The following is a 261,323-nucleotide window of genomic DNA, read 5'->3' as shown; positions in this document are numbered from 1 at the left end:
TTTTTGCTATCAAGGTAAGTGACCCCACATTCTTCCAGATTATATTTGACCTGCCATGTCCTCGCCCATTCTTTTAACTTTGCTTCTCGCTAAAACCCCCTTGTATCCTCACAGCCAACACAACCATCCAGCTTTTCATCATCAGCAAACTTGGACATATTGCACATGATCCCCTCAATGCAGTGCAGGATGTCAACGCCAATGCTGAATGCTCCATTAAAAAATATTTATAATATCTTGTATGAAACCTAATTGAAGACCTTCTGAAATTCTAAATATACTACTTCATCAGGTTTACCCTTATTCATTCTGCTAGTTACAACATCAAAAAAGGTTTGTCAAAAATGTTTCCCTTTCATAAATCTAGATTGACTCGCTTATTATTAGTTTCTAAGCAAATTTCTTAATTATAGAAAGCAATAAGGGGGGGACACACACACACACACGTTACATGAAGGTGACTTGGTAGGTGCAGGGGGAGGGGCAGATGCAGGCTGATAATTGCCACATGGAAGGTTTGGTGCACAAGGAACTACATATGTTGGAATCTTGAGCAAAACACAGTGCTGGAGGAATTCAGCTTGTCAGGCAGCATCCATGGAGGAAATGGACAGACAATTTTCGAAGAAGGGCCCAACTTAAAATGTTGTCTGTCTATTCCCTCCACAAATGTTGTCTGACTAGCTGAATTCCTTCCTTGTGTTTTGCTTATAAAAGGAATCCTCCTTCAAACAGTCAACCACTAAGAACTTCTTGTCCACTCAGCCATTAAGGTTCTCACCCAAAGCAGCTGAATTGGCATGGAGTTTTACTAAGCAATACATTTGTTGACTGTGGTGTGATTAAAATTCTGTTTAATGGCTCAATATTAGGAAATAGGTTGCAGTTTTTGCAACCTGAGAGGAGAAAGAGGAAGAGGTCATTTGAAATGCTTTGCAAATTTTATTTAAACATGCAATGCCTGTTACCCAATGTGCAGTTAGGAAACAAGCTGAAGATTTCAGAACCTTATTTCAGAACTACTATTAAATTATTTGTTATACAATATTTGCTCCTCTGAAAAAATCCCTAATTTCAATTGCCATTCAAATTAATTTATAATTCAAATTAATTTTCTCCATAACTGTTGCAAGACCTTAGCATCATTTTGAAAGTTTACAACATTTGTTGAATTGGACCCATTGGAATGGTCCAACTGATCACTTCCATAATTATAATGGTGCTTTTGTGGTTGTGTTAAATTGTCCTGGAACATAGAAACATAGAAACATAGAAAATAGGTGCAGGAGTAGGCCATTCGGCCCTTCGAGCCTGCACCGCCATTCAATATGATCATGGCTGATCATCCAACTCAGTAACCTGTACCTGCCTTCTCTCCATACCCCCTGATCCCTTTAGCCATAAGGGCCACATCTAACTCCCTCTTAAATATAGCCAATGAACTGGCCTCAACTACCTTCTGTGGCAGAGAATTCCACAGACTCACCACTCTCTGTGTAAAGAAATGTTTTCTCATCTCGGTCCTAAAAGACTTCCCCCTTAACCTTAAGCTGTTAACCAAGCAAATAAATTAAAAATAGCAATAACAAAAAAGATGGGGAAAGACAACTACTCTATCTACACACCAGGTAGACACAAAATGCTAGAGTAACTCAGCGGGTCAGGCAGCATCTCAGGATATACATCCAGTGACTAGATCTACATTTTCATTCATGCCAGAACAATAGACAAGTCTTCTAGTTAGTACCTCTTATTTACTGTTGCCAAATATGAAGTTCACTTATAATATATACTTCTGTCACTCTTTACTTGCTTTCACATTTTATACTTCTGTCACTCTTTACTTGCTTTCACATTTTATAGAGTACTTGTTCAAGGATAATTCACATTGTCCTTAATGAAACAGCTTCACCTCTTCAGACAAATTTGTGTCTGAATCTATCTGGCCATGAAGTATGCTTTAAATTGGGATTCTTTATGTAACTCTGCCATATCCACTGCTGTGACAGGAAATTCATTATTTACTGCCTTCAGAGCATGTGATTACCACTTTATAGATTGATTAATTTTGACAATATGCTGACACAATCTTTCAGCACTTCCCTGAAGTTCTCGTCCTCCATGACTGTTATCCTGATTCCACAAACAATGGTGGATCCCATGCTGCATCTTACCATGGAGAAAAGGAATAGTTGATAGAAACATAGAAACATAGAAAGTAGGTGCAGGAGTAGGCCATTCGGCCCTTCGAGCCTGCACCGCCATTCAATATGATCTAGGCTGATCATCCAACTCAGTATCCTGTACCTGCCTTCTCTCCATACCTCCTGATCCCTTTAGCCACAAGGGCCACATCTAACTCCCTCTTAAATATAGCCAATGAACTGGCCTCAACTACCTTCTGTGGCAGAGAATTCCACAGATTCACCACTCTGTGTGAAAAAAAACTTTCTCATCTCGGTCCTAAAAGACTTCCCCCTTATCCTTAAACTGTGACCCCTTGTTCTGGACTTCCTCAACATCGGGAACAATCTTCCTGCATCTAGCCTGTCCAACCCCTTAAGAATTTTGTAAGTTTCTATAAGATCCCCCCTCAATCTTCTAAATTCCAGCGAGTACAAGCCGAGCCTCAATGTTTCGACTCAAGATCTGAAGAAGGGTCTCAACCCAAAACTTCACTTATTCTTTTTCTCCATAGATGCTGCTTGACCCGCTGAGTTATTCCAGCATTTTGTGTTTTGTCTTCGGTGTAAACCAGCGTCTGCAGTTCCTTCCTGCAGCACCTTACCATGGTTGCCTGGAATATTGCTGGTGCCTCATTCGGTTGTTTTGCACATAACTGGTACGTCTACACATTAATTATCAAGAATTGCTAGCTTTCTTTACCTACATTCATCCAGGCGTGAACCTGAAAGAGGTATACCTTTGCAAACACGGTGTCTTCAACAACTTTATACAAATTTGGCAATTTGGGTAGAAGCTATTGTTCATCTTCATTGTCCAGCTGGATAGTTTTGTTCACTTTGACCATTATAATGGCTGTTTCCTAATCACTTTGTGCTACCTTTACTAAGAACCTACACCAATATCCTCCACCAATATCCTACATCACTTTTACTTAGCTCTTCTATCTGCTGATTTATGAACTTCATGCCACAGTGTCCAAGCAAACCCCCATAATGGTGCAGAAGCTCGTCCAAACATGTCCATGACCTGATAGTCTGAATGCATATTTCCAACCAATCCTCAGCTCTTTCAATGAATCTCTTTCACAATCAAGTTCATCTCATAACACAATCAGCCTCTATAAATTCTATAAATGGTAAAAGATCACACCTCCCATGTGTCCTAATACTCTTGGACTTCTTTTTTCACTTGTTTGCTTGCAAATAATCTGCTTTGCTGTCTTCTGTCCAGTTTTATATGCAGATGGTATCTGTTCTTGCTTGCACCAATTAAGCATTTTTGTTATCACTAAGTGAATCAACATGAACTATGTGGTTCCTATGGCAGTGTTTCCCAACATAATTGTTTTGTGTTTCGGATTTCTTGTGTGTAAGATGTTGGCACCACCAAATGATGTGCCACCATGTTATGTGCTCATTTCAGAAAATCATTCAGCAACAATTACAATGCTTAAAAAACATTTGGTCAGGTACAAGGATAGAAAAGACAGAGGGATATGAGCCATGCACAGGCAAATGGGACTAGCTCAGGTATGGATGTACGAGTTAGGCTGGCAGGCCTTTTGCCAAGCTGACTAACTGTTTGACTCTATGGCAGATGTGAATGGTGAACGGTGAGAGTCTTTCATTCTGCTGCAGGCCTTCATCAGAGGACTGAGACCTGCTTGCAGCAGCATGCAAGGCTCTCACCATTCATCAATCACATCTGCCATAGAGTAATGTTTTGCATAAGTTCTCCTTTCAAATTTTTTTTGTGACTACACCCAATCCCCAACTTCTGTCAATAACCACCAAGCCATTTCTCCCCACCAATCATTTCTCTACCAAACCCTGATCTTCTGATCAATCCTGCAATTATCTGTATCATTGCTAGTTAATCTTCCCTATATGTTCCCAGCCCTCTCTCCATCCCTTCTCTCCACATCATTCAAAGGCCTGGGCTTTGCTGCATGGATCTCAGCACCAACATTTGCCACAGAGGTCTAGGATTCTATCAGACCTGGCAGTTGTTTTTGCTGAGCCCGTGGTTTGGAACTTTTCACTGCACCTCGGTACATGTGACAATAAACTAAACAAGGAACCTCCAGCAAATGGTGCAGCAATAAGAATCACACAATGATGGGGGAAATTGAGGAGTAAAAAGGGACCTGAACAATGGAAAATCCAAATGGCATGCTGTACAGAAGGGGCTTCTGGATACGGTGTCAGGAATTGCTTGGTTTCTAGCACACTCAAATATTTCTTCCAATGATGCACTCATTTCCCTCAAACACCAAAATGTTTTTTTTGGCAGCAAAACAGACGGCTGTTCAGGACGGTATCAGCTCGAGGGTCCTCAAGTCCTGTGCAGACCAACTATGTGGGATAGTGGAGCACGTCTTCAATCTGAGCCTGAAACTGGGGAGAGTTCTACAGCTGTGGAAAACATCCTGCATGGTACCGGTGCCAAAGACGCCGCACCCGTAGGAACTCAACAGCTACAGGCCGGTGGCACGGACATCACATCTGATGAAGGCACTGGAGCGTCTGGTCCTCGCCCATCTCTGCCCCCTGGTGAGACCATCAATGGATCCGCTGCAGTTCGCCTACCAGACTCGCATCGGGGTGGAGGACGCCATCATCTACCTACGGAACAGAGCTCCCTCACACCTGGAGAAGTCGGATAGCACTGTGAGAATCATGTTTTTTGATTTCTCCAGTGCATTCAATACCATCCAGCCGGGGCTTCTGGGGGGCAAGCTGGAGCGCACAGGAGTGGATCACCACCTCACATCCTGGATTCTGGACTACCTCACCAACCGACCTCAGTATGTGAGGACAAAGGACTATGTCTCGTAACCCCTGCGTAACCCCTGTGGTGGTCTGCAGCACAGGGGTTACGCAGGGAACAGTGCTAGCTCCATTCTTGTTCACCCTGTACACTGTGGACTTCAGGCATAGCTCTGCAAACTCCTATCTACAGAAGTTCTCAGACGACTCTGCCATCGTCGGCCTCATCACAGGCGACAATGACAGGGTGTACAGAGAACTGATCAAGGAGTTTGTGAACTGGTGCCAGCGGAACTGCCTCCAGATCAACGCGGGAAAACCAGGGAGATGGTGGTAGATTTCCGCAGGCGCAGCCAGGTCCCCTCGACACCGGTGAACATCCAGGGAATGGACATCAGGAAGGTGGACCTGGGTGTCTATCTCAATAATTAATTGGACTGGACCGAAAACACCAATGCGCTATACAAAAAGGGCCAGAGCAGACTTTATCTGCTGAGGAGACTCAGGTCCTTTGGAGTGCAGGGGGCACTCCTAAGGACCTTCTACAACACGGTGGTTGCATCAGCCATTTTCTATGGAGTGGTCTGCCGGAGCAGCAGCATCTCAGCAGTGGAGGAGAAGAGACTTGACAAGCTGGGGGCCAGCTCTGTCCTGGGTTGCCCCCTCAAATCAGTGCAGGCAGTGGGAGAGAGGAGGATGATGGCAAAGTTAACATCGCTGCTGGACAACGACTCCCACCCCCATGCAGGACACTGTCATTGCACTGAGTAGCTCCTTCAGTGACAGACTCCTTCACCCGAAGTGCGTGAAGGAGAGATATAGGAGGTCCTTCCTTCTCGCTGTGGAATACACTGTAAACTGATGACAATTTATCCTTGTCTTTACTTATATTTATAATGAATGATCTCTTGCTATCCACTTTGCTGCTGTAACACTGTAAATTTCCCCGGTGTGGGACGAATAAAGGAATATATATTAAAACCCAAAGTGCTGAAGGAATTTAGAGGGTCAGGCAGCATCCATGGAGGGAATGGATAGGTGATGTTTCAGGTTGACACCCTTCTTCAGACTCATTCTTGTGCCCGCAATGTTATTTTTCAGTACCATATAAGAGGCCAAATTTCAAAGAATCTACAGTGTTACGTATTACTCTCTCATTGACTACATAACCAGAAGCTATTGAAAGACATTCTTACCACTACTAAAAGTGCTCATTTCCTGAACACATGATTTACTTTGCCCTCTGTAAAGACTCAGTTAGTGGTTTTGAATAATTGTGCTAGCTTTGAGTGAAACACACACAGGTTTATTTAACTCTACATTATGTAAAAATGCACAGTGATTCCTCTGAAAATGTTAGGCTAAATTTACTCAGCCTGGGCACAATGTTTTTTCTAAATTAGATCAATTCTGCCATGGCTAAAAGCTCCTTCCATTGAGAATCTCTGCGTATTTCATTCATCTGGCTCAATGGCCATATAGCCAGGGTTATTTTCATGAGTAAAATGTGCAGACATTGGATAAATTATAATGTTACTGTATTAGATTAAATGTCCTGCTGAAGCATAATGGAAAAATACTGATGCTATCAGAATCACATCAATTATCCTCAACAACTTGATGTGATTCATTAATTTCAGGTTACTGGACTCAGTGCAATATCAGGCTTCCTTTTCAGGATTGCAGTTTGCCAGCTTTTTATCCTAGCATCAGCGGCAGAGATTTGTGTTCCAAGTTAGGCAAAAGAAATAAAAGCACTACAATGAACTAATCTATATTCTTAAAGGGGGTTACTTGATAGATGGTATGAATGCACTGGCATCTGAATGCCTGACTATTCTCTATGAAGGCTCCAGTGATGGACTTGTGTTGCAAATGAAGCTGGTGTTGTTTCTCGTGGACCATTGATTCTGAGCTTTCAATCATCATAAATATTTTGTAAAAGACTCTGAAAATGGTGATATATGGATACTTATATGAAGGGAAAGGCAAGGTCATGCATCCGATATTGTTTTCGTGAGGGTTGAAGCTGCTTTAAAATATATAAACTTATTAATGTTCAATCTACGCCTAACAATTGTTAATAGAAGCCCCATTTTTCATTGGAGACAATAGCTGAAGGTCAGAGTATAAAATCTTGCATTTCTTGTTCATCTTTTTGCATTCTTGTGCAATGGTAGACGATGATGGATAATGGCATCCCTCATCAATGAAAATTATGTGCCTATAGAGGGAGATATTAATGCCCAACAGGTCACAGAACTAGCTTTGATCCTGAGAGGTGTTCTTACCTGAAGAAGGGTCTCGACCCGAAATGTCACCCATTCCTTCTCTCCAGAGATGCTGCCTATCCTGCTGAGTTACTCCAGCATTTTGTGTCTACTTTCGATTTAAACCAGCATTTGCAGTTCTTTCCTACACAGATGTTCTTACCTTTTCACTTGGTTGTTTCAAATATTTGATGATCTCTTTCTATGTTGCAAATGCTGAATTTGTTGGCTTGGATGACAACAAAGATGTGTACATCGTATAGTACTCACGGCTCTGCACAATTTCTTCGCTCAACAGATAGTTCCAAGCTAAAACAAACAAAAAAGTTTTATTCCGCATAGAGTGAAATAAAATATAAATTCCTGAACATACAAAAGCTTTAACAAAATGATGCAAAAAATGTATTACACAATGCAAAAACTGAATTTTTAGAACTTTAGTACTTCTCTATTCCCAGTCTGAAGAAGGGACCCGGCCTGAAGCATTGCATGTCCATTCCCTCCACAGATGCTATCTGACCCACTGAGTTCCTCTAGTAGTTGTGTTTGCCTCAAGATTCCAGCATCTGCAGTTCCTTGTGTCTCCTACTTCCCTAGTATGTTTGTTGCTTATGTTTGCAGTCCTACCAGTTTGCAGCGGTGAGCCCTCCTTGAGTGCCACCTGAAGCTGTTCATTCAGTTGTAAGGGAAGCAGGTTACTGTGCTGAATATCCACAATAAAAACGGTAACTGCAGTATGGAAAAACTGACTAATGCACAGTTGCACTGTCTAATAATGTGAGCTTGCAGAAGTCTGAATGTCTTGAGGAAGGATAGGATTTCAAACTTTGTATTGCTAATGGGACTCTCCTGCAACCCCAGAGCTTCACATATCCCTCATTTTACCATTACTAAATAGAAAAATACAATGATCAGATATTTAAGTGACCTCATGACAAATGGACCTTTGCAGTCTTACTATATCTGGTCATGAACACAGAACATACAGGATAGCACACAAACAGGAACTTGTGTACCAACCACAATGCCAATTTAAACTAATTTCATGCACATAGCCTAGATCCCTCCATTCTGAGCCTATTCATATGCCTAAATGACTCTTAGATGTTGGTTTTGCATCAGCTTCTATCACCTCTCTTGGTAGTGTGTCCCAGGCATTTACCACTCTGTGTAAGAAAACTTGCTTGTAAATCATCTTTAAACGTCCCCCCTCATCTTAAACCTTGATTTGAGTATTTTGAGGAGGTGATGGAGATTGACGAAGGGGGATAGGGTGGTGGATGTTGTATACATGGATTTTAGTAACGCTTTTGATAAGGTCTTTCATGGTAAAATAATCCAAAAGATAAAGATGTACGGGATTCACAATGACTTGGTTTTAGGGAATAAGAACTATATAAGTCAGGAAATCATGAAGCAGCTGTATAGGGCTTTGGACATGCAGCATTTGGAGTATTGTGTGCAGTTCTGGTCACCCTATTATGGGAAAGATGTGGAGGCTTTGAACAGGGTGCAGAGGAGATTTACAGAATGCTCCTTGATGAGAGGGTTCCAGATCCAAGGTATGATTGGATAGACTTGGATAGTTTTCTTTGGTACGTCAGAGCTGAGGGGAGACTCGATAGAAGTTAAAAAAATTATGAGAGGCATAGATTAGATAGACATTCAGAATCTTTTTTCCCCAGGGTTAAAATATCTAACACTAGAGGGCCTAACTATAAGGTGAGAGAGGGAATTTAATAGAGATATGCAGGGCAAGAATTTTATACAGAGAGCCGTGGGGGCCTGGAACACATTGCCAGAGGTGGTGTTGGAGGCAGATACAATAGTGTAGTTTAAGAGGCCTCTAGATAGGCACCTGGAAGTGCAGGGAATAGAGGGATATGAATCATGTAGAGGTAGATTAAATCAGTTTAATTTGATATCATGTTTGGCACAACAATTGTGGGCTGGATGATCTTCCAGTGCAATAGCCATGCATAACTGGTATTCTTTTGAAGGACCCGTTCCTGTGCTGCATTGTTTTATGTTCTCTATGCCCAATGAGAGGGTGGTTGGGATGCATGTGCCACAACAGGTCCTCAGCAGGTTGGCTCCCTTCTGTGTTGCACCACTCGAACAGGAACACATATGACAGGCTGGTGTTCATCGAGCACAGCTCAGCATTCAACATCATCTCTTCTAATCTTATCGTCAAACTCATGGAACTGGTTGTCCCTGTGCAACTGGCTCCTCGACTTAGTCCCGTTTTATTTTCTCTATGTCCATGACTGTGTAGCCCCACACAGATACACCTTTAAATTTGCCAACTGGAGATTTCAGCTCCATGTATCTGCTAATGTGCAGAATAATTCTCTGCACTATTCCCTTTCTCTTCTATTTCTCTTCTATTTCTGCTCCAACCAATTACCAGGTGTGCATGGCTATTGTACTGGAAGACCTTCCAGCCCATCTCACAACCCATGTCACCGTGGCGGCACGGTGGCACAGCGGTAGAGTTGCTACCTTACTGCGAATGCAGCGCCGGAGACTCAGGTTTGATCCTGACTAAGGGCGCCATCTGTACAGCGTTTGTACGTTCTCCCCGTGACCTGCGTGGGGTTTCTCCGAGATCTTCGGTTTCCTCCCACACTCCAAAGACGTACAGGTTTGTAGGTTAATTGGCTGGGCAAATGTAAAAATTGTCCTTAGTGGGTGTAGGATAGTGTTAGTGTGCAGGGATCACTGGGCGGCACGGACCCGGTGGGCCGAAGGGCCTGTTTCTGCGCTGTATCTCTAAATCTAAAAAATCTAAATAATGGTTTGCCTCCTGTGGTGATCTTCCCAAGATGATTGAGGGCTCTGCCTTTGAATCAGGTTACTTGCTCCTGACCCTCCCTGTGTGCCTTATCTAAGCCCAGGTAGAGCGGCGCAGTGTGTAGACTGCGGATGTTCTCTGAAGAATCAAAACCTTATTATAACAGTTGTGTAGGCAAGAACCAGCAGCTGTGTGAAATCCCTTTGCATTTTCTGTAGAGTGACTACTGTTGTAGCCTCCACAACATTCTGAAGTAGAGAATTCAAGACATTCACCACCCTTTGTGAGAAATTCCTACTCATCTTTAAATGACCGTCCCTTTATCTTGTAATTATGTTTGCTCATACAAAACTTACCCACCAGTGAAAATACCTTGACATATATCATGCCATTGTGCCCTTATATTTCAATAAGATCACCCCTCATTCTTCTAAACTCTAAAGAATGCAATCAAACTTTTTTTTAACCCTTCCAACTGGGAAATTAGTCCAATGAATTGTTTCTGGAATGCCTCCAACGTGGATTATATATTATCTCTTAAACAAGGAAAACTGTACAGTGGGTGACCCCAGCAGCCATTCATGGGTGTGGCAATAGTCTACTTCTGTGATGTATAACTCTATGACCTTAATGGTGGCAAGACAGTCAATAAGTGGTTAAGAAAGAATACCGATGGCTTTTGTCAACTGGGGCATGCAATGCAAGAGCAAGTTGGTTATGCCAGAGTAGTTTGGTTCTCAGTAAAATTCTGGTCACAATACAGGAAATAAGTGAGTGCACTGGAGCAGGTGCAAACATTTATGTAAATGTGTCCAGGACTGAAAAAAAAGATTGCATAGATAGGGATTGTTTTCTTTGCAACATTGGCGGTGAAGGGTAAAGTTAATTGACGTGTATAAAATCATGATTGGCAAAGTAAATGGAAAGACCTATTTTCATTGCCAGAGAAGTAAAAAAGCAGAAGCATAATGTAGGATTAGATGAGACGAAGAAGTATCTCACCAGTGACAAAACTTTGAAACTCACTTAAATGATTGCAGAAGCAGAAACCCATACACATCATCGAAGGTAGACACAAAATGCTAGTAGTTCTTCTAGTAGTTTGGTTTTTGGCTAAATTTTTCATATTTGAACACTTCCATGAAATCTACATTCAATCTTCTCTTCTCCGAGAATAATCTCAGCTTTCCATTTAATGATCCTTTGTGCCCATCAGACTTTAGTAAACTTTTTCTGTGCTCCTAGAATTGTACAATGTCCCACTGACAGGAAAATCACTGTTTATAGAAGTTCAACACCATTGTACTCTATGCCTGTGTTAAAGATCAAGATTGATATAAAGCTCAAGATCCAATGTGCCTTCCCTTTAATCTTTCCAGGTATTTTCAAAGATCTGCTTATACATATCTACAGACCATTGTGATCCAACCCCTTTAGAAGTGTACCCTTTGTATTATTTCCTCTACTATCATTTGTAGTAACACTTTATCATGTTGCATATCCCTATATTATATTTCATTTGCCTGTGACGGCCATTCTAAATTCCTGTGGTGTCTGTCACATTCCTAAAATAAAACACTGTACAAACTTCAAGTTATTAATGTATATGTCAAAAAACATTTGTCTCTAGCACCATCCTCTGGGGAGTGCAATTTATCTAGAGAAAAACAATTTCATAACCATGTTGCAAAGCCAATGCTGTAATTGTCTCTTTTATTCCATGTTCCCCAATGCTGCTGATAAATATATCATGTGCATATTATCGAATGTATTCAGATCAATCTCATGAGTAACACAGTGGTGCTCACAACACCAGAGACCCCCGGGTTCAATCCTGACTTCGGGTGCTGTCTGTGTGGAGTTTCCTCTGGGTATTCTGGTTTCCTCTTGCATCCCAAAGATGTGGAGTTTTATAAGTTAGTTGACCTCTGTAAATTGCTCCCAGAGTGTAGGGAGTGGATGAGAAAGTGGGATAACATAGAACTAATATGGACGGGTGATCGATGGTCGGTGTGGACTTAGTGAATCTAAGGACATGTTTCCATGCTCTATCTTTAAACTAAACCACCTCATCAATCCTCTCCAAAGTCACCAAAGAACTCTGTCAAATTCGTTAAAATAATGGTAGTAGCTTTCCTTTATTAATTGTCAATCATTAATTATGAAGATAGATGCTGGAGTAACTCAGTGGGACAGGCAGCATCTCTGGAGAGAAGGAATGTTTTGAGTCGAGACCCTTCTTCAGACTGAGGGTCAAGAGAAATAAGAGATATAGGTGATGATGTGAGATATAGAACAAATGAATGAAAAATGTGCAAAAAGTAACAATGATAAAGGAAACAGCCATTTGCTAGGTGAGAATGAGAAACTGGTGCGACAGGTGAGGGAGGGAGGGAGAGGGAATGCAGAGGTTACTCGAAGTTAGAGAAATCAAGGTTCATACCACTGGGTTGTAAGCTGCCCAAGCGAAATATGAGATGCTGTTCCTCCAATTTGCGTTTAGCCTCACTCTTGACAATGGAGAAGACCTAGGACAGATAGGTCCGTGTGCGAATGGGAATTAAAGTGTTTGGTAACTGGGAGATTAGGTAGGTCCAGGCGGACTGAGCGAAGGTTATGGTATATTATGGTTATGGTTAATTATGGTTTGGTATATACACCGATCAGCCAAAACATTGTGACCTGATGAGCCAAAACATTATGACCACCTGCCTGATATGCTGCTGGTCCTCTGTGTGCAGCCCCATACGCAGAAGGGTGCGATGGACTGTGTATTGTGACACATTCCTCCTGTGACCACCATTAAAATTTTCTGTGACTTGTGCCACAGCAGACTTTCTGTCGTTTCCTCGTGCATCATTGCCCTCGTGCATCGATGAGCCTTGGGCGCCCAACACCCTGTCGCAGGTTTGTGGTTTGACCCTCCTCGGACCACTGTCGCTAGGTACTCACCATTGCTGACCGGGAGCACCCCACAAGACTTGCCGTTTCATAGGTGCTCTGACCTAGTCGTCTGGCCATAACAGTTTGGCCCTTGTCAAAGTCGCTCAGGTCTTTACTCCTGCCCATTTCTCCTGCATCCAACACATCAACCTCAAGAACTGACTGTTCACTTGCTGCATAATATATCCCACCCCTTGACAGGTGCCACTGTAACAAGATAACCAATGTTATTCACTTCACCTGTCAGTTGTTATAATGTTTTGGCTGATCACTGTAATTTCCAGGTTTCCCACCATCAACATTTAGTTGATCAGTGCAGAGTTGACACATTTATTCTTATCATCTTTTCAGGATAAGGTGTAACATTTGTAATTCTCTAGACACACGCACTATCCCTTTTTTACAAGTCGAGATTATATAACCAGCAGCTCTGCAAATTCCACTATTACTTACCTCAGTAATCTTTGATGCATTCCACCCATCCTGGCAAATCAGTAGTCGTAACAGCAACAAGAGCCCTTCTAATATCTTCTGAACAATTTGTAGGCTCTTAAGTAATCTCAACTAGCTTTTCTACGACTGTGACATTGACAGCATCATCTTCCTTTATACAGAGAGATGCAAAGTCCTTAATGTGCTCCTCTGCCATGCCCTCTGTTGCAGTGTCATCTTTTTTGAAATTCCTAATCAGTTCAAAACTCTCCTTTAACTACTACTTACGTCTGTGGGACACTTTTGGTTTTCCTGTTCTGTTAGCTGCAGGTCTACTTTCATTCTCCAAAATGCCCAGATAAGGCCATTTCTCACCTAACTTTACAATGAAAGTTCTGTTATACATTGTTTAATCGTGATGGCATGATTACTTACACGTTTAAAAGTCAAACTCTGGAACTTTTTAAGCATTGCTGTTTAATTTACCTCCATCTTAATTATTTTTAATGTCAGTGATGTTTTTACATCATTTTTCTACAATCAAAATATATAGTCATAACAATGAGTGTCAATGCCCATTTTGTAGAGCGGTTTTAATCACTTGTACAGGTGTCCAGATGATCTTGTCAGTTACCACCATACTGTTGCCATTTGTGGAAAATGCATGATTAAACAAGCATATTATTTTCTCAGAGCTTATTTATTTACAGGTGTAAAGTGAACAAGCATTAGCGAACACCTCAACCCAAATGTTAAAAAATTCTGAAAGTAACACAAAACAAACCACGGTTATTAATTTATCATTTTAACTTGCACACATTGTCATTTTTATTTTTCTTTCTGCAGGTGTTTCTCCTGTGCATTCAATGTTCCAGTAGTTTAATTCTAAGTGTGCAAAATGATGATCCTATCCTTGTAATACATTAGTTTCCTCTCCTTTAGTTCCTCTGAACTGGGCTCCTGCTCAATCTCCCTTTGTGGGGCTGTTTGCCTCTCTTTCCCTCTTGGTGCGGTGCCTTTACTCCATAATTTCAGTTTCCTCTGTAGTTTGCTCTCTGTGGCTGCCGAGACATCTCCTCTCTGTCTCTCTGCCATGCCACCTGCTCAAACATGCTGTCCACTGCAATGACTTTCTTCTTACTCACTTTACACCGTGCTGTCTGCTTGCATTCCCTGTGCGTCCAGCAGTCATTTTCTTAGTATTAATCTTTTCTTTGCTGAATTGCCTGCTTGTATTCTTTCTAGCTGTTACTGTGTTTTCCTGGACCCCTCGACTTCTCTCTGCCGGACAGGCTGCTTCTACTTCTTTTGCGTGCTGCAGTGTTTCTTCTGTCATATGATTCTCTGCTGGACTGTCTGGTTGCTCTACCTCTTTTACCTGAACCTTTTTTTCTGTTGTTCATGCTCTCTCGGCTGGGTCGTTTGCTTATTTTTCTTTTGTTATCTTGAGAGTATCTTTTGTGCACAACGTACTCTCTGCTGCGGGATCGGTTTCCTCGGCCCCCATGTGCTCGATTACTATTTCTAATATTTATACTCTCCCTGCTTTGCTGTCTACTTGCTCTGCCTCCATGTGCCACAATGCCTTTAACATTCATATTTTCTTTGCTGTGCTCTCTGTTTGATCTCCTTCTGTCTGTTGGAGAAGACTTCCCTTGGTGGTGTCTTGCATCTTTTGCTTTATCTGTTCTTTTCCTCAAGTACTCGGCGATCTGCTCTGAGGACCTTTTTCTGAAGTGAATTTCTTTGTTACTATTATTCTGCCTGTTTTTCCTCCGTTTTTTTCCTTCTGCATCACCTTCCATGCAATTTCCGCAGCAAAAATTTTTAAAGGCTTTGCAAAAATTTGAAAGCATCAACATATCTTACAGGTTGGAAAGATATTGGAATCTTTACTTGTGGATGTAACAGAAAGACATCTGGAAACCAAGAATATTATTAAGATTAAACAGTATTACTTTCAAAAGATAACGTGAAGCCTGGTTAACTATACTAAGAAATCAAAGTAGACAAAGAGTACACTGAATAATTGAAGGCACAACAGACTGCAGATGCTGAAATCTAGAGCAAAAAAAGGAGAGCTGCTGGAGGAACTCAGGCAGCTTCAGTACGTCACCAGTCCAGATGAAAAGCCTGGACATGAAACATCGACTGCTCTCTCTTTAATATATATCTATAGAGTTTAATTGAATGGATTTGATATATAAAGAATTGCAAAAGACAGGGAACTACATAAACATGTAGTTTAGTTTAATTTAGAGATACAGTGCGAAGACAAGTCCTTCGGCCCACCAAGTCCGCACCGACCAGCGATCCCACACACTAACACTATCCTACACACACTAGAAATAATTTTACATTTATACCAAGCCAATTAACAATAGACAATAGGTGCAGGAGTAGGCCATTCAGCCCTTCGAGCCAGCACCGCCATTCAATGCGATCATGGCTGATCACTCTCAATCAGTACCCCGTTCCTGCCTTCTCCCCATACCCCCTCACTCCGCTATCCTCAAGAGCTCTATCCAGCTCTCTCTTGAAAGCATCCAACGAACTGGCCTCCACTGCCTTCTGAGGCAGAGAATTCCACACCTTCACCACTCTCTGACTGAAAAAGTTCTTCCTCATCTCCGTTCTAAATGGCCTACCCCTTATTCTTAAACTGTGGCCCCTTGTTCTGGACTCCCCCAACATTGGGAACATGTTTCCTGCCTCTAATGTGTCCAATCCCCTAATTATCTTATATGTTTCAATAAGATCCCCCCTCATCCTTCTAAATTCCAGTACATCTTTGGGGTGTGGGAGGAAACTGGAGCACCCAGAGAAATCTCACACAGGTCACAGGGAGAACATACAAGTTCCATACAGCCAGCACCCATAGTCCGAATCGAACCCGGGTCTTTGGCGCTGTAAGGCAGCATCCCTACTGCTGCGCAACCGTGCCACCCTTGTCAAGTGTTAAGTAGACAATTGCACACAATGAATTTTAATGTTAAGTGCATTGTGTTTTGACAGGAGTATAAGAAGGTCAATTACATCTTGAAAATAAGTTAAATGCTTAAAGTTAGATGTACATGGATGGAATAAATAGTACAAAAACTTTATAATGTATAAATTAATTATTGCATCTCCTGTAGATTAAAATATAGATGCTGAAAAGTTATACCAAGTTGATCTAAAATTTTAGTTTGACCATGATTGAGGATCTGGTCTCCCTACACAGAATAATAGAAAATGCTGTAGAGACTCGGATTGCCATTTTCCATTTATAAACATAACATGCACACACTGAACAAAATGGAGAGAAAAAGACGAAATTCCAGAACTCAAGAGCCTGGATCTAGAAAAAATAAATAAAGATTGCCCTAGCATTCTTCACAAGGAAGACATACAGAACTTCAGACGTGGGAATCTTGAGCAAAACATAAAAGTGCTGAAGTACGAACTCAGCAGGTCAGACAGCATCCGTGAATAGAATGGACAAAAGTAATTTTGGATATCCATTCCCTTCACAGATGCTGTCCGACCAATTTAGTAACTGCTGCACTTTGTATTGTCAGCATGGCCCTTCTTCCACGCTGTAAAATCGTGTGGCCAACCCTGCAACCTTGAGCCACTCGCATGGTACCCAGGGAGAGCTAGTTGACTGGATAGAAAATTGGCTTCATGGATGAAAGCAGAGAGTATTGCTCAAAAATTGTTTTTGGCCTTTGACTAGAGGTATGCCTCCGGGCTGGGCCCACTGCTGTTGTGCTTTAAATCAATGATTTGGATGTGAATATAGAAGGCATGGTTAGTAAGTTTGCAGAAATGCGCTAAAGTGGGTGGTATCATAAAAAGGAAAGATGTTCATCAAAAAGTTACAGCAGGATTTAGTTGAGAGAGGCCAAGGAATAGTTAACAAAGTTCAATACAGATACATACAAGGGGGTGTACTTTGGGAAGTCAAACCATGGCAAGAATTTCACAGTGAATGACAGGGCCCTCTGTTGTTCTGCAGATCCCTCTGTTGTTCTGCAGAGGGATCTGTGAGTGCAGGTACATAGTTCCTTGAGAGTGGTATCATGTGGTCAAGAAGGCTTTTGACACAGTGGCCTTCATCAGTCAGGATATTGAGTATAAGTTAGGATGTTTTGTTACAGTTGTACTAGACATTAGTGAGGCCACATTTGGCATTGTTTTCATTTATAGCCCTGCAAAAGGACTGATTTTGTTAAGCTGGAAAGAGTGGAGAGAAGATTTACAAAGATGGTGCCAGGACTTGGTCTGAGCTAAAGGGTATGGTGGAGGAGGCAAGGCCCGGCCCAGCGGCAGGGACCGACTGCGGCCGCCTCAGGGCAGCTAACAACGGAGAAGCGCAGCCTTACTTGCCTCTGGTGCCTGAGTCGCGTCAGCGGCGGCAGACCACTCCACTCAACCACCAGGCTATCTACAGGCAAACAAGGGGCTCAGTGCCCACTCCGCAGCCGGAGCCCAGGCCTCGGGCCGCGGGCTATCAAGCCCCTCCTCTCCGGCATGCTCAGCGGCGGCGGCCGCCGGGCTGTGTCACGTGGCAGCAGGCCCATTGTCAAGGCAACGACGCGCGCGGCCCGGTAAAGGGGGCGGGGCCCGTCCCCTAGTAACGCCAACCACCCCGCGGTACTGCCGGCCGAGCGGAGCCGAACCGAACCCGGCCCCTAGCAACGCCAACCACCCCGCGGTACTGCCGGCCGAGTGGAGAACCCGGCCCCTAGCAACGCCACCACCCCGCGGTACTGTTGGCCGAGCGGAGCCGGACCGAACCCGGCCCCTAGCAACGCCAACCACCCCGCGGTACTGCCGGCCGAGTGGAGAACCCGGCCCCTAGCAACGCCACCACCCCGCGGTACTGTTGGCCGAGCGGAGCCGGACCCGGACTCGGACTCAAGCAACGCCAACCGCTTGCACCCAGCGGTATGAATATTGCCTTTTCTAACTTCAAGTGACTGTGACTCTCTCTCTCTGTGACTCTCTCTCTCTGTGACTCTCTCTCTCTGTGACTCTCTCTCTCTGTGACTCTCTCTCTCTGTGACTCTCTCTCTCTGTGACTCTCTCTCTCTGTGACTCTCTCTCTCTGTGACTCTCTCTCTCTGTGACTCTCTCTCTCTGTGACTCTCTCTCTCTGTGACTCTCTCTCTCTGTGACTCTCTCTCTCTGTGACTCTCTCTCTCTCTGTGACTCTCTCTCTCTCTGTGACTCTCTCTCTCTCTGTGACTCTCTCTCTCTCTGTGACTCTCTCTCTCTCTGTGACTCTCTCTCTCTCTGTGACTCTCTCTCTCTCTGTGACTCTCTCTCTCTGTGACTCACTCTCTCTCTCTCTGTGACTCACTCTCTCTCTCTCTGTGACTCACTCTCTCTCTCTCTGTGACTCACTCTCTCTCTCTCTGTGACTCACTCTCTCTCTCTGTGACTCTCTCTCTCTGTGACTCTCTCTCTCTGTGACTCTCTCTCTCTGTGACTCTCTCTCTCTGTGACTCTCTCTCTCTCTGTGACTCTCTCTCTCTCTGTGACTCTCTCTCTCTCTGTGACTCTCTCTCTCTCTGTGACTCTCTCTCTCTCTGTGACTCTCTCTCTCTCTGTGACTCTCTCTCTCTCTGTGACTCTCTCTCTCTCTGTGACTCTCTCTCTCTCTTTCTCTATCCCTCCCTCCTTCCCAGTTCTCCGACCAGTCTGACTCTCCTCATTTACATTTTATATCTGTTTGCTTTGTTGTCTCCTTCTTCCAGCTAACAATGATCTATTTTCATTTTCCTTGAGCCGCATCCCATGGCTTTTTGCCTCGTTTCGCACCTTCTCCTTCCTTATCTCTCTGCCTCTCCCTCTCCCCTGACCCCGTCTGAAGAAGGGCCTCGACCCGAAACGTCACCCATTCCTTCTCTCCAGTGTGATGCTGCCTGTCCCGCTGAGTTACTCCAGCATTTTGTGTCTGCCCCCGCGTTACTGTCGGCCGAGCCGAGCCCAGGGGCCTACCATAGCAACGCCAACCGCCCCCCCCCCCCCCGTGTGGAGCCGAGCCTGGCGATGCAGGGGCTGGGCCCGGACCTTAGCAACGCCAACCACCTCGCGTTGCTGCCGGCCGAGCCCAGTGGATCGGGCCGGTGCCGGGACCACCAGGGGTGCGGCGGGCAGGGGCACTGTACGTTGGATTGTATACACTGGAATTTAGAAGGATGAGAGGGGATCTTATCGAAACATATAAGATTATTAAGGGGTTGGACACGTTAGAGGCAGGAAACATGTTTCCAATGTTGGGGGGAGTCCAGAACCAGGGGCCACAGTTTAAGAATAAGGGGTAGGCCATTTAGAACTGAGATGAGGAAAAACTTTTTCAGTCAGAGAGTTGTGAATCTGTGGAATTCTCTGCCTCAGAAGGCAGTGGAGGCCAATTCTCTGAATGCTTTCAAGAGAGAGCTAGATAGAGTTCTTAAGGATAGCGGAGTCAGGGGGTATGGGGAGAAGGCAGGAATGGGGTACTGATTGAGAATGATCAGCCATGATCACATTGAATGGTGATGCTGGCTCAAAGGGCTGAATGGCCTACTCCAGCACCTATTGTCTATTGTCTGTTGGATGGGTTTGGGGGGCTTTGGCAGATCGGGCCGATGAGAGCGGAGGGCACGGGTCACGGGGGATGGGGCCGAGAGGAAGCGTCCTAGTACCCAGGGGACTGCCTCGGGCTAGAGCGTACAGTTGTACTCGTAGAAACAGACACTTCAGTCCATCGAGTCCATGCCTTGTTGCCCATCTACAGTTATCCCGTTGCCCCGCATTAACTCCGTATGCTTCTGACTGTGCCTTGACTATGCAAGTGCCTATCCAACTGTCCAACCATCTGCTATGGGGGCGTTTCCATCCAACCAACCTCCCATCTGTAACCTCCCCCTTCCATCTTCACCACCCCCATCTACTACCCTCCATCTGTAACCCCCCATCTGTACTCTCCCATCTGTACCCTCATCTGTAACCCCCCCATCTGTAACCCCCTCCCATCCGAAACGCCCCCATCTGTAATCACCCCCCCCCCCCATCTGTACCACCTCCCAACTCTCTCTCCCCCCCCCCCCCCCCACTATCTGTACGTTAACAATCAAATCTCTTTCTGTTTTCAAGTCGGTACAAATGGAAGAAAGTGAGACCCTCGATTTTCAGGCTCTGGAACGGGAGTTACAAATAGCCTTGACACTTGATGAGAAACATAAACGAGAAAATGATGCCAAGTTTAGGGCTATTCATCAGAAAGTTGGATCATATGAAGAATTTAGGTAATGATAAATCTACCAAAGAAATTTGCATTCAGATGTTGTAGGTACTCATATATTGGGAAGTTTACATCTTTTGTGAAGGACATTCATTTCACAACTAACAGTGATTTAGGATTGGTTCAGGGCAGCACTGTAAGTGTTTGAGACTAAGAACTGCAGGATTGAGAAGCAAAATTAATCTCATGCAGAAAATGGAAATAAAAGATTGAATTGAGAGCAAGGAAAAAATAGAGAAGCGAAATCAAATGCAAAAGTTTAAAGTTTGAAATTTCAGAAGTCTTTAAGAAAAATGTACTTCCAGTTGTAATATGATCCCAATTTAAATTGTTCTCACGGGGCAGAGATTAATTGGGATTACATTTACATTACCTTATTTAGAGTCCTTGCACTGTTATGCATGAGATCTGCTTTCCCGTAATTAGTTTAAATTAACAAGCAAATCTAACATGTTTGTAAAACTAACAGTGGGCAAAATGCACAATGCTTTCTTTGTGAAGTAAATAGCAGAATGGCATAAATCAGACAGCATGTTCTGGGATTTAAAGCTGGTGGTGTGACCCCTCTTACCTTAGACTTTCTGCCTATTTGCCGATTAATTAATTTGTGTCATTAACATGCAATTACTTTTCAAGAAAGAGTCAGCCCAGTAATTAGAAAAATCTTGTTCTGAAGCTCCTTTGTGCAGCTCCATTGAGTAGCAATGGATGCAGATAGAATTGGCATCAGACAGTCAAAGTCTGTCACCGAGGCTTTTGTAGGTTGATATTTTCAATATTTTAACAAATCCAAGCAGTATTTGATGTTGTCTATCACTTCACACATTTGATATTTTGCTTTCTACCCTCACTTTAAAATTATTTGTGTCTGTTCTGTGCCAGAAACATCACCAAATGACGCCATTACTGACAACCTGAGGCAGATTCTATTTTTTTAATTTGGAAAAAAAATTGTTAATAGAACTCTTAGCTTGATTAAAAGCTCCCTAATGCTTTTTTACATTTGGTGTGGAATTCAGTGGGTGTGATACATAGAAAATTATAAGATTGATTGAAATTCTATATTCTGGCATGCTTTGGACTTGCCTGATGCTGGACTGTAGAAATTGCCCCAGAGCATCTTCCTCATCTTGCTCATCTTCCTCTGAGCAAGGACAACTGTTCTTTTTAAATATAGACACTCTCCAGGTCATGTAAAGGTTCCAAAAACTGTCTGTAACCTAAGTTTCTGTCATTTGAAAATGCTGTTAATTGAGTTTACCGTTGGCTGAGATTTCAAAAGCTGCACTGGTAGGTTAATTAGCACAGGTTAATACAGATCTTAGTTAATTTTAGATCCTAGTTAGATCTTAGTTAGAATGAGTTACTTAATATACGATATAAATATTGGAACTAATTAATACAGAACTTTATTCACTCCCGGAGGGAAATTGGTCTGCCAACTGTCACAACACACAACAAGGTACACGAAAACTTGAAATTAAAAGTGAAAAAAAAGAAAAAGACAAGCGACTGTTGGCTGGCTGTCGTGTGTACACAGCGCCTTAACCTGAACGAACGAACGAACAAACAAACAAATGAACGGAGGCTTATCCCTTGGGCAGAGAATTCTAAAACTAGAGTGCCCCCACACCAGGTCCCCCTTTGATCTCTCACCGTCCCTCACGGTGGTCTCCCCACGCCGGGTCCTCCATTGTTCTTCACAGCGGTCCCCCCATGCCAGGTCCTCCATTGTTCTTCACGGCGGGTCCCCATTGTTTTCCCCTCCCCCCTCACGCTCATCAACTGCTGATCGCAGGATGATCGCGAGGACCACCACTGCCGAGTCTCCTGCCGCCGAGGCTCCCACCACATCTGAGGCTCTCATCCCTGCTGCCACTGCTGCTGAGGCTTCTTCGGCCCTGACAAGCCTCGCCACCCGGCTTCTCCTCAGTCCCCTGGGAGGCCTGTGGGGCGAGTTGGGCCTACCGGGGCGCATTCCAGTCAGCGGCGCAGTTGTTCGGCGGGTGGATTGGGCCCACTCAGCTCGCCGGGACACACCCGCCGCGCGCGTGGCTTGCCGCGAGACTATACATTCAAAACATGCCGGTCCACAGAACTCCGTATTAGAGAATTTCAACGTGTAATTCCTATTTAATTTCATGTCTTTCCTTTTAACTTTGCTTGCCATGGGAAAATTTTAGAAGTTCATAGAGATGGAAATGTGATGAAATGCAGTGAGTAAATCCTATTTTACCACTTTAAATTCTGTAGGGATATTGTGCTAGCTTCACATCTCAAGCCCCTGGAATTGCGAGACAAGTTGGGAGCAAGGAATCAACCCTGGAATTCACGTGCCGGGGTAAAAAGTGCAAAGGCCAGTGTTCCAGTGGGATTATCCAAGGTCAGTATTCAATACCAGAATAAGGAGATTCTGGTGCATTGAGACAATGACATTATCATCCTTAGAATCCTGCAATAATTAATCCAGTTAAAATATTTATCAGGATTAAGAGATTTGGAAGGGCAGTTAGCAATAACATTTATCTGGTGGGAAAGTCTAAAACAAGAAAGCAAAATTTAAAATTAGTGCTGGATTATTCTAGACTAACAGTAAAAACAAATTCTTCTTGTAGAGGGTAATGAAAGGTTCAAGTACTCTTCCACAAAAAGCTGGTGAGGCTGTGGGATCACCTGGAAATATTGGGACTAAGGTCAATATTAATGTTGAAGGGTATGTGCCTGGATGTTCATTTGTAGTTGGTAGGGCCAAATACAGTATGTAGTCATGTTAGCACATGCGAGGAGAGACTGATGTGGAATGTTAATAATGGCATGTACATGTAGGGCCAAATGACTATTTCGACAAATACCATATATGACAATATAAAAATGTTATATGGGAAATGGTTTTAACTGCCCTGCCACTTATATGGTCATTTTAGATAAATAACTTTTAAGGAGTATTACTGCCGTTTCTAAGCCTCTTTTTTGATAATCTTTCCCTTTGTTTTCTCTGTAGTACATCACATTACAGCCATATTCTTTATGTTTTTCCTGATCATTGTGATCTTCCTCACAAGATGGTGCAAGAGAATTATGAGGAAGGTCGTTCAGCCAATCAACATTCAAAATTCCTGAGATACAGTGATAAATTCAAAGCTGATAAATGCTCCTTAACTGATTTCTAGACCTCTCTCAGTAGCCATGAATGGATCACTCTCTCTGTTAAGTATTTCCTAATACATCTTGTGTAGGAAGGAACTGCAGATGCTAGACACAAAATACTGGAGAAACTCAGCCAGTCAGGCAGTATTTCTGGAGAAAAGGAATATGTGACATTTCGGGACAGGACTCTTCTTTGGGACAGGACTCTTCAGGACTGCCTCCAGCCTCCCATAATTTCTATGTTCTATATAGAATCTATGTTCCCATAGTTTCCAATTCCATCTTCCCCCAAACCTGCTATGGGAGGGATGCTAGGGTTGTCTCCTGTAATGGAGATCCCCAACAGTGTACAGTAATCCTCTAATCCCTGTTAAATGCTAGTTACTGGGCCGCATAAGGGACATGCCAGTTCAGGTAGGTAGTAAATCCAAGTGCAATAGAGCTCAATTCTTATTAACATCAGTTTGTTGTTTGCATGTTCATCCATTCCCTACATCACTAGGCTCAGAGTATTTCCCCCTTCATTTCCTGCCACTGAGGCAATCACTGTTTATATATCCATTAACATCATTGCAAGATTTTTAGATACCTAATGTTAAGGTTAAAGACTCCTGTTACTCAAAAGACAACTGCAGTAGAGCTCCATTGACACTACCTTAGTGCACTGCTTCATTCTCAAAAGTATAGCTGTGTTGATTTAACAAATGCTGTGCATGTCACCTCCATGAGTGTTCTGCTTTTTGTTTTCTGTTACGAACCCATGTCCCCACAGAATGGGGTTGAGACTGGTTGGGCTTGACTGGCCTTGTCATTAAAACAACATTGTTTGAAAACATTGTATTTTAATTCATTTTGCTTCACAATGAAGACCGTTACAATGCTAATTCTTTCCAAATCACAGCACACAGATTCGCAGCCTCAGACCTCAGCGGAGTTTAACCGTGACTGGAGAAGATACTATTGTACAGGACCAGAGAAATATGCCTTCCTTCTCACCTTAGGCGCCCAGCTCTTAGAAAGTATCTTCTGTGCCGAAATAGGATTTGGACTCCTTGGTGAATTCCTAGTCATACTTTGTAATCATTTCCAACCAGAAGATGCTCAAGCAATTTATTGGATTCTGCTGCACCTTTCTCAGACTCAACGGTTTGGCCTGAGTGTGGATTTCCTGAGCAGCAGCGAGAGGGAGAATGGCCAAAGGCTGTTTCAGATGCTGGAACAGAAGCTGGGTGTACCGTTGCAGCAAGGAAGTGAGGCAGAACTGGATCCCGAGGGGACTGCACAAGAGGCATGTGTTCCTGAGGAGACAGTCAATGTGACAGCAATGCAGCAATTGATGAAATCATACAGGTTTACCTAGTCCATTCTTTATATCTGCACTACTCTACCCCCTTTCATGCTATTGTTAATTTCCCTGCACGTCTCACAGTACAAAATATGATTTTCTTTTCTAAATGGGAATGTAAATATAAGGACCATATATGAAAACAGCAGCAAGTGCAGGCAACGTGACTCTTCAGGCTCGTTATCCCTTTCAATAAGATGATGACTGAATTTAAAATACGACCCTATTTTCTTATTGTACCCCTGTACCCCTAAAACAAAGCATCTCACTGTGTCTCATTGTGACTTGTCACATGTGACAATAAAAGTATTTAATCTGATCTCTCTTCGTATTTTTCGTGTCCATAATCTGTGACCTTGATTTTAAATAGAATAAATTGAGCATTAATCATCCAAGCTAAAAAATTCCCCCAAAAATGTTATTTTTGATTTATTAATTCCCCTGTGGTCCATTCAGAGCAGTTGAGCTCCATTGCACCTGGATTTATCAGCTATCTGAACGAGCATGTCCCTCTGGAATGTACAGATTTGAAACAAATTTGATTTGAGACAAATGCAATAACCACAATCCATTTGTGTTAATATCAGTTTCCAAGTTGCCATTTACAGTGTGCTAAATGCTCTTTATTTCAGGTTGTCTGTTTTCAGTTAATTTGTGCATCTGGTTTATTGGCTCAAATTAAATCAATTGAATCACTTTTTAAAATCATTGCCCATGGCATCATACAGCACACAAATAGGCATTCAGTCCAACTCGCCTAGACCAATCAACTTGCCTACACGAGTTAGTCACACTTGCCTGCACATGCGTCATATTCCTCCAAACCTTTCCTGTCCATGTACCCGTCCAACACTTCAAAATGTATTCATTATACTTGCTTCTACCACTTCCTTTGGCAGGTCGCCCCGTATACATTTGTAAAAGATGTTGCTCCTTAAATCCCCTTTAAGTTTTTTCCATCTCACCTTAAACCTACGCCCTCTAGTTTTAGACTCCCCTACACTGGGGAAAAGAATTTATAAACACCTATAAGGTCTCCCAACAGCAGCCAATACTCCAGGGAAAAAGGACCCAGCATATCCAGCCTCCCCTTATAAATCAAACGTTCCAGACCTAGTAACCCCATTGACGTTTTAAAAAACTTTGGAATATGCTGATGTATTAAAAAAATTAGCCCAACTTCAGGTGCCGCTAGGCCAATTGTATATTTGAAACAATTTGTTTTTTTTGCTGCTGTTTCAGTGTTCCTTATGACAAGCTACAATGTATATGTAGCGGACCTTTCTATGACAGGTGTTATTGAACTGATTTTAATTTTTAATACTACCTTTATAGACCAGCCATTGAACTTTACAGGAAATTGTGTTTGAACCAACATTCCTGCTCCATGAGATATAGACTGTAACGTTAAATGGTGGGCACATTACATCAGGCCGATGCTTGTTTTCTGAGGTTGGGTAATGTCTTCATTATTTTGTAGGTATATGGACTCTTTCCTGGCAGCGATACTAGCATTCCATGGTCATTCCATGCTGTCTGCTGGGACTAGGAAAAAATAATTCAAATAAGGAATGTAAAATGTTTATCGGGATTTCTATTTCCCTTCCACTATGTTTCTAGAACATTTTGCATATCAATTGGTGAACCTGCTGATGACATTGGTTACAGAGGATCCCTCATAATGTGCACAGTTTGGACAGTCTGTGGCAAATACACCTGCCTGTATGTTAAATTCCAGTTTTTGCCTCCCTGTTCAGGGTTTAGTATCCACCTCCATATCCCTTTCAGGCTCCAATTCCTAGTCACCCTCAAAGCCCTAGCATCCACTGTTCCAGACCTAATTTAGCGGAAACTCTTTGGGTGGGGATATAAACATATAATCCCAACTAAGGGAGGATCAAATGCATCAACCTTCATCCAGGCAATCTATGCTAAAGATCCAAATGCAGTTTGGGGGATGATTCTGCTATCTTTGCGAAAGTGGCCTTTAGAAGGATGAATGTCAGATATTGAATGTCTTGCTAGTCTGTGTCTGAATTAAGGATATATATATATGTATTGCTAATGTGTTCTCGTCAACAGAATACGCGACCCCTTCGATAGGCTCTTTATGACTATCAGATGTTATGCTGTTATCTTTACGTTGTCAAACTTTTCTGCTTTAGAATATATATATAAAAACAAATAAAAAGATTACTTTCATGATATTCTTGTTGTGAAATTTTTCCACCGGTTGTTTGCCTTGAAAATGAGATTTATTTCCCCTCTTCAGGAACTCATTGGGTTACTTAAACTTCAGGCAATGAAAAGAGAACATGGTTCACAATACCCTTGAAGTTGAAAGTTAGTTCAAAAACTTTAGCATCAAAAGACAATATTTAAATTGCTTTTTCCTGATTGCAGGTTCTGTGGTTTCTGTGTGGTCAGTGGATGCTGAATAAAGGATTGTTTGAGCAATTTCTACGTCCAGACCAGTAGGAAATTCTTCAAGCTTAGCCTGCTCACAGCACAGAGGAGCCTTTTGCACATTTTAAGCTAGATTTGAAGGCAGGCCCCAGGGATAAAGAGTTAGTACCTAATTCACATTAGTGTATATCATGCATTGGTGCCACATTCTATACCAATACAGAACTTGAAAATGCCATTAGTTTTGTTGCCATTTTCCACATTTCTCTCACATTAACATAGTCCATCTCTTACGCCGTCCTTTTCATTCTGGTTCCATCTCAAGGGATGGACTGGCTACTACCATCTTTTATAAGCCACAGATTCCAAAGCTACTTTGATTATCCTCTTGTTCTGCCACCTGTAAAAATGCCATCCCTTTTTCTCAGATACTTAATTTCCATTGTATTTACTCTAATGATGAGGCACCCACTCTGTTGCCTCTGAAATGTCCCTCTTCCTGAAACATGGGTCGTCCTCGGTCATCGTGATGGGGGCTCTCAACTGCATTTCATTGACTTCGTACATGTCTGCTCTCACTCCTCTCTCCCAGGACAGGACAATAATAGATGTCCTCCGATGCCCACCTTCCATTCCACCAGCCTCCACATTCAACATATTATCCTTCGTAATTTCCTCCAATTCATAAAATGATTCCACTGCAGGTCACATCTTCCTTGCTCTTCCTGTTTTTGCATTTCACAGGGGCTAACCACTTTTTGATTCCTTAGTCCATCCCAACCATCCACCCCCAATCCTATGGCACATTTTCTGGGAGAGATGCAATCCATTTCCATTCTTTCCTTCCCACCACCATATTCAATCCAAGTGAAGCAGATGGCATTCACAATGTGGTCCCTTCTACATTGGATGAACCAAATGTAAATTGGGTGGTCCTTTTGCAGAACACTTGGCTATCTGACTATCCTGTTGCATGACACTTTAATTTTCAATCCTATTCTTATTCTGACTGTCTATCCGTGTCTTTCCCCACTGCCATACTGAGATCCAACATAAAGTAGGGGAACAATATATACTTTGGAGTCTTCTGGAGTGAACACTGAATTTTCCATCAGGTAAATTGCTCTCTCCTTGTTTTTCCATGATCATGCTTATGTCATTTTCTTATTATATTTCTTGAAAATACCTCACCAATGGTCAGTTCTAATGCTCTATATTGCCTGACCTGTTTTAACTTACTATTGTATTTTTGTCTTGCAGCCCACTCTCCCCCGCCCACCCGACCCCCATCCCAAATGTTTTGAAAACTACTGCACCTCCACTCTGGGTGTTTTCCTGCTTTTGTTCCAAATTTTAACATCTGCAGTTGTTTTTTTCCATTTCAGAAACTCAAAACGTATTCCTTGAATAACATTGCAAGATATTTTATCTACTTATGAGAGGATGGATCTCCATTTCTCATCTTACAAATGATGGTGCATATTGTAGTTCACACAGGCAATACCTGTGCAACAGCAGTTCAGGTAACAGAAATTCACCCTTCAGGAATTCACAAATCATTACCGAAAAATCTGAGATCTTGCAAAAAAATGAACTCTCACGGAATTTGTGTGTGTTTTTATTTTACTTTCAGCTATCATCTTGCTGAGTGGATGACTTTTCACATTATGGAGAATTGTGACAGGAACTGTTTTTTTGAGGAACACAACTCCTCTCCCATTTTACATGGATAGGAAACATTTAGAAGTGTCTGGGCCAAACATAGGTAGATGGGACTAGTGTAAATAGAGAGTCTTGGTTGGCATGGGAAGGTGGGGCCGAAGGGCCTGTTTCCATGCTGTATTACTTTATGATTCTATGTAATACAGAGGTTGACTGCACTCTGTCAGTACTGGAATTTCAGCATGTGCTCAGGTTTCTGCAAGGAGGCTTGAAACTACAGCTTTTTGATTTAGAATGCCACCTATTGGCCTGACCTATGTTTGAGGAAGATTGCATCTGTAAACACAGTGAATTATTCTGCTATAAATCTTCCCTTTGAGAAAATTAAGTCCAATGCTGCTGGGCAAATGCTGAATTATCCATTAATACCTGTTCAGATTGGAATGCATAACTTTAATTTTGTAGGTAATGACATGTATTGCCTCCAGCATTTTTGTGTTCCTGAAATGTTTTCCATTTGTTGAAGATTATTTTATCTGTATTTTTAAATATGACACTGAACTTTACTTTGGAAACGTTTCAAAACATAAATTAGTGTTTCTTTCAGAATTTTGATTCTTTGTTCAACTGAATGGGACAGTAGAGACTAGTACTAGGGTTTCACAGATATTAGCAGTGAATTGATTGCACCTAAGATTGGTGAATGCAGTGCATATAAAAGATGGATGGGTACATTCTGCTCCAGTGTGAAGTTGAAAAAATATTTCCCATAAATTTTGTCAGGTTAGAGAACATAGGTCAACCTCCAACGGGATCCCACTACTGGCCACACCTTCCCATCTCCACCCCTTTGTGCTTTCCGCAGAGACCGTTCCCTCCGAAACTCCCTGGTCCACTTGTCCCTTCCCACCCAAACCACCCCCTCCCCAGGACTGCCTCTTTGTAGGGTACATCAAACAATCCCTGTTCCAGGATTACACTGGCCCTTTCCCCGAACGCTACCGCCGCTACACTGACGACTGCATTGGTGCTACCTCTTGTACCCATGCAGAACTCACTGACTTCATCAATTTCACCACCAATTTGCATCCTGCTCTTAAATTTACTTGGACCATCTCCGACATCTCCCTACCGTTTCTGGATCTCACCATCTCCATCACAGGAGACAGACTTGTGATCGACATCTACTACAAACCTACTGACTCCCATAGCTATCTTGACTACACTTCTTCCCACCCTGTTTCCTGTAAAAACTCTACCCCTCCTCCCAATTCCTCCGTCTACGCTGCATCTGCACCCAGGATGTGGTTTTTCCAAACAAGGGCATCAGAGATGTCCTCATTCTTTAGGAAACGGGGGTTCCCCTCTTCCATCATAGATGAGGCTCTCACTAGGGTCTCCTCTTTATCCCGCAGCTCTGCTCTTGCTCCCCCTCCCCCTATTCGTAACAAGGACAGAGTCCCCCTTGTCCTCACCTTCCACCCCATCAGCTGTCGCATACAACATATTATCCTCCAACATTTCCGCCACCTCCAATGGGATCCCACTACTGGCCACATCTTCCCATTTCCACCCCTTTCTGCTTTCCGCAGAGACCGTTCCCTCCAAAACTCCCTGGTCCATTCGTCCCTTCCCACCCAAACCACCCCCTCCCCAGGTACCTTCCCCTGCAACCGCAGGAGATGCAACACCTGTCCCTTTATCTTCTCCCCCTCGACTCCAACCAAGGACCCAAACAGTCTTTTCAGGTTCACCCGCACCTCCTCCCACCTCATCTACTGTATCCGCTGTCAGGGTGTCAACTTCTCTACATTGGCGAGACCATGCGCAGGCTCGGCGATCGTTTCGCTGAACACCTCCGCTCAGTCCGTCTTAACCAACCTGATTTCCCGGTGGCTCAGCACTTCAACTCCCCCTCCCATTTTCAATCTGACCTTTCTGTTCTGGGCCTCCTCCATTGCCAGAGTGAGGCCCAGCGCAAATTGGAGGAACAACACCTCATATTTCGCTTGGGTAGTTTACACCCCAGCGGCATGAACATTGACTTCTCTAATTTCAGATAGTCCCTGCTTTTTCTCTCTATCCCCTCCCCTTCCCAGTTCTCCCACCAGTCTTCCCGTCTCCGACTACATCCTATCTTTGTTCCACCCCCTCCCGACATCAGTCTGAAAAAGGATCTCGTCCCGAAACGTCACCCATTCCTTCTCTCCAGAGATGCTGCCTGTCCCGCTGAGTTACTCCAGTATTTTGTGTCTACCATAGATCAAAGCTAGGATGATTGGAGAGGAGTAACAGAATTATAGTGCAAGGAAACCTCCAAGAAAATGATGTCCACAAACTCAATTGCCTTTACTGTAGTATTGTTATATTCCATGAGTAGGACTTGAACTTTTCAGCTTCACCAGATTAAAGACTGGAGAAATGGCTTCAAAGGCTTGCATGAAGAAAACACTGTTTTTCATCGGTCCATCCTGGCACCCAGGAATCGTTAGAAAAACCCCAAACATTAATTTTTTCCACCACTATTGCAGATTGGTCAAAGTGTGTATTATCTACAAAATACACTGCTGTTACTTGCTCGAGCTACTCCCATTACACCCTTTACGACCTCACCACTAAGGACGGGCAGCAAGTACAGGGAAACACTACCCCCTGCAGGTTCCTCTGAGGTTGCACACCATACTGGTGTACAGAAATTATACCCTATCTTTCCTCATTGCGGTTCTCAATCCTTGAACACCTTTCCCGACAGCAATAATGGAAGCACCTTCATTAGCGTCTCAAAAGGCCAGATGATAACCCCCTACTCAAGGGCAATTAGGGATAGCCAATAAATATTAGCCTACATGGACTCCGAACTGTACCTAACAATCCCTTTATTTTATCTGTAAATATACCTCTTCAGTGAGTTTAGCCTACCACAAGTGCGTTGATGTAGTTATTGTCAACCCCGGGTCTTCGCCGACACCACACCTACGGCGGCACGGTGGCGCAGCGGTAGAGTTGCTGCCTTACAGCGAATGCAGCGCCGGAGACTCAGGTTCGATCCTGACTACGGGTGCTGTAACTGTACGGAGTTTGTACGTTCTCCCCGAGACCGCGTGGGTTTTCTCCGAGATCTTCGATTTCCTCCCACACTCCAAAGACGTACAGGTTTGTAGGTTAATTGGCTGGGCAAATGTAAAAATTGTTCCTAGTGGGTGTAGGATAGTGCTAGTGTGCGGGGATCGCTGGGCGGCGCGGACCCGGTGGGCCGAAGGGCCTGTTTCTGCGCTGTATCTCTAAATCTAAAAAAAAAATCTACCTTTCCCCATATATTATCCACCCATTTCTTTCATTCCCATTTATAATCTGGCATTCCATTCCTTCCCATGTATTCCTGGCACAGTGTCTACACCAACCTATGCCGTGTGTGGAAGTGTCCATTTGAATTACATAGTGAAGAGCAACGTCTTTATCTGAGAACTGGCTCACATTGATTAGAAATGGGCAGAAAACGGTTTTAAGCTGGAGTGTGATATTTAAGCTGAGACTGATAACCACTGAGTGATGCCTGTCCATTCCACCACCGTGGTTCACTGAACCCCTGTTCATACAAGATCGGTGTCAATAAGCCTTGGCATCTGAACACCGAGCTACCTCTGGAATTCCTGCTGGCAAAGCATGTTCTTTAATTCACAATGGCAGAGTTCTAGAACCCAAAGATGTTCCTTCTAGAACTCAACAGCTTTTTGTGGACTTCACGAGCTTGGCATTCAGTACGTGGCCAGGTTTGATCAGACCCAGGCAAAATGTTGCCCGAACACTTTGTCCTTTTATTTACTCCCATTCTGTCTGCTTATGCTGGCGAGTTTGTAATTGAAGAGAAAGAGGATATATTTAAGACACAGTCCTGCCCTGCCTTCTTAATGTTCCAGAATGCTGCCTATCTGGCTGATATGACCTTTGAACTACCATGCCTCTGTAAGCCCGAGGACGTGAAATCAGTTGTCTGGTACTATCAGCAGAAACTGGGCAAAGGACGCACAAGAGTACTGACTGACTTCAATGGAACAAAGATCCTGGATACTACCCAATTACCTTCTGGATCGGAAATCAGTTCACGGTTCAGTATCTTAATGTTCAGCTTGGTCGTCTTCAATTCCCGCCCGCAGGATTCGGGGCATTATATTTGTGGCTCTGTGAAAGGTGATTATTTCTATGGTTATGACATTGACGTGCAAAGTTATAAAAAAGCGCACATAACCTTTCAAGAGCAGAAGCAGGATCCTCAACTGGACGTGGAGACTAAGACCTACAGGATCTTTACGTTGTTCTGGGATTGGACCATGTGTGATCGATGTGGGGTGAGAGGGGAGCAACGCCGCATTGGCTTGTGTTACTTCTACAGCCCTTACCTCTATTTCAGGTACAAGAAGACCATGCCTGACGTGGTTTCGTGTGGCTCTGCTGCAGTGCCCCGCAGGTACCGGTACATCCTGAAGAAGAGAAAAGCGGAGATCTTGGTACGAAGCTGTTTCGTACATTGCCCAACACAATACCCCTCCGTTGAAGGGCAGAAGTTCATCTTTGACCTGTTTGGCCATACGAATGACAAGAATAAAAATACTCCCAAAGTCCCAGTGCAGATCCACTTCCAAGTCATAGCAGAATCTTTGATTCTTGCCTGTCCAGGAGCTAGGGCAGAGCAAGCAGTAGCCTGGGACAAGGGGCACCGACAGCTCTACCGGCAGGAGTACATGATGGGTGTGAACCACAGCATGAGGTTGTATATTGATCATGGTAATCATCTGGTTATCCGTGCCTTTCAGTTGAATGACATTGGGACTTATTTCTGTTGGCGGCAAGGCCAAATGGTGGCCGGGATTAAGCTGTTGGTTGGCCTCCAAAAGAGGAAACACAGAAGTTTCACCGATCCCGAGTCCATCTTTGCGTTGCAAATAATCCTTAGTACCTATGTCATACTGACGATAATATTTGTCTTCCTCAAATGTATGAAATGTATAAATTATTACCTTGTTTGTTTTTAAGACAGGAACAGGAGGCAGACATTTCTCCCCTTACCAGTTCAAAGAAAATGGTCAAAGTCAGTGTCTGTGTCAAATTATGTTTGTTGGTAATGTTTATCAGTCTTGCTGTTCATCTGGAAACCTAACCCTGATATCAGTTGGTTTCTGGTTTCAATTCTTAAATGGAAGGGTTAGATTAGATGCCTGTGTGGTTTGGCGTTTTGTCCAATGAATACAGGCACAGGAAAAATGGTTACAGTAATCTTCTATTAATATAAAGTAGATGGCCCCATATTTAAGACTGGCACCACAGTGGTTGTAATGACTATGGAATATAATGCTATCATATAGGGGACTTCATCAGCCAAAATATCACAAGAATGCAGTGAGACATTAATGGAGGGGAGATGGTCATATTAATTGACTTGTGTTACAAACATATTGTGAATGTTTAGGAATCCAATAATATAGAAGCTAATGAAATTTCATATGTGAAAATTGCTCAGTGCCGTAAACAAAGGAAGATATTCAAGGACTGGATAACCAATGGTAGTGGTTGAGTACATCACCAGATAATTGCACAGCCTGATGGCGTTCTCTAAAGCAGGGCACTGTGTGGGATTCACATCTGTCTATTGTAATTAAACATGTTGGTGATACAATAAATGGAGTTTGTGGGGTTAATCCTGCACAAATCCCTGATTTTATGAGTGTATTTGGCATCTCTGCCGCAGTTACAGTACATGAAGGTTTTATGTTTTATTTTCTTATTGACTTGATTTAATAAAGAGTGTTAACCAAATATTTTGAATGATACATGGTTCTCAAACTTTTACTGGAGATAAAGGTTGGATAACCATATCCATATAAGAACCATATTGATATTTGATGACACCTTATAACACCTCAAAAGAGGGAGTTTGGGAGGGAAAGAAATAGGACATGAGATAGTGCTGACAGCTTAGTAAAAGGAGAATCCTAAAAGATTCTACATATATTATTAGCGTCCGATGTCAAACCAATGGGGCTATGGTGACCAAAGTATCTTTCTTCACCTTGTATTTTCAGTTGGAATCTGCATTAACTTCTAACCACATTCCGCTAGCAAATGTTCCTAGAGCACTTACTCATGTAGTCCACCAGAGGGCAGGCATGTACTGTTTCCTTGTTGCAAGTTGCACAACTGAAAATAATCCGGTATCTGAATCAATGTTATTCACTAAATCACAAGGCAGAAGGCACACCTGAACTTACACTTTTCATTATCTGACCACTGACCTAAATTGCTTTTACCAAAAAAAAATTGTTAAAGTCGAACAGGTCAGAGCAATTTATAAGACAATAACTGCATATGCTGGTACAAATCGAAGGTATTTATTCACAAAATGCTGGAGTAACTCAGCAGGTCAGGCAGCATCTCAGGGGAGAAGGAATGGGTGACGTTTCGGGTCGAGACCCTTCTTCAGCAATTTATGACTGATTGGAGGGCATTTATCACAACATGAGTGTAAAATGATGAGCATTCGTTGCCTTCATGTGTCAGATACTATCCATTATTTTAGTACTTGAGACCCATGTAAAACCCATGGTCTGTTGGACAGCAGTGATCCCTGGGCTCCCATATGTTTCTGAGAGCTGGACCACCAAAAGCAGTCAGGTCAAGGCACTGTGAAAATATCTTCAATGCTGGCTCTACAAAACCCTCAAGACCCAGTGGAAAGACAGGTAGGAGTCACACACAGAAGCCTGAAGTCCCACACCACCGATCTGGAACAGCTACTTTCCAACAACCATTAGGTTCATGTACTGACCTGCACAGCTCTAATCCTACGTCAGCAATGAAACACTATGGACCATTTCTTGAATCAAGATGCATGTCTCAGCTAATTCCAATTGGTTATATTGGAATTGGAATTGAAATTGGCCCATATCCTTCTAAATCCTTCCTATCCACATAGTTAACCATACATGATTGGGCCTCATTGAGCCTTTCGATTTGCAAGTTTTACCATGATATTTTTAGGTGCAAGAGTTAAATTATATAAGGTAAATTACAATTTTGCCATACTACTGATCTGTCAATTGATCCAAAGGAATATTAAGATGTGAATCAGGTAAGCTTCATTGGGAGTGTTCAGCTATCAGGGGGAATGCATAATATCTATAAAATCATGTCTATAATGTAAACTGGTGAGTTGGAAAACAAGTTTAAGGAGAAAGTGTTGTAAGATATGTTTTGTTGGAAGTGCTGAGGTACTGGAAGGATGTTTTTAGAGAGAGTTGGATTAGTTGGATTACTGGAATGTGTGATAGTGCCCTGGTGGGAGAGAGACAGGCCGAGCGACAGACAGACAGATAGAGAGAGGGAGATGGAGAGCAAGAGGGAGAGGGAGAGAGAGAGAGAAACAGAAAGAGAGTGAGGGAGCGCCACCATTTGGACTGGGTCGAGGGGGGGGGGGGGCCTTGGTTGTCTATATGGGCTAATCCTCAAGTTCTGATCATGTGAGGTGGTCATGTCTGCTGGCTGAGCCAGTCAGGGTCTCACAATCCTCTCACAAGCCATGAGTGTGGCTTTTGCCCATGTGGGAACCCTGGGCCATGGCTCTTATGGTTCGGGCTCTTTCGACATAGTCAATAACCTCCTCATAGGTTTTGGGGGGGGGTCGCTGTGCCACTGCATGCTGGTCCTCAGCTGGCTGGCTCCTTAGGTAATGTTCCATTGCCACAGGATCCACAACTTCCACACCGAGGTATGAGGGTGCGGATGGAGCCAACGGTGCGGATGTGGCAAGCCTCCTCAGTCAGGCCAGTTCAGCTCGGGGAGGTTTGCGGGGAAAGGCAAAGGTGGTGCAGTCCCTCCGTCTAGACGGTATCGCAGTCTGCAGCCACTACACGGCATAGCGAAAAATAAGCCTCCTGGGCCTCACCACTCATGCATGGAGCCAAGATGTGCTTCCAACTCTGACATGGCTGTAGCGACCATAGAGAATGGTCCAGGTCGTCGAACCCTCGGATTGGCCAGCGAGGTCACGTGGGAACGCGACCATAGGGATTGGTCCAGAGAGCGACATCGCTGATTGGCCAGCGATGTCATGTGCGCGTTTGGCGCCCGATTGAGTCAGTTCGGCGAAGTCTTCAAGGAAGACAGTAAGTTTGTATTGGTTGTCCTTTACCTTGTTGTTTAACTCTGTATCCGAATACGGCTGCGGCTGCAATAAACTCCTCTTACAACCAACAAGTTTCGGACTCGCCATATTGGTGACCCCGACGTGATCTGGACGATCACCGACTGAGCAGGAACCCGACGCCTCGTTGACGATGACCGAGCAGGGCACACCGGAGTCAAGCGCGGCAGGCGTTCATCTACCGTTGTTTTGGACGCACGCACCGCAAGCTGGGTTTATCAACGCCGAGGCTCAATTTCATATAAAGAAGGTGTCGGACGAATCCACGAAGTACTTCTACCTCGTCAGCGCTCTACCGCCGGACTCAACCAAGCGCGTGATGCGGTTCATCGTGAATCCACCTGCGGAAAACAAGTACGAGGCCATGAAGAAAGTATTACTGCGAACCTTCGGGTTTAATAAGCATGGTGGTGCGGCAAAACTTCTGCACCTACCGGATCTTGGAGACCAACTGCCTTCCGTCCTCATGGCCGAAATGATGATGCTAGCCGGTGAGCATACGGATTGCCCTATGTTCGAGCAGGCATTCCGCGAGAAACTTCCCGAGGATGTCCGACTGCTGCTCACGGATTGTTCTTTTAAGGATCCCGAAGCATATGCAGCGAAAGCGGACGCGCTCATAGCGGCAAAAAACAAGGCGAGTGGTTCGATCAACAAAGTCTCGACATCAGTGACCACGCCACAGCGACGGCAAGATGGCGCCATGTCTCCCGCCAATTCTCAGAAAGCCCGCCAAAAAGATCCGCACAAGCGCGGCTGGTGCTATTATCACCTACGATGGGGTAACGAATCCCGCAACTGTCGTTTGCCTTGTACCTTCGCGGGAAATGCCTCGGCCGATCGTACATAGGGGCAGTTACGATTGGCCAGAACCGGCGCCTCTATGTCCATGATCGATTCACGGACACAGAATTTTTGGTAGACACGGGAGCCATCGTCAGCATAGTGCCGCCGACCGACCTCGAAACCAGATCGGGTAAGACAGGTCCCACCCTCATCGCGGTTAATGGCAGCCCAATTCGCACTTTCGGTACACGGAAGATGTCCCTTGTGTTAGGCCTCCGCACGTACGAATGGCCATTCATCATAGCCGACGTCAAACAAGCGATCCTGGGCGCAGATTTTCTCTGGGCTTTTTCACTGGTTCCTGATGTCCGTGGTAACGACCTCCGACCCTCCGCCGAAGATGAGCACGTCGCTCCGACAATCGCTTCCTCGCCCAGCCCTACTGTCCAGGCCGTCGTCGCGGCCCCCGACTCGTATGCTGCGATTCTGGCAGAGTTTCCGGAGCTGCTCGTCCAACGTTTTGACACGCCTTCGGCTAAGCACGGTGTGGTCCATCACATCCGCACCGAAGGCCCTCCCGTTTTCGCTCGGGCCAGGAGACTACCGCCAGACAAACTGGTGGTGGCAAGGGCGGAGTTCAGGAAAATGGAGGAAATGGGAATTGTCCGTCAGTCTGACAGCCCGTGGGCCTCGCCGTTACACATGGTCTCCAAAGCATCTGGGGGGTGGAGACCATGTGGCGATTATCGGCGTCTCAATGCTGTCACCACGGCTGATCGCTACCCCATACCGCACCTACAGGATTTTTCATCTGGGCTGGAAGGAGCGGTGGTGTTTTCCAAAATCGATTTGGTGCGAGGATACCATCAGATTCCGGTGCGACCGGAGGACATACAGAAAACTGCAACAATTACTCCGTTTGGGTTGTTTGAATGGTTGCGTATGCCTTTCGGTTTAAAGAATGCGGCACAGGCTTTCCAGCGACTGATGGACCGCGTGGGCCGGGGTTTACCGTTTTTGTTTATTTATTTAGACGACATCCTGGTAGCCAGCCCCTCCGTGCAGGAACACCAGGCCCATTTGCGGACCGTGTTCCAGCGGCTCCAAGACCACGGGCTCATAATCCAACCCTCCAAATGTCAATTCGGCCTTCCTGCTCTTGATTTTCTAGGGCACAGAATTACCCCTGCCGGCGCCTCCCCTTTGCCCGAAAAGGTGGAGGCTATCCGGGCATTTCCCAGGCCCACCACAGTAAAAGGGCTACAGGAGTTTGTAGGCATGGTTAATTTCTACCATAGGTTCGTTCCGGCAGCTGCGCGAGTCATGCGCCCACTCTTCCAATGCCTTGCAGGGCATCCGGTAGAGTTGTTGTGGTCCCCGACCGCTGAGTCGGCTTTTACAGCAGCTAAGGCAGCTTTGGCAGACGCCACCATGTTGGTCCATCCGAGCCCCTCCGCCCCCACGGCCCTGACGGTTGACGCCTCTGACGTGGCGGTGGGCGGGGTTCTGGAGCAGCAGGTCGGTGGCCGTTGGCAGCCTTTAGCGTTTTTCAGCCGGCAACTAAATTCGGCCGAGCTGAAGTATAGCGCATTTGACCGAGAGCTTCTGGCTCTCTATTTAGCTGTTCGTCATTTCAGGTACTTCCTCGAGGGCCGCCCATTTGTGGCATTTACGGACCACAAGCCATTAACATTTGCTTTTTTGAAATTGTCTGACCCATGGTCGGCCCGCCAGCAGCGGCACCTGACCGCTATCTCCGAATTTACCACCGATGTCCGTCATGTCGCGGGTAAGCTTAATGCCGTTGCTGACGCCCTGTCTAGACCTGCTTTTCCCCCTATTTCGGCGGTGGACTGCGAAGTGGATCCCAAGGAGCTTGCGGAGGCACAGCTCCTAGCGGATACCGTTTCGGCTTACCGGTCCACCACTTCGGGATTGAAGTTGGCCCAGGTAGCTTGTGGGTCGGAGGGCACGAAAGTCTGGTGCGATGTTTCTCTTCCCCGTCCCAGGCCGGTAGTACCGCCCTCTCTTCAGCGCCGGGTTTTCGATGCCATTCATGGGCTGGCGCACCCGTCCATCCGCTCCACCTCTGCCTTGGTAGCAGCGAGGTTTGTCTGGCATGGCCTGCGGAAACAGGTAGCGGGGTGGGCACGTTCCTGCGTGCCCTGTCAGACCGCTAAAGTCCAGCGCCACGTCCAGCCCCCCGTACAGGATTTCGAGGTCCCGGCTGTTCGTTTTTTCCACATCCACGTGGATTTGGTCGGGCCTTTGCCTTCCTCCCGGGGCTACACCCACCTCCTCACGGTGGTGGATCGGTTCACCCGGTGGCCAGATGCTTTCCCATTGTTTGATATTTCGTCAGCGTCTTGTGCTAGGACTTTGGCCCTTCATTGGGTAGCTCGTTTCGGGGTCCCGGCAGTTATTACCACTGACAGAGGGCCACAGTTCACTTCGTCCCTCTGGGCCGCGCTGGCAGAACTGTACGGGTCCAAGTTACAACCCACGACTGCATATCACCCCCAAGCAAATGGACTCGTAGAAAGGTTCCACCGCCAACTTAAGGCGTCCCTCAGTGCAAGGCTTGAAGGCCCGGTCTGGGTAGACCAACTCCCTTGGGTTCTTTTGGGCATCCGGACTGCTCCTAAGCCAGATCTCGGTGCGTCGTCCGCAGAGCTAGTATATGGCTCGACACTTCGAGTACCCGGAGATCTGTTTCCGGACCCTTCAGACCTGCTGCCTACAGTCCCATCAGTGTTAGCATCTCTCCGGGAACGGGTGGGCTCCCTGGCTCCAGTTCCGACTTCACGTCATGGGTGTCCCATGGTACATGAACCGTCTTCCCTGAAGGACTGTGAGTTTGTTTTTCTGCGTAAAGATGCCCATCGCGCCCCGTTGCAGAGGGTCTATCAAGGGCCGTTCCGGGTTTTACGTAAGGGAACGGCTACCTTCACCTTAGACATGTGCGGCAAGAGTGAGCTCGTCTCGGTGTCCCGGCTCAAACCTGCCCATTTGGACCCGGATCAACCAGTCCTGGTCGGTCAAACCCCTAGGAGAGGCCGACATCCGTTAGTTCCGCTCAGTACGGGACCCCCCGTTCCGACAGTTCCTCCAGGACCCCCCGTTCCGGCAGTCCCTCCAGGACCCCCCGTTCCGGTAGTTCCTCCAGAACCTCTCGTTCCGGCTGTTCCGCCAAGTCCGGAACCTCCGGCTCCTGTGGTTCAGGCTGTCCCTCTCCGTACTCGTTATGGTCGCGAAATCCGGCTCCCTGCTAGGTTCCGCACCTCGGGTTCTGGGGGGGGTCATGTAGCGACCATAGAGAATGGTCCAGGTCGTCGAACCCTCGGATTGGCCAGCGAGGTCACGTGGGAACGCGACCATAGGGATTGGTCCAGAGAGCGACATCGCTGATTGGCCAGCGATGTCATGTGCGCGTTTGGCGCCCGATTGAGTCAGTTCGGCGAAGTCTTCAAGGAAGACAGTAAGTTTGTATTGGTTGTCCTTTACCTTGTTGTTTAACTCTGTATCCGAATATTGTGGCTGCAATAAACTCCTCTTACAACCAACAAGTTTCGGACTCGCCATATGGCCACCCTTTTTTCTCAGCAAACTAAAACATGCAAACAATGGCATCTTCTACGTGGGACTTTGATTTTATTTACATTTAACAATCAAAACCTGCCACAAAACCACAGACAGTACCTAGAAATGCTGGGAGGGCTGGTAGGTCTGGTAACGCACAGTCGAACCTATTGCAAGACCACCACGTACCACTTATTATTCGTGACAGGTTAGTGTTTCTCTTCCTGCTAATTTACCTAAAATAGAACTAGAATAAAATAAATATTTGTGTATAAATAATCTTGGTGCTATGGTTGGAAAACAACTGGGATCCCGGAACTGTAGGTATAGCAGGCCTTTAATGTGTCCAAGCAGAACACAAGGGAGATCAGGTGGAAGAACCTCTGGGAAAATGAAATATATTGAGGTTTGTATTTTCTAGATATATTTTCTATACATATATATATATATATATATATATATATAATAACTAGAGAACACATGTTTAAGGTAAGGGGGAAGTAGTTTAGAAGGGATTGAAGATTTCTTTGCATACTGAAGGTGGGTGAAGTGTGGAATACAGTGTCCAAGGAGATGCTGGAGACAGACTCACACAGCATTTAAAATGCATTGTCGAGCACTTGAATCAGCAAGGCATGGAGGGCTACTAACCAAGTGTTGATAAATGGGATCATTGTAGATGAGTAATTAACGGTTGGCATGTATATGGTCAGCTGAATGGCTTGTACCATACGATAGAACTTTATTTATCCCAGGAGGGAAATTGATCAGCCGACAGTCATGAAAAACAAAATACATGAACCATGAAATTAAAGTGATGAGCGGAAAGGTTGGGGGCATATCTCTGCTGTAGTGTTATGACTGCCGTGACTGACCGCTGGTGTGTTTGAAGTTAACCAGGGCGGATCAGTAACCGACTGCTGCATGTGTGGGCTGAGCTGGAATAGTCCAGGGCAGTTGGTGTCCATTGGATGAGTTGGGATGGCATGGCTGTTGCTGTGCTTTTGGCAAGTTCGAGGGATGTGTGGCTGGTGTGTGTATGGGGTTAGAGGGGACAGGCCAGGGAGCACATATATGTTTCTATAAGCTGCTTGGTCATTCAAGCCTGCCCCTCCATTTAATATGACCATGACTGATCTGATCTAGGCTTCACCTCCTCATCTGTATGAATTCCAGAGTGCCTTCCATGTGTCGATCTTTCACAAATGTATCTACCCTCTCATTAAATGCTCCCAACAACAGTCAGTGGTCGGGAATTCCCGAGGGCAATCATCCTCTGAGAAGATGTCGCAATGCACCACAGTTTTAAAGGACTTCTCCCTAGTTTCGCAAAGACGTTTCCTTGTTCGCGACTCTGGTGTGTATGAGGAGGTGTTGCCACTTCTGAGGTGTGGGTGGGTTGTCGGTGTGGATGAGGTAAATACTGTGTCTTGCTGCTGTACATGATTCTGATCATTGGGATATACGTAGAGAGGGACGGCACAGCTACCTTGTCTGTGCAGCTGTTCCCTGCCCAGTTTTATTTCAAAATCTGATTGGAGGTGGATACTCTGAGCTGTCTGTAATGTGAAACTTGAAGAATCAAAACTGGTTTACAGCAAATAGTTCACTGAGAGATCACGGAACACTACTATCGGATTTCTAAATTCAAAGTCAATGTAAGTATTTAACTATTTTAGCCAAAGTTACATTTCTGTGCTGCCAGTGTTTATTTGCTTGCTATTGAGGTGATCCGTGGGATTGCAGTACCAAGAGCATTGCCGGCTCTATCGGCAATGCTCCTTATCCTATTCAGGTGCTACCCCTTGCTTTAGAAATGAAATGTCTTTGTTAACATAATAGGATTTGGTATTCATAGAATATTAGAAGATAGTGGGAACTTTTCAGGTTGCAGCTGCATATTTCTTCATTGAAATCCCCAGTTAGTCTTGAATATAGGCACAAAGCACTAGAGTAACTCAGTGGGTCAGGCAGCATCTCTGGAGAAAAATGATAGGTGACGTTTCGGGTAGGGACTCTTCTTCAGACTGATTGGCTGGGTTCGTCAGAGGTAGTCTTCCTTTCCTGCAACTTCCCCATCACCGAAAAAAGAATACCTCTTCACCTATATAACTGATTTTGTGTTGAGAGACACTATTCAATCTTCTTTCACTATTGCTCACGGCAGTAGTCTTGCGTACACTTTTAATTCTTTTTTTAATTTCTCTCAATTCTGAAGTCTTTGCCTAGGTTCAGGATGACTGGACATTCACTCATATTGGGGATCAGACACTGCATTCATTGCCTTTCACTAGGTTCAGTTGAATGCACACCATGTCTCATTAGAGCTTGGGTTCCATGTCTCATGTTGCTGTCTGTGTTCTGGGTGCTACCTCTTGCCTAGTTCTACCCTTACTCTGGGTCGTTGGGGTCCGGTTCCATCGGCGATGCTCCTTATTGTCATCTCTGTTTCTAGGGTAATGTATTTCACTAGACTTCAATCCCATGAAGGTCTGCTCCTCAGCAGGGTCAGAGTTTCATGGATTCTGCTTCTCATTAGTGCACTGATCCACAGATATTATCATCCATTGGAATGAGAGATAAGGAATTATCCAAAGCTGAAGGGTTTGGACTTATTTTTACTTGGGTTTAGAAGAAAGACAGGTCTTATCAAAATAAATAAGAACCTGACTGAGAGACGATGAGAAGTTATTTCCACTTGTTGGAGAGTCAAGAACTACCCTGGATTCCCCCAGCAGGGTAAATAACATCTCTGTAACAGATTGTTTAAGTTTGGCATGTATTCTCGTGAGGCTAGAAGATGGAAAGATGAACCGACTCAATTTGTTAATATAATAATGATTTAATAGGCAGACACAAGGAATGATAGGATGATAGTTTATTTAAAAAAAACACAAAGTGCTGGAGTAATTCAATGGGTCAGGTTCTCTGGTGAACATGATTACTCAGACTGAAGTGATTTAATATGGTTGGTCACTGAGCAGACATTAGTCATAGAACTTTTCAAGAGGAATCAGGAGTTAGGGGAAAGGGAGGTGGGGGTGGGGTGGGAGTACGCTTCTGATAATACCCCTGACCATCATCTAAATCTGATGACTGCTGTTATTGGCTTCTGGAGGATGTACTCTCGTCAGACTCATAGCTGCTTGTCAACATTACAATGGTAATTACACTTCAGAAATTACAGTACTTCGCTATAAAGTATTTTATTATGTCACCAGTTCATGAAAGGCACAGCTTGAATTAAGTTTTATGATGTAACTGAAGCAAACTGGAGCATGGATTTCCATGTAGTTTCAGAGTGGTTTATAGATCATTGTAATCTGCCAGTCCATTCAATCTAGATTTCTAAGGAAGTATTTCTGTGTCTCTTTCTGTAAAATTGCTTTAGATTTTGCTGACGTCAACAGAGGTTCCAGGCTACTCCTGAAATAGGATAATGTATTCAGCCCATTCCCATTGACGTTATTTATTGCAAATTGGAATCAATTAGGCGTGGTAAACTGGAGAATACTTTGATATTTTTGATCAGTAGGTGTGTTTACATTCTAACCATAAATGAAATGAAGTTAAACCTGTTTGCTACAAAAGGCTTTGATCAGAATTCTAGGATACATGGTTCAATTCTGCAATTTTAACCTCTCATTCATATTCTCACTACAGGTTTAATGATCAAGTAAATTAAAATGTTTCCACCATTTTTCCTCTTTACATATGATGAAGCATGAAGAATAACCTGTTATTGGCAATTCTTCAATGTTTTGGTTATTTTTTAGTATTGATTGCCTGGGAATTATTGGTCTCAAACAATTGTATACATCCCAGTCCACCAATGTAAACATTGGTCAGCAGATGTTGGTTAGGTGGCTCTGCCTGGCTGATTCCCCCAGAATGACTCCTCAAGATGAATTTCCCTGATTAACTTTCATTAGATAATTTCCGCTGACCAATTTCTCAAGACTGTGCAGCTTTATACAGTTTGTGCATTTATTCATTGTTCTATGTGGTAATACAGCAGTCATAGGGCTTTTAAATAAATAAATAAATCTATATCTATCTATCTATCTATCTATCTATCTATCTATCTATCTATCTATCTATCTATCTATCTATCTATCTATCTATCTATCTATCTATCTGTCTGTCTGTCTGTCTGTCTGTCTGTCTGTCTGTCTGTCTGTCTGTCTGTCTGTCTGTCTGTCTGTCTGTCCGTCCGTCTGCCCATCTGCCCATCTACCCATCTACCCCTGGCATTCCCCTGCTGCTTTCTCTTATGATTTTATTTTCCTGTGAAATCTTGTAGATGCTCATTAATCTCTTTGCAAAATCAAAAGAGGGAAAACTATCCCTTTGCTTAGTAACAGAGCATTGATGGAGATCAAACTGAGAATAGAAAGTAGATAATAGACAATAGACAATAGATGCAGGAGGAGGAGGCCATTCGGCCCTTCGAGCCAGCACCGCCATTCAATGTGATCATGGCTGATCATTCTCAATTAGTACCCCGTTCCTGCCTTCTCCCCATACCCCCTGACTCCGCTATCCTTAAGAGCTCTATCTAGCTCTCTCTTGAATGCATTCAGAGAATTGGCCTCCACTGCCTTCTGAGGCAGAGAATTCCACAGATTCACAACTCTCTGACTGAAAAAGTTTTTCCTCATCTCAGTTCTAAATGGCCTACCCCTTATTCTTAAACTGTGGCCCCTTGTTCTGAACTCCCCCAACATTGGGAACATGTTTCCTGCCTCTAACGTGTCCAACCCCTTAATAATCTTATACGTTTCGATAAGATCTCCTCTCATCCTTCTAAATTCCAGTGTATACAAGCCTAGTCGCTCCAGTCTTTCAACAGTCTTCATAAATGGACCCTGTTGCCTTCGATGGTAATTTAGTTTAGTTTATACAGCTTGGAAACAGGCCCTTCGGCCTATCGAGTCCATGCTGACCAGTGATCCCCGTACACTAGTTCTATCCTGCACACTACAGAAGCCAATTAACCTACAAACCTGCACGTCTTTGGAATGTCGAAGGAAACCGGAGCACATGGGGCAAACCCACAAGGTCACAGGGAAAATGTGCAAACTCCATACAGATAGCACCCATAGTCAGGATCAAATATTTGGCGCTGTAATCAGCAACTCTACCAGAGCACAACTGTGCAGCCCCTGGTAGGGACTTTGGGTTTGATTGGTTGCTGTGAACAATTCTGTAGGTGGCTCACCAGTATAAAATCTTCACTCAACAATAGCTGTGAGATACGACTCACTGTACAATTCAATTCAACAGACTGTAACTGATTTAGTGATGCAGCCTGTGAACACAAAGATTGCCCATTATCTGTAAATGTTTCAGCCGGAGGGGTGTTTATCTGTGAATGAACAGTTGGGTAAACGCATCAAAGCCTCCGATATCAGCAGGGGAACGTGGGCTGTAGATTGAAGATGAAATGGATGCAGCCTCCAATTTTGTTGTGCACGACTGTGTGCTGAGAGCTGCTGAACTAATTAAGAATGTGAACAGTTTGAGCTCAAGGGCAGGGATTATGATGCCAGTGAAGGCTTTTCAAGAGTACGTCCAAGAGTCACATTATTATTTGTGGTCCTGTGGAATGATGCTGTGAAGATGGTGGGTGGTTAGATGGGGCTTATCTCTAGAGAAGAGACTGTCGATCACAAGTTTCATAAGGACAACAGGAGGAAAGTCTTGGTTTTATACTCAAGAATCCAAGATGTGCCAAATGCGTTATAGTCAATAATAGACACAGAATGCTGGAGTAACTCAATGGGTCAGGCAGCATCTCTGGAGAAAAGGAATAGGTGACATTTCAGGTCAAGACCCTTCAGACGTTTCTCTGGAGAAATGGAATACATGACGTAGTGGCGAGTCTGGAAGCGGATGTGTGTTGCAGACGGAGTTTATTGCATGGGCAAACCTCCGTGACAATCGCAACACTCAAAACTGTAGACAACCAACAAAACGTCTTCATCAGACGGAGTTCAATACTAGACTGCTTGTCCCTCCCGCGCTGGCACACACCGCGTGACATCGCTAGCCAATCCGAGGGTTCGAACTCTCCCAGCCAATCCCTATGTCCCTACAACATTTTGGGTCGTGACCCTTCTTCAGACCTTTCTCTGGAGAAACGGAATAGGTGGTGTTTCGGGTCGATGCCCTTGTTCAGACTTCTGGAGAAAAGAAATCGGTGACGTTTCGGGTTGATACTCTTCTTCAGACCTCTGGAGAAAAGGAATTGGTGATGTTTTGGATCGTAAACCAGCATCTGCAATCCCTTCCTACAAATTTATAGCCGATGTCTATTGTAATGCAGGAAGCATAATAGTTCAAATGTGCACAGTGAGATACCACAACATCAACATGATGATGACCATTGCATCTGTGTTCAGGTTGTCAATAGAAGGATTAATATTGGTTAGAATTACCGAGAAAATACTCTTGCTCTTTTTGTCAAAAATGGTGTTGCGGGCTCTCTTACACTTGTTGAGGAGGGCAGCCATTTCTATTTCTTTTGAATTCACCAAGAAACTTTGTGGATTCTCTTCATTTCAAGCACCTTGCTGAATGTGTAAGTAAAAAGTTGTGGAAGGACTGATGCCTTTTGTGAAGGGGCAGGGTGCTAGCTGTGTGATGGTTACTTTTGTTTGTTTGTTTGGAGAACCAGTTTTTGGCTAGTTGACTAACTGCATTTCTTTCCCTGGGTGTTCTCTCACTGGAGTGTAGTGCAAGATCTCATGCACAATTCAAAGCATCAACACCCTTGTCATTTCCCTATTGCACAGTGCCAACAGTAGGGACTGCTGCATCTGTTCAATCTCGGCAGCCAATCAGAGCTGTGAGGTAGCAATAGACAATAGACAATAGACAATAGGTGCAGGAGTAGGCCATTCTGCCCTTCGAGCCAGCACCGCCATTCAATGTGATCATGGCTGATCATTCTCAATCAGTACCCCGTTCCTGCCTTCTCCCCATACCCCCTGACTCCGTTATCCTTAAGAGCTCTATCTAGCTCTCTCTTGAATGCATTCAGAGAATTGGCCTCCACTGCCTTCTGAGGCAGTGAATTCCACAGATTTACAACTCTCTGACTGAAAAAGTTTTTCCTCATCTCAGTTCTAAATGGCCGACCCCTTATTCTTAAACTGTGGCCCCTTGTTCTGGACTCCCCCAACATTGGGAACATGTTTCCTGCCTCTAACGTGTCCAACCCCTTAATAATCTTATACGTTTCGATAAGATCTCCTCTCATCCTTCTAAATTCCAGTATACAAGCCTAGTCGCTCCAATCTTCCAACATATGACAGTCCCGCCATTCCGGGAATTAACCTAGTAAACCTACGCTGCACGCCCTCAATAGCAAGAATATCCTTCCTCAAATTTGGAGACCAAAACTGCACACAGTACTCCAGGTGCGGTCTCACTAGATTCAAGATTCAAGATTCAAGATTCAAGATAGCTTTATTTGTCATCCAAAAAAACGATTTTTTTGGACGAAATTCAGTCCACTAGGGCCCTGTACAACTGCAGAAGGACCTCTTTGCTCCTATGCTGCGCCACTATGCCTCCCCTTATCTGTGACCTTATCACCCTTGCCAGCTCTATCCAATCCATCTTTCCTCCCATTATGCTCAAGCTTCTGTCCTTGGAATTCTCCAATTGTTTTACCTATTGGCTGCTTCTTGGTGACATTATCCCAAAGCTTCCACATATTTGCTGACGGCGTCTCTCTGTATTTCAGTTTCACCTGCATTGACCCTACCCTTGCCTCTGTCCAACCTCTAGCACTGGTTGAGCAAAAACTTCCACCAACTAAATAACGGAAAGTCCAAAGTCACTGTCTTTTCTTCCTGCCACCGACTATGTTCCTTCGCTAGCATTTCATTCACTCTCTGGCATTTCATTCACTCATTCACTGGCATATCTCTGACACTGACCAATACCATTCACAAACTAAGTGGTATATTTGACCCCAGGATTAGCTAATGACCATTTGCACTTCTGTGGAATTGCCCAGCGATGCCACTTGCCAGCTTCCCTTTCAGTCATTTGCTGGATGATCATTTGGACACCTATGACTATGCCAGTGTTTATTGCCCTGGTGATGTTCTTTAGCTGCTGCCATCCATGGTGTGGTAGAGTCCTACAGCCCACTGAGTCTGTGCTAGCATTCATGTATCTATCCTTACTAAGCCCAATGGCTGCCAACTTGCTGTGCATGGTGGTTCAAATTCCCATCTAAATACTCCTTAAATACGAGAGTACCCATTTCCACCATTTCCTCAGGTAGCGGGTTCCAGATTTCAACCACATTCTGGGTGAATATTGTTTTCCCCTCTAGATTTCCTACCCCTCATCTTGAACCTATGCCCTCCAATTTTAGACACTGCGAAGAAAATGTTTCCTACTCTCTATTTTATCTAAGCCCTTCATAGCTTTGTCCACCTGAACCAGGTCCCCCACTGGTTCCTCCCTTCCACGGTAAACAAATCTAGCCTAGCCATTCTCTGGTCATAGCTGAAGCACACCATTCCAAGCAACATCCTGATAGTTCTCCTCTGTACCATTTCCATTTGCAATCACTTATGTGGAGACTAGAATGACACACAGTACTTTGGCTGTGGCTTAAACACTTTTTTGTAAAGTTGCACCTCCCTGCTCATATATTCTACGGCCTGGCTATTAGAGGCAAGAATCCTTTATGCCTTTTTCACCACCTAATGTAGCCACCACCGGACTGCCACCTTCAGGGATTGCTGATGGCACAGCGGTAGAGTTGCTGCCTTACAGCGAATGCAGCGCCGGAGACTCAGGTTCGATCCTGACTACGGGCGCCGTCTGTACGGAGTTTGTACGTTCTCCCCGTGACCTGCGTGGGTTTTCTCCGAGATCTTCGGTTTCCTCCCACACTCCAAAGACGTACAGGTTTGTAGGTTAATTGACTGGGTAATATGTAAACACTGTCGCTAGCGGGTGTAGGATAGTGTTACTCTGCGGGGATCGCTGGGCGGCGCAGACCTGGTGGGCCGAAGGGCCTGTTTCTGCGCTGTATCTCTAAATCTAAAAAATCTAAAAATGCTCCATACTTTCCAACATCTTTGATTCAGCTATGCGTTTTCATTGATATTAGACCAACTTAAACTCCTGGCTTTTTCTTGCCACCTTTCATTGATAATGATATCTTATTTGACGTGCTCCATTCAATGGATCTCATCCATGGCCTCAGAGCATTGGAAAGTTTTTCTCAGAGCCCCAGCACTCTCCTTGCTTTTCTTCCATAGCAACCCAGGATATATCTCATCACGCCCCGGGGAATTTATTCACCTTTAAGCCGCCTTGATCTCTTGTCATGAGTCATGAATCCTTTTGTATAGTCCCAGAAAAGTGATCATCCTTTTAAAAAGATTTCTATGCTCCAACCCTATAGCCTCACTTTAAGAACCTTCTTTGATACCCCTGCCCCCCCCCCCCCACCCCCCCCCACCCCCCCCCACCCCCCATCCTTTTAGCAGTAGTGGACCTCTTGATTAATATTTCACCTCACTGAGTCACAGCTGAAGGTTTTGTGCCTTGGAACGCTGAGTTGCTCATCCTACCCCATCCTTCAACGATGTATCTATGATGGCAACGGTATTGTATTCCTGTGTAGTATTCCCCACCCTCAGTTCATCTACCTTACTTTACGCACTCCTGCATTAAAACACTCCTCCCTTGTGCCTTGTAATCTCTGCCTCTCAGACTAACTTTGTTTTCCTTTTATATAACATATAACATATAACATATAACAACTACAGCATGGAAACAGGCCTGTCCGGCCCTACCAGTCCACGCCGACCATTCTCCCTGACCTAGTCTCATCTACCTGCACTCAGACCATAACCCTCCAATCCCCTCCTATCCATATACCTATCCAATTTACTCTTAAATAATAAAATCGAGCCAGCCTCCACCACTTCCACCGGAAGCCCATTCCATACAGCCACAACCCTCTGAGTAAAGAAGTTCCCCCTCATGTTACCCCTAAACCTTTGTCCCTCAATTCTGAAGCTATGTCCCCTTGTTGGAATCTTCCCCACTCTCAAAGGGAAAAGCCTACCCACGTCAACTCTGTCCGTCCCTCTCAAAATTTTAAAAACCTCTATCAAGTCCCCCCTCAACCTTCTACGCTCCAAAGAATAAAGACCCAACCTGTTCAACCTCTCTCTGTAGCCTAAGTGCTGAAACCCAGGCAACATTCTAGTAAATCTCCTCTGTACCCTCTCCATTTTGTCGACATCCTTCCTATAATTTGGCGACCAGAACTGCACACCATACTCCAGATTTGGCCTCACCAATGCCCTGTACAATTTCAACATTACATCCCAACTTCTATACTCGATGCTCTGATTTATAAAGGCAAGCATACCAAACGCCTTCTTCACCACCCTATCCACATGAGATTCCACCTTCAGGGAACAATGCACAGTTATTCCCAGATCCCTCTGTTCCACTGCATTCCTCAATTCCCTACCATTTACCCTGTACGTCCTATTTTGATTTGTCCTACCAAAATGCAGCACCTCACACTTATCAGCATTAAACTCCATCTGCCATCTTTCAGCCCACCCTTCCAAAAGGCCCAAGTCTCTCTGTAGACTTTGAAAATCTACCTCACTATCAACTACTCCACCTATCTTAGTATCATCTGCATATTTACTAATCCAATTTGCCACACCATCATCCAGATCATTAATGTAAATGACAAACAACAGTGGACCCAACACAGATCCTTGGGGCACTCCACTAGACACTGGCCTCCAACCTGACATACAATTGTCAACCGTTACCCTCTGGTATCTCCCATTCAGCCATTGTTGAATCCATCTTGCAACCTCACTATTAATACCCAACGATTTAACCTTCTTAATCAACCTTCCATGTGGAACCTTGTCAAATGCCTTACTGAAGTCCATATAGACAACATCCACAGCCTTGCCCTTATCAATTTCCCTGGTAACCTCTTCAAAAAATTCAAGAAGATTAGTCAAACATGACCTTCCAGGCACAAATCCATGTTGACTGTTTCTAATCAGGCCTTGATTATCCAAATAATTATATATATTGTCCCTAAGTATCTTTTCCATTAATTTTCCCACCACAGACGTCAAACTAATAGGTCTATAATTGCTAGGTTTACTTTTAGAACCTTTTTTAAACAAAGGCACAACATGCGCAATGCGCCAATCTTCCGGCACCATCCCTGTTTCTAATGACGTTTGAAATATTTCCGTCATAGCCCCTGCTATTTCTGCACTAACTTCCCTCAATGTCCTAGGGAATATCCTATCAGGACCTGGAGACTTATCCACTTTTATATTCTTCAAAAGTGTCCGTACCTCCTCTTCTTTAATCCTCCTAATTTCCATCACTACTCTACTTGTTTCGCTTACCTCACATAATTCAATATCCTTCTCCTCGGTAAATACCGAAGAAAAGAAATTGTTTAATATCTCCCCCATTTCTTCCGGCTCAGCACATAGCTGTCCACTCTGACTCTCTAATGGACATATGTGGCTTTTCTTTACTTTCTGGGAAAGGAAATTCCATGGTGTTGATGGGAATGCAACGTAGATGGACCAGCAAAGTGAGGAAAGGTGTTATTGACGGTGTTCTCAAGTGGCACTTCCTCACTTATGGCCGTGTTGGATTTTGCCAGGACCGCATGACTCCAGACCTCATCACAGCCCTGGTCCAAACATGAAGTGAAAAGATTTATTCCAGGGGGTGAGGACAGAGAGTCTGCTCTTGATTGACATCAGGACAGCATTTGCCTGAGTGTGGCATGACAGCACCCAGGTAAATCTGAGGCCAATGGACATCAAGGAGGAAACACTCCAGCACTTGGACTTAGAGCTCGCACAAAGGAAGATGGTTGTTGTTGTCAATTATCACAGGACCGGACATCACTGGAGGAGTTGCTCAGCCAGTGACCTATTCTCAGCCACCGGCAGCTGTTTCATCAATTATCCCCCTTCCATCATGAGGTGGATGCGGAGATGTTTGCTGATGATTGTTCAATGTTGAATTCTCTATGTAGCTCCTCAGCACATGACGCCACCCGAACCTGTACTCAGTGAGATTCAGACAACATTCAGACAAGGTAGTGCATCCGTGGCTAACAAGGGAAATCAAGGATAGTATTAAAACAAAAGATGAAGCATATAAATTAGCCAGAAAAAGTAGCATACCAGAGGACTGGGAGAAATTCAGAGTCCAGCAGAGGAGGACAAAGGGCTTAATTAGGAAAGGGAAAATAGATTATGAGAGAAAACTGGCAGGGAACATAAAAACTGACTGCAAAAGCTTTTATAGATATGTGAAGAGAAAAAGACTAGTTAAGACAAATGTAGGTCCCTTGCAGTCAAAAACAGGTGAATTGATCATAGGGAACAAGGAGATGGCAGACCAATTGAACAACTACTTTGGTTCTGTCTTCACTAAGGAAGACATAAACAATCTGCCGGAAATAGCAGGGGACCGAGGGTCTAACGAGATGGAGGAACTGAGGGTAATCCAGGTTAGTCGGGAAGTGGTGTTAGGTAAATTAAATGGATTAAAGGCCGATAAATCCCCAGGGCCAGATAGGCTGCATCCCAGAGTGCTTAAGGAAGTAGCCTCAGAAATAGTGGATGCATTAGTGATAATTTTTCAAAACTTTAAATTCTGGAGTAGTTCTTGAGGATTGGAGGGTAGCTAATGTAACCCCACTTTTTAAAAAGGGAGGGAGAGAGAAAACGGGGAATTATAGACCAGTTAGCCTAACATCGGTAGTGGGGAAAATGCTAGAGTCAGTTATTAAAGATGTGATAGCATCACATTTGGAAAGTGGTGAAATCATCGGACAAAGTCAGCATGGATTTATGAAAGGCAAATCATGCCTGACGAATCTTATAGAATTTTTCGAGGATATAACTAGTAGAGTGGATAAGGGAGAACCAGTCGATGTGTTATATCTGGACTTTCAGAAGGCCTTCGACAAGGTCCCACATAGGAGATTGGGGTACAAACTTAAAGCACACGGTATTGGTGGTTCAGTGTTGAGGTGGATAGAGAATTGGTTGGCGGACAGGAAACAAAGAGTAGGAATAAACGGGTCCTTTTCGGAATGGCAGGCAGTGACTAGTGGGGTACCGCAAGGCTCAGTGCTGGGACCCCAGTTATTTACAATATATATTAATGATTTGGACGAGGGAATTGAATGCAACATCTCTAAGTTTGCGGATGACACGAAGCTGGGTGGCAGTGTTAGCTGCGAGGAGGATGCTAGGAGGCTGCAGAGTGACTTGGATAGATTAGGAGAGTGGGCAAATGCATGGCAGATGCAATATAATGTGGATAAATGTGAGGTTATCCACTTTGGCGGCAAGAACAGGAAAGCAGAGTATTACCTGAATGGTGGCCAATTAGGAAAAGGGGAAATGCAACTTGACCTGGGTGTCATGGTGCACCGGTCATTGAAAGCAAGCGTGCAGGTGCAGCAGGCAGTGAAGAAAGCGAATGGTATGTTAGCATTCATAGCAAGAGGATTTGAGTATAGGAGCAGGGAGGTTCTGCTGCAGTTGTACAGGGCCTTGGTGAGACCGCACCTGGAGTATTGTGTACAGTTTTGGTCTCCTAATCTGAGGAAAGACATTCTAGCCTTAGAGGGAGTATAGAGAAGGTTCACCAAATTGATCCCTGGGATGGCAGGGCTTTCATATGAAGAAAGACAGGATAGACTAGGCTTATACTCGCTGGAATTTAGAAGACTGAGGGGGGATCTTATTGAAACATATAAAATTCTTAAGGGGTTGGAGAGGCTAGATGCGGGAAGATTGTTCCCGATGTTGGGGGAGTCCAGAACCAGGGGTCACAGCTTAAGGATAAGGGGGAAGTCTTTTAGGACCGAGATGAGAAAACATTTCTTCACACAGAGAGTGGTGAGTCTGTGGAATTCTCTGCCACAGAAGGTAGTTGAGGCCAGTTCATTGGCTATATTTAAGAGGGAGTTAGATGTGGCCCTTATGGCTAAAGGGATCAGGGGGTATGGAGAGAAGGCAGGTACAGGTTACTGAACAGGATGATCAGCCATGATCATATTGAATGGCGGTGCAGGCTCGAAGGGCCGAATAGCCTACTCCTGCACCTATTTTCTATGTTTCTATGTTTCTATGAATTGATAAGTGGCAGGTGACATTGGAAATATATCACCATTGCTCCTTTATTGATCTAACTGCTCCTTAGGCAACCTTTTAGGAACACCTTCACCGGAGGGACTTTTGCAGCAGTTCCATTTTAAGGGCATTTTTGAATGGGCAATAAATGGTGCCTGTGCCAGCAAGTCCTGGAACTTAGTTATTGTGATATAGAGATGGCCATTCAGCCCATCCGTTCAATGCTGGGTCCAAGCTGAAGGATGGGAATGGAGGGGTGGGAGGGCATAAAGAGGCAGAACTGAATTGAAACGAAATTCAGCGTTGGCACGTAACAAAGACATGACGGGAACAAATCACCTGCACCTATTTGAGAGGGGTATTGTGTTGATGGTGTGTGCATGCAGTCTATGAGGAGGAGATGGGGCAATGACTTGTGAGGGATGGGAGGGAGAAATGGAAATGATTAGAGAATTGATTTGACCCTACGACTTTATGTCACAACTGTATGTGGTGGAGCAACACCTTTAGGCTCCTGCCCTTCCCCGTGCCTCGGCTCAGAGTGTCACTGCAGAATTACTGGAGGTTCCTCAGTTACAATGAGCTTTGTTGTTGCTCCACAGCTGGGTCCCACCCTGGATGAGGAATTCATCCTTCCACCCTTTGCATTAAGTACATGACTGTGAACTATCGTGGAACTCTCCACGTCAAGGTATTCCTGTAGCAAAACCTGTTTGGTCTGAATGCCTCTCTTCACTGCACCCATCCTTTTAACCCTTTCATTTGTCGTTAAGGGGATAATCACTGTGCAACGGTAGAGGAAGTGTGTGCAAAACCCTCCCCACGTTGTTCACTAAATCACTGTGCTGTGGACTTGAGCACAGGATGCATGAAATGTACTGGACTATGAAGGGCAGTCAGTCTCCTGTGAAGGAATAAAGAAGATCGATGGCCTTGGGAATCTGCAACAACATCTGATGATAATGATGGGCATTTAACAATTGCCTTATCCCAGAATGTGAGGAAAGGCAAGACTATTCCTGCCCTTTCTGAATGTAAGCGCAATCGCTACTTTGGTGTTTTACATCTGCGTCATCATAGCAACCACCACAATATTACCACTGAATCGTTTACACCCTCTAAAGGGTGGTGACTTCCACAGTGTTATTCCAATGTTCCGATGCTAACCTTTCCTCCAAGACAGTGGATCGCTCAGCATTCCGGAAAGGAATAAATACAGGAGGAAAATCACAGGGACTCCAAAGCGAGAATGGTTTCAACTGTTTGTGCATTGCCTATAAGAAAAATAACGATGAATGAAAAGTGAAGCTTGTTGACTGAGTGTCAAGTACCATCCGGGTTGGTAACAGTAAACCTGTCTGCCTTCCGATTGACATAGATGGACAGGGCACCCTGAAGATAGACATGTTGGCAGACCCATTGGCAGGTAGTTGTGCATAGTTTTTGTAGTGTTCTGAATTATTTTGTTACCCGGGCTGACCAAAGATCCATAGGGCTAGGACAGTCCATGGAGGTAGTCACAGTTGCCAAATCAACCCAGACACCAATTGGGACAGTTTTCTCAACTTCACACTGACACCCAGTCTCTGTTGCAGTGTTAAGGGCCTGAACCACTTTAGGCAATTTAAAGGCGACTGCCAGTGACTAGGCTGTCGCCGACAGTTCGCCGGGTGTCGCGGGCATGATCGTGAGGAGTCTTCCAAGAATCGTAGTGGATCTCAGCGCGTCGCTGAGAAATCATCCGGAGTGAAATCTCTCAACGACAGCTGGCTTGTCGCCAGGTTTCGTTGCTTATTGCGGTCGCTGTCGCCTGCTGTCCCCAGGTTTGCTAGGTTCTCTTAGATGCATTTAGAAGCACATAATATTAAAATAAGTAGTCATTTCAAAATACCATAAAATGCTTGTGTTTAACCAATTTATTTACCGTCAGGACATTTGACAGGTAGATTGGAGGCGACAGTTTGACGGTCAGGTAAGCGTGGGAATTTTCGCGATGTTTATGGCCATCAGCCATTACATTTAAAGTGGGCTCCCAACCCAGATATGCAACCCAGAAATCAGATATGCATCTCCCGTACATTTTCAAAGAGTGCCCACACATTTTTCACAAAAATCCGCTTAACCACTTTAAAAAATTTTTTTTTAAATTAGTAAACTGGAAGTAAATCCAGTTTATGCCTTGCTACAGTGAAGCTTGGTTTTTAAGTAACCCATACAAGATGTTATAGTTCAAAATTCTCAAGTACTTACCGACTTGTCAGTGATTTCAGCAAAAATTAGGACGTCGGAGAAGCATTGACAGCGTGGGAATTTCGCGATGTTTCCGAAGACGCTGTAATCCCTTTAATTCGGAGACTGACCTCTAGTCCTAGACTCTCCCACTAGTGGAAACATCCTCTCCACATCCATTGAGCAGCGGTAGAGTTGCTCAAACGCAAGGAGAGGGTCCAGAGGTTTACAAGAATGATCCCAGGAATGAGTGGGTTAACCAATGACGAGTGTTTCACGGCACTGGGCCTGTACTCGCTGGAGTTTAGAAGAATGAGGGGGGACCTCAGTGAAACATACAGAATAGTGAAAGGCTTGGATAGAGTGGATGTGGAGAGGATGTTTCCACTAGTGGGGGAGTCTAGGACTAGAGGTCATAGTCTCAGAATTAAAGGACATTCCTTCAGGAAGGAGATGAGACGGAATTTATTTCGTCAGAGGGTGGTGAATCTATGGAATTATTTGCTACAGCAGGCTGTGGAGGCCAAGTCAATGGATATTTTTAAAGCAGATAGATAGATTCTGAATTCGTATGGGTGTCACGGGTTACAGGGAGAAGGCAGGAGAATGGGGTTAGGAGGGAGAGATAGATCTGCCATGATTGAATGGCGTAGACTTGATGGGCCGAATGGACTAATTCAGCTCCCATTACTTATGACCTTATGATCAACTCCATCTACACTTCACACCATCTCTGGAAAGCAGCCAAGATAATCAAGGGCCACTCCCAGCCCTGTGATTCTCTCTTCTCCCCTCTCCCAATGAGCAGAAGATACCAATAGCTTGAAAGCACACACAATCCGATTTAAAAAAAAGCTTTTTCCCTGATGTTATCAGACTCTCAAATGCATTTCTTATAAACTCGGGATGAATTCCCGATCATCCCAATCTATCTGATTGTGGCCCTTGCACTTTTTTATATTTGGTGCTGCAAATTTATACTCTCCACTCTGTTTCATTTCAATTTTTGAATTACTCTGAATAGCATGATCTGCCTGAGTAGCATGCAAAACAAAACTCGTATCTTAGGATTTCTCCATTTATTGTGAAAATAGCTGCAAAGTATTCATTAAGAACCTCGTCACACCCTGTCTCCATTATCTTTCTTGTCCTTAGAAAGGCGTCATCTTTCTTTAGTTTTCCTCTTTCCCTTTAATTTATCTCACTGAAACTTACAAAACTCTTACAGGTTTTTTAAGGCACATGCTCTGATGTTCCTATTGACAGGATTCTTAAAACAGGGGTCAGAATCTCAAAATAAGGGATAAACTATTCAAGACAGAAGTGAGAACGATTAATTTCATTTGGAGAGAGGTGCGTCTGCCCCCAGCAGGGGTTCAGTTGCTGAGTATATTCAAGACATTCATATTGTATATTCAAGACAGATTGATATGTTTTTATTTCTCATTATTTAAGAAAATCGAGGAATATAAGATTAGCATTGGGAAGGCCGATGGTATAACTGAGTGGTAGAAGCCAGGGCAAATTGATGTGAATGTGTGGAGAATAAAATGGGATAGGGTACAATTCGTATAAAAATGTGTTTGATGGTTGGCATGATCTCAATGGCCTGGGGCCTAATTCTGTATCTCTCTATGGCACCTTGACTATGACTTGGAAAGTATCCTTGGACCAACATCCTCTACTTTTTTCATACTATTACCATGCTCTCCCATTTTTCCCTTTTGCTTTTGTCCCACACTTTCCAAACTTCCTTTCGCTTTCTCCAACGTTGAATTCAGTTTCTGACGTAAGCTGCTTTTTTGTTGTTGTTGCCATTTGTTACTTTTAATACACAATGTCTTCCAGGGTGATCTAGATTTGGTACTTCCCCCTTGGTCTACTTTTGCTAAATCACTTTCTAGTCTAAATGCTTGGTTTTATCTTACGTTAGAATCTTTACTTTTGTTTCATTTTGTTTTTCATAACAATGGGCTTTACGTTAATTCCACATGCAGTACATTAGAGCCACAGAGTTGTACGGCAGAGAAATGGACCCTTCAAGCCCTCACATTCATGCCAACCTTCTTGCCCATCTACCCGGCTAATGGAATTAGACTGGAAGAAGTGCAAGTGAGGAGGTGAAGGACAGGTGTTGCACCCCCTACAGTTTAGTTTAGTTTAGAGATATAGCGTGGAAACAGGCCCTTCGGCCCAATGATTCCGCGCCGACCAGCGATCCCCGCACATTAACACTATCCTACACCTACTAGGGACAATTTTTACACTTACCAAGCCAATTAACTTACAAACCTGTACGTCTTTGGAGTGTGGGAGGAAACCGAAGATCTCGGAGAAAACCCACGCGGGTCACAGGGAGAACGTACAAACTCTGTACAGACAAGCACCAACAGGGATCGAACCCGGGTCTCCAGCGCTGCATTCGCTGTAAGGCAGCAACTCCACCGATGCACCACCCTGGACATTGCACGGGAAAGCAGTGAGAGAAGGGAAGGGGGGGGGGGGGTTGATTAGCTTCCTTTGTAATAGACAATAGGTGCAGGAGGAGGCCATTCGGCCCTTCGAGCCAGCACCACCATTCAATGATCATGGCTGATCATTCTCAATCAGTACCCCGTTCCTGCCTTCTCCCCATACCCCCTGACTCTGCTATCCTTAAGAGCTCTATCAAGCTTTCTCTTGAATGCATTGAGAGAATTGGCCTCCACTGCCTTCTGAGGCAGAGAATTCCACAGACTCTCAGCCTCACCCTTCCATCTCCATTGGCCATTTCAATTCTTGAGACAATTTGCCATGTAATGGTTTTTCTTCTTATATTTCCAGAATCTATAGCTCTTTTTGATTTTAATTTGTGAAAGTTTACATGTCCTTGTACGGTTGTGTATTTTTGATGAAGCCTGTAACTACTTCCCTTTCCTTTCAGGTCCTGCTACCTTGTGCTGATATACCCATGCCTGAGTACGAGACCATGGAATCCCTCTCACAAGGGACTGACAATGTCAAGCCAGGTACCATCTGAATCCATTGCAACCTGTAAATGATTCTTAAGGGATTGGACAGGCGAGATGCAGGAAAAATGTTCCCCATGTTGGGGGAGTCCAGAACCAGGGGTCACAGTAATAGTCCCACTCCCTCAGCTCTTTTCCCACTACTTGCTGACTGCCAAGTCAAGTCAAATTTATTTGTCACATACACATACACGATGTGCAGTGAAATGAAAGTGGCAATGCCTGCGGGTTGTGCACAAAAAGAATTACAGTTACAGCATATAAATAAAGTTAATAAGTTACTATTAGTGTCGACAAAAATTTAGTCTCTGGGGTTATAAAAGTTGACAGTCCTGATGGCCTGTGGGAAGAAACTCCGTCTCATCCTCTCGGTTTTCACAGCGTGACAGCGGAGGCGTTTGCCTGATCGTAGCATCTGGAACAGTCCGTTACTGGGGTGGCAGGGGTCCCTCATGATCTTGCTTGCTCTGGATCTGCACCTCCTGATGTATAGGTCCTGCAGGGGGGCGAGTGTAGTTCCCATGGTGCGTTCTGCCGAACGCACTACTCTCTGCAGGGCCATCCTGTCCTGGGCAGAGCTGTTCCCAAACCAGACTGTAATGTTGCCGGACAGGATGCTCTCTACAGCCCCAGAGTAGAAGCAATGAAGGATCCTCAGAGACACTCTGAATTTCCTCAGTTGTCTAAGGTGGTAAAGGCGCTGCTTAGCCTTACCCACCAGTGCGGCAATGTGCGTTGCCCACGTCAGATCCTCTGCGATGCGGACTCCCAAGTATTTAAAACTGCATTGGTACAGCTTCCTGCATTCACCTTGAACTCAAAACTGTCGGTCAATCGGTGTTTTGCTGCAGTTTCTACCCTACACTTGTGTTCACACGGCCCATCCCTGACTCTTCCCTTCTCTGGATACTTTGACTGTATTTGCTTCAGATTTTCTTTCTCCACGGGTTTGGCCTGACCTCCTGGATGTGTCTGGCAACTCTGCTTTTATAGGTTTGACTGTTTTTTTTGTTGTGTTGACTGACTTCACTCATTAACCTTTCAACAAGATGATTTTAACAGCTTGTCACCACGGCAACCCTGGCCTCACCCTGTCTAAAATATTCCCTGTACCCTGTCCATACTCCTCCCACCTCTCGATACATTGAAGCTATCTTATTTTCTCTCGTTCCCGGCTCTGATGAGAATCCTTGATCCTGCAGAGTGTTTTTCAATTTTTTATTTTATTTGCTGTGAGGTTTTCATTCAGTTGAGAATCTTTTATTCTAGAATGTAAACGTTTGTGTGTGCGCGCATGCATGTGCACTTGTTTGTGTGTGAATCTATGTGTATTTATGTGTGTGTGTTTGTTTGTGCGGGTTCACATGTGTGCACGTGGCTTGTAAAAGTTATTAAGATGATTCACTGGAGTACAATCGAATAAACTTTGTTAAGTACTCAGGAGATTTTTGGGCTTTTAAAGAGTAGGTTTTAAGGTCTGTTTTTGGAGGAGAGTTGGGCCGTGAGCTTTGGGTGTATCCACAACTCCGAGCCAGGTTAGGTGAAGGATCCAATTGCCAATGCTGTCGTGATTGAAATCTGGAGATATACACAGGGCAAGGCCTGGAGGAAGGAATACCAGAATCAGGGAGTTGTGGGGCTGGAGGAGATTGCAAACAAAAAATGAAAGTGGATGAGAATATTGATGGGTTTGTAAGTAACATTGAGAGTTTAAAATTTCGCAAATTTTTGGAAAATTTTAAAAGGGGAAGTTTGGAGATTGACGTTGTGAGTTTAAGCTGCCAACTGCTGGAATCTGAAGAAAGTGCCAATCAACCATTTCATGGAAGATGGACACAAAAAGCAGAAGGAACTCAGCGGTTCAGGCAGCATCTCTCTCAAGAAAAGGAATAGGTGACGTTTCGGGTTGAGATCCTTCTTCAGACTGAGAGTTAGTGAAAAGGGAAACGAGAGATATAGATGGTGAGGTCAAGAGATGTAGAACAAACGAATGAAAGAAATGCAAAATAGTAATGATGATAAAGGAAACAGGCCATTGTTAGCTGTGATCTAGGTGAAAATGAGTTACAATGAGACTCAACAAGATGACTTTGAAGCTGGTTCAACATCTCCAGTGGGGAACGTTGGTCTTGCAACAAGCATTGTGCCCCTTAAATGCATGAACATTGACCTTCTTTTACTACTGCAAAGAGCCTGGAAAGATTTGTCTTGTATGTGAGGAACACTGCAAAACCTTGCACATGAATTCCCTACGCCACGAATCCAAATGCTAGAATGACATGAAAGGGCACAGGAGAAAAGATGGCCCGCTGATCTTGTGCGTTCAACTGCACATTTACTTTACGGAATGGGCCATCATCAGATTTATTTTACTGAAATAGTCATAATTTGGAGACAGCAGTGCTTTGTAATTGGATTACTGTTGATGGATGTAAGTGGTCCTAAACCCGAGGCCAATGCTGAGAACAGTACATTGACGCAGTGCTGAGCACGGGTTACGGCCATATAATTGAGATAAACTATCAAGGTCTGGAAAGGCAAAGTGAGGGAGGAGCAGAGGCGGGAGACAGCCAATTGTCTCTGTGGCTTTGAAATCCTAGTAGCCAAAGCAGGAGACAACATAGGACATTGAATTATCCAATTTTAGGTAACCCCTAACAACCCCCCCTCTCTTTGCTCCAGCACACCACTTTCCCCTTTCCTCCCACCCTCCCCTCCCCAGTGCCCCATCTGGACTCACACCTAGTTATCTCCACCCGGCCCCTCCCACCTGCTACGTTCCTTCCACTGGCTTCACAATTTGCAACTCTTTAATCCTGTCTCATTCCTCCTGCTCTTATCTCTGGCCTTTGTTCCAACCATCTGCCTATTAACCCCCTCCCCCCTCACCTGTGTCCACATACTAACTGCCACACTTTGTCCTACCTCTCCTCTCTTCCACCTTTCTCCTCCCCCACCGCCCACTACCATCAGTGTGAAGAAGAGACCCGATCTGAAACGTTATCTATCCACGCTGTCCAGAGATGCTCCCTGACCACAGTTTGTTGTTTCCACAACATAATGATTTGGCCATGTATTTTGTTTTGTTGGCGTGAGGGGTTGTGGGATTAATACTGACCAGAGCACCTGCCCTGCCCTTCCGATATTGCTGTGATAACCTTCCGATAATCGTTTATCCGCCTCAAAGGGGAGAGGGAGTGTGAGATAAAGACATCACATGAAACAAGGCACCCTGGGCTGTGTGGCCTCCATTGTAGTGCAGCTCATCTGTTGCAAGCAAAGACACCAATGAAGATGAAACAATGATTCCAGCATCAAGGTTTCATATCACATCTATAAAATAATAACTTTCGCATGACGAAGGCAAATATTTTCTTTAGGGACGGAATGAAAGCCAGCAGGAAAAACACTGAAATAATCAGACACGTGGCAAAAAAAATATTAAAAAAACAAGGTGCTGGAGGGACTTGGCAGGTCTGGCCGTTTCTATGGGTCGAGACCTTTCTTCAGAAGGCACATTTTAATTCAATCTGAAGTCCCAGCCTGAAAGGTCCATTCCCTCCACAGATGCTACCTGACCCGCTGAGTTTTTCCAGCCCTTCAATTTATGCTCAAGATTGCAGTTCCTAGTATCGACATAAAATGTTGCTGGAATGTAATTGATGAAGACCAATTATGTACATTGTTATTCTTAACTGGATCTTTGTTAACTCCCTTTCTGAGTCATCTCTAAATGCTAACAAAGGTTGCTCATTTGCTGATCGCGCGGTAGGGTGGGAATACTCATTGATCAAGTTTACCTGGGTTACAGAGGGCAACAGCATCCTCAGAGGTGTTGATGAATCGGCATTAGAATTGCCTCAAGATGAACAACTTTACTCTTGGTGGAGTTCAAGATACTGACCTAAACCTCAACCTCCAGCCTCCAGAACCACACGGGGCTTCAGGAAAGGTGATGTGCCTCAACACTCTTGGAAAGATCCCATCCCACAAAAGGAGTGGATATGGTACTCTCCGCTCCTTATCGTGCCCCTGGCCATTCCCATGGTACCATCCACCCACAACCACATGCTGTCAGATGCTTTACAAGGGATGGTAGAGGTTTTGCTTCTGTTAGGTAACATGCTCAGGGTGGACCTGGCGTTGAAAGACTTTGTTCATGGTTTTGCTGGAGTTATGGCAGAAGACTGCCCCCTGGCTTTGATCTAAAGCAGCTGCAGTTGCTGAGTCAATGGCCTTTCCCCATCCATGCCTCCTGAATGCCGATGTAAGACTCAGAATCAGGCTGAGAATGTCCCGACCCCCTGGAGATTAGAGAATGATGGATGGAGCTCAAAGGCTACAGCTAGGTCAGTTTGGAGTCCCAGAAGTCCGGTCTGTGTTACTTGTTTTGTGCCAATGACTCCAGTGTATTGTACACTCACTTGTCATGCTGTTACACTGAGGTGCCCCCCTCCCTCCCTCCCCCCCAACCCAGCAAAGGGAATTGAATGGTGAGCAGGAACAGGAAATTGAAATGACTTCTCCCTCTCCGAACCCAGGAGCATTGCGATTGATCATGTCTGTTTATCTAACATTTAATTCAGCACAGGCTGGGTAGTGACCCTGTGTCCTCCATGTCTGTGTGGCTATCACTCATTTTAAATTGAATTTCAGTCCCATTTTGTTGAAAATATATCTCTGCTTAGTGTTAAAATGTGTTGTTGAAGTATCTTATGAATAGACTCAGCACTGTTAATTCCTCACTGTTGACTCATAGAGTCATTAAGTCATGAAGCACAGCAACAGGCCCCTTAGCCCAATTTATTCTGACCGACCAGGGTTTATAACTGAGCTGGCCTCATTTGCCTGTGCTTGGTAGTGGGTGCATGAAATGAGTGGTGGGTATATACAGCAAGCTGCCAGGGGAGATAGTTGTGGCAGGTACAATAACAGTATTTAAAATGCATAAGGAAAGGTTTGGAGGGATATGGCCAAACGTGGGCAAAATGGGACTAGCTTCGATGAAGCATCTTGGTCGGCAGGAATAAGCTGGGCTGAAGGGCTGTAACTCAATGGGTCTATCCCTCCAAACTTTTTCCATCCAAGTACTTTTCTAAATATCTATTAAACATTGCCATTTTGCCTGTCTCTCAGCTTCCTTTGGCAGCTTGTTCCAAATACACATCATCCTCTGTGAAAAACAAATGTGCCCCTTAGGTCTCCTTTAAATCTTTCCACTCTCAGTTTAAACCTATGCCCCCTAGCCCTGGACTCCTTACCCTCAGAAAAAAATATTTATCCTATCATCTCGTTCACCTTACCTTTGCATCACATGATTTTGTATATCTCTACAAGGTCGCCTCTCAGCCTCCTAAGCTCCAGTCCCACTCTATTCAGTCTCTCCTCATAACCTAAACCCTTGAGTCCTGGTAACATCCTGGCAAATTGTTTCTGGACCCTTTCCAGCATAATGACACCTTTCGAATAGCAGGGTGACCAAAACTGCACATAATACACCAAATATGGTCTCACCAATGTTTTGTACAGCTGCAACTTGACTTATGAACTCCTGCAGTCGATACCCTTACCGATGAAAGCAAACATGTCAAACGTCTCCTTCACTACCTGTCCACTTGTGTTGCCACTTTCAGAGAACTTTGTACCTGCAACCCCAGGTCTCTCTGTCCCACATGATTCTCCAGCACCCTACCATTTACTGTGGAAGTTCTCTCTTCATTTGTCTTACTGAAATGCACCAGGGCTCTTAGGGCTAGCAGAATCAAGGGGTATGGGGAGAAGGCAGGAACAGCGTACTGATTGTGGATGATAAGCCATGATCACATTGCTGGCTCGAAGGGCCAAATGGCCTACTCCTGCACCTATTGTCTATGGATCTATGTATCTATGTAATGCTCCCCCACCCATCAAACACATTATTGTCTTTTTGTCTCCTGTTCCAGCTTCAAACCCGGACCTCCCCAAAGTGAGTGGTCGAGCCTGGGGAAGACTGCTGGTGAGTGTGGCTGTACGGTGCTGGGAGGAGGGGTGGGGCAGGCGACTCGGTCCCTGATCAATCTGCATCTTGTGCTACGACATGTGGCCTGGGTTTCCGGTCGATGGGAACGGCTGCTGTAGGGCTGGGCTACATACTCCCAGGGCTGCTTCCTAGGGGGATGGCCTCTGTACTGTGGCTGGTGATGAGCTGTTGGTGAGCTGGAATTCTTGGTGTTGGAGTTTAGGTCCTGGTGAGTTGGGATTCTTGCTGTGGCAGTGGCGTAGGCTACTGATGAGCTGGGATTCTTGTTGTCAGAGTGGGAGTGGGCCACCAGTGAGCTGGGATTCTTGTTGTGGAAGTTGAGCTGCTGGTGAGCTGGGATTTGTGCCATCAATGGACCTGTCCATTGTGCCATCAATGGACCAGGGCGGATGAAGACTAGGTATTGGTGAGCTGGGATACTCATTGTGGGAGTTCAGGTCCTGATGAACTGGGATTCTTGCTGTGGGAGTTCAGGTCCTGATGAACCGGGATTCTTGCTGTGGGAGTTAAGGTGCTGGTGAGCTGGGATCCTTGCCATGGCAGTGAGTTCATGGTCGGCAAGGGTTTGTGACACCGATGGACCTGGCTGCAAGGTGGACGAGGACTAGTTGTTGGTGAGCTGGGTCACTCATTCCTCTCGCTACCTGGTTTAACACCTCACTGCAGGTCAGATCAACAGATCGTTTTTGCTTGTTAACTTTCATGATAAAAGCTGTATTCAGATATTGTGGACATGAAACTCCCAGGTTGTCAGTGATACCCTTCTGCATCCCCAGTGGAAGAAATTAGCCTTGTTTATGACCAAGGGAAAAACACGTGATTCCAGTCAACCGCTAAACTGATTGGCAGAGTGATCCTGCTCATCGGAGGGTGGTGGGTATGTGGAACGAGCTGCCAGACGAGGTTGTTGAGGCAGCTACTATAACAACATTTAAAATACTTTTGGATAGGTCCATGGATAGGAAAGGTTTAGAGGGGTATGGGTCAAACCAGGGCCGTCGGGACTAGTGTAGATGGGTCATCTTGGTCGGTATGGTCAAATTGGGTCTGTTTCCACAATGTGTGACACTGACTTGCTGCTGAGGCTGGTTCTGGTGGGTGAGCAGTGATCACCTGATAATAAGCCACCCTATTCAGCTGCTGTGGGGTGGGGGGCTACAATCAGTACCCTGAACTTTGTTGAGTGGACACTCAAAATTCTGCAGAGGCTGGAATCTTGAGCAAGAAAACAAGCCGTGGAAGAACTCAGCAGCCCAGGCAGCATCTGTGGAGGGGAAATGGACAGATGCCAGATTGGATCGGGGGCCTTGGGTCTGACCCAAAACATTGTTTATCCATTTCCCCCCCACAAATGCTGCCTGGCCCACTGAATTCCTCCAGCTGTTTGTTTTATACCCAAACCTTTCTGAGTATTGACTGTTGACATCCATTGATGAATTCTTAATTTTTCAGAAACTCTTTCACCTGAACCCTGCTGTGATCTTCATCTTGATAACTGAGTTCTTTGAAAAGATTGCTTTCTTTGGACAAAGAGGTAAGGGCAAATTTCTATAAATGTCCTGTATTCAAGAGCCATTCCTCTTATATATCTTGAGGATTAAAGGCTGACAAATCTTTAAATATTCTGTTGTTGAAGGGTTATGGTAGTTTAAAAAGTTCTCATCATATGGTGTGGGGCGATTAGACTTTAGACTTTAAAGATACAGAGTGGAAACAAGCCCTTCGACCCATCGAGTCCGTGCTGGCCAGCAATTACCCTGTACAGTAACCCTGTCCTACACATTAGGGACAACCTACATTTACAGAAGCCATTGACCTACAAACCTGTAGGTCTTTGGAGTGTAGGAGGAAACCAAAGCACCCGGAGAAAACCCATGCAATCACAGGGAGAATGCGCAAACTCTGTAGATTCAGCAGCGGTAGTCAGGATCGAACCAGGGTCTCTGGCACTGTAAGGAAGCAACTCTACCTTTACACCACTCTGCTGCCCCAGTCCATGGAGACTAAGGAGTGGACACAGTACCTGGACAGTCCAGAGATGGACAGTAAGGAGTGGACACTCAGTCCTGGGCACTAAGGAGTGGACACCCTCCATGGAAACTCTGGAGTGAACACAGTTGTGGACACTCCAGTACAGGGCTCATAGTACCTGGACACTCCATAGTGGGAGAGTACTTCACTAACTATCTTGTTCTCAGAAGTTCTTTCCATGAAGAGCCCAAAGTTAAAATGGTCTTCTCCAAACATCATGAGTTGAGAGTTCACTTATTGAATATTTTGGGCGTCAGAGTGTTAGTCATTGAACATCCTGAAGGTCAGTCATTAATTATTCTGGACATCAAGCCAATCCCTAAATGTCCCAGAGTCAGAAGTACAGTAATTATTCATCCACTGAGTTTCCAGGGCCTGGCACTGGGAGATGAACACACATCCTTCTGCCTCAGTGGGAGGGTGCTACCACTGACTTACAGGGGAAAGGAAATAGTTGACCAGTTTTAATCACTCACTGATTCGCTCCAGAAGGGTTAGTTCAGCTCTGTTGGTTATCAGTGCTCATGAATGCCCTTCTCATTGTCCCTTCTGTGTCTTATTGAAGCTATCCTGGTGTTGTTCTTCACCGATGCACTCTTCCTGTCTGAGAGCAAGGCAACATCTCTCTACCATGTCTTCACCTTCTTCGCAACAGCCTTCACCATCTTGGGAGCCTTCCTCTCCGACTTCTTCTGTGGTCTATACAGGTACGAGGCAATCCCTCTCGGACGCTTAAGACGGAATCCATTGGAGAGGCAGGGGTTTAAATGATCTGCTGGGGGAGGTATAAACTATTACCTTTGGTGAGACGGTTCAAAACAAGGGTGATACTTTAAAAATGGTTGTCCAGGGTTCTGTCATGAAACGCTACCTCGCCAAAGAGACAGTGGAAATCTGGAACGTGCCAACCTATCCTAAAAGCTCCAGATAGCACTGCAGAGGGTGCAAAGGTGACACACCAGCATGTGCCCTGGGATGGAGTGCCTCAGTTATAAGGAGAGACTGGAGAGCCTCGGTCTGTTTTCTTTGAAAGGGAAAAGTTTAAGAGGGAACATGATTGAGGTCTATAAAATTATGAATATGGATTGGGTAGACTGCTAGGAACTGGGAGAAAGAATGAGAGTGAGGGGGTGGTGTGGGTGGGGGTGGGGGGGGGGGGGGGGGGGGGGTTGGGTTGGGAAAGAAAGGGGAGGGGAAAGGGGAAGGATATCAAACCACAATTTACAACATATAACATGAACCCAATCCTCCATTACCCATTCTGCCAACTGGAACAATATATGTCATAATCTTTCAAACTTCATTAAGTTTGCCCAAAGAGTGGACTCCTACTTCTTCGAGCCTGCCTTGGTAAGTTAGTGTAGGTTTGTGGAGCTCCTGACCACTTTCCACCCTATACTCAAGCTTCAATCTAACCAAGGACAAATGTGGTCATGAGGACCAACTTGTAATACTTGGGACGACCTGAGGAAAATTGTTCTAATTATAGAGCGGAAAAGGTCGCAGAGACGTTCCACATAATGGTTCAAATTTATTAGGGGATTCGATAAGAGAAGCTGTAGAGAGAATCCATTGGAGATGTAGGGGTTAAAACATTAAGAGGAAATACTTCCAGTGGCAGAAGGTGATTAGAAGGTCCACATTTAAATTAACTGAGTACATTAAATAAGATGTGAGAAGAAGAGAAACATTTCGTGCAGCTACTTTTATGAATACGAGGAAGTAGACTCTCTAATACCTCTCACAAAGCAATTAGACATACAAACACAAGTGGGTGGTATGGATACAGAATTAGGGATTAATTGAACAGTTCTATCAAGGAGCTGACATTGTTATAAAGGGCAAAATGCTCATCCCCTGTACAATTAGATATGATTTTTCTATTTCGATCAAAGTGCCTGTGCATTGGATACATGCAGCTTTAGACATTTAGGAAATGGTGGGTAGTCATAGGACAGCAGCAAGGAGTCAATGATGTGACATTGTCTCTAATTCTTGTCTTCGCCATCTTGGATTCCAGGAGTATTCTCATATTCTCCATCTTATTCCTGGTTGGCGCCACCCTTTTGTCGGCTACTGCTTATCCATTACCAATTGAGAGTTCAGGGTGAGTATATGAATCTGATGGAGGTGACTGTGGGTGTGGGTGGTGAGGTCCATCTGTAATGTGTCTAGGACCTCACAGAATGACCCCCAGCATTCATTTCACTGGCTTCTTTACTCCTCGCTCAGCGTGTTGCTTGCAATGTTCACATGGACAGGTCGCCCCAAGGCTCTTACACAATGTATTTTGGGTCCTGTTTATATAGGGGCGAATGTCCAGGGTTCACAAAAATAACACCGCTTGCTTCAGCTTCTCTCCAGGACAACTGTAATCATACCCTCAACAAAGTAAATCAGACTATTCCTCTTCCTCAGCCATGATACCTGTAGCGGCCAGCTTCTCGTCTATATCAATTAGCTCCCAAGCTGCCACTTGCATAGACCTGGTCAGCGATAAGCGTAATGACTCAAACAAATAATAACAGAGATTCTCCTTGACGTTTTATAGTTAATCTTCTTTATTTGAAGGTGCAATATAACATATTGGCATATCTCTTGTCATCGACTGGTTATTAATTGCTAGGTAAAATTCCATATCTTACCACAGTCTATGCGATCATTACGAATTGCCAGATATAACTTCGACACAGTTTGTATTAATCTTCTAGTTAATAAAACTTACAGGCGATTACATCATGGCTGATAAATCTTTTGGCGGAGCTTCTAACTGACCCTCTGTCAGCACCTCCCAGCTCACCCACCATGCCCGCACGTACCCAACTGCCCGTACTCTGGCCCCGCCCAGCCCCTACGTAAGCATTGCATTAACTCTATAGTGTCCAAACTACAGCAGAATACAAGGTAATGATATCAATAAGCGAAAATAACTAATGACTGCAAAATGGCTCCTACAATAACTTTCCCTGCCGGTGAAGGCCCTTGCCCCGTCTCCTATGCCAAGTATGGTGAGTTGTCCACATGACACCCTGTGGCCCGGACCTTAAATGAGACCAGAGTTTCAAAACAGCAGCTGAACCTTCACCATGGAAATGGGCAACCAAGTGAGGCTAAAACTGACCACAAAGTTCTTTTGGTCCTTGGAATTACCAATGGGTCTACAAAGGTCGCTGGACGAGAGTGGCAATAGATCGAGCACCAAACATATATGCCCTCATACATTTGCTCCTGCCCACACTTTGTCCATCAATGGGACAGCTGCACAGGTGGCTTACTAGATGCGATTGAAAGGCATGTGGGAATTAAGCCATTTTGCATAGCTATACTATCCACTTTAACCCTGGCCCGTGGCACATGGAGCAAAGTGAGGACCAGAGGATGGAACAAAGTTGAGAAACCGCTGGATTGGGATAAACCCGCTGAGAATTTGGCCAGGACTCTTCCTTTCTAAAACCCCTGATAACAATCTCCCTGCTCCCTTCATAATAAAGCTCAGTCAATAGACAATAGATAATAGACAATAGGTGCAGGAGGAGGCCATTCAGCCCTTCGAGCCAGCACCGCTATTTAATGTGATCATGGCTGATCATCCTCTATCAGTACCCCGTTCCTGCCCTCTCCCCATACCCCCCTGACTCCGCTATCATTAAGAGCTCTGTCTAACTCTCTCTTGAAAGCATCCAGAGAATTGGACTCCACTGCCTTCTGAGGCAGAGAATTCCACAGATTTACAACTCTCTGAGAGAAAAAGTTTTCCCTCATCTCTGCTCTAAATGGCCTGCCCCTTATTCTTAAACTGTGGCCCCTGGTTCTGGATTCCCCCAACATTGGGAACATGTTTCCTGCCTCTAGCGTGTCCAATCCCGTAATAATCCTATATGTTTCAATAAGATCCCCTCTCATCCTTCTAAATTCCAGTGTATACAAGCCCAGTCGCTCCAGTCATGGGTGACAATCATCATGTTGGCATTGGGAAACGCGAGACCAGCCGATCACCATCATCAGACTCACCAGTCCTGAAATTGTCATGCATGGTATTATTATCTCATGCCCCATCCCCACACCTGCCCACCAAAATGGGAATGGAGCCTCTCTGTAGAAACCGCACCTGTGTAGGAATGGCTGCTCTCCCAACAGGCGCGAGGGGTTGAGGAGCATTTTTTTTAACCCTGTTTCATCCACATTAAATTGAGCCCTGCCCCAATGTTCTCTTACCTGCTCAACCATCTAATGTTCTAGCACTGACCAGACTCTCTCTGTTTGCAGGGTGGGCTCCTTCATTGGACTCTTCCTCATTAGTTTGGGATTCGGCAGCATCCAATCCAACTTGTCACACTTTGGTGCTGATCAAATTGGTATGAAAGAGGTGAGGACAGATTGCTTCGGTGTCTCTAAGACTTCAGGATGGTCTGGGAGAAATGTTAAAAGACTGACCTGAGGAAGGATGGAAACGGCCTTGAATGGAGTTTAGCGACGGCTCATCTCAGCAGTATAAGGTCATAGGGTCGTAAGAATAGTAGAATTAGGCCATTCGGCCCATCAAGTCTATTCTGCCATTCCATCTTTTCCCTTGCTCACTGCTGTAAATTATAGCTAATTTTAATTCATTACTCTGTGAGTTAGATTCAATTTACTAACGCCTAAATCATGGAACAGGTCATGGGAATAGATAGGAAGGTAAATAAATCTCTGGGGCCTCATCAGGAATATCCAATGGCATTGTGTGAAGCTAGAAAATAAATGGTGGGAGCCTTGGCTGAGATCTATGAATCATCATTAGATGCGGGTGAGGTGCCAGAGAAGGCAGGTTGGCTAATGTTGTACCTCTGTGTAAGAAAGGTTGTGAAGACAAGCATGGGAACTATAGACTAGTGAGCCTGTCATCTGTTCGAGGCATGTTACTGGAGAGGATTCAGAGGAATAGTATATAAACATTTGCAAAGGCAGGGATTGATTAGGGATAAATCGGCATGGTTTTGTGCATGGAAGATTGTTGTTCATGAATTTGATTAAGTTTGAGAAGTAACAAAAATGTTTGGCCGGGCCAAAGATGGATCATGGACATATGGACTTCACCAAGGCCTTTGATAATGTTGGTCATGGAAGGCTGCTCTGGAAGGTTAGATCGCACAGTATCCAGGGAGAGCTAGCTAATTGGGTACAGAATTGGGAGTATTGTGTGTAATTCTAGTTACCCCATTACACTAACAACATGGATGCTTTGGAGGGGTGAAGAGGAGGTTTACCACAATGCTGCCTGGATTAGAAGGTGTTTGCTATGAAGAGCATTTGGATGAACTTGGGTTGTTTTCTCTGGAACGTGGGAGGATGTGGGTAGACCTGTTAGAAGTGTACAAAACATGAAAGGCATTGATAGAATAGACTGTCAGTACATTTTTCCCAGTGTTAAAACTGGAAGGAGTAGCTTCAAGGTGAAGGGGAGAAAGTTTAAAGGAGATGCACAGTGTAAGTTTTTTATGCAGAGTATTGGGTGCCTGGAATGCACTGCCACATGTGGTGGGAGGCAAGTATGAGAGTGAGGAGAAAAGAACTGCAGATGCTTGTTTAAATTGAAGATAGACATAAAATGCTGGATTAACTCAGCGGGACAGGAATAGGTACCAACTTTGTCACTCCCAAATATGGGACAAGGTGACATCACGCCCCACGTGACCTCACCCAGCCAACGGCCATGTGCTCCCGCTCTATCAATGGCGGCCGCCCGGGCCGGGAAGCGGGTTGCTACGCAACCTCAGTTAGGCGAACACACTCGGGCCTGCTCCCCGAACACACTCCGTTGCCTACACTGTCCCGGCCTACAGCGGCCCGCGGGCCTAATACAGGACAAGGGCGGTCTCGTACAGGACAAACCAAATTAGCCCAAAATACGGGATGTTCCGGCTAATACAGGACATTTAGCAACCCTAGGGACAGGTAGCATCTCTGGAGAGAAGGAATGGGTGACTTTGCAGGTCGAGACCTTTCCTCAGACTAAAGATATAAGAGTGGTATTTAAGAGATTTTTAGGCAGGCACATATATGTTGTACTTTTCTCTGTTCTATGTTCTACATGCAGGTTGAGGAGATTAGCTTAGCTAGGCAGTTGCGGAGGGCAGTGTGTGGTGTGGGGGAGAAGGTGTGGGGAGAAGGCGTGGGGAGAAGGGGTGGGGGGCAGTGTAGGGGGCAGTGTGGGAGGAGTGCAGGGGGGTGTCAAGTGCATAGAACAATGCAGGGGGGAGATGTGAGGGGAGCTGTAGGGGGAGGTGTGAAGGAAGGTGCAAAGAGTGGTGTGGTAGGAAGTGTGACATTACTAACAGAGTTTGTTTCTTGTTTGCAGGAGAAACAATACTGGACGTACTTTTCACTTTTCTACTTTTCTGTAAATCTGGCATTTTTAATTTCCGGGATTTGTGTACCGCTTTTGAGAGGTGAGGAATCTTGTCGGTCGAGGCGGTGAACCTGTGACGGGGCGGGAAAGGCAGCTGTGGGTGAGGTCACACTGGGCTGGCTTTGTGCTCAGTCCTGCCTGGGGCAAGTGGCAGGTGTAGGGAATATTGAGAGTGGGAACAAGTCAAGTTGATTGCACTGCCATCGGTCAATGCCTGAAGTCCCTGCAAGTCTAGGTGTTACTCTGAGCAGGAATCCAAATAAGTAGAGACATTGCCAGCGAGAGCAGTCTCTATTACACACAGAGGCCTGCTGATAGAAGTCCCCATCGTGGTCATTAGTGAGTAGGTAACGTAGTCTGAAGCAGGGTATCGACCCAAAACATCACCCATTCCTTCTCTCCAGAGATGCTGCCTGTCCTGCTGAGTTACTCCAGCATTTTGTGTCTACCTTTGGTTTAAACCAGCATCTGCAGTTCCTTCCTACACACATGATCTTTAGTGAGGCTGTGATGAAGGAATCTTTATATTGCAATGTACTCCACAACAGTGAACTTATTGAGATCTAGTTGTGTCAAAGCAGCTTCCAGTGATATCTGATCAATGTTGCTTGGCCTGTACTATAGATTTAAGCCGATTCTGATCTGTGTCTGTGACTTCAAGCAATATCTTCCAATGGTAGCTGATCTGTCCTGATAGCCTGCAGTTTCATTATCATATCATATCATATCATCATATCATATCATATATATACAGCCGGAAACAGGCCTTTTCGGCCCACCAAGTCCGTGCCGCCCAGTGATCCCCGTACATTAACACTATCCTACACCCACTAGGGACAATTTTTTATTTATTTTTACATTTTACCCAGCCAATTAACCTACATACCTGTACGTCTTTGGAGTGTGGGAGGAAACCGAAGATCTCGGAGAAAACCCACGCAGGTCACGGGGAGAACGTACAAAGTCCTTACAGTGCAGCACCCGTAGTCAGGATCGAACCTGAGTCTCCGGCGCTGCATTCGCTGTAAAGCAGCAACTCTACCGCTGCGCTACCGTGCCTCATTGAGAGTGCTTCATTCACTCCCAGTGATACCTGCATGTTGCAGTGACTCACAGTGATAATCAATCTGCTCCAGCGTTATCTAATCATTTCCCCTAATTTCTAGTGATATCTGACCCGTCTCACCAGCTTCCAGTGATATGTGGTCCATTCTACTGCTTTGCAGTGATATTTGAATCTCAGTTACCTTGAATGTTATCTGAGATGAGACCACGTCCTTGAGTACTATTTGATGTGCTCCATTTTCTTCCAGTGATATCTACTCTCTCTCAGAGGCATCCTGTGATATATAAGACCCAATATCTTTGACCATCCCTGACATCCAGCAGCCCTCCTTACCCGCCAACCCCAGGTATCTCCCAAAGAGATGCGTAACACTACCTTGGATTCCCCTAGGGAAATATGGTGAAATATTCCCAATATTTTCCCATACATAATAACTTGCTATGGTATATGCGCATATTTAATTCATTCTGGATATCATCTTTCGTGCTCTCTTCAGATGAAATATTTCTTTGCCCCAAAGGTTAACAGTATTTGGAATCTTTCATTCTAGAAGACTGAATGCCTAATATCTGAGTATTCAAATCAGAGATCAATAGATTTGTGGTAACAAAGGAAATTACGGGATATGGAGATAGAAAAAGAAAGTTTGACCATCAATCCAGATTAATGTCAGCTAATATTTTATTGAATCATGGAGAAAATGCAAAGGTTCAGATAGTCTATTTCTGTTCCTAGTTTTTATGTTACCACATTGCTCCTCAGTTTAATCTTTACATGCCCTGGCCTGGCCTGACCACTAGGTATGTGACATATATACTAACACGTGATGTACCTTTTTGCCTTACCACTGGGTTCTGGAGTCTCACAAATGTGTTTTTTTTTGTAATATCTGTGTATAACAGTTTGGTAAAGGCACAATGATGTATGATGTCAGTACATACACCATAACACGTGCACATTACTGCCTGGTCACTGGTCCTGTTATCTAACTGTAATGCAGCAACATCTGAGTGATGGACATCACACTGTACATGTAGAACTGGGAGAAGTGAAAGTAGTTAGTTATAATGAACAATTCCTTGTCTCTACTTACAGCGGATGTCCAGTGTCTCAATGCAGACTGCTACCCCCTTGCATTTGGAGTTTGTGCTCTAGCCGTATTGGTGGCTTTAGGTAAGTTTCACCTTTTCTTGATCTATTTTTAGTGGGCAAAGTGCTGAACCTGCACAGTAAGATCTGGCAATATTTCCATGTTTTCTTACAACAATAGAAGCCAGCCAGTTGGCCCGATGAGTTTGTGCTGGATGACAGATGAGTTCCATCCCTGCACCAATTTCACCTGTAAACTCCTCACTCCACTTTCACATCAATTCCATCATCCATCTGCCCTCGGGGCAATTTATACCAACCTATTAGCAAAGTCCTTAGTATGTGGTGTCTCAAGTGGTCACACAGTGATGTGCAAACTCCACACATCATAGGTTAGGTTTGAACCTGCATCAATGGAGCTGTGAGGCAGCAGGTCTATTATCTACACTATTGTGCTACCTTGTACACAGTGCCACCTTCATCGGAACCGGATACTAGAAGAGAAACAGATTATTTTCATCTCATTCTCCACAAAGCACGAGGCAAGCTGTTTGACTTTCTGCCTTTCTTTCAATGTTAGCAGTGGTTCTTTTCTTCCTCCTCAGATTTCATCTTCCCTATCAATGTTCAGCTCTAGTGAAGGATTAACAGGCTGCCGAGAGACCTCTTGGCTTCCTATTGTAATTTTAAAGTTCTACCACATGCTGCCCTGTATTCTTGCAATCTCAACGTTACGTTGTGTTGTGGGCCAGGATGCAAGATTCAATGGGGAAGTAAGTTCCTGCTTCCTGATTATTTTCTTTTGGCTTTCATGCAGTGGCTTCTCCAAGTGATATACAAGCAAGGCTACACAGGTAATCTGTGCAATGTTGAGAGTGGTGGTGAGTGAGGATGGGGAATGGGGGCTTCTCCCTGCTTCCAGTAGATGAAAATGTCTCATCTATCATCAGGGCAATGGCTTCAGGACATAGAGTGATACAATTACACTGCACAGTAATTGTGCTGTTCAGCCTGAAACATTGTCATTTCACCCTCTGTGAAAAATATGCTCTCACGTCTCCCTGAAATCTTTCCTCTTTCATTTTAACCTATGCCCTATACATTTAGACTTTCCAACCCTGTGAACGAAACTGTGACCATCCATCTTATCTCTGCCGCTCGTGATTTTATGTACTCTATAACCTCTCAGACTTCCTTAGCTCCAGGAAAAACAATTCCAGCTGATCTAGTCTCCCGGGTCCTGGCGACATACTTGCGATTCTTGACTGCACCCTCTCGAGCTTAATCACATCCATCCTATCTGGCATCCAGAACTACACACAATATTCCAAGTGTGGGCTCACCAATGCCTTGTGCAGCTGTAACACGATGCCCAAAGACTTGTACTCAATGTTCCGACTGATGAAGGCCTTCTCCACCACACTGTCCACCTTCAGGGAGCAATGTACTTGTACTCACTGTTTCACAACATTCACCAGGTCCCTGTCATTCACTGTGTATGTGCCTAGGTCTGGTTTAACTTCCCAAATTGCATCGCTTTCACTTGTTAACTTCCATCTGCCATTCTCTTGCCCACTTTCTCAGCACTGATGCTAGTGGAACACCATTGGTCACAGGCCTCCAATCTGAAAAACAATTCTCCACTGCCACCCTCTGACACTTATCACTAAGCGAATTTTGTATCCAATTGACTAGCTTATCCTAGATCCCACATTATTAAACCTTGTAGACCAGCCTACCATGCTGGAGTTTGACAAGACCTTATTAAAAGAGTGTTTGAATTTAAGGCATCTTTTACAAAGACAGGAGTATTGCACCAGAGCCGTTGGTCTCTCTGTTGAGGTCTGGATTTCTAGCTGAATGTTAAACGTCCCACTGTGTTCTAGTCTCCGGCGACTATACCTCTCTGGCCAGTAGTCCAAGACTTTCAGCTGCCTTGGTGCTGCTGGGTCTGTTACTCCTGAGCCTGAGACCCACTTATCTCTTTTGTATTATCTGGTCAAAATCTATCTTTAAAAGGTGTCCCAATAGAAAGAAATAAAGAGTTTACAGCCAGAAGGGAAAGTTAGAAGGGTGATGAAAATCCTGTTGTGAGATAAAGTTCAAGAACAATATTGAAGAAATACAAAAAAAATGGCAAAAGTAAATGAGAGGAGGAGAAGCCAAGTATTATGAAAATATGAGGGCTAGGTGATGGGATGATATTGATATTAGTTTATTATCATGTGTACAGTGAAAACCTTTTGCATGCTATCCAGGTAAAAAAAAGTCCACATATGATTACAATTACAAGCCATACACGAGGCCAACAGGTGGTGCAAAGAGAAAGGAAACAGAGTGCAGAATAGAGTGTTACAGCCACAGAGAAAGTGCAGATTAAAAAAAGTGCAAGGACTAAAATGAGGTAGAATGGAATATAGGAAATACATCCCTCAGCTTTTGATGGATCTGTTCAAGAGTCTGATAGGAGGAGTTTGTCCTTGAATCTGGTGATATGTGCTTTCAAGCTTCTGTATGTTCTGCTCGATGGTAGCGAGAAGAGGGAATGACCGGCTGAGAGTGGTACTTCCTTATGTTGGCTGCTGGGCTACTGTCTCGAGGCAAAGTGAAGTGTAGATGGAGTCAATGGCGGTGGGAGGGGAGTTGTGGGTGAAGGCTGGTTTGTGAGATGAAGTGACCTGATGATGTGAGGTTTTATGACTAATCTATGGTTGAATGGGGCACGACTGGCCCGAGACAGATCAAGGGAGAAGCTATCTTAATTTAACTGTATCGATAGTTAATGTCGGGAGGGAACAGGCCCAGCATCTGCACAGGAGAAGGTAGTGCAGGCTCTTGAGAAATGTAATCTGCAGCATTGACCTTGGGTCAGTCAGGTAAAGAGTGGGGAATATTTCAGATGTGACACAATCTGATTGAGTGACTTGAGAGAAAGAATGCTCAATGCCTTGTTTTTCAGTGTTCTTTGGAGTCGGCACATCCAGGTACAAGATCCACCCACCATCTGGAAACCTGTTCTGCAAAGTCTTCTCTGCCACAGTGGTAAGTGATGCACTGTGCAACAAGGTGTGGCCTCCTGACCAGTGGAAAAGGGAGAGAGCTCACTAGCTTTAGAAAATAGTCAGTTAATTATTATTGAATTTCAGAACACCTGTAGCAAGGCAAATGTGCAGTGAGTTATTGTAATTAATTAATTTATTATGATTTATTGTAATTAATTAATTTATTGTAATTAATTAATTTATTGTAATTAATTAATTTATTGTAATTAATTTATTAGCCATGTATGTAAAGATACAAGGAATTTGATTTGCCAACTATGATGGAAGGCATAGTGACTCCTTTTCTCCCGTGGCCGGGGCAATCGAAACTTCCACCGTCGGGGCGATCGAAACTCCCGTGCTCCTGCAGTTGGAGCTCCCACAGTCGATCCCTAACAAAGGGACTGCCAGCTCCGCGATGTTAAAGCCGCAGTGCAGACGGAGATACGATGAAAAAGTTGCATCTCCGTCGAGGAAAGAGATAAAAAAGGTTTTCCCCCAACCTTCCCCCCCCCCCCCCCCCCCCCCCCCCATCCCCACATAATACAAAAACTAAAAGTACACTAAAAACATACAAGTAAACACAGGCCAAAACAGCAAAAGAAGAAAACGACGAGACAGGCTGTTGGCGAGGCTGCTGTGTACGGCGCCACCCGGTGGCGTTACATACTAATTTTCCATTTGGGAACTTCAGCTCAATGCTGGCTGAGATGGATGGGATCAGAAATTACTACAATTCTCTGGGTAACTGGGTCCTAAATAAAGAGTAGGAGTTCTCTCATTGGGCACAAACTTGTTGATCTGGTTCTGTCTTGGCTATCCAAGAAAACAGTCCCTCCATCAAAGGTAGATGATTGCCTAAGTGTATATTATCCACTGGATACACAGCAAGATCTCACTATTTTCCTCAACAGCATCTCCCAACCTTTGAACCTCCACTGTGTAAAATAAGAGCATGCAAACCCACACCTTTCAAATTTACCTGCAAGATGCACAGAATCTTGTCTGGGGCATAAATTGCCTCTCCTTTATCACTGCTGGATAAAAAGCCAGGGGGTCGCCTTGTCACAACCCTTTGGGATAATATTTACTCCACTCATGGCCACAGTTCCAGAAGCAGCCTTCTCAGCACCGAAACAGCCCTTCCCAGGTCAGGCAGAGGCTCACCAACCTACTTTACTGAATTTGGTGCTCATGATGTGGCCACCTCTACATTTATGAAACCATAAATGTATAAACCAGGGAGTCTCTTGCTCTGGACCGTCCAACCTGGCGTAGCAAGCTCGCCACAGGAGCCCGTTCAGCAGAGAACAGACGCACTGCAGAGGCCCAGAGGAAACGCACCGCGCGCAAGGTCCGGGCTACCTCCACTTCCACTGCAGCAGTCATCCACTTGTGTCCTACGTGTGGGCATGCCTTCCGGGCCCGGATTGGCCTCACCAGTCACTTCCGGACCCACAGTCACCAATCCTCCAACTGAAAGTGAAATCATGGTCATCTTCGAACCCAAAGGACGAACAACAACATATGAAACCAAGCATAGACTCGGCTACCTTTTTGAGCTTGTGAAATTGCATCAAAAGTCTAGAAAAAGATGGAGATAAGCTTCCTGTAAATAGAAGAGTGCAGAGAAGATTGCTTGCATGTGTCACACATAAAGCAAATTATATTTAGCTAATGCACCATTGATCAAGTTGCACTTCCAATCTCTTTGATGAGCCCCAGACCATCTATGGTAACCATGCTGTGAATCCCATATCATTCTCATGGATAATGCGATAGGCACCCATCTATTGCCTGACTGCTCAATGTATTAAACATGTCCTGTTTGGGTTATTCAGAGCGCCCTCAAAAACAAGATCAAGTGGCTCAGGAATAAGAAGAAAGAGAAGGCCAGGGAGCATTGGTTGGACTGGGCCGACCCACAGTATGAGGTAGGTAACCGCGTGTAATAGCCAATGCAATGACTTGCCAAGGTAGGTCTACTGATGTCCATACCTTGCACGGCAGTGTAGGGAACTTGGTCAAACTGTATCTTCCCCAGTGTCGGTGTTCTCAACTCAACTGCATTGAATGATAGGTCTTTAGATTCCAGGCTCAGGTGTATTGAATGATTGGTAGTGCAAGTGTATAATGTAGCAGATATTAGTGATGGAGCCAAGTTCTCCTGGGATTTGATATCTTTTACAAAAGCATTTAAAATTCTGCTGGGGGTTGGTGGTTGATGGGATGGAGGGAGGGTACAATATCACCCAGTGAATGTATTAATATTAAACAACCATTGTTTTCCACTTATTTTGTTAACGACCTGCCCTGAACGTGGACAGTGGACCCTCTCTGTTGCTGATTCTGTCTCACCCCATACCTGAAAATGGATACCCAGCAGGACGTTTTGAAAATTCACCTCATTATCTTCCTAAAGTTGTATTTGGTCACTGCATCATTCCAATTCTCACTGCTTCCTGTCAATGTGCAATCAGAATGGGTGGGCTGGGATTGATGGAGGATATGCCACATTTTATTAACTCAAACTCAGAAGGTTATGAGATCATTCCCCCTCCAGGATACAACTGACAATTCAGTAAAGTCCTGAGGGTACATTTGCAGCTTAAAACACTAAACCGAGATCCTTTCTACCCCATTGTCAAGGATTCCATGACATTTGCTCAATGAAGATCAGGGAGATTCTCCCTGGAGCTGCAGACTCTATTTATTCCTCAGTCAATGTGACAGAAAAAGATTGGTTCTTATCATAACTGTTAATGGGAACTTACTGAATGCAAATTGGAGGCAGTGTTTCAATGGATTATACACTGTGTGGCCACCCAGTGGTTTGGGACACGCTGAAGTAGTGCACGACCAGCTAAATGCAAATTGTGAACTGATCAAAGAAAGTAAACATAAGAAAATAACTGCAGATGATGGTACAAATCAAAGGTATTTATTCACAAAATGCTGGAGTAACTCAGCAGGTCAGGCAGCATCTCAGGAGAGAAGGAATGGGTGACGTTTCGGGTCTCGACCCGAAACGTCACCCATTCCTTCTCTCCTGAGATGCTGCCTGACCTGCTGAGTTACTCCAGCATTTTGTGAAAGAAAGTAAACATGCAATTGCTGCAGGTGCAGAAGATGGCAAGTGGTATATTGGGCTTTGTAGTGAGAGGATTCAAGTGTAGAAGTAGGGATGACTTATTGCAATTGTACAGGACCTAGGTGAGCCCACAACATGAATAATGTGTGCATTTCTGATGAATATACAGCAGAATTTCACCAGATTGATCTCTGAGATGACAGGGCTGATGTATGAAGAGAACTTGGGATGACAAGGATTGTATTTGCTGGAGATTAGAAGGATAACAGGAGACTTAATTGGACTTTTAAAATCCTGACACGACTGGACAGATTTGATGCAGGAAGGATGTTGCTGATGTCAGGGAGTCCAGGACTAAGAATCACACTATAAGGATAGGAGTTGGCCACGGATGAGAAGAAATGTCTTGACCCAGAGTGTGGTGAACCTATGTAATGCTCAAGCGCAGAAAACGCAGAGGCCAAGTTATTGAATTATATTGGAAGGATTTAGATAGAAGTTGTTCTTGAGGCTAAAGGCATCAGGAATGTGGAGATAAATTAGGATATGGGCACTATTCAGCCGTGATGCTGAATTGCAGAGCAAGCCTGAAGGGCTGAATGGCCTCCTTCTGCTTCCATTTTCTACATTTCTGTTTCTATCCAGATTCACCAAAATTGTAATTCCCCACGGGAATAAATTGCATCGGTATATCAATTGCACCGATTACATTTAACATCTGAACCATTTTCATCAATCAATAGAAATGACGGATTGATATTACATTTGCTGCTCGAACTGTTTTTGTGTTTCAGCGAGATCTCATCATTGATGCCAAGCAGCTATACAACTTGTTGGTGTTATACCCGCTGATGCCAATGTACTGGGCACTTTATGAGCAACAGGGCTCACGGTGGACTCTACAGGCCCAGGAGATGGAGCTTAGCATGGGATCACTCAGACTGAAACCTGAGCAGCTACAGGTACAGGGACCGCAGACCATTCAGTGGCGACAGGGTCTAGAAGGCGAGGTGGTGGAGGGAATGGGAACAATGTTTTGGTTGCTGCTTGGGAGGCTGTCAGGGTGTTGGGCCATTGCATTTACAGGGACATTTATACCCCAGACATTGTCTGGGCACTGAAGGTAAAGTGGCAGAGAATATCACAGATCAGTTTTAGGTTGCTTTATCAAAGGGCTGACACACGAACACCTTGAATCTTATCGTCAAAGCAAAGAGAGGCAGTGAGTGGGACATGAAATCAGATCGGCTGAAGTTTTTTTCCCTTAGAATAGAAATGGCTGAAGGAAAATTGTACTGTATGAAATTGTGAGGAGCCGAGATAGGGAGTTTCCATTTACTGCTTGCCAGTGCAGGAGGCAAATAAACGGGGCTGGGAACTAATGTAGTTGGTGCATGGATTGGTGTGGAGAGGAGGGATTTCTTATTTGCCCAAAGGGCATTGGGAATATGGAGCTTACTGTTTGAAATAGTGAACCCCCCAGTGGGGGAGGGGTGTGAACATGTCAGTGGGGGAGGGGCATGGACCTGACAGTGGGGGAGGGGCATGAACCTGACAGTGGGGGAGGGGCATGAACCTGTGGGGGAGGGGCATGAACCTGACAGTGGGGGAGGGGTGAGAACCCGTCAGTGGGGGAGGGGCATGAACCTGTCAGTGGGGGAGGGGCATGAACCTGTCAGTGGGGGAGGGGCATGAACCTCAGTGGGGGAGGGGTGAGAACCCATCAGTGGGGGAGGGGTGTGAACCTGACAGTGGGGGAGGGGTGTGAACCTGACAGTGGGGGAGGGGTGAGAACCCGTCAGTGGGGGAGGGGCATGAACCTGTCAGTGGGGGAGGGGTGTGAACCTGACAGTGGGGGAGGGGCATGAACCCGTCAGTGGGGGAGGGGCGTGAACCCATCAGTGGGGGAGGGGTATGATCCCCTCAGTGGGGGAGGGGCATGAACCTGACAGTGGGGGAGGGGCATGAACCTGACAGTGCGGGACGGGCATGAACCCGTCAGTGGGGGAGGGGCATGAACCTGACAGTGGGGGAGGGGCGTGAACATGACAGTGGGGGAGGGGCATAAACCTGACAGTGGGGGAGGGGCATGAACCTGTCAGTGGGGGAGGGGCGTGAACCCATCAGTGGGGGAGGGGCATGAACCTGTCAGTGGGGAAGGGGCATGAACCTGACAGTGGGGGAGGGGTGTGAACCCGTCAGTGGGGGAGGGGTGTGAACCTGACAGTGGGGGAGGGACGTGAACCTGACAGTGGGGGAGGGGCATGAACCCATCAGTGGGGGAGGGGCATGAACCTGACAGTGAGGAAGGGGCATGAACCCATCAGTGGGGAAGGGGCGTGAACCCGTCAGTGGGGGAGGGGCATGAACCTGTCAGTGGGGGAGGGGCATGAACCCGTCAGTGGGGGAGGGGCATGAACCTGACAGTGGGGGAGGGGCATGAACATGACAGTGGGGGAGGGGCATGAACCTGTCAGTGGGGGAGGGGCATGAACCTGTCATTGGGGAGGGGCGTGAACCTGTCATTGGGGAGGGGCGTGAACCTTTCAGTGCGTGAGTGGGTTGAACCGCAGAATCAGTGGAGGAGGGGCGTAAACCTGGACGTGAGTGGGAAGGCGGTCAGAACCAAAGATAATAGAGCAGAGCAAGATAGACCACTCGACCCTAAAAACTGTAGCACGTCATGGCACCATTTTAGCAGGCAGAAACTTGCAGAAACATTTAAAAAGAAAAATAACAAGAATCTGTGAATTGATAGATGAGATATATTCTGCATTTTAATGGCACCATCACACATACTGTTCCCCCAACACACTGATTACACTGCGAGAGGCATAGCGAACGGTGGGGTTTGCCTACTAAAATGGCGGACGTTCCGCTCCTTTGCGGACTGCACTTCAGTATAGGCGATTTCGACGGAGTGGTTCATCTTGCTCCTCTAGTATCTTTGGTCAGAACGTCCAAGTCACAGGGAGGTGAGGTGAAGCCTTGGGTCGTTGAGGAAGGGAGGCAGCCTTTGTTATCCAGGAGCAGGGTCTTGTTATCCCCGCAGTGGACAGGGGCTGTTCTGAGTTGCATCCCTCCCTTTACTTCCACGTCTCTACTCTGTTCCAGACCCTGAACCTGTTCTTTGTGCTGTTCCTGTTGCCGCTATTTGAAGGAGTCATCTATCCTCAGTTTGAGAAGATCAACTTGCTGCTTCGGTAAGAACCTCGTGTCTCTGCTTCACCCCTCTCACCTCAACCCATGGCAATATCTCAACAAATGACCATCTCATCACAGGGTGCAACCTTCTTACCTCCTGAAGCCTGGGCTCCTGGGCTCCTTTGGAAACTCATTCAGCTGAACCACACTGTATCAGGGCAACTCTTGTAATGCCTTAACATAGGTTTGGTGACTTTTCTCATAAGAGTGCATCTCTCAACTACTCTTGCATGCAAGGTTCTGTCCCTAACTGGGATATTGAGGGAGTGGCTCCCTTTATATGGTGAGAATGTTAATGGAATACTGCACATTGTGGATTACAGGGCTGGCCCTCTCCCACCTCCCAATCCCTCTTCCACTACTAGCCACCTTGACCCACATGAGATAGGCCAACCCTCGCCAGCCACCACCACCAATCCCATCCCCAAATCCATATGGTCAACTAACCCTCCCTTAAAGCTAACCATTCCTCCCCAACACCTGAATGTAAAGCCCGACTTCTCCAGCCAACTTGTCTTCCCAACAATGCAAATGAAGACATCACAATTCTTCACTCTCTGGGGGACGATTATGGATTGCCAATAAATGCCCAGATCCCGGAAAACAATCCAAACAATGCCGGAAACACCACTGACCATCAGTCAGCAGAAAGCATACATGCTTTAGGCTCTTCTCCATCAGCCCTGTGCTTGTCAGCAGCTGTGAGTCGTAGTTTAGTTGATTATTTTCACATATACCAAGGAACTGTGAAAGGCTTTTGTTTGCGTGCTGTCCAGCCAAAGACCATACATAAACACTCTCACACCATCCACAGTGCACAGATAAAGGGTACAACATTTAGTGCAAAATATCTAATACAAAAGGGTCACCTTACAACATTCTGGGGCTACATAGCTTGCTTTAGACCATACTGTCACACCTCAAGTGGCCAGCAATTGGCATACATATTGAGGAACGATAGTGAAGGCACCATCGACTGCCAGTAATGTGTATCCACGCAGACAGAGGGCGGCAGATTCATCGTGCTGCTTGGGGCCTTGGTCCTGCTCCAGGAGGTGGCAGTAGCATCCTAGTAATCTACAAGAGTAGATCCTGGTAGAGTGAATGTTAGTCCCACAGCCCCTTTCAACAGCGGAATCCAGGACTGTGTTAGCAGTGATCTGGGATCTGATGCAGAAATCCAGGACCTCCAATGGGCCTGACATCAGTCTGAAGAAGGGTCTCGACCCGAAACATCACCCATTCCTTCTCTCCAGAGATGTTGCCTGTCCTGCTGAGTTACTCCAGCATTTTGTGTCTACCTGGTATTCCACAGGGGATGGGTGCTGGGCTCATGGTTGTTTGTCATGTACATTAACAATTTCAATGAGAATAAAGATGTCACGATGCGTCTCATTTCCGATGACACCAGAATTGGTGGTGGAGTGGAACAGTGAAGAAGTTTGTGTGAGGTTGCAGCAGGATCTAGATCAACTGGGAAAGTGGGCAAAGAAATGGCAGATGGAATTTAACTCAGATAAGTGTAATATGATGCATTTTGGGAAGTTAAACCAGGACAGAACATGCCCAGCGAATGGCAGGGGCCTGGGGAATGTCGTTGAATAGAGAGACTTTGGGGTACTAGTATATAATTCCCTGACATGGGCAATACAGGTAGACAGGGTGGTGAAGAAAGCATATGGTGGTGACGTATGTGAGTTGGAATGCCATGTTACAGTTGTATGAAATGCTAGTTCAACCACATTTGGCGTATTGCGTGTTGTTCTGCTCTTCAAACTATAGGAAAGACGTGATTAAGCTAGAAAGTGTGGAAAATATACACAAGGAAATTATCTTTCTCTTGCTGCTTCTAGTACCCCCTCTCCCTCTTCCTCTCACCTCCTCCTTCTCCATTTCCAATTCCCCCTCCCTCTGTCTCACTCTCCTTCACCCTCCACCCCTCCCCCTTTCCTCATCTCCGTCCATGTCGTCCTTCTTGTCTCCCTCCATGTTTCCTCTGTCTTCCTCCGTTTCCTCCGTTTCTCTCTCTCTCTCTCTCTCTCTCTCTCTCTCTCTCTCTCTCTCTCTCTCTCTCTCTCTCTCTCTCTCTCTCTCTCTCTCTCTCTCTCTCTCCCCCCTCTCCCCCTCCCTCTCCCCCTCTCTCTCCCCCCTCTCTCTCCCCCCTCTCTCTCCCCCCTCTCTCTCTCCCCCCCTCTCTCTCCCCCCCCTCTCTCTCCCCCCCTCTCTCTCCCCCCCTCTCTCTCCCCCCCCCCTCTCTCTCCCCCCCTCTCCCTCCCTCTCCCCCCCTCTCCCTCTCTCCCCTCCCTCTCTATCTCTCTCTATCTCTCTCTCCTGATTTTGAACTCTCCTTGTTTTGCTGCCAATTTACAGGCCGGTCACAAGGATGTCCATTGGGCTGTTTGGAGCAGTGCTTGCATTCTTTATTGCTGGGATTGTCCAGCTGCAAATTCAGGTGAGAATGAGACTTGATTCTGCAGCAAACTGCTGCTCAGCATTTCACTTTCACTTCTGTAGTTTTCCATTTTGGATGAGAGCCTTCATCTTGTGGTGCATTTCATTGCCAAAGGGGAGAAGTGCCATCTGCACTATAGTTTTGATTAAGTGAAATTACATTACTCCTGTACCTTAGATCCAAGTAAGACAGACCCACCTACTGAACATGATATAATGGTGCTCCATTTCTAACCTTGGTGTATATTTGTTCTGACAAGGATTTATCAGCCTATGGTGATGAGCTGATTGCCTTATTTAACGCTCTATGGTTGAGAGTTGCCTTTCCCAGTATATTTGAAAGTTTCTGATTTAGTATTTATTCTGGCATCATGGGAGGCATCTGCTCATTTGTGTCAGAAGCACATCGCCCAACATAGGTCAGTTTGGCATCTGACCGAACTGTTAAACGATACAGCAGTGCAGCACGGGATCAGGCCCTTCGGCCCATGATGTCTGTGTCCATGATGTCTCATGATCCTAAATGTTAACTAATCCAACATGCCTGCACGTGGTCTCCAGTTGTAGACCAGGTTGTCTCTGACTGTGGATGGGGGAGGTAGCAGTGCACTAAAGCAGGGAGGAGAGCCTTGAACCTTTTCCAGGTATTCTGATATTCTGGATTTCTTTCACAGAAGTGGCAGATTCCACCTCAGCCAGACGGTGTGACTGAATTGAAATTTTTTAACGGAGCTCTTTGCAATCTTAGCATCGATTTCTTGGAAAATCATCTTGTGATGGATCGGCATGCGGTAAGAATGGATTATGTTGTAGCTTCCTGAACGATTAGTCAATGTCATTTTGTAAAGAACCATTTATTTTATTTTAATTTTATTTGAGTTTATTGTTGCGTACTGACTAGAGATTTGGAATGGACTGCCTGATAAAATGATGGCAATGGATTTGATGGGAATATTGTGTCCATGCTGGGCTTCACACAACCCTACTTCCAAACTAATTTATCTCTCCCTACCTTCAAATCCTGTTCAATCCTCATCTTGAGTTGATGCAACATCCCTAAAATTCGTCTTCTCTGGTTAACTCATCTAATGTAGGTGCACTGTTCTCTGTGAGAGAGGTTTCTTCTGGACTTCTCAGTGAAATGGTTAGTGACTATCTTGTCTTAGGTACCCTGACCCCAGTGTGATCGTCCAGGCCAGCTATTACAGAGCAACTGGTTGGTGTTATGGATAGTACCACACGTCCCTACCAGAATATAATTCCAGATCCCCAACCTGTCTGAGGCACTTTGTGTTTATCTTTGGTTAGAACCAGCATCTGCTGTTCTTTCCTTCTTCCTATTCTGATCTCAATTGGTCCCTCCACACAAGGCCATCCTGACTGTGGTCTTTGAAAGGAGCACAAGTGGAACCTCTCTGCTAGAAATCTGCCTGAGGGGAAAGCAGTGCACCCTCAGAGTTGAGTAGAACGAGGCAAATCTGCCAAAATGCCCTTAAACATCTTATTCCCAGGATATCCAGTGATGGAGAGGGGAGACTTCTCAGAATCATCTCACGACTGAGGATGCAACCTCGCCCTCTTCTCTGTAAAACTCTGCTACATTTTAGGTGGTCCTTTGCCTTAATGTGCGACTGGTACTGTCATGGGCCAGGCTACAATAACACAAAAAGCAAGTTGGAAATAATTTCCCACACTGACTGGAATAACTTGTTTGTTTTAGTTGTCTCCCAGCTACCCTGTGCCCACAGTTCCCTCCACACTGCGCATTACTCCTGTACACTGCTCACTGCCTCCAGTGCCAGAAAGCATCAACTTCACCACCGACTCAGAGACCAGGAGTACCGTCTTCATAGTGCAAGATCTCACAACCAGGGAATTGACTGTCACACAGGTGAGCAGGATGAACGGGTAAAGGAATGCCGGCGAGAAAGTAGCTCATTGTAAATGATATGTCGAAGTATTGATTTTCTAGCTTGGTCTTTCTACATTTAAGCTTAAAGACGAATCCACAAGGGGATTCAATTTATCTTCATACACAATGGTTATCTTCATACAACAAAGTTCCAATGGCGACAATGTGGGTCTGCTGAGGTTTTAAGGACTGGCCATCCAATGCAATTATATGCACCATGTTAGTATTATTTGTATGTCTGACTGGCAGCTTGTTTTACCCAAGAGAGATACTACAACTTCATTCATATTGGGGCATAGTTGAAAACTAATTTCCATTACAATTACAATTTTTATGGTGCAGATATCCCGTACACTATCTCTGCTCTGGTAGATATTATTGGAAATTAATGAGCGAAATTCAGGCTATTTGCACCTTTTTGCAACAACCTCTACACTATTGCATCTGGTAATGATGGATGTTCACTCAATACCCACTCTGTGCTGGGACAGACCTGGCAGTGATGGTGGAGAGCAGGGGTCCCCAACCTTTTTCATCCCGTTTACCCCTTTGCAACTTTTCGAAAGTAAATTTACCCCCACCCTGTTTTGTTCAGTAATTTGAGTTTACACTTCTACCATAATAAAGCAACCGACAAAGGGGACATTTTAAAATACTGTTTGTAACATTATTATTTTAAGTTCAAATAACAAATAATGATAGCACATAACAATGTAATTTCACTTATTTCTGAACAACTAATGATGAACAGATACTGGTATACCAGAACCGAACACAGTCAGTCAATACGTACAAATCCAGAATCAACAAATTTACCCTCTGGGCAGGCGAAATTTACCCCCTGGGGGTAATTTTACCCCAGGTTGGGAACCTTTGATGTAGAGGGTTCTATGCTATACCCTATCTAGAAGGATTTGATAGGATAATCTAGGGGTAGCTTTACTCAATATAGTAGTTGAGGCCAGTTCATTGGCTATATTTAAGAGGGAGTTAGATGTGGCCCTTGTGGCTAAAGGGATCAGGAGGTATGACAATAGACAATAGACAATAGGTGCAGGAGTAGGCCATTCAGCCAGCACCGCTGATCACTCTCAATCAGTACCCCGTTCCTGCCTTCTCCCCATACCTCCTCACTCCGCTATCCTTAAGAGCTCTATCCAGCTCTCTCTTGAAAGCATCCAACGAACTGGCCTCCACTGCCTTCTGAGGCAGAGAATTCCACACCTTCACCACTCTCTGACTGAAAAAGTTCTTCCTCATCTCCGTTCTAAATGGCCTACCCCTTATTCTTAAACTGTGGCCCCTTGTTCTGGACTCCCCCAACATTGGGAACATGTTTCCTGCCTCTAATGTGTCCAATCCCCTAATTATCTTATATGTTTCAATAAGATCCTCCCCTCATCCTTCTAAATTCCAGTGTATACAAGCCTAATTGCTCCAGCCTTTCAACATACGACAGTCCCGCCATTCCGGGAATCAACCTAGTATGGAGAGAAGGCAGGTACGGGATACTGAGTTGGATGATCAGCCATGATCATATTGAATGGCGGTGCAGGCTCGAAGGGCCGAATGGCCTACTCCTGCACCTATTTACTATGTTTCTATATCTGACCCTTCCTCAACTCCACCTTTGGGGCTGATTCATGGAACCCTGCAGAGGAAGATTCACTCTACATCCGATGCGTGTTGTACCCAATCTAGACAGATTTCAAGATGCCTCTATGATTGGACCCGAGAAGTATTCCATTCTCATATTAACAATTGCCCAGTATGATGGGCAGAATGATCCAAAAGCACTTGATTAACCGTATACTTTCAGTTCCACTTGTGTAGTTTGGTTCAATATTGTCACACGAGGTACAGTGAAAAGCTTTTGTTTACGTGCTATCCAGTCTCAAGAAAAGGCAATATATGAATACAATCAAACTGTACGCAGCACATGGGTAAAGGATAAAGGGTATACCATTCGGTGCAAAGATATAACATTGAAGCCTGATAAAGTCCAATTAAAATAGTTCAAAGCAGGGCCGTTTTTACAGCATTATGGCCCCCCGGGCAAAGCAGTGTACTGGGGCCCCCACCGTTACTCTCCCCCACCCCCCTTTCCCTACCAGCCCCCCCCCCTGTCCTGCCGGCGAAAAGCACTTACCGAAAAGCACTTAGCGAAAAGCACTTAGTGATGGACTTAGGGTGCTACATTGTTGCGAAAAGCACTTACAGATCGCTGTGAGAAGCACTGAAAATGTTGCGAAAAAAGCACTTAAGTCACTTAACATACACAGATCAGCATGGGGCCCCCGGGCAAGTGCCCATCAGGCCCATGCGTTAAGACGGCCCTGGTTCAAAGGTCTCAAATGAGGTAGATGGGAGTTCAGGACCACACTCTAGCTGGTGAGAGGACCGTTCAGTTGCCAGATAACAGCTGGAATAGAAACTGTTCCAGAATCTGGAGGTATGCTTTTTCAAACTTCTTGTACTTCCTGCCCGATGGGAGAGGGGAGAATAGGGAGTGACCGTTTGTGACTATTTATATCCCTACAGATTCCAGACAACACAGTGAAGATTTTGGAAAACTCAGTTCTTGTTCGGTATGTTGTTTGCTGCCCCCTCAAAATCATTTGCAGAGAAAATTTACCCCTGCATGCACCTGATGATTACATGGTATCTGCATGTGTTAGGCCATTTATAAGGGAACCTGCAGGTTCAGGGCATTGTAAAGCTAGCCTGCATGTTTATGGGTGTCCATTTCATACTCTGACTTGGAAAGCTGTTTGGAATAGTGGAGCCTGCAATAAAAAGTGAAGCTTCAACCAATGTATCTGGGTTATCATGACTGCACACCTAATCATGGACCTTGAGAGGCAGTTGTTTTAAAAAAAAAGTCCATCAAAACGTTAGAAAACTGGGCCTCCTGGGTGCACAGAACAATTACAGGACCCTTTCTCACCACACCCCCACTTTCTCCAAATGTGTAGGAATGAACTGCAGATGCTGATTTGCACCGAAGACGGACACAAAATGTTGGAGTAACTCAGTGGGTCAGGCAGCATCTCTGGGGAAAAGGAATAGGTTACAATAGGCAATAGGTGCAGGAGGAGGCCATTCGGCCCTTCGAGCCAGCACCGCCATTCAATGTGATCATGGCTGATCATTCTCAATCAGTACCCCGTTCCTGCCTTCTCCCCATACCCCCTGACTCCGCTATCCTTAAGAGCTCTATCTAGCTCTCTCTTGAATGCATTCAGAGAATTGGCCTCCACTGCCTTCTGAGGCAGAGAATTCCACAGATTCACAACTCTCTGACTGAAAAAGTTTTTCCTCATCTCAGTTCTAAATGGACTACCCCTAGACGTTTTGGGTCGAGACCCTTCCTCAGACTCAAACCGAAACATCACCTATTCCTTTTCTTCAGAGATGCTGCCTGACCCACTGAGTTACTCTGGCATTTTGTGTCTATCTCCACTTTCCCCATATCTCCACTTTCCCCATATCTCCACTTTCCCCATATCTCCACTCTCACCACATCTCCACTCCCCCATCTTGATCGTTATTATTCCAGGGAACTGCCCAAGGGCTGTGAAGCGGCTGACAGGCAAACAACTTCAGGCGACATCATTGGCATGAGCTCTTCACAGAATTGAGGTGGTAAGGTGCCAGGAGTTAGGCCCACTGGGTGTGCAGCTCCATAAAACCTGGAGGACTACCTTACTGATGAAGTGTGGCTCTCATTACAATCTACCTTCTGCAGGGTCTTCCCTTTGCTGGAAGCATCACCAAGCCGCAACCGAACTGTGAGACTGAAGTGCAAACCAGATGCTTCAGAAGACGTGGATGTGAAACCGTTTGTTCCATCAGCCTACACACCCATACAATTTGGCAGGTGAGACTGATGGTGTGAATTTTCAGTTCTAACTCTCACTCCATTTAAATTGCGAATGGCTTGTGTTTAAACCCATTCCTGTTCTCATGTCGAAGGTCTTTTCCATCACTGACATCTCCCGTTCATCTAATCTACAAGGCTCCCAGTCTAAGCCATTCGTTATCTTTAGAATTTAATGTTTTTTCCTGATATTTTGTGTTGATGCCATTGATCAAGTATTTTGGGGAATATTGGCTTATTGCTTGTTTTCTTTCTTCCACTGCATAGTTTGAGCTTTGTACCGGCTATGTTCCTCTTTCATTTATTCTCCAGTTGGTTACGTTGCCCCTTAGATAGACACAAAGTGCTGGGGTAATTCAGCACGTCAGGCAGCATCTCTGGAGAAAAAGGATGGGTGACGTTTCAGGTCGGGGCCCTTCTTCGGACCTCTCAGTTGCCCCTTGTTGCTTTAAATGATGCCCTGTTCCTTTCTGGAGTTTATCTGACATATAGCTGGATGTTACAAAAGTACAGACGTGGTGAATGACGCTGCTTGACTCAAAGTTTTCCCACCTTCCACAAACCTTGCCACAGTGTGATACAATCAACTTTATTTGCCCATTCTGCGTGAACATGAAATCCTGACCTTGTCAGGTACACCACATTCCCTGAGAAAGTAAAACAAACATGAACCAGTCCTTCTATTCAAACTTTGCCAAATATCGATTCTAGCAATTAGAATGTTCTCAGTGATTAAACATTGCTTGATGAACCTCATACCTCCTTGTTCAGGCAATCAATGTGGTCAACAGCACATATAAACATAAACATACACACAGGCATCATGCACACAAACACAGGTTGTGAGATACATGTTCTCTGCTCAATCCTAATTTCCAACGGAGTCCATTTGTAGAGCACGGAGATAAACCTGGACAAGACAGAAAAGAGCTGAATACAGTATAAGAAAATAACTGCAGGTGCTGGTACAAATCGATTTATTCACAAAATGCTGGAGTAACTCAGCAGGTCAGGCAGCATCTCGGGAGAGACGGAATGGGTGACGTTTCGGGTCGAGACCCTTCTTCAAGGGTCTCGACCCGAAACGTCACCCATTCCTTCTCTCCCGAGATGCTGCCTGACCTGCTGAGTTACTCCAGCATTTTGTGAATAAAAAGAGCTGAAAACAGGGTGTGTCCTCTTTATTCCAGAAAGCCTTTTATAAACATTGTTTCTTTGAGTCACGTAGTATGATCCATAAAGTAGTAATAGACTTCAAGCAGCAATTACTGTTCATAACCAAAGCTACACGTTTCACACTGACAATATAATTAACTGCATTCATGCATACACACACAGCATTCACAAACAACATTGCTGTCTCACAGCACCAGGGATTTGATTCTGATCTTGGCTGCTGTCTACGGTGAGTTTACATGGTTATTTTTTTGTCCTGTGAAATATCATCCTGTCAAGCCCAACAAGAAATGAGGTGGGAGATTTAAGAATAAAGGTTTAGACTAAACCCAATCACTCCTAATAATTTTCAAATCCCACCATATTGTGATCGCTTTTCTCAAGAGGACCTCAACCACAAGGTTGTTAATGAATCGTTCCTCATTCCACACCATGAGATTGAAAGTAATCCGTGCCCTTGTTGGTTCCTCAATGCACAGTGATTCTCAATGCACAGTGATGGCATAGTGATTCTGCAGGTAGCCACCATTGTCTCGCAGCTCCAGAGACCTGGGTTCAATCCTGTCCCTAGATGTTGTCTGTGTGGAGTTTGCATGTTCTTCCTAAGATTCTGTGAGTTTCCCTTTGTGCTTTCTTTCCACACCCCTAAATTATGATGAGATGTTAATTTCACAAAATGCTGGAGTAACTCAGCAGGTCAGGCAGCATCTCAGGAGAGAAGGAATGGGTGACGTTTCGGGTCTCTCAACCCGAAACGTCACCCATTCCTTCTCTCCTGAGATGCTGCCTGACCTGCTGAGTTACTCCAGCATTTTGTGAAATAAATACCTTCGATTTGCACCAGCATCTGCAGTTATTTTCTTACACTGAGATGTTAATTGATTATTCTCAATTACCCTTAGTGTAGGTAAATGTTAAAATAACCCAAAGCGTGTTCAGGGGCATGTGAGAGAGAATTAGTTATAAGGTACAGGGAAACAGAGAAGAAGGATTGGGACTGATGGGATTGCTGCCCAGAGAGTTAGGATGGACACACAGTTGGCCAAGTGACCACTTTCTGTGTCAAAATAAGGAAATGAGTGTACACACAGGCCCACACATATATATCAACTTACGAAAGCACGCTTACAGACTTTTACCCACTCAAACCACAATCACTCATCGAAACAAAAGATAATTTCTTGCTGAATGAATGCTTATTCTATATTGCGCGAGCATTTGAATCATTACCATTTCGGTAATTCTTAATCATAGCTTTTGGCCTAACCATGCTCTTTGTGCTTTTTGGTCTCAGATGTTCTTTAGAGCTGTCAGAAGGAGTTGGGCTCAATGTTACCCCAATTGAGGGAGAGGTGGAACTGAAGGATGGTGGAGTTTATACAATTGTTCTCCATCAAGCTAACAACACAGAGAATGTAAGTAAATTGGTGGGGATGGTATGCACTACTCCTATCAAGTGTACACTTTTACCAAAAGCGAACATGGACAGAAGGAGCTATCAATAGGTCTATTGTTGAGGATGAGGTCAAGTAGGGTGGCACAGTGGTGCAGCAGTAGAGCTGCTGCCTCACAGCGCCAGAGACCCGGATTTGAACCTGACTAATGGGTGTTGTCTGTTCAGAGTTGCTACATTCTCCCTGTGATTGCGTGGGTTTTCTCCGGGTGGTCTGTTTTCCTCCCACATTCCAAAGACTCGCAGGTTTGTAGGTTAAATGGCTTCTATAAATTCCCCCAAGTGTGTAGAATGCAAAAACGGGATAACATGGAACTAGTGTACAGGTGGTCGATGGTTGGCATGGACTCGGTGGGCCGAAGAGCCTGTTTCCACACTGTATCTTTAAAACTCTAAAAGAAGGTTTACTCTAGCATTGATTTCCTTGCTACATTCCCCAGATCCAAGCTGGGAGCTCTGTGTTTCAGAACTTGTCCAGCTCAGACATCAATGGCACACCAAAGTCACTGCTAGTGATGGACCTTCAAGTCCCCACCCAGAGTACATTCTGTGTCTTTGCTTATTCCGAGGGTTGTTTTAACATGCAGGGGCACAACTGCATCAGCTGCAGGAGGATGGTAGGTGATAATCAGGCGGTATCTTTTGGCCATGTTTGATTGTTCCTTGAGACATCACGGGGCATTTAGGTCTCCAAGGACCACGCCCTCCTATTATGTATTTTGCTGTGCACCATCTCTGGTGGGTCTGCCCTGTGAGTGGAACTGGATGTACCTGGATCTGTGATGGAGGACATCATATTGTCAGTAGATGGGATACAGTAGATAAGGTTGGAGGAGGTGCAAGTAAACGTCTGCCTAACCTGCAAGGACTGTCGGGGTCCCTGGATGAAGTCGAGAGAGGAAGCATAACGACAGGTGTTGCATCACATTGGCTTCCTGACGGGCCACGGCTGTGGATTGGGAACGTGGCCGGAGGCCTTTATTGAGGTGCCGCAATCTCAATGGCCCCTGGACTGCCGTGTAGAAGCCCGGGAGGGGCCCGGCTGGGGCCTTGGGGGTGGGAATCCGGGTCGGCGGAGCGGCCGACGGAGCCCGGGGCTGGGGCCTGGTTCAGCACCTCATAAAGTGTGAAGTGGGGCGTTGACAGCGGAGAGGCCTCGCGAAGATGGGGCCTCGTGGCCGTGAAGCGGCGGCGGTGATGCCTCGCAGATCGATGAGAGCATGGAGGACGACCGCGAAGGGGGAGGAGAAGAACAATGGAGGACCCGGTGTGGGGGGATCGCCATGAGGGAGGTGGGGGGAGAACAAAGGACAATGGGGACTTGGCGTGGGGGAACCGCTATGGGGGGAAGGGGGGAGGAACAAAAGGAAGAGCCGGCATGCTTTGTATCTTTGTCAGCGCCGTAGGTGGCTGCTATTTGTATACATCGGGTAAGCAAGCAAAGAATTTCACTGTGCCTAGTCACATGTGACAATAAAGTATTCCTTCCATTTCATATTGTCTGTGAGGAATGATTCTGCAAGCACCACTACGTTAGGCTGTGGCTTGACTCATCTGTGGGACAATTCCCCCAATTCACATATCAGTTATAGAGTCATACAGGCCCTTTGGCCCAACTTGGTCATGCCAGCCTAGATCCCCATCTAAACTAGTCCCAGTTGCCCGTGTTTGGCCCATATCCCTCTAATCCTTTCCCATCCATGTACCTGTCCAAGTTTCTTTTAAATACTGTTTTATAGTTCCCATATGTTTGTGTGGAAGAGTGTGCAAGGTTGACTGGGCTGAGAATGACTTGCCTTGTCAGGATCTGATGCTTAGCTCAGTGCCATGTGATCTGCCTGGTTTAAGTTCTTCTCTGGAAAACTGTGGTAGTACTAGAACAGGTGAATGTTTGGGCAACTTCAGAGGGAATTTCAGAGTCAATAACATTGGGCTGGCTCTGGAATCATATATATGCCAGACGAGGCTAGTTCTGCAGATTTCCACCCCTTAAGGGCATTCGTGAGCTAGGAAGATTTTATGTGGTTATTATTTTTCCCCTAGATTGGAGGTGACTAACTGAATTTAAATTCCACTGCTGCTTAATACTATTGTTAATCCCGGTTCTTTAACCCTCAGTCTGATTCAATAATAATTAAGACGAACACTGGCTGAGTACAACAGATTTTATTTCACAGTGGGGCTTTTACCTTTAAAATTCCTTCACACCCAACAAGTGTCTAAATGACTCTTAGCAGGAGAAGGGAAGAACAGGTTTTTCAAGATTAATTTTGTTTTTTATACAGAAAGGAAAAAGGGGTGGTGCATGGATAATCAATAACCAATTACAATCTTAATACAATTCACATGGTTACAGAGAAAACAAAACGTAACTCATTAATCCAGGTCACACGATTTCAGGGAAACGCATCACCGAGGGAAGATCGAAACTGAACTTTGCTCCTTCAACACATGTCCATATAAGGAGTTGTTATTCCTAAAAGAAGCAAAACTCTTATCAGTAATTGTCACATGGTCTCAGGGAAAAACACCAAACTTCATGATCTCATACCACTAACTCTAACAGCCATTTGTTACATCTGTCATACTATGGTGACAAAGACTTTCTAACAAGGGCTCAGTCAAAGATCAGGTTCCTTATCACTGCACTGCTGGGCTCTTTTTCATCTGCGAAAATACCCGTCCAGCAGTAAACACACACTCCCAAGGAGAGAGTGTGTTATCTTTTCTAAGCATAACATCTCTTAACATCTTGTACCATCAGAACAAAGACACCATACAAACTCCAGCACGTAGCTCCATATGGTACAAGCATTAGCTATAGGCCAGGCAAGGTCAGGCTGATTTTTTACTTATTCTACTATTTTATTCTTTCTATCTTATACTGAGACTAACATATTCTCACTATCTGGATTACTAGTCCAGTATCTTAGCTACTGTGTCACCTGTGAACATGTGAAATATTGCCCTGTGCCTGAAGGTGACTGTACTTGGGTTTCAGGAAGCACTTGGGAAGGAGAGATGGTTGTGTGATTGGGCTCGGAGGTGTGTGTTTTGGTCATAATTAACGTAAAAAAGGAATGTTTGTGCAGCTGATAGTTTTCACCATTTCCATCTTGTTTCCATGTTCTTATGTGCTACAGTAATGATCCTTCTCTTTGCCAGGTGACCATGGAGTTGAACATTGACCGCTGGCCAAAGACTATCTCCGTGCTCTGGCAGATTCCTCAATATCTGGTTATCTCAATAACTGAGATACTGTTTGTGGTGCCTGGACTACACCTGGCCTATACTCAGGTAAAGGCTGAGCTCTCTGGTTGTGCTCTCCTACATCTCCTCTGTATTTGAAGTTTGAGTTAAAAGCTCTTTCCTTGGAAAAATTTGGAGACATTGGGATTTCATCAGCAGCTGGGAAGAGGTGGAGGTTTTTCAAAATGTATAAAAATGGCCTTTAATAAAATCTGACAATGTGCACTTTAACCACAATTTAATGCCTGGTAAAAGCAAAAAGTGCCGCAGACATTCAACAGATCAAACAGCATCTGTGGAAAGAGGAACAGAGTTACAGTGCCCTCCATAACGTTTGGGACAAAGACCCATCAGTTATTTATTTGCCTCTGAGATTTGAGATTAGTAATAGAAAAAAAAATCACATGTGGTTAAAGTGCACATTGTCAGATTTTATTAAAGGCCATTTTTATACATTTTGAAAAACCTCCACCTCTTCCCACTCTTGTAATTTCTACATGGTGAAACCAAAATGTATAAAAATGGTCTTTATTTAAATCTGACAATGTGCACTTTAACCACATGTGATTTCTTTTCTATTACGAATCTCAAATTGTGGAGTACAGAGGCAAATAAATAAATGATGGGTCTTTGTCCCAAACATCATGGAGGGCACTGTAGCATTTGAACATGGGACGTGAGTTAATAATGTGCAATAGGTTTTAAACCTCCCATCGTGATCAGCGAGTTACATTTATCCAAACACTTCCCCGCTTCCCCATCATCCAAACACAAGTATTTTTCAGTAGTAGCAGTAGGAGAAAATAAATACCTAAGAGAGGTTCAAGGGGCGAGATCCAGGAAACTCACAGCCCTTTCCTGAGAAATAGGTAGAAGTTGTGGAAAGATTCTGTCTGGAAACTTTAATGTAGACCCCCCTTCAATGGTGCTCCCCTCTTCAGGCCCGTAGATGAAATGTCAGAGCCCACATAGATACTGATGCACAACCCAAGTGTGGGTTCTTACACTGACATGTTGTGGAGACATGGGGTAAAAGTTGGCTAAATACATTGAGTTTCAGCTGCCACCTGGATATAGGTCTGAACACTGTCAAGTCAAGTCAAGTCAATTTTATTTGTATAGCACATTTAAAAACAACCCACGTTGACCAAAGTGCTGTACATCTGATTAGGTACTAAGGAAAAAAATGAAACATACAGTAGCACGCAAAAAGTTCACAGCACCTCCTCAATGAGCCTCAAATGCTAGGGAGTAGAAATAGGTTTTGAGCCTGGACTTAAAGGAGTCGATGGAGGGGGCAGTTCTGATGGGGAGAGGGATGCTGTTCCACAGTCTAGGAGCTGCAACCGCAAAAGCGCGGTCACCCCTGAGCTTAAGCCTAGACCACGGGATAGTGAGTAGCCCCAAGTCGGCTGACCTGAGGGACCTGGAGTTAGAGAGGGGGGTTAGAAGATTTTTGATGTAGGGGGGGGAATGTCCATTTAGGGCTTTATACGTGAATAAGAGGAGCTTGAAGTTGATTCTGTACCGTACAGGGAGCCAGTGGAGAGAGGCCAGAATCGGGGTGATGTGGTCCCTTTTACGGGTACCCGTCAGGAGTCTCGCTGCGGCGTTTTGGACCAGTTGCAGGCGGGACAGGGAAGATTGGCTGATCCCAGTGTATAGGGAGTTGCAGTAGTCTAGGCGGGAGGAAATGAAAGCGTGAATGATTTTTTCTGTGTCGTCGAATTGGAGGAAAGGTTTGATTTTAGCTATGGTTCGAAGTTGGAAGAAGCTGGCTTTTACCACAGCGTTGACTTGCTTATCAAATTTTAATTGAACCCAGTATCACTGGGTTCCATTCAAATCAACAGACCCAACGCATGGTGGTGGGTGAGTCCAATCATACTTTAGCACGTTTAATGAACAAGGGGAATGTTCTCACTGAATACCCTGACTGCTCTTGCTGCAGATGCTGTAACCTGGGGAGGGATTTAAGTTTGGAGACGAATGTCTTGATGAAGCATTTAAACACAACATTTCAAATAATAAGCTTCTGTTTGGCAGATGTAGACACAAAATGCTGGAGTAACTCAGAGGGTCAGGCAGCATCTCTGGAGAGAAGGAATGGGGGTGTTTTGGATCGAGACCCTTCTTCAGATGATTTTTTGTCTACGCAGGAGTCCGATTTTATTCTCAATCCCGTAATCCGAGTTCAGATTTATCTTCTAATTTAAGACACATAATTGCCAGAATTGATTTAAACAGCAGTAAAATGATCACCTGCTGTGGGGCTGAATTGATCTACAAGTTGCAGGGGAAGGGGCGGCTTTTACAATTCTTCTTCTTTCCTGTCCATCATCCATGTTTCAAATGTTACATCACTGTCATCGTCCGTCCTGAAAAGGAAGCCAGCTTCCGGCGACAATCAGTGGGAGCCATTACTTGTACAGTAGATGATGGTGGTAGCAGAATTAGCTCAGGACACTTCCAGTTTCCAGCCCCACAACGTGGACACTTCTGCTATGGGGCCAGCTTTTACAATGAAAGCCAAACATGGAACAAAGGATGATGTAATTGTGTCAAAAAGAAGGAGCCCCGACCTCCTGGTCTTTCTCTGCTCGTGAGTTTACAATGTTCAAAGGTTTAGAGTTTTAGAGACCCAGCATGGAACCTGCTCTTTGGCACACTGAGTTCACCTTGACCACTGAACACCCATTCCCTTTTATCCCACTTTCTCTTCTATACTGAGGGAAAAACAGGGCAAGAAACATTTATACAAAGTTGATTCGGTCTCTGGGATTCTCTTCCCCAGTGGTGCAGATGCTGGTCAACTGGTGCTGTCATGACTGAGGTTATAGTTAGTTCTTAGTTATAGTTAGTTATTAGGCAGGACTATCACTGGATACGAGGCAAAGGGGCTGAGGAGAATTGACTGTGACATGATTGTGAGGCAGAGCTGGCTTGAAGAGCTGGGAGACTTCTCTCCCAAGGTGAACAGTTGGATTGACAGGTTACTTCTCTGCTAAAAGGATACAAAGTGCTAGAGTAACTCAATGGGTCAGACAGCATGAATGGGTGACACTTTTAGGATTGGGACCCTTCTTCAGACTCACAGGAGACTCACTCCTATACCCACGCCTCAACGAGGAAAACGGTCTCGACCCAAACCAACATCTATCCACGTTTTCCAGAGATACTGCCTGACCCGCCGAGTTACTCCAGCACTTTGTGTCTTTTTATGTAAGCCAGCATCTGCTTTTCCTCGTTTCTACTTCTCTGCTAACAGGTTACTTGTTGGTTTGTGTTGGAGGCTCCGTCATCGATGAGGTCTGTGACAATGGCAGCTTGGTTTGCCACCAAAGGGATTGGAAACCTCATTGTGGTGATATTTGCAGAGAGTGCACTGATAAGCAATCAGGTAAGTGGTCTGTGATCACCTGAGATACATAAAGATGTGCAAACATCACCAATAAATTGAAGTGGGAGCAGGCCATTTCCCCTTGAGCACTCTTCGCCATTCCCTCTGCCTGATTCCCTATCTCAATACCAAATCCCTGCTCTCTTTCCCCATGCACCCCTGATGCATTTTATAACTTGAGGTCTTAATTTTCTCCTTCTTGTATATATTCAATGGTTTACCTTCCATTGCTTTTTGTAGTAGAGAGCGCCACAGGTCCTTCAGCTTTGGATCAAGAAATCTTCTCAGTGCGAAGTATTATTCCCCTTGTCTTGAGATTGTGACACCTGATTCTAGGCAGCCTCAGCCAGAGGGATCATGCTCTCTGTTTCCAGCCTACCTGGCCCTGCCAGAATTTTGTACATTGTCAATGAGATCTCTTAATCTTCTAAACTCTCGTGAACACAGGTCAGTTGACATAATCTTTCCTTGCAGACTATCAGGCCAACTGAAGAGTGGGGAGAAATTTCACCTCGTCTCAGTCTCCAATGGTGCATCCCACACTCTGAGACCATGTCTCCTGGTTGCATGTTCACCTGCCAGGACGCACCCTCCCTTTATTTACCCTCCATGCCCACAGAGTGTTACAACAGTTGGCAGCTTTCTCCAGCATCTGAGTGTGGAAGTGCGCATTCTATAGCCACCTCAGCATGGACACCACCAGAAGCCACATTGGAGGCACTGTTAGGGCCACTCTTGGCCACTCAAGGTGAGTCAAGGGGTGGTGAAGAGCCCTAGTCCCAGAGAGTCTTCAGAGGCACCACATCCCACCATAACACTGACAACATTTGTAGGTTCAGATTTCCCAAGGTTGTTGTGACTGAGATGTATGGGATTCTGTGGGATGGCCTTGGCCATGACTGTGTGGACTTTTTTTTTGTGGAGGTCATGTTGATTCACGACTTCCTCACCAAAGGATCTTTCCAGTTGGCTGCAACAGATTTCTTCTAGTCTCCCAGTTTCCTTCCCAGTATTGCATCAGAGAGATTGTCCAGACACAGTTTCCTCCTGCTGAACATGATGTTCCTAGGGGGTACTTCATGCTGAGGGGACCACACTGCCCAAAATTCCTGGGATCTGAGGGATGCTATCTATCTTTCCTGGTTCCTTCACAACACTCCAGTAGACAGTGGTGCAGCAGTAGAGTTGCTATCTTACAACGCCAGAGACCGTCGTTCAGTCCTGACTATTGGTTCTGTCTGTATGGGGCTTGTACGTTCTCCCTGTGACCACATGGCAAGGAGTCCACAGATTCACCTTGTCCTAGCTAAAGACATTCCTCCTCATCTCCATTCTGAAGGTACATTTTTTATTCTGAGGCTGTGCCCTCTGGTTATAGACTCTCCCATTACTGGAAACATCCTTTCCAGTTCAACTCCTTCTCGGCCTTTCACTATGCGGTAGGTTTCAATGAGATTCCCCCTCACCCTGTTAAACTCCAGCGTGCACAGGCCCAGTGATTTCAAACGTTCCTCACACACAACCCAATCATCCCCAGGATCATTCTCGTAAACCTCCTTTGGATCATCTCCAAAGCCAGCACATCGTTCCTCAGATTGGGGGCCCAAAACTGCTCACAATATTCCAAATGTGGCCTTACCTGATAAAGTGCCTGATAAAGCCTCAGCATTGCATCCTGTGATCAGCTGCACCTTTCCTGCCCCCATTTCCTCGTCGCGAACCTTTAATCTAGTTTTGGCTTCCCTTTGCTGTCCACCTTTTCTCAAGCTTTCACTTGCCTTTTATTTTCATTTCCACTTCAAATCGGAGCGATTGGAATTAACCTGGTTCTCACGGATTAACAATTTGACATCTGTATCGTGCTCTTTGCTCCTATTCTGTTTTCCTCTCGAACCTTATGTCCATCATGGATGGATGACTTTAATATTCCAGACCTTCCTGTGGTTCAAATATACCCCCCTTAAATTTAATTGTTCAATTGCAGTTGACATCCGACAAACTTGCTTGCACTTTACCCGTCAGGACCTTAAGCTTTCAATCAAGTCCCTTCTCTCTTTTTAAACTTTTTTATGTGGAAATAAGCCTAGCCTGTCTAACTTTTCAGAATAGTCTTTCAAACCTTAGAGTGATACAGTGTGGAAACAGGCCCTTCGGCCCAACTTGCCCACACCGGCCAACAGGTCCCAGCTACACTACTCCCACCTGCCTGCGCTTGGTCCATATCCCTCCAAACTTGTCCTATCCATGTACCGGTCTAATTGTTTCTTAAACGTTGGGATAGTCCCAGCTTCAACTACCTCCTCTGGCAGCTTATTCCATACACCCACCACCCTTTGTATGAAAACGTTACCCCTCAGATTCCTATTAAATCTTTTCCCCTTCACCTTGAACCTATATCCTCTGGTCCTCGATTCCCTTACTCTGGGCAACCTTCTGTGAACCTTAAATCATTAATAAGGAGATCAATGCTGTGTAGAGTTCCCCTGATGTGGTCCCACAATACTCTCTACAATAGATGTAAAACTTCCCGACTTGTATATTGTTAGATTTAGTTAGCTTTCCTAATGCTGTACCTGTACACTGGCATGTAAACATGCACCAGGACGCCCAGATCCTGCTGCACCTTAAAGCTGTGTAATTTCTTAGATACAGATTGAATATTTCTTCTGCCTGATTGGATATTTTTACATTTTCCTACATTTTTCTCAATTTCCCAGATTTTTGACCACTTTCTTACCCCATCTACATCCCTTTCTTGGTTCCTCTTCACAATATATTTTCCTACCTATCTATATTTCATCATCAAATTTAGCAACCATATTTTGACTTTCAAACGTTGAGCTTCAATCCCCATGGCGTGCCACTCGTTTAGTTTCCTAACCAGAAAAATAACCTATTATGCCTCTACACTTTCCTTTTAGCAAACCAGCCTTCCGTTCCTGACAAACTGTTAAAAGTAGTAGCCTTTCTCCTTCATTCCTTTGCCTGGGTCACAAAACACCTAGAGAACTTGGCAGCAATCCTTGGGTTTGCTGGCACGTGATCTCCAGTCAGGGCGAGCTCTTGTTGCCAGAACGTGCAGGTTTAGGGCAGAACATAGGGTTCTTTGACTGATGATGAATCTAGTCTCAGTGTATGTACCAGGGAGCAGTTTGTGCAGTGCAGAGTCATGTCTTATTAAGAAACCTGCACTGCACACCTGATTTTCCAGGCCCACCTACTCAAAAGAAGAATGACTGAAGATTTGCTCCAGTTGATCAGGTTTCCACCTACATCTTGGGCGATTGATTGGCCCCAGTGAATTGTCGACCTGTGTCCGGTCTCCTGCACAAAATGCATGGCCTAGGCTTCACTCACGCTGCTTTCCTCCTTTCTCTCCTGGAAATAGGCAGTGGAGTTCTTCGTGTTTGCTGCACTCATGGGACTGGCCTCACTCATCTTCTGCCTCACTGCAAGGTTTTATAAATATCACCCGATCGACAAAAGCAACACCGAAGAGAATGAAACTGATGGACTGAATTCAGATATGAAATCACCTTTGCCGTACTCAAATAAAGAGACGTAAAGCAGCTTGACAGGTAGCTCCTCAAAAAACCATAAGACTGTCCATTCAGAGACTGCCAAACCTTGAAGAGAAGTCGGCAGAGTGTCCACACATGCATACACGTACGTGAGTCTCAAGGGGGCTCATTTTCCACATCCACGACGTTTGTTAATCTTAAATAATATTTTCATTGACTTCACTCGGGTACTTTCTTTGATTGGAACATGGTTATAGTGTTGTTGAAAATAATCAGTGCTATCTGGATCTAAAGAAGAGGAATAGACCTTGATGGGACTCCAGCGGAATATAAAGCACAACTGCGGCCTGCAACTGTCAAGTTTTAACTTTTGACCTGGTTTGAGATGAATAATAAACTCGAAATGATTATGATGCTACGGTGATTTCCAGTATTCCCATTAGCTGCAGTTGATGAAGGTAGCCAAGGAGTTCCCCAGGGCAAAGTCATCTTCAGCTCATTATGTTTCATGCACAAGAACATTTTGATCCCTCTGACCGTCTCTCCTTTCCTGCCTCTTTCATTTAGATTATGGTCCACCTTTGATTCCTCTTACCAATCTGTTTCAGGTGTCCTTCATGTGGCGACTCTTTGCATACCTTGGGTATGAAAAGCAAAGAACATCACTGTGACAATAAAATATCATTCATCATTCAATCTGTTTGAAAATGCTCCTCCAAATTATCTTTGTAACTTGCTGCCACCATAAAGATAACACATACTTTCAAGATGTTGTTGTGGTTCAGTCTCCCATTGAGTGATGGTGCCAAATGCTCATCTCTTACTCTATTTGGTACCGTAAACCACCTCACATTCAGCCAAGGTAGACACAAAATGCTGGAGTAACTCAGCGGGTCAGGCAGCATCTCAGGTGAGAAAGAATGGGTGACGTTTCAGGTCGAGACCCTTCTTACTCCAGCATTTTGTGTCTACCTTCGATTTGAACCAGCATCGGCAGTTATTTGCCTTCACGTTCAGCCAAGATTACATGTCACAAGATGACTTTAGGTTGTAGGGACTTCATTTCATTGACAATCATAGGGGGTGTCGATGAGAACCAAAACATAATTAGACACTTATTTCTCTGTCGTTTGCTCCTCATGGGAAAGCACGTTGCTTCTCATGCATGTTTCCACCTCCCTGAACGTTGCTATCTTCCTCATCAAAGACAATACATGTTAGAGCAAAGCATGAACACCAAGTTGCAGCAACTGTCCTCAGTCTACATGCTATCAGGAGGCTAAAATAGAAAGGGGTTCATCTTGATATGCATGTGCCCACGGACAATGGAACCCATTACTTTGGAGTATGTCCATAGTTTGTTGAAGGTGGCAGCACAAGTAGCGTGGGAAAGGAGGCTTGTGCGATACAGGTCTTCTTATGCTGGGGCATTGAATGCAAATCCAGTGAGATTATGCTCCAACTTTATAAACCACTGGTCACAGACGTCAGCAGGAGTTCTGGTCACTGCACTATGGGAAAGATGTGCTAGTGCTGGAGAAGGTGCAGAGGAGGTTTACCGGGCACTTGTCTGGGAAGGTACCTTTCAGTTAACGAGGAGAGGTTGGGTCTGTTTTCCCTGGAGCGGAGGTGGTTAACAGTGAACACAACTGAGGTATGCAACATTATGAAGGATACAGATAGAGTAGACTTCAGGAAGCCTTTTCCCTTATTAGTGGCCGTTACCATCAGAGGACATATATGTAGGGTAAGGAGGAAGAGGTTTAGAGGGGATCTGACCTTTTTCACCCAGAGAGCGGTGAACACCTGAGAGAGTGGTGGCAGCAGAGTCATTAACAGCAAGTAACATCGTCGGGCCACGGGGCCTTCCATCGCCCGCAGTCACACAAATTTCCAGCAGTCACAAAAAAAAAGAAAGAAAAAAAGAACACAAGACACACGACCCCAACACAAACATCCATCACAGTGACTCCAAACACCCCCTCACTGTGATGGAGGCAACAAAACTTCCACTCTCTTCCCCACGCCCACGGACAGACAGCTCGTCCCCGACCGACCCGCACAGTCCCCGCAAGAGGATGGAAGTCCCCGCGGCCGAGCCGCACCGGGCGCTGAAAAGTCCCGCGGCCGAGCCGGGTGATTGAAGGCCCCGCGGCCGAGCCGTACCGGGTGCTGAAACGTCCCGTGACCGAGCCGGGCGATGGAAGGCCCCGCGGCCGTACCGTGCGCTGCTAAGTCCCGCGGCCGAGCCGCGCCGGGCGATGTTAGGTCCCGAGTTAGGTGTGAAAGAGTCGTGCAACAAGCACTGATGTGAGTGTTTCAGGATGTGTGTGAGATTCCAAATAGTGAGTCTGAGGGTATGAACGTATGTATGTGTGTACATGTGGAATAAAAATGTGTATAAAAATGTGTACAAAGATGCCCGTGAATTAGTTTGTGTGTGTGTGTAAAACCTTCCTTTATTGATCCACTAAATGAATCCTGTGTTATTTATGATATCATTGGCAGTCATTTACTGTCTGTTGTTTTGGATTAATAGCCTGATAATAAATGATGGAAATGAACAATGAGCAATAATGGACATGAAGTTGACTGATTCATATTCTGAGGAATATGGTGCACTGCACAGTGGTTGTGCATGAAAAGCTTTAATGGAGGAAAACTCTTTGAAAAAAACTGAGGAGAGAGGTCTTTAGATGTAGTGCAGATTGATAGAGGGGCGTTGTTTTATTGGATATTAAGTCTAAGGCCCATCCATCCAGCATTAGCCATGTTCTGTAAGTCTTAGTTCCAGCCAGTTTGTTTTTGTTCCTCTCTACTGCCTCCATCCAACTCCCTTAGTTACACTCCTGCAGACAGATCCACTGTGGATAACAAACATTTGTCACCCCTCTACCTAGAAGGCATCAAAGGCATGTGTGTTGCGAGGACACCTGCTCACACTTCCCCTTGTTCTCTCAACCTTTCTTTGCAGCTTAAAACCACACTTGTTTTATTATTATAATATTATTATTATAATAATAATAATTGTTATTATTATTATTATTATTATTTTTCTGTTTGAAGGGTCCTTGACCTGCAACATCTATTCCATTTCTCTATCCTCAGATGCTGTCTGACCGGCTGAGTATCTTCAGAACGTTCTGTTTCTATTTTAGATTTATCGTATCTGTGGACTTTTGCCTTCAAATTCCCATCACAACACACTTGGCAGACACGCTTTAAGCTGTTTACGTCCTAAACGCTTCACCTCTCTAACATTTTCACTTTCTTTAATCTGAGTACTTGTCTCGGTATTGCCTTCTTTGTTCAATGTTAACATTCTGATGACATTCTGATGACATTCTGATGACATTCCTATCAAATATCGCAGGTAACACTCCTGCAGACAGATCCACTGTGGATAATGTACAGGTACATTTATAGGTACCATGTTGTTTAATGGTACCTATCAGACAACTCCATCAGTGATGTTGTTTTCACAGATGTAATCTGGTAAATTATGCACAGCTATACTTCCTGGTCTTTGGTTGAAGAAGTGCAAAATGTATCAAGGGTAGTGTCCAAGATTTCTTGTGATTGTCCTTCCCGCAGTGTGTTCTGATATCACCATATCTAAATTGGATTCCAAGGACATCATTCCTACCCAAGCATGCAGTGCATGAAGGGAAGGCAAAGATATCCACATATTGTGATAATGACATTGTAGAAAATAAGAAGGTAGACACAAAATGCTGGAGTAACTTAGCGGGTCAGGCAGCATCTCGGGAGAGAAGGAATGGGTGACGTTTCGGGTCAAGACCCTTCTTGTAGAGAATAAAGTAGACAGAACAAAATACAGTTTAAAACAGCTCAAGTATATTGCGCATGCTGCTAGTTACACCGGTCACTTCAACCATCTGATTCTAGTATGTGGATCCCTGCATACCAGAAAGTGGAACTTGCACACAAATCATGCAACAAATGTACGTACGTACATGAGAAAAACAATGTAATGTTATGAAGTAGATCTTTCGAGAATACAGCAGCTTGTTCAGCAGTTGCCACTAGATTTGGTTTCCTCGGTAGATTCTTGATGTGTTTTCCTCACCAATTGTCCTCTCCCGAAGGTGCTGAGTTTGTTTCTCGATGAATTCTTGTTGCCTTCTGGTAACTTTGTCATTGTTCACTCAAGGCTTGGCAGTGAGTCTTGATGGACTTCTCAGAGATCTAAACGTCCCAATCCAACCTGCCTATCTCCTCGGGATGTCCATCAGATGGCAATGAGCGGCAATCAGGAGTTCAAGCACTGACTGAACGTCACCTGTCTAGCATTGAGATATTCCAGCTAATTGTAAACCTCCAACCTTCATCCTGGTGGAACTCAATCAAGTCAACACAGGCTGCCAACCAAAACTGGCAGCGTGACGTTTGTGCGGCTCATCCACACACAGGAGATATTCGCTGAGCCATTGCAACAGCAAGTTATTACATTTAGCACCTCTTCAACAGGTCATTGTTTTAGAAGAGAAATAGAGTTTAAAAATATTAAGAAACATTTTTAAAGTCTCATGAAGCTAGAATATAAACTGGCACAGTGCAGCCCATGTTACCCGTTTTTAAGTAATCGACAGAAACTGAAGTAATCTTTTGTTGACTTGCAATGATAATGTCAATGAACTTTGATGGCATCCCACACTATTCACATCCGCACCAGGCTCCCTCATGTAATGCATTATCCTTGTGATTGTTTTAAAGATCTCAAATTCGGCTCAAAATTTGATAAACCAATTGTTTGGCAGAATCACGCCAGGTGTGATGCACTGGGGAACCATCTCCCTCTCCCAAAACTCAAGCAGGTCCAGGTGTCTCCTGTGTGAGAGGGCAATGTCTGTTTATTATGTGTGTGAACCAATTCTGCTGGCAGATAATGGTGCAGCTCATTACTGAAGACCAAGAGGGACATCCAAGGGAATTTAGTGAAGAGTGGGGAGCGATACTTTGAGTGGGCAGTTGCAGCTTTCATTACTCCATTACTAGAATATATCAACCCTGCTTAAAGATAAAAGCCCAATCACCAAGCATTTCCATGGCAGCTAGATTTGCTTGCGTTTCTAATGTTGGAAGGCATGATTGCAGGGGTCACAGCTTAAGGATAAGGGGGAAGTCTTTTAGGACCGAGATGAGAAAACATTTCTTCACACAGAGAGTGGTGAGTCTGTGGAATTCTCTGCCACAGAAGGTAGTTGAGGCCAGTTCATTGGCTATATTTAAGAGGGAGTTAGATGTGGCCCTTTTTGCTAAAGGGATCAGGGGGTATGGAGAGAAGGCAGGTACAGGCTACTGAGCTGAATGATCAGCCATGATCATATTGAATGGCGGTGCAGGCTCGAAGGGCCGAATGGCCTACTCCTGCACCTATTTTCTATGTTTCTATGTTTCTATTTCCACTGCAGTTCTACTGTGTGTGGTTGCATTTCCAATGCAGTCATGTATTGTTGCATTTTTGCTTCTGACCGAATTGGTTAAATACTCTCTGGAGATATATATTTTTACTGCAATTCAATACAGTTGCCTTTCTGGTATCTACATTTTTAGGATCTGAACAACATTATTTCATGGAACCTCAACAATGAAACCTGAAACTGCTTGAATTTAGGCAAAAAAATTACAACAAATTACAAACATGAGAGAGCCATTTGATATATTATTTCATATCCCTGCACCAAATACCTAATCATTGCTGGAGAAAATACAAGTGATCGATTAAACATTCTTACACCAGATTTACAAATTGAGCACTGAATTGTTTGTTTTGCATAGTGAAAGAGTTCCGACGTTACAAGATTTATTTTAAATCCATTTGACAGTCAGGTGACGTTTTGTTAGTTCATCACTTTCTTTTGTACATTTTTATTGAAACGACTATGACGGCTATGGCCAGTCCAAGGGCCAATGCGAACAAAATCCACTGCCCTGCCTTTGCCTGGTCTGGCGCTAAACTCAATCCCAGAAAAGACACATGGCTGTCTGTTGGAGCTGAAGGTACAATGGATGCGAAGGCTGGAAAGGAAGGAGTGAAAGTTAATCCCTGTTCTGGTGCAATGACGATCGGTTCTATCTGAGTGATCTGAGCAGCTTTTCCTGCACATCCCCTTACTTTGCTCAAAATATCACAATGGCTGCAAAACATTCCCTCTCTACCCTCACCCTCTACACCTACAGCCTTTGGGGAGAGGAGGTTTGGGATTTCTATTTGGGTGTTTCTTGATTTCAATCCCAAACATCCCATTTCTAATTTTACACCCCTTGATTTCCTGAGACCTCAATTTCCGCCGAACTGATTTGTCATTTGGCTATTTCCTTATTGTTCTATTCTGAAAGGAAGGCAAGCCTGTTTTCTTGTGATATGATCTAACCCTTTAAATCCCAGTAGTCAGGTAAATCCACAGTCTACTCTTCCAATGCCAATATAAACTTCCTGGGTTGTAGCTCAGATTGAACACTGTTTTCAAACATGTCAGTTGGAGCCGAACTCTAACCTTTTATTATCGCAGTTTTGTGAAGGTAAAGGTCAATTCCTGAGGGCTTTCCATAAGTGCATTAAAATTATTCCTAACAATTAGCACATTGGTACAGCTCATTGAATTGGTGTTTCACAGCTCCAGTGACCGGGATTTATTCTTGACCTGGGGTCTCTGTGAAATGTAGACCCTCTCCCCATGACAATGTGGGCTTTATCCTAGTGCACTAGATTCCTCCCACTTCCCAAAGACGGGTGTCTACTGTAAATTGTGGAGTTAAGGCCGGAGAACCATGAATAACTCACGGACATTTCACATTCACCAGCACCACTCCAGCAGTGCAGCAGCCATGTTGCAAGAGTGCTGTAGTTAGGAAGGGATAGTATTTATGCTGCAGCAGTACTACACATGCACTGTTGTTGCACGGAAATGCCCCCGTACGTTTGTTGTACTATAGCAGTACTGCAGCAGTACCGTAGTCATACAGCAGCTTGCAGCAACTATATTGTAGCAGTATAGCAACTATACGCTAGTGGTTCTGCAGCAGTATTGCATGCATAATGCAGCAGTACTGCAAGGATGCAGTATTGCTATTGGTTTATTATTGTGACGTGTACCAAGATAAAATCAAAAACTTTGCTTTGGGTACTATCCTGGCAGATCATACAGTACATTAGTACAACAGAAAGTGCAAAAGAGAAAATAAACAGAGTGCCGAGTATAGTAGTTCAGCTATGGACAATATGCAGATAAAAAAAGTGAGAATACTGCAAAAAGGTAGAGAGTAAGTAGTCTGAAGAAGAGTTCCATCCTGAAACAATGCCAATCCATTCACTCTTTTGATACAACTTTACATGTTGCGTTACCCCAGCGCTTTGGTGATATGATCTAACTCAAGGTAGATTGTAAGATCGGGGCTACAGCATATCCCAGCCTTCAAGAGATCTGCTGCAGCAGAATTAGGCTACTTAGACGTGAGTGTGAAGGGAGTTTAACAAGGGGCTGTGGCTGCAGTCTTGTTGAGCACAAGTGTTGAGAATTATCCTAGAGACTGTTTTGTTGCCTGTTTTCACTGATGTGATCTATGGGTCAGGAGATCAAGCATTGAGAAGCAGAAGGGGGTGCTGGGGCCAAGGTCCAGCGGTTTGTAGATGAGTTTGATGGAATTAAGGTATTGAAGATGGACTTATAGTCCATAAACAGGAGTCTAACTTAGGCGTCCTTGTTTCAGGGTTGAGTTTGAGGCTGGGAGATGGCGTCAATGTAGACCTGTTGTGGCACTTGCATTAGGTCTGGATTGTCTGGAAGGCTGGAGTTGATGAGCGATGTGACCAGTCTCTTGAAGCACTGGTAGTTCTAGACAGTAGGTGTCAGAACTCAGAACGGTAGTCGTTAAGGCACACTACTGTTTTTTTGCATCGGCACTTGGATGGTTGTGATCTTCTTAAAGCAGATGTGAACCTCAGATTGGCACAGGGAGAGGATAAAGATATCTGCAAGTGCTCCTGCCAACTGGTCCGTGCAGGCTCTGAGAATAAGGCTGGGGACTCCATCCAGGCCAGTCGCTTTCTGTGGCTGAAGGTAGCAGTACAGTAGCTGTAATGTAGCCGTGTGCAGTAGTCATACTGCAGCAGTACTGCAGCCACACTGCAGGCATACAGCAGATGTGCAGTGGATGTACCACAGCAGTATCAGTCATTCTATCGTCATGCTTTAATAGTCCTAATGTTATACTATAGTCATACTGAGCAGTTCTACAGCGGCAAAGTAGCAACCTTGTGGCGGCTCTGTAGCTGTTTCGGAGGTGCACTGTGTGTGATGTATATGTAATATAAATGCCAGTGCTCCCTTGAGGCCAAAAGCAGAAGCTGGCAAATGTGCTTTTGCCTCGTGACTGAGGTCAGGTGACCTTCTAGAAGTTTCCTGGGGAAGGATTATTATTAAATCTTCTTCCAAGATGTCGGACGTATATTCATTGTGCTAGTCTTACCGTGGACATTACACGGTGTCAGAAGAAAACAGAAACTAAAGAAAAGAATGTCTGGTCTCAAGCCACTGGGAACGTGCAACCTAAGCAAAACCCACTATCCCCTATAAGATCAGGGGTAAGGTCAAAGACGAATTAGAGCGCATGGAAAACTTGGGAGTCATAACCCCGTGCGCGAACCGCCAGATTGGGTGAATTCAATGACTGTTGTTAACAAGCCTAATAGCAAAGTCCGCATAGTCTTGACCCATGTGACCTCAATGCGGCAATTCCTAGGGAGTATTTCCCGATGCCGACGTTCGAGAACATTGCAGCCCGCATGCCGAAGGCAGAATGGTTCTCGAAATTTGACGCTACAAGTGGGTACTGGCAGTTCCCACTGAGCGATGATAGCTCGTGTCTGACCACATTTAATACCTCGTCCTTCCATTTGGAATCTCATCCTCAAGTGAGATTTGGCAGCGGGCGATGCAGGAAGAGTTCGGCGATTTAGACGGGGTGGAGATAGTCGTTGATGACATTCTCGTTTGGGGTGTGAATGCAGCACAACGTGATGCAAGAGTGAAAGCCCTACTCCAAAGGGTGAAAGAATCCAGCCTAAAGCTCAATCGCAGAAAGTCGGTAATGCGTTCAAACGAGATTGAATATGTGGGACACGTCATCTCGCAAGCAGGCGTGTCACCAGGCCCATCTCGTGTCAGCAGCATGCTACAAATGCCATACCCGACAAACAAGGCGGAAGTGCAAACTTTCTTGGGGATGGTCACCTACATGGTCAAGTTTATTCCAAACCCCTCGGAGATCACCGCCCCACTTAGACAGCTAACAGAAAAGGGAGTAGCGTGGCACTTTGAGCAGAAGCACAGACAGGCAGTAGACAAACTGAAGTGTCTTCTCACATCGCCACCCGTACTCAAACTGTACGATGTGAACGCGCCCGTTTCAATTGCCACAGACGCTTCCAACAGTGGATTTGGAGCGGTCCTGATGCAAGACGAGAGACCGGTTGCATATGCATCACGACGCGTGAACGTGGCCAAGTGCAATGATGCGACTATAGAGAAGGAGCTGTGCTCCATATTGTACGCGTGCAGAAAGTTTCATGACTTCATCGTCGGTCAGCGCACAGTGATCCTTACTGACCACAAGCCATTAGTGGGCTTGCTCGCCAAGCCGCTACACAAATTAAGCCCCAGCGAATGCGAATGCACCTGCTACGGTACGACATGGAAATACGGTGGAAGCCGGGACGTGAAATGTTTGTCCCCGATGCCCAGAGCCGGCTGCCCAGTGCAGACACACCTGCGGAAGAGCACATCGCACTGCCGATCGTGATACAGGCTGTAGAAGCCATCCTACACATGTCAGACGAGCGCCTTGCGCAGTTCAGAGCTGAAACAAACAAAGATCAAACCCTGACACTGTTGTGCGAGTATATAAGAAAGGGTTGGCCTAGTAACAGGCGTGATTTGCCCTCGGACTTGACTCCGTTTCATAGATACCATGACGAGCTGGTTGAAGTCGATGGATTAGTCTTGAGGGAAAACCGGATCGTAGTCCCCCAAAGATGCGAAGGCAGATGCTGAACGCGCTACATGAATCACATCTGGGAGTAGTGAAACTTAAACAACCAGCCTGTAGGGGCACAGGGATTGGTCCAGACCATCGAACCCTCTGATTGGTAGAAGAGGTGAGGTGGTGCGCAGGTAAAGGAACCAAGCAGTCTTGTTTAGAGCTCCGAGAGAGACAGTAAGATTTATGGTTGTCTGTCGTTTAGTGCGCTGGTTTTGTCACGGTTGTTAGTCTTCCAATAAACGTCTACCTTAACGCACATCGCCTTACGACTCGCCATAAGCCCGCAATTTATTTGCGTGGCCAGGAATGAATGCACAGATTGAGGACACAGTGGGAACATGCTCGATATGCCAGGCCACTAGGGAAGCGCAAGCAAGCGAGCCGCTACAACCACACCTCATCCCCAGCAAACCTTGGTCTAAGGTTGGCGCAGACATCTTCCATCTGGATGGAGTTGACCATTTGCTTGTAGTGGACTATTACTCCAAGTTCCCAGAAATAGCACAGTTGACAGACATGACATCACATTTGGTGGTACGTGAAATGACGGGCATGTTTGCCCGGAATGGCATTCCTGACTTGGTGATGACAGACAACGCGAGACAATTTGACTGTGTTGAGTTTCGAAGGTTCCAGGAGGACTGGGAATTTGCCCATGTCACCTCAAGTCCCATATATCCACAGAGCAACGGGCAGGTAGAGCGCTGTGTACAAACTATAAAATGTCTCATGAGAAAAGAAAAACGCAGCGGCCGTGACCCGATGTACGCCATCCTCGAATACCGCAATACCCCGTTAACGGGACAGGCGGCTATGCCCCCTCACAGTTACTGAACAGTACATTGTTAACAAGCAAATTGCCGTCGCCTCTATCGCTCTTACTGCCACATCATGTCCCTCCCATGGGACCACAACTGGTCGCCCGGCAAGAAAAACAGGCAGCAGACTTCAATGAGAAGGCAAGTGCCGAGCCGCTGCCACGCCTGGAACAACAACAACAGGTGTGGTTTCGTGCCAAACCAACCGAGTGGCAACGTGGCCGCATTGCAAGAGAAAACCTGTCCCCTCGGAGCTACGTCATCTCTACACTGAGCGGTACTGAGTTCCGCAGAAACAGGAAGGACATACGGCCTGCGCACGAAGCAGCTGAGCATCACCCTGGCAACACGCAGCAGACCAGCGCGAGCACTCTCCCACAAGGAGGAACCCCCTCTCCCAGAAGGAGCTAGTCTCCCAGACGAGATGGAGAGTCAACCAGACGGAGGAGCCCCTCTCCTAGAAGGAGCTAGTCTCCCAGATTCAAGAGGACTATCACAGGTCGCATCACAAGGTCCTGTGGTGGGGGAACCGGCTCAAAGTGTGCCAAGCCACACACGCATACAACATAAATACCACACAGAACGGGTTGGAAATACGATTTGCACCAGAAGTGGGCGATTGTCAAAACCCCCGGCACGGCTTGTTATGTAAAATTGTTGGGCAATTATTTGATCATTTTGTAGTCTGAAGAGCATTGTGTTATTTGTGGTGTTTCATCCACATTAAATTGATTAAAGCTTCAAGTTATTAGTTTTGACCCCAACGTTGAAGGGGGAGATGTGATGTAATTAAAATAAAGGGGGAGATGTGATGTATATTTAATATAAATGCCAGCGCCCCCTTGAGGCCAAAAACAGAAGCTGGCAAATGTGCTTTTGCCTCGTGACTGAGGTTAGGTGACCTTCTGGAAGTTTCCTGGGGAAGGATTATTATTCAATCTTCTTACAAGATGTCGGACGTATATTCATTGTGCTAGTCACAACAGGGTCTTACCGCGGACATTACACTGTGGTTGGACACTATAGGACAAGACACAAGCTCACAATTCATTCTGTGGCAGACATGCAGCTATGTAGTTGCAGTACTGCGGTCATACTGTTGTTTTACTTTTGCAGCTCAACAGCAGAAGTACTGGAGCAGCACTGCAGCCTGAATGTAGCAGTAAGGAGGCTATGCAACAGCAGTACTGCAGCTGCACGGTTGTTGCAGTGGTCATAATGTCGCAGCACCCGTGGGCACACTGCAGCAGCGTTGTTGCCATCACTGCAACACTACCGCAGGTAAACAGTGGCCATGCTGTAAAACTGCAGCTGCTCAGCAGTTGATGGTGTTAGCTGTACTGTCCATGAACTTGGACGTACCGCATCAGTATGTAGCTTTGTCACAGAGCTGCAGGCACACTGCAGCAGGACAGAAGCAGCTGCACTGGAGCAGTCCTGAGGCAGTACAGCAGTCGTGCTGTTGCAGCACTGTAACTGTGCTGCAGCAGCAATGTTGCCATACTGCAGCCAGCGAGTATCTGTATTGTTCCAATGTGCAGCAATGTTGTAAGATTCTACATCAGTTGTGTAGAAATACAATAGATTCCTATTCCTACAACAGAACAGCGCTGTAGTTCTGCCGGTTATTGCGGCTGTAACGTCATAGAATTATCGGCATACTACAACAGTAGTTTAGCCATTCTGTGGATAATAATGCAGCAAGCATTCCTGAAGCTGTATTGCAACACAACTGTAACCATTCTGCAGGGGTAGCAAAGCTTTTCTATTGCCATATTGCAGCTGTACTCTCACCAGACTGCAGCCACTGTGTAGCTGCACTGCTGCTGAACTGCAGCAATATTTGAGGCACATTGTTGCAGTATTGTTGTATCTGAGAGTACTGAGGCAGTCCATAGCTTACTATTTATTTGTAGTACTTCTAGCAGTACCATCGCCAGGCTATAGCACTGAACCAAGTAACCGAGTAAGGTAATGTTTAAAAAGTATACTTTGTTCTTATTAATGATGGAAGCAAATAATTTGAGCTTGGCTTAACACGATTCCAATAATTTCTGCAATTATATTGAACCCTGGCTGAAACCTAAGTGAAGGAGACTGTAGATAGATACAAAATGCTGGAGTAACTCAGCGGGTCAGGCAGCATCTCTGGAGGAAAGGAACAGGTGACGTTTTGGCTTGAGATTTGGGCACTGCCTGACCCATTGAGTTACTCCAGCATTTTGTCTCTTTGTTCGGTGCAAACCAGCATCTGCAGTTCCTTCTCACACAAGTAAGAAACTGTGTTCAGATCTGGTTTCCCTATCTAAGAACTCAACCTCGCAAAACTCAGAGTGCAGGAGAGTTCTGCCAGGTGAACCCTGGAATTGCTGGATTGAGAAGAGGACCTGCAGTGTTTTTGTTGCTGAGGATGCTTTCCCCGGCTTGTTGACTTTGTGCCAGGGATCACCCATCTCAAAATAAAGAGCTGGCCATTCAAGACTGAGGTCAGAAGAGATTTCCACGCCCAGGGAGGGGTGAATCTTTGAAATTTTTCACCCGAGAGGTCTGTGGAGACTCTGTCACTAAGCCAGGATAGGTAGACTCAAATGGAGAACTCTCTGAAATCAGCTACAGAAATGTTACCAAAACGTATAAGATTATTAAGGGGTTGGACACGTTAGAGGCAGGAAACATGTTCCCAATGTTGGGGGAGTCCAGAACAAGGGGCCACAGTTTAAGAATAAGGGGTAGGCCATTTAGAACTGAGATGAGGAAAAACTTTTTCAGTCAGAGAGTTGTGAATCTGTGGAATTCTCTGCCTCAGAAGGCAGTGGAGGCCAATTCTCTGATTGCATTCAAGAGAGAGCTAGATAGAGCTCTTAAGGATAGCGGAGTCAGGGGGTATGGGGAGAAGGCAGGAACGGGGTACTGATTGAGAATGATCAGCCATGATCACATTGAATGGCGGTGCTGGCTCGAAGGGCCTAATTGCCTCCTCCTGCACCTATTGTCTATTGTCTATTGTCTATTGAATGCTTAAAACAGAGATTAATTGTTTTTGGACAATATGAATGAAGGATCAATGTAGGAAAGTGATATTGAAGTCAAAGATCAGTCATGTTCATATTGAATAGCGGAGTTGGTCAGGACAGAGTGATTCCCTTTAGCTTCTATTTCTTATCTATTTATGTTTTCACCTTATTTCAGATCCCATTGAGATTCTCTAACAAATATTAGTATAATTTTACGTATAATTTCACATGTTTTCCTGCTGCCCCTGTTGCTGCATGCCTACTTATTCAGGTAAATCTACATGAATTTTGTTTAGCTTTCCTCTCCTTTAAGGGCGTCACAGTGGCATAGTGCTGCTGCCTTACAGCGCCAGAGACCAGGGTTCGATCCTGACTACGGGTGCTGTCTGTACAGAGTTTATACGTCCTCCCTGTGACCACAAGAGTTTTCCCCAGGTGCTCCGGTTTCCTCCCACACTCCAAAGACATGCAGGTTTGTAGGTTAATTGGCTTAGGTGAAAATTGTAAATTGCCCCTAGTGTGTTGGATAGTGCTAGTGTACGGGATGTTCGCTGGTTGGCTGGGACTCGGTGGGCCGAAGGGCCTGTTTCATGCTGTATCTCTAAATTAAACTACACTCTCCGTCCGGGTCACAGGCTAAGTCCACATGGAATATATTGCTCCATGATGGCAGATGATAATTTTTGGTTTTCAGACACCAAAGGTTAAGACTGACAACTACACTCAAGACAGCTCCTACTGCAGTTTCTGATTCTCAGATGGATTCCTTCCCAGGCTGACACTTGATATCTTGGTACTAGTGGTTCACTCACACCTGGAACTGGAAGGGTTAATGACCACTAGTGATATATTATACAAATGTACAACCTTACAAATAGGAACAGGTTTTTCAAGCCAATCCTCCATTTAATAAGTTTGTGGCTAATCTGATTGTAACTCTGCAATCCCATGTTATAATCAATTTATCAAACTTTTTTTCCCCAATCACTACCCATTAAGATTCCTTTGCAGCTTTCTTGTGTGTTCTTCAAGATGAATATCAGAATGTAGGATCAAAAGACCATTCAGCTGCTCGGAGCAACTTCCTATTCACAAGACAACAGTCGACCTACACTTGATCTCTGTGTACTTGCTAATCTTTTATAACTGTTAACACCCTTGCCTGATAGAAATCTATCAATCTTAAGGGCCGGTCCCAGTTACGCGATTTTTAAGGCGACTGCTGGCGACTGTCAAAGTCATAGCAGATCTCCAAAATTTTCTTTTACTCTACGACAATGACCACGACAATGGGACCGGGCCTTTAGTCTACACATCTATAAGGCCTCAGGAGCATCTTAGTGAGCAGGTGAGTGGTGGGTGGTGGTGGGTGGGTTGAGGAGTTGGCCAGGTGGGCAACTGAGGGGATGTTGGAGACAGGCAGGGAGAGTTCGGTGGGGTGGCAGGTGGGTGTTGGCAGTGTGACAGGTGAGTGCGGAGTTGCATAAACGATGACTGAAGCGTCATCTCTTCTGACGGTTCTCTCGACATGGAAACAGCAAAGGCAGGTCAGTCGGTTGTTTCACCTATGCTGGCGTATGATGAGCCACAGAAACGTCAGACTGTCAACCAACGCCGTTGTACTCACAAGCCCTTTTGTATGGCTGTGAGACTTGGACAATTGACAGGAAACACATCAAACAGTGCGAGTGTTTCCACCTGAGATCTCTGTGATCATTCATGGGCAGCAAATGGTAGAGCAGAGTGACAAATTTGGAATATCTGGACAGGGCCGGCCCAATTGGCATCAAGGCCATGATGACCCTGAGGGAACAGTTGCAATAGACTGGTCGAGGAATCTGTATGGACAGCTCCTGTATGCCGTGCAAGCTCCCTAATGGAATTCTTGCTCAGAAATTAGGGACATCCAAGAAAGTGATACTCTTTTCTTGTTTCAAAGACAGCCTCAAACACAGAGGCATCCCTCTGTGGCAGAAGAGAGTTGGAGCCTTGTGTCCCGGACAGAACAAGCTTGTGAGCTTTGACCAAAAGGGCCTGTATCAACTCTGAAGACTGCGGACAGGATCGACTCACCAGAGCCAGAGAATGTAGGATGGCTCAGCATCTGCACCCACCTCAGCATCTTCCCCTTACCCCCACGGTTCCTGAGGGCATGCCTCCAGGGCAGGTCTTGCCTGCCACATTCAGGCTCACATATGAAGACCGCACAACTGACATAATCAAACACGAGGGCCAACCAACAATGAGGCGAGTGGTTGAAAGGGCTGGGCAAGTGTGGGGTTGGTGGAGATGGGAGGGCGAGGAGTTGGCAAGGGTGGGCAGGTGAGGGTTGTTTGTTTGGCAGGGGTGGGGAATGCGAGGGGCCTGTGATGTGTGTTGCATTTCTGCCTTACTGTCAGGAAGTGTTTTTTTTCTGCGTTTGCGCATTGCTGACCTGGTTTCCAGTCATACTCGGGCCATCCCAATGTCTCGCCATTCTTCTTGTTTTCCTCTTCCAGCCATGTGATCAGCGGCTGAAAATATGTCAGCAGAGGCACGGCCGACATAGTCGTGTTCCCAGTGATCATCCTCATGGCCTCGTACCAGGGCTTGCTGCTTCCCAGCTTCATGGCGTCTCTGGGGTAAAGACACAGAAAGAGTCAGACATTCGGCTTTGATTCTGAGTCACAGGTGACAGTCTGGAGGGGGGAAAGGGAACCAGTCAAAATGCATGGGCTCCACGATATAACGAGAGTTTGCCAGCACTGTTGGACAAGGCATTGCAGGGTTAAGGTACTGAATGCATCGTATGTACCAGAGGATCTGGGTTTTAGGGTTACCCTGAGTTGGAATATATTGTGCAAGAAGGAACTGCAAATGCTGGTTTAAACCAAAGATAGACACAAAATACTGGAGTAACTCAGCGGGTCAGGCAGCATCTCTGGAGAAAAGGAATAGGTAACATTTTGGGTCGAGGCCCTTCATCAGACTCATCAGACAAGGGTCTTGACCCCAGGACACCTCTCATTGGAGAGCCAATGGCCAGGGAGATTATGTCAGCCCTGTTGAAAGGATCCAGCAATGTGTGGAGTCAGGGGCGGTGGCATGACCATCTGACCTAATCCCTGATCTGGCTGTTGGTTACATAGAAAGGTACAACACAAGAACAGGCCATTCGACCCACAATACGTGACGTTGTGTCATATGTGATGTTGCTGAGTGCAATCTGAGCAGAATGTAGTCAGTCATCAACATTACAGACATGTGAGGTACAATGGGATGTTTCCTGAGACATACCATTCGAGGCATATAAAGACCGGAGGAGCAAGTTAGAATAGGAATAAAGTGGTATTCCATTTTCTGCTGTGTGGTACCGCTATTGGGAATGCAAACTTATCTTCTACCCTATAACGTATAATGGAGAGGCTTGCTTGGCTTTATTCATTTTTTGAGATCGATGGCTTATTTGCAAGGTTGGTCTTTACTGCCTATTCCTAATTTCCCTTGAGGAGATGGGCTTGTTAGACTATTTCAGAGGACATTTGAAGTTAACCATATTGACGTGGTTAAAGTGTCATATAAAGGACATGCCAGGGAAGGACAGATTCCTTCCCCCCAGCCTGTCCTTGCTGAAGAGCACCGGTGAACCGGATAGAAGATAGAACATCGAACACTGTTGCACAGGCCCAGGCCCTTCTGCCTATGAAGTCTGTGCTGATCATGATGCCAGTTTAAACTGTACACCTGCCTACATATAGTTTATATCTGCCCATTCCCAGCCTATGTGTGGTCTATCTAAATGCCTTTTAAATATTGCTGTCGTAAATTTTATAAGAATTCATCACCTGTTGTGTTTATCATCACCATTTCTCAATTGAATTTAAATTCCATATCAGCCATGGCGAGATCAGGTCGGATCCTGTGCTTGTTAGTCCAAACCTCTGCACCTCCAGCCTTGTATCCCAAGCATTGTACTAATACACCTTTTTTACTATTGATTTGTTTCACAGTGGAATGTGGTTCTTTGTGTAGACCACGGCAGCCCTTTTACATTGTTCTTACCCAATGAGTTTTCCAGCTTCATGTGACTTATGGATGTCACATTTGTACAGAGGTCCGATGTGCCCTGAAGCTTTGCAAAGGCTCTCATGGAACTGGAACTGGATGATGAAGCTTACAAAATACCTGAGAAAAAGTTAGGAAGATAAGCAGAATTCAGGCATATTGCATAGGCGGACATATTCATGAAAACCAGTGTTCTACTGGCCAAAACCGTTTCAGTAAAATTATTTTAAAGCATTATAGATTTCAATTAAATTCCAATGAAATCAGTTAGGATTTGGTCATCTTAGTCAAACCCATCTTTGTGCCTCTCATACCTGACTCCCGAAAGCCTTCTTCCTCACTCTCTGCAGTGTAATCGGCATGGTAATCAGAACAGTACATATACTACACTTACTGTGCATGCATACTAATTCCTTCATGTTACTCTAAAAATAACAATGTAATCATTTCACACTAATGTTCTCTTTCCCCAGTGCTGGTGCAAGTAGTCAAAGAATAAAATCTCCTTTATCCCACACTCTAAGCCACAGGCTCAACACTCAGATCTTATAAATCTTATTCTACCTTGCAATTGGCTCAGGTAGTAATCAAAGACTATTACCTTTATGGTTCTTCCCTTTTATTTTGGAGTTTCAATCCATATATTCCCTTTTTTCTAATTCCACGTATGTTTTAGGTTTATACATGGAGCACAAGATCTGGTTCCTCCTCCTCCTACTCTTCCAGTCCTTAACTCTGTAGTATCACGGTCTTTGGGACTTACACTCGTGGCTGTGGAGAACACTGTTTATCTTCACAACAATACTGTCCTGTCACTAAGGCATCCCCTCTCAGTCCCTTCCCTGTATATCTAAAGGGCTTGTCCCAGTTACGCGATTTTTAAGGCGACTGCCGGCGACTGTCAAAGTCGTAGCATTTATTTCACAAAATGCTGGAGTAACTCAGCAAGTCAGGCAGCATCTCAGGAGAGAAGATCAGTCTGAAGAAGGGTCTCGACCCGAAACGTCACCCATTCCTTCTCTCCTGAGATGCTGCCTGACCGGGTATTGACCCGAAACATCACCCATTCCTTCTCTCCTGAGAAGCTGCCTGACCTGCTGAGTTACTCCAGCATTTTGTGAAATAAATACCTTTGATTTGTACCAACATCTGCAGTTATTTTCTTACATGTCAAAGTCGTAGCAGATCGCCAAAATTTTCTTTTACCCTACGACAATGACCACGACAATGCCGAATCAGGTCGATACAAGTTACTTTTTTTGTGAAACTAGCACCTGGCTAAGAGATTACACCGTCTTCGGAAACATCGCTAAATTCCCACGCTTACCTGACCGTCAAACTGTCGCCTCCAATCTACCTGTCAAATGTCCTGACGGTAAATAAATTGGTTAAACAAAACTATCTTCTGGTATCTTCAAATGCTTTTTCTTAATTTAATATTACGTGCGTCTAAATGCATCTGCGACAACCTAGCAAACCTGGGACAGCATGCGACAGCGCCCGCAATAAGCTACGATACCTGGCGACAAGCCAGCTGTCGCCGAGAAATTTCTATCTGGAATTTTTTTCCGCCACGCGCCAAGATCCGCTACGATTCATGGAAGACTCCTCAAGATCATGCCCGCGACACCCTGGCGAAAGTTCGGCGATAGCCTAGTCGCTGGCAGTCGCCTTAAAATCGCCTAAGTGGGACAGGCCCTTAAGATGGTGCCATGGTCCAATCGCTTATCTCCCTCATATTCATTGTTCATGTTTGAATGCACAGTAAGTACCTGTTGACCTGTTGGTCACAGTTTAAGGCTGACCCACTGCATCTCAGGTTCTCAGAACAATATGGCTTGTTATCATGTCCAGTCCCTGGGAATTTCCCAAACCCAGATTACTGCCTAACTTCAAGATGGGTCTGCACCAGGGCTCAATTGTCCAGATTCCTGATTAAATATAATAATCCGATGAACCTCATGCCTGGAACTCAAAGTGCAGCTCAAGATGCCCCAACGTGCAAAGTGGGTTCCTAGACATCTCACTGAGCTCCAGGAGATTGTGCATGGAACAGGAAAACTGGTTCCTCTGACTCACACACTTTGCAACTACAATGCATTACCCGCCCTGCCAACAGGAACAAAGATTGCTCAATGTAATGAGTGTCTAATGTAGTTATCAATGGTGTGGCCTCAATCCAATGTTTTGTTTTGTTTTACAGTAGGTGGCCAATCTGTTGCGGTTTGTATTTGATAGCCAATTTGATTTTTGTGCATTTTTACCCCAGTAAAAATAATCCTTTTACATATTTACCTTTTTGATTTGAAGCTGTAAGAAAATGTGTCTGCACATCATCCTGCACTTATCAACAAACAAAACTGGAACATTTACAAACTGATAGTAACATTAACCGTCATAAGTACGGACAAACGAGGAACACAAATGGATTGCTTGGTCCCTAAAGACTGTTCTGCCACACAACAAGATCATGTCCTATCTGGCTGTAAATTCTACTTTACAATCCCATATATCTGCAATATAATTTCACATCCTTGCTCATCAAGAATTTATCTAACTGCCTAAAAAATCTTCAGACTCTCTTTGCAATTGCGTTCTTGACTTCCTCATTGAGAGACCTCAATCAGTGCGGATTGATAGAAAGATCTCCTCGTTGACCAGCAACAAAGGTGGACCTGAGGGCTGTGTACCCCTCCTGTTTTACTCTCTACACGCGTCCATGGCTAGGCACAACTCCAAGGCCATGATGCCACTATTGTTGGCTAAATCACAGGTGGTGATGTGTCAGCGTGCAGGAGTGAAATAATAGAACACCTGGTGAAGTGGTACCACAACAACAACCTCTCACTCAATGTCAACAAAACCAACCAACTAATCATTGACTTCAGAAGGGAAGTCCGGAGACCATGTGCCAGTTTCCAGAGTCCGAAGAAGGGTCCTGACCCAAAACGTCACCCATCCAATTTCTCCAGAGATGCCGTCTGACCCGCTGAGTTACTCTTGCACTTTGAGTCTATCTTTGCCAGTTTCCATTGATGGGTTGGCAGTGGAATCAGCAGCTTCAAATTCCTGGGCATTAAGTTCACGATGAGCTGCCCTGGACCTAGTATTTCGATGTAATCAAGAAGAAGGCCTGCCAGGGTTTCTATTTTCTTAAAGAGATTTGGCATGACACCGAATACTCTAATAAACTTTCATTGATGTGTCTTAGAAAGTATCCTGACTGGTTGCATCATGGCAATTCCAACATATAGGAAACACAAGAGGCAGCAGAGTGTGGTGATCTCAGCTCAGTCCACCATGGGCACAGCCCTCCCCACTATCAATAAACATTGAAATGAGGCAGCATCTATCATTATGGATCCTCCTTACCATCTGGACTTTGACCTCTCTCACGACAATCTTTGAGCAGGAGGTATAGAAGCCCAAAGTCCCAAACCACCAGGTTCAAGAATAGCTATTTTCCTCCAACCATTATGTTCTTGAACCGACCTGTACAGCCCTAATCCTATCTTGGCGATGAAACCACCTCTTGTATGACCATGAACTTGTTTCTTGCAATAATGTATTGTTTATTTACTCTTTTCTATTTACTGTCGTGCAGAATTTATGCAGAATTTATGTATAATTTATGTTCTTGTTGTGTTGCCTGAATCTATGTACCCGTGATTCTGTCACAAACAAGATTTCATTATACCTACAGCATGCCATAATATATGCATCTGCCAACAAACTCATCTTGACTTGCAAATCTCTTGAGGGAGAGATTCCAAAGACTCAGAACTCCCTGAGAGAAGATAAACTTGCCTCGTCTCTCTCTTCAATGGATGACTCTTTTTTTGAAGAGGGAACATCCCACATCACTCTGCCCATGCACCTCGTGACCTCATACATTTCAAGCAAGTCCCCTCTCCCACAACCTCTTGTGTCCTTTTCATTACTTACCTAACTGTCCTGACATCATCAGCAAATTAGCAAGTTTATCTTGGTGCCTGCAGCCAGGTCATTATAGAAATTGTAAAATCTGAATCCCAGCACACAATGCCTGTGGTCTGTCACTCATTACATCTTGCCACCAGAAAAAGCCAGTTGCTGCAGTTCTTGGTTGCCAGACAAATCTTCCTCCCTTGCCAATACGTTAACTCCTAAACTGTGAGCTTTTAAGTTTCCACAATAACCTTCGTGCGGTATCAAGAATCGTCAACAGCCAGCGGCACCCCCTTCCTCTCTGAAAGCATTTGCTAAGCTGGCCAATTTTTTTAACTGACCCTAGGTCGAAGTTCCAGATTTAGTTTAGTACAGTTTAGAGATACAGCGTGGAAACAGGCCCTTCGGTCCACCGAGTCCACTAGGGGCGATTTACATTCATACCAAGCCAATTAACCTACAAACCTGTACGTCATTGGAGTGTGGGAGGAAACCGAAGATCTCGGAGAAAACCCACGCGGTCACGGGGAGAACGTACAAATTTCGTACAGACGGCGCCCGTAGTTGGGATCGAACCCGGGTCTCTTGCGCCACAAGCGCTGTAAGGCAGCAATTCTACCGCTGCGCCATCGTGCCACCATGATCATTTAAGTCATTCAATTACTCTTCCTCAGACCAAAAATAGCAATGATTTCTTCTGAAGTCAATTTTCAACATACTTTTGGCTAAAAAAGTGATCATTTCTTTCTGTTGACATCGTAGATGGTCAATGCCTTTGGTTGGGCATATGCCTGGAAGTTCCATCACGTGACCAGCCCACCAATAGCTCCACCTACAAACCCACCCTCAATCTGCCAAAGAGAATATTTCTTACTTCCCCCTAATTTTATAAATTATTGATGAAGAAGGAAAACAATTGTATTAACATCGTTATAATTTTCACCCAGGATTGCCGGCGAAGTTTAATCTTGTGCCTCCAGGACAAACCCGAAGGGTTGGAAACCTGAGATATTTGAGTTAAAGTCACCATCAGATGCATTAACACTATCACAGAGCCAGAGAAACATCTGTGTCCAGGACATACCTGACATAGGGGACACTGGAAGGAATGTGGAATTTCGCACCAGGATCGAAATCTTCCTCTGAGCGAGGTACAGGAGGGCACAGTCCTTGATATTTTAACCTGTGGGTGAGAGATACAAGGTAACTTGGGCACTAGCACAAGGCAGCTGGGGTTTAGCGTCTACCCTGAAGCTTCTACTTGGTGTATGCTTCAGAAGGTCATTGTACCCTGGATCTAGGGTTGGTGGGTGGGAGATGGGGCAGCATACCAAATGAAGCCAACAATAATAAAAACAACTTGATAGGAACTGCTTGGGAACCATTCACAAGATGGTCGGCCCAGATTTCATCGGCCATTACTAATTGTTCTGGAGAAAGTGATCGAGATTCTTGAAATGCTGATGTCTGTGTGGTGAAGGTTGTGAGATAGAGGGTTCCGGTATTCAGACCTTGTGGCGATAAAGAGGGTGTGACATGGAGAAGAACTTGGAGATCATGGTATCCCGCAGCAGTTTCTGTCCTGGTCTTTCTTGAGGGTGGAGGTCATGTGTTTAGGAGATGCAATCACAAACATCAGTGCATGTACTGGAACCTTGCTAAATCTTGTTGGAGAACATGGAAATTTAAGCTGGTCACATCTTGAGTCTGCTGGAGAGGAAAATCATCAACTTATAGTTGATAAGTTGAACTGCGGATGTTTCTGTTGAGGTTACACACACACAAAACCATTTCCCTTAGACGGCACTCCATGCTACTCAATTTTTATCCCTCAATGCGTCCAGTTGTTGCAATAGGACAGAACCATCAGAAATGGAAACTCCGATGTACGTCATATCCCCAGCCTCACCAACATCTTTCCAGACTCTATGAAATCTCATGACATCTCCTCTACCCCATGTTCTCTCATATGCTGGGTTCCTCCATGTAAAGACTACTTGAGTAATGTTACCTTCTCTCTGTTCCCTTTTCTCTTCCTCTCTCTCTCTCATTCATACTGTTATCTGTGGGGCCAGCCATCTATTTCTGATACTTAAAATCCATGCAGTCTCGCTGTCTCAGGAAATGCAGGGCCATCTTACCAAGTGCAACTGGCACTAAATGAGTAAGGTGAGATATCAGGTGCAAACAATGCAACCACTGAGAAAGTTGCCAGAGCCATTCTCAGGATGGGGCAACCGTGGCATGCCCAGCCTTCATTATCCAACCCATACTCTCCAGGAGAAGGTTACTGATGTATTCACGGTCGATTATGTTCTCTCTTTCTTTACCGGATGTGGTACTTATGAGGATAAGTGTATCGTGAAAGCATGATTTAAAGGAGGAATGACTTAAGTTAGAAAGGTATGGGACATTGAAGGTTCACACCGTGATTGGTGATGGTCCTGAGGTGGACACAATGAAGCACTTATGTGCGGATCGTAGAATCATGCGTAACCTTTGAACATATGATGATTGAGGAAATTAGATTTGTGAAAACTTTTGTCCAGTAGAAATAAATGGGATTGAAACCAATAAATTCTGAGAGCCTGCGAATTCCAGATCATGGAGCCTGAAGTAAATCATTGGAATCCATCATTAAGGAAGTGCTCGCCATTAGAAAATAGAACTGGACAGTTAACATGGATGTGTGAAAGGGTACCTGTCAGTGTTAGTGTTTACTAATGACAAGGGAGGACCAAGGTCTTTCTGCTGACTGGTTAGCTTGCAACAAAAGCTTTTCATTGTACCTCACTGCACGTGACGATAAACTAAACTCAAACTCAACTCCAACTCAAACTCAAAAGGGTGTTGTGTAGTTGGACTCTCAGAAGGCCTTTGTTAATGTGCCACAGAAGAGGTGTTTTTGTGACCTTCCCAATCACAGAACATCAGCCACTGTATTGTACCTCAGATTCCACCACTCTCGGTTATAATCACTTTCAGGGATCCGTCCATCGAAAACCTTCCATCGCCATTGATCCATCAGGTAGCCAAATGGGAGGAAAGCAATCTTGTCCAGGGCAATGCTCATCAAGTAGTTGATATCACTCTCTGCAGAAATAAACCTCCAGTCATTATATCCTTTATAGTGGTTTCATTAGCAATACAAGCTCGTTGAGTGCAGTACTCACTCTGTGTGGGCCCTAGTGAGTAGCAGATCTTTTACAGCTGGGCTTTCCCAATCTTGTCATAGTCATTTTCATATGTAAGCTAACAGTAAATGGTGATGGAAAGCAGCTGTCCATCTCCCAGCTTTCTATTTGAAGGCACAGTGGTGCAACTGGTCGAGATGCTGCCTCACGGCAACAGAGACCCGGGTTCAAACCTGACCTCGGATGCTGTCTATGGAGTTTGCACCTTCTCCCTGTGACCACGTGGGTTTTCTCCAGGTGCTCCGGCTGCATCCCACATCCCAAAATGTGCGGGTTTGTAGGCTAATTGGCCTCTGGTATGCAAGGAGTAGATGCGGAAGTGAGATACATTAATGCGTCGACCAACAGGCAGACTCATTGAGCCAAAGTGCCTGTTTCCAAGCTGTATCTTTTAAACAATTGAATCTGCAAATGAAGAATTCGGGAAGCACAGTGGTGCAGTGGTAGAGTTACTGCCTTACAGCGCCACAGGCCCGGGTTCGATCCTGACGATAGCTGCTGCCTGTGTGGAGTTTGTACGTTCTCCCCGTGACCTGCATTGGTTTTCTCGGTGACCTCTGGTTTCCTCCCACACTCCAAAGACGTGCAGGTTTGTAGGCTAATTGGCTTGGTAAAATTGCAAGTTGTCCCCGGTGTGTGTAGGATAGTGTTAGTGTGTGGCGATCATTGGTTGGCGTGGACTCGTTATGCCGAAGGACCTGGTTCCGCACTGTATCTCTAAACTAAACTAAGCTAAACCAAACTAAAACTAAACTGAACAGAAATTACTATTAACTGGCCCAGATCTTGAGGAACCTAGGGCTAGAAATCTTCTGCTACGGTGCAGCAGGTTTTGCGAGATCTGCAGACTTCAGTGAGTAATGGACTTTGGAGAGGATGGACAATAGAATAGCTACAGTTTTGTGAATTAATTAAATGATTCTGTTTTCTGGTCAGTGAGCTAATCAGGGCAGGACGTGGCACAATGCTTCATCCCAGAGCAGTGGAGTGCATCTTCAGTGCTTTGAGGGAACTCTACGACACTCTGTGTGTTCCGTGAGGGTGCGTTTGGAGCGCACGTTTCAGCAGGTGGTCACCTGAGAGTGCAGGCATGGAGGGACTGGGTGTCTGCCTAGCACTTGTTCAGGAGATCCACAAGGACTGTCTAATCAGTGTAGCTCTGAATCCTGTCAGGGTTCAGCCAGAGCCAGGACCTCAGACCCCAGCACTGGAGGTGTCTCAGCTGCACAGGAAGGAGGAAGATTAAGAGGCAATTCTGGAGGTGGATGAGCAGGCAAGGGTTTCTGTCATCGTAGACCTGATTGCACGATGATCTGTTGCCTCCCTGGCGGCGGGTGAAGGATAATGCTGAGTGGCTGCAGGACATTCTGGGAAGGGAGTGGCCAGAGATCAGGTTGCTGGGTAACACCAATAACAAAGAGATTAAATCCTGCACGCAAAGTTTTGGACTTAAGAACGGAATTAAGTAGCAGCACCTGGAAAGTGATAATCTCCAGAATACTGCCGGGTGCCACGTGTCAGTGAAAACAGAAATAGAAGAGTGCAGATGATTGTATGGCTGGAGAGATGATGACGGAGATGTGCGGGGAGCAGAAGCTTTGCATTCCTGGGCCATTGGGGAGAACGTACGGTCCTGCCAGGTGGGGGATGTGGCACCTTCACAGAGCTGGGGCAGATATCGTAGTGGGCAAGTTTGCTGCTGTTCTGGTGGGGGTAGTTGGCGTAGTGTCAGAAAAATGCAGAGCTGGATTTTGAGGTCACCACGTTGGTGAGGGAGTGGAGGCTAGAGCAAACAATGGAAGAAACACAGACACAAAGGGAATCAGGTAGTTATCTAAATGAAAGGAGTTCAGTGAAAAAGGTGGATGATCTGATATGTGGAGGCCCGACATTGCAGTTATCACAGAAACCTGGGGTAGAGGGGCAGGTGAGACCAGCAGGGCAAGGACCTACAATGAGACCGCACCTGGAGTACTGTGTGCAGTTTTGGTCTCCAAATTTGAGGAAGGATATTCTTGCTACTGAGGGCGTGCAGCATAGGTTTACTAGGTTAATTCCTGGAATGGCGGGACTGTCATATGTTGAAAGACTGGAGCGACTAGGCTTGTATACACTGGAATTTAGAAGGATGAGAGGAGATCTTATCGAAACGTATAAGATTATTAAGGGGTTGGACACGTTAGAGGCAGGAAACATGTTCCCAATCTTGGGGGAGTCCAGAACAAGGGGCCACAGTTTAAGAATAAGGGGTAGGCCATTTAAAACTGAGATGAGGAAAAACTTTTTCAGTCAGAGAGTTGTAAATCTGTGGAATTCACTGCCTCAGAAGGCAGTGGAGGCCAATTCTCTGAATGCATCCAAGAGAGAGCTAGATAGAGCTCTTAAGGATAGCAGAGTAAGGGCGTATGGGGAGAAGGCAGGAACGGGGTACTGATTGAGAATGATCAGCCGTGATCACATTGAATGGCGGTGCTGGCTCGAAGGGCTGAAAGGCCTCCTCCTGCACCTATTGTCTATTGTCTATTGACCGAGTGCTGGAAGCTTGGATTCAGATTTGTCGTTTTGTCTCGACCAACACAGAATCCATGTGCTGAAGGGCCTCCTTCTGTATTGTACTTTTTCAACTCTTTCTTTGATTCCCAGCTCAGCCACGTACAAACCAGCAACTAATTCCTCCGATTTCAAAGGCATCCTGTGGTAAGTGCCGTGGGATTTACCTTTATTGTCCTCCACCTTGTTGAGCAGCCCAATGGTTTGGAGGTGCTTCGGAGTGGAGACTGACAGAGCCATTACATCACCAATGGCCTCGTGGAAACCAGGGTTAGCGCCGTCACGGAATGAGATGTCCAGGTCTTTGTACTGAAGGAAGTATTGGATGTGTCCCATTTCATGGTGCACAGTTACCAGGTCGTCCATGTTCACCACGGTGCACTGCTTAATTCTGGAGGAAAAGGATTACAGAAAGAATTGAAAGGCTATCAGAGTATCTTCTGAGCAATTATTTTATGGGGAAACTTATAACACAGCACAGAACGCTTCCCCTCAACAACATGCAGAAGTGTGGCGAGAATGATGGGGTCACTCAATGCCGCCCTTGGTGTGGTCTGAACCCTGATGCATGGTGCAATGGAAACACCGGCCACTATTTTGCTCCCAGTGTATATTTTGCATGAGAAGGCAGGCCGGGGGACGTGCAGTCGTTTTCTTGTTGGGAAGTGTGAGACCAATGAGCCAAGAATTCTGCGAGCTATTGATTACACACCAGTCGCCAACCAGTCATAGCTGGCTCTGTCATAGCTGGCATGCACGGTCACACCTGGGTCAGACAAGCACAATCGTCCTTGGAACAAGGTCAGGGACCTGCTGGCATTTTCAGCTGGTCTCACCAGGTACTTTGTGGATGGAGAAATGTCTCATCCTTTCCCCCTATTGGAACCCCCAGCTAATGCTGAGAACTATGATCTGTACTCTGTATCCTCCCCTTTGCTCTATCTACTTTACTTGAGTTTGCCTTGGTTGTATTTATGGATGGTATATCTTATCTGTTTGGATAGCATGAAAACAAAGGTTTTCACTGAACCTCAATAATAAACCTAAACCTAGCCCCAAAATGTGTTAGTACTCCAGTTGAACAGCACTTTCCAACTCCCAGCCCATTTCCCGAATAGAGTAGATGTTTCACGCAACAACGGGGAAGAGAAAGTATATTCTGAGTCTTGATCTAACCCAAATCTATCTTTTAACCCCCATATGTAAATAGATTATTGATTCACTGGGACTTGTTGAAGTCTAGTCAATAGACAATAGACAATAGACAATAGGTGCAGGAGGAGGCCATTCGGCCCTTCGAGCCAGCACCGCCATACAATGTGATCATGGCTGATCATTCTCAATCAGTACCCCGTTCCTGCCTTCTCCCCATACCCCCTGACTCCGCTATCCTTAAGAGCTCTATCCACCTCTCTCTTGAATGCATTCAGAGAATTGGCCTCCACTGCCTTCTGAGGCAGAGAATTCCACAGATTCACAACTCTCTGACTGAAAACGTTTTTCCTCATCTCAGTTCTAAATGGCCTACCCCTTATTCTTAAACTGTGGCCCCTTGTTCTGGACTCCCCCAACATTGGGAACATGTTTCCTGCCTCTAACGTGTCCAGCCCCTTAGTAATCTTATACGTTTCGATAAGATTTCCTCTCATCCTTCTAAATTCCAGTGTAGTATAACGACTCCACCAGTCTGAGACTAACCGGAAGTCCTTGCGGTTGAAGAAGTCCCAGGCAGAGGCATGACACACCACCTCTCGATTCTCCGGCTTCACCAGCATTGACTTATTCCAGAACTCATCTGGCATTGCAATGAGGCCAAGTGATTGGAAGAACTTGTCTGATTCCTGAAACATTTTTACGGGAGTCCATTTCTGTTAAAGAGAGAACAAGGCGTTAAAGGCAAAAGGATCAGCCAAACCAAATTGCTCTCGGCTGTCTTTCTATCAGGCTGCAAAAATTAAAGTGCTGGTGGAGCTCAATGGGTCAGGCAGCATTTTGGAGAGCAAAATGGACCGGCGATGTTTCAGGTTGAGACACTTCTTCAGACTGATTGAATAGGGGAAAGTAAACTAGGAAAGAGAGGTGGGGAAGTGAGGCAATAATTGGCAAGTGAGAGGTGAGAGAGGGGTGATTGGCAGATATGTGGAGATTGATGTGGGATTTCACTGTGCAGGGATTGGATTGTGATCCCTCAGTGCAGGTTTGTTTGGGACTTTTCTAGGTTGTGCTTACATGGGATCTTGTTGTCCAAGTCTGGATTGGGTTCTCCCTGAGACGGGATATCACTGTAAATGTTTTAATGTGCGATTGGATTGGGAACAGATTTTGTGGGCTGGGAATAGGATTTAGCTGTGTGATTAGATTGGTTATAACGATGCAGTGGTTGGTGTGCCAAGGCCTGGTTTGGGAGATCACTGGAAGGGTGATTTAGATCCTGCTGCAAAAATAGATTTGGCCCACACTGTGCAGGGGTGTGATGGTTGGAGTGGGACCTGACTGTGAGGGGATTGAGATAACATTGTGTGGTTGGGTTAGGAATTCAATATGCAACGGCTGCTTTGGAGTCTTCCTGTGCTTGGGATGGTGCACGACTGTCCTATCCATCTGTGGACTGGGACCTCAGAGTGTGTTGATGGGTTTGACTGTGTAGTGATTAGACCATGATCTGCTTGTGCAGGTGTTGATCTTACAATGCAGCTATTGCATTGGGATCTTACAGTGCAGATGCTGGGGTTAGATCTTACTGAATCACGGTGTGGGAATGGATTGTGATCTCTGACATCCATGCAACCATTCTGTGTGGCTGTAGGTTGTGAGGCCACATATTCCAGACCACGCCTCACTCCCTTCAGCGGACAAATTGAAATTCCCTCTTCAGACTAACCTGTTTGATCATTTCAGGGGTAGCATCAACATGACTGGCTTCGGGATAGGGTATCAGCAGTTTGTAGACGTTATTCCATGACTGGGCCCACATGTTACCTGGCAGCACAGAGAGATAACATTGACCACAAATGACCATCATAATCAGTGCCTGGATCACATTTCTCTTTATCATCTACAGAACGCTGGCAGAAGCTGCCATGGCACCAATATTGCCTCCTGTGACACGAAGGAGAGCACTCTTACCCAGGAGCTGGGAGTTTGCTGCTTCAAGTCTTCTTGAGATCAAGGTCTTATTTATTTTCCCAATGTAGCATTGTGCTGCAATATTCCATGCACATGATGTTAAACCAGGGTCTTATCACCCACTAAAGGATTTACAACTTTCCAAAGATCTCATAGAAAACCCACGCGGTTCAGGGGAGAACGTACAAGCTTCGTACAGACAGCACCCGTAGTCGGGATGAAACCCAGGTCTCTGGCACTGTGAGAGCTTGAAGGCAGCAACTCTGGCTGCGCCATCATCTTTGTGCAGATGACAATAAAGGCGTTGACTGACCTTGACTTCCCCCTGACTCCACTACTCTTATGCATCCTGCAATGTGAAGTTTGGTTGGTGTTTGCAGTGCACATTGAACAATGTTGAATTCTTGGGGGTACCAGCGGGAAATTCAACCCGCATCTCGTGCCGCCTGTAAGACATGCGCCAGGCAAGCCCTCATCATCACAGGGGAAAACAAGGTGTGTCTGGGCCGGGGAAGGGGAGAGTGCTTCGGGTAGGTGGGGAGGTTGTGGATTGAATGAGGAGATTATCGTGTGCTAGTTGATGGTGTGGGTGCATTATGATCGTTGTTTGCAGATGAGGAGTGCTGTTATGACAGCGATGTTGTAGGGACATAGGGATTGGCTGGGAGAGTTCGAACCTTCGGATTGGCTAGCGAGGTCACCAGGTGTGCCAGCGCGGGAGAGATAGTCAGTCTAGCGTTGAACTCCGTTTAGGTAAGACGTTAGGTAGTTGTCTACAGTTGAGTGTTGCGATTGTCACGGAGTTTTTGAGCCATGCAATAAACTTCGTCTGCAACATCCATCCGCTATCGGACTCGCTACAATGTCAACATTTGAAACATGGAATGATGGACACGAAAGCAGAAGAATCAGAAACAGAAGGAGTGCTGTTAGGGGTGCTGCGACTGAAGAGGTTTGTGCAAGGAATTGTGGAGTTTCTGATTTGTGGAGTTTCTGATTTGTCGTGTTAGGGGATGGCGTTGGCGGCTCTGGTTGATTGAGGTTGGGGAGAGGGACATTTCTGATCATTAACGAGGGGAGAGCAGAGCCTGGCGGTGTTCAGATAGTGGAAGTGAGATTACACACCGGTAGCGCAGCGGTAGAGTTGCTGCTTTACAGCGAATGCAGCGCCGGAGACTCAGGTTCGATCCTGACTACGGGTGCTGCACTGTAAGGAGTTTGTACGTTCTCCCCGTGACCTGCGTGGGTTTTCTCCGAGATCTTCGGTTTCCTCCCACACTCCAAAGACGTACAGGTATGTAGGTTAATTGGCTGGGTAAATGTAAAAATTGTCCCTAGTGGGTGTAGGATAGTGTTAATGTGCGGGGATCACTGGGCGGCACGGACTTGGAGGGCCGAAAAGGCCTGTTTCCGGCTGTATACATATGATGATATGATATGATATGGCATTGGTGCGTCATCTCATTCAAAGTAGAGTTACGATACCCTGCACGAGGAATGGATTTGGGAGCGGGGCTTTGGTCAATCAGGGTTGCGGGATGGAGTCAGGTGTGGTGGGATTGGTTGGGGCTAGAAGAGTATAATTTGGGTTGGGGGAGTGGGGTGTCTGATCCATTGGAATGGGGATTAATGGCCGGTGATACCGTTGGGTTTTTGATTGGGGATCTCGCTTTGATAATAAACAAAAAGAATCACCTCTCAACTCAAATTAAACACCCTCAATGAGTTGGTTGCTAATTCTCTGCCATCTCCTGTGTCCTTGAATGTGTTTCCTATTTATTGTCCATCTCTCAGTCTCAGTTCCCCCACTAAGGTTTCAACCCACTCACAGCATAGCAACAATGCTGATTAAAAGCCAACACCGACAGGTTTGGAGGGGGTTTATTGAAGTATACATGAATGGGCACTGAAACCTGCTTTGAATTGCCCACATTATACACCCAAGGATAAATCTGGATTCAAACCAATCCCTCTCTTGGATAACTTCATGATACAAAGATCCATCTTACCCAAGAGATGGGCTGGGATCGGGCCCCTCAGGTTAATGTACTTGTCTCCATATTTATTATGCAACGCTCTTCTGACGTAAGCATGCAGGTTCTGGTACAGAGGTTTCAGCTGATTGTAAATATTCTCCAAGTCTGCTTCAAAGGTCTTGGAATCATAGAGAGACCTCCAGAATGCTCCGGTATCAGCATGGCCTGGGAAACAGAAAGGGAAATAAAATAGAGACTGTAACATTGTCCAGTAAATCAACTGACGGAAACAAGCACACTGAAAGATACATAGATTGGACGGTTTTGTAAGCTTTGCATGGTCAATTCTGGGGCCAATCTAATTGATATGGACTCAGAGCATCAACTTACATTGGTGAGTAATCTCCCTCAAAGTAAAGTTGCAACACTGGAGAATGTTTTTTTTTAGACAGCTGCCCTGCCCTGGGAGTGTGTGAGAAAATAGCGTAGAGGGAGCATTTACATTGTGTATAGCCAATGCCATCTCTGTCTAGCGAGTGCATGGTGGGGAAGATGGAAGGGACTTAACATCCAATCCATGTTCCCCTGCCTGGGAGTATGTGTCAGGACAGTATGGTGGGCAGCTTCACTCTTATCTAACAAGTCTTTCCCTGTTCGGGGAGTGTGTGAGAGGGCAGTATGGGGCAAGCTTTACTATGTGTCAAACCTGACATTTTGGGCCCTCATCCCCAGACCATCACTTTTTGATTTAAAAATCAATTTGCTAACATATTGTAAATTAATCTATTATCCTCCTTGTCTAGAATGCAATCAAGTTCCTGAAGAACTTGCAAATAAAATCTGTGTCGTACCTACCTGTCGAGCTTTTAATATAGCCATCAGAGGACGTAGGTTTAAGGTAAAGGGGAAAAGATTTAATAAGAATCTGAGGGGTAACTTTTCCACACAAAGGGTGTGGGCGTACAGCACGAGCTGCCAGAGGAGGTAGTTGAGTCAAGGACTATCCCAACGTTCAAGAAACAGTTAGACAGACACATGGATCGGACAGGTTTGGAGGGATATGGAGCAAACACAGGCAGGTGGGACTAGTGTAGCTGGGATATGTTGGCCGGTGTGGGCAAGTTGGGCCGAAGGGCCTGTTTCCATGGTCTATGACTCTATGATTGACCAGGTTCAACATAACTCCAAGCATTTTCATAAAGGGATCGAACAGATTTGACCAGTTTATTCAATCTGAGTGTCATTAACTATATGGGCAGAATGTAAAGTAATAGAGACAAATCAACAGTAATTAGACCATTTAAAAGTCACAGTGTGCAATTACTCCTCCTCAAAGTCTGTCTTGGCAAATGAGCTTAAGCAGATGAGAAGTCTCTCTTCACGCCGAGAGCCTCACCGTTGAGTTTTGCTGCCTTGTTGCTTAGCTGCACGTATTTCTTGAAATTGTTCCTCATTTTCTTTCCTGAAGTATCTCTCCAACCTCTCCAGGCAAACAGCAGCTCATCATAGTCGTTTGAGGTGGCCAAGATGTGTGTCAGATCTGTGGATGAAAAAAGAACGTGACACCTGGAAGAGCAGAGTCCCGCCACTGGTTGTTGTAGCATTCGGCAAGCCCTCAGCACCTAACCATACAGGGCAGAACTCCACATCTTCACACCAGGGGCCAAGCCTCGCACTGGGTGAATCTCCACACAGCGACAGATACCCACATCAGGGATAAATCTTCAGACAGGTGCAGGTCTCTACACCTGGGGCAGATCTGCACACCTGGGAAGGCCTCCACACAGGGACATACATCTGTACCAGAGAGGGGCAGAGTCCCTCACAGGGACAGCTCACCGCACCAGCAGCAGTTCTCCACATCAGGACAGTTGCCCACACACTAGGGAAGCTCAAATCCAAGTTTAATTTCTTTACTGCTAATAATTCTCGGGGGGGCATTTCCCATTTTGCATTGGACCTTTGGTTCTCCAGTCCTTTGGGATGGTTTTGATTTACCTTCTTCTGTGACGATGAACACAATGCATTCCCCTTCCCCCCTCCCCATCTTTTTCCTGTGCCCCCACCAACTCCAGTGCGCACCCATTTCTCCCAGCATTCTGCCCCCTTTCCCCTCCCCCTTCCCCCTATATCCCTCCCTCTGTCTTTACATTTCACTCCTCCTCTCATCTGACACCCATTTGTCTCCTTTTCATCTCTAGTTTTTGTCACTCACTCCACCCATCTACCTATCAAACCTCACCTATCACTTGCCCGGCCTTGTCCCGCCTTTCTTCCATCTTTGTCCCCCCCCACCCCCGTCTCACCCCCACCGCATACTACAATCAGTCTAAATAATGGCCCCGACCCAAATGTTGCCCATCCATGTCGTCCAGAGATGCTGCCTGACTCGCTGAGTTGCTCCAACACTATGCTTTATTTAAGATGCCTACATCTGTAGTTTTCTGTGCCTCTACGGAGTATTCCCTTGCCCTGTGCTTATTCACCGTACAGCAGGAATGGTGTCACAGTCTCCGATTGGGAGATTGAAACGTCTTCAGTAAGCGAAGAGCGTTTTGTTAACTTGTGATTACTCTGTGCAACTGTTGCACTGCAGACTGTAACTCACCAGGGTCCAGAGGGTGGCAGGTCCCATTGTCCCTGCATACTTTAGCAGTACTGTAGGTAGTCTCCATCTTAGACAAGACATTGTTGTACTGGAAAGAGAAAGGGCAAAGTGTTAAATAGAATATTCAGGATCCGTTAACGGAAAATTAGGTACAAAATCTCCCGAAGAAAGTAATCAATGAAATATTTAATTCATCCCCCTCCCCCCCCCCATTGACTGTTTGATATCCTTCAATATTCACGACTAAGTAAGGTAGCACTGCAGAGTTTCAACTTGATATGTTTGTTCAGGATTGCCTGAAACTCTGTTTATTGCTCACTGTATTCATGAGTTAGCTGTGGTCCTTATATTACAGCTCCATCTCATAGTTCAGCTCTCCACATTGTTGCTCCAGCATGCCTTGCTGCACTCCTTATTAAACATTGAAGGGCCGAATGGCCTACTCATGCGCCTATTGTCTATTGTCTATTAAACCTGGGCTTGGCAGTAATGGTAGACTGAGGGATATGCAGTAATGGTAGACTGAGGGATATGCAGTAATGGTAGACTGAGGGATATGCAGTAATGGTAGACTGAGGGATATGCAGTAATGGTAGACTGAGGGATATGCAGTAATGGTAGACTGAGGGATATGCAGTAATGGTAGACTGAGGGATATGCAGTAATGGTAGACTGAGGGATATGCAGTAATGGTAGACTGAGGGATATGCAGTAATGGTAGACTGAGGAATATGCCAGGCCATGAGGTTACAGATTGTAGCCGGTGCACATTTCTCCTGCTGATGGATGCCTGGTTTTGAAGTCCCAATTCTGATCTTGGTCTTGCCCATTTAGCACATTTGTCGCACCACACAACATGCTGGATCGTGTCCTCAGTGTAAAAACAGCACATGATTTCCACAAGTGACGATGGTCACTTTTACCATTCCTCTCGTGGACAGATATATCTACAGCAGGTGGCCTGGTGAGGATGAACACAAGTCAGCTTGTCCCTGGTTTGCAGTTGTTCACTCACTAGATGCCATAGACCCAGTGTGGCACCGCCGACCTTCCACCTCCGGCCAGACCAGTCAGCAGTGGGACTGCCAAGCTTAGTTTAGTTTAGATTAGTTTAGAGATGCAGTGTGGAAACAGTCACTTTGGTCCCATCACGTCCACGCTGACCATCGATCACACAGTGCCATTCTACACAGAAGGGGCAATCTACAGATGTCAATTAACCTCCAAACCCACACATCTTTGGGATGTGGGAGGAAACTGGAGCACTCAGAGGAAACCCACAAGGTCACAGGGCGAACGTGAAAACTCTCTGTACAGACATACACCCGTAGTGAGGATCGAACCCTGATCTCTGGTGCTGTAAGGCAGCAACTCTACCACTGCACCATTGTGCCGTTTTCCTGTTTGACTGTACACCGATGTGCCACCCCCTTTGGTGGATCTGTCCTGTGGTGGGACAAGACATGCCAGAGACAATGATGAATGAGTGTGGCACTGTCTGTAGGTGGGATTATGTGTCAACGATGTCAGGCCATTACTTGAATAATTAATGGAACACCCCCCCCCTCAATTTCAGCACCAGTTTGCGTGGAGAACCTTGTAAGGATGACTGGGCCGAGGAAAGTCTTGCTGCATCTGAAGTCAAAGCCTGGATCAATGCCAAAGCTGTTTTTACTTTCTGTTTTTGCACAGTGCCACTGCAATAGAGTTGCTGCCTTACAGCGCCAGAAACCTGGGTTTGCTCCTGTCCTCGGGTGTTGTCTGTACGAAGTTTGTACGTTATACCTGTGACCACGTGGGCTTTCTCTGGGTGCTCCAGTTTCCTCCCACATCCCAAAGACGTGCAAGTTTGTAGGTTAATTGGCTTCTGTAAATTGTCCCTGGTGTGTAGAATAGAACTAATGTACGGGTGTTCGCTGGTCAGTGTGGATTCAGTGGGCCAAAGGGCCTTATCCATGCTGTATCCCCAAGCTAAACTAAATCAGTTTGAATTCAAGGGATGCCTTGTAGTTTTCTTCATGAGGATAGTTAAGAATAACTGTGATCTGGAGTCACATTGAGACTAGACTTGATAAGGACATTAATGAAACAGGAGAGAGATCTTTATGACAATTTGGTAATTTCTTTCACTGTTACTATGATTTTTCTTTAAATTGAATTTTAATTCCACAGCTGAGATGGTGAGATTTGAACTTCCTTTCCTGTTTACAAATCCACGAATTCAACATCAACACTATGACTATCCCCTAAACTATTTAACTTAACCTGAGCAATTTATTTGCTTTGGTGAGATTTTCAAATCCCAGCAGATTAATGTTAATTAAGAAGTGAAGTTGGAGAGAAAGTTCAGTGCCAGAAAATCAAAAGGTAAAGTTAGTGATCAGTGAGGGTATTGAAATGGAGGAATCTATTCACTAAAAACTTCAGTCATTGACAGAGACAGTGAATTGCATTCATCATTCACAACATCTTTCCCAGGATAATGCAGAGCACCGCCAGCACAACTGCAGACCATTTATATTAAAAAAACATCCTAAGGCATTGATAATTTATACTGTGTCATAGAGTAGAATCAGTACTCTGTGCAAGACACAGCACAACGGGCAATTCAGATTGAATACCACACAATATAATGGACAATTTAGAATTAACACAGTCGAGTGCAGTCATCAACTCTCAATCCACATTGCAAGTGACTTTTAGTTATTTTCTATGACTGCAATAAGGGTTTGACATAATAGTTAGATAATTTATGGTACAAATAGAAATTTAATCGAACAATACAAGGGAACAATTGGTAATTCATGCTGGCACAATTGGGAATTGTCCTCCTTAAAAATCCTTCTGTTTCCCTGACCCCTTCCACAGTACATTGATGGGGCATCTCAGGTCCATCATGTTTGCTGCTAGGACTAGATGCAATGACCCCAATATCGTTAGAATGTATTTCGAGAGGACTTAGAATATAAAACCAGGGATGTAACGCTGAGGCTTCTAAGGAACTGGTCAGACCGCATTTGGAGCATTGTGAGCAGTTTTGGACCCCATATCTGAGGAAGGATGTTGGAGAGGGTCCAGAGGAGGTTTATGAGAATGATCCCAGGAATAATTGGGTTAACATATGAAGAGCGTTTGAAGGCACTGGGCCTGTAGTCGCTGGAGATTTGGAGGATGAGGGGGGACCTCATTGAATCTTACCGAATAGTGAAAGGCCTGCATTGAGTGAATGGGAGAAGATGTTTCCATTGGGAGAAGATGTTTCCACTAGTGGGAGAGTCTAGGATCAGAGGTCGTAGCCTCAGAATAAAAGGACGTGCCTTTAGAAAAGACAGGAGGAGGGTGGTGAATCTGTGGAATTCATTGCCACAGACGGCTGTGGAGGCCAAGTCAATGGATATTTTTCAGGCGGAGATGGACAGAGTCTTAATTAGTACGGGTGTCAGGGATTATGGGGAGAAGGCAGGAGAATGGGGTTGAGAGGGATAGATAGATCAGCCATGATTGAATGGCAGAGTAGGCTTGATGGGCCAATTGGCTGAATTCTGCTCTTATAACTTATGAACTTTAGAACTTATCACTCCATCTGTTGATAGCAAAGCTTCACATTACCCCTTCTTTAAACCTTTCATCCACCAATAACACTGGTGGGAGGTTCCTGATACCAATAGACAATAGACACTAGGTGCAGGAGTAGGCCATTCGGCCCTTTGAGCCAGCACCACCATTCAATGTGATCATGGCTGATCATTCTCAATCAGTACCCCGTTCCTGCCTTCTCCCCATACCCCCTGACTCCGCTATCCTTAAGAGCTCTATCTAGTTCTCTCTTGAATGCATTCAGAGACTTGGCCTCCACTGCCTTCTGAGGCAGTGAATTCCACAGATTTACAACTCTCTGACTGAAAAAGTTTTTCCTCATCTCCGTTCTAAATGGCCTACCCCTTATTCTTAAACTGTGGCCCCTGGTTCTGGACTCCCCCAACATTGGGAATATGTTTCCTGCCTCTAACGTGTCCAACCCCTTAATAATCTTATATGTTTCGATAATCTTATATGTTTCGATAATCTTATATGTTTCAATAGTTTTTGCAAACCCATAAGGTTAACAAATGAATGTGATTCACGTGATGAGAGAAGTGAAGTCGGCTTGAAATAAAGTTCAAAAGGTACACAGTACATTTTCCATGAGTCAAACTTAAACTAGCTTTCACTGCTGCACATCTGGCCATTTGTTGGTGGCATATTGATGGATTATTTATGGATCAAACCTTTCATTATTGATGCAATCCTTGAAACAGCCATATCCCAGTTTACTGCTGTCCTTTAAGGGGGAAGGAACATTTCAGGTGATTGTTCTACATTGGAGAAGGCTGAAGATATATATTGCTGTCAAACATGGTACAGCATTGATTAAATCTCCCATAACCTGGCCACAGACAGGAACACAATTGTTTAAACTCTAGTTATTCATCATTCTCTAAAGATCCATCCAGTTTCTAAATGGGTCAGATTGGCAAATGTATTTGTGTTGTAGAACTGAATGTGCCAGGACCTCAGAATTCTGATCTGACCTATTGATTACCACCTCCTGCAGACTCAGGCAGGCTGCAAACATGTTCAAGACTGGGCCAGATCAGTCGGTATAGTGCCACCGTGTCCTTCGTGGTGAAGCACACGGTCACTGTGTTACCCGCCCTAGTGTCTACCCATGATGTATTCAGTGTGGAGCGGCATTGATTCATCTACCCTGTGCAGAGAGCAAGAGCAGAATCTCCAGGGAGAGTTATGAGTGGACCACTCCCAGCAAGTGGCTGAAACTCAGTCAACTAGAGACGTTCCCATTCCTGCGTTAATCCTGAACTCTAGCAGAATTAACAGAGGCTAAGAAATTCTAGCCATACAGCAAAGATTTACTGGCATTTCTCAGCGACATCCGTTGAAACTCATCCCACTTTCCACCTCGGTCTCCAGCCCTACAGGTTCCAACACTTCCTCTTTAATGTGAAGAAGGTTTCTTCTGGCAGTTGGTCCCACAACGTGATCATTCTTTGAATGAAAACAAAATCCTCAATTTCCTTCTAACCCAATTTCCTTCGAATCGTCAGAAGAAAAGGATAATGTTGGGAAAACTCTTTCTCAGTGTGCTTCAGAACGGCTCAGCACAAACTCTTCATTTCTCATGACTTCCATTTGATTTTAATGGTAAGCACAAGATGTTATAGATAATAGGGGAAAAACTGTGGACTTCAAGATAATATCAGTCTTCAAATGTTCAGGAATGTGGTACGTAGAATTCATGCTGGAGAATGAATTCAATTGGCAAATAGATAAGAAGGCACGGGGAAAGGTTCCGATGCAACAGGATGGACCAGGAGGATCTTGACTTAAATACCCCAGGGTCATTGTAGCTGGCCCAGGGCAGAAGGTATTTCACATAAATGAGTAATCCACGTGTTTGTTGTGATGTAGGTTAATTAACTGCTTGGGTGCAGTAATGTTTCAAAGGTGTTTTATTGTCACAAGTACCAATTAAGGCACAGTGATGTGCGAATTACCATACCACCATATGAAAATAAAGCGACAAGACACACAACTACATAAAAGTTTAACATAAACATCCAACACAGCGGATTCCCCACATTCCTCAGTGCGATGGAAGGCTACAAAGTCCAATCTTCTTCCACTTTTTTCTCCCGCAGTTGGAGCAGTCAAACCATCTGTCGAGGCGATCGAAGCTCCCGAAGCTGGCAGACGAAGCCCCCGCTTCGGGGCGATCGAAACTCCCGCATTGGGACGATCGAAACTCCCGTGTCAGGGCAATCGAAACTCCCGCGTCAGGGCAATCGAAACTCCCGCGTCAGGGCAATCGAAACTCCCGCGTCAATGCAATCGAAACTCCCGTGTCGGGGCGGTCGAAACTCCCGCGTCAGGGCAATCGAAACTCCCGTGTCAGGGCAATCGAAACTCCCGTGTCGGGGCGGTCGAAACTCCCGCGTCAGGGCAATCGAAACTCCCGTGTCAGGGCGGTCGAAACTCCCAAGGCTTGGAGTTCCCGAAGTCGGTCTCTGAACAGAGACCGCGGGCTCTGTGATGTTAAAGTCCGCAAGCACCCAAGGTTGGAGCTCCGGGGTCGATCCCTGGCAAAGGGATCGCAAGCTCCGCGATGGTAAGTCCACAGGCGACCACGGTGGAGCTCTCAAAATTGGTCTCTGGCAAAAGCTGCCAACTCCTCGATGTTAGGCCGCAGTGCGGATGGAGATACGACACGGAAATAAATCACATCTCCGTTGACGTAAGAGACCAGAAAAAGTTTCCACCTAACCCCCCCAACCCACATTAAAAAAGCTAAAGAACACTAAACACATACATTTAACACAAATAATTAAACGCAAAGAAGGAAAGGAAAAGACTGTTGGCGAGGCAGCCATTGCTGGCGCCACCTGGTGTAAAATACTAATTACTGGGTTTGATAACTTGAATGCCCAGAAACAAAGGGAACTGCAAAGTGGGAGTCATTGCCTGGTCCATCGCAGGTACTGAGCTCCCAACCATTGAAGTGATCTATGGTAAACGCTGGCTCAAAAAGGCAGCTAATGCCATCAAAGGCCCACACCGCCCTGGCCAAGCTCTCATTTTGCTACTAACATTGGGAAGAAGTTTTAGGAGCCTAAACATTGACACCACCAAGTTCAAGAACAGCATCTACCCAGCAAACATCAGGCTCTTGAACACTGCACACCAATAACCACCATCTCAGCAAATATGATGTTCAAACAGCTGCGTTTTTGGTTGGACTACGAACTTCAGTTGTGCACTGTTGTGGTTACCTGGTATTACTACATTGATTATTATATATATATTTTTTTATTATTGCGTAAATAGGCCTGTTAAATTGCAGCAAGCAAAACATTTCATTCTTCTGCTCTTGGTGCATATAGCAATTAAACACTCTCTTGAGTCTTGACAGTTATTGGTGTGAATTTGAGAAATATTAATATTAATGTGTGGCACTTGCAGATTGCCATTGGCATTTGTTGTGAGCGATCTTGTATTACTTGATGGGAGTCGCTGCTTGGGTCATGTGTCGTGGGTGATTTACTCCGTTGTTTTACTATTTGTCACAAAGTACTGAATTTAAGTTTGGGCGCCAGAGTGGCGCAGCTGGTCGATTCACCACTTCACTGCTTCAGTGACCTGGGTTCCAATCTGAACTCAGATGTCGTCTGTGTGGTTCGCGATGTGTGGCTGTCTGTGTGGCTGTGTGATTATGTGCATTTCCCCTGAGTGCTCCGGTTTTCCCCCACATCCTCAAGATGTTTGAGTTTGGAGGTCAGCTGGGGTGTCAGTGGGTGGTAAAATCTTGACAGAGTTGATGAGCATGAGGGGAGAATAAAGCATGGGGCTAATGTAGGATTAGTGTAAATGGAGGTGACTGGCATGGAGTCAATGTACTGAACGAGTTGCCGCATGGTGGTCTGAATTATTAATTTTGTGGAATATGTGTATTGTGTAATATGTGATGTCAATTATTGTGGGCGTGTTGTTTATCTTTTGGTGTGAATTATTGCTTGTGCCAAGATGTATCTGATGTAAGGGGTGAGAATTAATTGTGTGTTGTGTAGTATTTGAGATGAATTACAGATTGTATTGTATGTAATTTGTGGTAGTCCCTGGTTGCATCTTCAAAATATTATATGAATTAGGATAATATTATGGAATATTTCATGTAATTGTCTGACCTTGTCACAATGCGGTGAATTACATAGTTTTGACATTATGAATTACCTGTTACGCCATGTAATTTTTTATGTGAATTATTATTGAATTTGTTGCACAATATTTCAATGAGACAACTAATTATGAAGGTTATTAATCTAGCTCTCTGCTAAATTTTAAATGTTACAGACATAATAACTAAATCATCAAAAGTTTCATTGTGCAATTAGTGATTAGTGTCATAGAGTGATAGTGTGGAAACAGGCCCTTTGGCCCAACTTGACCACACCGGCCAACATGTCCCAGCTACATTAGTCCCACCTGCCCACATTTGGTCCATATCCCTCCAAACCTGTCCTATCCATTTACCTGTCTATTTCTTAAATGTTGGGATAGTCCCAGCCTCAACTACCTCCTCTAGCAGCTTGTTCCATACACCCACCATGTCCTCTGGTCCTTGATTCACCTACCCTGGGTAAGAGACTGTGCATCTATCCGATCTATTCCTCTCATGAATTTATACACCTCAGTAAGATTATCCCTGATCCTCCGGTGCTCCAAGGAATAGAGTCCCAGTCTACTCAATCTCTCCCTCTCCCCATAAGCTCACCTTTATCTCAATAACTGCATTACAAGGCTGCAATTTGCTTCAAATACTTGATAAATAATATATCAGATATCATGCATATAATCAGTAACCTTGGTTGAATATTAAACAATACTGCTGAAAATATCAAAAAGAATTGCAACATAATTGCTAAATTAAAATACAGTGCTATAAACCATAATCAATAACTTAGGCCAAATGCTGTAAAACAATCGGTAGTTCCCAGTACATTAAAAGGAAAAAAACCCCAATATTTGTCATAAAACATTGTGTAATAGAATTAGTACCACATCAAGGAGTAAAGAACACAATCAGTAGCTCACCATAATCACAATCAGCAATTCATGTCAAAAATGATACGACAGAATCAGTCATTTATCTCATTGCTACACAGCTCAATCAATAACCAAATGCAAAGAAAAGTTTTTGAACTTTTGAACTTTTTTTTCAACCTATTGATTTTAGGGTTGCTTCTTTTCTCCACTTTCACCACTGTGTATTGTTCACATGTGCTGAACTACACTGCAACCAGTGTGCCCTGATTACCAGCCCCACTGCAACTTTGCAGCATTATCGAGTTCCCCTTTCCTTCCTTTCATGTGATGCGTTGGACATCGACCCACTTGCCATTTCAAGCAATGCCATCAACTTGGGGCTTTCTGTTCCTTGACCAGTGATTAAGTTCTTTCACTTTCTCAAGTTCCTCTGCCATTCCCCAAGCCATGTTTATTTTCTTGAAGGAAGAAATGGTGAAAGGATAAAAAGGATGGGGAAAGTCGGGAGAAGCAGACGGTCAAGCCAAGACTTTGAGGGACACAGCCAGAAATCAGGAGATGTTGGTTGTACACAAGGTGCAATGAGAATCTTGGAGCTAGTTTTGGATAAACTAAGAGAGCGTGGTAATCAAGGTGCATAATTCTTACCATACGCGTTTAAGGCCACCGGAGGGTATTCAGTCCATCTGATCCCTGCAATCCCATAAATCCCCTTCACCTCTTCACATTACCCCTCCAGCCTATTCTCGCTCACATGTTCATCCTCTCAGAGGGTATTCATTTGGTCATTAATCCACAGCCTGAATCGACCGTGTTAGGTTCCACACAGAATGCATACTCCCTGCATGTTATGTTGCTTTCAGCATCCAACCATACAAATCACACAAGATAGACTTCAGAGGGCTGAAGAAGGGTCTCGACCCGAAACATCACCCATTCCTTCTCTACAGAGATGCTGAAAGTAAGCGTGCAGGTGCAGCAGGCAGTGAAGGAAGCTCATGGCATGTTGGCCTTCATAATGAGAGGATTTGAGTACAGGAGTAAAGAAGTCCATCTGCATTTGTAAAGGGCCCCGGTAAGACCACATCTGGAGTATTGTGTGCAGTTTTGTTCTCCTAATTTGAGGAAGGACGTCCTTGCTATTGAGGCAGTGCAGCATAGGTTCGCGAGGTTAATCCCCGGGATGGCGGGACTCATATGAGGAAAGATTGGAAAGAATGCGGTTGTATTCATTGGAGTTTAGGATGAGAGGGGATCTTATAGAGACGTATTAAATTATGAAAGGACTGGACAAGCAAGATGCAGGAAAAATGTTCCCAATGTTGGGGGAGTCCAGAACCAAAGGCTTCAGTCTAAGAAAAAAGGGGAGGCCATTTAAAACGGAGGTGAGAAAAAGATTTTTTCACCCAGAGAGTTGTAAATTTGTGGAATTCTCTGTCGCAGAAGGCAGTGGAGGCCAATTCACTGGATGAATTTAAAAGAGAGTTGGATAGAGCTCTAGGGGCTAGTGGAATCAAGGGTTATGAGGAGAAGGCAGGCACAGGTTACTGATTGTGGATGATCAGCCGTGATCACATTGAATGGCAGAGCTGGCTCGAAGGGCCAAATGGCCTCCTCCTGCACCTATTTTGTATGTTTCTATGCTGCCTATCCCGCTGAGTTACTCCAGCATTTTGTGTTTATCTTCGGTTTAAACCAGCATCTGCAGTTCCTTCATACACATACAAATCAACTTATCACCTCAGCAAAGGTCCCAGTAGGATGCAGGAACAGGGGAGCAAACACACTGACCTCCTTCACGTCCTCCAAAGAAAGTGCCGCACGTTCAATGTCGCTCAGTTTCTTCAGAATGCGTTTGGTTTCTGGGTTTTGGAAGTCTGTGTAATCGAACTGACGAGCTTTCAACCCATAGTTTAGTGCATGATTAGACATCTTTAGGCTCTTCTCCAACTGATGGAAAAGAAGAAGTGATTAGATGCTTTGTAGCTGTGACATATGGAGAATCACAGGTAATTGTGCGAGTGCACACCCGCACACACTTGTACTCGCACACATGCTCGTTCAAACACGTATGCTGTTATCAGTAGATGTGCTTCAGCATGAACATACACATTTGCAAGTATGCACAGTTTCCATGGAGACACACACACACACACACGGCCGCATGCAGTGACACCCATTCAGACAGGGATATATATGTACATGCAGACATATGCACACTTCCTCATGTACACATGCAACCGGGTTCCAGTGACACTCCCCCATCCCTCACTCCAGTTCACCAGGGGGCATCTAATGCTTGTCAGTGTAAGATCATGCAGTGTGTGGAACCAATGTTTCATTAAAATTCTCAAAGATAGACACAAAATGCTGGAGCAACTCAGCGGGACAGGCAGCATCTCTGGAGAGAAGGAACAGGTAACGTTTCGTGTCGAAACCCTTCTGCAGTCTTGTGACCCGAGACATCACCCATTCCTTCTCTCCAGAGACGCTGCCTGTCCCGCTGAGTTACTCCAGTATTTTGTGTCTATCTTCGGTGTAAACCAACATATGCAGTTTCTTCCTACTCATTAAAATTCCCCTTAGCTTCCCATTCTTGGGCTACGTTAAAAACGTCTGCAAATTGGCAGAAATAAAATTACAATTAATTTCTGTGCAAATTACATGATCTAATGGCATGATCAATGTGGCTGGAATTAGCTACAATCTAGTTCCGAGATCACTGCAGTAGTCTATTGTATGACTATGTGGGCTGTTCAGTGGATGTCCCAACCCCATTGGCGAGCTAAACTATTGGGCAATGACAGAGATACATCCATGGAACGCTGTACATGATGCAGCGGGGTGACACAGTGGGGCAGCTGGTAGGGACGCAGTGCCGGGGACCCGGGTTCCATCCTGACCTTGCGGTCCTGTCTGTGTGGAGTTTGCACGTTTTTTCTCCGGCTTCACCAGTCTCCTCCCATATTCCAAAGACATGCGCGTTTGTAGGTTGCCCCTGGTATGTCAGTAGGTCCTCTGTAAATTACCCCTGGTATGTAGGGAGTTGATGCGAAAGTGGGATAACATAGAACTAGTGTGAACAGGTGATTGATGGTCAGCATGGCCTCAGTGGGTGAAGAGGCCCATTTCCATGGTGTATCTCTAAACTATCTATAAACTCAGGAATTGGTGGCCCATGCTAATGGTGGCTTATTATTAGTGAGGCCAGAAATCCATTTGGCACAACTCACCAGAACTACAAAGAACTGAAGTTCTGCTTCCTCCCCCAACCTCTTGGACTCGAGGAGTAAAACAAATCGCTGCATTGAATTACGGGCACTGTTCATTGGGGGATGAAAAGGTCAGACTTTTCAGCAAAACAACTGGCACCCACTGCCTTCGGTTTGGCCAAATGCATGTCTGTAGGCACAGAAGATAAACATACCATGATCTGGTTATTATATTCCGTGATGTTGGTATTATATGTCCATGATGACTCCGTGTAGTCGTACCACACTTTCTCTGTCGCGTTGTTGTACTCATGTACAAACATAATCGCTTGATTTTCATCAGTGTTTTTATCTGTAAGAAATCAAAAATGAAGTAAGTCATGGGACGGCAGTAGCAACAACAACTTGCATTTATGTAGCCAGTCAGCTTCGTAAAACAGTCCAGGGCATCTTATGAGAGCCCATTCAGATAAAATAGAAACATTGAAACATAGAAAGTAGGTGCCATTCGGCCCTTCGAGCCAGCACCGCCATTCAATATGATCATGGCTGATCATCCAGAATCAGTACCCTGTTCCTGCTTTTTCCCCATATCGCTTGATTCTATTAGCCCCCAGAGCTCTATCTAACTCTTTCTTGAATACATCTGCCACATGGGAGCCAAAAGCCTGTCAAGGAGGTAGATTTAACAAAGTGTTCTAACAGAGGAGGGAGGGGGAGGGAGGGTGTAGGGTGGTGAAGAGATTATGGGAGGGAATGACAAAGTTTAGGGCCTCATAACCTGTTCAGGGCATGGCTGTTGAGCCGGATGAGGGACACAGGGAATGCATCAGAGAACTTCAAGATTCAAGATTCAAGATTCAAGATAGCTTTATTGTCATCCAAATTGGACGAAATTCAGTCACCCACAGTCCAACAACCAAAGCATCAAAATAGACATTACAATTACACAACCCCCAAAACACACAAAAGAAACATCCATCAAGAAAACATCCATCACAGTGAGTCTCCTCCAGTCCTCTCCTCACTGTGATGGAAGGCCACAATGTCTTTTCCCTTCTCCTGCCGCCCTCTCCCGCAGTCAGGTTGTTGTGGTTGCAGGCCGCGCTGAACTTCATGAGTTTGCAGCTGGATGGTAATACAGAGAGAACAATGAAGGTGGTATCTACACCAGGGAGATCATTTCAAATTGGTACAGCTGTTTGGCAAACGGGTGACTGTAAGGAGTGGTCCAGAGCCACAGCAATATTACGAAGAGCAGGGGGATTTATTCCTGTTGTCCTGGGCCACAACACTTCTTCCACCTCAAAAACATCGCCCGTCTCCGTCCATCCCTCTCCTCCACAGCTGCAGAAACCCTCATCCACGCCTTCATCACCTCCCGTCTGGACTACTGCAACAGCCTCCTCTAAGGCGCACCCTCAAAAATCATCAGTAAACTTCAATACATTCAAAACTCCGCTGCCCGTCTACTCACCCACACCCCGATCCGTGACCATATCACCCCCGTCCTTTACAAACTCCACTGGCTCCCCATCCCCCAGAGAAACCAGTACAAAATCCTCCTCATAACCTACAAAGCCCTCCATAACCTGGCCCCATCCTACCTGACCGACCTCCTCCACAGGCACACTCCCACCTGCACCCTCCGCTCTGCTGCTGCCAATCTCCTATCCCCCCACATCCGGACCAAACTCAGATCCTGGGGGGACAGGGCTTTCTCCATCGCTGCTCCCACCCTATGGAACTCACTACCCCAAACCGTTAGAGACTCCTCCACACTCACCACATTCAAAACATCGCTGAAGTCCCACCTGTTCAGTACTGCCTTCAACCACTGAAGGTCACCTCACCTTCTGTCTCCTTTCTCTGTTCGTTTACTTATTTACTTATTTATCTATTTATTCATTTCCCTATGTTCTCTAAATCTCTGTAAAGCGTCTTTGAGTATATGAAAAGCGCTATATAAATAAAATGCATTATTATTATTATTATTAACACTAAAAGGCAGATTTCATATTCCATATTTCCCTATGATTTAGAGGGATGGCATTTCAGCCACTGAGTCAATTCTGGCTCAGTGAGAATCCCATTCCATCGCTGATCTTTCTTCTAACCCATTCTCCCCGTGAACTCTCCCCAGATTCTGTCCCTCACCTACACGTGCAGTAATTTACAACGGACAATTATCTGGCCACCCAGCACGCTTTTGAGATATGGGAGCAAACCAAATCATCTCCAAAAATGCAGAGATCCGTGCAGGGATATTTGCATAATCTTGCACCTGTTGCATCATCTTTCAGGGGAGCAGCAGTAAGGATGCTGCTTTACAGTGCCAGGGACTCAGGTTCGATCCTGACTACGGGTGCTGTCTGTATGTTCTCCCCATGACCTGCATGGGTTTTCTCCGGTTTCCACCCACACTCAAAAGACGTACAGGTTTGTAGATTAACTGGCTTCGGTAAAAATTGTAAGGTGTCCCAAGTGTGCGAAAGATCGTGTTAGCGTGCGGGGTTTGCTGGGCGGCGCGCACCCAGTGGGCCAAAGGGCCTGTTTCCACGCTGTGTTTCTAAACTAAAAACCAAACTTTAGCCACAGGTGAAGTTCCAAAAGATGGAGGATGATTAATTTTGTACCGGTATTTAAGGAGGACAGCAAGGACAAGTCAGGGAACTACAAGCCAATGGGTTCAACACCAATGGTGGGGATGTTGTTTCTTTGGGATAAGAAAAACGGAATAAATGAGAAAAATATATCCTGACTGATGATTGTTGAATTTGATTGAAAGAAGATGGTTGACTACTGTTACCGAGTTGGAACTAAACACCACTGCATTCGCCAATTCTGATGACCATCACCACTTCACCTGGTACTTACCAGTGCCATTTGGGTATCCTTCAGGGACTGGGGGCAGCCAATCAAAGTCCGGCCACCCCAGCTCATCCTGATTTTTGATGTTTTGCTCCACCAACCAGTCAGTGATGGGTTTGAAATACTCAAGCAGGGCGGAAGAATCCATTTTATCAGTGCCCGTCAAATTCCGAAGAACGTCCTGCCAACGAACTGAGGAGCCAACCTTCAACGCGTTACTAAAACAGAGACAATAGGATGGAGTTACGAACGACCATTGAGTATTGTGCACACAATTATGGTTGCGCTAGTTCTGTGCTTTGGGTTATGGCTTGGAACCTGGAAACAGAAACTGCTGCCTGGTTTAAACCTATGTAGGCTCCAGTGCTTATGTTTTCCGGCTTGATTGACATTATTTCTCCCAACTCTTCCCTGTTCATTGCCCAGATGCCACTAAAAGGGTGGTGCGAAACAACAAGTGTTGGAGTAACTCAGCGTGACAATCAGCACCTCTGGAGGACATGGGTAGGCAACGTTTGGGTCAGGATCCTTCTTCAATCTGATTGAGTAGGGATGGAAAACTGTGAAAGAGGTGGGAAGCATTTCAAAGCCTGGCAAGTAATGCACACAGTGCCCAGTGTGGAGACCATCAGGGATGGGATTTGAGAAGATCTTCAGCAGTGGGGTGGTGATGATTTAGAATTAAGAGATGGTGAGTGAGACGTGACCAGGGAAATTGTTAGGAAGATGAATGGGGGAACTTGGGGAAATGACCAGGAAGGAGAGATTACTGCGGGAGAGATGATTTGGGGGATATGAATGAGAAGATAATTGGGGAGATGATTGGGCTGTGGTTTGATGAGATTATTAGAGCAAGATGATCACAGGGAAGGAGATGGTGAGGGTCAGGGTCGGATTTGATGAGATTGCAGATCACGATATTGATGAGAAGACAAGTGAGGTGGAACAGGGAGCAATTTTAGAGCCACGAAAGGGGCAGGTGGGGGAAATTGTGATGGATGAGAAGGGATAAGTGCAACCTAGTATTAAATCGATCGATATCTTGATCTTCCTGATGTAACGCATCTTGGCGTAGGCCTCCCCAACTGACTGTAGAGCGGGCCTCATCTCTCCTGTCTACATTTCCATTGATATTTAAGATTTGTCACATGTGTAGAGGAATTTTATCTCAGTCATGTTAGTGGTGTGTTGACTCAGGGCTGATGTAATTGGGAATACTCGCTGGGTGCAGAGATCTCAGACTGATTCTCTGTGTGCGTGGTATATGGAAGGGAAAGGTCACTTGTGTCTAGTTTAGTTTAGAGATACAGCACGGACTCAGGCCCTTCGGCCCACCGAGTCCGCGCCGACCTCCGATCCCCGCACATTAACACTATCCTACACACACTAGGGACAATTTACACATACACCCAGCCAATTAACCTACAAACCTGCACGTTGTTGGAGTGTGGGAGGAAACCGAAGATCTCAGAGAAAACCCACGCGGTCACGAGGAGAATGAACAAACTCCAGAAAGACCGCACCCATTGTCTGAATCGATCCCGGGTCTCTGGCACTGCAAGCGCTGTAAGGCAGCAACTCTATCCATGCGCCACCCTGATGTCCGTAATGTCCCCTCTGCCCCTTAGCGCCCCAGTGATTGTGTTTTAGATACATTTCATTCATATAAAGCATAAAATCATTGCACATTGCATGCGAATTTCGGAACCATTATTTTCCTGTTATTTATTTCATACAGGATGAAAGATGACGAACCCACCTGAGCTTTTTCCCAGCTTCAAGTGATTTGTAGATGTCACATTGATGCAGAGGTCCGGTATGTCCACTAACATTGCACAAGGCTTTGTGGAACTGGAACTGTAGTATAAAACTCACAAAGTACCTGTAACATAAGAGGAAGTTGGGAATTTTGTAGAATGGGAAATGGAGGAACCCCTTTGAGACCTTTTTCCATCCACTTAGCTCGCGACTGGGCTGCTCTGTCCCATCTTCCTTGATACTCTCATGCAATAAAAATCGCAGTTTTAACAAATTAATTTGTGCAGAGAGTTCCATGTTTCATTTTTGTGCCAGTTCAGTTTAGTTTATTGCCATGTGTACCAAGGTTCAGTGAAAAGCTTTTCAACAAATGTTCCTGATTCACCCATGGATTGTTTCTACTACAGGACTCCCCACCAGCCCAACACATTCTACTAGAACTTCCGTTGCATGGACCAGCTATTCAAGGCAATGCAAGCCAATTCCTGTTATTTACTCATTTGCAAGCACGGGTGGAAAAGTTAGCTTTTTTTTTTGCCATGCCTAAATTACCCTTGAAAAGGCAGTGATAAGCTTTTGAAACACTCTAGTTCCAGCTCCTGGGTTCTTTCTGGGGATTCTTTGCAGTATGTTTCTTTGAGTCTATGATTTAATGAATCTATGCTGTGCCTCCACCAAGGGTTAATTTTGCTGCCCGACTGACTGACTGAATGAAGGAAGCAAAATATTGAATGATAGAGCTCCTAGATAGAGCTAGTGGAACCATTAGGGGCTAGTGGAATCAAGGGGTCAGGCACAGGTTACTGATTGTAGATGATCAGCCATGATCACAATGAATGGCGGTGCTGGCTTGAGGGGCCAAATGGCCTCCTCCTGCACCTATTTCCTATGTTTCTATGTTTCTTACTCCCTCTCTGATGATTCATGTTAAACCCAGATGGTTGGACACTCCATTGCCCCCGCATAATGAATAAATATTCCTTGCTTGGCCTAGATTGAATGGCCTGTGAACTATTTGTTTGACGAGGATACCGCTGTTCATTTGTTATGAAGACCAAAACACTGCAGATGCTGGAAATCGGAAATAAAAATTGAAAATGCTACAATCAGTCAACAATTCAGACAGCACCTGTAGAAAGAGAAGCAGAAATATTTTTTCAGTTTGAAAACCATTAGAAGGATAGTCGTAGAATCATAGAGCTACACAGAATGGGAAGAGGACCATTGTCCCAACTCGTCCAAGGTGACCAAAGTTGTCTAACTAAGATAGTTGTACTTGCCTGCACCTACTAAACCTTTCATAAGTTCATAAATCATAGGAGTTGAATTAGCCATTCGTCCCATCAGGTTTACTCCACCATTCAATCATGCCTGGTCTATCTTTCTCTCTCAACCCCATTCTCCTGGACTTCTCCCCGTAACTAATCTGTCAATCTCCGCTTTAAAATTACCCAATGACTTGGCCTCCACAACCACCTGTTTCCTATCCATGCCCCTTTCGAAATACTTTTTAAAATGTTGCACCAATTTTTCGGGCAACATGTTCCATATATCTTCCACCCTACGTGTGATAACCTTGCCCCTCAGATCGTCATTAAATCGTTCCTCCCTCATCTTAAACCTGTGCCCTCTAGTTTTAGACTACCTTACCCATGGAAAAAAGTCTGTGACTATTCTATCTATGACCCTCATACTTTAATAAATCCCCGTAAGATCACCTCTCAGCTTGAGTTCCTGTATTGAGTGAGAATGGTCCCAGCATATCCATTCTCTCTACGTTACTCAAGCCCCCCATTTCTTGGCAACATCCTGGTGAATCATTTCTGCCCTCTTTCTAATGCCACAAATCCTTTCTATAGTGTGATGAACAGAAATGCACACAATATTCCAAGTGTGACCTAATTGATATCTTGTTCAGGTGCAACATGATGTCCCAGTTCTTATATTCAATACCTTTGTCTATGAAGGCAAGCGAGCTAAATGCCTTCTTCACTACCCTTGAAGGAGCTCTCTGTGAAATGTTTATTTTGGACAGGTTTACCTGATGTAAGGAGTATTTCCAGGGATGTGGTATTTGGCACCAGGGTCAAAGTTTGTTTCATTCCTTGGAAGAGGAGGGCAGATGCCTTGGTACTTGGTCCTGGAAGGCACAAGTGGAGACACAAACTAAATCTTGATGCAAACCAAAGATGAGGCCGATCTGACTTTGATCTCGCACCACAGACCACTCTATGCTTTACCTCAGGTACCACCATTCAAAGTTGTAGTGATCTGGGGAAATCTTCCCACTAAACACCCCCCAACGCCACTGATCGATCAGGTATCCAAATGGGAGGAAGGCAATTTTTTCCAAGGCAATTTTCAGGAGGTAGTTAATGTCGGTCTCTGTCAAGAAATAAAATGATTCAATTAAGCGAAGTAGAAGCGAAGTATTTTTATTTTCTGCTTTAAGGTTTCAATTCCAAGCTTTCTTCCTGACTTTCCAGTACCTCAACTAAATGGCTACACTGGGCTCTACACAACAGGCCTCTGTAAAATTGCCTTCAATGTGTAGGAGTGGATGCAAAAGGTGGATAACATAGAACCCGTGCGAGCACGTGGTCGACGGTTGGCGTGGACTCAGTGGGCCGAAGGGCCTGTTGTGGTTCAAAGGGCCCATTCCTCTCCTGTTTCATGTTCTATGTTCGATGTTTATGATCCCCACCCCCCCATCACAAAGCCCCCTTGCTAGGTTTGTGAAAAAGTCTAACCTCTCGTGCCTTCTGGACCTCTGCTTTGCCCTGTGTTAATTTTAGCTGTCAGTGCATTCTGGCCCATTGTATTCAAAGTTAAGAAAACAATTATGTTGGACTGCAGAGGTGGTACAGGATATCTATGTTTAGGTTTATTATTGTTACATATATTAAAGTGCAGTGAAAAGTTTTGTTTTGCATGCCATCCAAAGGGATCAACTAGCCCATACATAGATACCATCAGTTTAAACTCATGTACAATAGATAGAGCAAATGGGAAGATATGCGTGCACAACATTGTTCTCAGGATTGTAACACATCGTAGTGCATCAGTTCCTTAGACAAAATCCAATGTCCTCCACGGTGTAGAGATTCGTCGAACCGTACCCTAGGTTAGAGATAGATTGTTCAGAAGCCTGACAACAGACAGGACGAAGCTCCACCCGAGTCTGGCTTTCAAGCTTCTGTACCTTCTGCCAGATAGGAGCAGGGAGAAGAAGGGATGACCAAGGTGGGACAAGTCTTTGAATATGTCGGTTATTTTTTGCAAGGTGCCAGGAAGTATAGATGGTGTCAATGGTGGAAAGTCTGGTCTGTGTGATGCACTGGGCTACTCCTGCAACACTCTGCAGTTTGTGGTGATCTTGGGCAGAGCTGTTCCCAAACCAAGCTGTGATGCAACCTTGTAGAAATTTTTTAAGCATCACAGGAGACATGCCGAATTTCCTAAGTCTCCTCGGGAAGTAGAGGTATTGGTGTGCTTTCTTGGCTGTTGCTTTAATATGGTTGGTCCATGATAGATCAGAGGTAATATTGACGCCAAGGAATTTGAAGCTATTAACCATTGCCACCTCTTCACCATTGGCGATGATGCATGTTCTCCATCATGCTGACTGAAGTCAATAACTAGCTCCTTTGTGTTGTTGACATTGAGGGAGAGGTTATTGTCCTGGCACCACGTCACTAATTTCTCCATCTCCTTCCTGTACTCTGTCTCATCATTGTTCGTGATAGGGCCCACCACAGTGGTTGTCTGTAAACTTGTAATTGGAATTAGTGCTCCATTTGGCCGTATGGTCGAGAGTGGAAAGGGAGTATTGTAGGGGACTGAGAATGCATCCCTGCCTGGCATCCGTGTAAGTGTTATTGTGGAGGAGGTGTTCTCACTATCCTTACTGACTGAGAACTGTAGGTTAGAAAGTTGAGATCTAGTGGCGGGGGTGTGGGTGGAGGGGGGGGGGGGGGGGGAGGGGGGGGAATGGATGGGGGGAGGAAGCCGATTTCTAGGTTCCTGAATTTGGAGATGAGTTTGGATGGGATTGCGGTGTTAAAGGCCGAGATAGAGTCGATAAATAGGATTCCAACATAAGAGTTCTTGTTGTCTAAGTGTTCCAGAGATGAGTTTAGGGCCAGGGAAATGGTGTCAGCTGTAGACTTGTTGTGACGGTAAACAAATTGGCTGGCAGGCTAGAGTTAATGTGCGCCATCATCAGTCTCTCAAAGCATGATGGTGGATCTCAGAGTCACTGGACAGTCGTCATGAAGGCATGCTACCTTACTTTTCTTCGGCACTGGGATGACCATGGGCTTCTTAAAGCAGGTGGGGTCCTCAGAATGGAGTTGTGCGAGGTTAAAGATGTCTGTGAATATATCTGTCAGCTGATCTGCACAGTTCCTGAGGATGTGGCCGGGGACTCCATCCAGACCAGTTGCTTTCTGCGGATTCACTCTCAGGAAAGCCACTCTTAGACCTGCCTCAGTAGCCATCGGTGCAGGTGCACAGAGACCGGCAGGGCAGGGGGCATTCCACCACAGGCCTTCTGTTCAAAGCGGGTGTAGAATGCATTGAGTACATTGGGGAGTGACGCGTCATTGCCAGCGATATTGCCGGCTTACCGTTGTTGCCCATTAGTGTGCAAGCCTTGCCACAATCTACGGGTGCCCTCGGCCGCGGGACATTTCAGTGCCCGGTGCGGCTCGGCCGCGGGGCCTTCCATCGCCCGGCGCGGCTCGGCCGCTGGACTTAACATCGCCCGGTGCGGCCGCGGGGCCTTCCATCCCCTTGCGGGGTCTGTGCGTGTCGGTCGCCTCGGTAGGGGTCGAGCTGCCTGTCCGTGGGTGCGGGGGGAAGAGAGTGGAAGTTTTGTTGCCTTCCATCACAGTGAGGGGGTGTTTGGAGTCACTGTGATGGATGTTTGTGTTGGGGTCGTGTGTCCTGTGTTCTTTTCTTTTTTGCTGTGTCTTGTGACTGCTGAAATTTCGTTCGGTATTTATACCGAATGACAATAAAGTTCTGTTATACTGTTATCTGTTATATATCTCTTTGCGACTCCAGCTTAGACTGGAATTCCCTCTTGGCATTCCCGATGGCTCTGCGATGGTCGTAGATAGATTTCTTGTACAGCTTGTGATCATATGACGTGAATGCTGCAGACTTGGACTTTACCTGTGATTAGACCTTGCCGCTCATCCATGGTTTCCGGATGGGGAATACACGTATTGTCTTCTTTGGAACACAGTCCTCTTTGTTGATGTGAGAGCAGACGTGTATGAAGTCCACCTTTGAAGTGACTGACTGGGATCACACTTTGAGAGATAACAAGTGCAGGTTGTTGGTGAAGGGATCAGCTGACTGGCCACAATGTTCCTGTTCTCTATCTAAAAATTCCTCCATTGACATACAAGTTTTCGTGGTCTTTGAGCTTGATGATGGGACAACACGAGACTTTACCCTGCTGTCTGATAAAAGGCAAGTTAATGACTCCCCTAAGCTAGTTTAACATAATAGATTCAAAACTAAAAAAGGTAATAACCTCAAAACTGCTCATGGCGAATGCAGTAGCATTACGCAGAATAGATCGACCCATGAAGCAGACTAACTCCTGCCAGAACATTGATATCGGTATATGGGTTATTATTGTCACGTGTACCGAGATACAATGCCAATTTTTGTTTTGCATGCTATCCAGGCAAATCATACTATACATGAGTACAGTATATGAGTAAAATAAACATAATGCACAGTCCAATGTTACATATACAAGAAAAAAGTGCAATGGCCACAATGAGGTAGGTTGGAAAATAAATGCATGCAGATCCAATGGATCTTTATTATGTCCCAATAATGTCATGTAGTGAAGCTCCAGGGGATCAACTTACATTGATTTTCAGCAGCATTATAATGCTATGTTACTGTGGATACTGTGTCTAGCCTTTCAGATCCGAGCCTGGTATTGTCTATTGCTGACTTCTTGTTGTAGCTTGTCCTCTCTCTTACCTTTTCCATTGTTCGGGCTGATCCTCTGTTAACAATTCTAATTTTTCCACTCAATAAATAAAAACAAACGTGTTTTCTGAGCCTGGTATTATACTTGATGGAAATGTAGTCTACAGAAGCAAAGAATTCCACAACATTGGACTATCTTATACTCTTTAAAAGTATAACCAAATTATTTACATCCCTTACCTTACATATAATCCTGCAAAGTGTCAACACTTTCCTGTCAAGTGCCTATCCAATTATATTTTAACGGTTGAGCTGACATTTATTCCTCTCTCTAATAATTCCAGATCGGAATAATTTGTTACATAAATAAATTTTCCTCACCTTCTCACTGATTCATTTGCTTATTCTGATCCTTTGCTTGCCATTCTTGTCATCGTCTCCTCATCTCTGCTCCGTTTTTCAAAATAGCAAAATTCTCCAAAGATTAAGTAGCATTTTGCTGTGCTTTCCACATGAACACACAGAATAGATCTTTACAAGGCCATATCCAATTTGCTTTTGAGAATGAACGATTGAACCTGCCACCGGGGCAGCTCCATTAGCTTGAACTTTCTGTTTCCGGTGAAGAATCTGCTTACCTGTGTCAGTGGTGACATTTTCCATTAGTCCAATTTTGTTCAAGTGTTTGGGTGTAGAGACTGAGAGAGCCAAAACATCCCCGACCGCTTCGTGGAAGCCTGGATTAGCTCCGCTCCTGAAGGTGACTGGTTGGTCCTTGTACTGAAGGTAGTACTCCACGTGGCCCATCTCATGGTGCACTGTGAACAGTTGCTCCATGGTGACTGTTGTGCACTGTTTGATTCTGGGGGAATGAAGAGAGGTGACATTAGTGTGGCGTACTGAAGTGGATCTTATCCTTTGATCTTGATCACTTCCAGAATAAAGCAGGGGGTAGGAATGAGCCAGACAAATTAAAACAAATGATATCAATACAGTGCTTTTCAAAAGCTTGGGATTTCCCAAAATGGCTTATACAGTCAATTAAGTCACAGAGTCATACAGCACACATTAGCCCAACTTCCCCATGCCAACCAAGACGCTTAATCTACACGAATTCCACCTGCCCACATTTGGTCCACAGAGAGTGGTGAGTCTGTGGAATTCTCTGCCACAGAAGGTAGTTGAGGCTAGTTCATTGGCTATATTTAAGAGGGAGTTAGATGTGGCCCTTTTTGCTAAAGGGATCAGGGGGTATGGAGAGAAGGCAGGTACAGGTTACTGAGCTGGATGATCAGCCATGATCATATTGAATGGCGGTGCAGGCTCGAAGGGCCGAATGGCCTACTCCTGCACCTATTTTCTATGTTTCTATGTTTCTATCCCTCTGAACCTTTCCTATCTATAAAGTCAAGTGCAGACACTGTTGTAATGGTGGTACAGCAATAATTTATCAGTGAATGACCACATATTCTGTCTTGGTGGTTCTGCTTAAGAGATAAATGTTAGCCAAGAAACCACTGCCATCCCTCACTTATAGCTCCATGCGATTTTTTATATCTGAAAGGACAGACTTGTTTCAATATCTATGTGGAAGGACAATGCAGCACTTCTTGGGAATACCATTCAGCCACGGAGTGTCACACCCGACTTCCATTACCATTGTATATCACTTGATAACATAGCATGCAGATTTTCTTTTCTCATGGAGCAATCCCATGGAACATTCCCTACATTCATGTTTCTTCTGCACATCCTCGCATCCGTGAAGCAGTGAACCAACCTGAAATCTTTCTGGTTATAGAAGTCCCAGGCAGATGCGTGGCACACAACCTCTCTTCCATCATTAGGCTTCTCCAGCATCGAGTGATCCCAAAACTCCTGTGGCATCTTGATGAGGCCCAAGGAGGTGAAGAATTCTTCAGAGACTCTGAACATGTGGGTGGCATTCCAGTTCTGTGAAATATCACACATTAGCAGTGAGGCATTTGGACTCAGAACAGTCACAAGTAAACAGGTAGCACACAACATCTAACACATGACATTCTTTAAGTCTGATGGGTCTGATGGATCAGTCAGAAGAAAGGTCCCGACCCAAAATTTCACCTATCCATGTTCTCCAGACATACTGCCTGAATTGCTGAGTTACTCCAACACTTTCTGTCTTTTCTTTTTCTAAACCAGCATCTGCAGTTTCATGTGTCATCATTCTTTAAGCCTTTGGCCACACACTGTGACTCTGTTCCTTGACCCTTAATCTTTAATCATGACCCTCATCTCCTCCGACCTCCCTCCACACAAGTCAAATTTTTGGCTGACACAACCGTTTTGTTTAAACTGACAATCATAACAAGTTAAAATTTATATTTCACAAAATCTGTAAGGATCAGGGTTGGAGATTTGGGGAAGACATTATTAACAAGCTGCTACTCTCTCACTGCCTGTATTTTTACTCGCTTGTTCCTGGCACTTCCTGACTATATCAAATCTCTGGCTGCCTGCCAATTTGTGAGGTTGAGCTTTCAAATTCACTCTGCTGCTGCACTAATTTATTTATTATTGTACTAGCAGAAAACTCCTGGAAATATGAATCCACCGTCTCCCACGGTGGCGTTAATGAATATCTATTTGATGTGCTTCTTGCTCCATGTGTTTGGCATTCCCACTGTGCCCGGCTTTCATTAATTGCCGGGCCCACAATTGTCCCTGCTGATCCATCATGTACCTATTCAGTGCTGCCTCTCGCTTCATTTACTTATTTTTTTAATTCCTCTCGGCATTTGTTTATATTTTAAATTATTAATTATCTTTAATGAGAATTGACCTCCTGAGTTAATTGTGAATTTATCATTTGATTGAGTTCATCTAATTGTACAGCAACACCCATACTTTGATATTTAAAATCCTTAACTACTTGCACTCATAGCTCTTTTGTGCCCTGGAGGATAATCTAGGAACATTTGTCATTATCACCATCTATTGTATCAGAGATTAGGTTTGTTTGACCCTATCTTTGTAGAAAATCAACATTTTCTCCTTTCTGAACATCTAATGGAACTACCAATGCTCAATTAGTGAAGTACCTTGTGGGATGATGCAGATACAACTCACCTTTTTTTGCATCATATCGGTAACATCAATATTGGGCTTGTTGGGGAATGGGATCATTATGTCATAGATGTTGTTCCATTGTTGGGCCCACATGTTACCTGTATGGGGGAGAAATCTCAGATCAGGTATGGAATTCTCTCTCTGCAGTAACAAAGATATGTATTTATAGCGCACCCTGACTGAGGTAAAACATTCCAAAGACCTACGTAGAAGCAGAGTCAGACAAACGTTAACCTCTGAAGAGAAAGAGTCATTGAGACGGAGGTAAGCTTTGCGTAGGATCTCAAAGAAAGAAATGCAATGAGGTAGAGCTATTTAAAGGAAGGAATGGATTTAGCCAGTGTCTTTCAGGATATCTCTAAATATTTTAGAAGTGTCGTCATTGATGTAACTTTGAAAGGTAAATTCCTGTACAGTAGCATTCCATGTCCTCATTTGGACAATGTCCAGTAAAACTGTCAGTAACGTTCCCAGGAGGCCAGGGCTAATTCCTCTGCCCTTCTGTGGAATAATGCCGTGTGATTTTTCAAATCCATCTGCACCTGTTTCACTAAATAGTGGCAGCTCTGCCAATGCAGTACAATATTAGTGCTGCTGAGGGTCAGCATGAACTTTGGTGCTCAAGTCTCTGTATTGGACTAAGAGCCTTCAGTCTCAGGGCTTAGTGCCTTCCGGGCCACAGCCAGCACATTGAGGTTTTAATATCTTGAAGTCGAAAGGAAGCAAAAAATAACTGAAGTGGAGTAACGCTGGATTTCCGAAGGATTATAAGGCTGGAGGTGAGAGTTAAGCCACGAAGGAATCTGTGCAGGTTGATAAGACTTCTTAAATTGTCTTTTGCTATCAGCTGCTTTCATGGAATTGAGGGTGAATAGATAGTGTGAATTAGAAATAGTCAAGTTTGAAGATAATAAATGTGGATTCAGCATGCGGTCAGGCAGAGCCAGAGATAACAAAATCACCATGTTATAACAACCCCAACTCATTCAGTTGACTAGCAATCACAACAAGCTGCAGTTGACAAACGTGAACACATTCAGGGACCTCCAGCCTCCAAATTCTTGGCCCCAACTCTCCCACAATTGGTATCCTGAGTTATACAATATATTATGTGTTTGCTTTTTACAAATAAATTTCAGATTGTTTTTCCATTGCTGATGGTTTCCCCTCATATTGTTTGAATATGTAATCCCTCATGACTTGGAAAGACTGGCAGAGTGGTCCAAATATGCAATCAAGGGGATAGGGGATCAGTCAATATTTTGCAACCAATACACACCCAGAATGAATATCGAGGACCACCACCAATTAATTATGATAGTTTTACATGTAATGAAAAATAATTATTAAAAGAGAGTAATTACCCAATAGATGAGCAGGAATAGGTCCTTTCAGATTGATGTATTTGGATCCATATCTATCAAACAACTTCCTCCTCACAAAAGCATGAAGATTAAGGTAAAGTGGCTTGAGATCATTGTAGATCTTTTCAAGATCCTCGGTGAATGTTGGCGAGTCGTACCAAGATCTCCAGTACTCCCCAGTGTCTGCAAAACCTGCAAACAAAGCCAAGTATCACTCCATTACAGCAAACTAAAGGCTCATAGCATTTAATAACAACGTCTTACATTCATTGAGAAAGTGTAACATGATTCAAAGTCCCAAGGAGTTCACAGGAACGTATTCAGACAAAACCTGGCATTGATCCAAGTAATTTAATATCAGGGTGGGCAGTCCAATGCTTGCACTGAGAGATAGGGGATAATGTGATCTTCAAGGAGGACATACAAGAAAGTGCAAGAATTGAAACCAGGACAATGACCTCAGCAGTGCTTTAATAGGAAGATGTGTTGATGAATATCTGGACCATTTATCCAACATTCGGACCATCAGGTTTAAAGGGAGAGAGCCCAACGACAGTGGGAATGTGACCTGGCTGAGAGAGAGAGTAACACTTTCCTAAAACCAGGCCATTCAAAGTAAAAGGGAAGCTGTAGTTCATGTGATTAATGGTTGGAGAAATGACAAGGAGGTCAATGGCTGGGCGGGTGAAACGTTGAAATAGACGGGTTGCATCTGAACTGGAGGGGGACCTGTATCCTGGGAGGGAGGTTTGCCAGCGCTACTCAGGAGGTTTTAAACTAGATTGGCACGGGGGAGGGTCCCAGAGCAGAAAAGAGGCAGTTGACAATATGGGGGCAAATACTGTTGTCAAAGAGAGCAAGAGGGAAGGGAAAGAGCTGTGGACTTTGACAAGGTGTTGCATTCTAGGCTAGTCTGGAAGGTTTGTTCACATGGAATCCAAGGTGACCGAGTGAAATGGAATCAAAATTAGCTTGGAGAAAGGGGTCAAAGGGGGTTGTCGAGGGTTGCTTGTCTGATTTGCAACATGTGACCAGTGGAGAACCATAGGGACCTACTAGAGCCATTGTTGTCCGTTATCAATGTTAATGATTCCGAAGACAATGTAGTTAACATTGTTAGTAAATTTGCAGATGACACCAAAATTGGTGGTATAGTGGACAGTGAAGATGGGCTTCTGAGTTTACAACGAGATCTAGATCAGTTTGGAGGGTTGGCAAATGGAATTTAACTCTGACATGTGTGAGCTGTTACACTTCGGTATGTCAAACCAGGGCAGTAAATGGCGGAGCCCTGGAGAGTGTTGCAGATACTCTCAGACCTGGGGGGACAGGTGCATGATTCCCTGAAAGTGAGGAGTCAGATGGACAAGGCCGGACCAGAGCTAGGAGAGTTAGCATTGTGACCTCATGGCTTCTTGACCGTGGGAGATGTCCAGAGGAAGATAGAGACCTTCAAATGAGAAGGTTGACACAATTCAAGAGAAATGCTGATACATTTAGTGTAGAGCATTCATTAAGGAACAGACCATGACCGACTGCCCCACATTAACTCATATCACAAGGGGTTTTTACTGGTGACACTGATCAGTTCCTGGGAATCAATGCTGGCCACCCAGGTCTGGGCCCCTGGAGAGGGTTAATGTACTAACCGTCCATTTTAGAGGCTTTGTTGCTCATTTCAACAAAAGTTTTGTAGTGTTCTCTCTGTGGGATTCCTGCAGAGTTGTGCCAGCCTTCCCATGCATAGAGCAGCTCCTTGTAACTCCGGGATGTGGCCATCTTATCTGTCAGCTCTATAACACCAGAGAAAGAGAGAGAAGGAGAAAGTTATTGAGTTATTGGACAGACACAGGCGCAGTTATAACACAGACGCACTCAAGTACAAAGTACAAGACAGTGGAATGGTGCAAGATTGCAGTGCAGTGTAGTGAAGTAGTGCAAAAAAGTATTAAAGTATAATAACAGAATAATGAATTGAGATAGAGTTACGAATAAGAGTATGTGGCAGAACCTCTAAGAAGGGGTTTGAAAGATGTAATTGGTTCAGGATTCTGACAGCTGTTGGAAAATAACTATTCTTAAGTCTCGGCGTTTGAGCTTTGAAGCTCCAGCATCTTCTCCCCGATGGTAGAAGAGAGAAAAGGAATGGGCCAGCAAAACAGGAATCCTTGACAATTCTTCCAACCTTCCAGATGCAACGCACCTTGAAGGTGGACTGGGTGAAAGGAATGAGTCTGTGTTGGACTGGGCTGTGTTTACCACACTCTGCAGGTTCAGGTGGTCAAGAACGGAGCAGTTGCCATTGCAGGCCGAGATTCATCCCGTCAGAATACTTTCTATAGCCCATCTGTAGAGTTTTGAGAGAATTCTCGTGGACATGCCGAATCTTTTCAGGCACCAAAGAAAGTAATAGGTTGATGCACTTTCTTGTTTACCACATCATTGTGCTGGGACCAGGTTAGGTCGCTGGTGATGTGCATGTCCATGAATTTGACGCTGTCAACCATCTCTATCGCAGTTTGGTTGATAAGGGTAGGATTTTGTCCACCCCTTCATTTCCGTAGTCAACAAATAACTCTTTCATCTTGCTGATGTTTGGGGTTAGGTTGTTGTCTGATCCTTGACATTTCATTTACTGCTTCATTTGCTGAGGGGATGGAAATGAAGGGGTGGACAAAATCCTACCCTTATCAACCAAACTGCGATAGAGATGGTTGACAGCGTCAAATTCATGGACATGCACATCACCAGCGACCTAACCTGGAAGCATTGGAGATCATTTTTCAATGTTCTATAGATTCAGGATCAGTTCCTGTGGATTGGAGGATAGCAAATGTTATCCCACTTTTTAAGAAAGGAGGGAGAGAGAAAACGGGTAATTAGTCAAAGTCAAAGTCAAAGTCAATTTTATTGTCAATCCTCAGCCAGTTTACACAGACAGAAAATCGAAATACCGTTTCCCACAATCCCGAGGAACAAAGTGCATAAAACTAAGTTAAAATTAAAAAGGCACAGCAAACAACAATCAACATAAAATATAAAATATAAAATATAGTCACTTCAAATGCGTTAAAAAAAAAAAAAAAAAAAAAAAAAAAAAAAAAAAAAAAAAAGTGTCTGGTGCTGGATGTGCGTGTGTGTGGGGTGTTAAAGTCCAGGTCCAATAGGGGCAGGGGAGAGAGGAGGAAGGGAGGGGAGAGAGTTCAGCATCCTGACAGCTTGGTGGAAAAAACTGTTCTTTAGTCGGGTGGTGCTTGACCTCAGGCTGCGAAACCTTCTCCCTGAAGGCAGGAGGGTGAAGAGGCTGTTGGAGGGGTGGAAGGGGTCACCCACAATGCTCAATGCTTTGCGGGTGAGGCGGGTGGTGTAAAGGACCAGGAGTGTTGGGAGTGAGGCGCCAGTGATCCTCTCAGCAGTGTTCACTATGCGCTGCAGGGTCTTGCGGCTGGAGGCTGTGCAGCTTCCGAACCACACAGTGATGCAGCTGCTGAGGATGCTCTCGATGGCGCCTCGGTAAAAAGTGTACATGATGGGTGTGGGGGCTCCCGCTCTCTTCAGTTTGCGGAGGAAGTAGAGGCGCTGCTGGGCTTTCTTGGCGATGGACGTGATGTTGTTGCTCCAGGAGAGATCCTCGGTGATGTTCACCCCCAGGAATTTGGTGCTGCTCACCTGCTCCACAGCAGCACCATTGATGGTCAGTGGGTGGGGGTGATGGGTGTGCGTTCTCCTGAAGTCGACAACAATCTCCTTTGTTTTCTCCACATTCAGGAAGAGATTGTTGTCTGTGCACCACGCGGCCAGCTGGTCCACCTCCTTCCTGTAGTGGGTCTCGTCGTTGTTGCTGATGAGACCCACCACTGTTGTGTCATCCGCAAACTTGACAAAGTGGTTGGAGCTGTAGGTGGGTGTGCAGTCGTGGGTCAGCAAGGTGAAGAGCAGGGGGCTTAGCACACATCCTTGTGGGGCACCCGTACTCAGCGTGATGGTGTCCGATGTGTTGCTGCCGACCCGTACGGACTGGGGTCTGGCAGTGAGGAAGTCCAGCAGCCAGTTGCAGAGAAGGGGGCTGAAGCCCAGATTTGTTAGTTTACAAACCAGCTGCTGGGGGATGATGGTGTTAAATGCTGAGCTAAAGTCTATGAACAGCATCCTAACATATGAGTTTTTAGTGTCCAAGTGGGTGAGGGCTGGGTGTAGAGCAGAGGAGATGGCATCCTCAGTGGACCGCTTAGCTCGATATGCAAACTGAAACGGGTCCAGGGAGGGGGGGAGGTTGGATCTGATCTGCTTCATGACCAGCCTCTCGAAGCACTTCATGATGGTTGAAGTCAGCGCTACAGGGCGGTAGTCGTTGAAGCAGGATGGAGAAGACTTCTTGGGCACAAGTATGATGGTGGTTTCTTTGAAGCACAAGGGAACAACAGCCTGGCTCAGGGAGATGTTGAAGATGTCTGTGAGGACATCTGTGAGCTCAGCTGCGCAGTCTTTTAGCACACGACCAGGAATGTTGTCAGGTCCAGAAGCTTTCCGGGTGTTAATCCTTAGCAGTGTGCTCCTCACACTGCCTGGAGACAGACAAATAGCCTGGTCGTTGGGGGGAGGAGTTGTTTTCTGCGCAGGTGTGTTGCTCTGTGCTTCAAAGCGTGCGAAGAAGCCGTTGAGGTCGTTCAAGAGAGAGGTGTCACTGTCACAGGTCTATGGTAAGGGTTTGTAGTCCGTGATAGTCCTAATACCCTTCCACAGGCTCCGTGTGTCTCTGCTGTCACTGAAGTGGGCTGTGATGCGCCGGGTGTAGTGTTGTTTGGCTTTCCTGATGCCACTGGAAAGGTTGGCCCTGGCTGCTCTGAGACCGGCTGGATTGCCCTCTCTGAAGGCAGCGTTGCGGACCCTCAGCAGCCCATGGACCTCCCCTGTCAGCCATGGCTTCTGGTTAGCCCGGATGGTGATGGCTCTGGTGTGGGTCACATCGTCAATGCATTTGGTGATGTAGCCTGTAACTGTCTCTGTGTATTCCTGAATGTTGGTTGTGTTGTTGTATGTTGCTGCCTGCTTGAACATGTCCCAGTCTGTAGTCTCAAAGCAGTTTTGGAGTGCAGCTGTGCTGTCCTCTGACCACACACGTACCTCTTTTGAAACCAGTTTGGTGACTTTCACCCGGGGTCTGTATGCCGGTTTCAGCAGAACGGTGAGGTGATCAGAGAGGCCGATGTGGGGGAGGGGGGAAGCCTTGTATGCTCCTTTGATGGTCCAATTATAGACCAGTTAGTCTGACATCAGTGGTGGGGAAGATGCTGGAGTCAATTATAAAAGACGAAATTGCTGAGCATTTGGATAGCAGTAACAGGATCATTCCGAGTCAGCATGGATTTACGAAGGGGAAATCATGCTTGACAAATCTACTGGATTGGGCTTGTATACACTGGAATTTAGAAGGATGAGGGGGGATCTTATTGAAACATATAAGATAATTAGGGGATTGGACACATTAGAGGCAGGAAACATGTTCCCAATGTAGGGGGAGTCCAGAACAAGGGGCCACAGTTTAAGAATAAGGGGTAGGCCATTTAGAACGGAGATGAGGACGAACTTTTTCAGTCAGAGAGTGGTGAAGGTGTGGAATTCTCTGCCTCAGAAGGCAGTGGAGGCCAGTTCGTTGGATGCTCTCAAGAGAGAGCTGGATAGAGCTCTTAAGGATAGCGGAGTGAGGGGGTATGGGGAGAAGGCAGGAACGGGGTACTGATTGAGAGTGATCAGCCATGATCGCATTGAATGGCGGTGCTGGCTCGAAGGGCTGAATGGCCTACTCCTGCACCTATTGTCTATTGTCTATTGTCTAAATGCAATTGAACTTTGTGCAATCATCCCCAGCTGACCGCGTGGTGCCAGGAAGCTCATTGATTTAGGAGCTGAAGATGGCTCTGCATGACACTGTCATGAGGTACTCCTGGGGCTTCCATTACCATCTCCTTTTTGTGAAGAATGACTCCAACCACTGGAGTGTTTTCCTCTTGACGACATTTAGCTCCAGATTTATTTTGATAACACACTTGAGCAAATGACGCTGAAATGCTAAGGGCAATCGCTCACACCTCACATTTGGAATTCAGCTCTTTGGCCCATTTTTGGACCAAGGCTGTAATGGAGACTAGAGTTGAGAGGTTCAGTGAAATCCAAATTGCAAGGTCTGTTTCTCTCTCCATAAATGCTGCTTGACATGCTAAATATTTGTAACAGTTTTAATTTTTATTATTGCACAGCCTGGGTTTTAGTTGAAGTTTATCATTCTCTGATCCTGTGTTCCTTGACCAGTATCTGAGACAGTTCTCCCAAATTAAACACATTCTACATTTGTGAGGAGGACTAGCAGTGTTGGCCTAGGTGGGTGTGTAGTTGCTAGATCCAGGCCTGCCCTTGTCTAATTTGGCTGTGGGTCATCTGACTAATTATACCCTCACTGTGTTTTAATGTGTCCATGTGGTTCAGATGATTGGATTGCTTGGCCAGTTGAAAAAGCAGTTAATGGTCAATCGTGTTTCTGTGAATTTGATCAACTGGTAAAACCAGAGGGAATATGGATGGCAGAATTATTTCCAGATAGAACTTAAGTAAACTATGCCAACCCCATAGCTTTACGGCTACCCCAACTGAGGTTCACTCTTTTACCCCAGATTATTTACGTTGTTGCATTTAAATTCTACAGAACTGATACTCAAATCACATTCCCAGATCAGAACTTCAGTCCCATGGACTACTGATTCAGTCATATAAAAGTTGTGCCACAATCAAGGCATGTCAGAGAGTCATAGAGTCTTACAGCGTGGAAACAGGCCCTTTGGCTCAATTTGCCCACACAGGTCAACTTGCCCCTATCTACACTAGCCCCACCTGCCTGCATTTGGCCCATGTCCCTGTAAACCTGTCTTATCCACGTATCTGTCTAAATGTTTCTTAAACACTGCAATAGTACCTGCCTCCTCTGGCAGCTCATTCCATACACCGACCGCCATTTGCGTGAAAACGTTACCCCTCAAGTTCCTAATGAATCACTCCCCCATTACCTTAAACCTATGTCCTCTAGTTCTCGATTCCCCTACTCTGTGCGTCTACCCGACTGTGTACAGAAGAACAGCCGAAACTGCTGGAAGATGGAGACTAGCACATCAACACGAGCAAGGCTTCCAGTGAATAACAAAACATTCGATTATTCAGACAATCACCGTTCCCTCAAGGAAATTCAAGGCAGGGATTTGAGCTGGACAAAAGCAAAGTTCTCTCCTCATGGCCAAATCCATCCCATATTTTTTTGCAAATGCTCCATGGGTTAAAGAGAACAATGCTCTGTTCATGCAGAGCCAAACACCCCAACGCCAGATGTAAAATAGGGTAGACAAGCAATAGATTCACCAGAGTTGGCAGATACAGGAATATGAAGCAACAAACAATATGCTGGATGAACTATGTGAGGAATAAAGGATTTGCTGATATTTTGGTTCAAAACCGTGCCACAGAACACAGAGTAATGGTCTCTCACTGCGTGGCCTGTCATTATTCCAGTGACAGGTACCATGCTGGTTAGCATGGTTTACCAGGATAAAGCATCCTCCACAGACACATCAAGCACCATGGGTATGTCTACATGACGAGAAGGAGAGGAGAGTTAAATCTCCACTGTTTTATTCATTTAAGCCAGGATAGGTAGACTCAAATGGAGAACTCTCTGAAATCAGCTACAGAAATGTTGTCGAAACGTATAAGATTATTAAGGGGTTGGACACGTTAGAGGCAGGAAACATGTTCCCAATGTTGGGGGAGTCCAGAACAAGGGGCCACAGTTTAAGAATAAGGGGTAGGCCATTTAGAACTGAGATGAGGAAAAACTTTTTCAGTCAGAGAGTTGTGAATCTGTGGAATTCTCTGCCTCATTACGAGGCAGTGGAGGCCAATTCTCTGAATGCATTCAAGAGAGAGAGCTAGATAGAGCTCTTAAGGATAGCGGAGTCAGGGGAGAAGGCAGGAACGGGGTACTGATTGAGAATGATCAGCCATGATCACATTGAATGGTGGTGCTGGCTCGAAGGGCCGAATGGCCTACTCCTGCACCTATTGTCTATAAGAAAGAAAATGCAAATGTTGAAAATTCGAAATAAAGAAAGAAAATGGTGGAAATGTGCCACAGCATTTCACAGAGACTGCCTGATCTGCTGAGTATTTCCAGCGTTTTCGGTTTTTACTTCCAATCCTAGTCGTTGACTCAAGAATGAGACGACATATTTTGAGATGCTTATTAATCTCAATTATGCTCCGTTGCTTATTAACCTCAGGTTAGATATAAAAGAACTCGTAATATATGGGGATTTGCAAGTTGCTTTTTTACACCCAATGGGTAATCAACTTGTAAAATAGGTTACCAAGGCCATGTAAAAGTCCAAAGGACAACCCAATCTGTTCCTACTCTGCCAGGGGTTAACGTAAATGCAGGAGCTACATTTCAACTTGCTGGCTCGAAGGGCCTAATGGCCTCCTGCTGCACCTATTGTCTATTGTTTATTAATCCACACCCTGAGGAGGTCCTTTTCCATTTTATGCAGACTTTGCTACCTGGCCAATTACAATCGCAACAGATTGTACGATTGCCTTTGTGGTTCAGATTATATTCAAGTGGAGGGGAGATGGATGAGCCCGGCAGGGGCAGAGTCTGGTGAAAGGGTTTAAAGTGGGGATATCAGACAGCTGAAAAACTAGCATTTAGGATCTGAAGGGCTAAACATAACTGTGGTGATTGAATTGGTGAAGTGAGGGCTCGGCAGATGTCCAGCTTTGCAGGGGATTCTTTCCTCTTTCTTCTCCCACCAGGCAGAAGATACAAAAGCTTGAAAGCACGTATCACCGGTTTCAAGAACAGCTTCTTTCCTGCTGTCAACAGACTTTTGAACAGACAATGGTTCTTTATTGTCACATGCATGGACACACAGTGAAATTCTGTTTTTGCATACAGTTTAGTAAAGTATTGCCATACCTTAGCACTATCCCCGATTAGTACAAAGTGTATGGAAATTGTCCACTGAGATCGTATGCAAGAGTCACCAGGTTTTGACATCTTATAAGCTAAAGATGTTTTCTTGTCCTGCCAATCTACCCCATTGCAACACTCACACTTTTTTTATCAGTATTTTCTCGGTAGCTGTAATACTACATTTTGCACTCTGTTTTCTTTCTCTTTGGCATTATTTGCAGTACTACTGTATGGCAAGATCTACCTGAATAGTATGCAAAGCAAAGTTCTTTTTACAGTATCTAGGTGAATGTGAAATAATAAACTATACTATACTATATGGAGTCAGTGAGCAGGTAACGTAATATATGGGGATGCTGGCTCACAGTGCTGGAGGCCGCAGTTTGATTCTGACTTTGGGTGCTGCTTGTGTGGAGTTTGCATGTTCTCTCTGTGATCATGTGGGTTTCAACCGGCTTCTCCAGCTTCCTCCCAGATCCTCAGAATATGTGCAGAATAATTGGCCTCTGTAAAAATGCCACTAATGTGGGAATGGACGAGAAAGTGGAATGACAGAACTAGTGTGAACGGTTGATTGATGGTCAGCGTGGACTCGGTGGGCCGAAGAGCATGTTTTCATACTGTTTATTATATCTAAACTAAACTATGACACGTTGATCAGCCACCAGCATGAACAAGCTCGGACATATTGTGATTTTTCAAGTTTAAATCTTATACACAGTGTATAAGATTTAAACTTGAAAAAGTCCTAGCCTTGGTCTAAAGTTGATGTTCTCAAGTTGGTCTCAAGTTGATGTTCTTCCTGGTCTGGAAGCATTGAGTATTGCTGTTCCCTCTGCTGCATTGTGGCCTCTTAAATAACTGTGCTAATTTTCCCATCTGACGTACCTGGCTCGAGAGACCAACATTTGTTGGGGTCTTGTTCACCATATGGACACACCTTAGCTGTGGAATATATATTGTCCATTTCACTCAGGATGGTGTTGTACTGAAACAAAAGAAAGTTGGTCAGCACCCTGCAGCATAAACGAAGTGTCTGCAATATCAGAAGAGATTAAAAGAGATTTAAAGGAGATTTGCAAGGCAATTTTTTTCAGATCGTGGTGCCTGGAACGTGCTGCCAAGGGAGGAGATGTAAGCAGATACAGTAGCAATGTTTAAGAGGCTTTTAGACAGCATATGATCTAAGAAACAATGGAGGAATATGGACCATGTGCTGGAAAATTGATTAATTTGTATTGGCAACATGGTTGTTGCAGACATGGTGGGCCAAAGGGCTTGTCCCCATGTTGTACTATTCTACCATTTATCCAGTTGGTCTTCTTGATTTTCCATTTAATGGTGTATCCTAGGATGTTGATCGTGGGGTCTCAGAAATGTGATGCTATTGAATTTAAGGGTGGTTAGTTAGATTCTTTCTTGTTGGTGATTATCATTGCCTGGCAGTTTAATGGCACAAGTATTACTTGCCACAGTCTGGTCCTTGCCTGAATGCCGCACTTGATCAAATACTGCCTTGATGTTCAGGGCAGTCACTCTCACCTCACCTCTAGAATTCAGCTCTTTGGTTCAGATTTGGGGGAAAGGAGGAAAATAGGGCAATTAACCCAGAGGAGGGAGCACAACTGGAGCTGAGATATACCATGGCTAAGGCTAAAATAAAATCTCCAAAGGACAGGAACATGCCTTACCGGCTACCTGGCACAATACAACACCAAACAGTGAGCCTGCACATTTGACCAAAAGGTGAAACCCAGTGGAATGAATGTAAAAACATTCAGTTCTCCACAATCTTGAAATTTTTAAGAAAACTGCTATAAAATATACCTGACCCATGAATGGCAGAAACTAAGGGCACATTTTAGCTCCAGAAAAATTAAGCTAGCCTCAAATGCCAATGAAAGTACATGGATTTCGTCTTAGACTAAGATAGCATCTTGATTGTGAAAGATTAATGGCAAGTGTCAGCACTTTCCTGCCCCAATCACCAGTCTAAATATCTCGGGTTTTTTTCAATCAGATAAGCTGGAATGAACTGGGAAAACCATTGTTCTGGATCGGGGAAAGGAATGCCTCTTAAGGTAATGTCATGCCATAGCTGGTCATGTGATCTTCCACACATATCAATGGGGCAGGCAAGGTTTGAGAATTTAGCAGGGTTGCCTCTGGTTTTATGACCAGTGTATGGTACAGCCACAACATATCATATCATATCATATATATACAGCCGGAAACAGGCCTTTTCGGCCTTCCAAGTCCGTGCTGCCCAGTGATCCCCGTACATTAACACTATCCTACACCCACTAGGGACAATTTTTACATTTACCCAGCCAATTAACCTACATACCTGTACGTCTTTGGAGTACATCTAAGGTCAGAAGCTGGTGGGTTGAAGAGTGCTGTTTCTGACTTAGGGATAAGAGCTAGATCACTGCTATAATACGTGGGGTGGGTCACGAGATGGGAATACAGTAAAGGGCATCTTCATGATGTCACCCTTCCACAAGGCCAACGTACCAATGTGATTGTTGATATAAGATTTTGGATTGCAAGGGCCTTCTGCACAGGTGAACTAGCATCGGAACTGAACTGCGGAGAGGGTGATGATATTTGGTCCATTTCTAAATCCAGGATCATAAGTACAGTTGACAAGATTAAAGGGCCTGCCCTACTTAGTCAATTTTAAGGCGACTGCCGGCGACTAGGCTGTCACCGACAGTTTGCCGGGGTGTCGCGGGCATGATCATGAGGAGTCTTCAAAGAATCGTAGTGGATCTCGGCGCGTCGCTGAGAAATCAACCGGTATGAAATTGGAGATGGGTGGATATGGAGAAGATTATATCATTGAAAGTTGGTGTCAAAATTAGTGAGGTGTGCTGGTGATAGATCCTTTGAGGATCTTTATTCTGAGGATGAGTTGAAGAGATGGAAATTATGCTGAAACATGGGTTGTAATGAGTCGTGTGCTCAAAAGTAAATGGTCAGGGCAGCTGAAACACAACGCTTATTCTGACAGAGAAATCCAGGCCAGAACAACATCATGTTAATATTAGAGTTTGGAGATTCAGTAATAAAATTAAGATGCACATTTTCAATGAAGTACAGGGATTATTTGGAAAGGCTGGAGATGTCCAAGACAGGGGTGAGCTTGAGTAGTGTGTGGGGATTGGGGGTCAATGGTGCCAAATCTGAGCTAAACAGAGTTCTGGCACAGATCGACCGAGGTCAGATTGAATGCTGGAGTGAGTTCAAGTGCCGGGAAAGGCCTATTCCACCACTCAGGGAAGTATTTGCCATTGGCCTCCAAGCTAAACCATGGCTGGTCACAACATCTGAACAAGTCATTCTTGGGCTAAATTTCGACTGGAGTTGGGAGGTTAATGGTTGTGTTGGGGAGAACAGGGATTTTCCAGCAAGGATGCTGGTGTCACTAGTTTAGTTTAGTTTAGTTTAGTTTAGAGATACAGCGCAGAAACAGGTCCTTCGGCCCACCGAGTCCGCACCGACCAGCAATCCCCGCACACTAACACCATCCTACACACACTAGGGAAAATTGTACACATACACCAAGCCAATTAACTTATAAACCTGTACGTCTTTGGAGTGTGGGAGGAAACCAAAGATCTCAGCGAAAACCCACGGGGTCATGGGGAGAACGTACAAACTCCATACGGACAGCACACGTAGTCAAAATCGAACCAGGGTCTCCAGCACTGCAAGCGCTGTAAGGCAGCAACTCTACCGCTGTGCCACCGTGCCTCACTAGCCTGAGAGTAGGGCATTGCCAGAATGAAATTCATACCTCCTTCCTTTCAGCCGGCGCGAGGTTAGCGGAGCCAAGGATGCGAATCTGGTCGAGAAGTTTTATCAGGTTCTTATCCGTGAAACTGCCTTTGATGGCATCAAACTCCTTTGCTTTCTTGGCCCAGGCTTCCACAAATTCCTGCTCCTCCAGGGAGGCATTGATCTGTGGAGCACAGAGCAAAACCACTTGTTTTCTTAGTAAAGTTAATCCCCCAACTCCTTTTAACTGCTGTTATACGGAAAGTTTTTAAAAGCTCTCAGCAAGACGGGCAGCATCTGTAAGGAAAGAAATGGAGTTAATGTTTCAGAACAAAGACCTTTCTTCAAAACCGGAAAAGAGAGATGGGGAGCACAGAATGAATATCTCTGATAGGGCAAACTCAGGGTTGCTTTGGGCATGTTATAGAGATTGGCCGTTAGAAGGGTTAAAGGTGGCAGTTGGAGAATGAGAATGGAAACTAAGGTGTGCAAAATGTTGCAAACCCCAGGCTGCTTCGGAACAAGTGAATGCAAATCATTCTACAGTTGGGTAATGGAAAAATAATGAGCAATGGCTGATTGTGCACCCACCCCAAGCATCTTCCAAAACCAATAGCAATTGCAGGATCCCACAGACAATACTTATGTTGGGAGCGTTGGATAAGGAATTAATACTGGATAGAACTTCCAAACACCTAGCCTTCAATTAGCACACTTACACCCAGCTAAGTCCAAAGGGCAGCAGGCCCGGGGGGTGTAGTCTTCTCCAGCGCTCGACTGGAAAACCGTCCCTGCACTTTGTGCTCAAGTTACCAGAGCCCAGCAGAACCGGAGGTGAGAATGCTCGAGTTGACTCTCCCACATTGCTGCTTTGTCTTCTGGTGAGCTTTGCTCTGCCCACGGTTTGCGTGGGTCATGGTGTTCAATGTGTGACAAGCCTCAAGCTGTGAGTTGTGAAACAGTCTACAGGTTTGGTGTGCGGTACACCTTGGACTCCACTTTCTGAGACCACACCCTAAGGCCTGGGTGTTGCCAATATGGTTGCCTCTCTTCTGCTGACTGTGCATTCTGAGTACGACTGTCTCTAATGTGCCGCCTGTGTCTTTATGAGTATGACTGTACCCAGTATGTGGCCTGTGATTGTGATGAGTGTGATTGTTTCTGATCTTCTGACTGTGTATTCTGACTGTGACTCTCTGACCTTCGGCCTGTGTATTCTCACTGTGATTCTCTGATGTTCTGCCTGTGTGTTCTCAGTATGGCTGTCCATGGCCTTCTACCTCTGTGTTCTGAGTGTGACTATGTCTTGGTGGTGCAGATATTCCATGTGTGAATCGCTATGGTGTGTGTGTGTGTGTTCTGAATGGAGAGAAGATGATGTGCTGCCTGGCTTATTAATTGCTCAATCGTGCTTGGCATTGCAGCTGGCCACAGGCAGAAAGTAAACTCTAAGGGACATGTTTTGTGAAAAATGCTTTGACTGGTGAAATTTGACTTTGGAGCTTATGTGCAAGTTGTATTGCACAATGCTGAAAATAATGAGAACTTGGCATAAACTGTACATCTGCACCCTGTACACAGTGGTCAGATGTCTGTCTGATCTTTTCAAAATTGAATTTCCCAGCAACTCAACTGTAAACAACTCAAAATGGATTAGGTAAGAGACCATATTTTTGTGGTTACATTTCCTGTTTATCTCTCAGTAAAACCAAAAAAGATAGAGATTTTGATTTAAATTATTTTGCTACAATTTTAGAATGTTGCAATCAATTAAAAAAAGCAATTGGACTTGGATCAGACTGTTGGTTGTGGTAAAACTCAGCTGGCTCCTTGGAATAGAAAAAGAGTCCTTTTTAGCTTATATGTGACTTCAGGTCCTCAACAAGATACATGATACCTACACAGAGTACTACAGAGGCTGGACATCGGAAACAAGTACAGAGAGTGATGAAAATACTCAGCAAGGCAGGCAGCATCTGCAATCAAGGATATAAAGCATTAACTCTGCTTCTCTCTCTCGGCAGATGCTGCCTGACCTGGTGACTATTTCTATCATTTGCTGTTTGTATTACTTAGCACTTATACACCCTCTGAAGTGGGCTAAGAAGCCCCCGAATTGTATTAAACTGCAATAAAAGAAGCAGTCTTGTAGAGTATTGTAGCAGTCTGGTAGCAGTCTGGCGTAGAGTATGAACCAACTTCTCAAGGTTGTTAATAAATGCATACACTTCCCAAGAATTATTAACAACTAAATTACATTGCCTAAGCCAGCACTGATTGTCTTCTGACAATCACCTAGCAATCTTCAGGAGGACTGGTAACTTTTCTGGATTTGTTTTTGATATAAATTCATACTCTACTGATGTGCAACTATCTGTGAGATGTGACTGTGAACAGCAGTGCTCTGGAATTACTCTGAGACCATGAGACTCATGGCTGCTTGTGTGTGGACATGTTCTTGAAGTTTCTGAGCTCAAATATGGAAGTAAAGACATTGAAAAATGATATGCCAGCAAACACGAACATCCTGCTAAAAAATGTAGGGATAGTTTTATTTGTACCAAAATGCCAAGAAATGTGGCCCGGTGGCACAGTGGCGCAGTGGTAGAGTTGCTGCCTGGCAGCGCCAGAGACCCGGGTTCCATCCTGATTATGGGTGCTGTCTATACTGAGTTTACATGTTCTCCCTGTGACCACGTGGGTTTTCTCCGGGTGCTCCCGTTTCCTCCCACATTCCAAAAACGTGCAGGTTTGTAGGTTAATTGGCTTCCATAAATTACCCCTGGTGCGTAGGATGGAACTAGTGTAAGGGGGATCGCTGGTCAGCACATTCTCGGTGGGCCGAAGGGCCTGGTTCCACACCGTATTTCTAAACTGAACTATAAACTAAACGAAATTGAATTACTTTACCACACATTAACGTGGTTTTCAACAGCACAGCCCTGAAGCCCAGAAACAGTATTAATTATCTATTATGAGGTGCTGAGTTTGTAATTGGATTCAAATAGCATTTCTAATAAAAATGCAATGGAATAAAACATTCTGTTTTTGCTCAAGAACATTGCTTTTTCAAAGTCGATTCCTGTTTTCAATTTGCAAGTGTTAACGGTTGGCTGAAAGTATCTGACTGGCTGAATTGTGTATACAGTTTTATTACTGAATGCTTCTTGGACTGTATCGTGTTTGTATTCATGAATCCAAGTCCTTGCACAATCCTAGACAAGGGTGGTGACAGGACCATTGCATCAGTCGACACGTAGAATCTGCAAACATTCGGGCCTCGCCCTCCTTCCAGAATATGAGTGTTTACTTATGCTTTAACATCATGTTCATTAACATCAGCGTTTAAGAAACATTTAGAAACAAGAAACATGGATAGGATAAGTTTAGAGGGATATGGGCTGGTGTGACTGGTGTAGATGGGACATGTTGGTCGACGTGGGCAAGGGGCCAAAGAGCCTGTTTCCATGCTGTATGACTATGACTTAGTGCTAACTCAGCCGTGCCAACAGAAATCAAAGTGCAACCTCTGACTTTCCTTTACAGCTTCAAGCAAAGCAAGGCACAAGCCCCTCAAATGGTCAGCATGCAGATATATGAATTTAAAAGTTCCCCATCGGGACAATGATGTATTACTCCCTGTTTTTGCTTCTATAAATCTTTAATGCCCTGTAGACGTTCCTTCACAGTGCAGAGAATCATTATGTGTTTCATTAGTCATCAACTAAGCCAAGGAGTATGGTCTCTGCAGAATCGAAGACTGATGCCTCCCAGCTTTTTGAGACCATTGTTGACTTTGGACTTGGTCCATGATGATGATGGTGAGGGAGAGGGGGGAGGATCCAGCTACAGTGAAGCTACAACGGAGAAACGTCTTTAGGTTTTGAGGAACAGCACCTCACTTAGCCTGTAATCTATTGCCCGATGCCTGAACATTGAATTCTCCAATTCTCACCTTTCTACCACTTTTCTCTCTGTCTAATCTATCCAGGACCTCATGCACACATGCTTCTTTTCAACCTCCCCCCAAGCTCCTGTTAACATTTTTTCCCCTCCTCTACTCATTCAATCTGTTTATCACACACACATCCCTCTCTATCGGTCCCCCCTGCCCCCCTCCCCATTGTTCTGCTCACACTACCTCCATTTCTTTCCTGTGCTTCACTTTTCTCTCCTATCAGATTCCACTATCTGCAGCCCTCTGTTGCCTCTGTTTATCACCACCCAGCCTCTGTCACTATTTCCACCCTTCCCACTCCATCTGCCAATCAATCCCTCCTCCCCTGTATCCACCCATCACTTGTCACTCTTGCCCCACCCCTGTCCCCCTCACTTCTTTACACTGACCATCTCCCCTCAACTTCTTCAGTCTAGAGGAAGCGAGCAGACTCCAAACGTCAACTGTGCAACCCCCCTCCACAGATGATGCTCAACCTGCCGAATTCCTCCAGCAATTTGTTTGCTGCTCCTGACTCCAGCATCGACAGTCTCTGATTCCTCCATTTTAAGGCTGCAGCCTACTTCCCATTATCATCAACAGCAGTTGCAACCTCCGCAGGCAGATGCAGTCAGAACGATGTGGGATGTGGTCTCGTACAGCAGTCAGGGTGATGAACACTCCAATAATTCCTAAACATAGATTATGGAATGTGGAAAAGCCCAGCACAGGAACGAGCCCTTTGACCCACATTGGCAGTGCCGAACATGATACCAAGATAAACTAATCTCAACTGTCCGCAAAGGATCCCTAACCCTCCATTCCCTGCATATCCACGTGCCTATCTAAAGTGTAAAGGTTGAGCAGCATCTGTGGAGGGAAATGCACAGTTGACGTTTTGGGGGGGTCGGGACCTTTCCTCTAGATTGAAAGAGTAGAGGGGAGATAGTCAGTATAAGTCTTAGACACCATTATTATATTTGCCTCCACCATCACCCCTGGCAACCCGTTCCAGGCACCCACCACCCTTTGGGTAAAAATCTTGTCCCACACATCTCCTTAAAGGTAAATCTTCACAATTCTGCAATTTTTTAATGGTCCCATAACTGGCAATGAAGTAGCCACCTGTTCAGCGCACCAATAAAGGTCAACTTCAATTTCTAGGCTGAGAATTTCTAGCATTGTACGTCGGCAAAATCTATGCTGTAAAGGTTCGTGGCACTTGAGGAAAGAGCTGACAGAGGGAAGCTAATTGGATCTTCATCACATTGCCAGCATGTTCTCCACAGGCCAGTGGCCTCTGACAGCTCGATGTGTTTATCACGTTCTCATCTCCTGGGATGTAAAACCCAGATCAAACAAGCAGCCTTCAACACAAACATTCAGAGCTGAGGTAAAGACGTATTACTCCCATAATAGAAATGAAAGCTTGAAGATATTGTGCTCTCACTTACAAACATTAAGAGCAACATGTCCAATGTAATTCTGGGAGTTTGGTGCTTTTAGTTTTAATTTAGTTTAGAGATACTGCACGGAAACAGGCCCTTCGGCCCACCAAGTCCGCACCGACCAGTGAACCCCGTACACTAGCACTATCCTATGCACTAGGGACAATTTGCAACCTTTGCCGAAGCCCATTAACCTACAAACCGCTAGGTCTTTGGTGTGCGGGAGGAAACAGGAGCACCCGGAGAAAACCCACGCAGTCATGGGGACAACATACAAACTCCATACAGACAGCACTCGTAGTCAGGATCGATCTTTGTTCCCTGGAAATGTAAGGCAGCAACTGTGCCGCGGCACCACTGACCCATAGGCCTTAATGTCCAGTCTTTGATGCTATGAAAAAGCCTCTGGTGGTCATCTTAGTGAAAAGGAATAAGGAAAATGGTCACCAAAGGTTGCCATTGACTCCAGAAACAGTGAAAAAAGGCAGGTGAAAGTTTGCGCTCAGAACTGGCATGAGTTCCTGGCTTCACACGGACTGCAGTTACCTTACTGAAACCCGAATTAGTCTTGAGATTACACACTGCCGCAGATCACTAACCAGTGGAGCAGAATTGGGTATGAGGACTTCACCGTGCCAGCCCCAGATCACATGCATGGACGTGGGTATAGTCAACACTTTGTAACCCTACTCACAGCTGTGCCACCACACTTCCAATACCTCGTACACCATCTCCCACACTCCCATTCCGCCCACACCCTCTACTGTGATACAAACCCCCACATCTGCAAGTCCCTCACAAGGAAGGAGTGCCCTCACTTTCTCCACCCTCCCATGAGATTTACAATGACCACCACAAACAGTAGCAAGCAATGAGCACCTCTCCTTTAAGAGGTAATGGTTTGGGTTCTGCTGGTGCTAACCCCATGAGTTTACATCCCATGGACGAGCACTGAAGATGTGGTTGGCATGGCTTGGATGTTGGTATCATGATAAAGGCGTAAAGTCATGAATCTTGTGAGCACTACACACCAGGTCACCAGTGTATGTTTTCCAGTCCCATCATATTTAAGCAGCCCAAGCGAGTTAAACCAGAATAGTCGTGAGTAGATGCAACAACATGAACATTGGCATACAATGAGCTAAATCAATAAAAGTTACTCCAGCAGTTTGTGTCTACCATCGATTTAAATCAGCATCTGCAGTTCTCTCCTACTAAATCAATAGTCAGACAGTTCCAAGCAACATTTAAAGGCACGTCCGATCAGACTGTCAGTTAAAGAACATAAAAGCAAAAGTGTGAAGGTGTCCAATCTTCTGACGAAGTGGGCAATACAAAGGTCTCAAGGTGTTTGGGGATGGGAAGGTGACCAAATGAGACAACTGGCAGGGAGGGAGATGTGTGAACAGGTCCGCAGGCAGGTCACCAAGTGGGTCAACTTTAAGGTTCATTAAAATGGGGACAGCGGCAGAGGGAACCAAAAGCTTTAAGGATGGATGAGCCCATATTCTTAGGTTAACTATTGAAGGGTGTGCCCTGCCTGTGGGCACAGTTAAAAGCCACCATTTTATCCGAGCCAGTTCATTTGGCCTCGGTTTAATATTTTCCAGCACCAAAGGCTGAGTTCCGAAAGTCATCGACGTCGTGACAAGTGACTGTGCATTCCTGGTTCTCACTGCTCCCAAAGCACCAGGTTCTCGGAAGCTTCAGGGAGGGGAGGAGCGGGATGAAGAGCTTTGGAGATGGAATTCCGGAGTCATGGCCTGGATGTTTGCCAGCGGGGCTGTGAGCATCGGCTGGAAATCAGAGGAATACAGACTCCACAGAAAGGTTGAAATGTAGCTCCTGCATTTACGTTAACCCCTGGCAGAGTAGGAACAGATTGGGTTGTTCCTTGGACTTTTACATGGCCTTGGTAACCTATTTTACAAGTTGATTACCCCTTGGCTGTAAAAAAGCAACTTGCAAATCCCCATATATTACGAGTTCTTTTATATCTAACCTGAGGTTAATAAGCAACAGAGCATAATTGAGATTAATAAGCATCTCAAAATATGTCGTCTTATTCTTGAGTCAAAGACTAGGATTGGAAGTAAAAACCGAAAAGGCTGGAAATACTCAGCAGATCAGGCAGTCTCTGTGAAATGCTGTGGCACATTTCCACCATTTTCTTTCTTTATTTCGAATTTTCAACATTTGCATTTTCTTTCTAATAGACAATAGGTGCAGGAGTAGGCCATTCGGCCCTTCGAGCCAGCACCACCATTCAATGTGATCATGGCTGATCATTCTCAATCAGTACCCCGTTCCTGCCTGCTCCCCATACCCCCTGACTCCGCTATCCTTAAGAGCTCTATCTAGCTCTTTTTTATTACGAGTTTAGGTTCAGCAATGGGCTCTGATTTGTACTTGGCAACAGTGCCTGTAGTTTGTAGGTGCTCTTTAATAACATTGGAAATGTCTTGGGATTGTGAAAGATGCTTTGGAATTACGTGCGGCACAATGATAGAGTACACGGTTGCTGCTTTCTCGCAACTCAGGTGACCCTGGTTCGATCCTGACCTCGGTCTCTGTGTGGAGTTTGCATGTTCTCCCTGTGACCAAGTGGTGAGCCTGTCTCCACTCAAGGACATGCTGGTTGGTACGTTATTGGCAATGCAAATTACTTCCAGACTAGATGGGTGGCAGAAGAATCCCAACAGGGTCCATGGGTGTGTGACAAGGAATATATTGTAGGGAAATAAGTGGGGAAGAGGCCTGATATGAGAGTAAAGACTCAATAGATGAATTGTCTCCTGTGTTGTACGGAAATATGAGCCTATGAAGTTATGCACAAACCTGGTGCCAAGGCATAGGACATAGGTTCAAGGTGGAGGGGAAAACATTTAATAGGAAGCCGAGGGGTAACCTTTTCACACAACGTTTGGTGTGTGTATGGAACAAGCTGCCAGAGGAAGTAGTTGAGGCTGAGACTATCCCTCCGTTTAAGAATCAGTTAGACAGGTGCGTGGATAGGACAGATTTGGTGGGATATGGACCAAGTGCAGGCAGGTGGGACTGGTGTGGCTGGGACATGTTGGCCGGTGTGGGCAAGTTGGGGAAGGGCCTGTTTCTACACAGCATCACTCTATGACTCTCTACGACTCTATGACTCTATGCCAGTGTTGGGGCCTGGGACAATGACTTCCAGTCACCTGATATCCAAAAGTGTCCCCACAAACAGATGAGTATGTTAGAGTGCTAATCAAACGCAGGGTTCAATCTGCACTGATGAAGGTCAAATAAACCTTTGCGTTTCCACGATACTTGTTTCAAGGGTAGATTTTGGTCGGAACACTGTGCTTTTCTTTCACAAACACACGACCGTTTTCTTAAGTCGGCCTACACCCACAGAAAGCCACCAAAACCTCATCTTCTGATCCTGCTCCCTGACACATGCTCTCCCTCGCCCACTCTCTCACCAGTGCCCTAATCTGTGCTATCTCAGAGATTGACAGATTCTTGATTAGTCAGGGTGTCAGGGGTTATGGGGAGAAGGCAGCAGAATGGGGTTAAGAGGGAAAGATAGATCAGCCATGATTAAATGGCGGAGTGGACTTGATGGGCTGAATGGGCTAATTTTGCTCCTATAACTTGTGAACTTATGAACTCTGATCCTCCCATTGACGTGGATCTGAGCTATCCTTTCTCTGCCTACTGTTCCACCTTCTGCCCTGCTTTCTGACTCGTGCCGTGACGATCCCTGAGCCCATTTGCTGACGTCCTCTGGCCTTTCCACTGATGATCACTGTTGCCCACTTTTTAACCTGCACCATGAATCCACCTGGTCACCCATTTTCCAACCTGCCCCCAGAAACTGATCTCTGCTCGCTTTGACCCTCCGCACTGACTTGTTTTCTATTGCTTCTGCACGCGCTGACACCTTGGCTAGTGTCTCTGGGCACCAAGCGGTCACTGGGAGAACATACAAGCTACACACAGATAGCACCGGGGGTCAAGATTGATTCAGGATCACTCCCATCTGCTGCTCCATTCTGCCACAAATATTTCCAAAGCATCTTTCTCTATATTAAGACGTCACCAACACCAGTTTGCTGTGTGTATCTCCTTGGATCCACTCCCTGTCAGCTTCTCACGGGGAACGACACAGAGTAGGAAACTACTGATGCCTGTGGATTGCTTAATACATGGCAGTGCTTTTAATACCCAGAAATATGACCTGCCCGAGTTTCAATCCTAAACTCAGATGCAGTCGAGGTTTCTGCGTATCTGCAACGAAAGCATCAATTGCAATGACCGAGTTCTGTGGCTCTGCAATCTGTTGTGAGGTACGGAGTGTGTAGCCTTTACTTCCATGCATTGCTGCTGTGTGAAGAGCGAGTTTAGTTTAGAGATACAGCGTGGAAACACAGGCCCTTCGGCCCACTGAGTCCGCGCCGTCCATCGATCCCCGCAACACTAATACTATCCTACACGCACTAGGGACGATTTTTCCAATTATTCCAAGCCGAACAACCTACAAACCCGTCTGTCTTTGGGATGTGGGAGCACTCGGAGAAAGCCCATGTGGTTACCGGGAGAACGTACATACTCCATACAGACAGTACCCGTAGTGAGGATCGAACCCAGCTCTCTGGCGCTGTAAGGCAGCAGCTCTACCACTGTGACGCTGTGCCGTCCGTTTGAGGGTCACGACCAGGCTACCAGCCCCTGCGCCCCCACCTGTGAACTCGAAGCAGCTGCAGGAGCGCGATAGGAAGAGCTGAAAAACAGTACCTGTTTCTGCTGGTTGTACTTGGTCAGGTTGGTGTTGTAGACCCAGCTGGCTGAAGTACTCACGAAGAAGATGCTTTCTGCTGTAAAGTTATGATCGGTCACAAACAAACCTGCCCCGTGTTCATCTATAGTGTAGTTGCCAGGCATGAAGACATTATCCAGGGCACAAGTGCTGCCAAAGAGGCTGAACAATCCAAGGAGCAGTGGCATGGTGGTGAGCATGTTGTGATGTCTGCCGGCGATTCCTCCTGCACCAGCCTCACTAAATACAATTGTGTCCAGCCCAGTCTTCCCAATCCTGTATTGCTAATAACACATTAACTTAGAGCTGACACTGATAGGACTGTTCAAAATAATAACAGCCTTCTTGTACAACACTCTGTGTAAAGGGCTCCTCCCTCAGTCATTAGCTGTCAAAACCCAAATATCTTCACATCTGCCAGCGTAATTGCTTCTGCTGTACAGGGGTTGGCCGTTACTACGGGAGTGGAGTCTTGTTCAATCTAACACTGCCTCTGAATGGCAGCAGAAGGAATCCTACACTGCCATTCATATTCTCTCTCTCTCTCTCTCTCTCTCTCTCTCTCTCTCTCTCTCTCTCTCTCTCTCTCTCTCTCTCTCTCTCTCTCTCTCTCTCTCTCTCTCTCTCTCTCTCTCTCTCTCTCTCTCTCTCTCTCTCTCTCTCTCTCTATCTATCTATCTCTCTCTCTCTCTCTCTCTCTCTCATTCTCTCTCTCTCTCTCTGTTGCACTCTGGCCCTTTCTCTCTCTCTCACACACACACACACACACACACACACGCGCATACACGCACACACACACACACACATTCACACGGTTAGATGGACTCGTTCAGAATCTGTGCCCGACACATTCCTTCATTCTTTGAGCAGCATGCAGCCTTACATTACATCAATTCATATTAATGCCAAACAGCAGCGCATAAGCCCAGGCAGAAACTCGCAGGCTGCTTGTTGGCCTCTGTCAAGCAGCATGGATTTATTTTTATTAACATGTACACGTACCTTCTCCATGTTGGTGCCTTGAAGTTTGGCACTGGGGCAGTGGTCAAATCCATCAGCCTGCGCACTCACTAAAGCCAGACAGCAGTAGATATTATTTCCTTTACAGTATGTGAATGCTCACTTCCAAAATTCATGCGCTGGAGGATTCTCACAGAATTCCAAAGCAACGCACAGTATTTTAGATTTATTTTAGATTTAGAGATACAGCGCAGAAACAGTTATTTTGCAGCCAAGGCATAGCTCAACTGGTCTGTGCGATTGTTTATGCTTCGGTAGAATTTACCATCCCCCCCCCTCCACCTTTTACATCTCATCATAACAGAACATTCTGTAATTACCATCGAATTACTTCGAACAGTAATTACCATAGAACAGTAACAGCTTAGAAATAGGTGACTGGGCTCACATTGTCTCTCTCTCTCTCTCTCTCTCTCTCTCTCTCTCGTGTTGTCTGTGCGTTGGAGCAAGTTGCCACATTTAACTGGGAGATGCTGCCTCCAAAGTCTGAACACTGTGGAACTTTGGAGAGGGACCAACAATTTCCCTTTCGTGAACCTCACTCTCCTCACTCCTCCTTTCAACTGGTTGGGTTTAATTCCTGTAAACCCCCACACTCCCCTCAACAGCACGGTGGGAGTATCTTCATTGGACGCATTGGTGATCATTTTCCAATGTTCAATAGATTCAGGATCAGTTCCTGGGGATTGGAGAGTAGCTTACAGCGAATGCAGCGCCGGAGACAGGTTCGATCCTGACTACGGGTGCTGTCTGTACGGAGTTTGTACGTTCTTCCCGTGACCTGCGTGGGTTTTCTCCGAGATCTTCGGTTTCCTCCCACACTCCAAAGACGTACAGGTATGTAGGTTAATTGGCCGGGCAAATGTAAAAATTGTCCCTGGTGGGTGTAGGATAGTGTTAGTGTGCGGGGATCGCTGGGCGGCACGGACCCGGTGGGCTGAAGGGCCTGTTTCTGTGCTGTATCTCTAAATCAAAAAATCTAAAATCTAATGTTATCCCGCTTTTCAAGAAAGGAGCGAAAGAGAAAACGGGGAATTATAGAACAGTTAGCCTGACATCGGTGGTGGGGAAGATGCTGGAGTCAATTGTTAAAGAGGTAATAACAGCGCATTTGGATAACAGTAAAAAGGATTGGTCCAAGTCAGCATTGGTTTATGAAGGGGAAATCCTGCTTGACTAATCTTCTGGAATGTTTTGAGGATGTGACAAGTAAAATGGATGAAGGAGAGCCAGTGAATGTAGTGTATCTAGACTTTCAGAAAGCCTTTGATATGGTCCCACACAGGAGATTGGTGAGCAAAATTAGAGCACATGGTATTGGGGGTAGGGTATTGACGGATAGAGAATTGGTTGGCAGACAGGAAGGAAAGAGTAGGAATAAACGGGTCCTTTTCAGAATGGCAGGCAGTGGCGAATGGAGTGCCGCAAGGCTCGGTGTTGGGGCCACAACTATTTACAATGTATATTAATGATTTGGATGATGGAATTAGAAGTAACACTAGCAAGTTTGCAGATGACACAAAGCTGGGTGGCAGTGTGAACTGCGAAGAGGATGTTAGGAGGTTGCAGGGTGAGTTGGACAGGTTGAGTGAGTGGGCAGATGCATGGCAGATGCAGTATAATGTAGATAAATGTGAGGTTATCCACTTTGGCAGCAAAAACAAAGAGGCAGCTTATTATCTCAAAGGTGTCAGATTGGGTAAAGGGGAAGTGCAACAAAACCTGGGTGTCCTTGTACACCAGTCACTGAAAGTAAGTGTGCAGATATAGCAGGCAGTGAAGAAAGCTCATGGCATGTTGGCCTTCATAGCGAGAGGATTTGAGTATAGGAAAAAAGAGGTCCTTCTGCAGTTGTATAGGGCCCTGGTGAGACCACATCTGGAGTATTGTGTACAGTCTTGGTCTCCTAATTTGAGGAAGGACATCCTTGCTATTGAGGCAGTGCAGCGTAGGTTCACAAGGTTAATCCCTGGGATGGCGGGACTGTCATATGAGGAAAGATTGGAAAGAATACTGGGCTTGTATTCACTGGAGTTTAGTAGGATGAGGGGATCATATCGAGACATATACAATTATAAAAGGACTAGACTAGCTAGATGCAGGAAAAATGTTTCCAATGTTGGGGGAGTCCAGAAACAGGGACCACAGTCTAAGAATAAAGGGGAGGCCATTTAAAACTGAAGTGAGAAGAAACTTTTTCACCCAGAGAGTTGTGAATTTGTGGAATTCTCTGCCACAGAAGACAGTGGAGTCCAATTCACTGGATTAATTCAAAAGAGAGTTAGATAGATTGGCTCTAGGGGCTAGTGGAATCAAGGGATATGGGGAGACGGCAGGTACAGGTTACTGATTGTGTATGCAGCCATGATCACAATGAATGGCAGTGCTGGCTCGGAGGGCCAAATGGCCTCCTCCTGCACTTATTTTCTATGCTTCCCACAGCAGCAGCGGCAACTCGAGAAGACTGCCCACCACAACCTTCTCAAGGGTAATTAGGGATAGGTAATAAATGCTAGCATGTCCTTTGAGACCTCAAACCTGTTGTGGTTTGGTGACAAAGGCAATGGTGGACAGCTAAATTTTCAGTTAAAAATATCACAGAGTTGTCACAGCAATTTCAGAATTCTTGAATCCTAGAATTGTCCAGCACAGAAACAGGCCCTTCAGTCCATCATGCCTATGTTAACCTTCTTGGCCATCTACAGCAATCTCATTTGCATGCACTAGGATGATTTTCTAGATTATCTTGGGCATTCGCTAAAACCAATCACAAACATTGTGTCATATTGAATGGAAACAGCCATAGACTATTCTGCCATCCAACAAGATCATGGCTGGTCTTTCACCTCAGCACCACTTTCATGCACTAATCCTACTTCATGTCCAAAAACATGTTAATCCCTGTCTTGAATCAATTTTAGGTGTCGAAATTACTTCTCATCTCTCTCTCCTGGATGCCCAGTACTTTAATCTGAGACTGTGACCAAAGACTCTAGCCACCCCAGCCAAAGCGAATATCATCGGTCAATCTACTCTACTAAGCCCTACTTGGATTCTATGCCTTCCAGTGAGATCACAGCTGATTCTACTGAACGTGCGCGCACACAGCTCCACTGCATTGACCAATGCTTGGTACATTCTTTGTGTAAGACATTTAGACAATGTCCACATTTATGTAAGTTTGACACTGCAGAGGCCGCAACAAATATTCACTGGTGAACTCCACACTGCTGGTTTGTACAATCTGCTTCTGATCACTGGTGCTGGGTGCTCCACTGGCTCTCTGTCTGACTCATGCTCACTCTTTGTGTTGGTCTTTATATATTGTGTGCTGTTCGTCACTAAGAGCACTAATTCAGTTCCATGGGGTCTTTTGCTTAAAAGGCAGGTGCTGGGAAGTGCTAGTAGAGCCACTGGTGCCTCACAGCGATGGAGACCCAGGTTCAATCCCAACCTAGGATGCTGTTTGTGTAGACTTAGCACCTTCTACTTGTGACTGCATGTGTTTCCTGGCTGCCTATGCTCCCAAAGACATGGGGTTGTTAAGTTAATTGGCCATTGTAAATTCCCCCTGATGTGCAGGTGAGTGGTAGAATCTTGAGGGGAGTTGACAGGAATTTGGGGAAAATAAAATAGGACAGCATAGAATTAGTCAGCTGCTGACTGTCACAGGTTTGTTGAGTTGAAAGGCCATTTTCTGAGCTTTATGACTGTGGACAAGGTTGTAGCTGAATATGTGCCGTTTTCAGTCTTGAAAGTTTTAGGTTTTGAAACTTGGCTGCTGTTTTCAGATCAGCAACCTGTCCCAAAGTGAAATGAGGCAGAAAAACAACAACTCCGAATTAGGGCATGATCCAGGTGCAAATTGGCACAGGGATGATGAGTTCAAAGAGTTGAATTCGTGACTCAAAGGTTGGGGTTGGAGAAATGTGCTTCAATTCATGAGGCATTGGCACCGGCACTTGGAAAGTGGCAGCTTTCCAAAGGGATGGGCTTCATGTGAACCGGTCTGGAGTCAAGTCAAGTGAGTTTTGGTGCCAGTGGTGTGGCTCTAAACTAATTTGTGTGGGTTCGAGGGGAGGAGTCAGGTGAGGGGAAATTATGGAGAAAGTATTGCATAGCAAAATAGAAAATGAAAATCCAACACAAAAAAACAGAAAATCCTGGGAACACTCTGCTGGTCAGACAGCAGCAACGGGAAGAGGAGTAGAGTCGGCAATTTGGTGAATAACCCTTCAGTAGATCTGGGAAAGTGAGAAAACAAAGGCAATTTCCTTGTATGTATACATACTTGGCTAATAAAATATATTCAATTCAATTCAATTCAAATCAAACTTGTCTTAATTGCAGGGAGGGGTGAGGAGAACAGTTGGATAATCTATGATTAAATCATTCAAAGGCACGGCATTTCTTTCCACTGCTATGCCTATGACACTCAGCTTTACTTCCCCCTGAAACCCAACAACCAGTCAAATTTAAACAGCCTCTTACACTGCCTTGAGGACATAAAATGTTGGATGGCACAGAACTTCCTCCAATTAAATGAGAGCAAGTCTGAGGTCATCCTATTCGGCCCCCCCGACTCCATCAAGTCGATAACAGGCAGTCTTGGAAGTCTATCCTGCCTAGTCAAACCGCATGTCAAAAACCTCGGCATGATATTTGACTCTGCATTAAAATTTGATAAGCAAGTCAACGCTGTGGTAAAAGCCAGCTTCTTCCAACTTCGAACCATAGTTAAAATCAAACCTTTCCTCCAATTCGACGACACAGAAAAATTCATTCACGCTTTCATTTCCTCCCGCCTAGACTACTGCAACTCCCTATACACTGGGATCAGCCAATCTTCCCTGTCCCGCCTGCAACTGGTCCAAAACGCCGCAGCGAGACTCCTGACGGGTACCCGTAAAAGGGACCACATCACCCCGATTCTGGCCTCTCTCCACTGGCTCCCTGTACGGTACAGAATCAACTTCAAGCTCCTCCTATTCACGTATAAAGCCCTAAATGGACATTCCCCCCCCTACATCAAAAATCTTCTAACCCACCTCTCTAACTCCAGGTCCCTCAGGTCAGCCGACTTGGGGCTACTCACTATCCCGCGGTCTAGGCTTAAGCTCAGGTGTGACCGCGCTTTTGCGGTTGCAGCTCCCAGATTGTGGAACAGCATCCCTCTCCCCATCAGAACTGCCCCCTCCATCGACTCCTTTAAGTCCCGGCTCAAAACCTATTTCTACTCCCTAGCGTTTGAGGCTCATTGAGGAGGCGCTGTGAACTGTTTGCGTGCTACTGTATGTTTCTTTTTTTAATTTAAATTAGTACCTAATCAGATGTACAGCACTTTGGTCTGCGTGGGTTGTTTTTAAATATGCTATACAAATAAAATTGACTTGACTTGACTTGACTAAATCGTTCCAAAGTTGTCAAAGTGCCAATTACTGTAAAGAACTGGCAGTTACCAAAAGTTATCAGAATCAGTTTCGAGGGATGGGGTAAAAGCCATAGAATGAAATGAGAAATGCGGGGTAAGTTTTTTTTACACAGAGAGTAGTAGGTGCTTGGAACATGATGCCTAGGGTGGTGGTGGAGATAGATTGGATAGTGGCATTTAAGACGGTTTTGGATAGGCATGTGAATATGCAGGGAATGTCGAGATGTGGATCGCGTGCAGGCAGATGAGATCAGTTTAAGTTGGCATCATGTTTGCACAGACATTGTGAGCTGAAGGGTCTGTGCCTGGGCGGTGCTGTTCCATATTCTATGAAAGGCGCGGATTAATCAGGGAGGGACTGCATTATTAGTGAACAGAAGGCCATGACTACCTGACTGCAGTGACATTGGCTGCTGCTACCAGCAGCCCTGTGACAGTGTCATGAGACATAAGAGCAGAATTGGGCAATTTGGCCCATCATGACTGTTCCACCATTCGATCTTCGCTGATCTACTTTTCCCTCTCAATCCCATTTTCCTGCCTTCTTACCAAAACATTTGATATCTTTTGATCACCTTTGCATTAAAGAAGCAGTGTCCAGATTAGTATGGATGGGTCCTTGATGTTTTAGATTTAGATTTAGATTTAGAGATACAGCGCAGAAGCAGGCCCTTCGGCCCACCGGGTCCGCGCCGCCCAGCGATCCCCACACACTAACACTATCCTACACCCACTAGGGACAATTTTTAAAAAACATTTGCCCAGCCAATTAACCTACAAACCTGTACGTCTTTGGAGTGTGGGAGGAAACCGAAGATCTTGGAGAAAACCCACGCAGGTCACAGGGAGAACGTACAAACTCCGTACAGACGGCGCCCGTAGTCAGGATCGAACCTGAGTCTCCGGTGCTGCCTTCACTGTAAGGCAGCAACTCTACCGCTGCGCCACCGTGCCGCTAAGTATGTTGGCATGGATAGTGTAGACTGAAGGAACTATATCTGTGCTGCATGTCCTGATGATACTGGTACAACTTGGGATGGGCAGTGAAATCTACAGTGAGGTTCCCACAATGGACCCATGGCATCTGGGCTGTACAGGTGTTAACCTCGTAGGTGACATCATCTCTGGATAACACTGCCACCCTGACTCGGGATCTCATCCCAAAATGCATGTAGCAGCATGATGAAGTATCTGCACTTTACATCCACATTTAATCCACTATGATCATGCCAACCTTTTTGCCTTTCACACAAATCCCATTTGCCGGCATTAGGACCATGTGCCTTGTCTATTGAGGTAGCCATCAAGTAGATCTCTTAAATGTCTCTGATTCCACCACCTCCACTGGAAGCAAGTTCCAGATATCAACCATTCCCTGCATAAAAAACATACTCCATAGATCCCCTTTAAAACTTCTTTCTGTCACCTTAAGCCCATGCGGTCTTGTTTATGATACCCCTATCAAGGGAAAACAATTCCCCATCCTATCAATGTAATGCTAAACGGTGACAAGTATCTTCAGAGCAATATATTTTAAATGGTTTGCCATAAACTAGTTGACAGAGACCTTAATAAGACAGGAGATGGCTTTGTGTTATGGTTATTTCATGACTACAATGAGGGAGGCACCACTCTTCCAACGTAAAATCGTCCTTGTGTGTTGATGTAACCAACCTCTGCTCATAATCTTGCTACATGGCTTCTCAGCCATAAATTTCAAATATTTTTACACCCCCAGTAAAACATCACCTGGAGGAATATATCTCATTGCAATTCGCATCTATAAATCACCACCTGCGTGGGATAATCATTGAGATAAGAGATATTGACGCATCCACAGGCACAATTACCACCTGGTAATCTCATAGGTGTAGAGCTAAACAGCACAGAAGCAGGCCCTTCAGCCCACCTTGTCCATGTCAACCAAGCTGGTGTTCTGGGTTAGTCACATTTAGAAGGATGAGGGGAGACCTCACGGAAACTTACTGAATAGCGAAAGGCCTGGATAGAGTGGATGTGGAGAGGATGTTTCCACTAGTGGGAGAGTCTAGGATCCAAGGGCACAGCCTCAGAATAAAAGGACGTACCTTTAGAAAGGAAATGAGGAGGAATTTATTTAGTCAGAGGGTGTTGAATCTGTGGAATTCATTGCCACAGGCAGCTGTACAGGCCGTCAATGGGTATTTTAAAGGCAGAGATTGACAGATTCTTAATTAGTAAGGGTGTCAAGGATCATGGGGAAAATGTAGGAGAATAGGTTTGAGAGGGAAAGATGGATCAGCCATGATTGAATGGCAGAGTAGACTCGATGGGCCTAATAGCCTAATTCTGTTCCTATGACTTATGAGATGAACATATTTATCCACATTTAGCCCATATCCCTCTAAAAGCTTCCTATCCAAATACCTGTAAAATTGTCTTTTGAATATCAGAGTTACATCCTCTTCAAGAGGTTCCTTTGGCAGCTCATTACAAAGACGGACTACCTCTGAGTTAAAAGGTTGCCCCTTAGCTCCCTCATTGTGCCAATGTGTTCAGACCATTCAGAAGCAGGCAGGGTGCAGGTCCCCATTCTGCTCAGCCAGAGGAGAGGAACATGGTTAAATCCTCAGCTTGGGCTCTTCAGATCATCTGTTTCTTTTTTGTGAGTTTAGCTGAGTGTCTCTTTATATTAGACTGCAGATGCTGGAATCCCACAGAAAAAAAAGAGAGCTGTTTTGGAAGAATTTTGGGAGTAAGGCAGTGTCTGTGGACAGAATGGACAGTTAAGCCTTCATCTGGCCTCAACCCAATAAGTTGACTGTCTATTTCCCTCCAGAGCTGCCGCCTGGCCCCCTGAATACCTCCAGCACCTTTCCATTTTTGGCTCTCTCTTTATATTCCCTTTCCTTCTCTTTTGCTGCTGTAGCCAAGTACAAGAATAGCGAAGCAAATGCTCCAAGTACGAGAAGTGCTGGCATGGAGAATGTGCGGAGGACTGGGAAAGATATTAGACTGGCTCCTTTTCAAGCTTTAAGTCACTGGTAAATGTTGGTAATCCAGTAGGCAGGGGGGTTATGACACCAGGAGAGGCTGAAGCAGGCAGGTATCGGGTAAGTCTGGGTTGGACTGGGACCAGGCCGACCTCATACATTGGTGTTCTTTGCCACACACGGGCTTCTTCCTAGCCAGACCTATCACCAATAGCAAGCGGTGGGAGGGAGGATAAAGGGGCTGGGAGTTCACGCACAAGAGGGCACGGCCTGGACTCATTGATGTGGGGGATGATAGCAGCCGGTGCGGAAGCCCAAAGCACAGGAGGCTCAAGGCTTCGCTGAAGAGGCCAGAGGCCACATGGTGAGGTCTGAGGTTGTCTGTGGGGCTTGTGGGAGGTTGGAGGCTGCGGGTCGAGGCCCAGCACTCTGTGTGGGGCCAGTGTGAGGCTATAGGTGCAGAATAAGGCTCAGTACTGTCAATGGGGCCTTGTGAGGTCTGGCATTGCAGGGTAAGGCCTAAGACTGTCCATGGGGCCTGCACAGGAACCCCCATCATTATATTTGAGCTCCCCACCTGGGTTGCTTCTGCCCCGTTATTCACCCAGGCACGTGGGGCTGGATGGCACACCTGCCACTGCTGAGGCCTCTGCCTAAATTTGCAAACCAGACCTAGATTTGCACACATAGAAAGATCCCACCCACCTTCACTAGTGGCCAACTGAGCAAGCTAACAGCACCAGGGGGCAGGGTGGGATTAATCAGAGGGGACATATTAACCCTTGCCCTGTCTGCTGGAAACCAGGTGATAAATGTTAAAATTGGTCGAGGGAACAATGGAGTTAAATAGCATTGGGCCTTTATGTCTGGGCGGGTTTATGGAAAGTTAGCCAGGCAGTCCCATTCTCAGGCTGGTAACCTCTTCCTTCTCAATGATAATTCAGTCTGGAGACACAAGGAACTACTGATGCTGGAATCTTAAGCAAAACACAAAATACTGGAGAAACTCAGCAGATCAGGTAGCATCTCTGGAGGACATGGACATCTGGTTGGGACCCTTATTCAGAAGTGATTGTGTAGGGGAGAGAAAGCTGGAATTTCTATAACATGGTTGAAAAGCAAGTGTTTCCTGGCCCAACCTTTTTCCAGCTTTCTACCCCGTACAATCAGTCTGAAGATCCCGACCCAAAACATCACCTATCCATGTCCTCCAGATACGCTGCCTGACCCACAGCGTTACTCCAGCACTCTAGTGTTTTACTCATCCAATTTGCTTTTGCAAGTTCTCGTTGGATCAGTATCCATTGCCCTCGATAGTAGTGCCGTCCTGATCATTGCAGCTCGCTGTGTGATAGAGCCTGCCTCAGGCTTACTAGAAATTAATGCCTTGCAGAGAGACTTTATCTTGCACTGAACGTTATTCCCTTGTCATGTATCAGAACACTGTAAATAGTTCAATTGTAATCTTTCTGCTGACTGGTTAGCACACAACAAAAGCTTTTCACTGCACCTCGGTACACGTGACAATAAACTAAACTGAAGTGAGACGGACAGAGTCACTAGTTTAAGTTGCCTCATTGCCTAACTCCTTTCCTCCATCGTATCCTTGTCAAAGTGTTTTTGCCAATGGTCTTCATCCAATTCCTCTGGCAGACACTTTTTGCCCACTGCACAAATCAAAAAAACTTTCAGAAGCTGAAATAATTTGACGCCTTCTCCCCGTAATGGTCAGACTCAATGTCCTAAGGCAGACAGTTGCTGGCTGCAAGGTCTGGCCCACTGCAAACCCAATGGCATCTGCAGCCAGGGCATAGGTGGCTCAACCTTGGTGGCACCAAGGCACTACCCAGCATCCACCAGCATCATTAACACCAAGCTGCTCTCTTAACCTTTTGTTGCTTGGCCATTTGTTAGTAAAGGTTAAATTTTACATTTGCAAACAAACAGAATAAACATGCCAGGGAAGCAAATGGCTATGGGGTTCTGTTATGGTGTTGGCATCTGATTCCAGCACATGAAAGACAATGCCAGCACTCCATGATCCCAGGTGGCGTCTGGAACTCAGACCTGGCATTTAATGAGTCTGACCACTTGATCCAGCTAGTTAATGAGGTACCTGATCATTGAACCCAGCTGGTTAATGAACTGCCAACCACTTGACCCGGCTAGTTAATGATCTCTTAAGGCACCAGGTGCAGCTGGTTAATGAGGTGCTCAGCAGCAGTGTTTGCTTGTTCCATGCAAGAAAAGGATAGAAAGGCTCGCAACTCAATGTCCCCAAATGTTTCACAGTCAAGGATGTGTTTTGTTAAAGGCAATCACTGATTGAATGAGGTTGCCAATCTGTGCACTACAAGATTGTCAAAAGAACAGAATGATAACAATCAGCTGACTTGGTTAGGTGTGGTTTGGGGAATTAGGATTGCTTTGGGTGTCAAGATTCTTCACCTGCATCTCTCCTGCCCAACAATGAAGGGCAGATGGGGTCCATAGCGTGCTGAGGTCAGACGACACCTTGAGCTCAGACCTCTGGCGTGAAGCCTTCTGACTGATGTACTGCCAACTGAAACCAGGCCGGAACACAAAGAGATCCATGTTCTCCCCACCCCTCCATTATATCTGTACCCACCTTCGTCCTGAGAGGCCAGGCCTGGCCACCTGTACAGGATCCAGCCTGCAGCACGATGTCCCCTCCCATCAGATTTTTAGTTTAGTTTAGAGATACAGCATGGAAAGGGGCCCTTTGGCCCACCAAGTCTGTGCAAACCAGTGATCCCCGAACACTAACACCTCTTGGTTTTGCAGTTATTTTCATTTCACTGTCTCGTTGAATCTACGTGTAATAATTGTTTTTGTGTGTTGTCCAAGTCTATGTGTCGGTGAAACTGCTGCAAGCACCGTTTTTTTAATTGTACCTGACTAGCTGTGCATATGACAATAAACTTGACTTGACTTGATTTAAGGTAGAAGTTGACTTGTTTTGCTGTCATTTTTGGGTAGTCAGCTAAATGTATTATCTTTTTCTAAATGTTAGTCCTCTTTTTAAAAATCCTTCCAAGAGTACATCTTAGGTGCAGCATCAGTGCATTCCTTGGGTCTAAAATGGTGTCGAATAGTTTTGGTCTCTGAAGGGAACATTCAGAACAAAAGATAAATCTCAGCAAGTCTTGCACGCTATAATAACAACACATTCCTCAACATTTTGATGACATTGAATAAATCTATTGCAAACAAGTTATCACATGATTATGATTGTAGACGCAGTCAGGCTTTGATTGAGAAATTCTTTTAGGTCCACCAGGTGTCGAATTATTTTGATAATGGGTGGTTTATTTAAAAAGCATCAAGATAGCTTTCTTATTCAGCCCCTCTTTCTGATCTCAGTTTGAGAAACATTATACTTTTTCAAAGTGTGAGGCAAGGAACGGATTGATTGCAATAATCACAAAGGAAGCACTGATTGTTATAAAAAATAATACACCACATAGTGAGCAAAGAAGCTAACAGATGTTATTCTTTGCAGTTATTGCAGCCTGAAGATGGGTCTCGACCCAAAACGTCATCCATTCCTTCTCTCCAGAGATGCTGCTTGTCACGCTGAGTTATTCCAGCTTTTTGTGCCTATCTTCAGTTTAAACCAGCATCTGCAGTTCCTTCCAACAAAGATGTTATTCTTTATTGTTCTGCCGATTGGATACAAAAATCAGGTCATGCCTCAATTTAGTAGGATATTGCTGAGACTGTGTACAGAATTGATCTCCTGTTTAAGGATATTCATATGTTGGAAGCAGTTCAGTGAGAGTTTATCAGGCTGATAGGAATTTGACAAGTGGCTTTATGAGGAAAGGTTGAACAGACTAGCTTGTAAATGCTGGAGTTTAGAATAGTGAGAGGGGATTCATAAGTGATGGGAGCAGAATTAGGCCATTCAACCCATCAACTCTACTCCGCCATTCAATCATGGCCGATCTATCTCTCCCTCCTAACCCCATTCTCCTGCCTTCTCCCTGAGGGGCCTTGACAAGGTAGACGTGGAGAGAACGTTTGCTCTTGTGTGAGAATATGGAACTGGAAGTGACTGTTTAAAAATAAGCGTCTACCCATTTAAGATGGAGATGGCGCCACCTTTTATTTCTCAAAGAATAAAAATCTGAATAATGTAACTGCCACACATCAGAATGGGTTTATCTGAAACAGTTTGAAACGTCTTCCAAATGGGTAAAGGAGCCTACAGTTCATTATACATCGTGGGCGAAGAGATAGCCAGACCTTAGAGGGAGTACAGAGAAGGTTCACCAGATTGATCCCTGGGATGGCAGGACTTTCATATGAAGAAAGACTGGATAGACTAGGCTTATACTTGCTGGAATTTAGAAGACTGAGGGGGGATCTTATAGAAACATATAAAATTCTTAAGGGGTTGGAGAGGCTAGATGCGGGAAGATTGTTCCCGATGTTGGGGTAGTCCAGAACCAGGGGTCACAGCTTAAGGATAAGGGGGAAATCTTTTAGAACCGAGATGAGAAAACATTTCTTCACACAGAGAGTGGTGAGTCTGTGGAATTCTCTGCCACAGAAGGTAGTTGAGGCCAGTTCATTGGCTATATTTAAGAGGGAGTTAGATGTGGCCCTTGTGGCTAAAGGGATCAGGAGGCATGGAGAGAAGGCAGGTACAGGTTACTGAGCTGGATGATCAGCCATGATCATATTGAATGGCGGTGCAGGCTCGAAGGGCCGAATGGCCTACTCCTGCACTTATTTTCTATGTTTCTATGTTTCTATGACCATTACCCCTTTAGGTATTGGATTAGATAGCTCTTGCAGAGTCTTTGAAGCTCTCTTCCCAAAAGAGCAGTGAAAGCAATCTCCATGAATATTTTTAAGACACAGGTAGATCGCTTCAAGACAAGCAAAGGGGTGAAAGGTTACCGCGGATACTGGTTTTATTATATTATTGTCATATGTGTACAGTCAAAGTTTACACAAGTACAAATGATAGCGCAAAGATAAGAATCAACAAAATAAGATAGAGAAATGATGGAGTTGCAGTGATAATCAGGTTAGCCATGATGATAACAGAAGGCTGAGAGTCTAAATGGACTGCCCCGGCTCCTAATTCATATGTGTGCACGTCAAGTCAAGTCAAGTCAAGTCAATTTTATTTGTATAGCACATTTAAAAACAACCCACGTTGACCAAAGTGCTGCACATCTGATTAGGAAAAAAAAAAAAGAAACATACAGTGGCAGGCAGCCAAACACAACGGCGCGGCCATCGTAAAGGGATATCAATAATTGAGAGCAGCATGGTGGTGCAGCAGTCACAAAAAACATTGAACATAGAACTGTGCCTCAACTCACAATGACTATGTCAAACATGATGCCACATTCATCTCCTCTGTCTGTGCGATTCATAGCCCTCCATTCCCTGCATAGCCACCTGCCCATCTAAAAGCCTCTTGTATCATATCTGCCTGTGCCCACCACCCTTTGCAGTGCGTTCCAGACACCCACCACTCTCTGTATAAGATACCTGCTGTACACATCTCCATTAATCTTTCCCCCTTTCACCTTAAAGTTATGCCCTCTGATCTTTGAAATTTCCACCCGAGATAAAAGGTTCTGATTGTCCACCTTGTGTGTGCCTCTCATAAATTTATAAACTTCTGTCAGATCTACCCTCGGCTTCTGATGCTCCACAGAATACAATCCAAATTTGAGACTTCGAGAATGGGACTAATGGAATTAGGAGCACTATTTTTTAAAGTAACAGCATGGAAGCAGGCCCTTCGGACCACCGAGTCTGTGCCGGCCAATGATCACCCATACACTAGTTCTATCCTACACACTCAGGACAATTTACAGAACCCAATTAATCTACAAACCTGCACGACTTTGGAATCTGGGAGGAAACCGGAGCCAGGATTGTACCCAGGACTCTGGCGCTGTGAGGCAGCAACTCTACCAATGCACCACTGTGTCACCCGAAATGGCTTCCTTCTGTCCTGTTGTAGATAATTTATCACATCAAATGACTCCATTTTTTGGAATCGAGGTACAGGAGTGACATTGAGGATCAATAAAAAAAAAAAAAATGCAAGAGACTGGTTGTGTTAAATATTCACTGACAAGTATATATTAAAAAGAAATGGAAAGGATTTGTTCCAACAGGTTGTTACAGGAGGGAAGGGCCAAAGTAATTCGTTTTTACAAGGACCCTAAATTGTCTTCTGAGACCAAAATAGCAAGGTGAAATGGTTCCCGTTGTATTTAAGTTTATTATAATTGTAACTAAAAATAATCAGTGGAGATGAACTCCCTGGCGTGCAGCCACAGTTGTGGCACGATCAGGCAGCTGAAGGGCAGCCACGTAGGGAACGATCAAAAGTCTCCTGGCTTTATTCACAAATTAGATATTGCCAGCATGTCAGATAAAGTTTGTCAGAGGCAATACCAAACTTCTTCTCAGCAGGTGCAGAGTACCTTACACTGGGGACTGACTATGTGGGCGCTGTATTGGTTAGCAGGGTAAGAACACTACTAGTAGTTTGGTATTGAGTGACTAAGATTCATCTCATCTTACACGGATGGAGCTGCGTGGTGGCACGGTGGTGCAGTGGTAGAGCTGTTGCCTTACAGTGCCAGAGACCAGAGTTTGATCCTGATTATGGGTGCTGCCTATTTGTACATTCTCCTCGTGACCATGCGTTTTTTTCTCCGGATGCTACGGTTTCCTCCCGTCATCCAAAAACATGCAGGTTTATAGGTTAATTGGCTTCAGAAAAATTGTGAACTGTAAATAAAGATTTCACAATGAGCACGCTTGTGAAGGGCTGTTGGGAAAATGTTGGCAAAAGTCTAGGTATCCGTGGCATGTACTTGACAAAACTAGTAATTCCACAAAACATTCAGGGATGCAGGAAATACAACAGGGCTTTGGTGTGAATGGGTAGTTTAGATGGACCAAAGGACTTCTTCTGTCTAAAACTGGGTTTGCATGAGACAGGTGCTCAGACAATGGGTAGCTGTAAAAAAAAAAAGTCTGTTGTCAAAGAGGGAAATAGATGAATAGAGTGAAAGATAGATAGAGTGAAAAATAGATAAAGAGGAGGGGGAGAGATAAGCCTATGTAAGAAGGAAGAGAATCTGTAGTCAACAGGACTTAGAAGGAGGACAAGAGATCCATCACAGTTCCTCAGAGTGTGGGCCCAGGGAACGGAAGGAGGAGTGTGTTTGTTATATGTTGCTCCTTTGTATGAAATGTGACTTAGTGAATCTGTTGTTCTTATAACCAGTGTGCTAGAGAAGATAGTTGTTGCCAACAGCATATGGCTTGAATTAGTTTAAATCAAATCATCCATCCTCAGTTTTCCTCGCTGTATTAATACAGGCTGCCTTGCTGAGCCTGTCCCATCCTGACCTCACTCACACCCTGACCCTCTCTCATCCTGACCTCACTCACATCCTGGCCCCTCCCTCACACCCTGGCCCCTCCCTCACATCCTGGCCCCTCCCACACGCCCTGGCCCCTCCCTCATGCCCTGGCCCTTTCCTCACATCCTGGCCCCTCCCTCACACCTTGGCCCTTCCCTCAAGTCCTGGCCCCTCCCTCATGTCTTGGCCCCTCCCTCACACCCTGGCTCCTCCCTCACACAATGGCCCCTCCCTCACACCCTGGCCCCTCCCTCACATCATGGCCCCTCCCTCACGCCCTGGCCCCTCCCTCATGCCCTGGCCCTTTCCTCACATCCTGGCCGCTCCCTCACACCTTGGCCCTTCCCTCAAGTCCTGTTCCCTCCCTCACACCCTGGCCCCTCCCTCACGTCTTGGCCCCTCCCTCACGTCTTGGTCCCTCCCTCATGCTCTGTCCCCTCCCTCATGCCCTGGCTCCTCCCTCACACCCTGGCCCCTCCTGCCCTGGCCCCTCCCTCATGCTCTGTCCCCTCCCTCACACCCTGGTCCCTCCCTCACGTCATGGCCCCTCCCGCTTGTCCTGGCCCCTCCCTCACACTGTGACCTCCCCCTCGCACTCTGACCCCCCCTCATTTTTTGATATTATTATCCTTCCACACCCCCGCAGGTTTCGTGTTGGACCTGTACATTAGCATTGCACAACCATATTCTGATCAGCCATGATCTTATTTAACTATGGTTCCGACTCAAAGGATGGGATGGACTCTTCCTCTGCTTCTAATTGCATGTGAAGGAGTTGGTGGTCAATTTATGATAATAATTAGAGTCATAGAGTGAAACAGTGTGGAAACAGGCCCTTCAGCCCAACTTGTCCCAGCTACACTAGTCCCACCTGCCAGCATTTGGTCCATATCCCTCCAAACCTGTCCTATCCATATGAGACACGGTTGTCAGTCATACAGACTGTAGAGGCGCACATCAGCAGAATTGTTCCTTCCAATGTCCAAGCTCAGCCCCTGGTTATGTGCAACGAACAGCCAACACTCACCAGCTGAAGTGACCTTCAAGTGCACTTTTGCTGACCATGGTAAACGTATGCTGACATGATAACAGAGGCGATTTCTACAAACTTGGGTCAAAGTTAAGAAACCACTCACTAAAGGGAGAAGTGGACATCAGTAACACTAACCTCAATGATCTAAACAGTAACAGTTGCTCAGTGTATGTGTGAGGTTGGGTGGAAGGACATGACTCACTTAGTTCACACTTCATTTCTTCTTCGAAGATACTTATGTACCTGCAACTGCATTTGCGTTCTCTGCAAAGTTGGATACATTACAAAGAATACAACGAGGGATATAATTAAATTCACAAATGTTATGGTTAAACCATGGTCCAAAGACCGCAAACTCAGGGTGATTGTTTTATTTGGCTTTGCCTCTCCCTATGATGACTGGAAATGTATCAAAAGAGATTTTTCCAGGCTACTTCATGGTCATCTCAAATTTATTTTATGCTAATTTATTCCTTGTCCTCTTTGTTTATTTGCAGCTTTTGAATAGTTCCCTGATACCAACTGTGCAGAATTTGGTCACGAATGTCACTCTCTTGAATGACCTGGTTCTTGGATGATTCAACCATTCTTTGTTCCTCCATTTCTCAAGTGTTCTGGCCCCACTTCACACATTTCAAGTCCCAGACAGTGTATTTCTGTTAGGTTGAATGCACTGGTTCTATTCCAGACTTTCTGACTGTTCAACAAAATGCCACTGTGAACATTGTGTCCATGCTCAAAGAGCAGCGATTGTTCCTGCTTCCACGATTAGCAAGTTTTAAACATAATTCTGCTTCTTTGCAGTGACTGTTATTTAAAACTGAACTGACCACTTTGCTCCGCTGTTCGACCCTACGTCATTGTAATAGTTTTTAAAAATGGTGAATGTGCCGAAACCATTTTAACAACACCTTTCCACAATAGCAACAATATTAAAACTAAAACACTTCACAAGCACTCCGAATAGGGTTTTATGAAGAAAACAGTTCGACAATCGGCCCGTTTTGGAATTGGATCACTTACTATTAATTGGAGCGTAATATTGCTGAGGGGTGATCTTATAGAGGTGTATAGAAGAAGGTGAATAGATCGGGTGAATGTACAGGCTCTTTTACCCAGAGTAGGGGAATCAACAACCAGACGACATAGGTTTAAGGTGAGAGGTGGAAGATTTAATAGGAACCTGAGGGCAATATTTTACCCAGAGGGTGGAATGGAATGAGCTGCCAGAACAGGTAGTTGAGGCAGGTACTATAACTACATTTAAAAGACATTTGGACAGGTACATCGATACAGGTTCAGAGGGATATGGTCAAATGTGGGCAGCATGGACAAGTTGGGCCGAAGGGCCTGTTTCTATGCTGTATGATTCTATATATTAAAAAATACAAGTGGGTTGAGTGAGGCCAGGGTGGAGGGTGGGGGTGGAGGGTGGAGGGAGGAGGGTGGGGTGGAGGTGGGGGTGGGGGTGGAGGGTGGAGGTGGAGGGTGGGGGTGGAGGTGGAGGGTGGGGGTGGAGGGTGGAGGTGGAGGGTGGGGGTGGAGGGTGGGGGTGGGGGTGGGGGGTGGGGGGTGGAGGGTGGGGGTGGGGGGTGGGGGGTGGAGGGTGGAGGGTGGGGGTGGAGGGTGGGGGTGGAGGTGGAGGGTTGGGGTGGAGGAGGGAGGAGGGTGGGGGTGGAGGTGGAGGGTGGGGTGGAGGTGGAGGGTGGGGGTGGAGGGTGGGGGTGGGGGTGGAGGGTGGGGGTGGAGGGTGGGGGTGGAGGTGGAGGGTGGGGGTGGAGGTGGAGGGTGGGGGTGGAGGTGGAGGTGGAGGGAGGAGGGTGGGGGTGGAGGTGGGGGTGGGGGTGGAGGGTGGAGGTGGAGGGTGGGGGTGGAGGTGGAGGGTGGGGGTGGAGGGTGGAGGTGGAGGGTGGGGGTGGAGGGTGGGGGTGGGGGTGGGGGGTGGGGGGTGGAGGGTGGGGGTGGGGGGTGGGGGGTGGAGGGTGGAGGGTGGGGGTGGAGGGTGGGGGTGGAGGTGGAGGGTTGGGGTGGAGGAGGGAGGAGGGTGGGGGTGGAGGTGGAGGGTGGGGTGGAGGTGGAGGGTGGGGGTGGAGGGTGGGGGTGGGGGTGGAGGGTGGGGGTGGAGGGTGGGGGTGGAGGTGGAGGGTGGGGGTGGAGGTGGAGGGTGGGGGTGGAGGTGGAGGTGGAGGGAGGAGGGTGGGGGTGGAGGTGGAGGGTGGGGGTGGAGGTGGAGGGTGGGGGTGGAGGGTGGGGGTCGAGGGTGGGGGTCGAGGGTGGGGGTGGGGGTGGAGGTGGAGGGTGGGGGTGGGGTGGAGGTGGAGGGTGGGGGTCGAGGGTGGGGGTGGAGGTGGAGGTGGAGGGTGGGGGTCGAGGGTGGGGGTTGAGGGTGGGGGTGGGGGTGGAGGTGGAGGGTGGGGGTGGGGTGGAGGTGGAGGGTGGGGGTGGGGTGGAGGTGGAGGGTGGGGGTGGAGGTGGAGGGAGGAGGTGGAGGGAGGAGGGTGGAGGGAGGAGGGTGGGGGTGGAGGTGGAGGTGGAGGGAGGAGGGTGGGGGTGGAGGTGGGAGGGTCAGGGAGACTCCACAAAAGTGGAGCCAGTGTGATCTTCCGAGCCAAGGCCCCGGTTTCTGCCCAATCCCAGCAGATTTCCCCTCACTAACTCTACCACAACTCGCTCCACCAGGCAATCCCTATCTGTACTCATCTGCTCTCCTGACTTGTTTGGAGTGTGGAAAGTGGAGTCAGTGGACGGCCCCTCGACCCACTGGTCTGCTGTTCACTGGGACCCTGATATTCTACAGCCTGGTTTCGCTCCACATCCCATTAACGTTTGCCCCACATCTGTTGTCATGACTTCCCCTCCAGCTTCACACCATCACTCTGAGCGAGTCATATTAACCCACCCCCCATTGTCAATCCATCGCCCACAGAATCTGGTTGGCAACTCCAACAAGATGCACCCCTTCTGTTGCCAAGGTAGCGAGCCCACTGCATTCCCAGCACCTGGCTCCAACCGTGCGGTGATAGGTGAGCAAATGATGTCCAGCTGTCTGCTCAAAGCCACGCTGGAAAAGCAGTCGTCAACACTGAGCTGTTTACATGCTCAGCAAACCAGAACACTGCACAGGAACAATCGCTGCTCTTTGAGCATGGACACAATGTTCACAGTCTTATCCATGACCCATCTGAAGTTTGGAAGCACAGAGTGTTGTCGGGTGAGCAGGCAGCAGGTCCTGTAGGCTGGGAAAGCCCCAGGAGCTGGTCTGTGTCCTTGCTGCTGAGTCGCCAGTCTTGGATACGTCTAAGGCTTGAACCTCGGAGCCAACTAGCTTACCTGCAGTAACTTTCAGGGCTGTCTGGATGTGGCTGCAATTGTGCAGTCCAACTGGGGACCATTAGCGACCACCAGAGAGCACTGGAACCCATCAGGGAGCACTGGCGACCACCAGAGCACACTGCGGATCACTGGATACAACTGGTGGACACTGGAGACCACTGGCGGACTATTGGTGGACACTGGAGATGACTGGAGAACAAAGGAGACTATTGGGGACCACCTGAAGATATTGGAGAACAGTGGAGACTTCTGGAGACCAATATGTGGACTGAACTCAAGAATAAAAAGCAAGTGTGAAAATAAATCCGGGAAGCGTGTGAAAGACATCACAGAAAGCGATGTACTGTGGGATAGACAGTATGGGGTGGTGCCAAGAGTGCGCCACACTGTGGAAGGAACGGTGGAGAGGGACCACCGCACTGTGGGAGGGGTGATGCAGAGGGACCACCGCACTGTGGGAGGGGTGATGCAGAGTAAGTGTCGCAGTGTGGCAGGGGCAGCGTACAGGGACCACTGCACCATGGGAGAGGAGTGCTGAGGGAGCACCGCAAAATGGGAGGGTCGTGCTTTGGGAGCGCCGTACAATGGGAGGGGTAGTGCTGAGGAAACGCTGCACTGATGAGTGGTGGAGTGGGGGAAGGGGCCATCACTGCCTCAGCTGCAATCATTAATTTTACTCAAAAGTTTGGGAACAGTCATCAGCCCCTCAGTTCTAGATTAAAGGAATTATTGCTTGTTTTATTTGTTGCCCAGAACATTTCAGACCAAAGAACACTTTGGTTAGAGAGGGAATCTCAGAAAATAGAGTCTTTGCAGTTATCAGTATGACTGTTAGTGGTGGAGGATCAAGGGGCTAGTACTGGCAGATGACGATGAAGAGAACCTGGTGGCTGAGAGATAAGGTCTCCTATTATTACCAGTCAGATACTCTTCCATAGCCTGCTCATTTGGAGCCAATGGGTCAAATAAGCCTTGCCTATTTATCTATTTCTGTATTTGTCATGGCTTGTCTATCAGTGACCCATTGTCCCCAATTGCCATAGCTACAAGATGAGAAGGGGAAAGTTTTAATGGAGATGTTGGGGGGGGGTAAGCTTTTTTACACAGAGAGTGATGGGGGCCTGGAACGCACTGCCAGGGTTGGTGGTGGGGGCAGATACAATAGTGGTGTGTAAGAGGCTTTTAGATAGGCACATGGAAGCAAGAACTAGAGGGATATGGATTATGTACAGAAGTTTTGTTCTCCTAATCTGAGGAAAGACATTCTTGCCATAGAAGGAGTACAGAGAAGGTTCGCCAGATTGATTCCTGGGATGGCAGGACTTTCATATGAAGAAAGACTGGATAGATTCGGCTTGTACTCGCTGGAATTTAGAAGATTGAGGGGGAATCTTATAGAAACTTACAAAATTCATAAGGGGTTGGACAGGCTAGATGCAGGAAGATTGTTCCCGATGTTGGGGAAGTCCAGAACAAGGGGTCACAGTTTAAGGATAAGGGGGAAGTCTTTTAGGACCGAGATGAGAACGTTTTTTTTCACACAGAGAGTGGTGAATCTGTGGAATTCTCTGCCACAGAAGGTAGTTGAGGCCAGTTCATTGGCTATATTTAAGAGGGAGTTAGATGTGGCCCTTGTGGCTAAAGGGATCAGGGAGTATGGAGAGAAGGCAGGTACGGGATACTGAGTTGGATGATCAGCCATGATCATATTGAATGGCGGTGCAGGCTCGAAGGGCTGAATGGCCTCCTCCTGCACCTATTTTCCATGTTTCTATGTTTCTAGAAGAGATCAATTTAACATGGCAATGTTCGGCACAAACATTGTGGGCTAAAGGGCCCAGTCCTGTGCTATATTGTTATATGTATAACCACCATGAACTACAATGGCCATGTAGCTTTGTAATCATACAGAATCATAGATTATACAGCACGGAAATAAGGCCCTTAGGCCCGACTCAACCACCCGAACCAAGTTGCCTACCTGAGTCAGTCCCATTTGTCTGCATTTGGTCCATATCCTTTTCTATCCATGTACTGTCCAAATGTATTTTAAACATTGCAATTGTTTCCGTCTCTACCATTTCCCCTGGTAGTTCATTTCATGTACCCTCCACCCTCTATAAGAAAAATCGACCCTTATATCTCTTTTAAATCTTTCCCCCCTCATCCTAAACCTATGCCCTTTAGTTTTAGATTCCTCTACCCTGATAAAGGACTGTGACTTAATATTTTCTCTATGCCCCTCATGATTTTATTAACCACTGTAAGGTCGCCCTCAGCCTTATACTCTCCAGTGAATAAAAGTCCCAGACTATCCAGTCGACTCTCATGACTCAAGCCCTCCTGTCCTGGTAACATCCTGAGAGTCTTTTCTGCACCCCTTCCAGCTTAATGACATCTATATACTAAAACTCTCGTTTGTTTGTGTGTTTGTTCCTGAACTACAGCCAAAACGGTACACGATAGCGCGACAATTTTAGGCCCACCTTACTCACCGTCGTCCCTTTGGTGCCAATGGAAGAAGTTTCATTGAAATTGGTATTATATTTTTAATGTTATTCACATTTTAAAGTTTAAATCTCTCTCCCAGGGAGGGAGAGGGAGGTAGGTGGGGAGGGGGGTGGAGGGAGGGGGTAGGGAGGGAGAAGGGAAGGAGGGAGGATAAGGGGGGGTTGAGGGGGATGGTGGGGGGAGGGGAATTGGGGGGAGGGGAGGGGAGGGGGAGGGGAGGGGGAGGGGAGGGGAGGAGGGAGGGGGGGAGGGGGGAGGATAAGGGGGGTTGAGGGGGATGGAGTGGGGAGGGGAGAGGGGAGAGGGGAGGGGGAATGGGAGGGAGGAGAGGGAGGAGGGGGAGGAGAGGGTGCTGCACCAATGCAGGAGAGGTTTGGGCCCAACGGGTCCACTTGGTCTAGTCCTTTCTAAAGCAGGACGACCAGGGGTGAGGTGAGCAGTAAACGTGTGATCTTTGTGCACGGAGGAAGCCAGAGTTTAGGCAGATAAATGCAGAGGTTGTGTGATGCAGATCCAGGGGTGATGGAAACTAGGAAAGTGAAATCCCAGCACTGAGCTGGGAATGCAATTCGCCAATATCAGTAAAGAATGTGCCTTCCCTGACATAAAGGTATTAATAGCCTTCTTCAGAATTTAGGGATTAGCAGTGCCGACTGCTCTGGAGTCTGCCAGTAAGGGTTGGCTTCATGCCTACTTCTCTGTGGAGCACAGAGTAAAACAAATATTACATTAAGAGGCTGTGACACAGTTGGGAAGAAGGTGTTCATTTCTCGAGAGGCTGTGGGGCCAGCACTACGGCTGCAAAACAAGCCAGCAATGAAACGTGATGTCCCAGAGTAATGGGACTGACAGGAATAGCCGGAGTCCAGGATATAATTTCATACAAACATAGAAACATAGAAAATAGTTGCAGGAGTAGGCCATTCGGCCCTTCGAGCCTGCACCGCCATTCAATATGATCATGGCTGATCATCCAACTCAGTATTCTGTACCTGCCTTCTCTCCATACCCCCTGATCCCTTTAGTCACAAGGGCCACATCTAACTCCCTCTTAAATATAGCCAATGAACTGGCCTCAACTACCTTCTGTGGCAGAGAATTCCACAGATTCACCACTCTCTGTGTGAAAAAAAACGTTCTCATCTCGGTCCTAAAAGACTTCCCCCTTATCCTTAAACTGTGACCCCTTGTTCTGAACTTCCCCAACATCGGGAACAATCTTCCTGCATCTAGCCTGTCCAACCCCTTAAGAATTTTGTAAGTTTCTATAAGATCCCCCCTCAATCTTCTAAATTCCAGCGAGTACAAGCCGAGTCTATCCAGTCTTTCTTCATATGAAAGTCCTGCCATCCCAGGAATCAATCTGGTGAACCTTCTCTGTACTCCCTCTATGGCAAGAATGTCTTTCCTCAGATTAGGAGACCAAAACTGTACGCAATACTCCAGGTGTGGTCTCACCAATGCCCTGTACAACTGCAGCAGAACCTCCCTGCTCCTATACTCAAATCCCCTCGCTATGAATGCCAACATACCATTCGCTTTCATCACTGCCTGCTGCACCTGCATGCCTACTTTCAATGACTGGTGTACCACGACACCCAGGTCTCGTTGCATCTCCCCTTCTCCTAATCGGCTACCATTCAGATAATAGTCTGCTTTCCTGTTCTTGCCAGTGGATAACCTCACATTTATCCACATTATACTGCATCTGCCATGCATTTGCCCACTCACCTAACCTATCCAAGTCGCGTTGCAGCCTCCTAGCACCCTCCTCACAGCTAACACTGCCCCCCAGCTTCGTGTCATCCGCAAACTTGGAGATATTGCATTCAATTCCCTCGTCCAAATCATTAATATATATTGTAAATAGCTGGGGTCCCAGCACTGAGCCTTGCGGTACCCCACTAGTCACTGCCTGCCATTCTGAAAAGGACCCGTTTATTCCTACTCTTTGCTTCCTGTCTGCCAGCCAGTTCTCTATCCACATCAATACTGAACCCACAATACCGTGTGCTTTAAGTTTGCATACTAATCTCTTATGTGGGACCTTGTCGAAAGCCTTCTGGAAGACCAGATATAACACATCCACTGGTTCTCCCTTATCCACTCTATTAGTTACATCCTCAAAAAATTCTATAAGATTCGTCAGACATGATTTGCCTTTCATAAATCCATGCTGACTTTGTCCAATGATTTCACCACTTTCCAAATGTGATGCTATCACATCTTTAATAACTGACTCTAGCATTTTCCCCACTACCGATGTTAGACTAACTGGTCTGTAATTCCCTGTTTTCTCTCTCGCTCCCTTTTTAAAAAGTGGGGTTACATTAGCTACCCTCCAATCCTCAGGAACTACTCCAGAATCTAAAGAGTTTTGAAAAATTATCACTAATGCATCCACTATTTCTGGGGCTACCTCCTTAAGCACTCTGGGATGCAGCCTATCTGGCCCTGGGGATTTATCGGCCTTTAATCCATTCAATTTACCTAACACCACTTCCCGACTAACCTGGATTTCACTCAGTTCCTCCATCTCATTTGACCCCCGGTCCCCTGCTATTTCCAGCAGATTATTTATGTCTTCCTTAGTGAAGACAGAACCAAAGTAGTTATTCAATTGGTCTGCCATGTCCTTGTTCCCCATGATCAATTCACCTGTTTCTGACTGCAAGGGTCCTACATTTGTTTTAACTAATCTTTTTCTCTTCACATATCTATAAAAGCTTTTGCAGTCAGTTTTTATGTTCCCTGCCAGTTTTCTTTCATAATCTATTTTCCCCTTTCCTAATTAAGCCCTTTGTCCTCCTCTGCTGGACTCTGAATTTCTCCCAGTCCTCTGGTAGGCTGCTTTTTCTTGCTAATTTGTATGCTTCATCTTTTGTTTTGATACTATCCCTAATCTCCCTTGTTAGCCACGGATGCACTACCTTCCCTGATTTATTCTTTTGCCAAACTGGGATGAACAATTGTTGTAGTTCATCCATGCGGTCTTTAAATGCCTTCCATTGCATATTCACCGTCAACCCTTTAAGAATCAATTGCCAGTCTATCTTGGCCAATTCACGTCTCATGCCCTCAAAGATATGTACGACTGTCTGAAGAAGGGTCGCGACCCAAAACGTCAGCCATTCCTTCTCTCCAGAGATGCTGCCTGTCCCGTTGAGTTACTCCAGCATTTTGTGTCTATCCTCTATCACTTCAAGATTCTGTCTTCTCAGAGCAATGTGAGTATTCACAGTCCTTGACAGCAGGGAGTTCCGAGGGGACCATTATGGTAAGGTAGGGAAATGAGGTGGAAATGAAGCATTGGATTCGCTGGTGCCCGAATGCTTCAGAAATGTTAGTTGCCACCCATGAGGTAGGAGGTAACATTTGAAATGGCCAAGAGACTATAGTACATGTTTAGTTAGTTAGATGTAAACATACTCTCTGGCACGTTCATGCACACACACCTACAAAAAATTAGTTGACGATCAAATTTCATATCTGCAGATAGTTGACTGATGGTTTCATTTTATGTAATGGTTGATAATTCATTGTTTGTAGATTGTCTTCAATATGGCTTTATCACGTTAAGTGGACAATGTGCTATATTTATAGTTGATGTACCTTTGCTATGCTATGTATACTGTGTGACATGCTTCTGGCTACATTGTAGTGCAAGTCACCGTTGTTCGCTGGAGGTTGACTACCCCGAATGGCTGCTGACACCTTGTCCTCCCATTCACGATGCATTTCTCAGTGTTTAGCTACAGCCCAGCTTTTCTAGACATTTGCATCCTCAGGCCTGGGTGTTGTCACATCTTGCATCGATCTTGGCGTCACTACTCTGCCTGCTGCTCCCCTACATCTTTTTTCGGTCTTACCTGCAGTCTGGTGAAGCACATCTTGACTTACTCTAAGACCTAATGAGGTCATGTTGTCCAAACGATGTGTTAAATGTCATGTGAAATGTTGGACCGAGGGTCCTTCCATCTCCACGACATAGAACACACAGTCACCTCTTTCCCTTGGAGTCTGCTTCTCCTGCGGGCAGCTGCAGGTTGTGGGATTCTAACTCCTCCACATGTCATTACCCAGACCTTTTCATTTCAAGATGTTTTAGTTAGGATAGCCACCTTCATTCAGGTTGTCTGGGAAAATGTTTTGGTAAAATTGGACTGGCGTGATGTGGGCTCAAGCGTCTATTCTAGTTTAGGTTGACGGTTGTGCGTTTGTTTATTATTCTTGTTCAGATCTGGGACTGAATTGGGACATCCACTCGCTCCAAAGTCTGGAGACATTGGACAACGTTTCCAATGTCTGATGTATCCCTATTCTCCGTCATCTTCCATCAGAGGGGTGCTCGGGTCTTGATTCTTCTGTGCTTGACCTTTCACTGTTGCTACAGTCCTTCCCCCATTGATCTGATGAAGGGTCTCGACCTGAAACGTCACCCATTCCTTCTATCCAGAGATGCTGCCTGTCCCGCTGAGTTACTCCAGCATTTTGTGTCTATCTTCCCCCTTTGGTTCTCAGTTACAAATGTACCAGAGATGAGATTGGCCCATAATCTGCTATTTGATTGTAAGCAAGGTATTTATTCTTTTCTGAATTCATGTCATTGGCCATGTCATTGGCCATGTCATTGGCCATGTCATTGGCCATGTCATTGGCCATGTCATTGGCCATGTCATTGGCCATGTCATTGGCCATGTCATTGGCCATGTCATTGGCCATGTCATTGGCCATGTCATTGGCCATGTCTGCTGCATTATCTTATACTCTTGTTTTCCCTTTATGGCTGTTTCCATCATCAAATTGCATGGACCTTAATCCCTTTCCCAGGACAAATCCAGGGTTTAGTTGTTTGGCTATTCAGATTTTCATCTGCCCCCTGGTAACCCCATGTACCTGTGACCTGTGCTACAGTGCACACCAACTTCTACATCAAACCTGGGTGTTCTGAGGCCCGAGGCGGATACATGGCAGATGCAGTTTAATGTAGATAAGTGTGAGGTTATTCACTTTGGAAGTAAGAATAGAAAGGCAGATTATTATCTGAATGGTGTCAAGTTAGGAGGAGGGGGAGTTCAACGAGATCTGGGTGTCCTAGTGCATCAGTCAATGAAAGGAAGCATGCAGGTACAGCAGGCAGTGAAGAAAGCCAATGGAATGTTGGCCTTCATAACAAGAGGAGTTGAGTATAGGAGCAGAAGTCCTTCTACAGTTGTACCGGGCCCTGGTGAGACCGCACCTGGAGTACTGTGTGCAGTTTTGGTCTCCAAATTTGAGGAAGGATATTCTTGCTATGGAGGGCGTGCAGCGTAGGTTCACTAGGTTAATTCCCGGAATGGCGGGACTGTCGTATGTTGAAAGGCTGGAGCGATTGGCCATGTATACACTGGAATTTAGAAGGATGAGGGGGGATCTTATTGAAACATATAAGATAATTAGGGGATTGGACACATTAGAGGCAGGAAACATGTTCCCAATGTTGGGGGAGTCCAGAACAAGGGGCCACAGTTTAAGAATAAGGGGTAGGCCATTTAGAACGGAGATGAGGAAGAACTTTTTCAGTCAGAGAGTGGTGAAGGTATGGAATTCTCTGCCTCAGAAGGCAGTGGAGGCCAGTTCGTTGGATGCTTTCAAGAGAGAGCTGGATAGAGCTCTTAAGGATAGCGGAGTGAGGGGGTATGGGGAGAAGGCAGGAACGGGGTACTGATTGAGAGTGATCAGCCATGATCGCATTGAATGGCGGTGCTGGCTCGAAGGGCTGAATGGCCTACTCCTGCACCTATTGCCTATTGTCTATTGTCTATTGAATGTTGGTCCACAGATATTCCCACCATTGCTTTGAAATCTTTTTTTTAATGTGCTGTATTTCTAATGTGTGTGAAGAAATCATAACCAATCTCATGTGTTTTAGCCCCAGGCTTTGGAATTTGTTTCTATGGGTTGGGTGAGCTGGCCTTGGCTCAAGTTGTGCACTGAAATGCTCAACGGTCGCAACAGAATTTTAATTTCCGTTCTTACTTATTTTCCCGCTATTATAGGATGTAATCAGTTCTCTCCCCCCACAAAAAGAGATAGCTGACCTTCTCGTCATCATCCGTATCCTATAGAATACCAACATTTTCTGAACTGCTCTACAATGTCAATAGTTTCCGAGTTCATTGTGTTGAGATTCCAGCCATTTCTCACACACTGACAACCACCACAGGCGGCTTTGATTTCTTTCCAAATTCAAGATAATCAGGAACTTAACTGTCCTGAAATGGTAAGAGATCCAGATGCCCACGTCACATTTAAACAGTCTGAGGATGTGTGCTTAAAGAGCTGTGATCTACAGGACTCCATGCTGGATGAAGGGATTAAACTCCACATTCACTGTTTGAGTAAAGGTCTATTTGAGTAAAAGACTACCCAATCAGCCTCACTGACAACAGGTAGAAATTGAAGACAAGTATATCATGGAACCATGTAATATTTGTAACATAGAAAGAGGCCATTCAGCCTATCATGCTGGTGCTGGTTGAACATGAACATGGAGCTTAATCCCTTCATCCTTCATCATTTATTAATCATCCTTTTGCTGTGGACATATGTTAGCTACATAAATCAGCTGCTTAAACCTTGTGCCTCTCCACTTCCCTCTCCTTCCTTAATGTGAAACCCATCTATTTGATTAAGATGTTTCTCCCCATTCCTCATCTCAGCCTTGACCTGTCGAAGCACTTTGAAGGGTATGTGTAAATGAGCTATTTATCCAGACCTATGGAGCAGGGACATTACATGGGATCATCTTGTCATGCCTCCGTTGCAGAAGATTCCGAGACATAATGCAAAATGTCACTGCATCTAACCTCATCCAGTGGTGAAGATTTGAAGGGCAGGTTAATGATGAAATCTGACACGAGTTAAGCTCATTAATTTGAACGTTATTAAAGTTTACATTGTAGAAAGTTGTAGTTGAAGTTGTAGTTGATAATGAATGTGACTTATTACTTGCAGTAAACACCAAGCCGTGTTGCTTTTTGGATGCTGTGTATCAATCAGGAAATGGTGTTAGGTAAACTGTTGGGACTGAAGGCAGACAAACTCCCAGGGCTTGATGGTCTGCATCCCACAGTACTCAAAGAGGTGGCCCTAGAAATCGTGGATGCATTGGTGATCATTTTCCAATGTTCTCTCAACTCTGGATTAGTTCCTGTGGTCTGGAGGGCAGCCAATGTAACTCCATTTTTTAAAGAAAGGAGGGAGAGAGAAAACAGAATTATAGATCAGTTAGCCGTACATCTGTAGTGGGGAAGATGTTTGAGTCAATTATTAAAGATGTTATAGCAGCGCATTTGGAAAGCAGTAACAGGATCGGTCAAAGTCAACATGGATTTATGAAGGGGAAATCATGCTTGACTAATCTTCTGGAATTTTTTTAGGATGTACCAAGTAGAATGGATAAGGGAGAGCCAGTGGATGTGGTATATCTGGACTTTCATAAAGCCTTTGACAAGAGATTAGTGGGCAAAATTAGAGCACATGGAATTGGGGGTTGGGTATTGACATGGATAGAGAACTGGATGGCAGACAGGAAGCAAACAGTAGAAATTAATGGGTCCTTTTCAGAATGGCAGGCAATGTCTAGTGGGGTGCCGCAAGGCTCGGTGCTGGGACCCCAGTTATTTGCAATATACATTAACGATTTAGACGAGGGAATTAAATGTGACATATCCAAGTTTGCAGATGACATAAAGCTGGGTGGCAGTGTGAGCTGCGATGAGGATGCTATGAGGCTGCAGAATTACTTGGATAGGTTGGGTGAGTGGGCAGATGCATAGCAGATGCAGTATAATGTGGATAAATGTGAGGTTATCCACTTTGGTGGCAAGAACAGGAAGGCAGATTATTATCTGAATGGTGTCAGATTAGGAAAAGGGGAGGTGCAACGAGACCTGGGTGTGCTTGTACATCAGTCATTGAAAGTAAGCATGCACGAACAGCAGGCAGTGAAGAAAGATAATGGCATGTTGGCCTTCATTGCGAGAGGATTTGAGTTTAGGCGCAAGGGGGTCCTACTGCAGTTGTACAGGGCTCTGGTGAGATCGCACCTGCAGTATTGTGTGCAATTTTGGTCTCCTAATTTGATGAAGGACATTATTGCTATTGAGGGAGTGAAGCATAGGTTCACCAGGTTAATTCCCGGACTGTGTGAAAGAATGGGTCGACTGGGCTTGCATTCACTGGAATTTAGAAGGATGAGGGGATCTTTTAGAAACATATAAAATTCTTAAAGGATTGGACAGGCTAGATGCAGGAAAAATGTTCCCGATGTTGAGGGAGTCCAGAGCCAGGGGTCACAGTTTAAAAATAAGGGGTAGGCCATTTAGGACTGAGACGAGGAAAAATGTCTTCACCCAGACAGTTGTGAATCTGCGGAATTCTCTGCCACAGAAGGCAGTGGAGGCCAATTCATTGGATGAATTCAAGGGGAAGTTAGATTTAGCTCTTAGGGCTAAAAGAATCAAGGGATATGGGGGAAAAGCAGGAACGGGGTACTGATTTTAGATGAGCATTCATGATTATATTGAATGGCGGTGCTGGCTCGAAGGGCCAAATGGTCTACTCCTGCACCTATTTTTCTATGTATCTATGTTTCTGTAACACCCCTGAATGCTGGTGTCACATCTCAGCATGACTTAGAGGCACCGTTAACACAGAGAGTGTTGTAAAACTTGTGCCAACGCTGATATATTTATCCTTTGTTTATCTCCTTGTGCCATGCCAACAAAACCCCCAAACCTTTGGCCACAGATGAAGATTCCTTGCAAAGCAGAACTTGGCTGAAATTCTTGCAAGTATTTCAGGAAGTCAGTGTGATAGCAGAACAGTTGGGCAACCAGCCAGACGCAAACAGGCAACTCTGTCAATAGTTTTATCCGCACATCTTCTCTGGCCCGCTTAGCTTTGGTGTTTCTCGATGCCAGGTTCAGAATAAAAGTGTCGGTCTCCAGGGCTCTCTCTCTGCAAGCTCACCGCTGGTGTCAGAACCTATGTTTCACAATGTGATATCATTGCAGTGTCACCCCTGATAATGATAGGCGATTAAGTCCAGTGGGCAGCATGGTGGTGCAGAGGTAGAGCTACTGCCTTACAGCGCCAGAGACCCGGGTTCAATCCTTACTACGGATGCTTGTATGCACAGAGTTTGTACGTTCTTCCAGTGACCTGTGTGGGTTCTGTTCGAGATCTTCGGTTTCCTCCCACACTCCAAAGACGTGCAGGTTTGTAGGTTAATTGGCTTGGTATAAATGTAAAATCGTCCCTAGTGTTAATATGCGGGGATCGCTGGCCGGTGTGGATTCAGTGGGCCGAAGGGCCTGTTTCCGCGCTGTATCTCTACACTAAACTAGTTGGCCCACTTGGATTTCCCACTCGTGATCTGGGAGCATGGGCTGGAGCATTCATTTGTGCAATGCACCATATGAATAAGAATGGAATTATTGATTGGAACGCCATACAATGCATGGACTTGGTGATGTGGGAACGGAGCGGGGTGGGACACATCAGGGATCTCATCCTCACGCACACATTTTGGCGGAAGTCTGGATCTCCACAGGAACATCCAAACACAGGACGTCACGGGATTCGAAGGCCAGTGCCAGATTTTTAAAAATTTTAAAACATCTCAAAGGAATGGGACAAATGGAGGTCAGAAAGATCAGCTGCAATCGGGCACCTACCTCGATCTCAGTGATTGATATGACCAGGCTCCTATGTGAAAATAATTGTTCCATCATCTGACAGTCAGAAGTGTGCAAGGTTGGGGGAGATCCTGAAGCTAAGACCAGGATCTGAGATGTTCATGAGAATGAAGTCAGAATCAAAGCTACCCCCAGGGGCCCAGTTCAGAGGACAGGAGATGAGAACTTCCCAGAATATGGTTGGGAGTGAAGGATCCCTGAACTGGACCTAACACTATGTGTAGGAAAGAACTGCTGATGCTGGTTTAAATCGAAGGTAGACACAAAATGTTGGAGTAACTCAGCGGGACAGGCAGCATCTCTTGAGAGAAGGAATGGGTGACCTTTCTGGGTCGAGACTCTTTTTCAGTCTGTTAAGAAGGGTCTCGACCCGAAACGTCACCTATTCCTTTTCTCCAGAGATGCTGTCTGACCCACTGAGTTATTCCACCTTTTTTGAATCTACCTAAAATCAGATGATGTTAGTGCTGATTGAGAGCGCAAGAAAGACTTGTTTATCACAGCTAATCTGACTGGATTAGATGTAAATAGAAGAAGAGTGATGAGCTCAGAGGGCAAGCAGGGAGGGAGGGGTAACAGAGCTGGAGGTTTGAAATGTAAAACCCTGCAGTTACTGGAAATAGAAAATGAAAGACAACTATAGAAGGACTGTGCAGATTAGACACAGCTGTGGAGAGTGAAAACAAATCAGTTAAGGTTGTAGTACAATGACCGTTCACCAGAACTGGCCAGTTGGATATCTGGGAAAGTTGCATATGTGAAATTATTGAATTCAGTATTGAGTCTCCAGGGGCTGTAACATACCTAGAGGGAAGATGTGGAAGGTTCACTGAGTTTATGCTGACCTTTTTAGAGCTGTGCAAGAAAACAAGACAGAGCGGCGAGAGTGGCAGTGAGGATGAGGAAATAAAGTGACCGTGCGGTCGAAGGGAGGTGTTTTACAAAACGGTCACCCAATCTGTGTTTGGTTTCTCCAATGCGGAGAATTGTGAGCACCAAATATAATGCACAAAATTTCAAGATGCACAAATAATGATTGAAGCTGGTGCTCGAGTCCTTTGATAATGGCAGTGGAGAGGTAAACGAGAGGAGTGCGCCACCTGTGGATGCATGGGAAAGTGCCGAGAGAAGTCCTGAGGGCAAGCAGTTCCAATGACGATGGCTTCCCTTCTTGTGACACTTGCCTTTTACAAGGGTTTACTGGAGATGCCCTGTCAGACAGTTTCTGACCTCTGGACCCTGTAGATAGTGCCTGGGGTCAATGGGTGATCCGTAAGATAGTGCAGGCACCGAACTAGCCTGGAAGTTGCTTGTATAGGGATTGGTACCTGCACCAGGCCTAGAAATTGCATGCACTGACATTAGTCCAGCTTGGAAGAGACGCAAAATACAGAAGAACACGAGAGCACAAGTAATAGGATCATGGTTGGTGCCTTTGAACCCTCAGGCCAGCTTAGCCATTTATCAAAATTAGCCTAATTTGCTTGCACTATTTCCATATCTCTTGATTTCCTAAACGTCCAAACTCCATTTATAGCTGTTTTAAATGAACTCAATGGCTGAGCCTCATAAATGCTCCTGGGTACAAAAATTCTAATTCAAAGTGAAAACATTTCTCCTCTTCTCTTTGCTAAATGGCTTAGTTCTTGTTCTGAGTCAGACCTCTGGTGCTGAAGTCCTCCACCAGGAGAAGGTTCCAGTCTACTGGGCCCTATAAGGATTTTAGCATCTTGCCTTTTTCTCCTAAACTCGAGGGATTAGTCCTAATCTACTTGATCTCCTCTCATCCAGCAAACCCGCTAACATTGGAACCAGTCTGGTGAATGTTGCTGCAATCTTTCTTAACCCCTCATCCCAGAAATCAAATCGGCCGCGGGACGTTTCAGTGCCCGGGGCGGCTCGGCCGCGGGGCCTTCCATCCCCTTGCGGGGGCTGTGCGTGTCGGTCGCCTCGGTAGGGGTCGAGCTGTCTGTCCGTGGGTGCGGGGGGAGGAGAGGGGAAGTTTTGTTGCCTCCATCACAGTGAGGGGGTGTTTGGAGTCACTGTGATGGATGTTTGTGTTGGGGTCGTGTGTCCTGTGTTCTTTTCTTTTTTTGCTGTGTTTTGTGACTGCTGTAATTTCGTTCGGTATTTATACCGAATGACAATAAAGTTCTGTTATTCCTGTTATTATTCCTGAACCTTGTCTGCACTGCCTCCAATGCACACACATCCTTCCTTAAATATAGATACCAAAAGTGTGTGCAATATTCGAGGTATAGTCTTGCCTTACAGCAAATGCAGCGCCAGAGACCCGGGTTCGATCCCGACAAGGGCGCTCTCTGCACGGAGTTTGTACGTTCTCCCCGTGACCTGTGTGGGTTTTCTCTAAGATCTTCGGTTTCCTCCCACACTCCGAAGACGTACAGTTATGTAAGTTAATTGGCTTGGTAAATGTAAAAATTGTCCCAAGTGTGTGTAGGATGATGCTAATGTGCGGGGATCGCTGGTCGGCGCGGACCTGGTGTGCCAAAGGCTTTTTTTCTGCGCTGCATCTCTAAACTAAACTAAACTAAACACTGCCTATACACTCCACCAAAACCTTCCAACATTGATACTAAATACTCCTTGCAATCAAGTCTGAGTAAGGGAAACATAAGATTCAAAGGTTCTTTATCTGAATATTTGGCAATCTTGACAAGGTACATGAGTCAGCAAAAATCAATAGCTATAATTTGATAGCCAGGACAGAGATTTGATTGCAAGCTGACCAAAGATGGGAAATGAATACTCAGGGGTATTTGTGATTTCAGAAGGGTGGGCAATCAGGATAAAGGGGGTGGCTTTGTTAATAATGGACAAGATTACTGAAGTGTGTAAGAAGGAACTGTAGATGCTGGTTATTATTGTCACCTCCAATGGGATCCCACCACTAGCCACATTTTCCCTTCTCCACCCCTTTCCGCCTTCCGCAGAGACCGTTCCCTCCACAACTCCCTGGTTAACTCATCCCTTCCCACCCAAACCACTCCCTCCCCAGGTACCTTTCCCTGCAACCTCAGAAGATGCAACATCTGTCGCTATACCTCCACTCTCAACTCTGTCCAGGGACCCCGACAGTCCTTTCAGGTTAGGCAGAGATTCACTTGCACCTCCAACCTCATCTACTGTATCCGTTGTTCAAGACGTGGACTCTTATACATCGGCGAGTCCAAATGCAGAGTGGGCGATGATGTTCATGGAACACCTTCGCTCAGCCCACGTGAACCAACCTGATCTCCCGGTTGATTCTCCTCATTCCTACACAGTCCTTTCTGTCCTCAGTCTCCTCCATTGTCAGAGTGAGGCTAAACGCAAATTGGAGGAAGAGCATCTCATATTTCGCTTGGGCAGCTTAAAGCCCAGTGGCATGAACATTGATTTCTCTCACTTCAGGTAGCCCCGGCATTCCCTCTCTCTCTCTATCCCTCCCCCACCCAACTCGCACTAGCTTCCCATTTTCACCATACAAACAGTGTTTCCTTTATCATCGTTACTTTTTTGCATACCTTTCATTCATTGTTCTTTATCTCTCCACATCATCATCTATATTTCTTGTTTCCCTTATCCCTAACCAGCCTGAAGAAGGATCTCAACCTGAAACATCGCCCATTCCTTCCCTCCAGAGATGCTGCCTGTCCCACTGAGTCACTCCAGCTTTTTGTGTCTATTTTGAGATTACTGGAGTATTGAGTAGCGATATTGGATGTGAGCGGTGTGCAGGCACTCAATCAGTAATGTACTGCAGCACAGAGTATAGATGAAGAAACAACTGGAGTTTGCAGGAAAGGTATTGCACTAATCATACTTGGGTTTGAATTATCATAGAAGTTGGCAGGAAAGTGACATTTTCTCAATGCTTTGGAACTTTTTTTCCTACTGGAAGACTCAGGTCAGGACAGAGCTTAGAGCACAGTCCCTATGTCAGGAGCCCAGTGTTGGTCAAATGGATGGTGTGACCCACCCATTGGAACTAACTGGGCATGACCTGACCCTCAATGCTGAGGATGTTGGCATGGAATAGACACTTATGTTGGTTCACCTACGCTGCCAATGGATTTGGAGGGTGTCGTAAAGACAACATTGATGGCTTCATTGGTTTCAACACTCTGTTCCCACTCTCTCCTTGACATGTCTGGGTAACGTCTACCTTAAAGATATTCAGTGGTAATGGTCCTTTGGTGGTATCTCTCCAGTGCTTTGAGGGGCCTGAGGCAGGTTGTCCATGTCTCTGGCCGACAGGTGAGTTTCAATACTGCTCGATGGATCATGACTTCTGGGCCGGGTTCAAGGTGTTGATCTTCCAGCAACCTTTTCTGTCAATGACTAGCAGTGGCAAATTCCATCATCATCTATAGGAAGGACATGGGTACGCTGGAGAGAATGCAGAGGAGATTCACCAGGATATTGGCTGGGTTGGAGGAGTTTGGTTATGGTGGGGGTATCAAAAAAAAGAGGGCATAGGTATTAGATGAGCTAAAAGAGTTTTTAAAGTGATTGAGGAGAAAGTTATATTACACAGAGAACAAATGATGTCTGAAGGCAATGCTAGAGGATGAGGTAAAAATAGTTACAACCATGACATTTAAAATATTTAGACAGGCACTTATATAGGCAATTAAACAGGCAATTAAATAGGTAAGGCATTAAAGAAAGAGGACTTAATGCGGGCAAATGCGATTTGTGTAATCTGGTAGCATGGATATGATGGGCCCAATGGCCAGTTTCTGTTCTGTACAACTCTATATGGCTGACTGTTTGCTAATGGCCTTTGCCATTATGGTACAGGTTTTAGCTCAGTATCATCTAACCACATCAACTTTCCCCTGTTTTCATGGCCAGCTAAAGATTGTGTCACAGCAAAAGACTCTTTGTTGTGCAACATTTTAATTTACTGCATCCATGCATTTCATCAGTCCCTATCAGTTATTTATGGCTATTTTCTCTTTGTATTTGAGATTACTTTTAATGCCTTTTTGAATGACCTCTATATTAAGTTCTGGGCACCATGCAATAGGAAAGATGTTGTCAAGCTTGAAACGGTTCTGAAAAGATTTATGAGGATGTTGCCAGGACTAGTGGGTGTGAGCTGTAGAGAGAGGTTGAGTAGGCTGGGCCTCTATTCCTTGGAGAGCAGGAGGATGAGGGGTGATCTAAGAGGTGCACAAAATCATGAGAGGAATAGATTGGGTAGATGCACAGAGTCTCTTGCCCAGAGTAGGGGAATCGAGGACCAGAGGACATAGGTTCAAGGTGAAGGGGAAAAGATTTAAAAGGAATCCGAGAGGTAACATTTTCACACAAAAGGTGGTGGGTGTATGGAACAAACTGCCAGAGGAGGTAGTTGAGGCTGGGACAATCCCATCGTTTAAGAAACAGTTAGACAGGTACAAGGGTAGGACAAGTTTGGAGGGATATGGGCCAGGCGCAGGCAGGTGGGACTAGTGTAGCTGGGACATGTTGACCGGTGTGGGCAAGTTGGGCGAAAGGGCCTGTTTCCACACTGTATCACTCTATGACTCTATGATTCTATAATTCCAAAGATTCACAGCCATCTGAGAGATTCCTGGATTGGAGGGCTTCAGTTATGGGGAGAGACTGGATAGGCAGGACTTGAGTTCCCTGGAATGAATGAGGCCGAGGGGAGACCTGATAAAAGTGTGTAAGATTATGAGAGACATGGATAGGGTAAATTGTCAGAATCTTTTTTCTGTGGTAATTATATCAAAAGCAAGACGGCATAGGTTTTCCAGAGAAAGGAAAGAGTTTTAAAGGCGATTGATGGGGTGTTATTTTACACAGACAGTTGATATCTGAAAGTCATTGCCAGAGGAGGTAATCAAATTAGTTACTATCATGATATTTTAACCGGTATTTAGATAAGCATTTAGGGCCGCACGGTGGCGCAACGGTAGAGTTGCTGCTTTATAGCGAATGCAGCGCCGGAGACTCAGGTTCGATCCTGACTACGGGTGCTGCACTATAAGGAGTTTGTACGTTCTCCCCGTGACCTGCGTGGGTTTTCTCCGAGATCTTCGGTTTCCTCCCACACTCCAAAGACGTACGGGTATGTAGGTTAATTGACTGGGTAAATGTAAAAATTGTCCCTAGTGGGTGTAGGATAGTGTTAATGTGCGGGGATCGCTGGGCGGCGCGGACTTGGTGGGCCGAAAAGGCCTGTTTCCGGCTGTATATATATGATATGATATATGAATGTGCGGGGATCGCTGGGCGGCGCGGACTTGGTGGGCCGAAAAGGCCTGTTTCCGCGCTGTATCTGAAATATGAAATATAATAAATAATATGAAATAAGCAGTTAAATAGGCAATGCATAGAAGACTTAATGTGGGAAAATGCAATTTGTGTAGAGAGCAATAAGGTCAACATGTATGTGATGGGCCGAAGGGCCAGTTTCTGTGCTGTACAACTCTATGACTACAATTCTGACAGTCAAGTTCTAGCTCAGAATCAATGACAATATTAACTTTTCTCTTTTTTCACTGTGCTTCCCTTTTCTAACTTTGTGCGTGTGTCTGTGTGTGAGTCTCTGTCATGCTCTGCAAGAAGTTATGTCTCTGCAGAAGCCCCTAGCTTGCGCTTTCCAAGCTGGATTCTCAAACTTGGTTTGTGCTGCAATGGGCCACAAGCCTGATTCTGCTCTTTGACTGAGCTGTTCATGTGCACCATCTTCATTTACTGCATCTTTGTTTTTTCATGAGTCAGTTATTTATTGTTGTTTGCTATTTGTATTTGAGATTACTTTTAGTGCCTTTCTGAATTTAATCTATATTAAAATTCTGGACTAAATGTTATCTCAGTTCCTTATCAATATGTTGTTTTCACTTTTATTATTATTTCTCCAAAGATTCCTGATATCTGCCTTTATTTGTTTAAAGTCCTTTCCACAGATTCGGCTGAACACCGTGTTGGGACATTTACTACTGGCATGAATCAATTCTGTGAAAGCACAGCTTCAGCACAGGGACAAGGGATTCCTATGTTGCACAGAAGGTGGTCAACATCCGTCTGTAAACATCTTCATTCACTAGTGGAGAAGCGTAGTTACAGATGCTATTGTAGGGACACAGGGATTGGCTAGGAGTTCGAACCCTCGGATTCGCTAACCATGTCACGAGGTGTGCGAGCGCGGGAGAACCAGTCTAGTGTTGTACTCCGTCCAGTGAGGACGTATTCGTTGGCTGTTCTTAGTTGTGAGTATTGCGGTTGTTACGGGGTTTTTGCCCATGCGATTAAACTCTGTCTTCAACACTCACCGCTTCTGGACATCGCTACATTGGTGACCCCGACGTGATTCGACGATCACAAGAAGATGGGAGAAGCAAATGGTGGGCAAGTCAACGCGGTCGACGTTCACCTGCCCCCGTTCTGGGCCCATCAACCGCACCTGTGATTCATACAAGTGGAGTCCCAGCTCCACATTAAGAAAATCGTGGAGGACCAGGAGAAGTTCCACCACCTGGTAAGCTGCCTACAGCCCGAGGTGGCCGCGCGGGTGGGACAGTACCTCACCAACCCTCCCCAAGCCGGGAAGTACGAGGGGCTAAAGAAGCTCCTCCTGAGGGTTTGTGGCTTTAGCCAGAACCAGCGGGCTCTGAAGCTCCTTCACCTACCGGACCTGGGGGATCGCCTACCGTCCGCCCTAATGACGGAAATGCTTACCTTGATCGGCGACCACCAAGCCGTGCATCATGTTCAAAGCGGCATTCCGGGAGAAATTGCCCCGGGACGTCAGGTTAATTTTAGCGGACGTCTCCTTTGCAGACCCGGCGGCGATCGCGGAGAAGGCGGACGCCCTCGTAACAGAGGCCCCGACGACAGACGACTCGGTAAACCGGGTTTCCAGGCCTAGGGGCGACCGGCCGCATGGCCAAGATGGCGGCACATCAGCCGCCATTTTACGGAGAGCCCGCCAAGACGGAGCTGCAGCGGCCGCCATTTTGCAGCGGGCCCACGCAACAGAGCCGCACAGGCGTGGCTGGTGTTTCTTCCACCAGCGCTGGGGCGACCAAGCCCGGAATTGCAGGGCCCCGTGTACGTTGGCGGGAAATGCCTCGGCCGATCGAACATAGAGGCAGGTCGCAATCGCCGCCTCTATATCATGGATCGAGGTACCGACACCGTGTTCCTGGTTGATACGGGAGCGGTCGTTAGCATCGTGCCTCCCAACGGCTGCGAAGTTCGAGCAGGTAGGAAGGGTCCGCCCCTCATCGCGGTCAACGGCAGTCCCATCTGCACCTACGGCAAAAGGGCCATGTCCCTGTCCTTCGGGCCCGCGACCTACCACTGGGAGTTCATCGTTGCCGACGTGGGCCAGGCCATCCTGGGCGCGGATTTCCTCTGGGCTTTTTCGTTGGTCGCGGACGTCCACGGGAAGGGCCTGCAACCCTCGGCTAGCAGTGTGGAGCCTGCTACTCCTCCACCTGCCACCCCACCCTGCCCGTCGATCCGGGCCATCACCACGGCTCCCGATCAGTTCGCTGCGGTCCTCGCCGATTTTCCGGAGCTCCTCGTACAGCGGTTCGATGCCCCTTTCGCCAAGCACGGGGTCGTTCATTTCATCCCTACCGAGGGGCCGCCTGTATTCGCCCGGGCTCGGCGCCTGCCCCCCGACAAGCTGGCCATGGCTCGGGAGGAGTTCCTGAATTTGGAACGGCTGGGGATTGTTCGTCCTTCAGACAGCCCGTGGGCCTCCCCCTTGCATAAGGTCTCCAAAGCATCTGGGGGGTGGAGACCATGTGGGGATTACCGGCGTCTTAACGCTGCCACCCGGCCTGACCGCTATCCGATCCCTCACATACAGGACTTCTCAGCCAGCCTCGAGGGCGCTACGGTGTTTTCAAAGATCGATTTGGTGCGGGGATATCATCAGATCCCAGTCCACCCACCGGACATTCCCAAGACGGCTACAATTACTCCGTTTGGTTTATTTGAGTGGTTGCGCATGCCGTTCGGTCTCAAAAACGCGGCTCAGGCATTCCAACGTCTCATGGCTCATGTGGGTCGCGGGTTGTCTTTTGTGTTTATTTATCTCGACGACATCCTGGTCGCTAGTCGTTCGGTCCCAGAGCACCTGGTCCACCTTCGCACTGTGTTCCAGAGGCTGCAGGACCACGGCCTGATCCTCCACCCGTCCAAATGTCAGTTCGGCCTGTCCTCGGTGGATTTCACCGGGTCACACCGGCCGGTGCCACTCCATTGCCCGCAAAGGTGGACGCCGTCCGCTCTTTTCCCCGCCCGACCACCATCAAGGGCTTGCAGGAATTCGTGGGCATGGTGAATTTTTATCACCGGTTCGTGCTTGCGGCAGCTCGGATCATGCGCCCCCTTTTTCAATGCCTCGCGGGTAATCCCGCTGAGTTGGTCTGGTCCACAGCTGCCGAAGCGGCCTTTGATGCAGTCAAGGTGGCCCTCGCCAACGCCACCATGCTCGTGCACCCCCGCTCCTCGGCCCCCACGGCCTTGACGGTGGACGCCTCAGCCATGGCGGTGGGTGGGGTTTTAGAGCAACAGGTCGATGGCCACTGGAAGCCCCTGGCATTTTTCAGCCGGCAGCTTACTCGGCTTGAGCTGAACTACAGTGCTTTCGACAGGGAACTCCTGGCCCTCTATTTAGCTGTCCGTCATTTTCGCTATTTTTTGGGGGGGCCGAGCTTTTGTTGCCTATACGGAGCACAAGCCCCTCACGTTTGCCTTTTCTAAGGTCTCTGATCCGTGGTCGGCCCGCCAGCAACGGCACCTCACCCTCATTTTGGAGTTCACCACGGACGTTCGCCACATCGCGGGTAGACTTAACGCCATTGCTGATGCCCTGTCCCGCCCGGCCATTTCCTTGGTTACTGCAGTGGGGGCTGAGGTGGATTTTCAGGAGCTAGCGGAGGCTCAGCGCCTGGAAGACATTGCCTCCACCACCTCAGGGTTGCGGTTGGCCCAGGTGGCATGCGGCCCCACAGGTACCACACTGTGGTGTGACATTCCCTTTCCCCGCCCCCGCCCGGTTGTGCCGACTACCCTACGGCGCAAGGTTTTTGAGGCCATTCACAACCTGGCACACCCGTCCATTCGGGCTACCTCGGCTATGGTGGCCGCCCGATTTGTCTGGCACGGCCTGCGGAAGCAGGTGGCTGCCTGGGCCCGCGCCTGTGTCCCGTGCCAGACCTCCAAGGTCCACCGCCACGTCCAGCCTCCGGCCCAGAATTTCGTGGTTCCGCCCGTCCGTTTTTTCCACATTCACGTGGATTTGGTTGGTCCGTTGCCTTGCTCTAGGGGCTACACTCATCTCCTGACGGTGGTAGACCGTTTTACTCGCTGGCTGGAGGCTTTTCCTCCTCGGCTGCCTCCTGCGCACGAGCCCTGGCGTTGCATTGGGTTGCCCGTTTCGGCGTCCCGGCCATCATCACTACCGACCGGGGCGCCCAGTTCACCTCGTCCCTGTGGGTCGCGCTGGCGCAGCTGTATGGGTCCCGCTTGCAGCAGACTACCGCCTATCATCCCCAGGCTAACGGGATGGTAGAGCGCTTCCACCGACAGCTGAAGGCGTCCCTCTGTGCCCGCCTGACCGGCCCTGACTGGGCTGACCAGCTGCCTTGGGTCCTCCTCGGTATTCGCACGGCCCCTAAGTCTGATCTGGGTACTTCTTCGGCGGAACTCGTCTACGGCTCGCCCCTGCAGGTGCCAGGCGACGTTTTTCCTCCATCCTCCGCCCTGCCGTCTTCCGTCCCGTCAGTTTTGGCTTCTCTCTGGGCTCGGGTAGGTTCCCTGGCCCCGGCCCCGGCCTCCCGTCACGGGAGTACCGCAGCGCACATACCCGCGGACTTGCATGATTGCGAGTTCGTTTTCCTCCGGCAGGATTCACACCGGCCCCCTCTGCAGCCGGTCTACCAGGGCCCGTTCCAGGTACTCAAAAGAGGGGGGTCACCTTCACTCTGCAAGTGGGCACCCGACAGGAGCTTGTCTCTGTCTCCCGGCTTAAACCTGCCCACTTGGACCAGGACCGTCCCGTTCTGGTGGGTCAACCTCCTCGCCGGGGTCACCCTCTGGCCGGTCCACCTGGTTTCCCAGCTGCGTCTTCTTTCCCGCCGCCCGGGCCTCTGCTTCCCCCTGTCGTTTTTCCTCCACCGGAAGGGCTTCCCCTACCTCCCCCTCCAGCTACGCCGCCTCCACCGGAAGGGCTTCCCCTACCTCCCCCTCCAGCTACGCCACCTCCACCGGAAGGGCTTCCGATACCTCCCCCTCCAGCTACGCCACCTCCACCGGAAGGGCTTCCGCTACCTCCCCCTCCAGCTACGCCACCTCCACCGGAAGGGCTTCCGCTACCTCCCCCTCCAGCTTCGCCCCCATCGCCCCCACCTGCAAGGACCTTCCCGCCTCCCTTGTCGCCTCCCTCGTCGCTGGCGGTACCAATCTCCCCTCCCCGTACCCGTTGAGGTCGGGCGGTCTGGCTGCCCGTCAGGTACCGTACCTAGGGTTCTGGGGGGGGGGGTCATGTAGGGTCACAGGGATTGGCTAGGAGTTCGAACCCTCGGATTCGCTAACCATGTCACGAGGTGTGCCAGCGCGGGAGAACCAGTCTAGTGTTGTACTCCGTCCAGTGAGGACGTATTCGATGGCTGTTCTTAGTTGTGAGTATTGCGGTTGTTACGGGGTTTTTGCCCATGCGATTAAACTCTGTCTTCAACACTCTACACTATATTGTTTTAGAGTGGTGGATGGGATTGGAAAATAGTACTTCAAAAGTCCTTGACACCAGTTCAAATAAGCTAGGTTTGGGAAGGCTATGGAGAACTTACAGCATAGAAACTTCAATAGATAAGCTCCAGCTTCCTCTTGCCTAATGGCCAGTACGTCCTTATGCTTCTGCAATTTCCTTTTAAATGTATCTGTACTTGCCACCTCATCTGCTCACTGTGATAGACACTCCTTGTCTCACGCTTGAGTGAAGAGGCTTCTCCCAATTAGATAAATCAGTGAGAATCTTAGAATTCAAGGTGAAAAAAGCCCCTATGGCGAGTCCGAAACTTGCTAATTGTAGACGAAGTTTATTGCAGCCGCAATACACGAATACAGAGTCAAAACAACAAGTTACAGGACAACCAATATAAACTTACTGTCTTCCTTGAAGACTTCGCCGAACTGACTAAAACGGGCGCCAAACGCGCACCTGACATCGCTGGCCAATCAGCGATGTCGTTTCCTGGACCAATCCCCATGGTCGCGTTCCCACGTGACCTCGCTGGCCAATCCGAGGGTTCGACGACCTGGACCATTCTCTATGGTCGCTACATGACCCCCCCCAGAACCCGAGGTGCGGAACCTAGCAGGGAGCCGGATTTCGCGACCATAACGAGTACGGAGAGGGACAGCCTGAACCACAGGAGCCGGAGGTTCCGGACTTGGTGGGACAGCCGGAACGGGAGGTTCTGGAGGAACTACCGGAACGGGGGGTCCTGGAGGAACTGCCGGAACGGGGGGTCCTAGGGGGACTGCCGAAACTGGGGGTCCCGGAGGAACTGTCGGAATGGGGGTTTGTGGACTGGGCGGAACTAACGGAGGTCGGCCTCTTCTAGGGGTTTGACCGACCAGGACTGGTTGATCCGGGTCCAAATGGGCAGGTTTGAGCCGGGACACCGAGACGAGCTCACTCTTGCCGCCCATGTCTAAGGTGAAAGTAGCCGTTCCCTTACGTAAAACCCGAAACGGCCCTTGATAGACCCTCTGCAACGGGGCGCGATGGGCATCTTTACGCAAAAAAAACGAACTCACAGTCCTTCAGGGAAGACGGTTCATGTACCATGGGACACCCATGACGTGAAGTCGGCACTGGAGCCAGGGAGCCCACCCGTTCCCGGAGAGCTGCTAACGCTGCTGGGACTGTAGGGAGCAGTGCTGAAGTGTCCGGAAACAGATCTCCAGGTACTCGAAGGGTCGAGCCATATACCAGCTCTGCGGACGACGCACCGAGATCTGGCTTTGGAGCCGTCCGGATGCCCAAAAGAACCCAAGGGAGTTGGTCTACCCAGTCCGGGCCTTCAAGCCTTGCACTGAGGGACGCCTTAAGTTGGCGGTGGAACCTCTCTACGAGACCATTTGCCTGGGGGTGATATGCAGTTGTGGGTTGTAATTTGGATCCGTACAGTTCCGCCAGCGCGGCCCAGAGGGACGAAGTGAACTGTGGTCCTCTGTCAGTTGTAATAACTGCCGGGACCCCGAAACGGGCTACCCAATGAAGGGCCAAAGTCCTAGCACAAGACGCTGACGAGATGTCAGACAATGGGAAAGCCTCTGGCCACCGGGTGAACCGATCCACCACCGTGAGGAGGTGGGTGTAGCCCTGGGAGGAAGGCAAAGGCCCGACCAAATCCACGTGGATGTGAAAAAAACGAAAAGCCGGGACTTCGAAATCCTGTACGGGGGGCTGGACATGGCGCTGGACTTTAGCGGTCTGACAGGGAACGCAGGAACGTGCCCAACCCGCTACCTGTTTCCGTAGGCCATGCCAGACAAACCGAGCTGCTACCAAAGCAGAGGTGGAGCGGATGGACGGGTGCGCCAGCCCATGAATGGCATCGAAAACCCGGCGCTGAAGGGAGGGCGGTACCACCGGCCTGGGGCGAGGAAGAGAAACATCGCACCAGACTTTCGTGCCCTCCGAACCACAAGCTACCTGGGCCAACTTCAATCCCGAAGTGGTGGACTGGTACGTCGAAACGGTATCCGCCAGGAGCTGTGCCTCCGCAAGCTCCTGGGGATCCACTTCGCAGTCCACCGCCGAAATAGGGGGAAAAGCAGGTCTAGACAGGGCGTCAGCAACGGCATTCAGCTTACCCGCGATATGACGGACATCTGTGGTAAATTCTGAGATAGCAGTGAGGTGCCGCTGCTGGCGGGCCGACCATGGGTCAGACAATTTCAAAAAAGCGAATGTTAATGGCTTGTGGTCCGTAAATGCCACAAATGGGCGGCCCTCGAGGAAATACCTGAAATGACGGACAGCTAAATGGAGAGCTAGAAGCTCTCGGTCAAATGCGCTATATTTCAGCTCGGCCGAATTTAGTTGCCGGCTGAAAAACGCTAAAGGCTGCCAACGGCCACCAACCTGCTGCTCCAGAACTCCACCCACCGCCACGTCAGAGGCGTCGACCGTCAGGGCCGTGGGGGCTGAGGGGCTCGGATGGACCAACATGGTGGCGTCTGCCAAGGCTGCCTTAGCTGCCGTAAAAGCCGACTCTGCGGCCGGGGACCACAACAATTCTACTGGATTACCTGCAAGGCATTGGAAAAGCGGGCGCAGGACTCGCGCCGCTGCCGGAACGAATCTATGGTAGAAATTAACCATGCCAACGAACTCCTGCAGCCCTTTTACTGTGGTGGGCCTGGGGAAAGCCCGAATAGCCTCCACCTTCTCTGGCAAAGGGGCAGCGCCGGCAGGGGTAATTCTGTGCCCTAGAAAATCGAGAGCAGGGAGGCCGAATTGACATTTGGAGGGTTGAATAATGAGCCCGTGGTCTTGGAGCCGCTGGAACACGGTCCGCAAATGGGCCTGGTGTTCTTGCACTGAGGGGCTAGCTACCAGGATGTCGTCTAAATAAATAAACACAAAGGGTAAACCCCTGCCCACGCGGTCCATCAGTCGCTGGAAAGCCTGTGCCGCGTTCTTTAAACCGAAAGGCATACGCAACCATTCAAACAACCCGAACGGAGTAATAGTTGCAGTTTTTTGTATGTCCTCCGGTCGCACCGGAATCTGGTGGTATCCTCGCACCAAATCGATTTTGGAAAACACTACCGCTCCTTCCAGTCCAGATGAAAAGTCCTGTAGGTGCGGTATGGGGTAGCGATCAGCCGTGGTGACAGCATTGAGACGCCGATAATCGCCACATGGCCTCCACCCCCCAGATGCCTTGGAGACCATGTGTAACGGCGAGGCCCACGGGCTGTCAGACTGACGAACAATTCCCATTTCCTCCATCTTCCTGAACTCCGCCCGTGCCACCACCAGTTTGTCTGGCGGTAGTCTCCTGGCCCGAGCGAAAACGGGAGGGCCTTCGGTGCGGATGTGATGGACCACACCGTGCTTAGCTGAAGGCGCGTCGAAACGTTGGACGAGCAGCTCTGGGAACTCTGCCAGAATCGCAGCATACGAGTCGGGGGCCGCGACGACGGCCTGGACAGTAGGGCTGGGCGAGGAGGCGATTGCCGGAGCGCCGTGCTCGTCTTCAGCAGCGGGTCGGAGGTCGTTACCGCGGACATCAGGAACCAGTGAAAAAGCCCAGAGAAAATCTGCGCCCAGGATCGCTTGTTTGACGTCGGCTATGATGAATGGCCATTCGTACGTGCGTAGGCCTAACGCAAGGGACATCTTCCGTGTGCCGAAAGTGCGAATTGGGCTGCCATTAACCGCGATGAGGGTGGGACCTGTCTTACCCGATCTGGTTTCGAGGTCGGTCGGCGGCACTATGCTGACAATGGCTCCGGTGTCCACCAAAAATTCTGTGTCCGTGAATCGATCATGGACATAGAGGCGCCGGTTCTGGCCAATCGTAACTGCCCCTATGTACGATCGGCCGAGGCATTTCCCGCGAAGGTACAAGGCAAGCGGCAGTTGCGGGATTCGTTACCCCATCGTAGGTGATAATAGCACCAGCCGCGCTTGTGCGGATCTTTTAGGCGGGCTTTCGGAGAATTGGCGGGAGACCTGGCGCCATCTTGCCGTCGCTGTGGCGTGGTCACCGATGTCGAGACTTTGTTGATGGAATCCCCCGCCTTGTTTTTTCCCGCTATGAGCGCGTCCGCTTTCGCTGCATATGCTTCGGGGTCCTTAAAAGAACAATCCGTAAGCAGCAGTCGGACGTCCTCGGGGAGTTTCTCGCGGAATGCCTGTTCAAACATCGGGCAATCCGTGTGCTCACCGGCTAGCACCATCATTTCGGCCATGCGGACGGAAGGCAGTTGGTCTCCAAGCTCCGGTAGGTGCAGAAGTTTTGCCGCACCACCATGCTTATTTAACCCGAAGGTTCGCAGTAATGCCTTCTTCATGGTTTCATATTTGTCTTCCGCAGGTGAAGTTATGATAAACCGCATCATGCGCTTGGTTGTGTCCGGCGATAGAGCGCTGATCTCCCGTTATTTTGGACCTACGCACCGCAAGCTTCGTTGCATCGTCCGACACCTTCTTTATGTGGAATTGAGCCTCGGCGTGGATAAACCAAGCTTGCGGTGCGTAGGTCCAAAATAACGGGAGATGAACGCCTCCCGCGCTTGACTCCGGTGCGCCCTGCTCGGTCATCGTCAACGAGGCGTTGATTCCTGTTCAGTTGGTGATCGTCCAGATCACGTTCGGGGTCACCAATATGGCGAGTCCGAAACTTGCTAATTGTAGACGAAGTTTATTGCAGCCGCAATACACGAATACAGAGTCAAAACAACAAGTTACAGGACAACCAATATAAACTTACTGTCTTCCTTGAAGACTTCGCCGAACTGACTAAAACGGGCGCCAAACGCGCACCTGACATCGCTGGCCAATCAGCGATGTCGTTTCCTGGACCAATCCCCATGGTCGCGTTCCCACGTGACCTCGCTGGCCAATCCGAGGGTTCGACGACCTGGACCATTCTCTATGGTCGCTACACCCCAGTGTATTCAGTTTTCCTGTTGGTTTACTATCTTAACCTCCTGATTACATCTACATCTTCTCCTGAATCTTCAAATCATTTTGTAATGGACAGGGCACATCTTCCTCCATGTGGGCTTTTTTTCCCCACACCCAGAAGAGAACTTGTGTGATTCACTCCACAAGTTCCCTTGTCACCACGACATGCTCGTTATGATGACGGACTTGTGCTGAGTGTTAGTTGGTGAATGAGCGGGAGTTGACCACGAGTCAGCAAGTTGATGGTCAAGGTGAACAGCTCGGAGGACCTTGCTAATTTACTTTATTTTATTTTAGAGACACAGCGCGGAAACAGGCCCTTTCGGCCCATCGGGTCCGCGCCGACCAGCGATCCCCGCACATTAACACTATCCTATACCCACTGGGGACAATTTTTACATTTACCAAGCCAATTAACCTACATACCCGCACGTCTTTGGAGTGTAGGAGGAAACCGAAGATCTCGGAGAAAACCCACGCAGGTCACGGGGAGAACGTACAAACTCTGTACAGAGAGCACCCTTAGTCGGTATCGAACCCGGGACTCCGGCGCTGCATTCGCTGTAAGGCAGCAACTCTACCGCTGCGCCACCGTGCCGCCCTGCTTATGTTCATCATAAATTGTCACGGCAGGCTGTGGGATCATCGTGAAACAGCGCAGGGAGATGAAGCTGAGCCTTCCTATGAAAAGTATTTCCCGGTTGCTACTCCCTTGTGCTGGCTGCCCTTGTTACTACAAGTGAGGGGTGAAGCTTGAAGCTTGGTCTACTCTTAGCGAGTTGCCAGGGCAATATACTGAAGTGTCAGTGGGTGAGCCTTTGACAAAGTTCCACATGTTAGACTGCGAAACCCGAGAGGCAATTGTTTCATTGGGAGGGTGGCAAGTATGTGGAATGTGCTTGCCCAGAGAAAGTAGTTGTTGCAGAGACGTTTGTGTAGGTATTTGGATAGGAAAGACTTAGAACCATCAGGGCCAAATTTGGGCAAATTAAACTAGTTTAGAGGGGGTATCTTGGTCAGCATGGAAGAGTTGGGTTGAAGGACCTTTTTCCGTGCTGTGTGAATGTATGAGGCTACAACTTTTGTTCAGTTCTGCAGCGGATGTCATCCTAGATTTTGGTTCACATCTCTCGAACCTGTCATCTGGCTTACTGGTGCTCTGATTCTTTGTTTTCTATGTTACAGGCTTACTAGTGAGATTGCTCGCTACTGAACATTGTCCGGGGCATTAACTGGAGCTGACCCCAAGAACATTAGCTTCCTCGCTTAAGATCCTGTCCTCTTTTGAAATTAGATGGCAATACAGTCTCTCGGGAGGTGGCATTTCATCACAGCTCGTGTAGCAAGGCCAGCAAACATCAATAAACCGAAAGAAACACTTCACATAAAGATCCAATCACTGACTTTGCTTCCCCCAGGTTTAAATCCCAAAAGCAATCCGTTTTGCTACAAACTGATTTACTCCAGGAACAGCTTAATCCCCCGAGGTCACGCCCTGAAGTTGCCGAAATAATATTTATCTCAATTGGAACAGTGGGGTCAATCGGTATATGTAGCACCACACTGAGGATGTCATACGTTTCCTGAGATTTATCTGCTCCATTATCTTTGTCAACTCCCAGCATGAGCAGCCTTGAATATAAGATCTCTGACGGAAATTCCTGCAGAGTGGCTTTTCGCCAGTGTTGCATTTTTGGGATTAAATTAGCTAACTTCCTAAATGGCCCCTTGGGCAGGATATGTGATTAACCCATGCTACTTATTTGACATTATTTTACTGAGCTTCATACGGTCACAGTGGACACCAGCTTCATCCATGCTGTTGGCTGCACAATGATGCCTCGAGTGTAGCCAAAGGTACCAGTAGATGTAGTGTATTTGGATTTCCAAAAGAAGTTTGACGTTGCCACAGAGCAGACTGGTGCATAACTTAAAAGCCCAAGATGTTGGAGGAAATGTGTTAGCATGGGGTGAAAAAGGTGCAAGACAGAAAATAAAGTGCTGGAGCAAGTGAATTATTTTCAGGCTGGGGGGGGATGTAATTAATGGAGCACTCCAGGGATCAGTTCAAAGGTTCATAAATTCTAGGAGCAGAATTAGGCCATTGGGCCCATCAACTGTGGGCGCAGCGGTAGAGTTGATGCCTTACAGTGAATGCAGCGCCGGAGACTCAGGTTCGATCCTGACTACGGGCGCCGTCTGTACGGAGTTTGTACGTTCTCCCCGTGACCTGCGTGGGTTTTCTCCGAGATCTTCGGTTTCTTCCCACACTCCAAAGATGTACAGGTTTGTAGGTTAATTGACTGGGTAAATGTAAAAATTGTCCCTAGTGTGTGTAGGATAGTGTTAATGTGCGGGAATTGCTGGGCGGCGCGGACTCGGTGGGCCGAAGGGCCTGTTTCCGCGCTGTATCTCTAAAAAATCTAAAATCTAAAACTCTACTCTCCCATTCAACCCTCTCAACCCCATTTCCCTCTCAACTCCATTCTCTCTCCTTCACCCCTGACACCTGTACTAATCAAGAAACTGCCAATCTCTGCCTTACAAATATCCACTGACTGGACCTCCAGGGCCATTGGCCTCGATTGTTTGTTCTTTACATTAATGACCTGGAGGAAGGAACAAGGCGTGAAGTGTCCAAGATTGCGGAGGTCACAAAAATAGATAGAAGGGTGTGTTGCGATGGGGACATGATGATTCTGCAAAACGAAATAGATAGTTGAGTGATCGTGCAAAAATCTGGCAAATGGAGTTTAATGTGGCGAAGTGTGATGTCACATACTTCAGTACGAGGAATCAAAGGTTGATTATTATCTTAATGGCAAGAGACTGCAAGGTCAGCTGACAGGTCCAACAAGTAGTTAAGAAGGGAAACAGCATATTGTGGAGTCATAGAATTGTACAGCAAGGAAACAGGCCCATCAACCCACCACGTCCATACCGACCAAATTGGCATATTGGCCCAAATCCCTCTAAACGTTTCCTAACCACACATCTCTCTGAAAGTCTTTCAAAGATTGATCATTCTTGCAAAGGGTTGGAGTGTTAGAAAAGGCAGATTGTATTACAGTTGTTTGGGTGAGGCCGTAACTGGAGTATTGCACACAGTTTTGGTCACGTTACCTAAAAAATATATATTGTAGTATTGGAAGCAGTCCAAAGGAGATTCATAATCATAATCAGACTTTATTCGCCAAATATGTTTTGCAACGTACGAGGAATTTGATTTGCCATACAGTCATACCAATAAAAAGCCACAAAACACACAAAATACATTTTAATATAAACATCCACCACAGCGACTCCTCCACATTCCTCACTGTGATGGAAGGTGAAAAATAAGTTCAATCTTCTTCCCTTCTTTGTCCTCCCACAGTCGGGGGCCTTAAGCCTTCCGTTGACGGGACGAACTTGGCTCCCGTAGCCGGCGGGCGGGCCTTCCGCATTGGGGCGATCAAGCTCCCGTATTGGGGGGATCTCAGTTCCCCCGCACCGGCCGATTGGACCCCGGGCCGGGGCTGGTCAAACATCTTACAACTTTGGAGCTTCCCGACATCAGTCTCTACCCGAGATTGCGAGCTCCTCGATGTTGGTCCACGGGCTGCGGTTAGAGCGTTGATTCCAGGCAAGGGATCGCAGGCCCCGATGGTAAGTTCACAGCCCTGCAGTGGGGCTCAAAGTCAGTCTCGAGCAAGGCCGCCAGCTCCATGATGTTAGGCCGCAGAGCGACCGGAGATACGATCCAATAAAAACACATCTCCAGCAAGGTAAGAGATTGAAAAACAAAGTTTCCCCCGACCTCCCACATAAAACAAACCAGAGAACATTAACATATACTTTTTAAAACACACTAAAAATAACAAAAAAGACAAAATGACAGACAGACCATTGGCAAGGCTGCCATTGCTGACGGCGCCACACTAGGCTAATGCAAGGGATGAGATTGTTCTACCAAGCAAATTTAGATCGTTTGGGTTTGTATTCCTCAGAATTTAGAAGGGTGAGGGGGGAATCTTATTCAAACATAAAAAGTCTTAAGTGAGATGTTGAGATGTTTTTTACTGGTGGAAGAGTCATGAACAAGGGGACATGGGAACAAAATAAGGAATGATCGTGCAAAACCGAGGTGTGTACAAACGTATTTTCTCAGCGAGCATTGAATCTCCGGAATTCTCTGCCCCTGAGGATGGGGGAGGCTGGATCGTTCCATGTATTTAAGATAAAATAGATAAATATCTCAAAGCTCAAGGAATTGAGGGTTACGGGGATTTGGCACAGAAGAGGAGTTGAGACCAGCATATATCAACCGCAATCATACTGAATGTTAGGGCAGGTTTGAATTGCCTGGTGGTCAACTCTTGCTGCTATTTTCTTGTGTTATTGTGCATGACATTGTTAGGCAGACAGCTAAATTACAGCAGAGTTTATGCTGCTGTGAGGGTATGTTGGTGGAGGGTTGTGACATTGGGGTATTGGGATGAGGGAATGAGTAGGGTGGAAGTTACATTGGTTTGTGTCGTTACAATGAGGTAGGCCTTCTGTTGGGGTGGGGATTCACTGATTCAATGGTTCTTTATTGTCACCTAGATTCAAGATTCAATTTAATTGTCACATGTACCAATTAAGGTACAGTGAAATTTGAGTTACCATACAGCCATATTAAGTAAAAAGCAACAAGACACACAGCCACATAAAATAAAATTTAACATAAACATCCACCACAGCGGATTCCAAATTCCTCACTGTGATAGAAGGTAATAATGTTCAATCAGCTTCCTCTTTGTTCACCAGCGGTCGGGGCTGTTGAACCATCTGCAGTCATCGCTGCCGACTGTCCAAGGCCCTCTCGTCAGGATGATCGAAACTCCGGCGCTGGGATGGATTGGAACACTCTCCACGGCATGGAACTCCCGAGTCGGCCTCCTCTTACCAGAGACCACGGCTTCACAGTGGTTAAGTCCACAGGCCCCGTGGTTGATGGTCTCCACAGTCCATCTTCAGCAAAGGATCGCAGCTCCCCTATGCTAAAGTCACGGCGCGCCCGCAGCATGAAGGGCTGGGCCGGTCTCCAGGAAAGGCCGCACCACTCCACGATGTTAGGCCGCAGTGGGGACGGAGATACGATACGGAGAAAAATCACATCTCCGTCTAGGTAAGAGATTGAAAAAAAGTTTCCCCCAATTCCACCCCCTCACTTCCCACGTAAAACAAACCAAGAAACATATGCACCGCACAATGAAATTCTTGCACCCATTGTCATATTTTGGCACCATTGAAACATGGAGAAATAGGTGCAGGAGTAGGCCATTCGGCCTTTTGAGCCAGCACCACCATTCAATATGATCATAGCTGATCATCTAAAATCAGTACCCCGTTCTTGCTTTTTCCCCATAGCCCTTGATTCCTTTAGCCCGAAGAGCTAAATCTAACTTCCCCTTGAATTCATCCAATGAATTGGTCTCCACTGCCTTCTGTGGCAGAGAATTCCACAGATTCACAACTCTCAGGGTGAAGAGGTTTTTCCTCATCTCAGTCTTAAATAGCCTACCCCTTATTCTTAAACTGTGACCCCTGGTTCTGGACTCCCCCAACATCGGGAATATTTTTCCTGCATCTAGCCCGTCCAATCCATTCAGAATTTTATATGTTTCTATAAGATCCCCTCTCATCCTTCTAAATTCCCAGTCAATACAAGCCCAACAGACCCATTCTTTCATCATATGTCAGTCCCATCATCCCGGGAATTAACCTGGTGAACCTTAGCTGCACTCCCTCCATAGCAATAATGTCCTTCCTCAAATTAGGAGACCAAAATTGCACACAATACTGCAAGTGCGGTCTCACCAGGGCCCTGTACAACTGCAATAGGACCTCCTTGCTCCCATCTCAAATCCTCTCACAATGAAGGTCAACATGCCATTAGCTTTCTTCACTGCCTGCTGTACCTGCATGCTTACTTTCAGTGACTGATGTACAAGCACACCCAGGTCTCCTTGCATCTCCTCTTTTCCTAATCTAACACCGTTCAGATAATAATCTGCCTTCCTGTTCTTGCCACCAAAGTGGATAACCTCACATTTATCCACTTTATACTGCATCTGCCATGCTTCTGCCCACTCACCCAACCTATCCAAATCACCCTGCCGCCTCATAGCATCCTCCTCACAGCTCACGCTGCCATCCAGCTTTGTGTCATCCGCAAACGTGGAGATGTCACATTTAATACCCTCGTCTAAATCGAGTGTCGCTGAACGTGGGGTTCAAACCCATGACCCTGAGATTAAGAGTCTCATGCCCTACCAACTCAGCAAGCCGTGCTGTGTTGCAGCATTGGAGTGGGGTTATAGCAATTAGTGTTTAGAGATACAGCAAGGAAGCAGGCCCTTTGGCCCACCGAGTCTGCGCCGACCAGCGATCACCCATACAGTAGACAATCCTACACGCACTAGGGGCAAGTTACAGAAGCCAATTAGCCTACAAACCTGCATGTCTTTGGAATGTGGGATAAAACCGGAGCAACCGGAGAAAACCCATGTGGTCACAGAGAGAAAGTGCAAACTCCACACAGGCAGCCCCAAGGTCAGAATCAAGCCCGGCTCCCTGGAGCTGGGATGCAGCAGCTCCACTGTGCCAATGTGCCGCCCTGAACTGTTTTAACCCATCTAACCCCCATCAAACATATCCCTTCGGTCCCTTAATTTATGTTAAGATGGGAGATACATTGCAATGTGGTTGAGGACACACAGCGTGCTGTATCACCGTGAGACTGGTAGATATAACAGGTAGATGTTCTAACCAAACCTGTAGCAAAAGTGCTGAAAGAAATAAACATTAAAGGGTTAATGGGGTTGTACTATAATGGCAGTTTTGTGGTCTTCGTAAACACAAATTTACCAAGCTTCATATCACAGCATGTTGTGTGTAACCAAAGGGCTTCAAAATGATTTTTAAAAATAAGCTGAGATGAACAAATTATAGGAGGAACTGAGATATTCAGAGACATGGGTGAAGATCAGGGGAATCACTTCACACAATGAGTTTATTTGAAACCAACCATCTCTTTCCTCCTCTGACATCTGGGATGTGGCTGTCCACAATTTCATGCTGTCTGGATTCATTCCCAAAGTCTTTGGAAATGTAAACACTCAAATCACTGCAGGAAAGAAATCCATGAACCATATTTACAAAATACTAGTAAAACCAAACATGTTTGTGGGATAAGGTCCAACATCAAACAGACTGACCTTCCCGAGAGGATGACGAGTTCAGGACTGATAATGAGTCATTTACAGAAAACAAAAATAATAAGAAAGTTGGTCCCATTGAAGGTGGGTGGGAGTGATGGTGAAATTGTGTCAAATAGTCATTTGGTTATAACTTCTGTGTGATAAAAAAAGAAGGTTCAAGGTGATCTTAGAAAGGTACAAGCAAACTAGCTTCACTGGAACACAGTTTGAGGGATATGGGGTGATTTTGAGCAAATGTAGCTGAGATACAGATGTGCAGATACAGATGTGCAGAGATACAGATGTGCAGATACAGATTATTCGTGTTACAGAACAAACTTGCATTGGTCTGCTCTCTGTGTCTACACTGTGACTTCAATTCGGAGTAACGTGCCTGTGACTTTATTCCACCATTCCCAGCACTGCTCCACCTGCAGGAAGCAGGTGCAATTACCCAAGGCTGCACGCACCATGCATCCTGCTGACTCTGCACAGTTTATTCATGTTTGCTGTTAAATATTTACCCCAAGAATTATCTCAGTGCCCAAATTACTCTGTCAGCATATTAGCGTTGAACATTAATGAAATTGATCCATAAATTTCTGGAGACAAGTTTCCAGCTGAGTTTGGAAATTTGTTTCTTGGCTGCTCAGCAATATTCACCTTTGCAGACGCTGAGGCCACTCCTTGCCCTCGCCAACCCTGGAGATGAACTCTGAGCCGCACGCAGCATGTCTCAGAATGGAAGCTTGTCCCAGAGTCTCTGGAAATGGAGCATTCTTTTCATGCAACAACCATTTGGCTGCAAAATAAGTTGTTTCTCAACTAATTGTGGCACAGTGGAGCAGCGGTAGAGTTGCTGCCATCCAGCACCAGAGACCCGAGTTCGATGCTAACTATGGGTGCTGTCTGTACAGAGTTTGTATGTTCTTTCCATCACCTGCGTGTGTTTTCCCCGGGTGCACCGATTTCCTCCCACACTCCAACGACGTACAGATTTGTAGGTTAATTGGCTTGGTGAAATTGTAAATTGTCCCTGGTGTGTGTAGGATAGTGTTAGTGTATGAGGATCTCTCGTCGGCACGGACTCAGTGGGCCGAAGGGCCTGTTTCCGCGCGGTATCCCTAAACTAAACTAAACTAAACTAATTAATTTTGAACGGTTTTACTTCTTAGTTACGAGGTTGTTGGAGCTGTTGGCCAGGATGGAACTGATGTGAACAGGGTGCCTGGTGCTTTCCATACAAAGGACAGCCCATTCATAACTGCAGGCATCATGGTGATACCCATACAAGTACCCAGAACTAAGGGGTGCATTTAAACCATTCTTAAAGAGCGCGTTTCCACAACTAAAGTCATCTTCACTAAGCACTGAGCTCTCCTGAACATTGTCCTGTCTATGGAGGCAATAAAGCACTGGGACCATCAGTCAGTGGACACAGAACCATAACACTCAGGTGGGAACATGAATTTTGTGTGCACGGTGCACTGAAATATACTGGAACAGGTTAAGCGACACAGTGTTGTCAATACATATTCCGCTCCCCCATCATTACTTTCAATTGATTGACCCGCCAAGTCTGGAGCCCACTTTCTGAGAAGACCCTGCCTGTTGCCTGCCTGAATAACATGGAAAAATCAGGGAATGAGGAAGTGAAGATGTTGCCTCAAACAGTTAGACTGTGAGCTTGTGTGACTTTATGCAGGGAGATGTCTCTGAGGAACATCACGTCCTGCCAGGCTTTAAGGATTAACGTTATCAGCTTCAGTAGTAGGACAGGTGGCTGACTGAGCACCTTCTTATCTGGCAGAGACCTTCAATTTTTGCTTGGTGTGCTATTCAGATTTATAATAAATAACCGTACAAAGATAACAACAGGCAGCTGGAATCTTCCAGGACATAGTTTATGGTCCACGGCATGATGTTGTGCCTGGGGAGGGAGCGGATTAAAGCAAGCCTCTTTGAGTTAGAGAGAAGAGAAAGCATGCAGAACACTCAAGAGTCAAGCATATCTTATTGCCATGTGTAACGAAACGAGATCATGAAATTCTCTCTTGCAGCAACACAACAGGTTTATGAACACAGTACTCAGTAGATTGTATCATAACAAGCAAAAAAAATAAAAAGTTCAATAAATAAAAAATCCCAATATAGAGCAAAACAAAACAAAGCCCCAAATCACTAATGCAACCACGGTAGTGTTTAGTTTAGTTTTGTGGTGTTCAGTAGTCTGATTGTAGTGTTCAGTAGTCTGATTGTTGTGCCTGAACCTGGGGGTCACAGTTTCACGACTCCTTCACTTTCTTCCCAATTTTAAATTTTTTTTATTTTTTAAATCAAAAATATTTATTCAAATATTAAAATAATATACACAATACAATAAAACCAAAACAGAACCCACCACCAGAATACTACACAAACAAATATACCAATTGGAACTATTATACAATTATATTACAACCCCCATCCAGGATACATCCAATCCCCCGCGGTCCCCAGCGGTCCCGGAAATCCCCCAGGGTGCCCGTGGACAGCGCGTGGTCCCTCTCCAACACCACCCGGGCGCGGATGTAACCCCAGAAAAGGGGTAGGCAGCTGGCTCGGGCAGAGCCCTCTTCCGCCTGGCGCCCTGAGTCGCGGATGGCCAGTTTGGCCAGGCCCAGGAGCAACCCGACCAAGACATCTTCAGCCCTACCCTCTCCCCTACGCACAGGGTGTCCAAAGATGAGAATGGTGGGTGAAAAGTTCAGCCTCAAAGCAAGGAGCAGCCCCTTTAGATATTGGAACAGGGGCTGCAACCTCACACACTCCATGTACACGTGGTACACAGACTCTTCCAACCCGCAAAAGTGGCAGGCGGCTGGCGAGTCTGTGAACCGCGCGAGGAACAGGTTGCAGGGGACTCCTCGGTGCAGTCCCCTCCACCCCAGGTCCCCGATGGAGAGGTGCAGAATCCCTGCATAGAGGGACCCCCACCGCGGGGCCCCCTCACGACCGGAAGGCAACACCGACGGCCACTTAGTGTCCGGACGGTGGACCAGGGCGAGGAAGTGCAGGGTGTGGAGGAGGAGCCCGTACAGGACACGCCTCCCTGCGTCTCGGAGGGAGATGAAGGGTGTCGAGGAAATGCGGCTCATGTTATGTGGCTCCCGGGAAGGATTACGGCGCCTGGGTCCGACGAGTACTTCCGGTTGAGCGGGGGTTTGCTCAGCCGCAAGTACTCCACACGTTTGAGCCCCCCCGACACCTGGCAGGGCGGGACAAGGGCCGGCTGCTCTCACGCCTGGGCCGCCGCCCTCCGCCAGCGGAGGGGGGGCCCGGCTGACAGCAACCAGGTTCCAGACTCTCAGCAAGTCCCGGTAGAAGCCGGGCAACCCCAGCAGGACAGCACGGCTGACGCCCACCATCGGGATCCGCGTACCTGCATGAAGGCAGCGGCCCGTTTGGAAAAAGTGCGTCGCCAGCACGTGCCACCTCGGAGGACCACTTTCTTCCCAATGGCAGGAGTGCATTGTAGTGTAGCCAGGGTGGTGCGTGTCCTTGGTGGTGGTGACTGCCTCCTGTAGATCCCTTCGATGTGAGGGAGGTCAGTACCCATGATGGACCAGGCAGTATTCACCAGTTTTTGTAATCTCCCGTTCGAGTTGCCGAACCAGGCCATGATTAAATCAGTCAATAGGAGAGAGTATTCATTGACATACCAAATCTTCTCAATCTTCTCAGGAAGTAAAGGCATTGATTTGCTGTCTTTATGGTGGCATCAACGTGCTGGGTCCAGGATAGATCTTCAGAGATATGTACACCTCGGTACTTGAAGTTGTTGACGAAACATTGACAGTGCTTTGATTTCCCAATCCCCGAGTCTGGTGCTCCGGTTTCCTCCCACATCTAAAGGACATGCGGGTTTGTCAGTTAATTGGCCTCTGTTAAAAAAAAAAAAAATTGCCTCTAATGTGTAGGGAATGGATGATTAAGTGGGATAACATAGAACTAGTGTGTATGGGCAATTGATGGTTATCGTGGACTCGGTGGGCCAAAGGGCCTGTTTCCGGGCGGCACGGAAGCGCAGCGGTAGAGTTGCTGCTTTACAGCGAAGGCAGCGCCGGAGACTCAGGTTCGATCCTGACTACGGGTGCTGCACTGTAAGGAGTTTGTACGTTCTCCCCGTGACCTGCGTGGGTTTTCTCCGAGATCTTCGGTTTCCTCCCACACTCCAAAGACGTACAGGTTTGTAGGTTAATTGGCTGGGTAAATGTAAAAATTGTCCCTAGTGGGTGTAGGATAGTGTTAATGTACGGGGATCGCTGGGCGGCACGGACTTGGAGGGCCGAAAAGGCCTGTTTCCGGCTGTATATGATATGATATTTCTAAATTATAACTAAATTAAAATTTAAACTGTCTAGGGAGGGTCTTGAACCAACAAACTTTTGATTCATGGCCGCTTGAAGCAGAGTCCGTAGAAGGAAAGGGATATTGGCTCGAGCTTCAGAACAGGCATGGTCTAATTGAATGGCAGACCAGTCATTAGATGAACAGTCTCTTTTGTTCGTAATGATCCTATCTCAGTGGGAACATGACCCTAGTAGTGTACGTAGCTGGTCACTCTCCAGCACTCTATCGCATCTAATCTATTGCATTGTTCCACTGCAGGAAACCTATGACTGTGGTAAAGGTCATAGAAAAATAGAGAGGATATTTAAAAGCTCCGAGGCATTTTATGTAATTTAAAATATTACCCTTTAAAATATTTCTGAAAAGGAAGTCTTGCAGGAGTAGCTTTACGGTATTAAAGTATTTTAAATTGTAAAGTTGATTGCTTGCTGAGATTGAATCAGCATAAAAATAAGGTTAGGGAATAAATAAAGTTATTAAAATCGCAGCTTAATTAATTGACTGGAAGCTGTAAGAGGCAGCTTGCAGGTTAACCATGGGCCACGGACATAGATCGGAAACCATAGCACCTCCAGGCAGCAAAAACCCTGTTCGGATACTAGAGTCATGGGATTTCCACATTGAACACTGTTTGTCTTACATCCGCAGATGAACTTTTGCATTCTAAGCTTTGATTCATGGAAATGTGGCCACTCTGTGTACTTTGTAAAACTCACAAACAATGCCCTAGACTTGCTTGTACGATGCAGCAGTTATTATGTAAGGCAAATGTGAACATTCGCTGCAGGAATTGGCTCACCTTTTTCTGCTCTAGCATGGTAAAGGGCACTCACAAGATTTCAGATCGGTTCATCCTTAGCTGCTGTGCTACTAACGAAGAAGGGTCGCGACCCGAAATGTCATCTATTCCTTTTCTCCAGAGATGCTGTCTGACCCGCTGAGTTACTCCAGTTTTGTGTGTCTATCTTCGGCTTAAACGAGCATCTGCAGTTCTTTCTTACACATGCTACTAACAGCGTTCTGTTGCAACTTATCTCTCACTTTTAATAATCTTCTTTCTGTCGACAGGTGCGGCCTGAGGAGGTAGTCATTGCCTGGTACTTGTATGGTGCAAGTGTTCCTTGCCATGTGTAAGCCTGCATCTGAATGTTGGCCAGGTCTTGCTGCAATGCAGGCTATTTCAGTTGCTGAATTGTGTCATGAATTGTGAATGCAATTGTACATTGTGCAATTGTTCCCAGTTCTGAACTTCCAAATGGAAGGAAGATCATTGATGAAGCAGCTTAACATGCTGAGAACTTCAGCTGTAAAGAAATGGGTCTGGGTTGATTGACTTTTGCAATCTGCAATCATCTTCCTTTGCATTTGTGATCATTGGAGACTTTCCCCTAGAAACCCATTGACTTCAGGTTTACCACGACATTTTGATGCCACTTTTGACCAAAGATTCTAGAGGAACAAGATGGACCACTCCGTTTAAATCGCCTATACTGAAGTGTAGTACGCAAAGGAGCCATTTTAGTAGGCAAAACCCGCCGTTCGTTAAGCCTCTCGCAGTGTAATCAGTGTTTAGGGGGAACAGTATGTGTGATGATACCATTAAAGTGCAGAATATATCTCATCTATCAATTCACAGATTTTTGTTTTTTTGTTTTAAAAATGTTTCTGCAAGTTTCTGCCTACTAAAATGGCGTCATGCCACACTACGGTTTTTAGGGTCGAGTGGTCTATCTTGTTCCTCTAGTATCTTTGTTTTTGACCAACCGCTGCCTTGATGTCAAGGGCAGCCACTCTCAAGTCACCTCTAGGATTCAGCTTGTTGCTCCATGTTTGGACCAATCTTGTGATGAAACCTGTGGTTCTAGTGGAACCCAAAATGGCCACCGTGAGTGTGGGTGATAAGTGTTGTTGCTGAAACGTCACCCATTCCTTCTCTCCTGAGATGCTGCCTGACCTGCTGAGTTACTCCAGCATTTTGTGAAATAAATACCTTCGATTGGTAGCACTGCCAATAGTTTCCCATCACCTTGCAGTTGATCGAGAGTAGACTGATTGGGTGGTAATTAGATTGGATTTGACCCTCATTTTGTGAGCAGGACATGCCTGGGCAATTTTCCACATTGTTGGCTGGATGCCAGTGTTGTCACTGTCCTATCCTGGCTAGAGGCGCAGGATCAGCATGGAAAACATTTGTGTTGCTGATGGTCCACATCCTCATGGATGCCCAGTATTGAGCTTCCAGTTTTCAGTATAATTACATTTCGCTGTTTTGTCATGCCACACAACGCAGCGGAGGGTGTCCTGGATGTGAAGGTGAAGCCTTCGACATCCTCTCAGGGGTAGACCTATCTAATGACAGCTGCTGATGTCAAATAGGCTTATCCCTTGTGTTGGACCCCTCAACTACTCTGGCAGCACCATCCTTCAGGACTCGCCCAGCTCAGTCAACCCTAAGCCACTGTTGGTGAAGGACGTGGAATGTGCTCTGAGTGGGCACTTCCATGTCTTTGCTATTCAGTGCTCTTCCAAGTTTGTTCAACAAGGAGGAGCACTGTCCTTTGCCATCGGCATATAACATTTGCTGCTGATAGTAAATCTTTTAAACTGTTGCTTGCAAACACTAAATTTTAAATCTGCAACTGCATGCATGTGGAACTGCACGTCTATAGCCCAACAGCGGTGCAGTATCAACAAGACTGATTCATCAGCTGGGGATTAGTAACCAGGAGGAGTAGTTGGTTAGTAATCAGAAGGAGGTTTCGCGTTTGACCTGATGGCATGTGGTTTCATGGAGTCAATGTTGAAACATAGAAACATAGAAACATAGAAAATAGGTGCAGGAGTAGGTCATTCGGCCCTTCGAGCCTGCACCGCCATTCAATATGATCATGGCTGATCATCCAACTCAGTAACCTGTACCTGCCTTCTCTCCATACCCCCTGATCCCTTTAGCCACAAGGGCCACATCTAACTCCCTCTTAAATATAGCCAATGAACTGGCCTCAACTACCTTCTGTGGCAGAGAATTCCACAGACTCGCCACTCTCTGTGTGAAGAAATGTTTTCTCATCTTGGTCCTAAAAGACTTCCCCCTTATCCTTAAGCTGTGACCCCTGGTTCTGGACTTCCCCAACATCAGGAACAATCTTCCCGCATCTAGCCTCTCCAACCCCTTAAGAATTCTATATGTTTCTATAAGATCCCCCCTCAGTCTTCTAAATTCCAGCGAGTATAAGCCTAGTCTATCCAGTCTTTCTTCATATGAAAGTCCTGCCATCCCAGGGATCAATCTGGTGAACCTTCTCTGTACTCCCTTGATGATTCATAGAGATCGTCCCTCTCTCCTCTGTACCCATCAGGTGGGTTTGTTCTGCTGGTGTCACAGGACCTACCCAGGTCTGTGAATGAGTCTGAAATGATGCCTCAGGTTTGATTCAGTAAAGGCTGACAATTTACCCTGCGACTGGTGTCAGATCTGTCCGTCACAAGATCTTTCTTCAGCACCTTACTAGGTTCGAGTGGAGGTCACTCCCAATGTAAACCATCTCAGCACTGCTCTTGATATATTTTTGCTCAACCGCATGAATTTCGGCACAGTGTCTAAGTGGAAATGAATATCACACACCAAGTGATGGTAAATCCAATCTCCTTCAAAACCCACCTTAATGCCCCACCACTTTGCCTACTCCAAGGAGAACAAATACACCTCCTCCAGCCCCTGCACAATCGAAGGACTATATCCCGCTGCCATACCTATTAATCTCTGCACCCATGCCTAGGGCAGTGCAGACAGAGTGTTCAAAGGGCCTGTCCATTTGCTCTACAGTTTGATGTTGCTGTGTTCTCTAGTCCTAAAAGTTCTCTGAGCAGCCTCACATGTCTGGAGGGAGTCTAATTCCTTATCCAGTTTTAGTTTAACACCTGAAAAGACAAGCAATGGGCCGCCTTCTTGAACCGCTGCAGTCTTGGTGGCCAATTAGGAAAAGGGGAGATGCAAGGAGACCTGGGTGTCGTAGTACACCAGTCATTGAAAGTAGGCATGCAGGTGCAGCAGGCAGTGAAGAAAGCGAATGGTATGTTGGCATTCATAGCGAGGGGATTTGAGTATAGGAGCAGGGAGGTTATGCTGCAGTTGTACAGGGCATTGGTGAGACCACACCTGGAGTATTGCGTACAGTTTTGGTCTCCTAATCTGAGGAAAGACATTCTTGCCATAGAGGGAGTACTGAGAAGGTTCACCTGATTGATTCCTGGGATGGCGGGACTTTCATATGAAGAAAGAGTGGATAGACTCGGCTTGTACTCGCTGGAATTTAGAAGATTGAGGGGGGATCTTATAGAAACTTACAAAATTCTTAAGGGGTTGGACAGGCTAGATGCAGGAAGATTGTTCCCGATGTTGGGGAAGTCCAGAACACAGTTTAAGGATAAGGGGGAAGTCTTTTAGGACCGAGATGAGAACTTTTTTTTCACACAGAGTGGAATTCTCTGCCACAGAGGGTAGTTGAGGCCAGTTCATTGGCTATATTTAAGAGGGAGTTAGATGGGGCCCTTGTGGCTAAAGGGATCGGGGGTATGGAGAGAAGGCAGGTACAGGATACTGAGTTGGATGATCAGCCATGATCATATTGAATGGCGGTGCAGGCTCGAAGGGCCGAATGGCCTACTCCTGCACCTATTTTCTATGTTTCTATGTTGGCTGGCAGAGAACTTCATTACTATGTTCAGGAGGCACCGTATTACAGGCTGTCCATGGGTAATAAACAAGTTTAGCTTTTACAGACGTCCATCCATGAGACTATTTTGTCTGTAAATCGGAAAATACACAAAAACCATGCGCTATGGGATCCATACTTCCACAGTATTGTAATAATCGGCATCGAAAGCACAGAAGACTGATTTGAAAAATTACTATAAGTGAAGAAAGAGAGGAAACTAATTCTGCCAATCGTTGGAACAAGTACATGTGTGTACATCGGTCTTTTGAATTTAATAATATTACTGGAGCTCGAACGTATGTACGGGTGTTCATAAATCTTTCACTCATAGCCCAGGGACAAGTTGTACAAAGACCTCAGCCCGACAACTCCATTTGCCAAACTTAAGGGCCTGTCCCACTTGGTCGATTTTTTAGGCAACTGCCGGCGACTGTCATAGTTGTAGCAGGTCGCCGAAAAACTGACGACTGGACCCCCCTACGGCAATGTCTACAACAAGCTACAACAACCGACCACCTGGTCAACGTCAAGCTATGGCAAGCCACCGACAACTGGTGACCTAATCATCACGAGTAGGGCATCCACCTACGACCGCATCTACGACAACCTACGACCACACAGGGGACAACCTACAACAACCGAAGTCAACCTACGTCCACCCGCAACAACCTACGACCCTGTCGGCGACAACTGAAGACAATTCACGTCATTTTGGCCACCGGTTTTGACGCCGGTACCTGTCGCCGGTTGACGTAGGTAGTCGCCAATGAAATTCACCGAAGTCAACACCGGCGACAACCTACATCACCTGGCGACAACCTACGTCAGGAGACGTCAAGCTACGCTCATTGGCGTTAAACCCACTGTCGCCGAAATTTGTTCAACATTCTGAAAATCCAGCAGCGACCAGAAAGACGCTACGACTCTTTGGAGGGTACTCACGGCCATGTGGCGACACCCCGGCGACCATGTGGGGACAGCCTGGTCGCCTGTAGTCGCCTAAAACAAAAGCCTAAGTGGGACAGACCCTTAAGTATCTCGGCTGCCAAGGCACTGTGTCCCAATTCACTCTGCTTTCAGGGCGTTGAGTTGCAAAGGATAGACCTCTGCTGGACAAACATTGTATTACACTTCAAAATGACCTAGCCTGTCAGGCATTCAATTACTATTCAGATTCCTGGTTTTGCCGGGCTCTATATGAAAATACATCTCGACCATCCAGGCACCACATTATAATTCAAATATCACAGGCAGCCAAAAGCTCTCAACTGCTCTGTATTGCGTTGCAACTCTATTTACCAGACACTTGCTGCAAATCAATTACCTCAGCTTCAAGCTGCCCAGCTCTCTGGCTCTATTGATGGAGAATGCATCCAGCTGATTCATGCTTGGTGTAAACCTCCACCTTCCCGTCAGTTCGTACAAATATACAGCACAGAATCAAGCCCTC

The 261,323-nt window shown here is 45.9% G+C and overlaps 4 protein-coding genes across 6 annotated transcripts; 3 read left to right on the top strand and 1 right to left on the bottom strand.

Moving 5' to 3' along the window:
• The first annotated feature begins 17,946 nt into the window (after window positions 1–17,946).
• Window positions 17,947–27,356, top strand: dnaaf19 (dynein axonemal assembly factor 19). Of its 2 annotated transcripts, none has more exons than XM_078424767.1 (4): window positions 17,947–18,329; window positions 20,526–20,677; window positions 22,927–23,056; window positions 24,722–27,356. In XM_078424767.1, the coding sequence occupies exons 2-4, from the start codon at window positions 20,535–20,537 to the stop codon at window positions 25,178–25,180; spliced, it is 732 nt and encodes a 243-aa protein (XP_078280893.1). In that variant the 5' UTR covers window positions 17,947–18,329; window positions 20,526–20,534; the 3' UTR covers window positions 25,181–27,356. The 2 variants fall into 2 exon arrangements, with proteins under 2 accessions (XP_078280893.1, XP_078280894.1); XM_078424768.1 differs by lacking the exon at window positions 17,947–18,329 and adding an exon at window positions 19,430–19,551.
• Window positions 27,357–33,024: 5,668 nt separating this feature from the next.
• LOC144607796 (Ig-like V-type domain-containing protein FAM187A) lies at window positions 33,025–34,263 on the top strand. Its single transcript, XM_078424878.1, has one exon. The coding sequence runs from the start codon at window positions 33,025–33,027 to the stop codon at window positions 34,261–34,263; it is 1,239 nt and encodes a 412-aa protein (XP_078281004.1).
• A 9,102-nt stretch (window positions 34,264–43,365) lies between these two features.
• LOC144607549 (solute carrier family 15 member 1-like) lies at window positions 43,366–113,063 on the top strand. The gene is made up of 24 exons (XM_078424447.1): window positions 43,366–43,450; window positions 61,149–61,233; window positions 67,176–67,228; window positions 68,705–68,786; window positions 69,849–69,990; window positions 71,304–71,390; window positions 73,550–73,649; window positions 75,621–75,711; window positions 77,833–77,910; window positions 80,786–80,868; window positions 82,709–82,801; window positions 84,753–84,920; window positions 87,073–87,161; window positions 89,533–89,614; window positions 90,288–90,404; window positions 91,334–91,504; window positions 94,067–94,113; window positions 95,274–95,405; window positions 97,876–97,996; window positions 101,200–101,331; window positions 104,576–104,683; window positions 108,072–108,244; window positions 109,689–109,782; window positions 112,986–113,063. Exons 2-24 carry the CDS (start codon window positions 61,176–61,178, stop codon window positions 113,061–113,063), a joined length of 2,379 nt encoding a protein of 792 aa, XP_078280573.1. The 5' UTR covers window positions 43,366–43,450; window positions 61,149–61,175.
• ace (angiotensin I converting enzyme (peptidyl-dipeptidase A) 1) lies at window positions 112,043–194,575 on the bottom strand. 2 transcript variants are annotated; one of them, XM_078424924.1, is made up of 25 exons: window positions 194,377–194,575; window positions 183,211–183,375; window positions 180,297–180,396; window positions 172,045–172,188; window positions 170,396–170,587; window positions 169,032–169,129; window positions 167,704–167,876; window positions 166,562–166,785; window positions 162,206–162,350; window positions 162,007–162,105; window positions 159,967–160,089; window positions 158,214–158,425; window positions 155,552–155,688; window positions 153,916–154,074; window positions 143,527–143,614; window positions 142,315–142,458; window positions 140,952–141,143; window positions 138,698–138,795; window positions 137,515–137,684; window positions 135,984–136,207; window positions 133,021–133,165; window positions 131,157–131,255; window positions 126,143–126,265; window positions 124,536–124,717; window positions 112,043–114,246 (listed from the first exon to the last, which is right to left on the bottom strand). In XM_078424924.1, exons 1-25 carry the CDS (start codon window positions 194,383–194,385, stop codon window positions 114,077–114,079), a joined length of 3,615 nt encoding a protein of 1,204 aa, XP_078281050.1. In that variant the 5' UTR covers window positions 194,386–194,575; the 3' UTR covers window positions 112,043–114,076. The 2 variants fall into 2 exon arrangements, with proteins under 2 accessions (XP_078281050.1, XP_078281049.1); XM_078424923.1 differs by lacking the exon at window positions 194,377–194,575 and adding an exon at window positions 193,353–193,930.
• Window positions 194,576–261,323: the final 66,748 nt, after the last annotated feature.

The sequence above is a fragment of the Rhinoraja longicauda genome, chromosome 29, assembly GCF_053455715.1.
Source record: "Rhinoraja longicauda isolate Sanriku21f chromosome 29, sRhiLon1.1, whole genome shotgun sequence".
Lineage (NCBI taxonomy): Eukaryota > Metazoa > Chordata > Chondrichthyes > Rajiformes > Arhynchobatidae > Rhinoraja > Rhinoraja longicauda.
Note: the sequence above shows the minus strand (reverse complement) of the source record. Positions and strands in the feature narration are given on the sequence as shown.

Excerpts from the sequence above, each read along its gene's own strand:
- dnaaf19 (XM_078424767.1), top strand. The coding sequence starts at position 20,535 with ATGGAAGAAAGTGAGACCCTCGATTTTCAGGCTCTGGAACGGGAGTTA. Across the intron at positions 20,678-22,926 it reads GGATCATATGAAGAATTTAG|GGATATTGTGCTAGCTTCAC; the intron begins GTAATGATAAAT and ends TAAATTCTGTAG. Across the intron at positions 23,057-24,721 it reads TTCCAGTGGGATTATCCAAG|CACACAGATTCGCAGCCTCA; the intron begins GTCAGTATTCAA and ends TCCAAATCACAG.
- LOC144607796 (XM_078424878.1), top strand. The coding sequence starts at position 33,025 with ATGTTGCCCGAACACTTTGTCCTTTTATTTACTCCCATTCTGTCTGCT.
- LOC144607549 (XM_078424447.1), top strand. The coding sequence starts at position 61,176 with ATGCCTGAGTACGAGACCATGGAATCCCTCTCACAAGGGACTGACAAT. Across the intron at positions 67,229-68,704 it reads GAGCCTGGGGAAGACTGCTG|AAACTCTTTCACCTGAACCC; the intron begins GTGAGTGTGGCT and ends TTAATTTTTCAG. Across the intron at positions 87,162-89,532 it reads AAGATCAACTTGCTGCTTCG|GCCGGTCACAAGGATGTCCA; the intron begins GTAAGAACCTCG and ends GCCAATTTACAG.
- ace (XM_078424923.1), bottom strand. The coding sequence starts at position 193,574 with ATGCTCACCACCATGCCACTGCTCCTTGGATTGTTCAGCCTCTTTGGC. Across the intron at positions 162,351-166,561 it reads AAATGTCACCACTGACACAG|AGACCGACATTAACTACCTC; the intron begins GTAAGCAGATTC and ends ATTTCTTGACAG. Across the intron at positions 160,090-162,006 it reads GGAAATACTCCTTACATCAG|GTACTTTGTGAGTTTTATAC; the intron begins GTAAACCTGTCC and ends CTTATGTTACAG.